We start from the raw sequence: 222,749 nt of genomic DNA on the forward strand, positions 1-222,749 counted from the left end.
GCCTGAAGCACTGTTATTATGCTTCCTGTTATTTAAAGCAGGTTGTTCTGTAAATGCAAAATGTTCAAATAGTTTGTTCCTACTGTGAAAAAAAAGTCTATTTATATTAACTATAAACCTCCATAGAGTTACACAGCAGTATACTAACTGATGTTGGCAACTAGGCCAAATCCTGCTTCAAATATCTTAATGTTTACATAATTGTTAAACCAATTCGTATGTGAATCAGCATCACAAACAGTTTAAAAACTGTCCTGTGAGCATATGTTTTATGCAGTATTAATCTTTGCGGGACACATTTTTGGAGAAATATTGCTATTTCTGCTTTTTCTCGCATTTATTTTATGATAATGACAAAGAATCCCTGCAGCATTTGTTTTCTAAGAAAAATGGCAGTTTTTATGGCAACAAATGTTTTATTTGCTCGGTTGAAGAAAACATTCAGTATGTGCCTTCACTCGGTGAATTCGGCAAATTTGTTTTATCTTGTTTGGATGATGGCAAACAAAGATGTTTGTACAAATGGTGATAACTCAAGTGGAATTAATGCTTTTATAGCATTAAGAGAAATATACTTCTTTGTAACACAAATCTATAGCTTTCAAGTTTAATAAAGACCATTAAATAACTTCAAAAATCCAAATGAAATCTAGTGTAATCCACTCTGTATTCCTGATGTAATCAAAAGATTCACTATATTAAAATGATCATACCAAATCAAATAATAATAATATATAATAATAATAATAATAATAATAATTGTTTCAAAACAATTAATCAGTACTGTACGCATGTGGCTTTGCCCTCCTGCCTTCCTCCATCAGCCAACTTGTACGTTACTCTATTTTTACAATTCCCAACACTTGTTACATTAATTTATATTCTCACAGGCCTTCTTCCTCTCTGACGGTCACATCCTCTCAGTCTATTTTCCCTGTGCTCCTCCCCTCTTTGTGTTCCTTCTCCAGACTTCAGTGCTGTTCCCAAACCTTCTTGTTCCCCTCATGTGCACAGTCTTCTTCGTATTCCTTAGGGAGGTGACCAAGATTTAACCATCTTCTTCTTTGTTTTTCTCATTTGCACTTGCTCCCTTTCATTTAGGAAAGTTTGTCTGTCTGTTTAAATCTTTCTTTCTGTTGTCTGTCCCCCACTCTGGTCGGTTTGTATTGTGAAGAACGAAAATCAAGGAGAACATGTCTGTATCTCTCAGTCTGTCGTTTTTTAGACCGTATTCTCTTTTACCTGTTTGGATTGTGCATCACTAAATGGAGCTTTCAACATTCAGAGCATTTTTTGAGTTTGTTTCTCTTAAGGCTATCTGGCAGGTTGAAGGCTATATGAGAGGATCTGTTCAATGTTAGCCAGCTTAATTTATTTATTCTTTGTTATTGCTCATAGTGAGTAAATGTGCCACTGTTGATTTCTTTTCAGTTGGTCCTTTTCAGGCTACATGGTCTTAGTCTGTTTAACCTGCTCCTCCGGCTCTGGTTCAGCTTTAAAGAGATTTGTTCACTTAGTGGAACTGTTTTTTTCTGCCATCCACCTGCAGGTTTGGCTGACTAACCTCCAATACTAAGATTTATTGAATGCCATTTCATTCAAAACCCCACCCAAAATGCATACCACCTATCAAGTTACCAGACCAACTATCCAGTCATCCTGCCATCTGGTCAACAGCGCAGCAACCCAATTGGGCATCGTATGCTACCCAGCTGGATGGCACCGCTTGGGTAGAAATTCCATTGCCTCTCTTAAACCCTAAGTAGAGCTAGACAGGCCAAAACAAATTTTGGAAATAAGCTGAAATGTAAGGCGGGGTAATTTGTATTATTAATATTAATGTGTGACTTCCAGTCTGTTGGTCAGTTGTACCGTTATGGCTAATCCCAGAACCTGAGGTTGATCCATTCATACTGAATAATAACAAAAGAAGATCAGGAGATATAATCAGGGAAGTTAGGTTTCATCTGCAGCAAGAATGGAGTACAGGTGGATCAAAGGATCAAAGGATCCAGAGAGCAGGAAAGTGGCATTTGGAGTACCCATTCCTGAATTGAAAATTTTAAATGGACATAGAATTTTAGATCAGATGTCAGTGGTCACAGCAGAAATGTCAGAAATATTATGGTCACTTTGGTGTGTAGAGGAGAATAAACCAGAGAATTGAGTCATATGCAGTGATTCAGTAGCAGCTTTAGCTACAATAAGAGAAAGCTAATCAAAGTCTAGATGTGATATATTGACAGAGATTTATCAAACATCATACAGAATTCACAAGGCAGGGTGTGAGGTGGGTTTTATTTGAGTCCAGCACACATGGGTGTGGAGGGAAACAAGGAAGCAGATTACTTGGCAAAGAACACTGCTCGTGAGGATAGAGTAGAAATTGCCCTACAATATGGACTGTCAGAATTCATTTAAATCATGAACAAGTCGGTCAAAGAAATGCGGTAGGATACATGCGAAAAAGAAAAGAAGGGGAAGTATTCCTTTACATTGCAGAAAACAGTGGAAACAGTAAAAAGCAATTTTGCCCGCAAAAGAAAAGATTCAGTTGTCATAAACAGGTTGAGACTTGGGTTATTGTGGGCTTAGGAGTGGGCTCTGGATGGTAAATGTGAGCGTGGAGACTCAGAGACAGTAAGATACATCCTTATCCAATGCAAGAATTACTCACTTCAAAGGAGGAAGCTGTTTTCGAAGACCTGGCAGCAGCTAAACATTTTGTACACTGGGCACTTTGTTCAACCTGGATAACTGGAGTAAAACAATGAAGCTGATGGAATATTTGTATAGTATTGGACTATATAGCAAAATATTAAAACTTCCGGGTCCGTCAAGGGCCCAAAAATAATTTCTCCCACACACATTCATGGGAAAAGGAGCAGCTGTAAAACGGTGCATGAATTTTTTTGAGCATTACAACCCCAGCGATATGATTTGTTTCACTATCAGAATTTGATACATTTGGTCTGATAAAATTTTGAATGTCTAGAGCAACACTGTATCCAGTTCTCTTAATACGTCCATGTAGCCATAGCTGTGCGTTTGTTCTATGCAAAGTAATATTATTTGTGAACCACAGCTCAGTAGTGTACATTTCTAATTGGGTCGCTGCACTACCCGACTAGGTGCCGCATGTCATCAACTGGGTGGCACGCGATGTCCACTAGGTTGCGGCGCAGGATGACTAAAAAGGTGAAGTCTGGTGGCAGTGTAGGGGGTGTGGAGTTTGGGTGGTGAGTGTCTGGTAACTTGGATAGGTGTTGTTCAGTTTGTGTTGTGGGTGTCTGGTAACCTGGATAAGTAGTGTGCAGTTTGAGTTGGGTTTTGAATGAAGTAGCTCTACATAGGACTCCTCCATACTGACTCACTCTAGCAGCAGTGATCGAACACAAAAAAAAAGCCCTTGATCCTTTGACCCCATCTCGGGAGCCGTAGTGAGGAATTTGCCAGTTGAGCCATAAAAGACCACTATATGTAGAGAGAAGAGTTGAGTGGGCCATTTTGGGTGCTGAGGTCTCAGACTGTTCGATCCGGAAGTACTCAGATGACTCCTGAGATTTCTCTTAGCTCTAGGCTCAGATACAGGCTCGGTGAATGCAGCCCCATCTATCAGCGCCTGAGAATGTGATTCTATTCTGGGTTTAACAGATAATGATGATGATGATGTGAAGGACTGCGAGATAAGAAAAGTCATTATTAGCTATTATCTATTTAGTATAACACCATTATTATCTATTTTGACTCCATTTCTACCCCGAGACTGCAAAAACCTGGCTAATTTGTAAAAATGTTGGACCAGCAGAAGCATTGACTAATTAGAATAACACAATGAATACCGCATTTACACTGACATGACTGATATTGTTCCTCTGTCTTCAAACATTGTAGATTTAATAATAGAAATGATGATAAAATAGAAAGTTTCATAGATGATAAATGTTATCAGCAACCACAGCCAAACATTCAAACATCCACATAATAAAATGCTTCTGTTAATGCATTCAGAATTTAACTCTGAACCTCGAGAATGTCTTTTAACTGAGATGCTGACAATAAAATGAAAGCAGAAGATGTGATATGGAGTTTTAACCTTTTTGTTTAGCACTAAAAAGAGAGTAATATCAGTAATATCAGTCTAATCAGTATTATTAATTTTCTTTAAAAAATAAGCTTTTATTCACCTAAATTAGATTACTGCTGATCTTAATCTGTTTTATAATTATGAAGCACAGTCTACCTTTCCTCACTGAGTCTTAATCATTGAAACCTTTGTGGTCATTGCAATTTTTGTTAAGTGTTCAGTCATCCAACTTGTGTTTTCTTTCTTCTAGCATGTGAGTCACTACAAAGATGCATATTCCTCACTTGGAACTGACATTGCTGAAGGGATAAATAAGGCTTAAGTCCAGTCACTGCAATGGAAACTAATACTTTAAAGCCTCCCTAAGCCTAACCAAAGTCTATAACTTTATCAGCATGACTGACTGAGAACCATGAAGTGTCGTAGGAGACCGATCAGAACGGACTCCTTTTGGTTGTTCTGAATGTTCCTTGTTAGGCTGCAGGATTGTCAAGTTTTAAATTATCTATCTTGGGAACAGAAGCAGAATCCACAACACAATTTGCAGTGGCCCATGGGATTAAAAATGTAAGGCTACTTCATGAAAAGATAAATAAATTAACTGCAGAGAAGAGACAGGAGTTATGGCACAGATCTTTGGGGGCGCACTTTTGCAAATTCCTTTTGTCTTTTTATTCCATTAAAAGTGTGAGCTACTCTGATTTGTGTAATGGTAAGAAAGTTGTGATATGTAACACAGCAAATTAGCAAAGCTTTGTAAATGGCACCGCACTCCTGTGCATGCTCAGTGACATCTGCCATATAAGGAACTACTCTCTGGAGACTGAAAATGTGAATGCTATTATTAGTCTTTGGAGCCATTTCTAAACAAATGATTGTGCCCAAAACTCTTAGTGGCAAAGAAACATGTCGTCCAAAGCAACTGTGAGGCTCATTCACATGGTTTTCATAGTTTTTGGATAACAATGGAGATCTACTGCACAGATGAGATGAATATGATATATCAGGCTTTGGATGCACACACAACGCTAGAGATCTATTCATTGTTGGTTTGGCTCTGCACAAGATTGTTTGACAATGAGAAAAATATAGTAAATCACCAGCTATGTCCTTTAAGGGTTAGTTATTACTCTTCATCCTAAAGGGAAACATGAACATCTGTACCAGATTTCATGGCAAGTCATTCAATAATTTTACCAAAAACCTCATGGTGGTGCAAGAGGAAAAGTGAAGGGATTCCCAAAGTCATTGGACTTCATCTTCTGGGGACCATGGATGTCCTAACACATTTTTTAAAGAAGAGAACCAACAGACTGACTGATGGACCGACATTGCCATCTCTAAAGCCATGCTGCTACAGTGGCTAAAAATTGAGCACGGACTAGGCTGCTTCACTGTTAACTATTCAAGCAGAACTTTGGGAAGAAAAATAAAGTCTTGCCACTGTGCTGTCACAGCTTTTGGCTTAGAAATAGGCAGGCATGGGTCTTTAGGTTTAAGAGCAAAGATGAGTCAATGCCAAAGATGAAGCAGAGCTGGCATGGAGTTAAAATGTACTCAGGGCCAAAGTGGAGTCATAGCCATATCAGAGCAGAGCCAGTGTTGGTGCCAATCTGGCCGAAGAGTCACGGAGGAGATGGAGCTGAGATTGAGCCAATGCCAGAAACATTTTTGAGCAAAGCTTGAGCTGATGCCTATTCTGGAGATGAGTAGGAGTTGATGTCAGAGAGGGAGTCTCGGTTTTACTGAGGAAGCAGGAGCTGATGACGAAGAAGACGATGAGTGGAGTCTGAGTTGCGTCAGAGTGGAACCAACCAGATAATTGCTGGAGAAGAGCCAGCATAAAGCTGCTGGAGTCTGTACTGAAGTCAGAGAGGGAACTGGAGTGGGGGAGGAGAACTGAGATGAAGAGGTGTCAGAGACTGGGGATTCTTGAAGGTTTTCTTTCATTTTCCATTTTATTCCTTTTCTGATCTTAACAATGTGTTGAATTTAAAAGCAGAGAACACTGTGAAGCTGACGAAGAAAAATTGTGCTGTCAATGAATATGTTGAGCTTGGCAGGTGAAGAGGACTGACTTGATGTGATGAAAGAGAATCTGTCACTTTGGCTGGAGACAGAACATTTTGCTCTGGACACTTGACAGGCTATCTGGTGGTTGCCAAAGAAAAGAACATTTTCTTTCTTTTGCTGTAAATATTGTCATCTACAGTTCTTACACTGACCTTAAACAGTGGAGCTCAAAATCAAATCACTCATTAATCTAATTTACTCAAAGGTCGTAATGTTATCAAGATAATTTATACCGTCTCCTCTGAATCAAGCAATTCATTAGAGCAAATTTTGTAGATGGCCTGTAGAGGCATCTTGAATAGAGATTGTGTCCTTTTGTCTCCCTACATCAAATTATAAACTTCTCCCCCAATGTTAAATTAAATAATTTTTTCCTTCTCTCTAATTCATTCGAAGAGCATTCATTGCTATGTTCTCTCTTTGTGAATATATTAATTTTATCCACTAAAGAAGTTACCAGAATATTAATTTCTGCAACATATTTCTTGTATTCTTTCTTACGTCCACAAGAAGGTCCATATTTTGCATCCCCTTGTGTCCCATTTCTTTCATTACAGTAGGTAAATTTGTATAATTTAGCTATAATTTTTCTCCTTTTTTCCTTGTGTTAAAGCTCTCCTTTGATAGTCAGTTGACACTTTTTAATTCTAACTTTATTTCATTTCATAGTGAGGAATTCCTTTTCATCCTGAGATCCTGCTTTTAGTCTACTATACTGATAAATTGACCTGCTCTTCCATATACCTCAGCCTTGTGAGGAGCCTCCTTGAAATTGCATTGTTGTGTTTAATCTGCAGGGTTGAAACAGTACTCAAGGGCTCTGTATGCTCTGGACGTACAGTATAATGTTGTGAGACATAAATGATGGTTAGTTGTATGACTATCACAACAGATACAAGACTTTACTTCAATTGTGTCAGCCATTTGTTTAGCTCCCAGCTCTTGGACATAAATTGCAACATAAATTGACTATTGAATATTTCCTTGTTTATTTAGTCTACTTTATTGTACTGAGTATCTTTTGGTTATGGACTGTAAGCTTGGAAAAAAAGTAGACATTCAAGGTTGTGCCCTTGGGCTTTGAGAAACAGTGACTTGAGACCACCATTTTCTGACATTTCATGGACCAAACAACTAGTTGATAAATTAAGAAAATAATCAACAGATTCATTGATAATTAAAATAAGGATTAGTTGCAGCCGTAATCATGTCATCAGTGCATTTCATTGTATACTTTGTCCCGACTACGTTTGTGAGTAGAAAGTATATGGAAAAAGCTGATATGACTATACAATGGTGCATCTAGTCAGTGTACTACTGACTACGAGATATAGCACAAAGCGCACCATGAACACAATGACATGATTTTGAAAAAAGCACTAAAGGGAATGAAAGGAAATTGTAGCGCATAGAGTTATGTTCTTTTTAAATTAGTAATCAGCTACTATAATGATGAAAGATTGATGTATTTCCCCTGTCACTGATCTAGATACTGACTGTCATCCCTGTAGTTTGAAATGTGGATCATGTGTTCTCAACTCAGCTGATTGTAACATAATCTTACATCACCTACTTTTGAATGCCCTGAGAATATTAACACTTTAGGCAGCTTTCCAAGAAAAACCAATCACATTTTTGATATTTTAGGAAGTACGTTTATCCACTTTCATGCCAAGAACTAGATGAAAAGATAATGTGTAATTAGTGGGAATTAGAGGTATTAGACAGTAGATTTTTTTTAAACTTAGGACAGAGCTTCTTTCCCCTGTTTCGTCTTTATGCTAAGCTAACTGCTCCTGGTTGTCGTTTCATATTTAGTGTACAAATGCAACAGTGCTTATGTTATGCTTATGTCTCAGTTCTTATCTAACTGTTGCATATTTCCAAAGTTGAGGAACTATTTCTTTATTCATTTAACATATTGGTCTATGTAAACTAATCTTATACCTGCATTTGTATAGATGTTTTTCCAGTTAACTTAACTTCTGTCTTAATGCTTTGAAACCAGAAATTACAACTGAATGTTGATTAGTCCGAGGCAGTCTTCCTCTCTGGTTTTATGATGAGCAAATGCATCATTAAGCCTAACACCACCAATGTCATTTTTCACTCTAAATTATTTAGGCACATATTGACATTTGCATTATCTGTAAATGAAAATGTATACATTTTACACCACAGACAATCACCACTTATCACCATTTACAGACTCTACCTCCGTTTCCTCCAGCACCATCTCCTCTTTTGTTTCATTTCTCTTGTGACAGCGCGTGTAATAAGTACTGAAGCTGAGCCACAAATGGAAAGGAACCAGTTTGTAGCTTGTGATGATGAGGTGGCCATGACTGTGTGATGGGTCACATCAGAAATTTAACCAGGCCACCACAGAAAGTAATTGTTTTCCAGGGATGGCAAGGGTTACACGTGAAAGCCAAATGAAGAAATTGGGAATGAGAATGGATACAAGGGAGGGAGGGTATGAGTAGGTAGGCAACATAAAGAGCCATTCTCTCCTCCTCCTCCTCTTCTGTCATTTGTATCACTCTGTCCCTCCTCCCTCTCTCCTCCCGTTCCTTGTCCTTATCAGATAAGCGAAGACGCCTTCATTCTAAAGGTGCTACTAGACATCTCCAGTAACTATGTGTGTGTTCGTATGTGTGCGTGCGTGTGTGTGTTAGTGTGTGTTTTCATGACAGTTATGGGAGCTTGTCATCGTGCTCCTCTAGATCAATGGAGCACAGTTGCCTAGCAACCTGCTGATCAGGAGGAAGGAGGCGGGAGAGAAAGAGAGAGAGAGAGAGGCATAAGATTGGAAGAAGAGAGAGAGATGGAGAGTCTGGAGGGGAAAGGAAAGAGGGAAGAGAAGTGGGTGAGATCAACAGTAAAGAATGCTGTGGTTGGATGACAGGAAATAAGACCTAAGACAGTAGAGCTTAGCATGTCAAATCTGTCTTTGTGTGTATTGTAAGAGGAGGGTGAGAAGGTGTGAGGGAGTAGGAGGAATGTGGGGTGTGAATGTATAAATCGTGCATATGTGTGTAATTGTGTGCGAGGCTGTGCAACAGTAGTTTGGGACTGATGAGTTGATGTTGATACTATCGCGCTGAAATAGAACATCAAAGCGCTACCATGGTGACGCCAGCAGCACACTCTCTCTCATTTAGCTGCTGATTTAATTATCTTTATCTTAAAGGGGAACAAAGTGGTTAAACGCACTGCATTGGGAGGGAGCAGCGGTAGAGATAAACAGCAGGGAATGTGCGGGAGGAGGAGGAGGAGTTGGGGGGAAAATGGAGAGGGAACTTGGAGGGAGATGAATTTGGACAGGAGGAAATGAGGAGAGGGGAGATGGGCATAAAGAAGGAGAGGAAGGATGAGGCAAATGAAACAAGAGTGCAAGAGGGATGGATGGAAAGAGAGTCTGATGATCAGGTGTTGGTTGGCCTCTTGAGAGATGCACACATATGCTCCAGATCGTCTCTGATATTTACACAGTCTCCCTCTCCCTGCCAGTGATGGAAGGAGGAGGAAATGAAGGGGTGTGAAGGGAGGATGGGGTGTCATCATTATAAAGGAAAAAGAGAGAGGGAGGGAAGAGACCGAGGAATAGCTGTACATCCCAGAGGTATACTCTGTGACTGAGTTAGAATAACATGTGGAGGCAGAGTGGCTGTTAAACTTTATGGAGGATTGAAAATGGACAATTAGCATCTCAACGATCTTACTGTCACCTGGAACATCCCCCACCACCACCTCAACCACCCGTTGTCATAGTAACCCTCCTCTCCCTGCTCACACTTCCTAATTTATGCTGCCCTGCTCCACTCTGGCCTGAGCTCATAGTACACATACCTGCACCCGCACACAAATGGGGAACTTCCTGTGTGTAATCATATAAATAATCAATATCGTGTTTACTTCAGGTCTGAGGAGAATTTTTAATGCCACAGCTTACAGGGATATTTTAGACAGTAGTGTAGTTCTAACTGTGTGGCAACAGTTTTGAGGGATGCCCTGTCCGGTTTCAACATATCAATACGCTTATACTCAAAGAAAGGACCATAAATAAATGTTTTTCCTGACCTCAACCCCAACCAACACCTTTAAGATGAGCTGGAACTTGCACTGGCACTGCAAGCCAGTGCCTGTCCTCACTAATGCTCCTGTGGCTGAATGGGAGCGAATCCTTACAGCCAGGTTCCAAAATCTTGTGGGAAACCTTCACAGAGTGCAGGCGGTTACAGCTGCATATTAATGCCAAAAACAGGCTTTTTTTCCCCGCAGCAGACGTTTTGAGTTGTCATAGCAGGAAAAGCATGGGGGACACTAATGACATTAGCAAAACAAAGCGTCCCAGTAAGCTGTGACAGTGTGACAGTGTGCCAGCATGCTCAATACCAGAACACTGAATTCGTCATTTACACCTGCTGTGACATGTCATCATGTCTATCATACATGTTGCGTGCATCTCCATACTTTTGGCCATATGGTGTTTGAAAGCCCATTGGGGTTTACTAATGATTTGTGTGTGTGTGTGTGTGTGTGTGAGTGTGTGTGTGTGTGTGTGTGTGTGTGTGTGTGTGTGTGTGTGTGTGTGTGTGTGTGTGTGTGTGTGTGTGTGTGTGTGTGTGTGTGTGTGTGTGTGTGTGTGTGTGTGTGTGTGTGTGTGAACTCTACTGTATGCGTGGTCAAGTATGCAGGTGTATCCAATTTATTTAATCCGATCTTTGCTCTCTGAGGTACACGTAGCTTCAGGCAGTATGGCGATGGAGTGTTCCTCTTGCGTACTGTGCAGCTATTATGACATTTTGGAGACCAAAGGGTAAAAGTTCAAAGGTGAAAGGTGTGCTTTGTGCTGGGGACTGCTCTGAGCCCCTTATTGGTTGTGGAGAGAAAGATGTTGTACAAATTGCTCAACATAATGGACATTCACTATCCACCCCCTACACAACCTTCAAGTCAGACAACAGAATGCCTTCAGCTTTTCTGCAATAAGAACCCTTACAGGAGGTCATTCCTCACTTACCGCCCATCTACAATCACTCCCCACTGTGTCTAGAAGAGAGACTCCTCCAAGGCAATGCAAACCGGACATTTTACATTTAATTTGCAATGCACACTCGACATTTTACATGTAATATGCAATGCACAATGGACAATCTACATTTCATTTGCACATTAATAGCAATATCTTGCCTTAAAGTTTTAAATTTATTATTATTTACTTATTTTATTTAGTATCAGAGCACAGCTATACTCAGACATAGGTTGCACTGCTATGTATCTATCTATCTATCTATCTATCTATCTATTAGGTGATGATGTGTTCCTTGTTACTGGCTCTCCTGTTCATTATCCGCTCTGAAAGTCTGTTCCACTGTACAGAACTGCTGACCCCTTGACCCCAAACTGTAGGGCATGGAGAGCCGCAGGCTGCGAGTGGCTACATTGCCATGACAACCCGCACCAGCACACAGGTCAAGATTTATGGTCGTTCTGATGAGCACAGACGAAGATTTGCACATGCTCACACACTCACATGAAGGTAAATCAGTGGTGTGAGGACTGTAATGACCTATGGATCTTGACTTTTTTTCCCCATTTGGCAACACATGTAAGCAAGCTCACCCTGACACACACACCTCCCCTCCTCTCATTCAGTCTCCTTACACACACACACACACACACACACGCACACACACACACACACACACACACACACACAATCAGTCGGGCTTTGTTTGGTCCTTGTCGGTCACTCTCCATCTGCTGGTCAGATGATCAATACTAATGCCTGTTGAGAGTTCTAATGACACACAGATCCATACGCAGATGGACTACACGTTTGCTCGTGTGTTTTACTCGCACACGTGTGTTAGTGTGTGTGTGTGCGCCTGTGCACGTGTGTGTGGGGGTGTCCATGTGTGCATGTTTGTGCACATAATGTTGTTTGTGTTTAGAAATTGCAATCCTTTGATGAGGACAGGTCAGTGCTATTGTTATAAATGAGAGTAAGATTGCAGGGAGGTGACCTCTCCTACCTCACACACAGAGACACACACAAACACACACACGTATACACACATGCACACGTGGCTGTTTGCACTATTGGCAAGTGGAATTAGTAAATGTATGAGCTACACAGAAACTCATTACAACACGATTAGAGACAAACCTCCCATTTAATCTCATTTAGAAAAGGGTGGTTGCCTGTCAAACACACTCACGCACACACACTAACTCACTTATGCGCATGCACAGAGATACACACATTTGTACCTACAGAAAGACCACCCACTCTGTAGGAATGACAGCAGGGGTGTCTTCTGACTCATAATATGATACCCGTCTAATCATATGCTCGCACCATACTTGTAAATACTGTGTTTAAAATGAAAAAGAAAGTCTTCCAAGTATGGTATAATGCTACTGATTATATCATATCACCTTTGAAAACCTGACATTTCTCTACATGAGGCACTTCAGCTCCTCCCTTCTTCACCCCCCCTCTGTGCTATTTGTCACCATTCACAGCACAAACTAGGTAAACCTCACTGTCTCAGGCTCAGCTCCAAACACTGTAGCACAAACTGACATAAATGCAAGCACAAAAATATGGGCACACAAACACAAACACACACACACACACACACACACACACACATACACACACACACACACACACACACACTTACCCACTGGATGCTGACAGATGAGTTTTTATTTTTGGCTGTATATTCTCTCTGCTGGCAGTTCAGACACATATTACCCCCTGCACAAGCGCTCTTGCACACACGCACACATATATAAAGAAAATAGCTATACACACCCAGACACACATATACAGTGACCTTCTCTCTGCTGAGTAGGCAAAGAGTCAGGGGTCACTGCCTGCTGTCAGGCTGTCAGAGAGAGGAAGGGAGAGAGGAAGTGAGAAGAGGCAGAGGAAGAGCAAACATGGTTGGAGGAATGTACAGAATGGCGCTCCTCTGCTTCATCATTCAATAAAGACTAATGCAATCAGAGGCGGCCCATATCTGTCACGGTTAATGTTGGCTGATAGAGTCGCAGCAATTTAAAATGCTCATGGTATAATGCATTTTCCTGTGCCTCTTACAGACTGATGATGCATCACATCACGCCTTGATGGCTCTTGTAGAAACAGATAACCTGCTCTGCAGCATGCTGAATCGGGCCTCCATTATGCCTGACCATTTTGCTCGTTTTTATCTTAATCGGCTACAAAGAAGGTTCATTCTGAAATCCATTTGAAAAACAGCAGTTACCTGAAGTTCACCGCTCAATCTTTCAGAATTATTGCAGATAATTATGTCCACGGTTACTCCAACAAAGGCCACAAAGGATATCAATCTGCGAGTTTTGCTGTAATTTAGCAATTACTTCTCCCAGAGTGGATTTTCTCCCCAAATGGGTATATACTGTATTTTAGAATATCTTTAAAAGAATTATATACCATCAAGCCATTTTTGGCATAAAATGTTTTCATCAAGAGTGGTTTTGTTCATGATTGTAGTGCAGCAATTTAACACTTTCTTCTTTCAAGGTACTGACATTCATCTCTTGGAAATTCTTTGAGATAATATTTGTGCACTGGGAGATTCTTCACGTATTTGAAGAAAAGAACACATTTATTGATCAATAACACAGTAATTACTAGTTAAGATCCAGATTTTTGCAATATTTCTTAGTTTAGAATATCTCACTGAGCAAAATGTGAATGAATCAATCAATACTTACATACAATACCACATCAACATTAATTTTGTTAGAACAGATAATAATGTGAATTTTACCTTCTGTTTGTGCACGTGTGTCCTCTACACTGAAAAACATGTGTTTCTACCAGAAATTTCTGTGGTGCTTTTCATTGCACGGGGAACAGATGGAAGAATGTTATTATTTGATAATGCCATTTGGTCCAAAAGGTCAGCTTGGCCTGGGGATGGGGGGAGAGAGAGGATGGGGAGGAGGGAAGAGAGGAGTACAGTTTAGAGGGGTATGAGGAGTGGTGGTGGTGGTGGTCAGTCCAATGGGAAACCAGGTGCTGATGCTGAGATAGTTTCCATAGTAACTCCACCTCCTCCTCCCTGTCTCTGTCTCCCTTCTTCTGTTTCTAACACTCTCCTCACACATACGAATACACACAAAGCCGTGTGCAGAACTGCATGCACAGACCTCCCCTCTTAAACCCAGCGCTGCTCTCGGTGGTCAACCCAGTTTGCTTTAATATCTGTTGAATCTGTTTCATGTTCCAGCTGTGTGATCATACAGATATACTGTAACTCAACTATTAATGTTGCCTCTTTACTAGTTGCCTGCATTGCTGGAGTAAATATGTACATAAGCAGATATCTCATAGCACCCAACAGCTGATACAGACTGGAGAATCCCCTGCAAACAGACACAGATAACTGTTCCTTTTATCTTTCCTGCAGAGTGCATCTTCAATCGACATCTCAGATCAGGTCAGGGTCATTATTTTTTAAGGAGGCCTTAGTCTTTGGTTGCAAATTTTCCAGGTCTACTACTCGACGTCACAGCACTCAATGAAGGTAAGCAGTAAAGCAGAGTAAAAGGAGTAAAGCAGCTGTGCTGGAGTCAGAGAGAGAGAGAGAGAGAGGGAGGGAGAGAGGGAGGGAGAGAGAGAGAGAGAGAGAGAGAGAGAGAGAGAGAGAGAGAGAGAGAGAGAGAGAGAGAGAGAGAGAGAGAGAGAGAAAAGCAGCGGCAGCTGGCCCAGGGAGAGCACCTCTGAGCTGGGCTCAGCACAGCTGGAGTACCTCCCTGGGACAGGCTGGAAAACAGCCCTGTGTGTGTGTGTGGCTGCATGTGTGTTTGCTGCTGATCTTGCATGGGTTTGTGTGTACAGTATATTTGAAAAATGTGCACATGTAGCAATATAGCATGAATGCAAATAAACTACATGACCAAAAGTATGTGGACACTTGAACGTAACACAGATATCTGATTCTGACTTACTGAAGCAAAATGCAGCTCACAGGAATCAAATGAAGGAGATATGCGTGAATACCTGACCTCACATATAATATAAAACACACATATCACAAACCTCAATCTGACTGTATACACTGTATGGCTACCTGGCAGCAGGAATTTCCCCCCATTCAGCCACAAGAACATTAGTGATGTTCAGTGCTGATGTTGGCTGATGAGACCTGGGCACGCAGTATGAGTTACAGTTCATCTCTCAGATATTAGATGAGGGTGAAATCTGTTTGTCCACACCAAACTGACGAATCATTTATTTATGGGCCTGGACAGTGTGCTTGGAGAGATTTTCATGTGAAGGATATGTTCTCAGTTTTTTCAAATCAAACAATCAGGTGCCCAAATGAACATTAAAATGTTTTACTCTCTGAACTCAATCCTCTGGTGTATACTCGACATTAGAAGGTCCCCATTTAATGCACCTGCAATGTAAGTGATGACTGATGAGGGACAAAATCCTTTTGTTTTGAGAAAAAATTTATTGAAAAGATTCTGAAGACAATATAAGGCTTCAGCCCTTTGAGTTAGTCAGATAAAATTGACATTATAACCAACTGAGGGAAATTGGCACTGGAAAGACAGCAACTTTGAAACACATTGACTTGATTTGACTAATTTGAACAACTGAAGCTTCATATTAGCTTCAGATAAGCACAAAGTGAGGACTGTTGATTTTGTCCCTCACCACTTACATTGAAAGCACATCATGAAGGGATCTCTTAATTGGTCCTTGTAAACAGCAGGAATGATTACAGCAAGGGAAAAAACGTGTCAGTGTTCATTTGGGCACCTGACTCTAGTTTTAGGACAGACTTGGAAAATTGTAAACCAACCCTTTTAATTTGTTGCCACAAAGTTGGAAACACACTTCTGTCTAAAGAAAAAAATCAGTCACATTGAGATGTTCTTTTAATTGGAATTAGGAGGCCTAGTTAGCTCAAAACTATGAGGACATGGGTGTCCATATACTTGTGGCCAAAAGTGTACAATTCTGTTCACAGGTATTAAGTGTGTGTTCTGTATAAGTGAGCGTAACCGTGTGGCATATGTGTGTGCGGAGGAGAAACAGAGTGAGAAAGAGAGAGATATGTAAATTGAGGCGGCCTGTCGCTGTTTTCCTTTTCATTCTGTCCACCCTCCTTACCCCCTACAGTTCACTGAATCGCTGTCTTCCTGCGCTCGCTCCTGTGGCGCCAGAGAGGTAAAGGCCATCGTCTGTCACTCACGGATTTAATCATTCGGATCTACCGCGGTTCTCTCCGTATTTTCTGCCTCCGGTAATTGCGTTTCTGTTTCGTGCTGGCTGTTGAGCGCGCGCTGTCCAAGGTGCTGCAGCAGCGCGCGGCCCCGCCCATCCTCTCCCTCCATCGCTCTCCAACACACTCACACACGCGCACGCACACACACTTGCTCTCGGTCTCTCTCACCACGTGACTTTCCCTCTGCCAGGTCTCGCGGAGAACCCATCCTCTCCCTCCATCGCTCTCCAACACACATGCACGCACGCACGCACACACACACACACTTGCTCTCGGTCTCTCTCACCACGTGATTTTCCCTCTGCCGAGTCTCGCGGAGAGCATCAGACTGCACCTTTCCCTATTCAAGAGAGTGGAGAGAGAGAGAGAGAGAGAGAGAGAGAGAGAGAAGAGAGAGAGAGAGACATTGAGTCAGACAAAGACAGTGAGCGCGAGAGAGGGACGGAGAGCTATATAGAGAGAGAGGGAGAGAGGGAGAGAGAGAGAGCGCGAGGGGGAGACCAATACCACCTTGTAGCCTGGAGGCGAGCCCGTGATAATTTTGTCCCTGTCCGGTAGACCTACCACCAGGTGCGCCGCTGCTCTCTCCTCTCTCGCGGCTTTGAGACTCCTCAAATGGGATGAGGAGCGCGCGGCACTGTTGCCACGGACCCACAAGATGCAGGCAAGGTAGGTCGGTCGGTTTTTCTAGCCTATATGTACATATTTATATATGCTGTGAGCTATGTGTCTCCATCGAGGAAAAAACGCTGTTGGCTTTGTCTTTTTTTATATTATTTATCGGGGCGAGGCTGCCACATCACCGGTTCAGGTAGTGATGTCAATAATAATTTAAGGGGGAAAAAAGTAATTACCATATTACCGGTGTAAGTGCTAGGGCGCAGGTGATGACTGAACCCCGGTGCGAGCAAGAGAAAAATAAAATAAATAAAGAGGAGGTAGGCTATGGCCGCAAATCGAGAATCGATATTTCAACCGCATTCTTTCACCCCGTCTATCAATAACTGTGATGTCCGAAACTATGAGTGTAGCCCGCTGTGTGTTCAATTGCACCCAATGTGTGTGTTTGTGTGTGTGTGTGTGTGTGTGTGTGTGTGTGTGTGTGTGTGTGAGAGTGAGTGAGTGTGAATGTGCTCACTTGTTAAAAATGAGCTCGGGAAGCCGTTAATTCGATAAAGCGAGGCGGTTTGAGTCATCCGCCGCAGCGCCCGGTGCTGCTCCCGCTCTTTGTGATGTAGCTCACAGCATCCTTGTCGGTGCCGCGAGGTGGCCACCGTTTACCGTTATTGACCCCCCCCACAAATAAAAAATGACACAAAAAGACAAACGCCATTGGTGGCAAAGGGTTTCGTTTAGCATGCACTTAAGTTTCAGAAGTGATTTAAAAAATATGCTTTATGGCGTTAAGGTAGTTAGTTAAGGTATGCCACCTTATAAAAAAATCTCCTGCGGCATGATGGGAGCTCTATGGAGGAGCTGCTTTTTGTGTATGTCTATGTGTATGTGTGTGTGCGTGCCTATAGGCTGTAAGCTTGAGTAGTTGTGTGAGCTGTGTAAAGTAAAATCTAGGGTTTTATTGTGTGTGTTCAGTATTTGAATAGAGACTTAATTTTAGGCCTTTTAAATGTGTAATGTGACAATGTAACGTGTGTGTGTGTGTGTGTGTGTGTGCATGTGTGTGCATGTACACAAAATGCACGGGAGAGAGTAATTTGAAAATAATACCAGGCTCTGCTTGTGTATGCTGTGTGTGTGTGTGTGTGTGTGTGTGTGTGTGTGTGCCAAGAGTTTGTGCGTGCATGTGTACGTGTGTGTGACCCTGGTTGATTGTGCCGTCTCTGTTCTCTCTGTAGGTCGCTGAAGAGAGTGATGACGCGGCAGTGAGAGACACACATACCTCATTTGCGCGCACACATATACACACACATATTTGCCCACACACACTTTAAGTCTTGCCCTACTAAGACAAGGAGGAGGGGGAGAAAATTCTGCTATGACGGTGTCATTTCTCTCCATTACCAGTGTGTGAGCCACACACATACACACACACAAACACAGACTCACACTCCGTGGGGAGTTGCCTGCATGGGGGAGAAGGCCCTATCTAGGCCACAAAGATGGAGTTCACATCCTATTCGTCACGTATCTAACATTCACACAGATGTACACACAAACACACACACCTGGAATCTCATATGACAGAAGTGAAGAATGAAAGACTGAATGGAAAAGACGTTACAACATCTCAGAGACGACACAAACACCAGGCCAAGGCAAAAGAAGATGCCCCAAGTGTGCTGAAAGGATGGAGGAAGCTTCTGTTTGACCCCCTTCCCCACTGGAGCTGTATATTAAAGGAGCCTTCCCTTGTTAAGAGGACGATCAAGAAAACAGGGTGCACCTGAAAGTGTTCTTCGAAGTGCCCTACAGTTGTCACAATGAGCTGTAGGCTAGCGGGAACAAGCCTGCTCTAGCCTCTATCTCCTGTGTGTGAGTGTGAGCGCGAGTGTGTGTATGAGTGTGATGGCAGTGTGTGTTTGGGTGGCGGCCCCCCTGCTCTTCCTAGGGATGTGCCTGTGCAGCGTGGGGGGCCAGGCCCAAGGGGAGGTCCTGGAGTTTGGAGGCGTTTCCAGTCAGTGGGGGCGTTTTCCGGTGTGGAACGCCTGCTGCGAGAGTGTGCTGAGCTTCAGCCTGCGGACTCACAGCCAGGAGGGCCTGCTGCTCTACCTGGATGACGAGGGCTTCTGCGACTTCCTGGAGCTGCTGCTCCTCCACGGCCACCTCCGCCTGCGCTTCTCTATCTTCTGTGCTGAGCCGGCCGAGTTGCAGTCAGGCGTGGCGGTTAGTGACGGGCACTGGCACGCAGTGCGTGTCAAGCGGGACTGGAGGAACACCACGTTGGAGGTGGACGGGCGACAAGAGGGATGGGCACAGGTGAAGAGCAAGAGAAGAGACATGACAATATTCAGCCACACCTTTATGGGCGGGGTGACGCAAGAGCTCCACTCCTCGCCCCTGCGACTCACCTCCCCTTCGGTGCGGGAACAACCCGCCTTCCGTGGCTGGATCACGGCGGTGAGCATCAATGGCTCACTGGTGACACTGGACAGCTCAGAGGGTGTCACAGTTACACCTGGATGTGGGCCGGACCACCAGTGCCAAAATGGAGGGGTGTGCAGCGTGGTCAACGACCAAGCCGTCTGCGACTGCTCTGACACGGGTTTCCAAGGCAACGACTGCAGCGAAGGTAAGGCCCAGAACCATGCTGACCCATCATATACATCCCATTCCTTACATGCACACAATTTAATAAACATATGCGCGTGCGCACACACACACACACACACACACACATACACACACACACACACACACACACACACACACACACACACACACACACACACACACACACAAAGTTACTTTTCTGGATATATATTTCCTCATTTATACCTCTGATTTCAAACACCAGGTCCCTCAGTGTAGACATGTATTTTTCATTCACACCTTCACTGCTGTGTTCAGTAGGTGTGTATGGACCAGCAGCCTTCACAAACAGTGCAAGACATGCATACTGATTATGTTTGATATTGATTTCTTATGGCTGCCAATGACTCACAGTTTAGTATGTACCTCCACAAGTCAGAGCTAAGCCCCCTCCCAAGTGCAGCTAGTGTAGTGTAGATGGAGCTGAGAGCTTGAGCTTGAGCTTGAACAGCTGTTCTCAGCTGCATTCAGACCGTGAAGCTGGAGAGTCTTGAGATTTGAGACAAATTCCTGAAAGACAGAAAAGCCTTACCTGGCTGACTGCGTGAAAGCCTTGATGGGCTCAACTGATGTGTTTGGCAAAACACAATAACCATATAGATCCATTATGGATTTGGTTGCTGGCTCATGTTGAGAGACTTTAATTGGAACTAGGCTAAGAGGCTGGAAATCAGTGGTTGTTACATGCCTGACACCTGGCTGCCTGTGTTAATGGATTTGCATTGATTGGAGATGGCCTTCACAGGTAACATACATAGGGAGCTGAAGTGAAGTGTGTACAATATTTTGCCTGCCATTAATTTGAATAGCTCGCAGCATGTTAAAATGCTCAGTTTGTGTATGTGTGTGTGTAAAGTGTTTTGTGTCTTATGAATTATGAAAGAGGCAGTAGTGTCCTGTCAGTAGTACTTTATAAATATGAACTGTAACAATAAACAGCCTTACATAAAATATATAACTTTTATGTGCTTTATAAGAATAGGCAAAAGAAATGATTTAATACCTCAACCCTACAGAAAACCCTCCCTTTAATGTTGTCAAATAAGCCTTTGGTCAATGTAAGTGCCAATATACAGGGCACAGTAATGATGGCCATTACAAAAACGAAACAGCTGCTTAATGAACTCATCTACCTTGTTATGGCCAATACTGCAAATGCTTTCATTTCCCCCTGGTTAGTTGTGTGTGTCGTCAGATCTGCTTCAGTTCATTCACAGAGCAAATCTGCATTCTTAATCAATAGCACTTTTAACTACTGTATTTTTTGTTTTTTTTGTTTTTTGTTATTCCTTTTCGACGTCAAAGATGTCTTTCAGCATTGCCTCTGTGATTGATTTTATTTAATGACATAAATGCATCTGACAAAAACGGCAGAATGGCCTTGCTGTGTGGCCACCATTTGTCACTGGCCTGACCCTTACATTCGACCCAGTACCGCTGTCAGCATCACACATCCCTTTAGCCATCCACCATATAGCATTTAGTGGACAGTGAGATGGCCTACGTTACCATGGAGACAGAACTAATTGGGAGACCTCATGCCAGGAGTGTTTCTCCGTCCTCGCTCTTGCTGCTCTCCAATCTTTTGCTCCAGCCTCCCCCTCCTGTGCTCCTGCTGCACAGCTGTATCTAGTCTGTTAGTGTCTTCAGGCGTCGTGGCTGTCACACTAATCTTCTATATTTACATGTTTGTGGTGGTGAGTGTGCACGTATGTTCATATGTATGATGGGCATACTTGAGGCAAGAACGGCTGTCTTGACCGCTGGTCTTAATTTTCCAAGCAGGTTGGGCGGGTGGCTGCTGCAATATGCTCACTAGCAGGTCTGCAACTAACAATTTTTTTCATTATCGATTAATCTGCTGACTATTTTCTCAATTAGTTTATTCATCTTTTAGAGTATGAGCTGTCAGAAAATAGTGAAAAGTGTGCATTATATTTCCTGTATCTCGAACAGATGTATTCAAATGTCATGTCTTACTGTCATCTATGACACATAAAAGCAGCAAATCTTCAAATTAGAGAAACTGAAACCAGAGAATTTGTCTGTTTTCAGTTATCAAAATAGTTGATGGTTAATTTTCTTTTGATGGATTAATCGACTGCAGCTGTACTCACTAATGCTGGTATAATTATTCGATTGACAGAAAAATCATCAATGACAAAAAATACTTAATCGTAGCTATTTGTAAAGCAAAAATGCCAAAGATTCTCCTTTTTCAAGCTTCTGTTTTCTAGCATTGCAGAATAAATATTTTTTTGGTTTTGGACAAAATAGCAATTTGAAGACATCACCTTGTTGAGAAATAGTTACAGGCATCTCTCAAGAGCTGCAACAATTAGTTGATTGATCGACTTATCAGAAATAAGTCAATAAACAGAAAAAAAAATCTGCAGCTATTTTGATTATTAATTAATCGTTTAGATAATTTTTAAAGCAAAAATAGCAAGGATTTGATCGGCCCAGGTTGTTAAGTATGAGATTGCTGTTTTTCTTGGTCTTACTTTATAATAAATTAAATATGTTTGGGTTTTTTTACCTTTCATTGCACAAAATGAAATATTTAATAACACCACCCTGTGCTCTAAGATAATATGATGAACATTTCTTCACTTTTTTCTGATCTTTTTTTTTATAGACCCAACAAATTGATGATGAAAATAATTGTTACTTGCAACCCTGCATTTTTCACTCTTTTCTGTCATTTGATAGTCTAAAGGTTCAATTTATTAATCAAAATAAATGACAGCTCAGTCTATAATGAAAATAATTGCTAGTTGCAGCTGTAGGGCTCACTGCAGTGTGGGGGTTGTCTATACATTCAGGAAGTGAGAGGTGAAGCTATGATCAACGCTCTGCAGAAGCTCACTGCCACTGCGCTGAGAATTACATGTGATCCAAAGCCAGTCTAATCCAGTCTGCTGTGTTACTGCTGGTTAGGGCACAGTGGGAGACAGTCAGCACTTACACACGTACATACCTGCATTAACACATGTTACACAAACATATAAACCCACGGAGAGAAACACGATCACACAGTGTGTAAGCTCCACCGCCACCGCCACCGCCATCATTAGTCACATCACCAGTAAGGTTCCTAACAGCAGTGTAGCTACAGACATTTTACATAAATGCTCCCAACTGAAACTATACTTGCTTTGGACTGGTACAAGAGGCTACTTACACCTTTCACAAGGCTGTTTTATCTTCCTAGATATTGACTCACATTTCAATTGTGAGTGATGCCCTGTGTTACCGTGGAGAACAAGTGCTACATTCATTTTTTTTCTCTCTTTCTCTTGGCAGTAGTGGCTAGTGTTAGTAATAGTTGTGTCATAAAATGGTCCCAGTTAGGAGGTCTATTTGGATGGATGTACGTGTTGTGAGCAGTATTTTGTTGAAGTGGTACATCAGATCTGCCAGCAGCTCACTCCTCCGGGCCTCCGGTGCTAAGCTCCGCACCGTGGGGGGGGAGTCGAACCTTCTGCTCTGCTGCATTACGTTTATGGAACAGCCTTTCTAACCATCTGAGGGCAGCACAGACCCCAGGCTCTTTTAAAAACAAGGCCTAAAAACCTTTTTATTCAGAGGGGTTTTTTCACCCTCTCATAACTATTTTATTTATGCTGTGTATTCTGTTATTAATACTGCATCTATTTGAGTTTCACTATGAATGAAAAGTGCAGTACAAATTAAATGTATTATAATTATGTATTTGGTTGTGGTAAATTATGTGAAATCATATCACATTAGCAAAAAAACATAAGGCTCTTGTTCCCTTCATGAATCTTAGCTTGAGATTGTTGTTTCTGATGAATCGTTTCTTCTTTTAGATTCCCATTTCAGAGTTTGGGTGGAAATTGCTGCAGTGTTTAGAGTATGATGGTTGGATGATGGCGGAAATTGACTTTGGCTTAATGACTGGCTCATTTGGTGACTCCCTGGTAGTAATATTACAGAAATTCATGGACATTAGCTCACAAAACATTTAAGGGACAGAGCTACAGTATATAAAACAGCAGCAAATGGGGCGAGGTAACAGGAAACTTTTAAGGCTTTTAAACTAAAACACAGCAAAAAGCACAGAGTACAACAACATGTCAAGAGTACTTCCAGTACCTCGGTTTCTTTTAGACCTCCCTGAGTCATAAAACTCGTCTGAAAATAGTTCAGAGAGGTCTGAGAGGAAAATCGAGCAGATGATGTATTCTCTTGTGGATGGTTTTAAACTTCTTGGAGTGCTGTATTGTGGTTGAAAATGTTTTTTTTATTTTTAAACTGGCCCCATATACCGTTGTTCATTTCAGTCTGACAAAATGCTGGCTCACTCGGATATCTCCAATCACAGGATAGACAGGCTGAGCTAATATCCCTACATCAGTATCACTGCCAGTGAGTAACTCAAAACAACTTAATAATATGTCAAAAAATTATTTTCAGGTGCACCACAGATAGGAAAATCCAAAGGTTTTATCTGAGAATAAAAAGGTGGGAAGCAAAGAGAGTTGGGAAAGAAAGCTCAGGTCAGAAATCCCCTTTGACTAAAATAAAAATATAATATGAATGGCATCCATAGTTTTGTATAATGTTGATTGTATGTGGTGGAATTGGGGCCGTCTCTTTGAAAAAGGGAATCGTTATTTGCAAGTATATGAGTCCAGGCTTTGTGGTTGTTTTGTACGAGCAGAAGCAGGGTTGGGATAAAGGTTTATCTCTTATATGCCATCTACCAAATTATAATGTTATTTTGAATCCAGCAACATTATTGAAGCTGCATAATAAAGCTTTGAGATAAAATTATAACCCTCTGAAAATTAGAAACAAAATCTGTTGTGCATCCTTAACACAGAATGAATATGCTCAGCTATTGGAGAAAAAAAATGGATCCTCACGACCGTATTTGAAGCCAGAAATAAGCAATGTGGCTGTGGCAGTGCTAGTTTCCTCACACGGTTTCAATTACATGTTATCTTCAAGGAATCCCTAATGATCCACTTTTATTCACATTCATATTTTCACATGTTTGTGACAAGCTTAGAAACATATTATTAAATGCTGTATTCATTTTGTTCTCCCCAAGAAGACAGTGTATTATATATTTCATTTATGGGGGTTGTTCCAAAGTTCAACAATATGTCAGTTTAGGAGAAAACGCACTATTAGAGATATTCAGAATATAGCTGTAGTGAGTAAAGAGAGACTGTGCAGTGTTATGCATAGATGCAATTATTGTCTCTGTGCCCTCCAGTGAAGGCAGAGTGAACCTTGCTTGTTAGGCCTGGCCTGGCTTGCATTGTCCTTGAGGGCAAATCGCTGTTAGCATGCTAATGGCTCCACCTGTTTCTGCCATGCTACTAGCACAAGGGCATAGACAAGGGAACACACAGATGAGCACAAAGCAAACACACACACACACACACATACACACACACACTTACACAGACAATCAAATGCACACGAACACACACACTGTCCCAGTATTGAACCATGCATGCCCCTCGTCTTCCTGCACTGCTAATCCATCCCTACATGTTTTTTCCGCTATTTCACATAATTTTTACTGCCATAGTCAATGTAAGTATGTGTGTGTGTGTGTTGGAACAACAGAGAGAGATTGAGGGTGTAATTGTGAGACTGAATGTGTGTGTGCGTGTGTGTATGTGTGTGTGTATGTGTTTGTGTTTGTGTATTGCATGCTATCTGTCGGTTGCTCAGGGGAGAGGAAGCGGCTGCAAGGTAAGTTTTGGGGTAAATGGCTCCTGAATCCAAATATACAGGTAGGAATGTATATTTTCGCCCACACCCCTCTCCACCCTCTATATCTACAAGTGTGGGTGGGTATGTGTGTGTGCGCTTATATGTTTTTTCGTACACATGTGAAGTCTTAGCGAGAGATTGTGCGATTTCTTTATGCTGCTGTGTGCATATATATTTATATACAATAACAATAATAACAAACCTCAGTTTTGGCTACCAGTGCAGCATGGTATCCATTGTGACGTTTGCGTGGACTTTGCATGTATGTTACCACGGTAACCCTGGACGGGTGTGCATGTACAGTAAGTAGCCATGGTAACCCAAGGGCTGAGCATGCATGTTAATGAATGTCTGTCTTTCTCTTTCCTCGCCCGGCCCTGACACCTTCCCAGAGCACAGCTACCATCCAGGTAGGTTGCACTTCTCTATAACTATCTATCACTCTATCCATCTATCTTTCTGTCTGTCTATTTTTCTATCTATCTATCTATCTATCTATTTTTCTCTTTCTCTCTCTCAATTCTATCTTTGTCTGTATTTGTCTTATTCTCTCTTCACTCAAAACAATATCTTTCTTTGCTTCTCTATCCGAGTCCCTCTCTTCTTTTTCCCTTCATATTTTCATTACAACCTCTATTGTGGAAATACAGTACAAGGTATCCAGCGTATACATATATATATATATATATATATATATATATATATATATATATATATATATATATATATATATATATATATATATATATATATATGTGTTGATCTGTGTGGGTATGTAGGGGTTGGTTGCTGACATCTGGTAAGTACTACATCCAGTGTGTAATCATTTGAAGTGGCTCTTGCCTCAAGGTTACATCGACATAGACATACACAAATACTGTACTTTATACAACCTAGTTCATGGCTGTGTGCATACCTGTTTGTTCGTAGGATCGCTGCCTAGGATGAGTAAGTGTCTTCAAAGCGAGTCGTTTTTAGCTATTTGGAATAATTTAGAAGACTGATTCATACAGAAACACACAAAGAGAACTTAAAGTTTCACTAGCATGTCATTGGCAACACTCCTGTTATCACAAAAACACATATATGCAAACCTACACTTCACACCCCATGATCCTTTGCTGTGCTGACTGTGCTCTTGTCTTCCTTTAAGGTCTGGCACACCTGATGATTGGCGACCAAGGTATGGCCTCCTCTTACCTCACTTCCTGTTGTCCTCTGCTATACCATCATCCCCTACCTCCTCACCCTCACACTCATACCTCCCTGTATCCCCTCCCCACTTCATCACCACCTGGCGCAAGAGGAAGTTGTCTCTCTAGGCACTGAACTAAGGTCAGTTATTTTCTGCAATTGAGATTTTTTCATTTTATAAACGGTCCCATTTGGTCTAATCGAAAATTTCAGTTGTAATTTAAAGTGGATGACTTGGGCATTTACAGTGGTGCAGTTAAATATGAAATATGGCTTCAAAGAGCATCTCTGCTTTGAATTTTGAAGAGAGTGATGAGCCTGAGAGCAATTTCTGCTGGGATACATATATATATATATATGTTAATATATATATATTAACATATATATATAATAATGGGTGCTGATGTGGGAGGGATTAACAGGAAGGTGTAGGTGAATACACTTGATGGCACTTGGCTGGGTTAGATTTGGCAGGGCACCAGGTCACGGAAATGGAGCTAAGGGCCGACTGACCGACTGACTCCATGGATGGTTTGATTTGGTCTTTACTCTTCCACCTCATTGCATTTTTATTCATCTGTAAGAGTTTGATTGAGAGGATGAGAGCTTTGACTGTGTGTGTGCACAATGTTTATGTATGTGTGCATGTGTGCCTTTGCCTTTATCAGGGTTTGAATCAATGACTGGCAGTCTTCACACACACACACAAAAAAAACACTTATCCACATTCATCCCTGGCTTTTCATCGGCTTCCAGCATGCCTCGCTCTGCCGTCACCGGTCCACGCATTTTGCTCCTGCTCATTCATTGGCGAGCGCATGTGACAGATGTTCCTGTTACACCTCAACCCCTAAGTTTTCCAGTGGGTTTTTTTTTGTTTTTTTTGTTTTTTAACACAACCCAAAACAAGTGCCATTGGTCTGCTTTTTGAAAATTGTTCACTGATGAACAAAATTCTCTCTTGCCTTCCTTCTCCTTTTTTCCCCTTTCTTTCTTTGTTTCCTGGCCTCTTCCTCACTGTTTGGGACACCACCCTCTGTGAATGTAGCAAAACTCAGAGGTACCCCCACCCTGATTTTGTCATGTGTATGGCTAATTGGCTGTTCTGGATGGTTTTGAAGTTGAATGTATTGACTGGCTCTTGTATGTATGGTAATGCAGACCTTTAGAGCTATACGGCTTCAAGTTGCCAATAAATTGGAATGTTTCATTTATGAAAAGGTAAGCTGGTGAAGCATGCGTGCGCGTGCAAACGTGCTAATACTTACACATGTGTGCATGAGTGTGAATGACTGAATACAAGCTCTGGCCTACAGTGACTTTGAAAACCTGAAGGTAAGTTCTGCTCGATCAGTTGGCTCTGCATGACGCTGATGAATACACTGATTGGCCCACATGAAGACAGGCCTGACTGTGACAGGCCGGGCTGCGTCCATTGTGTTTTTTGATTGGATGAGAGAGGACATGATGACGGCTGTCTCCCATTGTGACAGGGCCGGCATGTATCCAGTGAAATGTGCTATTTAATGAAATGTTCATCCAAGCTGGTGGATAGAAATAACTTGAACACAGCGCACATGATGTCTCTAACAGTCTATCACACTGAGACATCAATTCATATATATTTTTATCTGAGTATTTTTACTATGTTTTCATTTCTAAGTAAGCTCACAGTGCAGGGGTTTTCTGCCTTAAAATGTCTGCCATGAATCATCCAGGTGGCAGTGAAAATTTAATTGCTTCATCTGGCTTATGCTCAGCATTTTAAATCACCTGCTTAAGGACTGACATGTATTAACATATGTTTCCAGCATTATTACACAATGTATTCGGTGTATTTGTGTATAGTGGATGCCCTTACTATTACGGATGTTTGGACTGTGATAGGCTGAAGGTAGAACTGTTGCTGAATATTTTTTTTCTTCCTCGTCTTTTTAAAACCTTTGAAGTCTCTTTCAGAAACTGTACACATGAAAAAATTGTGTGTGTGTGTGCGCGTCTGCATGTGTTTTTGCTCTGCATACTGAGATGTAAAGGCTGTCAAATGGTGCAGACGAAGCCTAGCTTAGGTTAGCTCAGCGTAAAGAGGCTTTTTGAGGAGCCCGCAAAGCTGAAATGAGTTTCTTTGAGGGGGCGGATTGGGTGTGGGGAGGGGTGTCTTAGAAAGATATATAGTATGTGTGTCTGCTTGTGTGTGTGCGTGTGTATGTGTGTGTGTGTGTGTGCGTGCTGTAGAAATTGAGAAAAAGAGACTGCGCCTGTGAGAGAAGAGCTAAAGGAATGAATGATAGGGGGAGCAGAGAGGGAAAGAGAGGAAGCGAGAGAGAGATAAAGTGAGTCGTCTTCGCTTCTGTGATGTAGAGCAACTGCCTGTATCTGCAAAGGGACAGCGCTGCTCCTGTCTGCCCTCCCAGCCCAGTCATTCTCCAAGGGACATCAGCCCTGATGGGGAGCCCCAGACCTTTCCCCTCCTCCATAAAACACAGCTATCATTCTCCCGGGAAACGATACCCACAGATCACTAATCACTTTGAGTGGGTGAAAATGCACGAATTGTGGAGGGAAGAAAGAAAAGAGGGAGCCAAATTGGATTTTCATAAGTATCGAGCAGCCAAAGGAAGAGGGGGGAAAAGGATTTTTTTTTTTGAAAAGTATTGAGCAGCAATAATCTGGATGGAAAATGTGCTTAAAGCCAAGTAGCAGATTTTGCCCTTTCTCTTCTCTCTGTCTGGCCAAGAATAGACCGTGAAGGGTTCTGGGTGAATGAGCAATTGGAGGTTTTGAATAGGATCGAGGAGTGGCTCTTGGACGTAATTGGCAGCGATACTTGTTTACGTTATTTATTTATTAATTTACTGTAGCTTTGACACGGTTTGCCTGGTTAATAATGGTTGTTGGTCCGCATGTCCAAGTGTTCTTGATATCAATCCGACAATCTGTGCTCAGCATAGACAAGTGGTCAGCCTGTCTTGAAGTGACCTTTAAACATGCACGTATGTGAACGGACGGACAAACAGACACACACACTCACGCACAATAACCTTTAGAGAGTGCCTGCTGAGTAGGTGAGTGAGTGTGTGTTCAGTGTAAATATGCATGAGTAAGGCTGCCTGCACATATTCTTCACGGTCAGTGGATGAAGGCAGGAGAAGGAACGAGGTGTGTGTGTGTTTGCATGTTTGTGTGAGTTCTTGTGTGAGTGCGTGTTCAGGGGAGGTGGATTGTGAGTCATCACTTGTGACTCATAAAGCGTCGGCAATCAAAGCGGCTCATTTTAACACATTGTCTTATTGCAAAAACACACAGATGGGCGAACACTCCATTCAGGCACGGGCTACACACACACACATGTTTAGTGTCACACTCTTTGGATTCCTCTTTATATTGTCGCTTTCGTTTTTGTCCCTCCTCCTCTCTCGTCCTCTCCGGGACAAACACATGTGCGTGCTTTTCTCAGAAAAAAAAACACACACATACACACACACAGCAGACTGAGCTGCGTGCTGACTATACCATATGTGGGATTCGAAAGTGGTAGCAGACGCCAAGACAAGAGGAACCAGTCAGTACCAGCAAAGTACAGCATGTCTCCTACCTCTTACTCATCATGGTCCTGTAGTCCTAATAATAAATCGCACAAAGACTGATAACTTTTTAATAAAATATAGACCCATATGAGTCTAAATGAAAAAACAGATTTTCATTATTTTATAAAATGCCTTTTATAACTTTAATTTATCTATATTTATGTCAATTTATCTCAATCATGAGGGTTTTTAGGATGATTAGTCAATAGTCAGAAAATTAATTAGCAGCCATTTCAATAATTGATTTTTTTTTTTAAATAAAAAATATCAAACCTATTTTCTAAAATGTGAGGATTTGCTCCTTTTCTCTCTTTTCTGTTTAATAGATTTAATATATTTGGATTTTGGACTATTGGTCCATTGTTGGGAATCTGTAATGTCAGTTTTGGTTTGCGGTTTTTCATTATTTTGACAAATTTAAAATACAAAATGATTTGTTCATTAATAAAAATATTACCAAACGGCAATGAAAACGATGATCAATACAAATTGGAACCAAGTCCAAGCATGTAGATTTGTTTAGATTAGAGCATGTCTGGCTATAATGATAACAGTTATGAAGGACCACAGTAAATCCTCAGAAGTGTGGCTTCACTTTATTAAAGAAAACATAAAGGCAAAGTGCAATGCATGTGGGAATCTAATTAACTGTAAGTCAGGTTGCACATCAAATTTGATCAAACATTAAAGGCAGCACAGCATCGATCTGAAAGAATGTTCAGTGTTTGATGTCTTGTGGTCTTATAGCCTGAGTGTGTCATCAGCCAGCGTTAGCATTATGCTAGCACTTCCAGTAGAGTCAGTTATACTCACAGTTCTCTTTGGCAATCAAGGGAAAGATGTCCAAAGACAAAACTACAGAGTGTCAAATACCACAGCATCCAACAACATAAGTCAAAGTAAAAGAATACAGATATTTTTGTTATCCAAACATTTGACCCCTCTTTTTTTCACCATATCAGAATTGAAACTGGGAATTCATGAGAACTGAAATTGATAAGCAGAATTGGAAACGATAAAATTCAAACGATACCCAAACCTAATTTTAATTAATAATTAGTCCAAGCCCTGCGAGACAAGTAGGAATGAAAGATGTTGCCTTATGTTTGTGTCTGTACGTGTACTGAATCAAATGGAAAATCACATTACCTATTCCATATGCAGACACCTTTTTTTTTTTAAATCACCACAGTGTGATTTAATAATAATAGTCTTTGTCAGTACACTCCAAATTTCTGTAGTTTCTGTCAGTAAAACCTGCATCATCTAAGCATTGAAGTAAATATTATGATTCTACTGTTAAACTGTATATATTAGTAGAAAAATATTTGTCCGACACATACAATATATTAGCTACTGCAGTGGTAATGCTCACACAATTTAGCTAGACGGGCAAGTGAGCAACACCCAATTCGGGGTGAAAGAGAGCTGCTTGGTGTTAAGAGGCAAGTGTCTGGTGATTGGCTGTCTGCCGGACTGAATTTGGCTCCTGATGGCAGCATCTTGAGCCGTGAAATAGAAACTCTTAAAACTAAGTTGAGCTCCCTCTGGCCATCAGTAGCGATAAGCAACTGCAACCAAGTTTTTACTGCAAAATGTATAATTTTCCTTGATATACCCTCATCACTAATGGAGCTAATTCGGCTTCTACTCTCTGCTACTAACACGCATTACTGTACTGTACTACAGCACTCATTAATCCTTAACACCCATGCAGTTCTTGTAATGAAAGTCACAGCACCACATAGAGAGCTCTACCCCCACGTTATCAGGGAGATGTTCAGTTACCGAATTCACCATGGGAAAAGTCTAGCAATCCACTTGTAAATGTACACATTTACTGCTAATTGTATGCAATTACCATCCCGTTAGCAAACGTATACATTAACATTTTTACACACTCACAGCAATGCTAATAGGGAACACACAAAGCCGCTGCACCCTGTAATCGCCTAAAAATAAAGACATCAAACGGACTCCCCATTTACAGAGGATGAAGGGGAAAGATAGAGTGGAGGCTGGCTGCGAGTGCATGAGGAAAGGCGATATAAGGTAAAGGAGTGTAGAAAAGTGATGGTGAGGAAAGATATGAGCGTATTCACAGAAAGTGGGAAAAGAAGGGTGGAAAGAGAAGGTCGGAGACGCAGAGGGAGACAGGAACAGAGATAAGACTGCAGCGTTTCTCAGCAGGGGCGCTGCATGTCTCCTTGGGCTCCTTGACTTGACACAGTCTCACATCAGCCAGGATGGTATTCATCAGTGATGCAGATACTTCATCCACACACACACATATTTTTTTAGAAAGAAAGAGAAAGAAACAGGCTAGTCTGTGCTCTAATTGTGTCTATTGTTTTTTTTTCTTTACCTGTTCTAGCAGTTTCCATTGTGTCTGGGTGGGTGCTGAGGGTAGTGGCCCAATTGGCAATTCGCTCCAGTGCCCCATCCGGCTTTTTGAAGTTTTCTTTGCTGCGTGCCAAAAAAAAAGAACAAACACGTGAACAAATGAATATGCACACACACACACACACACACACCTCGAAACGCTTTCTTTTGGTACTTGTCTGGCATAACTACAGCAACTGAAATAGCCACAGCATTCATTAAAAACCCATTACATTACCTTTATGAAAAAATCCCTTTATGCTCTTGTTATTTGTTAACAACCTGCTGTAAAAAGGGTTTCATTAGGCATGCTTGTGTGACGGTGCAGTGTGTGTGTGTGTGTGTGTGTGTGTGTGTGTGTGTGTGTGTGTGTGTGTGTGTGTGTGTGTGTGTGTGTGTGTGCATGGGTGGATATGTGTGAAATTACATGCATCCAAACCTTGAGCAGTGTTATTTGTTGTTGTCGGTTTATTTAACCTGGCTGCCTGAAGCCTGTATGCACACATGCACATTACACACTTACAGTACATGTGTTGGTGTGCTCGCCTGTGCGGGTGTATGTGTGTCTAAAAGGGATGAAACTGACTCTGATCTTATCCAGCTTAAGACAAATACACTGTTCTGCCTGCAGACATTGTCATGGAAACAAGCCGGTTTCCCTGGGTACCAGAGAGAAGGCCAAATTCGAGTTACAGACAGAGGGAGAGCGAGAGAAAGATGAGCATAGATAAAAAAGAAACAAAAAGGGACACGAAATAAAAGATTGAACATAATGGCGTGAAGTCTTCTGTTCACTGCTTTTGCTTAAAATTAAATTCTAAGGAAGTAACCATTTAAAATATGATGTAGTGTTGTATCAATGGGGAAAAAAGACTAACAGCAACTAAAACATATTTTCAATATTGATTCATGCGCCAGTCATTTTTTTAATTAGTCGATGAGTCAGTCAGTATAAAAAATGTGTTCATTTGCCACTATTAACTGTCTTCATATGACTTTGTTAGTTGGACGTAAGATCACATCACTTATTGAGATACTGATGAATCCAGGAAATAGTGAATGAGTAATTTATGAAAATAATTGTTAGTGGCAGCCCTGTAGTTTATTCATCGTTCACAGAGTCAAGTGTGACATCCTCAAAACTAGATGCTGTTCAACTTATTCTTCAATTTACTTTATGCGTCACAAATGAGTCTTAACTTATCAAAAAACTGGTTGCTGATTAATTTACACGTTGCGACTAATTGAATCATCATTTAACAACGAGGGTGAAAGATTTTTCGTCAGAACTGGCGTCACATTTGTTTTACTGCACGTCTCATTTTGGGCATGAACGCCTTCAATTTAACAACAACAACACAGAAAACGGAATAAGAGATCAACGTTGCGACAACCAATCTGTCACTTGTGTCCTGACAGTAATATCCTCCTCTACAGTATTGCTCCCTTGGCTGTGATGTGATAGCCCAATCGCTTTCAAAGCCAGATGCTGTATATCACCGAATAGAGATGGAGACAGCAGTCATAGCCCTTAGTGAACTTGGCTGTATGGATTTTCGCACTTTTAAGTTAATATGGAGACTATGCATATGTTTGCATACATTTGCATACATTTCCTACCCTGGTCATCTATCTGTATACTGTACAAGTGCATAGTTAATCCACCTGTCTGTTATTACGTAAGGAGGGATGCCTTCATGCAGGATGTTTGAGTTTATGCCGTGTGTGTGTGTGTGTGTAGACAGTCTGAGGGGAGCTGATAGCAGAACTGCATGGTGGGCTAAAAACGAGGTGCAGGGGAATTGCAGTGTGCTATCTCCAGAATGACAGGGCTGCCATGATTGAGGCTTGCTACACTAGGATTTAGATACACCAGCATTTTTCTCTCTTTCGTTCTCTCCAGCTATCCATCCATTCCTCCCTCTCTGCCACTCCCTTTCCTTGTCTCCTCTTTCTTTTTTTTCTCTTCCATTTTGTGTTAGTCATTTCAATGAGTCTCTCCATCTCTCCTTCTTTTTTTCCCCCTTCATCTTTCAAATTCCCCCCGTGCATCTTTTTCCTTTTCTCTACCCCGCTTCATTCCACCCTGCTCCCTCTATCAGGTGCTGTATAATGTAGGCTCCCCTGATGTGCTCCCAGCCTCCATCCGCCATTTTGATTCAGTACAGCTGTCCATGATAATGTACTGTTCACTCAATCACTCTTTCTCTCTCTCACCCTCGTTCTCCATCTCGCTTCCTGTCTCTCTCTCTCTCTCTCTCTCTCTCTCTCTCTCTCCCTCTCTCTCGCTCCCTGAAACACACACATGCACGAACACATTCATATTTGCTGCAGCCCCTGTAACACGGGGTTGCCATGGAAATGACAAATTAGTGTGTGAAATGTTGAGGAGGAGACCCATGAGAAGAGACAAAGCCATATGAGACGCGCACGCTCACACTCGCCATATGCACACAAACACACCGAGAAATCCAAGTGATGTGTGTTTGATCGTTGGAGGGGCGGTACAGTTGCAGCTGGTCCCAGCAGCAGCAGCCATCAGATCAGTTATTCACTCTCTCTCTCTTTCTCTTTCTCTTCCTTTCTGCCTCCCTGTAGACTGCTTTATTCATTAGAGTAGTAAGGTCTAACGCCAATCACCCTTTTTGTCTCAATTCTAACTCTCCCTGTAGCCTGCATAGTTCATTTTTTTCTTATTTTTGTGACTATTTGCTAGCATATTTATTTCCTACCTTGTTTCATAACTCCCTGTTTTCCCTTCTTCCTGCCCCCTTTCCTCCTTTCTTTTCTTTTCCTCTCTTTTAATTTAATCAGGTTGTCTCGATGTGACAAAAATGTATTTTTCAAGGGAAAACTAAGGGGGAAAAAAACATGTTAAGTGAGATAGGGCCGCAACTAACTGGTATTTTCATTCACCAATTAACTATTTATAACAGGTCAAATGTGAAAAAAAGAATTTCTCAGATGCTAAACAGATGTTTTCAAATTGCTTGTTTTATCCGACCACTAGTCTAAAGATATTCAATTAAGCTGCAAGAGAAAGGCAGCAAATCCTCATATTTCAGACCCACAGCTGTTTGGCATCATACATTTCTTGATCAATGATTCAAATGATAAATAAATTCCTTTGTTGTGTTGTAATTGTTGTATGTTCATTTTCAGTTAATTGACTAATCTGTTAGAGTAATCAACTAATTGTTCCAGCTGTGGAGTCTTATGTGCAACTACTAAACCTGCATACAGGAAAGAAATTAAGAGATTTACAAAAAAAGAAAAAGAAAAAAAGAAGGTCAGATAACCAAAAGTCAAGTGACAATAAAAAAAATGAAACATTTAGAAATATGAGTAAAAATCTGATTGTAAAGCTTTAAAACTTCCAAAGCAAATAGAATATTTTAGAAATTATTTCAAAGAATTTCCTTTCCTTTACGAGCTTTATTTAATCGAGTGATCTAGGAGAGATCAAAAAATAAAAAAATTCCTTTAAGTCAAACCCTAGATGCAGTACAGCTTGTCAAGTGAATCAATTAATCAACTAATTGACTGAAATATGCACTGGACTGTAGTGTTGAAACAAAAAACCGACAATTGTGCATCAGCAAGAATCAATTACACAAGTCAAAAAAATGATAAAGAAATTAAAGTAACTAGCTTGAAAGAATTTCTGTCCTTTCCTCGATTTACTTACTATATTTAGTCATCAGGATAAAAAAATAAATTCATTCTCAGTCAGACATCACATCCAGCACACAAACAGCCCACGAGAAACCATTACAGCAGTGAAACAAATAAAAACATAGTGTTAAAAAAACCATAACATAGTAGTGCTCAGCAAAAAAGAAATATTTTTCCTTTCTGTTCCCTCCCTCTTTCACTGCACTCCTCCACTCTCCTGTTCCCGCGCTTTGATCGACAGTGCTCTCCACAGGATGAAGTGTGACATGTGGTGTGTATGTCAGTGTCTGTCTCACTGTTTACTCTGAGCTAATACTGACTCACTCCATTAATCTGAGCTACAACAGATCCACTCCAACCTGCCCACTTGAGAGTGTGAGCGCACGCGTGCATGTGTGTGTGTTTCTGTGCGCACGTTTGTGTGCTTTAGGTATGTCTCTCCACTCTTGAGTACATGCATACATGACACACAGCTATGTCCTACATTCTGTTTGCCATTTTCCTGCCTGATTTGGATGTGTGTGTGTGTGTGCGCCTGTTGTGCGTGTGATGTAATAGAACAAGGAGCAAGTGTTTGTGGGCCAGAGCTTCCAGATCGATGCAGAGATGCTTTATGTGCTCCTGTCTGCTCTAATGACATGTCTGTAAATTAGCAACAGAATGGTGGAGCACCACACTGAAACCTAATGGCACCTCTGTAAATTACTGCTAGAATGCTGCCGGACGGCTGCGTGTGTTCTCATTGTGAGCAACTTGGTCGCCCCCCCCCCCCCCCCCCCCCCGCTCTGCCACCTCATCTACATTTGTCTGCGTGTCTGCTTGCGTGTGTCAGTGCGTGTATGCGATTGTGTTAGCGTTTTTGTGGCTGCTCTTTCTGCGTCTATGTGTGCATCAGTGTGTGTGTTTTTGTGTGTCTCTCTCTCCTCCTCCTCTTCGCTCTCGCTCCTCTCAGTAAAGACTAGCCCGAGGCCCTGAGTTGGTAATAGCTTTTCTGACAGCAATACACCAATATTTACAGAGACCAGCACCCACCCACACCCCCGCACATTTCATGCACACATAAAAAGCATATACTTGTCCACTCACACATACACATTCACGTGCTTGAGCGCAAAGTTGCACACATTTTTCTTTTTCTTTTCGAGGCACATGCACACACACACACTCTCTTAATTAACATGCTGGGAGGGAAGGAGTCAGTCACTAGAGGGAACTCACACACATGCTGGCAAACAACGTGTTGTTTCTCACTCATATTGGCATTCATACTCAAGTTTTTTTCATGCAACTGAAGCAAAGAAAGACAATTTGCCACGATTGCTCTCTGAATTGTGATATATTCTCACTTTTTCCTTCTCATTATTCTCTCTGTGTTATATTCATTCAAGTGCGGCCGATTCCATTTCAGCACTCTTCTCTCTGCCTCTCACTACCTTAATAACCTATTACACTTCAGTCTATTCATTACATGGCAACTCCCCCCCTCCCTTCTCTCCAGCGGTTCCTTACCGAGTGTCTGTCTTGCTCCAGCCTGACCTAGTGTGTGTTAAATTCCCCTCTGTTCTCCTCATTATTGGGAACTACAAGATGGTGGTTATGCCAGAGGCTCCATAGAGCCGAGAAAAAGAGGCCAACAAGAAGTGCGGAGAGGAGTGGTGGCGTGAAGCTAGAAGGGAGGTGTGAGAGAGATATAAGGATGGTGGTGAGGAGAATACTGGAGCGGATGCGGAGGAAGGGTGACGCTTTGGGGGGATGGGTGTGAAGTAGACAGATAATGTCGCCCCTGCTTGTGTATGCCGGCACAATAGTACGATCATTTTTTGAACGCAGATGTGTGTGTAGGTGTGCATATTTGTTCCTCAGCTCGCTTATGTGGCTGTGCACTTGTGTGTGAGAAGGTGTGAGAGAGTAGATAAGAGAGTGTGAGCTTAAGGATGATGGATTGCAAAACCTTGGTCTAGTGTCCTTGGGGGTCACTAAGGGTGTGCAAGGTAAGTTGCTATTGGCTGTCTGCCTGTCTGAATTCTAACTGGCCAATCCTGCCTGCTGCGGCTGCCGTGATGCTTACAGGCTATTGTTCTCCATCTTCATCGTCGGTTGTTGCCATCTTTCTCATAACCTTTCTGACCTCTCCTGATACTGTACATACATGCATCGACACACACTTTCTGGCATTTGACGAACATTATGAAATGAGCCATGTTGTCAAACAAGACCACATCACCTCAGACTGCCAGCACAGCTGTTCTCTCAAAAGAGAGGATGGCAGGTTTCATAACAAGTTTGGAATGCCACAGACTCACGACTGTCTCTCTCGCATCCACACTGTTTAATCTCCAACCCACATGAGTGATCAAAGCTTGTTTACACACCATTCCATGGTACGATTAGAGGTATGGAAGGAAGTGTTTCTTCCAAGTGCTGGAATCAGTGAGGCTTTGCCTGACAATAACAACATTTTCAGCATCTTAAACAATATGTTTTGTACTGCACATCCGAGTCAAATTTAACCAGGCCCAGCTAAGCTTTGTTTTACTCGGCTGGCTCTGATGAACACCCACCATTTTATCATCTTTGAGCATATTGTGAAGAGCAGTGTGGGAAGAAGCAACATAGCTATTGTACTAATCATTATGACAATGTACAATAGTGTGATGGCTCAACACTCTTCTTTTTTTTTTTTTTTCCTCCTCTTTCACCTTTTTTTCTCTCAGCTCGCGAGGAGTATGTTGCCACCTTCAAGGGCTCTGAGTATTTCTGCTATGACCTGTCGCCCAACCCCATCCAGTCTAGCAGCGATGAAATCACACTTTCCTTCAAGACGCTGCAGCGCAACGGCCTGATGCTGCACACCGGCAAGTCAGCCGACTACGTCAACCTGGCACTGAAGAACGGTGCTGTGTCGCTTGTCATCAACCTCGGCTCCGGGGCCTTCGAGGCCTTGGTAGAGCCCGTCAACGGCAAGTTCAACGACAACGCCTGGCACGATGTCAAAGTCACCCGCAACCTGAGACAGGTAACCAGACAGCAGGGGATGGAAGAGTGAGCGACCGAGCAAAGAGGAGGAGAGGAGAGGAGAGATGTAAAATTAGATACAGCGATGTTAACACGGCTTGAAGGAGAAAAATGGCTATAGGAAGAGAGATAAAAATGGCAAGTAGTAGATGAAAGGATGGATGGATTGTATGTGATGAAATGATAAGCAATCAACAGAAAATTCATTGGCAACAGGTTTGAACATTTTTATGAATTTTTCAAGGAATTTATCAAGCAAACATTTGCTTGTTTCAGTGTTTTAAACGCAAATATTTGCTTCTCTTCTTTGGTTTATATAATTATACATAGAATATCTTTAGCACAACATGCAATTTGAAGACTTTACCTTGGACTCCGGGAAATTGATTTGAATATTCGACTGTTTTCTGACAGTCTCTGTTTTCAGACTCTCTTAATTAACATGCTGGGAGGGAAGGAGTCAGTCACTAGAGGGAACTCACACACATGCAATCTTTAGCACAACATGCAATTTGAAGACTTTACCTTGGACTCCGGGAAATTGATTTGAATATTCGACTGTTTTCTGACAGTTTATAGACTAACTGATTAATTGGTTAATTTGAAGAATAATCAGGAAATGAAAAGTAGACCTTAGTTACAGCCCTAATTTCAAATGCCTGTTAAGTCATTTCAGTGTGTATCTGACTTTGGTGAACCACAGTGACTGCTGCAGATGTTTCAGGGGCTGTGGGCAGCAGAAAAGACTATAATCCGCAGCAAGAAACTAATCAATGTAGAAGCTACGGTCAGTGGTCTGTTGTCCAACTGCAATGATGCTGTGGTAGGAAGAAAATACCTGAGGTTTTGGTCTTAGTTTACAGTGGGTTAACCACCAGACCAGCACTGCTTTCAGCTCTAGGTGAGTGCTTTTTCAATTGTGTGTGTGTGTGTGTACGAGTGAGTGTGTGGGTGAGTGATTGAATGAGAGAAAGAGTGAATTAGAGAACACTGAGGGTCACGAGCACTCGGGTGCTTGTAATCCACCTTTGCCCTGCCTCTACCGTTTGCCTGTGTGTACTACTAACTTGACTACTAACTTTACTAACCTGCTAGTGAAACTAACCACCATCCATGGAATGATTCATTCTACTAACCTAACCTGTGCCCTTCTCCTAGCGAAACCACTCCAACCAACCTACTAACCTCACCAGAGGCCTTCTAGCTTTCCTTTTTTTGTTCCCGAAGTTGTTCTGTTCACAGTTTTTTGCTTTCCTTTCTCCCCCTCTCCTACAAAGCACTCAGGCATTGGACACGCTATGGTAAACAAACTCCATTGTTCGGTAGATATCATTCTAATTGTTTCTTAGTTTGGGTTTGCCCCGTGTCTATTTCCTTTTGAACCATAGACATCAAAACTAAACCAATAAAAGGATAAATGCGGTTGGTAATATTTACGCTTAAAAAACCCCGCCCCCACCCCCGTCTTTGCCAACCACTTTTTTCTTTAAATCCTCCCTTTCTCTCCCGTTTTTTCACCCCATCACTCTGTGACTGACATGTAGGGGTGTTCTGATTGGCTCATCCCTCACCTGCACGCAAGTGGCGAGCCCCACCTCCCCCCACCCCTTCCTGCATGGTGTGACCCAGAAACCCATCCCCTCTCTGACTGGTCCGTAAAAATGGATAGAGAGGCTCCTCCTTCCCCTCTTTTTTTTTTCTTCTTTTGATTTTTCGTCTTCCACTCTGCCACTGCATGGTCTTCATGGTGCCTCTGATTCAAGTCTCATCTGTTGTTCTTTTAATCTCCTGTGTCCTCTTTGTTGGTGGTTGCATGCAGAGAGAGGAACAGGCTGCATGTTTATATATTTATCTATGTGTGTGCGTGTGTATGTATGTGTGTGTGCGTGGAATGAGCCGCAACCCATCTAACACCTGTGCGTGTGTGTACATCAATATGTGTGTGTTCGTCAGTGTGTCATCTCATTCAGACTTGTTAATCTAACAAACCCCCTTGACCACAAACTAACACCATCATTGCAACTCACCCTAACAAGACACTAACATAACATCATCACAACTTCTAACAGCATTGCAATCATTAACCCTAACCTCAGTAACCCAACACAGCTTGGCCTGACACATGAAACACTGCTATGGCTGCCAGCAGTGCAATAACTAACAACTACTAACAAGTAAATAGTACTAACACCTTGTGTGTGGCACGAAGAAGCCTGCAGAGACTTTACTAACACCTGCCTGGCTGGGCAAGTTTGCCTGGCGATGATAAGCACCATTAGTGAAAGGGAACTTCAGGGTGATAACGTACCAATAACTGTTATGTGTGACAGGGTTGGCAGTCAGCTGTATGTCCTGATACAGGCTATTATAAGGCAGAATGGGCTGACTAAATTATAAGGAAAACAACTCCAGTGTCATTTTAGGGGGATCACTGAGGAAAGTTGTTAGGAAGTAAATCAAATTGTATTGTCCACTTTAGGGTTAGGATTAGGGAGACACACAAGGAAATTGTTTAAAGGCTGAATCAGCGTACTTGTAGCAGGCGAAGCTAACCTTTTACTGTAGTGTAACCTTGCACGAACTAGGTATGTTTCCTAAAGCAAGAACAGAACTATCCTATGCCGTGACAGAATAACCAACTGGCTTTCAAGAAGTGGCCTTGGTGTGGACACGATCCACGGCCCATCAATTGCAGTATTGAAACTTTGGATAGCAGTAAACGGTTATTTATTTCACTCAAGCTCTATTTGTCTTCTTTTACAATAATCGTACTATTGACAGATAGGCTGAGGTAGGCAGATCACACAGTATGACTCCCGTTAGAGTGTACAAGTGGTAGCTGTGGCTACAGACTGTTTTACTAACTGTAGGCAGAATGTTAAATCTGGAAGTTGGCATTTATAAGTGTATAGCAACTTATTCCCAATGCCAGTAATTCCAGCAAAGGCAAGAGGCAGCACTACGCAATTACACCACACAATTAGAACTGATCCAACCACACGAATCATAGTCCCAACAACACAACTGGCCAATTCCCAAAACCAATTAGGCCTTCTCCCCACCAGAATGCATACACATTGGTTGCCAGAATAACGGGGGCTAATTTGGCTGGTCAGCGCCTAGCTAGCGCTTAGCGCTGCCTTTGGTGTGAGTATATAGCGTGTCCTTTCCCTGTGCTTTGTTGTGTAGGTGACCATATCTGTGGACGGCATCCTGACCACCACGGGCTACACCCAGGAGGACTACACCATGTTGGGCTCTGACGACTTCTTCTACGTGGGTGGGAGCCCCAGCACCGCTGACCTCCCTGGTTCTCCAGTCAGCAATAACTTCATGGGCTGTCTTAAAGAGGTGGGATGAAAGCATGATTCATATGCGTGAACCTGCACATAGAAAACACAATTAAAGACCCATACTAGGGCTGGGCGAAATGGTTGAAATTAATAACATTAATAACAATATTTCTCCTATACAACATACAGTCCCAGACTGTACCATTCAAGTGAATAGATATAATAACTATAATAAAGGTGTATAAAATCACATGAATTGTCACACAAAACTGTGAACACATATGAAACAACAGCTTCAATAGCATATGTTGCTCAGAAACAATAAACACAATGATCATTTTATTTCACTGCGATTCCAATGAAAGTCGATACATGATTCAAGTATTGCTGCACAGATTTTGACACTCGGGTTTTGAAAAAAACACCAGTCTGTCTCTCTCTTACTCTGTTCTTTATTTCTCCTTTACTTTTTTCCTTTCTGTCACGCATCACGCAAATATTTTACACACATTATTTTATAAAGCACACACACACACACACACACACACACTCACACACACACACACACACACACACACACACACACACACACACACACACACACACACACACACACACACACAGAAATGCTTCCATTTGGCAGACTCACAGAAACAGTCCCAGACACACACACCCTCCCTAGCATCAGAGAGAATCAGTGATGAGTGTCGTTGAGGGAGTAGATACAGCACTAAGCACTAACATGCTAATTAGCTACGCCACAGAGACGCTCCATCCATCCGCTGTGCTTGAAATGGGCCACAACACTGCAACAACAAAAACTCACATGGCACGCTGATAAAAACACACTCTTACACATGCATGTACACATAAACACAATCCCAGCATGTGCTATATACACAGATGTGTGCATGCGCATACATGAGCAAGAATGCATAAATATACCCATGAAAACACACACAGATACAAATAGCCAAGCACAAATAAACATATTGCATGTATGCCTATACAGCACATTGACACAAAAAACTCTCAAATACTTCCTCACACCCATAATATACATACCCTGTCTGAGTCTCGCTTTCATTCCCACAGACTCACACAGAGGCATAAACAAATAACCAAACAAGCCGACAGATGATGTGCCAAACAGAGAGCTATCTGTATCAGTGGTGAATGCACTCTGTGTTGCTTCATTAAGACTGATGGTGTTTAAATGAGGCTGCCTCTGTCAAAGTGAACCCTCCACTGGCACATTTACATATTTAATACGATGATATGATAATCCATGTGAGCAAATTAAGATGTATGCAGTGAATCACGCGCATGAAAGATCATGGCTGTAACAATTTTGTGCATTTGATGCGGCGCAGGAACACTCCTTCATACACACACACACCCACACACCAACACCATTTTGCACACTTGCAGCACTTGAATATGCAAGAATCACCCTCGTTGCCCTACACACCGAGATAAAAGCACATGATACACAAAAATCTAAAAACAGAGGTGAAAAGCCAGTGCAGAAGAGAAATTCTGCGATGTTGCCAAGTTGCTCACAGGTCATAGAGAGAGGTCTGGATTAATAAAGCTGAGCCTGTGTGTGCTCGTCTCTCTCAACATCAAAATGCTCAGCACAAGCACACTCTTTACACTCGCTGCTCAGTCAGAGAGCGTACTGTGTCAGGAAAAGGAGAGAAAAAGAAAAGCGAAAAAGAGGGAGAGAGTAAACGCGATCATGCAAGTGGCAGGGACAAATGGGAGTTATCAAGAGATGAGGCTGGAGTGGCTTACTGGTCTTAAGGTAGTCGCTTTCATATGAAAATATGCGAACATTTGAATAAAAAAACATGTTTCCTGGGTCGGAAGATTAATGGATGCCTCATCCCTTGTTCATCTCTTCAACATTCTCTTTGTGATTTCTGAAAGGGTTAATCAAAGCATCTTTTCCCTTTTTGCATTCTTTTTTGATTATTGTAATGAGATACTGAGTTAAATAAAGAAAACTTGCAGTTGTCCAATTATGTACCACAGCATGAGTATTTAAAAGGAATCTAAGGAAAGGGCGCATCCGTCAAAAGTGAAGGAAAAGCTTTGTGTTTAATTCAAAGGTGACTTCATGATTCATCCTTTCCCCTTCAATTTCTTCCCCTGAAGGTGGTGTACAAGAACAATGATGTACGGTTGGAGCTGTCTAGACTGGCTAAACAGGGAGACCCAAAGATGAAGGTATGCATTTTAACAGCGTGTTCAACTTGAGCCAGACAACACATTATCCTCTTATACACGCAACACAGTCATCTTTTTGTATCACAACCTCCTGTCAGCCGTACCGTAGGGATTTGAAGAAAATCACCACTCAGTAAATGGGATTATATTTTTGAGAGGTAGCCACAAGCTTTTGTCTTTTACTCAGTTCACAGCCAGGAGGATCTGGCTATATTTCAATCCAAGACTACAAAGGGACCATTTTAGTCTTGATATCCACTGGACATTAGACTAAGCACCACATTTTTCAAATGCTAGATCTTCTAAACATTTCTTTTTCTTCTACCTGCCCCAGGTAAGTGGGGTGGTGTCCTTTAAGTGCGAGAGCGTAGCAACGCTGGACCCCGTGACCTTTGACACCCCAGAATCTTTCGTGGCACTGAGCAAGTGGTCAGCAAAGAAGGCAGGATCCATCTCATTCGACTTCAGGACCACAGAGCCCAACGGGTTGATGCTCTTCAGTCACGGCAAACCCAGACAGCTGCAACGAAAGGACCCCCGCACACCTCCTACTATCAAGGTCAAAAATATACAATGTAGTTTGTTTTGTTTTGGGGGTTTTTTAAAGGAAAAACTTAAAACTAAGAGGAACAAGAGTCAGAGTCTACAGCCTTGCAAGCAGCTCTGTAAGGCTGCTATATGCTAATGGGCCTGCTAATATGCTCACAATGACTATGTTAATATGGTGGTGTTTAGTAGGTATTACGTTTACCATGTTCACCATCTCACTTTAGCTTTGATAATATTGATGATAATATTTGCTAATTAGCACTAAACACAAAGTGACTAAAATGTTGGGGCTAATGATAAAGTAGCTCAGTTTTTTTTATATATATATTTTATTTTATTTTTTAATTATAACTTATAATAGCTATTAAATGAAAACTCTTTTGTGATTTGTTGTTTTATCAAATCAGATTTTGCTTTGTCCACTTACAACCAAAGATGGCTGCCAGACTTTGTGCTTTTAAAGATGGAATCAGTGATTCTGTAGAAAGGTTCTTAAGCACACATTTTTGTCAAATTCAGCAAATATCTCCTCACAGTCTATTCTGTGTGTGTGATGAAAAAAAATCCAGTGTTAATACACAACACTGCTCTGTAAATAGTAAAAAACAAGACTATTCCAGCAAATCAGCATCTGGTTCATGTTTGTGCACAGGACATGAGGAAGTCACCATAGCAGCTGTCTGTGTGAGGACATGACAGTCTCCCATCTCCAGCATCCACATGAACTAGAAAGAGAGATAGGCCAATTCACATAGAAGCGCCTTTGACGTCTTTCATTTATGCATCTCATGGAGCAGATACGCACGCAAGTGACATGTATCTAGGATTATGCTCCAAGTCTATTTCTGTCGTGTTCAGTGAAGCGTAATCTGGGTAGACAGCTGTTTAAATCACACAAATATCCTGCTGTATATACTTTTTGAACTTATTAACTGTATCCACATTGATTGATCAATGTCTGTCTGTGAGCTTATCTGTTTCACTACAGGCAGATTCACTCGCTATGGTGGGCAGGGGAAATAAAATCAATTAATCAGTAAATAGAAACACTGTCAATTTCTTCCCATGGAGTCGGCAAGCAAACTCTTTTGGTTCTGTAAATTTCTGCTATCCATCAGCCGTTGTCCTCTGAGCTCTGTAGACAGAGATGCTGAACGCTGGTTGAGTGAGAAGTGGGGAGGCCGCAGAGAGGCAGAAAGTGTGGATGGACTGTGGTGCTCACATGAAATGAACATTTTTCCACTCTTGACAATGTGTAAGAGGAACACATTGATCTGGATCCTTCCATATTTCTCTTTTGGTTGTTGCCTTGGCAAGGGATTGGCACATTTGTTTGGGTGTTTAGTTTAAATATCAATGATCTTTCTCCAGAATCACTGATTCTACCTTTAATTATCATTTTAATCAGCTAGTACCTCTTCATTTATTACCACTGGATTTGCAATTGTTGCTGAGAATTTGGGATTGACCACCAGAATCATGACTCTAAGCTGTGTAGAAATCTTTATTTTCCACAAATACAAATGGCCATTATATTGTAATCTGGTAAAATTACAATTTTATACTATTTTTTCTCCACTAAAACTGAATGACTTTACACAAGAAACCTGATAAAAAATTGATTCACTGAAGCCCAATCACCTTTTTGTAACTTGCAGCTATAATTAGTATTTTAATTGCCAGCCATCAACATCCCTGCTTTATACAGAATACTGATGCTGTGTCTGTTTGACTTACAGGTGGATTTCTTTGCTATCGAGATGCTGGATGGACATCTGTACTTATTGCTGGACATGGGATCAGGAACCACCAAAACCAAGGCCATCGACAGGAAGGTCAATGATGGAGAATGGTATCATGTGGACTTCCAGAGGGACGGGCGCTCAGGTACGCTCACTGCTCTCTCAACTCTTTTGCTAACCCTAACCAGAGATGTGAATGAGATGGAGCATATTAAGTTGGCTAAATTCTACTTAAACATCTTATAGTATGTACCGGTCAAGCAAAGCCAATTGGCTGCCATCTGCCTGCTGTCTGTATTGAATTCAAACTGTGGTTTTTAAATCTGGGTTAGGGTTAGGGTTAGTGTAAGTGTTCTGCAAAGACCATTTTTAACACAATGAAAATACAGTAGTAGCATTTTTTATTTATTTTAATGGGCTGGTGTAATCACCTCAACAATTATGCCTATAATCAAAGCAAGAAGATGTGTGTGAAGCATTCATCTTTTTACAATTTGTTGCTTCTTTTCACTTCTCTTCCCTGGATGACAGCCAGGATAGGGAGCCTCCCGTGTCTCTGGTAGTCCACTGAAAGCTCATTGGTTTTGCTGATGTTGAGCTTTAGATTATTATTGTTGCACCATGTGACGAAGCTCTCTATCAGTCCTCTGTACTCCTCTGTAAAAAATAGTCTCTTAAGTGAAGACAGCAGGTTTCTCATTGGAAATTATTCACTGGAATCATGCATGTCAATATAGTGATAACTTGGACATGGATGTAAACTTGACTGGGTTGCAGAGGCATACAGTGGCAAGGCTGTAGACTATTCCTCATTCTCATCTGGTAGTTTCAATAATGCTTTTCAAAATTATGACCACATTTATCATAAATCCCATGCTTCCTATGATAAATACTGTTTGTAAAATATAATTACAGATAAATAGAGATATGTGATGTGCTGGTTTGGTGCTGGTGCTGCTGGTGCTGTTGAGAGGCTGCCAGTCTTCTCAGTGGGGGTCTTGTTTTTTCAATATAAGTGTACTGATGTCTAAAAATGAATGTATTAATGATTTATTGACCATAAAATGTTGGACATTGCACTTTTAAAGCTGTATGCCTGAACTGATGACTAAGGACTGTGTAGTTTTGGATTTGCATAACTTCTGATTACAGCAGTGATGGGTGGTGGTGGTGATGATGATGAGGAGGAGTACAAAGAGAGGGGGAAAGATGACGACGATTTCAATGATTATAAAGATGATGATGATGATGGCAGTCACAATGGTGGTGGTGATGACGGCAGTGATAATGACAGTGATGATTGTGATGAGGATGTTCACACTGAAGGTCATAATGATTGCTGATGTTATTTTGATGTCTCATGGTGTATTCAGGAACCATCTCAGTGAACAGTGTGCGAACTGCGTACACGGCTCCAGGAGACAGTGAGATCCTGGACCTGGATGACACGCTTTATCTCGGAGGACTACCTGAGGACCGTGCTGGACTCATCTTTCCTACAGAGGTGTGTTTTGATGTTGTTTGTCTGTCCAAATCTACAGTGCGACATACAAAGCTGGATTAGTTGATTAATCAGTCAATCTGCCACTGTTTTGGTAATCAGATGATTACTTCAGTAATTTTCCAAGTAAAAATGACAAACATGTAATGGTCCCAGCCTCTCAAATTGCCGAATTTGCAGCTTTTGCTTATCTTACATGATGGTAAATTGAGTGTCTTTGGGTTTTGGCTGATTGTTCAGGGGGGGAAAACATTTGTTGATGTCACATTGAGGTCTACAAAATTCTGATTTGTATTTTTCACTGTTTAGTTTATTTGTACAGAGGTTACAATAAAATATAACACAGTAAAAAAAAAAGTTATATTAATTGTGCAGGTGAGGAAAGAAGCCCAGAGGGCATATACAAAGTCTTCCCCTTTATTTCAACAAGTCATTAAAAAAATACTGAGTCATAAAAACAATACAACATCAAATAAAATAAAAAAAACATGTATAGCAGAAAAGGGGGAAAAAAGAAAAAAAAATCATGACAGATATTTGAACACTTAAAATTTACAAGAGATGTAATTCATTACAGATTAAACTAGAGCGTTTCCCACCATGTTATGCTCTGTTGTCATTTAGATGTCCAATTTGTCTTTATTGCTTTTCTTACATTTGTTTATATCTTTTGTTTCTGTTTCAGTGGGATTTTACAAGCCAATCAGTCATTTTTATTATAATTTGTAACAGGAGCAAAGAGAAACGTTGAAGAGTGATATTTTGATATTTTTGTTAAGTTTTGTTATTAAAAATAGCTACATTGTAATATAAAATTGACAGGATTAGGATTATATATATATATGTAAATATTAATTTAAGACATAAAATATACATGTAAAACACAACATACACAGTATAGCTAAGGAGTACATTTTTGCTGTTGCATATTTTCATTCAAGGCTGCAGTCTAGACTGAAATTTGGACTGAAACACACTATTCAGTGGTTTTAATTTTAATTTTCAGAACCTCCAGCAAATTTTTACTTAATATAATGAGCAATAGAATTGGAACGCTTGACTTGTACAATGTGTGTATGGAATAAATAAATAAAAACCAACAGCAGTGTGAAATTATGACAAAAATATCTTACAAAAAGCTGGCAGTTGTCGTTGTTAATTGTGCCAAACACAATTTAATTTTGAATTTAATGTACCACCAAGGAGCTGCATAATGATGTTACATCGCTGGTTTAATAGTTACTGTGCACACAATGAAACTACTCAACACTCGTGACCTTTTCCTCAGGTGTGGACAGCTCTGTTGAACTACGGTTACGTGGGCTGCATCAGAGACCTGTTTGTGGACGGGCAGAGTAAAGACATCCGGCGGCTTGCGGAGGCTCAGAGGGCGGTGGGCGTCAAGCCTTCGTGCTCCAGAGAGCCACCCAAACAATGCCTCTCCAACCCCTGCCAGCACAATGGCAACTGCAGGGAGGGATGGAATCGCTACGTCTGCGACTGCTCTGGGACGGGTTACCTGGGGCGCTCTTGTGAAAGAGGTGAGAATCACAGTGTGAGAAATGGAAGTGAAAAACAATGGCATGAACTACTGGCAGCTTGAACAGTAATTTGCATAAATGCTAAAGTTACGTTTTTTGTGATAGAAATGAGTAAGCTGGCTAATTACAGTTACTTAACAGCAACATTTGGTGAGAAATTCACAATGTGTCATGATGCAAAATACAGTCATAATAGCAGCTTTATTACTTGCTTTTTGGTTTGAGCATATAGTGTAATGCTGAAGGGATGAGAGAGAGAAGACAAATGGTGTGGGGTTGGAAAGTCTGAAGTTTTAAAGTCAGAAATAACTCCATCAACCGCAGAAAATACATTATGATCATCAGTTATATTGAGCAATAAAAATTTTATTCATTATACCTTTAAGTTATGCTCGTTTTGCTTTAAAAGGCTTATCGTAATACAGATTACATCAACTGGATTGCACTTACTCTGATTTGTGCTAAAAAGGTACCCTCATAAAGATTTATTGCAGATAAAGATGTGGCTAAACCATTATTCACATAAAAAGGCTTGCAAATTGATTTTCAGTAGGCTTCCTTGCCACTATGTCCATGGTCCATGGAGAATAGGAAGGTGAGAGTGAAAAGAGGATGGCAGGTAGAAAGTAGGTAGGGATAGTTGGAGATAGAAATTGAGGGCAAGCTTTCCAAGAAAAATAATAATAGAGCAGGTTTTCTTTCTTCGGCTACATCTTGTTTCTATTCAGAAACACAAATTTTCTATCTAAAATCGAGAGTAAGATGGAGGCAGGGAATGGACAGGAGCAACAGAGGTGAAAGAAAGGAGGTGGGAGGAAGCAGAGCTGCAGACAGGAGTATTGGACTGCTATAGATGTAGAGACTGGGAATCGATGGGAGAGGAAATGTGTAGAAAGCGGGGAGCGGTAGCTGTGACAGAGGAGGGTGGAACCACCGGGCTGGAACCGCCATATGACAGCAGGTGAGGAGATGAGGAGGAATGGGAGACAGGAGTAGAAAATCTGACAGAGAGAGAGAGTTATGAGAAAAGGTATGGAAGTTAGAGCGAGAGAGAGAAATGGAAAGTAGGAAAGATTGGCAGAGGGACTGATACAGGCCTGTTGAAAGAAGCAAGATGGAGTCAGACAAGGAGAAAAGAAGAAATGTTGTTTGTGCCACAGCTGCTGACGCGTCTCAATTGATGATTGTACTATCATCTAACAGGAGATATATGCACACACACGCACACACACACACACACACACACACACACAGAAGTTCTGAAAGGTGTTGATAGGAAAATGTTTTATTTCGGAGGACAAACATCCGCAGTGTATGTTTATCATAGCAACGCACCGTCTCTCTTTTTCTCTTAACTCGTCTCCCTCTCTATATCTTTCTTCATCCCTCTCTGTGTGCATTGAGGGGTCACTAACTGGTGGTTCAGTGGATTAAAGGAAGCACAGATGGACAAGCAGATGGAGAGAGTGATTGGCCATGTTTACGCCTTCTACCTGCGGTTTCTCCCTCCCTTTTTTTTTCTCCTCCCTCATTCTCTCACTCTCCTTTGTTCCTCCCTCTCTCTTCTTTAATGAACAAAGTGGTCGCCACACTCAAGCTCCGAGATGGATTTCTGTTTAGTAAACAGCAGTCACAGAAATGTTTCTACAGTCACATTTGAACGTCTCTTAACACATTTCCAGTTATTTCCTCCTGCTCACTTGCTGTTCATACTGGTGGATTATAGTTTTTCATACTGCCCTGATTTTTCGGCCAGGAAATTGAAAAAAAGAAGATGAATGTTATGAATGACAAAAAAGTAAATGACTCTTAATGTTTAAATACAAAACAAATACTACTGTCAACCGATTTTTTGTTCATACTTCTTTCAAACACACATTGAAATGTCTTCCATTTCTTAATACTTATGAAAAAGCCTAACTGTCTTAGTCCACATACTTTTGCCCTTAACACATCCTTTTTTTAAACTTTTTTTAAGTTCATATCCCTTTTTTTTCAGGAATGACAAGAATAAACATACTCATGGGTAGCCAAAATAAATGAAAAATTATGAGATAATTACTCAAAATTATGAGAATCTAAATTGAAATTATGAGATACTTACTGCTTACTACTACCACCAATACAATATTATGAGGTAGTGAATCAAAATTATGAAATAGGACAAAATTATAAGTGCATAAGTCAAAACTATGACATAATAAGTCAAAATATAGATTTACTAAGTCAAATTATTACCTTTTTAAAAGACAGCTAATACTTACAGTACAGACAGGGTATGAAATGTGTCCAAACACCAGCGCCTTTTGTTTTTTGTGTATTGGTGAGTGTTGATGCATCAAGATTGCACAGTCAACATGCGTCAATCCTTTAGAAAAGCATACATTTTTATCATGTTTACTCAGGATTGGTAAATCCCAGCTATCACACCTTAAAGGATAAGTCTGTTGATTTTTAGTTTTCTTGTCAAGAAGAAAACCTAATCCTATTAACAAGAATCATCTGTGAAGCCAAAGCCTTATTTACTTTTTAGCTTGTTCTTTCCTCCATTTTTGTCCAAAAACTTTTAAAACACACATCAAGTAGCCACATTGCTGCACTGGGTGACATATTCCTTTATTACCATGAACATGGGCAATACCAAATACTCCATCCTACTGCTATAAAATGGGTACCAAAACACTTCTATTTGAGTTATAGGTTAGCAAAAAACAACAATGGCCAGCTCTTCTAGGAAATTACTGAGGTCTTTTTAAAGATGAAGCTATCTATTTGTGACCCATTTTTAAAGATTGATGTCTTCAATAGGAACCAATTTACTGGGGGCCGAGTGCCACAGACAGTAGTTGTTTTCGGTCTTTTAATGGGATCATCGGCAATAACAAAGATATATAAAATATAAACAGCTTTATCTGTTATCTTCTTTTTCTGTTTGTACTGTCTGGTGTTTGCTACAGGCATCAAGTGATGCAACGGTATGCGACACGGCCAGTGTGTTTTGCACTTAAGTCCCTTTTTTTTTTCTCAACAGAAATGGGCTTCCATACTTTCCTTCTCTCTAACCTTCCTTCCTCTATTTGCCTGGTAGTGAGTCAGGTGCTGTGGTGTAGAAAATTTAGTCAGCTGTCTCCCTTATCAGGAACGTGTGTGTGTGTGTGTGTGCGCGCACGCTTGGGCGGGTGTATGTGTGGCTGTTAGTTATGTTATCTGTGATATAACAGGCCAACCACCTTCTTTTTTTCCTCAAGTTAATGAGGGTTCATTTGCATTTTAGCCAAGAGCTTTTCTCCCTTTTCCCCCTCCTTTCTCTCTGTCTTGCTCTGTCCCTATTTTCTCTCCTCTTGCTCTCACTTTACTAAACCCTCCTCTGTTCACACTTAAATTCACTCACTTATTCTGACATGCACGCACACATACACACACTATCTCTCTCTCTCTCTTTCCCTCCTTCTCAGCTCATCAGTATTCATGAGGCCTCCTTCTCTTCCTGTTCTCTTGTTTTTTGCCTTGGCTCCAACAGTCTCCCACGGAAACAGGGAGAGCGAAAGGGAGAGAAAGCAAAGTAGGAGTGGAATGGAGTGATACAAGAAGAAAGAAAGGAGGAGGAGAGGGAGAGATAAAGACAACGACATGGAGAGTGTGTTTAGCTGTGTATGTAATTGGCCAATAAAAAACAGGGTCCTCAGAGGTAAACAGTTTAGCGGTCGGGGACTGGCCCCAGCAGGTAGTGGGGAGAGAAGATTATGAATATGTAAATGAGTATGCAAAAGACATTAAAGCGGGATCACCTGAGCTTGTTACATTATGACTCCAGGGTCTGGGATGTCAGCAACGGTGGCTAACACACTCACTGCCATGCATTCTGATTTAACCGGATAATAGGGCCAGCAAGGCAACTGCGGCTATTTTTACATCCTCTTTTGTAAGTGAGTGATGATGAATTAAGGGTGCGGAGTGATGGGGTAATTTTGTAGGAGCAGGTTCTGAGTTTCAACATGACGTGGCGGGGAACAAGGGAGTGTAGCCATGTCGCAACATACTTTGTCATGTTTAAATCTGATTCACTCAATGTCAAACTGCCTTTGTCTCCTCCCACCTCATGTATTTTCCCCTTGTCAATCATCTTTTTTATCTCTTTTTCTTTGTGTTTTTTTGTGTTTCTACCCACTTCCCTCTCCTCTCTCATCGTCTCCTTGTCTGTCTCTCTCTCCCTCTATCCCTCTCTCTCTCTCTGTGTGTGTGCATCTTGTACAGATGCAACTATCCTGTCGTACGACGGCAGTAAGTTTATGAAGGTGCAGTTGCCTGTGGCGATGCACACCGAGGCGGAGGACGTCTCGCTACGGTTTCGCTCCCAGCGGGCCTATGGCGTTCTCATGGCAACCACATCCCGTAACTCCGCAGACACCCTTCGTCTGGAGCTGGATGGGGGCCGTGTCCGACTCACTGTCAACCTAGGTACACACATGAACACACACACAAATGCTCACATGTAGATTCTCAAACATTATTCTAATTACCTATCAGGGGAATGCATCTAATACTGGCCTCTTGGCATTGGAATGTCATTAAATGTTGATTAATAATATATTATCCTAGGAAAATAAACTTATATAGATGCAGTAATGAGAATAGATAGCTCAGCTAATTCTGCTGCACTGTTACTTGATATATTCACATGGGTTTAACAGGCTTTGAAAGAAACTTGATAGCATTTGGATTCACTTCATGGTGTATATATATAGCTTAATGTCAAATAAACACATAAATGAAGGTTAGTGGGATTGTTTTCATGTTGAACAGAGGGTCAAGCGTCAAGCTGCATTCTCTGCTCACTCCCAGCGGACCTGTGCATCCCTAACATCTTCAACAATCAAACACAAAGACACACAAATCATACACTGCACACATCACTACTGGAAAAACACATGTATCTAATTTTTTTTGTACATTTTTCTCTCACAGTTTCAACTGCTAAACACATTTTCAGCCTTTCAGCGCTTTCACAGTCACATAATTTCACATAAATTAAAAACACAATCACATGATAACACACACAGACTCACAAAGGGGTGCATGTGTTGGTCTCTGGTTGTCTGCAGCCACGTCTTTTCTGTGGTTGACGCCACACGACACACCAAGGCATCATGGGTAAAAAAATGATAATAATAATAATAATAATAATATCGATGGGGTTGAATCTTCCAGCCATTTGCGGAGATTTGTGCTCTGGATGGGCGACATAAATTGTGGGATGTGTTCGATGTCATCAGACTAAGTGACACACATAACCCATCTCAGTCTCCCGATGCTTTTGATTGGTGACTGAATCTGTCGCCCAGGCCAGAGCAGCCAATGAGCACACAGCTCATGCTGGGATACACCACTCTCCTTCGCTGTTACAAATAACAATTCACCAATTTTGATCCAGGTTTATTCTTGATTGGCTAAAAACCAAAGTGCCACATTTTGATTTTAGTCACACACTGTTGTAAGAACATGCACAGTGGAGCTTGAGGTCCTGCGACAAAGGAGAGTGTATTTTCTCAGCAGTGTGTGTGTTTGCGTGCAGGGTGTGTCGATGTGTGCGTCCCCAGGGCGTGGAGAGTATGTGTATGTGTGCAGCATTAACCCTCTGCTCTGCTCTCCCTCCAGACTGTATCAGGATAAACTGTACATCCAGTAAGTGATCCTCCATCTCACCTAACCCCTCCCCCTTCCTCTTCCTCCTCAGTGTGATTGTGTGTGTGTGTGTGTGTGTGTGTGTGTGTGTGTGTGTGTGTGTGTGTGTGTGTGTATGTGTGTGTGTGCGTGTATGTGTATTTTTGTTCACGTCTGACCATTTTTCACTCTCTCTGTCATGTCAGTCCATCTAATCTTAATCTCTTAGTCAACATATCTTTGTGCCATGTGTCTGGGTGCACATATGCGTGTTTGTGTCTGCATGTTCAGCTACACCACAGGAGTGGTGCGATTTTTTGCTGAGGGCCAGGGTTTTCCAGGTCGGCCATTTTAGCAAAGAGGGATAGACGGAAGAGAGGACGGTGGGGGTTGGAGGAGGAAGGAAGAAAAAAAAAAAGATAGAAAAGAAGGACAAAGGTATGAGGTGTTCAGGTAAAATTAGGTGTGCTGAAAAGTGGGAACTAAAGAGACAGAATGGTAGCTGGTGGATAAATGCAACTTAGAGCTGTAGGCTAATTACTTTTCCTTCATGCCAGAGACAAAAGACGTGTTATCACTCTGTTTCTCTCTGTCGCACCTTCATCCCAGCGTCTGTCTGGTGGCTTTCTTTGTTTGCATGTTGTTTCTCTCTAAATTGTACATGAGGGATTCTTGGGTAGTGTTTCATTCAGTGTGTTTAGTGTGTGCTTGTGTGTATAAGAGAGTGCATTCTGTGCATTCTGTATTCTTCTCGTGGCCATCTGTGAGCGTGTGTGTTTTCTGGATGTGTTTTCCTGTGTGGGAATGAGTGTGTTTGTGTGTGTGTTTCTGTTCATGCTGCTGTGAGTGGATCTGAATCCCTGATGAAGTTTAATTCCCTCACGTGGAGTTTCTCTCTGTCACGACCACAGAGAAAGCAAGAGAAGGAGACAAATGCTCTGTGATGGCAAAGAGGTGGTGAAATGGACGACTGCAGTTGCCATAGAAACCCTACTAGCCACACAGCACTGTTGCTATCCCGCATGTCTGTTGGCCAATTTTAGATCGGTTGTCTCAATGAACATTTCAGTAGGCAGCCACTTTTCTGGCACACCGTGTGCATACAATAAATTATACATCTGATATTCAAGGGGGAAGAAAAAATGTATTTAACAGCAAGGCGCCACTGAAATAGTCCACTCAGCAGTCAAATAAAAGCCTCGGCATGGGAGAGATTTGAGGCTTATCCGGCAGAAAAGCCGTTTGTTATTTGGAGCTAATGAAATACGAAAGGCTTTTTATCATTTTGTTTTCATTATCCTGCTCTTATAATCTCCACTAGCTTCTGTCATTTGATTTGAATTTTATTTCTGTTGCAACAAACAATCCCTCGTGTCTGTTTGAATTGTCTCGCCAACTTGTCTTTTGCTTTAACAGTACAGATTGTCGACTGTCTGCTGACCACAGTGATCGCTAGTAGCTCAAAATAACTCTTAACTCGCCATGATGTGGAGTGTGCTGACCCAAAATAGGTGCTCGGTTTGTGTGTGCATGTGTCTGTGCGCCATTTCCAGCTCCCAGGTTGACACAGATCACTGCCTCACTCTCACATCAGTCTGCTCGTTCTTTGAGTATTCGGTTACATATGCACAAACTCACACACATGCTCACACATACATACACATATTCTCTCCTTCACTCAGTGCTAGGCAGTGATCCATGGTAACAGGATGAGATGCTCATGCCCAGAGCACAGCTGAGTCTCCTCAGGGGAACCCTGTGTCCTCTCTGAATGTACAACACACACTCTTCTAGCTGTGCAAACACACACACATGCATTTCACACCACCATATCCATTTTGATTTCCTCCTCATATGTTTAATTATATCAGTCTGCCTGTTTGCCTCACTGTGTCTACCTGTGTGTGTGTGTGTGTGTGTGTGTGTGTGTGTGTGTGTGTGTGTGTGTGTGTGTGTGTGTCTCTGCCTGCGTGCCTCCATGAGTGATGTAGGCATGCTTGACATTTTCTGCAGCGGAATCCGTTCGGGTCAGTTTACTTCTCACCTCCCCCGTCATTACCTCCTATAGGTCACTGTAAGCAGACTCACTCACAATCCTCAAGCCAACAGGGCTCGGAGGAGGAGGGGGAGAGCTTGTGTATGTGTATTGGGAGGTGGTGGGTGTTTTGTTCAAGGTTGGTGGGGTGCTTGTTGTGAGTAGGAGGGGACAGTGAGGTTTTTTGGAACAGCCAGTCTGTCAAATGTGTGCAGTCAACTATGTGAAGATATGAGCTGGTAGATGGGCAGAGAGAGAGACATCATGAGAGGACAGCTCAGCTTCTCTCATTCTGCTGCACATCAGCACCTTGGAGAGCTCTCTATTGTACCTCTGTGTGTACCTCTAGTGCCACCATGAGGCCCACTGAAGTATTGCACTCTTTTTGCAAAATAAAAAGGGGATCCTGCATGCAGGCGGTGAGACTAATATATGTTATATGTGCGGGGGTGTGAGAGTTGTGGAGCAGTTTGGGAGTCAGGGGGGTGTAAATGTGCTGTCTGTGCATGTGAGAGTATTAGGTGGTCATCATGGCGGTGTGATCTGTACACAGATGGATTGTCTCACCGTGGGTTTGTTGTGACTCACAGTCTCCATCTTAGGCGTCCATGGCATCCATTTATGTTAATCTTTCTGTCTGTGTCACATCGTCTGTCTTGCTGGCATATCTGTAAAGAGATCTGTCTGCCTGTCTATCTGAAGAGAGAGAGAGTGTTGACACGGAGGTGTTTGTCCCCCCAGGATATGTATGGTCCCTCCTTCCTTCCGCTTTTTCCCAGCCATTTCCTCGCTTTTGTCCTTAAATTTTAATTCAACCTGCCTGGCTTTCTGCTTCTTCTTCTTCTTCTTCTGCACTTCTTTTTTTTCTGTCTCTGTCTCTCTGCATCTCTGTCTCCCTTTCCTCTCTCTGTCTGTTTCTCTCCACATCTCTGTGCATATGTTAATGGTGCTCTGGGCTATGTGTAGGTAAAGGCCCAGAGACCATCTTTGCGGGGTCGGGCCTCAATGATAATGAGTGGCACACAGTGAGAGTAGTCCGGCGTGGCAAGAGCCTCAAGCTCACCGTGGACGACATGCAGCCAGTTGAAGGTAACCACATCAACCTAACTTAAACCTCATGTAGCTTTTCACTACAGTTTTTCACACTACACCCAGGTTTTGAGTCTTACGTGTAGATAAATTCTGTTGAATTCTGTTTAAAAATGTTTTATTTGGTAAATTACTTGTTGATTCTTTTTGTCGATATATTGCTCTATGACCAACATTTATTTTTTTTATTTTTAGAGAACATCTGTACCCGTTTAAGTGAAAATAATGTTTGTCTTGTCTGTTGCTAATAGATATATTAATGTATTGAAATAAGCATTAGTATTAGCATTTTTTTTTGTATTGAACACTTCCACTTGAAACCCAACTTTCTGTAGCCCTCATCTTTGAAGTTTACCCCCACCACCAGGTCAAATGGCGGGCGATCACACCCAGCTAGAGTTCCACAATGTGGAGACTGGTATTGTGACGGAGAAGCGCTACATACCCGCCGTGCCCTCCAATTTCATCGGCCACCTTCAGGGCCTGGCGCTGAACGGCATGCCTTACATCGACCTGTGTAAGAACGGCGACATCGACTACTGCGAGCTCAACGCTGTTATCGGCTATAAGACCATTGTGGCTGACCCCGTCACCTTCCGCTCGCGCTCCAGTTTTGTCACACTGCCCACACTACAGGCCTACTACTCCATGCATCTCTTCATGCAGTTCAAGACAACCTCCCCCGACGGCCTTATTCTCTACAACAGGGGAGACGGCAATGACTTCATAGTGGTAGAGCTGGTTAAAGGGTGAGCTTTACAATGCACAGTGCGTAGTGTTTAGACAATAAGTATAAATGCATATAATGTAAAATGATGCAAAAATGCATTAAAAAACAAATAAAAGGTAAATTAATGAATAGCCGTCCTGCAGAAATATGGCCAATGTTGCCATTTTTACTACAACTTACAGTTAACATTGTCCTTAATGAACAAAAAACGTTAAAGTTCTTGACTGTCGAGCTGAAATATCAAATACGTAAAATGCACAGGTCAAGCAGCTTTTTCTCTCCATTCTTGTAATTATATTTTGCAAGACTGATTAAAATTTGGGAGACAGATTCTAATACCCTGAAGTGTATGACCCTATGTTGTTCTTCATCATGAATATGATTAATTTTCCTTTTCTCTGCTGACTTGTTTAATCCTCTCATCTGTTCTTTTCTTGTTCCCTCTCTAGTTACCTTCACTACATCTCTGACCTGGGCAATGGAGCGCACCTGATCAAGGGCAACTCTAACAGTCCTCTAAATGACAACCACTGGCACAATGTGCACATTTCCAGAGATACGAACAATCTTCACACGGTCAAGATTGACACCAAAGTCACCACGCAGACCACCACGGGCGCCAAGAATCTCGACCTAAAGGGTATGCACATACACAAGTTACAAGCAGTAGCTCATTAAGGGGGAAGGGATGCGCATATTTGTACTTACAGTAAGAAGCTGATGTTGACAGAATATGAACATGTACTCATGAGTATTAAAACAATTTCTCAGTTAATGAATCAGTCTGTCAGATAATTGATGTACAATAACTGTCATAATCAGTTTATTGTTTAGTCAGAAATGTCATTGCCATTTCAAAAATGCCATTTTATATCACTGTAAACTGAATACCAAAAGAAAGAATAACGGATTGATCAATCAATAAAGAAAATCAATAGTCTCAGCCCTTTACTGATACAGTCTGACAGAGCATTAGTGATTAGTTCATGAAGCTGCCATTCATTGTGTTGCTCCTCGACAGGTGACCTGTATATCGGGGGCGTCTCCAAAGAAATGTACCGGGACCTACCTAAGCTGGTCCATTCCCGCGAAGGATTTCAAGGTTGCCTAGCAACAGTTGATCTAAATGGCCGGCTCCCTGACCTTTTGGCTGATGCCTTGGCAACTATGGGACAAGTAGAGAGAGGCTGTGAAGGTGAGGTGAAAACACACGGAAAACACACCTGCAGATGTGAACCAGTCCCGTGTCCCTATTGCTTTTTTCTTTCAGTTTCCATTTAAGTCATGCTCTCTGTTATTAAGGATAACCCACTAACCCAGCTTTTGGTCTCTTAGATGTAAATTTTACTCTTTTCTTCTTCTCATCTCTTCCTCTATCTTTCTGCGCATTGTGTTTTCTCTCTCTGTTCCACTCTTTCAGCAGTTCACAGGCATCTGTGTGCATTGACTAACCATCTAACTTAATTTGCTTGTTTGCTTTTTTGTTTGGCTGACAAAAGTTACATTGATGAAAGCTGACTTGCAAGGTATATCGCTTTGTGTGAGCATGTGAGACACGTGTGTGAGAGTGGGGAAAAAAGGGTGTGTGTGTGTGTGTGTGTTTGTGCGCGCACGGACGTGTGCGTGTGCGTATGTATGCTTGTGTTGAAAGTACCCAGTGGTGTCCAGTGTTGTGTGGATCCCAGTGATCCAGAGTCAAAGGTCAAAGGTGACCTGTCCTCTCCTAGCCTCACCATAGTGACTTCATCACAGTAGTGACATCACCACCGCTTGACTTGAGTTGACCACAGCTCCACCACCCGAGTAGCCAAGCAGCATGCTCTCTAACCCCTCCTACTGACTCCCAACCTAAACTTCAATACTCCGTTTGTGAATTATTTCACACCCTTTCCTCCATGCCTCGTGGTAGACGAGGAAAAAAGGAGGACTGACTGCCAAAATACACCAGGCATGGACATGGCATGACACGTCTGTCGCAGAAGAGCATGTCCATTATAATCAACTGAAGCTGCTGCACAGACCCTGATAGCCATGAGTGGGCGTTGTGCACCTCTACTTTTGTGTGGCTGGTCTGTTTTTGTTTCTGTTTTATTCTCTATGCATTGCTATGCCCTCTAACAGGTAAAAACTACACAGAACTGTGTAAAAATTATTAAAATAAATACCTTATTGTACCAGAGGGAATGCAACGCAGCAGTGAAACCTTGTGGGGGTTTTCTTATGTTGTGCATTACAATAAATCAATCAAATCAATGTGTATCCATGAAACTATAGTTAAACAATATAGTTAATTAATTCAGTACCAGTGACTCTGCATAACCAATTGTGTTATCATGCAACACTCAATATGCATGCATTGACCAAGACGAGTCTGCGTAGCCAGTAGAAAACCTCACTCCGCCCCACCTACGTGATGTGTCGTGTCCTTGCCTGATGTATTTCCGCTTTAAGATGAGAGCTTTGATATTCTCCTCCTGTGTGGTTTTAGCACAAGGCAGGGAGCGAATGGTGACAGACCGCTGAAGAGAGAGTATTGAGATGAAGGCCTTTTAAACATAATTCTGCCCACTTATGTTTAACTCCTCCTCCTGTCTTTGCCTCACTCATCTAGCCTCACCACCTGCATGCTTTCTACATTTGGCTCTTTTCACCTAGTAGCACAGATTCCAGTTTAGTTTCAGTTCATTATACAGAGACTGTAACATCTTCTGTAAGTTTTAATCTAAAGAATGGGAGCCTATCCACAATATCCTAGTCTCACATGATGATTTTCTACTAATACTACTAATCATAATACCATTGCAGCACCACTGACTACCCACCCAATTCAAACTGCAAAATCTTTCAAGGAAATGCGGTGTAGATATAACCATACTGTACTGACATACTGGGCTCCAGACAAAATCAAGAAGGTGTGTCTGTTTATCTTCTCCTAACTTTTGCACACTCCCACCCCGCCACGTCTCTCCCATGCAGGTCCCAGCACTACCTGTCAGGAAGACTCCTGCTCAAATCAGGGAGTTTGTTTGCAGCAGTGGGAGGGTTTCACCTGCGACTGCAGTATGACTTCATACGCTGGGCCACTATGCAATGATGGTGAGTCTGCGGGTTTCATTTTCTCACTCTCAGGCCTGGGTGGATGCAGGATGGGTTAGATTTTTATTTTACTTCCTGATTTTATTTTCAGATATCTAGATGAAAAAACAACATAAATCAATTTTGACTGTATATGATATCTGTGAAAACTTCATAATATCTGTTTCAATATGTAGATTATAAAGCATCAAATTTAAACCTGCATTTGTAGATAAAAGCGTGCACATCATGTTTTTATTTGATTTAACTTAGGTTAAAAAAACATTTTGATGAATCTGTCAAACCTTCATTCTCACAGTGACTCTCTTTGAATTGCAAAACCACACTAAATGTAACCTTAACCACAACTTCTAATGTGTAGAACTGCAGCTTTATAAACAGTGTACTTGAATGACTGGTTTCAAACACACACAATAAATCAAAGCATTTTGTGTGCATTTTATCAGAGCCACCACATGAGGGCACTGTCAACTGCTGATTCTGAAGTGGCACAGAAACATTACCTGCACATTGTTGTTAGTTATTCTGCTCTTGCCTCCCTCGTCTAACATTTCCCCACTTTAAATGCTAAATTATACTCAGCCAGTCTTATAAACAAGCCACCTAATGACTATGTAGTCATCCTACAGCAAGGTAAATAATTGTTACTTGTGTGAGTCATTATTTAGTTATTACAGTCGGCTTCCTGCTGTAAGGTGAGAAGCAGTTTGGAAAATACTGATTTTTTTTTTCAACAAGACAAATGTAGAAAGGCAGTCAACGGTGACATTTTAGAGTTGTTGTTAGTATTTTCCAATACAGCCCTGTCGTATTAAGCAAAAAAATAGGCAGAGGTGCCACCTGCAGTAGGAAAAACCTCTGATGATAGCACTTTTTATGGCATAAAGACGTGCTTGCAATTAAGTTTTTATCTGTGTGGACCAGCTGGGACAACTTATATCTTCGGCCGTGATGGAGGCGTGGTGGTTTACACATGGCCCCCTAATGAACGTCCGAGCACCAGGGCAGACAGGCTTGCCCTTGGATTCAGCACTCAACAAAAACACGCTACTCTGCTCCGGGTGGACAGCGCATCTGGCCTGGGAGACTACCTACAGCTGCAGATAGTAAGTACACACCCTTGCTTTCAAACAGAAGGCCAAGACAATAAATTGTGATTATTTTCATACTTGTTTACAATTTAAATTGCTCTTCCTCAAGGTGTTGATTTCTGTAACGCATACACTGACTGAACATACTTCATTTAACCCTTATTTAACCTGGAAGTCTTGTTAGATACCTTTGGGTCTGTCCCAGTCGCCACACTTGTGATTTAGTGTATCTCACATCTGAAAAATGCACAAACACCCAGACAACTGACAAATGACACTCATTTGACACCCATCTTATTTCCTCACTTTGGAGCGAGCAGTATCCCACATTTCATCACTGTCTGCTGGCAGCACCAATCCATCTGCTTGCAGTAATTAAAACATGAAGAAGATGAAGTTTCTGACATGTTGAAATCAGCTAAATATTATCAGACATGTCCAAACCGAAAATGCACAGATGGCTGTCACTCAAATATCTAATCAAAAATTATTGATGAGACTGATATGAATAATAATAATATGATACTTCATATCAAATATCCTATTCTTTTATATAGAACACATTGGACAAATATGTACTTTAGCTAAAAAAAAGTATCACACCATTCAAAAAATCATGTTGTCTCTTCTATGTTAAGTAAACCTACATATTTCCATTAGTCGATTTAATGCCTTTATTAACTGTATTACTCCTCTCAGCTCCTGAATGTGTTTTTCATTGTATCCAATCATAACTGCAATGCTGAATGGTTGACTATTTATCCATTCATTATATGGTCATGAATGTAAGGTATTTATCATTGGAGGCAGTTTGTTGAAATACGTCACGCAAGTAGGCACTTTACTACTCGCATCGGCAAGTGTGGGTATTTAGACAGAACCATTAACTTCTTCACAGGAGAGACACGGCAAAAATGTCAGAATGAAGTACTTATCACAAAAACACACACTATCACAGTCAGTTGGGGACACACACGTTCAAGTAAATAGTGCAATGAAAAAGGACCTGAAGGGAGCGATAATCTTGGCTCTTTAAAAACAATTACATTCCTCATGAAGCATTTTCATATCTCCCCTCCTCCTCTTCAGGACAAAGGCAACATTAGAGTAGTGTTTAATGTTGGCACTGATGACATCAACATCGAGGAGAGCACCAAGTTTGTCAACGATGGGAAGTACCACATAATTCGGTTCACCCGCAGCGGAGGCAATGCTACCCTCCAACTGGACGACCTGCCTGTCATAGAGCGCTATCCCTCAGGTAGGCCCTGCCCCGCCCACATAAGCCCACCGACCAACCACGGCATTGCCCAGCAGGGGCAGAGCTGACTACACCTTAGTTCAAATCAGCCCCCCTCCTGATTGATGAACCACATCAGTGTTCCTATCAATGTTTATATTTAAATACTGAAGTTGAGTAATATAATTGCAGCTTTGTTTTATGTTATTGTGTTTGAAATGAAATATGTGTGATCTGATATGAAACATGACTTTTTAAACCATAAAATGAGATAGTTATTACAATAGCTTGTATACTAGTCAGCTATGTTATGTTAGACCTGACTGTTAAATAGTGTTAAAGGTAATTTATGAAAATATTTAATTCAGGTGTCAGTTGTTTTTCTCATCATAAAAGAAAATAATAACAGTTGGTGCATTTTTGGTCAAACAATAATTTAAAAATATGTCATATGTTGAGTTAAATGTTTAACTAGAGAGAAAAAATAAGAAAAAGAAAAAAGTGTATTTTGTTGAACATAGATTTTGTTTTTATATTTGTTGGTTTTTACATTTAAAGTGGTAATCATAGGTAGTCGTCTTTAACACAACGAGTCCAGGCTGAAGGTAGCTGATAGCTAAAATGCTAAATGCTAGTTGTTGTGAGGTGTGTGTGCGGGTTCTTCCTGTATGTAACTCTAAACTCAGTGAGTCATATAGACAGTATGTGGCAGCTGTAACATTATTTCCCTGTGCTCTTGCAGATGTTAACCCCTGAAATGTCTCTTTAAATTAAACCCAATGAACAGAGAGTAAGAGTCCGCTCACTGGAAACATAGTGAATTCAGCTTCTCTTCTCTTAGCACATCAAGCTTATCTTAACGCAGTGACATGCTAACAATGAGCAGACCATTACTTTCTTTTCATTGCTGTTCTTTTTGTATCCAGCTCCTGTACCACGTTTGGATGTGCGTAATTACTACTGTGTTTTCATCTCTAAATTAAAGGCAACATTGATAACGAGCGCCTGGCCATCGCCAGACAGCGAATCCCCTATCGGCTCGGTCGAGTAGTTGACGATTGGCTACTCGACAAAGGTAAAAACCCTGATTAAAATTCCTTAAAACTTTGAGCTTAAAAAATACAATTTGAAGACAGTTGAATATACTATATTGTGCACCATCAACTAACATCTAAAAATCTAAATCCATAACTAAGTATTTAAAAGTTGGGCAGCTGTAGTGTGTAATACTGTGTAAACTGTAGTGCCTGTGAACGTATCTTGTTAGTGTGTATCTGATAATATCAGGTTAAAGGGACGATGGAGAGATTTAAATGTGAATAAATGAGAAAATACAAAAAGAAGTACTGATAAAAGATGCTTTATTAAGACTGGTAAATAATTTTGTTTATTATCAAATTGTAAACAATAAAGCATTTACTAAAGATTATTTACTCATGTTGAAAAACAATTTTGTAATCAAATTAAAGTACATGCAAAGTATTGTGACATGTAAGAATTATGTAAATTTGAAATTACTAATAGAGCAATGCTTTTTTTGAAAAAATGTAAAAGGTCTCCTCCTAAACTTCAGCAAAGTTCCTTAAATTAGCCTCTAGTCCCTTTAACAGTGAACAGTGCTAGAGCTTATAACCTGTGCATGCTTCATAGGGCTGTTACAACAGTTCTCTAGATCTCTGTCTCTCTGTCTGCCTGTCTGTTGCTCCTTCAAATACAATGTCGTGCTGCACAGCCATCACCATAGCAACCATCTGTCAGGCTTGTCTTCTCAGGGCCCTCTGACTCCTCTCATCTGCTGCCTCTTCCTCCTCCTTCTGTTCCTTGCCTCTTCATCCACCTAGACTTCTCCGTCTCTCCGCACACTCTCTCCTCTCCTCTTCTCTACGTCTCCTCCTGTTTTCCTGTCCCCTCTTCTCCGCACTCTTATCTCTCTCAGTTTCAGCCCCTCTCTCTCTCTCCACGGTTCTCCACGGCTTCGATTTGCTCTGCCATGCTTAATCTATCCCATCCTCTCACCATGGCTTGGGGGTGAATTGTGTAACACTCAAACACTCTTGTGTGTGTATGTATGCACGTATGTGACCACTGGTATGTATGTGTGTGTGACTGTATTTGCGTGTGTCTGTCCGCCTTCTTTCCTGGTGTGTCTCTGTGTGTTTGGATTGTGTGTGTGCGTGCGTGCGTGTTGTTGTGTGTGCGTGCCGATATCCGTGTAGGTCGCCAGCTGACCATCTTCAACAGCCAGACAACGGTGCGTGTCGGTGGAGCCGAGCGAGGCGCTGGCATGTTCCAAGGTCAGCTCTCCGGCCTCTACTACAACGGCCTCCGCATCCTCAACATGGCCGCCGAGGGGCACCCGCACATCAGGGTGGAGGGCAGCGCGCGACTGGTGGGCGACATGCCGTCCTCCTCCATCACCCCGCAGTCCAGTGCTGCCGCTGGTGGCAACCGCTCAGACTCCGCCCCCTCCCTTAGTGACATCACAACCACCACAGCCTCTAACAGGAAACAGGGCGCCACACAGCAGGTCAGCACACACATTTAATGCCTTCAAAATCAATTGCTGATTTTATGGTTTGATATGTAAAACCCATTAAACTCATTTCGTGTGTGGTGTTAAAAATATTTGCTGTTCATGTGTAATTCCTTAGATATCTTATACACGTATGTCCAATCAACCCACTGCCATCCTACTTTGGTGTAACAATGGTTAATTAAAAAGTGTTAATTTTCTTTGATAACTTTCTTTTCCAACTCGGTAAGAGGATTAGCATGGACTAGAGCAAAGCAAGATGTGTCAAGAGTGGGATAGTTTAAAACTGCACTTAAGGCAAAGGAAGTTTGTTAATACAGAATATTTCATGCACAAAGTGTTTTACATAATGTATTAAAACTGAAAGAACCACAGTATGAATCTGAGTCTGAATTATAGAAGAAATGATAAAAAGATAAAAATAAAGAAATACATAGAAAGTAGCCCAGGATCTAAGCACAAGATGGAAAATAATGAATGCTCAAGATTCATTCAAAGGCAGAGAAAAACATTAAAAGTTTTAAGTAAAGGCATAAAGATAGTACACAGTGGAGAGCTGACAGGAGATGAAAAGATAATTTGAGATGACGTGTATCAAAAGTCCCCAGCCGGACCCAAACTGGGGACTCTGCAATTACACGGTCAGTGTCTTAGACATCCATGGCCTCGAGGACGCTCCAACATCAAAGTTTTTAACTTTGATTTAAAGGTTGTCAAAAACAAATCTGTTAAATGTATCTGAAAAGTTCGCTAATGTGAGCTGCATCCTACAGTAAAGAGATGGAGAATTTCTTATCTGACACAACCAAAGAATTAGTGTATCATGAAAAAAAGCGCTGCTGTAAGAATCAGTTTTAGCCTTTTCTTTCTTTCAGAAAGTGCTACATGTTTTCAAGCCTTCTGATGAGTGGTTAATTGTATTTTATCATCTATATTAAACTTCTTTTTTTTTTTTTATTCAAAACACAGCCGAAAACATTTCATCAATGCAAGGTTCACATACACGTTTTTTTCACACATTCACATGAAAGGATTTAGGTGGCTAATTCTCAATTAAGTGGTCGCTTTCCACTAAATTACAGGAGAAGAAATGTTTGTGTTAATGGAAGCTCTAATAGCTTCTTTCCGTAATATGTGTCTGGTAAACTGAATCAAATGGGACTCTACAATCGAAACACGTGCCAACATAACATGACTGTTATTGAGATATTTATAGTGGATGCAGCTGCAGAGTCGATGTTAATGTCAGAGGATACATTATCAGCAGATACACCACAGACTCTTTTACTCTACTGTTCAGATGACACTGTGTGTATTGCAGCTCTTCTTCTGTGTTCATAAAACTGTGGCTGCTTGCCTGCCGCACTGAAAAAGATTTTTTTTCCAGTGATACAAGTTGCCATGGAGATAGTGAGCCCCACTACCTGCTGCTTGATCTCTCTCACTCTCTCCCATCCAGACTCCCATAGAGAATAGCTCCTCTGTGTATGAACCGCCAGCTGTTTCAGACATAAATAATAGAACGCAGAGAGCTGTGAGCTAAGCCTCAGGCATCAATAATGGATATGAGAGCTGGGTGGATAGCGCTGCGGAGTGACGGGGTTGTCACAGGGACTTGTTTTCACACTTCATCTCTCAATCGCTCCCTGTTCATGTGTATATGTGTGTAGTTATAAATCGATGTATTGCTGCTCCTATGATATGCTGATGTCAGTGTTCAAATTGGGATGCAGAGTTGTGCACTGGAGTCAATATCACAGCATGAGAACTAGGTCAGACCTGCTATATGCTGAACATGCTGCAGTGTGTGTGTGTGAGAGAGAGAGTGTTTTCTAGTCTGTGTCACTCCTGCTGGCCATAAAACTCTGTGTTTGTGTGTGTATTTGTCTTGTTTAAGGAGAATCTACAGCCTCACCATTGAGGCTGCCTAGTGTTGCCTGGCAACCAACCTGGCCTTAACCAGAGCACACACATACAATGTAGACACAAACACAGAATGCACGCTCACACACACACACACAAACACACAGGTGGATTGAGAACAATAGACTTGAGTTGCAGCACATTGCATCAGAGGAGGGGCAGCCAGCGATATCTTTTACAGGGGGGCCGAGCAATTTTATCGATTTTTTTCGAAGTTTTGGGTGTGTGTTGAAGTAGATCTGTTGAAGTCTCCCTCCACCGCCACCCCATGGGTTTACTCCTACCGTCAGTACTTTGTGCAAGAGAGAAAGTGTTACGTGCCTCCTCCTGAAGTCCACAGTTTATTGAAATTTTTTTTCTTGCATGTTGAAAAGTGGAGGGGATTAATAATGCATGACAGCTGAGCACCAGCGAGGAGAAGAGAGGGAGAGATTGTGTGAGCCTGTGTGTGTGTGAGTGTTTATGCTAGAGGCTGCTCTGAGTCACAGAGCTTGACTTTGGTTTTGATGTTCGCTGTCTTGTTTGCGGGTGTGTGTGTGTGTGTGTGTATGTGTGTGTGTGTGTGTGTCATGGTGTTTGTGTGTACCTGTGTTTGAACAGAAGACTGATAAAAGAAACCTTAGGCCGAGAGCAGTGTCCGATTGGCTATCAGAATCATTTCCACCAGCCCTGTGAACATCTATCTCTCATTTGCTTCCCTCCCTGGCTCTTTTTTTTTTATCTTCTTCGCTCTCACATCTCCCTCTTGCCTTTCTTGCACTCGCCATCCATCTTCTGGAGATACTTCCTGCCTCCTCCCCTGCTCACTTTTCTTTTTTTTCCTTTCCTCTCACTCACTCTCTTTTGCTATCTCTCTCCTTCCATATCTTTCCATATTTATCCGGCACTCCCCCCCACCTCCTCTCCTCCTCCCTCTCTCTCTCTCTCCCTCCCTCCCTCTCTCTCTCTATCTCTCTCTCTCTCTGTGGTTGAGCTCCAGTGATAGGCTGTTAATGCAGGCGGTGTATGAGTCTATCTCACCATCTGCAGTAGTGGAGCTAGCTTCTATCTGCTCTCGTCAGGATCTCTCCATCAGCCTGCCAACTTCAGCCTGATTCGGTGTGCGCTTGTGTGCCTGTGCATATATGTATGTAAATAGAAATAGACCAATGGAGCATGTTTGGTTGTTATAGAGCTGTGTGTGTGTGTGTGATTTACAGTTGTGAAAGTAGCAGCTGAATCTTCTGCAAGAGTGTGTGAGGACAGAGAGCAGACACAATGTGTGAACTAGGCAGTCAGGGAGGCATGGACGGTCGTTGGCACTGTTCGGCTGCTCAGGTAGAGATTTTGCTCTTTCAGCATGCAGACATCCTTCTCTTCACGCTCTCTCACTTCCTATCTCTTTCCTTCTGTGCCTCCTCTGTTTTGTTTTTTTCCTCACCCTGTCATTTTGCATCCGCGTACAGCAATACGTCAGCATGCTCTGTCGATAGTGTATGAAAAGACTTGCAAAGATGTGGACAAAGAGGGAAGGAGGGTGGGATGGAGGGGTGGAGGTTTTATTGGATGTACGCGTCTTTAAGTAAAACTTCTGAAGGCTGGGGTTAAAGTTGTGCTTAGCATGTGTCTAGTTTTCCTCATGCTCTCTGTCTCCCATGGGATCAATAGTGCGATTGACACCTTCCAGGTTGAATGGGGTGGTCAGCTGACAGAGTGATGTCACAGATCAGAGGAGGGGCCTTGTACTTGTCTGCTTTTATTTATTTTATTGTATTTTTTGTTTTAGCTGAAATAAAGATTCAGAGCAGGTTTCTGTGGAGGGTACATAGGTGTCTTTGGATCAATAATCAAGCATGGTGGCCCGACATTGATCAGTGACAGATGTCACGGATGATGTGTTTCCTACTGGCTGATTGGTTCTTGTGCTATTTGGATCCTGGCAAAGGTACAGAGGTTTATTGACTGGCTGGATTCCAGAGGCTAAGCTCACCCTAGCAGCATTTGACAGCCCAGTGGGCAGAACTGATTGGAAAGGCAGTGGAGGAAAGGGACAGAGTCAAGCCTCAATAACCTAATGTATGTTTCAGGCCAAACTAAACCACAGTAGACTTGTCAGGACCAAGACCACACCACACGAGGCCCACGCAGGCTTTTTTTTCACATGAATAAAGTAACTGGTTGCTTCTTGAATCTTATGTAATCTATGTTCTCACAAAGACAAGGCAAAAGAAATAGAGAAACCAAGAATAGAGGCACAGCTTAATGAATTAGCCTTCATCATACTAATTGTAGGTTTCCACTCAGGCATTATTGACCACTTAGTACTTTGATTTGGTTTAGATTCTGCTTCCACAGCTCTACCGCTTTCTCCCCTCTCCTTTATTCTGTGGGTTACTAACATTTACTGCAATGCATCACAATCCAATTTTAATTTAGCGCTGGCACTGAGCACCCAGTGTGGTTAAAACACACACACGCTCAGAAACTGACACACACACATTCATATCTCATGCCGAAGCGTAAGGGCGGGCAATGTTTAACAGTACTTCATGAATATGCGAAGCACATTAGCACGGTGTTAAGTAAAGACCGCAGCACTTTGAAGTCCTCCTCCTCCTTTCCCCTCTTCCTTTTCTTTCTCTCTCTTTCTCTCCAATCGCCTCCTCCCAAAATTCTTTTTATCCATCCATCTATCTTTCACTCCCTCCCTTCTTACCCCCTTTCCTCACACTCTGGCTGGAATGGCAAATCAATGCACAGGTTCCCACTGAGGGTGTGCACTCCTGATTTTTTTGGTCTTCTTTTTTTTTATTCCCCATCATTTTTAACAGCCTGAACTTAGAGTTGCCATGGCAACAGGAGGAGTAGGGATGGAGAGGAAAAAGGGCGCCTTTTCAATAGAGAGGGAGTGAAGCAGGGAGAAAGAGTGGTTAGTTGGTTGATGTAGGTTTAGAGGTTGAATGTAAGTGGGTTATTGACATGATGCTTATGGAGAGGTGTTAAATAAAGGAGATTTAAATGAGCAACCGAGTGCTCGGGTGTAATATTTAATGAAATCTCTTCAGCCTCACACTGCGCATTCTCTACCGCACATGAACATTAGCCGATATCAGATGGAGAGCGTAGAACAGAGGGAGACAGGGAGGTGTGGAAGATAGAAAAACAAGTGGGGGAGAGGGGGAGGGTCAAGAGAGTAGGAGATTATAACTGGCTATCCCCTTGTGGTTTTAAACAGGATCCAATGTTTCTCTCCTCCCTCCTCCTTTTTTCTTCTCTCCTTGCCACTCTGGTTTTGGCCGTCTGCCATCACTGGGGGCTGTAATAGGCACAAGTGTTTGTGGCAAACTGGAAAACGGGTGGGCGACTGGCTGGCTCTGTCTGCTCGCACATGTAGAAAATAAGCAGGAATCACAGCATGGGCCAGGTGTCGATTATTGAGCCCTGAATTTTTTTTTTTCTTGTAGATGTTATGAATACACTCGGTCTATTTAAAAATGTCCAAGAGTCCAAACATCTTAAACCAATAATCAAGATACTTCTATTTTGCATTTGTTTTGAATACTATAATTTTTCTTTACAAATGATAATATAAGCTTAACAATTTGAGTGAATAGCTGAATCTTAAAAAAAAAAAAATGCACATGAATTTCAGAATATCTTAGTGTTTTGGTATGCCCTCCTTTTGCTTTATTGACAGCATGCACTCGAGCTGACATGGACTCTGTGAGTTTGGTCTTCAAGTAGCTTCTTGCAAAGCGTTGAGGTTTGTTTGGAGTCATTATCCTGCTGCAGTAACCAGAGGGTGTAGCAGGTCTCTAAAGATTGAAGTGGAGTACTTCTCATTGGTCACGGTGTCGTCAGTTCAGTGCAGGTGTCCAACTCCAAAGTAGGCAAAACACATCCAGACTTGAATATTACCACAACCATGTTTCAGTTTGATCCACTGCGGTATCGCTCTCTCTCCTGCTTGTCTCCTTACGTGCACCCTTCTGTCACTGCCATAAATCTCAAACTTGGATTTATCAGTGAAAAGGACTTTCTCCATTGATCCACTGTGAAATTTCAGCATTTCTTAGCCCACCCCAAGCATTTGGCCTTGTTTCCCCTTCTGAGAAGTGGTTTAGAAACTGCTACTCATCCTCCGAGACCACTACAGACAGACTCCTTTGGACAGTACTTCTGCTGTCTTGCGTTCTTTATTTAGCTAATTCTGTATCTGTGATGAAGTTGCTTTTCTATCTCTCAGGGAACTAAGCTTGATGTATTGATCTTCTGACAGTGTGGACACTTTAGGTCAGCCTGATCGTGCTTTGGACACAGCTGATCCAGTTTCAGAAAAGTGTTTGAGAGTCCTCTACACTGCCCCCTTAGAAACCTCTAATCTAGCCATGATTTGACACCAAGAAAGCCCCTCTTTGCTTGGAGTAACAATTTGACTTCTGACACTTTCACTTAATTGTGATGCCCTGTTTCCCACTATCACAATGCTACTAAGTAAGCTATGCTCTGTTGGAAACCCAGACATATTTGTAGCAGGTGAACACTGGTTGTAAGTTGAATTACTTGAAAGAGCCTCTGATCTGCAAACAAATTTGCTTAAATGTGATTGCTGACCTAGAAATAGTGCAGAACCTTAAATGAAGCAACACGTTAGTTCATGCAGGACACGGAAGTCATACGCCCCAGCTGTAATCAGCTGACATCCACTGATTGTATCAGCATACACCAATAACAGCCATTTTTTCCACAAGGCAGTCCATTTGAATATGACTCCCACCTACACTGATCTTGCTTCACCGTTGCTAACACTGCTGCTGGCAAAGCTTGAATCAAGGTATGATAGCAAAAACTTCTACTGTGTTATTTCATTGCTTACCACTCTGCGCTCCTCACATCGTTTCTTGAGCTGGATAATTGGATTATTGATCTGTTATGGATGAAGATGTCTTTGAAACCAAAAGATGAGAAGGATCAGAAGTAGGGGCAGAAGACAGCAGTACTGTTTGTCTAGCTCTCGCCAACAAGTAAAAACTGTCCTTTGATTTCAAACTGGCAGTGGTTAAGATCCTCCACTCTCGCTGCAGTGTTTCTGCTCCTTTGGTGGACAGCCATGAAGAGCCTTTTGAATTTTCGTCCCAAAACTCCAGGACCAGGACCATTCTGCTCTTGCTGTTGCCACTTTTCAAAAACTGCATGTCGAAGAAGAACTGCCCTCACAGCGCTGTATATGCGCATACACCTGCCTCCATTCCTGCTAGCGTTTGCACCCCGGCTAAACAGGTGAGACTCCGTCCACACACCAAGCCTCAGACGAGACTTCGTTCTCGGCGCTCTGCTCAGCATCCAGTCCTTCCTACGCGAGGTGGATGTCCGCCTCCAACTTCAGAAATCCCGCTCCAGCTGTCTTCTCCAAACTTCAAATTCAGCGTCACTGCTGGCTCCAGCTGTGTCCACTGTCATTACCTGATGTGAGTCCCTACCCTCTTCTCCACCTGCTGCTGCAGTTTCTCCTCAGCTGAGGAAGCAAATTCTTGCAGGTAATGATATTAATATAGTTAAATTCTGCTGCAGAGCAAAAAAAAAAAAAAAAAAAAACTGGTTCGCTTTCAAGAAGCTATACAAGCGGGTTAGACACAGTGTCTATTACTAAATGCGACTTACTGTCTTTATTAGGCCTCCTTAAGAATAATTCCCCAGGGCAGACTGTGGATAAACTCATGATCATGTTGCTTTCAATCAGGGATGTTCAATTAAAAATCCACTGAGGTCCAGTTTGTGAAGATTTCCTCAAGTGAAGGTCCAGAACATCTTAGTGTTGGTTATTTTCAGTAGCTTGAAGTAGCGTTGTTGTTACATCAGCATTTTTCTAGTGGGTAGATTGTAGACTGTCAAATAAATACAGTAGAATTCTAGAATAATGCAACAACATTTATTAGTATCTACACTCAACTTGTGGGATTCAAATTAATAATAAAATAAAGTGCATTACAAAAATCATTTGATTGCACTTCTTACATAGCTTAGTCTTAGAGGGAGGGGGGGAAAAATGGAAAAGAATCCCTTTTTACTTTTAAACTTAACTTAAACCATAGACTTAATTTCACATCTAATAACTTTATAACAAAACGTCTCTCCATGAGTATCTCACTGATAATGCAGACTCTCCTTGTGTCCGAATGCACGGATTTGATTGGCTGATTAGCATGACATGAGAAGATTGGCTATGCACAGTGGTCTGTGAGTTTCCAAGGGCCGCTCCACTTTTACCGTAATAGCTGTAGAAACTACACCCGTTAAAATATAAACACAAATTTAACATCCAATATTTCAAGCATTTTCCTCACTGCATTTTATGCTTCCTCAGGTGTGGCAAATATACAACTAGCTCAGACTGTTGTACACCATTCACCTTTTAAACATTTAAAAAATCAGACAAAAGTAAAGGCTCATCGATTAAACTCAAACTAACACTGCTTTTGTCCTCCATCTTCTGTAACCTGGTACCCGAAGTGGCGTCCTCAGGCGAGGCAAGTTAACCAAGGCTAACCAACAAAGGAAGGCTATGTCAAGGTCTTGATTTACTGCACGCCTCCATCTCCTCTGCAAACATGAGGCCCCCCTCTGAACTAAACACCTCCTACTCCTTCCACATTGGTGCATCCACTCTAAAAGCCAGGGGTCGCTGGTCTTCAGGCGCCGAGGAACATTACATTGCCTGAGAGTACTGATTGCAGCTCAAAATTCTATGAGAGCAAATACTGAAGAACTCTGTCATCATTTTGTGATCAGAAATGCTGCATTTAAAGTGGTTGGCTGGGGTTCATTGATAATATGTAGTATGACCTCTCCTGGGTTGCATGCTTGCATCCCTCTCTGAAGCAGTTCATGCAGCTAAAGTCTGCAGCATGCTTGCTGCTACAAATTGATAGCCCACATAGTTCACATAACAGTAGAATAGTTTCTTCAAGATGCATGCTTGCATCTTAAATCTTTAATGAATTTCTGAGGTCAAGCAGCATGGTTGCTGCTTCACATTGATAGTTTGCATAACAGTAGAATGGCCTCTTCAGGACGCATGCTGCGTCCTAATTCATTTATGAATTTCTGAGGTCTGCAGCATGCTTGCTGCTACACATAGATTTATCCGAAGTCTGGCTGATGCTTAGCATGGGCGTTAACTAGGCTTGGCGTTGGGTTCCATGTTTGTTTTGGGGGTTTTGCATTGCGCTCCCTGTTTTTAGCTCAGCATGCTGCTGGCTAATCCAGGGAGCATCTTAGGGTGGAGCCTTCAACGCCAAGTAAAACTGTATTACCATTTGTTGCAATAAATGGTTTAATCTATGACAAGAGTGTTCCTGACTGAAATGAAGCAACGTGTTAGTTCATGCAGGATACAGAAGTCATACGCCCCAGCTGTAATCAGCTGACAGCCACTGATTGAATCAGTCACACACCAATCACAGCCACCAATTCTCACCACAAGGCGGTCTATTTAAATATGACTCCCACCTACACTGATCTTGCTTCACCGTTGCTAACACTGCTGCTGGCAAAGCTTGCCTCCAGTCTCCACCTTTCTGGTTCAGGGTCCCATCATGGCTCTAGGGTCAATCTGCAATTCATATCTTGCTTTCGGCCCACTCTGCAGGGGGTTTTGCATTGCACTCCCTGTTTTTAGCTCAGCATGCTGCTGGCTAATCCAGGGAGCATCTTAGAGTGGAGCCTTCAACGCCAAGTATTGTATTACCATTTGTTGCAATAAATGGTTTGATCTTTGACAAGAGTGTTCCTGACTGAAATATTTTGTCTTCATTTTACATGTCATAACTTCTTGCATTTTTAAATGTTTCTAAACTTTCTGATAATTTACAGATTTTTCACTGTGGTCTTTTGTGGACTTTTGGACCCCGTTATGTATGTGTAATTTTTCTGAATCCTCTTTCTGTAGTCGGCAGACGATTTGCTGGTGGCGTCAGCGGAATGTCCAAGTGACGATGAAGACATTGACCCCTGTGACCCCAGTTCAGGTGAGATCCCTGCCACAAATACACACATCACACTCCCTTTGTTAAGCTTTTTATTTCCATTTGTCCTCCATTCAGGTTCAGGTTTTTTTTTTTCTACCACTTTGTCGCTCGCTTCAATGAATTTTTCATTTCCACTTATGTTGCTGCCTCGAGGCATTACCTAACACTCTCCATCCACTCCCCAATCTTTGTTTCTATCCTGTACTTTGCTCTCGCCTTCACTCTCCACCTTACCCTTTTCCCCTTATTGTTCCTTTATGTTATAAATCACCTTGTTTTCTATCTGTCTCTTCCCCTTTTTTTTATCCTTTCCTTTTTGTCCCTTGTTCACTTCATCTCTAAACAGCCCAAAGATTTCACAGGCAAATTCTTCTACCTGCAGTCATATTTTATGGTGGCATATATCACTACACTGCAGCCCTGGCTCCTTGTGTACATCATATTGTTTCAAATGTATGTAATAAAAATTGATATACGTGCACCTGTGCTCTGGCCCACCTCTCAACGCTGTGTAATATAATCTGTTTACACATTATGTGATAATATGGAAACAGCTTTCGCCCCAAGCTGCAGCCTTCCCTTGCCAGCATGTAGCATTATGCAAAACTCATGTCAAATAATTAATCATGAAAATGCATTGTATCTTCTCGTTCCAGCTCTCCACCCACCTTCTTGACATGTAATCCAAATTAATAATGTATGCAGTAAACTGTAATTCAACATCACTTTCTTCCCTGTTCTCCTCACAGCCCGTCCCCCCCTGACGGAGGTGAAGGTGTTCCCAGGTCCGTCCGAGGTGGTGCGGGAGAGCAGCAGCACCACTGGCATGGTGGTGGGCATCGTGGCAGCCGCTGCCCTCTGCATCCTCATCCTCCTCTACGCCATGTACAAGTACCGCAACCGCGACGAGGGCTCCTACCACGTGGACGAGAGCCGTAACTACATCAGCAACTCGGCCACACAGCCCAATGGCAGCGCCAAGGACAAGCCACTGGGCATCGCCAAGATCTCCAAGAACAAGAAGAACAAAGATAAGGAGTACTACGTCTGAGGCGGAAGATGTCCGACACACAGACATATACGCATAAACCTTTATATATAACGGTATATGTACATAAATAGATATATTCTCAAAAAAAAAAAAAATACACACATGCACACTGACATAGACATGCTGATGTTAATGTTTACTCTCCAATAATCACACCTGCACACATACTGGCAAACACACATACATATACAATTTCAAGCACACAGACATTTAAGCACAAACATACACACACATACAGACTGGCCTGAGGGCAAGGACCCTTACTGTACAGTATTTACCAATGAGCAGAGCCTCAGAGAGAGGCTTGTTTTATGAACATAAACACCATTCCAAATGATTTAGAAAGCACCAGTTCAACTCCCAGTGAAGAACCATTTTGGGGGCAGCCAGGTAAAAAGATCAATCACACACCCCTGCCACAGTTGGACCTCTCTTCTTGGACTCAGAGAGGTCAAGGAAGACTTTAAATGAAGCACACGGCAGACTGAGTGTGTTGAGCGAGAGGGCAGAGCACCAAAACAAAGATGACATAAAAAGCACCAAGATAAGCACTAAGTGTCTCTTCCAAGCTTCTTGGCCTTCCACCCTGTTAGCAGACGGGACTCGATGAAGCACTGAGAAAAAAAAAAGAAAAAAAAACAAGCACACTGATGGTCCAAGTTTAACACCAAGCAACAGGACAGGAAATCAGGGTGTAGCCATATAGACAGTGAATTATGGTTGAATAAGCAGAGGCAGGGCTGGTGCCGTTAATATAACGGATGGGCTTTGGTTGTTACACTGCAGAACTGATGTTTTACAGCACCCTGTAAATCGTGACGGTGGAATCAGTGCAAAACTGAGAGATATTTCCTGGACAGGATACTTGAGACTTCAGATGCTACCTACAAACACACCAGTCTTGCATGACTGCGGTGTCAAACACACACGTTACAGTACACACACACACACACACACACACACACGCACTGACAAATGAAAACACAAATCTACACATGCAGACATAAATGTACCTGCAATGCTAAAGACCCACCATATCTTCACAACTGAAGACTATACAAGAAGACAATGGTGAAAATGACAAAGACAATTATGATAATTGTTATGGCAATGATAATGATGAATATGAAGAACATTTGGGCAGTATAGACTCTTTGGGGAAGGGAGGGAGGGGGGTCTTATTGCACGTGAATTATCTTACTCCGTGTGATTTATACCGCGTTAAAACTCCAGAGGTTACACCTTGACGCACCACCATCATAAACTTACCACCTTGGCTTGAAGTATTCCTAAATGCGCACTTCAAATGATTTTTTCCAGTCTGTGGAATTCAACAATGATTTAATTGACTCTCAGTTCAAACCTTCATTGATAAAGTGTGACCATCTCGAGTGTGCTGCATGCCTGAGTCTCTGAGCTGTGCTGTGGAATGGTGGCGCGTGGTGCCTCTAAGTCCAGAGGTGGTAGGTTTGTTTGTAGGGGGGGGGTTGGGGGGGTTTGAGGAGGGGGGTTACAGTGTAACTCCAGTGCAACGCCTGGATGTGTGTCCACCACAGGCCACGCCCTATTTTCTAGCCTGATGTCTTATAGGCCACGCCCACTATACCTGCTCTAACCAACCACCTTTCTTTCTTTTTCTTTTTCTTTTTTTTTTCTTTTTTAGCAAAAACCAGCTGAGGAAAAGAATCAAAAACAGAACAAAGTAAATGTTACCATGTGTTGCTAATAGATAGAAAAGTCCAGTTCATGATCTCATTGGCTATTTGACAACTTGAGTTGCTTTGATTTCTTTGGCTCTCCCTTTTCTCTCTCTATCTCTCTTTGCGTCCTTTGTCTTCATGCTATTGGTTGACTGATTTATCGATCCTCATGACAGGACAGATGGGTTTCCGATGGGCTACAGTATAATTATCTGTTTATGGACTTCTGCAGTGTCTGAGCCCTCAACGGCTCAAGAATTGTAGCCTCATGATATATCAATACGAACCGTGCCATGACATGAACCAGCCCCTCCAGTTCTTCCAAACAATATAACCAACCAGTCAGATGCATGCAAAACAGACCAGGGCAAGAAAGGACGTGTGTGTGAGATTTCAAAGTATAATATTGTCAAAATTAACATTTTCCCTTATTCTTGCCTTCCTTAACTGGCCTTTCAGACCTCCTTTTCCTCCCCTCTCTTGCTTTCCCCTTGTTCAGTATGTTTCCCTATCTGTCCGTCCCCCCCCTATCGCTTTCTTTCCCCTCTGTCTCTGTTGTGTTGCCATCTGAAACAAAGGAGGTGTCTCAACCAATGGGATTCTACATCTAGGTGTTCATTAACCATGTTTATTTTCTATATGTACAATTTTTCTACAGTATTTACTTTTATTTTTATTGTTACAGTTCTTGATGAACATAAAGTGGAAATTTATTATGAAAAATAGTTTTGAAGATTAATGAGTAAATAAAATATTACCCAAGTGAGCCTGGAGTGCATTTGTGTGTTGGTTTTTGCAAACTCGTCGTGATCTGCATTGTGTTGAAAAAGCAGAACTTATTTTTTTACTGATGATCTACAAAAAAAAGTGTTGCACATTCCCTCTTTTCCCTTTAACCTCTTGTTTCATCAAAGTATGAAGCAAGACTTTTCCAAGTCCCACTCCGTCTAACTGGGACAGTAGACACACAAATACATAAATACACCAAGCGCAGCTTTGAAGTATGACTCAGTGCAGTGAAACGGTTTTAGTCTCAGCAGAGTTGTTGTTTGCTGGATGAAAGATCCCTGAGACTGCAGAGTTGAGCGTGTGTCCTCAGGTGAGAGGAGCTACAAGGACCTGCTATTTAAATAAACACCTCCCCAAGTCTCGCTATCATGTTCTCTCTCTCTCTGTTTCTTTTACATTGCCTTTGTCTTTGCTGAACAGTTTGTGCTCAACAGAAGGCTTGTGTTAGACTGTAACCATCTGCCACTGTGCTGTCCTTGACCACAGCCAGCTAGCACAAAGATAAAGAGACAGCCCTGCTATATTTATCGGGTAAATAAGAACTCCAGCACTCAAAAGTAGCCAATCAGTTACCGTTACATACAACATTTACAGACCAGCAGTCTCATGAGGTGTCATATTCATTACACACCGTAAAGCTAAATTGTTTGGATGGGTGACAACTGGAGAGGGAACTTAACTATACTTAGATCCTCACCACTAGTGAGGCCAAAATGTGATGTTTGGCCTGGGGGTGTCGCTAGAGGAAAGGCCATGTTACATAAATAAAAAGGGATTATCCTTGATAGTGCCCATTTTATGACATCTCATAGATTGTTATCCCTGAGCCAGGACCAATTGGCAGTCTTCCAGGACTCGGACTGAATCATTCATAAAATACTTTACAGGAAGAATGTTGAAAATACAAACCCACCAGATGGTAGTCAGATCACTTTCAAAGCCATTCCGATTACAGTTGATCCAAACAAAGTTAGTCTCCCTACATGATATTTAGTTCATCAAAAGTTAGTTATCTCAAAAATAAATGTACATCAACATTTGCATTACTTTAGCATTCATCTCACAGTCCTAGTGTACTATGATGTGATGATGATCAAGATTAACTCTGCTCTTGCTATTGAGTAGATGCCAGCGTGTGGCTGCCATGACCAATAAATGTGCTCATTCCTTCAACATGACAACTTTCTTGTTTTAAGGAGAGAAAAGGCTTCTTGCTGTAATGAAAAACTTTATTTCCTTCTTTTTTTTATATCATTTCTCATTATATTGAGAAACTGAGCAAATCATTTTTGCAATAGCAATATGCTAAACAGGCTGAGAAAGTATGCAGCTGGTGCTGGTGGCTGAACTATATTAGAATGCTATATTTAGCATATTAATATTCAAACTATTAAGAATATGTTAACTTAGTATGTCACTTTTACTTTTAACATTTTAGCTCCCTCACATTATTAGCATGTGAATATGCTAGATGAAAATCAGAGGACCACCAAAACCATAGCATTCATCTTCTGGTTTGTACTAAATTTTATGTCAAATAATTGTCACGATGTGTAACTTTGAACCATGTTGGACCATCAGACTGGAGAACCACACTGTTAGCAATAAAGGTGAAAAGGAAGAAGAATCTAGGTTGATAGGCTTGTACAATCATCAATAAACCTTTTTTTAACTGCAGCCATTTTGACTTGTCAGAAAAGCTGTGGTGGATCCAATGACATTAATGATTAATGATCCACTGAAGTGACCCACTAAGCTACCCAAATGAATCAAAAAGCTCAATAAGGGCCATCATTCTTAAAGCTTCCTAGTACAAAGAGTTGCAACTCTCCAGTAAGGTAAACATTTTCTGTCCCTTCCTTGCTTCAAGAATTTTTCTAAGTCACTACTAAACTAGGACTCTGCCAAAACTTTTTAGGCTAAGTGAATACAGCCATAGGACCCTGGAGCTTAAACATCTAACTGAAGTGCATTATTAATGGTATCACCTGTTGTTTGACTGGTTTAAAATCTTCCTGTTAAAAAAAAAGCACATTGACTTTTTAATTTTATTCATTTATTGGATTATTGTGCAAAGAGGGAGTCGAGCTGTTTGACATTTTCATCAACATCTCCCCTGCACAGGTGCAGAATACTCAGCAACATTTTTAATCCACAATTTCATATCATGAATCAGAGACACACTTGCACACACACACATACACACACACTCCTATTCCTCAGGCCTTCAATTCTAGTCCTTTGTGCATCTGCATTTCTCAGAGTCTGCCTAACTTTCTCTCTCGCTCTCTCTGATTCTTTCTTGCCTTGTGCATAACTGTGGGAGAGTGAATTTGTGTGTGTGTGTTTGTGTGTGGTCATGTCAGGAGCTCAAGGCTGCGTTTTTCCTCCTGCTTTGCTATAAATCACAGAGTGCTATTCCTCCACATGAAGTTCCCACAGTGCAACACACACACACACACACACACACACACACACACACACAATCAACTATGTTTCAATACGAGAGACAACAATATGTGAGCAAAGCAGAAACTGAGGTTGCATAAAGGAGAAAAAAAAAAGATTGTTTGTTACGTAAGTGTGTGTGTGTGTGTGTGCGCACATGAATGCAAAGTGTCCTTGCAAGCTGGCTGTCCTACTGAAGTGTGCTTGGCTCAGCCTGTGGAGAAGAAAGGAATGTTATGTCCATCGCTATCAAACTGTGCTCATCATTCCACACAAATATGAGGCAGGAGACAAAACAGATTGACGCTTGCTCTCCCCATAATGATTTTTATTGTTAGTTTGTTGACATAAGTGGGAAGGTCATAGACACAATCAGTCCCAAATTAAGACACCTATTTCCCACGAAAACTGGAAATGATATAGATTAACTTGCCAACAAAATAAGCATGCAACTAAAAAATACAATAAACTATAGGAAAAGGGATTAATTAACATCAGGAACAGTACATTCTATTAGAAGTTGAAACCTTTGTGATGCCCATGAACATTTATGGTAATGCTTCAGATGATGGTCCACTCCATAATAATTCCCTATTTACAGGTTAATATTTTGCACTAACAATGTACTAGTACAGTATGTACCCATCCAATACATGTAGGTATATTAAGGGAACAAGATGTGAAGTTAGGGAATAAAGGGGTAACAATCTGTGACCTTAAAAATACTTTACCTATTCTAATATTGCAAGGTGACTTGAGTACTAACTGTATATTAGGAATAATTATGCTGTATGTTTAGGGCCGTAATCTAAAGCATCATAACCTGATTTTGTTCATCTATAGTAATTACAAACACCCTTGTCTAAAGTTAATTTTCCAGATCATTAGCTGCTCACTGTTATTATTATAGACTTATGAACTAACTGCGGCCCTTGCCTCTTTTGTTGAGCTGTGGTATTTAACCGGCAAATACTCTGAGGCTTATCGGAAATGCGGCTCATTATGTGCCACTTAAAACAGAAATACTGAATAAACTATTTTTTGTTGTTGTTTTTTTTTTTTAAATTACTGTCCTTTTCTAAATATGAAGTGAAACAAGTGACATACTGTTGAGAAGGGCTGTTACGAGGCTGCGGTTTTATTTATTTGCATTATTAACAATGTCAGTGGGATTTTAAATTAGATTTTCCTACTTTTGGAACAGGGCCTGGAAATTTGGGTTTGATTTCAGCCCATCAGTGAAGCAATCAGAGGGCTTTGTGGCTAGCTAGCATAACTTAAAATGCTGGGAGCTAAACTACTGAGCACCAGCCTTTTCAGCTAGCTACCTAGCTAAAGTAAACGTCCATCATAAAAAACACACTTGGAAAAGTAATGTTAATCATCCATATGGATTTCAGACTACTATAACATCATTGTGACAGTAGCTGAAGCATGTTAGTCTACGTAACTTGGAAGTTCACAGACGCCAGATTTCTGTTACTTCATCTTTGAGTTCACGTCCTCTTTTTTAACAAAGGAATTAGCCGAGTCTTGGACATTTGATTTGATTAATTAATGTTGTTTCCTCTTAATATAATAACTAAGAACTACTAAGTATTGGCTTGCCCATCTGGTCCGATACCTCAAAAGAAGTGTCAGAACACAGTGCATCACAGCTTTCTGGTCAGAGTACCCATGCTGGTCCCTGTCCACCGCGAAAGCACATGCAATGGGAATGTGAGCCTCAGAAGTGAACCATGGAGCAATGGAAGAAGGTGGCTTAGGTTGAAGTGTCACATTTTATTTTACGTCATGTGGATGGGCGGGTGTATGTGCATCGTTTACCTGGCAAACAGACGGCACCAGGATGCACTTTGGGAAGAAGGTAAGCCGGCTGTGGCAGTGTGATGTTCTGAGTGATGTTCTGCTGGGAAACCTTGAGTCCTGGCATTCATGTGGATGTTATTTTGACATGTAACCTGTACCTAAGCATTGTTTCAGCCTTAGTAGAGACACCCTTTTATGGCAACGGTATTCTTGGATGGCAGTGGCCTCTTTCAGCAGAATAATGTACCCCGCCACATTGTTCAGGAATGGTTTAAGGAACATGAGAAAGAGTTCAAGGTGTTGCCTTGGCCTCTAAATTCCCAAGATCTCAATTCGATTGAGCATCTGTGGGATGTGCTGGAAAAACAAGTCCGGTCCAAGGAGACCCCACCTCGCAACTTACAGGGCTTCAAGCATCTGCTGCTAATGTCTTGTATCAGATATCAAAGGCCACCTCCAGAGGTCTTTTGGAGTCGGGGGTTGACGGGTCATTAGGCCAAAGGCTCATCACTGAACTATAATTACTTTTTCCTCACTTTTTTCTTTATTTTGTTGTTTAACTTTTCTGCCTTTTCCTTATAAGAATTCACTTTTTGGTGACAAATGTGAGTCTTCAAGTCTAGTGGAATTACTGACTGTATAATTTTTGAATCTGTTTTGAATAAGAAATGAATATGTTCAAAGAAGGCAGGGACTTGTGCAGATTTAATTAGCACTGCATCCTGTTACACTGTGCTATTTTCTGTGATTGCTTGTTTGTGTGATTTCCTCTGAGAAACTTAAAGAGTCAAAGTGTCATGATTAAAAACTGGGGACTGTGTAATTGTGTAATTTGTAAAATCAGGAAAAGTCTTTATCAAAACATCCGGATTCATGCTCTGCTGTGGTGATTTTTTACACACGCACACGCACACACACACACAACCCAGAAGAAACCTCCTACATCCTTATAAACCCATAAAGCTTCTCACACATCCCCCAACATTCACAACTGCATGGCAGACAGCACCAAAACGCATTACACTTCTTGTCTGTTCGACCTGGCAATGAACTCTCACTGAAGAGACAGACAAACAGGCAAAAACAACCATATCAAATGTGGAGGTCAAGCTCTGGTGGTGGGCCGGCATAGATGTAGACTCCACGTGGGAGACAGAGAGAAAGGAGCTGAGAAAAACTCAAAGATTTGATCAAACACAACAACCTGGACTGAGAGACAGACTGAAATGATGCTGATGATGATTCTGATCATGCTGATGATTGTGTTGATTAAGACGACAGCAGCCTCAGCACCTGGCTCTGAGATGGATATTAAACCTGGAGTGGAGATCACTTTGGCCAAACGAACCCTGCACTGCTACCAGCTCAGATGTGGAGTTACAGATATTCCCAACAACATCTCCACAAACACCCAGTGCCTGTGAGTAAACACACACACACACACACACACACACACGATTGCATGCACACAAATATATGCAGCAATGATGGGAGACAAATGTGAAGTTGCTGCAGCTATTGTAGAAGTTTATATTCTGCTGCTGCACAACGTCTCAGAGAAATGGCTTGAAAATCTCTGAAATGTAACACCAAATTATTCTGTAGTAATACAAGTAATACAAGAGACTTGTATAGAATCAGAATCCTCATCTATTTATGTTTATGCATAGGAGATATTTGAATCAGTTTTATTGGCTCTCGATGTATTTGCACAAAATAACAGCACAGAAATATGCAGAAATATACACAACTAATGACTATATGAACTGTAAATCGGACACAAATAGTGAAAAGAAGTGAAGAATTCAAGGAGTGCTGAGATAACTTCACTGGTTAAAAAGAGATGTTACTTTATATACATGTAGTAGGTTTATATTGTATTCTCAGTATATTCACAGCAGGAGAGCATCAGCATGAATAAGGTTTCTTTCTTTTTTTCAAGCTGCTTTCTTCTTCTTTTTTCGTGATAAGTAATGCTGACAATAGTCTGTGTATTTTTGGTTTTACTTTATATTTTCATATTAATGTTTGTAGTTTGTGATTGCTTTTTTGTTTGCATTTATTTCACATTTAAGGAGTACTCCAGAAATTCTGTATTGTACTTCAGTAAAGTTATGAGACTTACAAGAATTTTTTTTAAATGAGGGACAAATTGGAGGTAGAAGAGGCCAAAGTATCCTGTCTTGTTGTCTCTAGTTTGGCTCAAGCTCCAAAAATACTGGATCTTACTTTACCAATAATTTGCCTCAATAACACCATTTTGACCCTCCCTGTCTAGTAAACTCCTACATCTTTCAAACTTCACACCCCCAGTTTGTTACAGAGGCTTTAATTTGAAATGTGTTTAGATAACAAGATAGCAAGATAATAATGATGACATCTTTGTAGTTATTTTTCAGACTTTGAAAGCTCCCTTTAGACTTACAGAGGGCATTATATAGCTGTTTTCACAGGGTGGTTGGTTCTTGTCATGAGGAGTAAACTGACTTTAATATGTGTAATTGGACTGTCCCTTTAAATTCGATTCTGCTCACAACAAGGGACACAGGTCATTATTACACAGAATACATGCATACTGCAGTATTTGCTATTAACCATCTTACCCCAATGGGGATTAAGGAGGTATGCAAATCAAAATCCCATCTCATGACCATGCATAATCATTTAGACTTTCCTCTTTAATCTGTGCTCACCTCCTCTTGGCTCAATTTTGCACCAAATTTGTCAATGCTGGTTTTATTAAACATTAATTTATTCTGTGAGGCACATCTGCTTGTCTACAGAGATTCACAGTACAGATGCCTTCTACTGACTACCAGCGAGCAAGCGTAACTTAAGAGTTCAAACCTAATAGTTTCAATGGTTCTATCCACCTAATATTATAATACACCCATGATTCAAACTCAAACTTTGAGCAGATGAGAATGTTGATTGACTGTAAAATTAGCTAGCAGCAGTTACAGGATGAATGCTATGTAGTATAACAGAAGCACAAGTACACAAAAGGCAAAGCAAGGCAAGGCAGCTTTATTTATATAGCACATGTCATACACAGGGCAACTCAGTGTGCTTTACATGAAAACAAACATTAAGGACTGAAAGCATAAAAACATACAATTAAAAAAAGAACCCAATTATAATGAAAATAATAAACAGCGATCATTAGCTAACATTAGCCACAGCAAGTAATGCGGTAACAGCAAAACCCTTTAAGGTACTGAATTGAGCAAAGTTGTGTTTTATTACTTATGCAAGAGTAAGATTGTGTTTTTCTTCTTTCAAATATTTCATGATGTCACTTTAACCTCTGCGGGTATTGATCGAAGGTAGTGGAGAACAGTGTTGGTAGTCACACTTTTTACTTTCCTTTGAATTCCTCATAAACCATAAACTGAATAAATTCCCTTTTAATTTGTAACAAAAGCCTAAAGTGTCAGGTAGGAATAGAGTGGTCTTACTCTCCTTCAGCTGATTCTGTTCAAAAGATATGGGCCGTCAAATATGTCTTGTGCACTTGTGACAACCAACCCCACGATGGGGATGGTTGTCACACACTATAGGGTTTATAGTCTTAAAAATATATTTAAAATGTTTAGTTTAATTGAAATACAACAACCTAATACATCCCCTGCACCATGAGAACATAAACAGGAAAAATCATTCCGTTAAGTGCCTTTTTTGTCCTTATATGACAATATTGTTCATTGTCTCCTCTCTGACTGCTCTGAGCATCACATCTGGAGGACCCTTGTTTGTCTTCCTGACAAAGTTCCTGGTCATTTTGTTATCTTAAAAGAAAGAAAGAACTAGATATATGACACCATATATGTTTAAACTAACATGTGACAAGCAACCCCGAAGAGAATGTGACAAACATCCCCAACTGGGATTTTTTGCTACCAGCAAAGCTACCACACATCTGTTTTGGCGTAGCTAAGAAAAAAACCTACTTAAGTATCGTTCTCTCTTCATAATTTTTAATGGTAATAATTGTTTTATTATAAACTCATTGTGTAAAAGCACAGGGGAAACACTGAAGAGTTGGATATTTACATTTTCACATGAAAAACAAAACGTCCTCTAACCTCAATGTCAAGCAGTTTACTCCAGAAATTACCTCTGAACATCTCAACTTTTTAACAGCGCCCTTTAGGGCCCGAGATCTGATGAATGTGACAACAAACCCGTGTGACAACCAACCCCATTCTCCCCTACTCTAAATGGTTTTGACAAAGTGACAAACAAGGGAAGGAATCTCAAGGCCAGAAAGGGGAGGGGCGGGAGGGGGTGTGGGTCAGCATAAAGATTAGGACTGCATGAAGCTTTTGCACAAACATACACACGTAGATACACACAAGAACGGAGTGCACATCTATCTATCTACCTACCTATCTATCTATCTATCTATAAATGAGAGGGACGTCTGTCTGTCTGTCTGTTATTCGCATATCTCTCGAACCGTTCATCCGATTGATTTCAAACGTGACAGGTGTCTTGCTACGGGCACAAGTTAGTGCAGTGCCAAGTTTGACGTTGTTTGGATACGAAATGTAAAATATATAGATAAATGTATTGGTAAAAGAATCACATATTTGCTGGGGAGGGGGTTGCTCTAATCGGCAAGCGGCAATCGATAAGCGGCAACACAGAGCTATCAGGACTCTTTGCTTTCACACGCGCTGCATTGATGGTCTCGCACACACACACATACACGCACAGTCACTCTCTAGCGCTCGCTCTTGCTTGCACGCTCCAGATTCCGGGATATTGTATCTCATTTGCGGGCGTCAGGGAGCTGCTATCAATATGCGGGAGAGTTGGGATGTTGTAGTAAAAACACACGCACAAACAGATTTTGCACGGGCACTGCACCAGCCACGAAAGCATTGAAGGACATACAGCCGAGTTTTATGGCAGAAGTAGCAACATTTCCCAAGAGACGTACTGTGGACTCGCAGACGGCGATGTGTGTGTTCTCATCTGTTCTGTTCTGCCCGAAGGTCAAGGCTAAGGATCAGTGAGGATATTTACAAGTACACAGCAATGGATGGCCATTTCAGACGTCTACAACAACCAGATGTAAAATAAGCTTGGCATTTTGTATAAATATTCTGTTATGCTAAATATTGTTGCTCCTTGCACTAAAAGGCAATCCTAAACAGTGAGTGAGTAACTGGTCATGACCTTGTTGACTTCCTTTATTATAAGAAATATGAAAATGATCCCACCCACGTACACCATGACACACACAACAAAAAAGGCTCCTGATGATTATTCATTAAGGTTTGCTCTTATAATTATATTCCTGTGATTTGTGAGTTATAGCTGCAAGCTGATATGAGCGCCTGTTTTTGCATCAACAGGGAAGTTAAGAAGACGCAGATCAGTGTGATTCCCCAGGGCGCCCTCGCCAACCTGCAGCTCCTCAGGATACTGTGAGTGTCTGTGTGTGTCTGTCGCTCATTTTTAATCTTTGATGTGAAACATAATGAACTGAGGAGGTCACAACATTCAAGATATGAATAATCAAAACAGATAAGGAAAAGAAGCACATTTGTTGCAGTACAGTTTTATTTTCAAGTTTTATTTACAGCCCAAAAAGGTTAAGTATTAAAATTAGATTCAAACTAGATTTATAGTGTTTCTACTTTTTTACTCTTTAAATTGTGAAACTTAAGGAAAACAAGAAAGCACAAAATATAGAATTACATTAGTGTGATTAATATTTGGATAATAGCAAACACACAGATTAATTTACTTAGCACAGGTGAGATTTTTGTTAAATTATTCTTTGTGTGATAATACAAAATATTTCAGGTATTTTGCATTTGTTAAACAGATTGAACTGCAAATGTCCTTCAAACACAAGAACTACATTCCTCTTGGAGATTTTAAAGCTTTATTATTTGTTGGGTTTTCTTTTAATCATTCTTGTAACTGATTTAGTAATTTCTTATTTATGATGTAGGCTAGTTGTGTTGTTTCTGTCTCCCGATTGTGTTCTTGTCCTATAAATGTTTCTTGTACATCTTTATTCTTGTAATCTTAATATGATATGATATGATAATTATTAAATAAATATATTTATATTTGAATTCATATGACAGCCTATATCTATATGTTATACAGAAATTAAACCTTTCCATACTTGGGTTGAAAGTATTAATACAGTCAAGCTTTATCAATCAGGAAATTAACATCTCCAATCAGACTCTAAATAGACAGACGTAGGCAATCAGTACTATTGTGATCTGTATGTTTCCTGTATACTTGCATGAAAAAGCACTGTCGTATTTTAGGTAATTAAAAACGTTCTAATTCCTTTTTGTCGAACATTTGACTGATATATTTATTGAAAGCTTGGCAGTATTATTAATGTTTACATTGGACCTAACTATGCAGGTCTACGTTTTTAGCCTTATTGCACCTCATCATTGTGTTACTAGTATGGTGATCTGCCCAAAAGTGTAACAATGAGTGTGAGATCCCAAATGTCTTCTGCCTTGTTTAATCATTAATGAAGCTGCAGAAACAATCATCTATCACACCAGCTGTCCACTTTCCTCTTCTCCACCAAAAACCTGCATCCTCCTGCTCAACCTTTCCTCTCTACACTTCCTCACAACCGTAGCACCATTTCAGACAACGACATCCTTAAGAATATATCTGCTTTTGCCTTCACCCGCCTCCCTCTGCTGACTCATATGTGAGTATACAACTTTCTGAAAGCCTTTGCACGTGACATATTTTATCCAGCGTGCTTATAGTGTTTAGTCTTTGTTATGGAACAAGAAGAGCTGTAATCTCTGATAAAACTGATCACCCAAACAGATGTAGGAAGGGCAGTGGATTCAAAATATGTCAAAGAATAATTGTGATTGAAGATGTAACAGCTGATTTTTGTGTGTGTGTGTGTGTGTGTGTGTGTGTGTGTGTGTGTGTGTGTGTGTGTGTGTGTGTGTGTGTGTGTGTGTGTGTGTGTGTGTGTGTGTGTGTGTGTGTGTGTGTGTGTGTGTGTGTGTGTGTGTGTGCATTTCATAGTGTTCCATTTATATATTTGTGTTACTTTTAGCATCATCAAAGACAACAGTGCGTTGGAGAGCATTGGAGCTTTTGCCTTCGCTGGCCTCCCTTGGCTCAATGATATGTGAGTATACAACTTTGTGAAAGCCTTTGCATGTGACGTAATTTATCCAACGTGCCTGCAGTGTTTAGTCTTTGTTGTGGAACAAGAAGAGCTGTTAACTCTGAGAAAACTGATCACCCAAACAGTTGTAGGCAGGGCGGTGGAGTCAAAATAAATCAAAGAATAAGTGTGATTGAAGACAGCTAGATTTTTTTTTGTGCATTTCATATTCCTTACATTTATATATTTGTGTTTCTTTTAGCCTCATCTCACAGAACGGTGCATTAGAGAATATTGGAGCTTTTGCTTTCTCTGATCTTCCTGAACTCACTGTAATGTAAGTATAACTGGCAGAATAATGATAGTGGTGAAACCGTATAATTTTTAGACCATTCATTTATATTAGTGGGTCTGTGACAATGTGTTTCTTTCAGACATATAACAAATTCAAAACACCTGAGACACATCCATCCAGATGCATTCAAGAACATTGTGAAGCTACAGTATCTGTGAGTACTCACTGAGAGTGACAAAAACAGGAGTATGTACTTCTCAAGTTTGTGTTGTTCAAACTTAATGTGAGTTCAAAATGGGTCATGGGTGACAGGCCTACTTCTGACGGGCCCTCACATGACTGGAGGCATCATTTTTTAATTAGTTTGGATCTACTGGAAGAGATATCAAGTCATCAAGTCACATTTCATCCCATAGATGAAGTGTGACAAGTTTTCCACAAAATGAGATATATGAAACTCATTTGGTGCAAAACTGTGATCCTAAATTGGATTGTTTATATTTTTCTGGACAAAATTACAGATTATGAAGGACAGTACCCCTCATGGACATTATCACAACTATTACTATTACATGTGTCCCAATTTATGAGAACTAGGACACATAAACAGTTTATTGTGAAAAAATGTAAATGATTAAATTTAAATAGGGCACATATAGTATTTTAATCACATCAAATATTTCTGATTTTTATACCAGTAAATGTCCACAATGCTGAATAAATGTGTGAAATTAACACACTTTACATTCTTTGGTGTCTGTCAGTGTTGAAAAAACCTCTGCCACAGATCTGAAAAACCTTTTTTAACCACTAAAAAATAATTTTTGTTCTGTAACACAATTAATTAGCCAAAGACCTTGCTTTTCAAATAATATATATTCAGTTTTTGAAAGTTTATGCTTTCAAATTGAAAAGCTGTTGTGTGTGGGGGTTTTTTAAGATTAGTTTTTTGGCTTTTTGCCTTTATTTTAGCTAGAAGGTGGCAGAGAGGCCAACAGGAAACAGGGAGAGAGAGACGGGAATGGCCTTTAGCATAGGTCCCTGGCCAGAATCGAACCAGGGACACTGCCATAATGTGGCTTGTGCTGTAACCACTGGGCTACCAAGGGACTCCAGATGGAAATATTGTACAGATACTTTTCATCTTACTTTGCAAACAAATCCCCAAAAAAAACATTATTTGGAACAAGGTTGGATTTATCTCTCAGCCACATGAACCTCTGACTTAAACTGTGATTTTTAATCTTGGATAATACAATGAATCATTTTTCCCGCTGTGACTGCAGTGCAAACTAAGCGTCTGCTGTTTGGAGGTCAGATTGTGAATGTTGTAACATTTGGCTCTTAATCCGCACATCACAGGACCATCCTCAACACCGGGCTGAGAACTTTTCCAGACTTCACTAAGATCCACTCTACGGCCCACGACTTTCTGCTGTAGGTTGACACGCTCTCCACATAATATATAAATTAACTACAGAAGCACGCTCGCACTCCCACGCACCATAATTCCCACATGCAATTGAACATATAGGCTATTGTACGCACGCACAATTAAATATGCCCAGAAGAAATCACACCGTTAGACATAAAACAGTGCAGATGAATCCTACGCACTGAGTAGTCCATACAAAAGAGTATATCAGGAAAGCAAACCATCTGTCCTTTAAAAAATCCATCTTTTAACTGTCTCCCATCTTACATCTACAAATAAGCTTCTTAAAAGGAAGTGGATTTATGCATTCCTCATATTTTGCTCACTAACTACACATATATCTGCTGTTTTTCTGCTGGTGAATCACTATTTGTTGATTTTTCACGTGTTTTTCGTTGCGTGTGCTGCTTAGTGACCTGGACGAGAACAGCCACGTAGAGACAGTCCCCGCCAATGCCTTCCGAGGCCTCTGCACTCAAACCATCAAGGAGATGTAAGAGATTCATCATTTCTTTTTTCTTTTTCTTTTTTTTTAGGAACACATGCACCACCCTCACAGAGCTGCGAGTGGGCATTAGATGCACGATGATGAATGTTCCCTGAAATGCCCTGTGCCTTCTTTCCTGAGCTCTATCTTCTGCAGCACTCCTACCTCTTTGTTTCCTTCGTCATCCCCCTTTTACGCTGCAGCTCAGGATTCCTGCTGAAAGTCATGTTTTGAATCAGGCAAAGAGTGTTTTAATGTTGTACTATATATTTGTCATAAATTTTGTTGTTGTGTTAATAATGGAAAATTGAAACAAAGGTGGAAAACTAAAGGATACATTTGCTTAAGTAGAATTTTGACTTTCCAATTTCCATTTTATGCTTCTTTATACTTCCACTGCACTACATTCACTACAGTCTGAAAGCTGGATTTACTATTTATTGCTATAGAATAAATTACCTAACCAAATAGGTAAAATTAGCTCAACTTGCAATACATCAGGAGATGGGCCTCCAAACCGTTTCAGGGGAGACTTAGTGAATGCAAGTGAAAAATGATTACACAAGTAATAAAACAAGATCACACTGAATAGCCTAAATGTGTGTGATTTGGTGAAAGAGATTAGTTTAGAGATAGTAGTTTCAGGGAGTTTTTACCAATGTCCCACTGTCAGAACAAACAAATGCCTTCAAACACACCTTTTTTATGTAGATGGTACAATTGTTGAGTGTCTATGGATCAAGTAAGATGATAATGATCCCAAAGGCATCCAGAAAAACTAACTTGGAGGGGGATTTGTCCGATGGGAGGCCCACAGTCTCCGATTTTGAAAAAACCCTGTTGTAATATATTATAATGCACCATAACTTAACACTGACAGGCACAGTTCCTGTTTCATAAAAAGTACTTGTGAAATAATCGTGTTTGACTCAAAATTCTGCAGCTTTTGTCACTTCAAACACTAAAATTAGCTTCGATAGTTCAGATAAGTTAACTGTTGGGGAATGTTTGGTGTTGGAGCCACGTGACTGTAATTTGGCTTTGCATTCTCATGACAGACGGCTCAACCGAAATGGCATCAAGGAGGTGGAAAGTGACACCTTCAACGGCACAAAGATGCGCAGCTTGTGAGTCACAGGCAGACACACAATTACAAACAGAAGATTTACAAAATGACTAAATAAATAAATAAAAATAGCCAGCTCACGTATTTAATTTCTCTTTTACTCTCTTAGGTTTCTAAGAGGCAACCAGGAGCTTACTCACATCAATCCCAATGCCTTTGTGGGTTCCAGTGGGTTGGTGGTACTGTAAGCATGACATTCAACAGTAACTCATGCCTCCATGATTCACCCTCCTCATCATCACTTATTAAACTCAGGGTGTAGGAGAAAACAAGAAACAACTTGGCATATGTGGAGAGATTTTAAGAGAACCAACCCTTGTTAACATGCCAGATTTAAGGTAAAAATAGAACGAGAGCAGGTGCAGTCAAATCATTTTAACTGGAGAGGTTTTTAAAAAAATCTGTTTATTCCCTAAATAAAAAGCCACCACTGAAGTAGCAAATGGGATTTTTTGGGCTGTCATTGCTGTGATGGGTTTTTTTTCACTCCACATCCAGGCAATCACTTGGCAATCACATACTGGCTCTGTATGTGAATTTTCTGTTCAAGAAAGCTTAATTTTATTGTTTAATTCTGAGCAGAACCTGAAATTTAGCTGGCATATTTTCATCCATCACTTCTTTTAAATCCATGTTTTTCTGAAGAGAAATAAATAGCAGGTTTTTTATAAATTGATCATCAGTCAAATGCAAATTAAATAACAGTTGTTGAAAATGTCATGTACTCTGAAATGAAAATGACAGCCTCTGATACTCCTCTGTTAAATACCCACTTGTTTGTGTGTTTGTGTCTGCAGGGACATCTCCCACACAGCCCTCAGCTCCCTGCCGGACTCCATCCTCGGCAGGCTCGAGATGCTGATCGCGGAGTCCGCCCTCCATCTTAAAGAGCTCCCTTCTCTGCAGCTCTTCACTAAACTCCAACTTGCCAAACTCACCTACCCGTCACACTGCTGCGCCTTCCAAAACATACACAGGAACAGGTAGTCTGCACAGTCAAGAGGTTTCTGAACAGCTAATTCACTTTCTTGCCAAAGTGAGATGAGACTTTAGATAACGTACCAGTCGATATCTGTTTGAGTAAACATGAAACTGTGAACAGTCTGGCTTTGTTTAGAGCAGTGGTCTCCAACCCTGCTCCTGGAGAGCTACTGCCCTGCATGTTTTAGGTATCTCCTCACTCTAACTCGTTATCAAGCAGCTGAGGCTCGTCAAAGGGCTTGATAACGAGTTGATTATTAGAATCAGGTGTGTTAGAGTGAGGAGATACCTAAAACATGCAGGGCAGTAGCTCTCCAGGAGCAGGGTTGGAGACCACTGGTTTAGAGGCTTAAAGAAACATGAAGCACCACCTCTAAAGCTCACTAATCAACATATTATATTTTGTATATTGAATCTGTAAAAAAAAAAAAAAAGTGTACCAGTCACTATTTTACAAGGGGTTGCATTGCTGGACTATTTCTTGGCTGTAGGGACCAGTAACTTTCTGGAAAAATCTGATGGTTGCCTGGCAACAGTTAAGGAGTAGTCCAACTGCTTATTGAACCACAACATTTCATTTTAAAACTTACATTTTGATACTTATTAAACAATATAACAGTTAATTAGTGAGTTTCCGAGGTGCTGGCAAACAGATTTGTTTGTTTTGGGGTTGTTGTTTTTTTTGTTTTTTTTGGGGGGGGGGCTTACTGTTTCCCCCATGTCTCAGGTCTTTTTGCTAAGCTAAACTAACTGTCTGCTGGTCCATCTTCATATTTGCCACATAGACATGAGAATAGTGTCAGTCTACAGTCTATATTTTTCCAAAATGTGAAACAATTTCTTTTATTTCTGTTAAACAATATTTTACTCTATTTTTCTGCTAATGTATATAATACTTTATGACTCTATTAATGGTCAGTTAATAGAGTCATTAACTAACGGTGCTTAACTTGGGGTTTTATTGTCATCATTTGATAATACATAATAATACTTAATTTAAAAAAAGAAATGTTTGTGTACTTTGTGTGTGTTAGGTCGAGGGGGCACCCCCTGTGCTTTAAACCACAAGCCCATGAGGAACGTCACTTCTACAGGGATCACTGCTCCAACTCCACCTCCATCACCTGCAGTCCAACCCCAGATGACTTTAACCCCTGTGAGGACATCATGTCCCCCGTCCCCCTGCGGGTGCTCATCTGGGTCATCTCTATCCTCGCGCTGCTGGGGAACACAGCGGTACTCCTTGTCTTGTTAGGTACTGAATGGGAACATCATCTCTATCCATGAAACACATACAGTATGTGGTCTTTTTGTTTTGCCTGTGTATCTCAGATGTTGTGATGTTGCTTTCAACGATGGAAGTAGCTAAATATTTTTAGTCATGTACTCTATTCAAGTTTACATTTAGTGTAGCTATTATTTACAATATGTTGTAGTTCCCCTCCAATCAAAAATGTGTTGTCCTTATTTAGTTCACTTGATGTTTCACTGTATGTGCAGAGGGCTATATGTGCACATTAAAAGGCTGTTTACACATGTATTTGCTAAAAGGGAAAGCTGTGCTCACCTAAAATCTAAGTTCACGGCGTGTATGTATGAGCTTGATTTACGACATCACAACTCATTTGGAGAATTTGGACATTTCTAAAATGTGGCAACTAGAAACCTTGTTGACTTTTTAGGGAAGTTGGAGACATCTTGTGTTCAATCGTTAAACTTTTGAAATGAACAATATTTGTATATTCATAGGTTTTTTTTTCAATGACGAAAAAATAAGACTAAACATTTGAAGGAGGTAATTCATGTTTTTTTCAGTAGCAAAATATAAATATTAAATATCAGAAAACTAATTATTATTCCAAGTAGATTATTTCTATTTGTTGTAAGATATGTTTGAATGGGGATCTATTTTACAGACTCCTAATTAGATTAAAACACCGTCCTCCCTCCATACTTTCCTACCTTCTTTCCTCCTTTGCTCTACCGTTGTCTTCCTCCCGTTCCTTTCCTCCTTTTGTCATCCCTTCCTTCCATCTTTACCTTTGTTCTTATTACCTGTCTTCCTTTTCTGTTGTGTAAACAGGGAAATAAGACTGGAGACTTTCATAGGACAGAGAAATGAAGCTCTAATTGTATTCATAAAGACAGATGGGTACACATATTTCTGCTAATGCTCATTAACTTTACATTAACTTTAACTTCTTTCCACTCTTGTGTTGCCAGGCAGCCGCTCCAAGCTGACTGTTCCTCGTTTCCTCATGTGCCACTTGGCATTTGCTGACCTCTGCATGGGCATCTACCTGGTAGTCATAGCAACCGTAGACATGCTCACTCGTGGCTGGTACTACAACCACGCCATAGCTTGGCAGACGGGCCTGGGCTGCAGTGCTGCAGGCTTTTTCACGGTGTGTATGCATGGAGTTCATTGCATACATAACATATGATGGTCCTTAAATCAATAGTAATATTCATGAGTGTTCATTTTTTACTATTAATACATGTGTTTGTGTGTCAATTGCAGGTGTTTGCCAGTGAACTGTCAGTGTTCACATTAACAGCAATCACCCTGGAGCGCTGGCACACCATCAAACATGCACTTCGGCTGGACCGTAAACTCCGTCTGAGACACGCCTGTATCGTCATGACCGCCGGCTGGATCTTCTCCACCTTGGCCGCTTTGCTTCCCACAGTCGGTGTGAGCAGCTACAGCAAGGTGGGTGCTTCATATAAGCCGCACATCCGCACATCTTCATTTATTTACTCTTTCCAGTTTGCTTCCTAGTAATTTAATGTGTGTTATTTTTAAAGTTGCTCAGGTTTATGTCATTGGGGATGCAAAATGGTGCATGATCTAATATTCTCCAAAATGATTTAGAAATTGCTTCATATGCTCCAAAATATACAAACAAATTATGCAGAACAACAAATGTAATGTAATGTAACCACCAAGACTCCCACACTGTTGCTGCTTTTGTTATTATATTCACACTAATTGACATACATACATTTACTGACCTTTACATGGTGGCTTATTTTCTGTGTTTACCTTTATATGAAGCTATTTATAGTTCAGTTTTTGTTGCCTAGGCTACAAACCTTCTGAGGAGCTTTCATGAGGTAGAAAAAAAGCACACTGAAGGCCTCTTCACACTGTGTGATTTTTAAACATGTGTTTGTTTGCGTGTCTGTATTTGTTTGTGGGGCATAGGTGAGTATCTGCCTGCCCATGGACGTGGAGTCTGGGGTGTCTCAGGTCTATGTTGTGTCTCTACTCCTCCTCAATATCCTGGCCTTCTTCTGTGTGTGCGGCTGTTATCTCAGCATCTACCTGACCGTCCGTAACCCCTCGTCAGCACCGGCCCACACCGACACCCTCGTGGCCCAGCGCATGGCCGTGCTCATCTTCACTGACTTCGTCTGCATGGCTCCAATCTCCTTTTTTGCCATCTCAGCCGCCCTCAAGCTCCCTCTCATCACCGTCTCTGATGCAAAACTCCTGCTGGTTCTCTTCTACCCAATCAACTCATGCTCAAACCCCTTCCTGTACGCCTTCTTCACCCGCACCTTCAGGCGGGATTTCTTTCTCCTGGCAGCACGCTTTGGTCTGTTTAAAACCCGGGCACATATTTACCGGACAGAGAGTTCCTCCTGTCAGCAGCCGGCGTGGACCTCTTCAAAGAACAGCCATGTGATGCTGTACTCTTTGGCAAATACATCAAGTCTAGATGGGAAACAAGAGTGCTGACTATTATTCAAGATTTCATACATACAGACTTGGTCTATTCAAATTTTGCAGGTTTTTAAAAGAAACCCCCCAATAAATAAATCTCAGAGGGAAATAAAGTAAGGCTGTAGATCCTACAGAAATATTGGCAGAACTTTAATACATGAATACCTCTTCAAGTTTAAAAAATTCAACATTGTTTAAAGGGTGCACTTATTTTTTATGTGTGCATGTCGAGGACATGAACCATGAGACTGCTAATTCCTCAGAACGACATCACAACTGATCACACTTATGATTTGTTTGATATTGATTCATGTTGCCAACATGTTCAACCAGCATATCAACCACTGACTCTTCAGGCTTGTCTTCTGACCTGCCTAGTGCCCAGTATCCTTCTGTTTCACTCTAGCAGTCCAAATAAAGACATCTTCAGAACAACTGCAGATACTTTGACCAAATCTAGCTCAAATTGCTGTGTCCCAGATAATTACTTCTGTTTGTTTTAATTTGAGTGGAGTGCCAGATGGGTGGAGTTTACTGCAACATAACAATTTAGATTACAAGTAGGAGAAGAAGACGTGAACTGGTTTCACTTTCATGTGTGGTTTTACACAACAAATGCCATCTGGTGTCCCATGACAATAAAACTTTGAAACAGTTTTACTAAAGGATTGACATTTGGGATATCAGCATATGCACATCTAGAAATCCACAGTCATTTTGAATGATATTCATTAAGAAGCACACCGCAGAGACTTCTACTGATTAATAATCTCCTCATACACTGTCTGCTGTAGCTCGCCATGCCTCCAAATCCCCCCTACCCTTCTGTTTCTCTGTTTAAAAAGAAAGAAGGATGTGTAATTATCTGCGTAATGTAATTATGTTATATTTTTTGTAAATGAAAGGATCAGTAACCTTTTTATACCTGTGTGTTCTGCGCAAAATAAATCTTTGGGATGTTTTTTTTCATATCATTTATAAAGATGTTTATTAAATCCTCTTTGCTTGAGCCGATTTTGTATGATGAGTGTGAATTCACACACACACACACACACACACACACACACAAACACATACACACACACACACACACATATTTGGTCCTATGTCCCTTTTGGGGACATTACATAGACTTGCATTAATTTCCTGGAGACTTGCTCCAACAATAACCACTACTTGCTAACCTAAGATTAACCTTGACCACTGACCCAAAAATCAGCTTTTTACCACTTAGGGACAAGGTTTTGTCCCCAGCTGGACAAGCCACCCCAATTAACTGGTCTTCAGTCTGAAATTTGTCCCTGAAAATAGTCTATGACAGGCCCCCACCCCCAACCACACACACGCTCACTAAACACACACACACACACACACACACACCCTCAATTTAGTTATCTTTATCTTGAAATGCTATCCTTCAGAATATCAAGAGCATTCAAGGACAAAGTGACCCTACAAACCTCTGATCTGAATGCCAGGGAGGGTGTGTGTGTGTGTGTGTGCGTGTATGTGTGCGTGTGTGTGTGGGAGGGGGCAGACCACACAGCTGCTCATTCCCCTTATTACAGAAGGATTGATATGGCGGCTAGATAAGGCTTGCGTGCGCACACACACCTACACACACACACACACACACACACACACACACTCTCCTTCTCTCTCTCTCTCTCTCTCTCTCTCTCTCTCTCTCTCTCTCTCTCTCTCTCTCTCTCTCTCTCTCTCTCTCTCTCAGAAGCAACTCTGGGTTTCAAGGCTGCAGCTGCAAGAAGGAATCCGTCTCATTGATATGGATACACTGCCTCCTTCATGCCAACCATGAACGTGTTGGTGCATTTATACACTTTAGCCACCAGGTGATGCTACTGATGCTGGATTTATTGTCAGCCATTGCAACCAAACCTATTCTGATGGTGGCACAAAGCAAGTATATGCAGCTTTGAATTTTAACACAGCAAGAACAATACCATATAGTATTTTCTGCCATTTCGGTGCACATTTTTCAGCATGTCTTCACAGCTGGTTGCATTCTTTCTCAACTGCTTTCACAACACAATCAATGTGACACGAATTTTGAACAAGATCACATCTAAAAATGCTGAAAAAAGCAATAACAGACACGCTGTCTTGAAAGATACAGACTCATTTTTTATAGTGAAATCCTGGATGAGGATGAATTTGTTAAAATGGGTAAAGAAAATTGCAAAGGTCACACACTGCAAAGTAGAGCTTCTTGCTAGACAGAAAATAGTTGAATACCAATGAATCAGCCTCCAGAAAAGGATGCTGTTATACAAGCTGTATGTCAACAATGCTCTCCTGACATCTCAACCTTTATATTCATACCGCTGTAATTTTTTCAATCATATTTTTGCGAGCACTAAACAAAAGATTCATGGGATTACATCATTGTATTGAATTCATTCAAACATTGCAATTAATAGGCATACTAACAAAAAAAAATATGGATCCCTGCTTTTGTTCAGTTCGGTGTTGGAGGGTGGAGTTAGAGCTCATACATACAAATCTTCCCCAGACAGAACACACAAAAAAAAAATCTTCAGATAGAAACCTGTAAAAATGTAAAAAGAAAGTCTCAGTAGCAGTCTGTGTCCTCAAGTATTCAGAGATACTAATCTAATAGCAGTCAAACAATGCCCTCCAGTGGTCAGATTATATAAAATAATACTAATTGACTAAAAGGCTAAATGTGTTCTATTAAAGTGATACTCCGCCCAAAATCTGTATGCTGTGACTCAACCTATGAGGGCTTGAAAGGTGCATGTTAAAAGATAAAAGAATGGAGGCTGCAGTCAGCTTGCATTCATGTGAATTAAAATGGACTCTAATGGCACATAGAATGAGTTTGCCACCAGAATAGTGTAGCCTTTTTTATATATATGTTTGAAGGCATATTAGAGTCAATTAATAAAATGATACATAAAAAATCATTGCAAAATTTACTTATAAAACCTTACCTTTTGCTAATAAATTCACAAATGTGTCTGCCTATACTCATATTAACATCCAAATCGCTTTTTCCCCCTTTTTAACTTGTCATGTATATTGTTTTTTAACAATGTTGTGCTGTAACATTGTTGGACTGGTGAATGTGTGCTGTTTTTAGTCTATGCATATTAATTATAATCCTTTTTTTAATCATTATTTTAGGTTGCCACTTTAATAACTGGCCAGGCAACAACTGATGAAAATGTGCCTTTATTGGTTAACTCTGGTTCATTTACAGTTTTTCCCCTGTTAGTTAATGAGCATAATCAAATAAACAGATCAAACTAAATAAAAATAAAGTTAGGGTACTTTTAGATTTATGGGTGTCTATAAATCATGTATGTTACTGCCAGAACAGCTTGCCATATTTTAGTGAACATATAAACATCCCCAGGGGCCCCCAGGCACTGAAGCTCATGCTTTCCATAAAATCAAGTAAAACACAGAAAGAGACGTACTACGTTTCCAACAGTGACTATAATTATCAAAATTAAGAGAACGGGTCAAGCCTCGAGTCATATTAGGGGACACCGGGGATGTAACATTTTTTTACTTTTTCCTTCTTAACTCACAGATTTCTAGAGATACACCAGTCATCTTTTGATGTAAGAGACATATATATGTGCACTAATTAATAATGCAGTTAATATATTTTCATTAATAAGGACAAGACTGTACTATTAAAATTAAATGCAGGAAGTGAGAGTTTTACGATTTTTTTCGGTGGGGGCAATTGTTACAGTGCCTGGGGGCAACTGTAACACTGAAGAAGTAAGTCATATTTACCCACTGTATGCCCCCCAGTTAACTCTATATTGAGCCTGACAAAAAACGAAAACAAAAACAAAAGCAACAACAACAAAAAACACATTTTTCTGAGAAGGATGTCTAATTATCTTTGTAATGTAGTTATGTTTATTGTTTGTAAATTAAATGAACAGTTACCTCTTTATACCTGTGTGTTCTGCGCAAAATAAATCTTTGGGATGTTGTTTTTCATATCATTTATAAAGATATTTATTAAATCCTCTGTGTGTCTTTGTATGGTGAGTGTGAATACACACACACACACACACACACACACACACACACACACACACACACACACACACACAAAACAAAAAACACATTTTTTCCCCCCATCATCGAGGGCTCCTTTCTTGCTAAAGGGCCCCTGAGCACTTGGTATGGTAGATATGTCCATGTTTCTATAAGGGTTTAACATTGAGTCTATTCCTTGTCATAATTGTGGCACATTGTTACACATTTGCACTGACAGGTAGATGCCTTTATCCACATTTCTAGCTCCAGTGCTGTGAGCCGGACCTGCAGTGTGTGTGTACTGTGTACACCACTGGCATGTCCATGCATTTATCAGATCGCCGCTTGACCGATTCCGAACCCCAACAGAAAGCTTTGTCAAGTCGTCTGAAACGAGGCTCCTGATTGGCCGCTGCGGGAGGAGAATATAAAACGAAGAACGTGATTGGTCGAACGGACACTCTGCTTTTTTTCCTCTCGCGATTGTTTCCCGTGTGGGTTAATGGCTCCTCCTGCTACAGACTGAGACGGAGCTGGCACCGAGCGGCGATACGGGGGGAGCTGTAACACCACGGAGGAGGAGAAAAAAAAAGAAAAAAAGGCGATTACACCCCAAATACCAGCGGGTTCTTGATCGCAATTGTTTAGGTGTATCTGGGGAGGGAGAAAAAAAGGCAAGTTTTTGGGGGGTGGTAGTTTTGGGGGTCGAGGGGCTAAAATTAGGAGCGGGCGGTCGAGGATAGCAGTCTATTTTTCCAACAACCAACTCCCCAGATGAACTCCGTCAGAGCCACCAACAGGAGACCCCGGCGAGTGTCGAGGCCGCGCCCGGTGCAGCCCGAACGCAACAACGGGGATAGAGGTAAGAGGCTAGGCCGCGGGTCAAGCTAACCATTTAAAAAACAACAACCAGGGCCATAGCTGCATTTTTACAGTAACACTCCGGGGTTTACCTCCCTTCCCTCTACTTGGCCTGTTTTATCACACACAGAGGCGGTGGGTTCAAGCAGGAAAACCCGAGGCTTCTCGCTCTGTGGCTAAGGCCAGGCCGCGCTTTGTTTGGCTTGAGTGATTGGAGGCTATAGCTAACGCCGCTAGCTAGCTCAGGTTAGGAGGAGGTTGTGTGTGTGTAGGGGGGGGGGGTTGTCTTCGCTTTCGCCCTCGCCCTAACGTAATGCGTATGTAGCTAGTTACAAAATTTTAATAGCCGATATATTTGGGTAACCTCAGCTGGATCGACTTCACACGCTCCTCCACACCGAGGATGTTCGTGTGTGCTCGGCTGCCGCTGCATTCCCAGCTGTCACTACCGACTCCGAGGGTGTAAAATCTGCGTCTGTCTTTCAAGACTGCCATTTTTTTGGGGTGTAACGTTAACAAAAACATTAGCAGCAGCAGACAAAAATGGGGGCAATGCTAACTTAGCTGTCCCCCTGGCTTCAAAGAGAAAGAAAGGAAAGAAAAGAAAGGGCCACACAGATCAGCTGTGATAGATGATATGGTGTGATTTTTCGTTTCCTTTTTTAATAAAAAGGTGAATTCACTGTGTCCATTTTGTGTGCAGTTAAAAAAAAAAGCTAACCTAGCCTGCCTGCAAGATTGAACCATATCCCCTCTCTTCCTTGTTCTCGGTGCCTTGCTAGCCCGAGCTCGATTTGTTTACACCGCGGATTTGCCAGCTACGCAGTTCGGTTTTTTTAGCCATTAGCCTCACGTCTGATCCACACTTCATCTGCGGGCCCTTAATTTTGACAGCAGCACAAAGATACGAGTCCTGATCCCTGCACATATAGGACCGGGGCGACATATGCACACATATGCCCCGATATCAGCTGGGAATGACTAGACATGAAAGACTAAGTAATGTGGCTGCAAGGGTGCATCTGCCATTATCAATCACTAACCTTTGTCTGCCATAGCAACTATTACCCTGTGTGTTAGCGCAGTGTGCATACAGCATGTGAGGTGAATGCACATCATTGTGTCAGTAATGGTAAGGGAAATAAGAGGGTCTGTGGTTTTTTGTTTTGTTTACTGAGATTACAAGAGAAAATTGAGATGTATAATTGTGCACCCAATGACATACACTGTAGGGTTTTGTATGTGTGTGTGCCATGTCCTCACTCAATACTGCAGCTTTATGCTTTGAAGTGCCTCTTTTTTTAGAAAGTGATATATGTATATAGGAAATCTGTTTTGCTCTTCTGTCCAGATGAGGAGGCTCCTGCAGCAGCCGCAGCAGAGATGGCTATTGAGGAGTCCGGTCCAGGAGCTCAGAACAGTCCCTACCAGCTTCGACGCAAGACCCTGCTTCCCAAGAGAACCGCTGCTGCCTCTGCCGCCGCCTCTGCCTGCCCCAGCAAGGGCCCAATGGAGGTTAGATTAAAACATTAAACATGTTCCCCTAATTCCCAGCTGCAGTGTGATGGGTCTGCAGACTTGATTGTGTGTGTATGTGTGTGTTTGAATGACAGAGAGAGTTGCTGATTGATTGTGTCCTCCTCCAAAAGGAACAATGATTTTGTGACGGAGCAGTACATTTCCAAGTTGATTACTTAGCGCTTTAATTTTGGCATGGAAGTTAACATCCTACTTGCCTTCTTCCACAGGGAGCTTCCACTTCATCAACAGAAGCCTTTGGCCATCGAGCCAAGCGGGCACGAGTGTCCGGTAAGAGCCACGACCTGCCAGGTGTGTGTTAAATCTTTGCAACTGGGGCAGAGAGTGTGTTTGGTTTTTTTTAGTTGAGTCTTTATTGATTTTTTTCCCCCTGTGTGTGTGTGTGCTGGTAAATCTTATACATTTTTTTGGCAATCCATAAAACTGCACAACTCCATAGTTTAATGTGCTTGGAGTGAGGAGACTTTTCAGTGCTTACATTGTGAGTGTGTGTCTGTGTGTCTTTTAGCAGCCCCAGCAGAGCAATATCTGCAGCAGAAGCTTCCAGATGAGGTTGTTTTGAAGATCTTCTCCTACTTACTGGAACAGGACCTCTGTCAGGCAGCTTGTGTCTGCAAGAGATTCAGCCAGCTAGCCAACGACCCTATCCTATGGTCAGTGCTCCCGAAGAGATGGAAATTTCAAGTTTCCTGCTTTGAATATCACCAATCATTAAAATGCAGATTACTGAAGTTTGTGGTACACTGTATTTCATTATCTAGGAAGCGTCTATACATGGAAGTGTTTGAGTACACGCGTCCCATGATGCACCCTGAGCCGGGCAGGTTCTACCAAGTCAGCCCAGAGGAGCATGAACACCCAAACCCCTGGAAGGAGAGCTTTCAACAGCTGGTGAGTCTGTCCTTTTAGTTTCTCTGTGTGTTTGTCTTTTCGTGAGGAAGAACGTGCTTCCGTGTCTTTGTAGATGTGGTAAGGTTTATTCTCTCCTTTATATTATCTCTATCTATCCATCTCTATATATATATAAAATAAACAATCTGCAGTTTAGCGAGGCAAAAGTGGCTTTGCAGTAAAATCCATGACCATCTCTCTGCTGTAAGGCAGCAATGTCTGACGGAGGGAACGAGAGTGCATGTAAAGATAAAACACTTTGCACACACACACATTAGAAACTAAATCAATGTGTATTTATATTTGAAATATTACAATATGTACAGGGACAAATGGAAGATTTAACATGACTGTGTAAAACAGACATGCACTTAGCAAAATGTGCTTTATTAATCAGCAGTAAATGAAACACAGCAAGGTATAAACTAATTGATCAAACGTGGCAGATTCTGTCATATGTACATGTGTCAAATGTGTAAAGAGTCCATTAAATGCCTTTTTGAAAAATGCTTTGGAAACACTGTCAAGCCCTCATGCAGCTCTTTAACATGTTTCTTCTGGGAGAGAAATTTTTGTCACACTTTCATGACCAAGAGCTGTCAAAACTCTTCTGGTTCTTTTTTATTTATTTTTTATTTACCGCATACAGAGTATTTCTCAGAAGTTCATTCTTGCAGCAAATGCTTTCAGTTCATCTACGCACACATGATTTTTAATATTTGTATCACACAGTTGGTTTTTAAGGCCATGGCAACAGATGTATGTGTAAAATGTCTTACTGTGGAGTTAATCTCATTATCTAATTATGTCAGTTCAGAGCTTTTCTCCGACTAAACCTGGTCTACCCTCCTCAGGCTACTGGAAAGTAAACACGTTTGCTTTTTATTGATCATAATGTCGTAGTGAGATTAAAACATTGGTTGCAGTGTGACAAATCACAATTTAAGTCTTTTTATTATTCGTCATCTTTTGCTGTGGTCTTATTTCTTATAATTTTGGTGTCTAGAAATGAAGCAGTGGTGCGTTGCTGTTGCATCGACTGTAAATCTCTCTATAATCTTGGTGAAAGTTGAGCCTCGGCGTATGTTGTGTGCTGCGGTGGTTGGTTTGCTTATATTTATGTACACTAATATGAGGTGTTGCAAGATGGTTAACAGGACAGGAAGCCAGGCAGGACAGGACTTGTTGACATTTTTCAAGTGAATTAGTTCAGATGATTTTCGCTTTATCTGGCATCTTAAATATAGATGCAGGGGAAAATAATTATCTGGTTGCTTTAAAGGGTCAGGAAACAAAAAGATCAGGAACCTCTGATGTACACAAACTGTCAACCTGCAGCAATTTGTTGGGTAGCACATTCGCTTTTTGTCTCTGTTCTCGATTCAAAAGCTTAAGCAACTAAAAAAAAATAAAAATGCTGCAGTCTTTTTTTGCTTCACTAGCTGCTGGAAAGTTTGATACCTAGGTTGTATGGCGACTTTATCAGTGCATGACAGCAGTGTATATATGTATGTTGACTCCTGGTGTTTTCTGTGTTGCAGTACAAAGGTGCCCACGTAAAACCAGGCTTCGCCGAGCATTTCTACAGTAACCCCGGCAGATACAAAGGCAGGGAGAATATGCTGGTAAGTCAAAACCTTAGCCGCTAAAGAGAAATCTTCTAGACTTCATTTCTTTTGCTAGAGTTGTACTTAAATGTATACTTGACACAGCTAATTGTAAACATCGGCTTGCCCTCTTATGAATTGTATGTGTTTTTTTCAGTATTATGACACCATTGAAGATGCGTTGGGTGGAGTGCAAGAAGCCCACTTTGACGGTCTAATCTTTGTCCACTCTGGCATCTATACAGACGAGTGGATTTATATAGAGTCCCCCATCACCATGATTGGTGCAGGTAAGTGTGCCGCTTTCACCAGAAAGTATGCCTGTTCCACATGTAATCATTATCTCTCAACATGGTGATACACTCTCAGCAGTGTTAATGTATTAGAGCGTTAACGAGTGTTCTCCGCTTCCTCCTCAGCTCCGGGTAAAGTAGCTGATAAGGTGGTGATCGAGAATACTAGAGACTCAACATTTGTCTTCATGGAGGGCTCAGAGGACGCCTATGTGGGATACATGACCATCAAGGTAAGAGCAGCGTTTGGCCCTGAAGAATTGGCTGTATATCAAAGGGCTCCACTGTTGAGCTGTGTAATCGCAGTGGGAAAGTCCAAGTTAACATCCAGTTTTATTCATAGCTGTAGATAAACTTATTATTTCTAAATGGAGACTCTCGTTTCTCCGTGTTGCTTAAAGAGAGTAAGAATCACAAATGATTAAAATAAAACCTGTTTTTTAATGATTCTCACAAGCACTTAATAATGACTGCTAATTATGGTCTGTTCAGTTTTTAACTGTGACAAACCTGTAAGAGGGATACTTTTGTTTTTATCAACTATGTGAAGATACTAGCGTAATTGCTTTGTGATTCTTCTTTCTGCAGCATGTGTTCAGTTTCAGATAGGGTTCGGCAATACATTGATATTATAGATATGATGTGAGATATTGCTAGAAATGTTCTTAGATTTTGGATATCATAATATGATATAAATGTTGTCTTTTCCTGGTTTTAAAGGCTGCATTACAGTAAAGTGATGCCTTTACTTATTTAGTCATTATAACCACATAATAATAATGATAATGTATAATATGTGTATATTTTGTGAAAAGCACCAATAATCATACCTACAATACTGTCGCAATATTGATATCAAGGTATTTGGTCACAATTATTGTGATGCTTGAATTTGTCCACATTGCCCAGCTCTGGTTTCAGATCGTTTAATTGATTATCTGTTAACTGTTAACAGTTTTTTTAACATATAAACTAAGATGTTATAATATGAACTGTGTCTTCTGTAGAAAATAAAGATTGTGGTCTGTGTTTGGCTGATGTGTGAAATGTGACTTTCAGTCCTATCTATAAGTCATAAAACACCTGCCTCGGTTGTCTTGACAATCGTGTTTGTTGTGTTAAAGCAATAATTTGTAAGTCATGAGAATATAAATACAATATAAATGTGTATATATCCATTCCTCACAGTTGGCATCATTGATTATTTTATGTGTCGTGTAATGTAGATTTCACCATCTCTTAATAGCGTCTCGTTATCAGCTACAAGTATTATTAGTGTCAGTAATGCCTCCAGTAGGAACAGTCGGTCTGGATGTTGGTGGGTGGACAGCAGCCTGACATGTTGTCAGTAATCGCAGCCTCCGTCTGACCTCTGCTGCACTTCTCTCCCTAGTTTAATCCTGATGATAAGTCAGCACAGCACCATAACGCCCACCACTGTCTGGAGATCACAGTCAACTGCAGCCCCAACATCGACCACTGCATCATCCGCTCCACGTGCACAGGTATAACACACACATACACACAAACGCACATACTCATCACTGGTTAAAAACGGAGAATGGGGGGGGGGGGGTGTCACAGTAACATGAACACCTTCACAATCTCAAAAAAGAAAGTTAAATTTCCCCTTGTTTACAAATGCAACACTAAAGTAACACCTGCTGCAGGGCTCTTGTATTGTTTTACATGTTTGTTTTACACCCTGTATAACAATTTAGCACACAATGTCCCTCACCTAGGTGTATCACTAAAATGAACAGTATGTTCCAGCATGTTAAACTAAATTTGTCATTTAGGTCTTGGACTGAAAACCAAGAAACCCTCAAGCAGTTTTTTGGCAACCACTTTTATTATAACTTTTTTTTTTTTTTGATATATTGGATGAACATTTTCAGGTTGACTCAGTGAAGTCTGGAAAATCAGTGCCAGTATTGCTCAGTATAAGAACATCTCTTGTGTATTGATGCTTAATTTTATCAACCTAGTGTTTTGTCTTGTCTCATTGGGGACCATGTAGCACTAAATGTCACATCACATTTAACATCAGTTGTACACGATGGGAGTAATACTTAGAGAAAAAATCAAAACCCTCTTCGTTGATTGTCAGGGAGTGTAATGTTGCACTTGTATAAGTTGGCTGCCACACGTGCTACTTTTCATGTATGTGTTGCTCAGTAATGCTAGTGTTATAGCTGGTAAATGCACGTTATTCGTCAGTGTGAATAATTTGTATTGGATTTATTTCCAAATTATAGTTTTATGGATTCCTTATAACTCCAGTCTAGTTTCTGATTAATTTTCTGTAAATCAACTAATCATTTCAGCTTTACTCTAGTCCAAATTATATTGAACATTGCTTGTATATGCAGTGTGGAAGGGGTGATTCAATTTGGCAAAACTATTGTAAACATATGACTGGAGTTGTGTCAAAATGATTAATCGGGCTTTAAGCAGAAAATCAATTAATGGGCAGGTTTGGTAATCATGGGATGCCCCCTAGCTGAGGGGTTAAAGCTCCAAACATGAGCCACAACATTGAGGACCTTTGTCACATCTCTCTCCTTTGTTTCCTGTCATGTTTCCACTGTTGCTAATAACAGTATTTGTTAATCATTCAACACTATCATTGTAAATTGAATGCATTTTTGTCAAATGATAAATTTAATTTAGAGCTACAACAACCAGTTGATTGGCAGAAAATTAGTCAGCAGCTTTTTTTTTGCTGGTTGCAGCTCTTCAAATATAAGGATCTGTGTTATGTGTGAAAGTCATTCAAATATATTTGGATTTTGGACTGTTCCAGACATCTGAAGACGTCTGGCATTTTTCATCATTTTCTGACATTTGATCAATTAATCGAGGAAATAATCTGCCGTTAATGAAAATAATTGTTAGCTTCAGTCCTTAATGAATTGATAACGTAAGCGATCGTTATGTGTGACCCTTCTGGTTTTGTTATGTGTTCAGTGGGTTCAGCTGTTTGTGTGAGCGGTCAGGGAGCGTGCCCAACCATCAAACACTGCAACATCAGCGACTGTGAGAACGTAGGACTGTACATTACAGACCACGCACAGGTAAAAAATACATAGAACCACACACACACATATATAGATATAGACACATACATATATATAGATATATGTTAAGTCGGTCTGTGCCTCTGACCCAGAATCATCTCGTCTGTTTCAGGGCATTTACGAAGACAATGAAATCAGCAACAATGCGCTAGCGGGAATTTGGGTGAAAAACCACGGCAACCCCATCATTAGACGTAACCACATCCACCACGGGCGAGATGTTGGAGTATTCACTTTTGATCACGGCATGGTAAATAAACTTAATATTTTACTTGAAGAAATACTGGTTCCACCCACCCACTCACAACCCCAGATAATGATCCAGCTGATCGTTCTTTCCCTCTTTGTGTTTCAGGGTTACTTTGAAAATTGTAACATCCATAGAAACCGTATAGCAGGTTTTGAGGTGAAGGCTTACGCCAACCCCACAGTGGTGCGTTGCGAGATCCACCACGGCCAGACGGGAGGCATCTACGTGCACGAGAAGGGGCGGGGGCAGTTTATAGAGAACAAAATCTATGCCAATAACTTCGCCGGTGTGTGGATCACATCCAACAGTGACCCAACGATACGGTGAGAACGCACGCTCTATACGGACACGGGCTGAGATGTTGCAAATTCAGTAGAGATATCCGATTATATTAAGATCAACAGGACTGGATCATGAAAAAAATCTCCTTATTTCATGTTTCTTTTTCTTTTCTATCCAGGGGAAACGCTATATTCAACGGTAACCAAGGAGGGGTGTACATATTCGGGGATGGGCGGGGTTTGATAGAGAGTAACGATATCTACGGTAATGCCTTGGCGGGAATCCAGATCAGAACCAACAGTTGCCCCATTGTACGACACAACAAGATCCACGATGGACAGCACGGGGGCATCTATGTGGTAAATAACACTGTTCACTCCATAAGCAGATCATAGCCACCTTCTCCAGAGAGATTATTGATTGGATTTTTTATTGCTTGCTCCTTTTTGATGGTTGATTCTACTTTGTGTTTCAGCACGAGAAAGGCCAGGGGGTGATCGAGGAGAACGAGGTTTACAGCAACACACTGGCTGGGGTCTGGGTGACCACAGGCAGCACTCCCGTCCTCCGCAAGAACCGCATTCACAGCGGCAAACAGGTAAAACCGAACATATAGTTAAAACGTTGCCCCTGTGAAACCGGTTATTAAACATGGAAAATACATCCTCAAAAAGACTAACTGATTAAATGTCATGCCTTTTTTTAGTTCGTTCTCTATATTTAGAGATGCAAAACTTTCCTCTGGTACTGTGAATGTAACAGAACCAGGTGGAATAAAGAGACATTTAGTTAAACACATCAAAAGTTTTAATGGCTTGAAGTGTCACCACTTCAAGCTTTGACTTTTTTTTAGTTCTTGGATGCTTAATAAATAAATACATCTGGCTGTAGTTTAATATCATTGCAGTCAAGATAACCCAGGAAAGTTTACAGTTGAATTTTACCAAGACGTAATGTGTACTGAAACGACAGAAGAGATATTATGCCATGTAAATGCACTTTTACTTGAGTGTTTTGTGGGTGTGAACTGGAATATTCTGTTAATTGGATTATTCTTGGCAGTAGTGAGGCCAGACTGCAGCATATCAAAAGTAAATATAAACATCCAAAATTAGCTCGAGCATGATTAGCACCTTTTATTAGCCATTTATGTAAAGGTAAACGTATGTTACACATTTTCCAAATAGCTAATTTGGTACCTTTTATGTACAAAATACTAAAAAAAACTACACTCTGCTGCAGTGTTTATTTAGCTCAGCCTTCTCAATGTGTTACAGCACATATCCAAATGGAAGTGGGCTGCTTTTTTTTCTTGTATATTGAATCTATATACCTGAAATTAATTATTTAGCCTTTTTTATCTCTCTTTGAACATTTTCTTGCATCCATTCAATTTGTCATCTGCCTTTTTTTTAGGTTGGTGTATATTTCTATGACAACGGGCATGGCGTGTTGGAAGACAATGACATCTACAATCACATGTACTCTGGTGTACAAATAAGGTAACGTGTTTCAGCAGTTTCTGTCTCACAAGCTTTGATGTAATGGTTATTTAACCATTGATCGGTGTCATGTCATTTATCTGTTTGTATTCTCACCTCTCACCTACTAAGAGTAAATAAGAGGAAAAAAACTGGATTATATGACTGATTATTAGAAAATCAGTTGTGAATAATGTTGTTTCATCTCAACAGGACGGGGAGTAACCCAAAGATCCGGCGCAACAAGATATGGGGAGGCCAGAATGGAGGGATTCTAGTCTACAACTCAGGTCTGCATTTCACCTTCCCCACTGTTAATCTGTTACATACTGTGTGGCTACTGCTCGTACGCCTAACCCCGCAGTTTAATGTTAACAGGTCTGGGTTTCATCGAGGACAATGAAATCTTTGACAACGCCATGGCCGGAGTGTGGATCAAAACCGACAGCAACCCCACACTGAGACGAAACAAGATCCACGACGGCAGAGACGGAGGCATCTGCATTTTCAACGGAGGCAGAGGTACTCGCATATTCTTTAACATCTTTGACCCAAAAAAAAGGATAATTAAGATGATGTATCTGCTGATCCTAGATAATACAGGTAGATAGATAGTACACACTTCCAAGTACATTAAAGTTATTACAATAAATACAGTGTGCAATGTATGCTTGACAGTTGAATAGCTCTGCAATGCATTAAGAAAAAAAAAAAAGGTCTGCCTGTAAGCTGTTCCTTAAAGTAAACTGAACTCAAAATGTCTGTGGTAAAGCCAGCTGCAGTCACATCTGCAAAAATGACCTCGTAGGTGGTCGGGAACCTTGTTATAAAGCTTGTCAAAGCCAGAGTCTGAAATGTAGTGTTTAGAGCAGGTTGCACTGTGGCTCTAAAAGCCCCAGAAAACGGTGAAAACCTGCGACGGGCTCTCTGTCATCTTTTTGGCATTGTTGTCATCTCAAGGAAATTTCTCCTTCCTTTTTAAAAAGTATCCTCCAGTGTTTGTTGCTTCGGCAGCTTTTACCTACTTACTTACTGGAGGAATTCATTGTGCTTCATTGTGTGTTCATTTTTGAGGTATTGAATGCAGCTCTTTTACTACCACCTTACAAAATGCTCTCATTGCAGACATTACAAGTGGATGTTGAACTGCTTCTGTTTCCCAGTTTGAAACATTTCCACACTACAGACATTTTAGCCACAGAGTACACATTGTGCTGTCACTTTTTATGACACCCGTGTGACAGCTGACGTAAAACAAAGAATCGGGCGCAGGTTCTTGCTCAGTATAACCGATACCAGTGAGTTAAAAAATGCCCTGATCGACCCCAATACTGATCTTTGAGATTGGATCAAGACTCCTTTTTATAAATTAGAGCATAGCTACATATTAACAGCTACCTTATTGTCTTCTCAGGTCTGCTGGAGGAGAACGACATCTTCAGGAACGCTCAGGCCGGCGTGCTGATCAGCACTAACAGCCACCCAATACTCCGCAAGAACCGCATTTTCGACGGCTTTGCTGCAGGTGTGCTTTGTTCACAGTAAACTCAACGTGAGAAATGTGTCAGATTGTGTCTCCTTTTGGTGCTGATGTTTCTTTTCTTTTCTTTTCTTTTTTCTTTAAAAAACAAAAAAAAATCTCCAGGTATTGAAATCACTAACCACGCCACAGCGACTTTGGAGGGCAACCAGATCTTCAACAATCGCTTTGGAGGACTGTTTCTCGCCTCGGGGGTCAATGTTACCATGAAAGGTAACTTGCTGCTTTATGGACTTTAAAGTTTAGTCTGGTTAAAAGCTGTGATATCACCCTGTTAATGCTTTGCTGTCCCCCCTCCTGTTTCAGATAATAAGATTCTGAATAACCAGGATGCCATTGAGAAGGCTGTGAGCAGAGGACAGTGTCTCTATAAGATCTCCAGCTACACCAGTTACCCCATGCATGACTTCTACAGGTAAACATAAAGCTCAGAAAAGGTTAAATCCCTGCTAGATTACCATTGATCAAAAACATTCATGTGAAGTGTCTCATGTTTTAACCATTTATCTTCTATCGCTGCAGGTGTCACACCTGTAATACAACCGATAGGAACGCCATCTGTGTTAACTGCATTAAAAAATGCCACCAAGGGCACGACGTAGAGTTTATACGGCACGATCGGTAAGACTTTCTTCCTGAAACTGCTTCTCCATCATCAGGGATAATAATTTGGGGGATTTACCCTTAAAAATAACAGATTTTAAGTATGAGCTGAAACACTTTGTTAATTATTGATTATTAAGTTGACAGAAAGTTAATTGGCATCTATTCCTAAGTAATATGCCAAACATTACTGGGTTCCAGCTTCTCAAATTGAGGATTTGCTGCTTTGCTTCGTCTTATGTAATAGTCAATTAAAACTCTGTTTGTATTCTCATCAGTTGCAGCCTTAATTGAATTGAAACACTTTTTACATGAATGCCAATTGCACCACAAATTTAAAGGCAGTCCGGTTTATAATCCCTGATATCCGTGCCCTCCAGGTTTTTCTGTGACTGTGGAGCGGGAACGTTGTCCAACCCGTGCACGCTGGCCGGAGAGCCCACACACGACACAGACACTCTGTATGACTCAGCGCCGCCCATCGAGTCCAACACGCTGCAACATAACTGAAGGCATCCAGTCGAGTTACACTCTCACACATAACCATACAAAACACATTACATTGCACATAGCCATACAAACACAAACACACACCCACACACAGGCACAGTGACATACACACATCCATTTGGAGCCATAAGGACCCAGAGAGACTCTGTGATTGCGGCGCTCTCAGACGGGATCGAGGTGAAAGAGGCTGCAGAGGAAGCAGCTTCCTGCCCGCTGCAGTCAGACGCGCTGCAGCGGCAGCAGACTCCACTAGAGGGAGCAGTGGAGCAAAGAGTAGACTGACAGAACGGCCACAAGAGATTCCTCACTCGAGTATTTCTTATTGCAGTCTGTAGACAAAGAGAAGGGAAGAGAAGGGCTCTGAAGAGGGGCTGTCAATGGCGGCAGCACGTGAAGACCCCCCCCCCCCCCCCCTCCCCACACACACACACCTCCCACCACCCCGGTGTTAATTCTCAGCTCCCGGCCCACTTCCTCGTCTTCTTCTTCTTCTTCTTCTTCTTCACAAGAACTGCTGTCAAAGAGACTTCCTGCTTCCTCACAGCTGCCATCCCCATTGGCTGCCCAGGCAGTTGTAACTAGGCAACATATGGGCGGATGTTGCTCTGTTGTGTGTGGATAAAGAGCAAGATTGTGTGTGTGATGGAGCACTTGGGCTTTTTTTTTTTTTTTTTTTTTTTTTTTTAACTATGTTCTGATCAGTGGATTTATTTCAATGCTTTCTCATGTAGTTTTGTATTTTCAAGCAAAAAGCTGACTGTATTTGAATGTCTTTTATTTTAATATATATTATTATAATTATTATTATTTTTCTTTGGTTTAGCGTCCCTCCTCCCACCCCTGACACCCAGGCAAACTGCAGAAACTCGAAACGTCCCAGTGGTGAAGTTCTTTCTGTGAAAGAGAATCTCGTTTAAACACTAAAAACCCTCTCCAGTATATTAGCTTAAATGGCAGGTGGAGGGGCTCCACAGTTGTATAAAGGTGTGTGTGCCTGTGTAAATGTGTGTTGTGTACAGTGCAAGTTGTGCGAGAGTGGGTATGTGTGTGTGTATATGTTTATAAGTTGATGCAGTCAGTGTTTTATGGAGAGGGTTTTAATAGGAGGCGTCAGAGCTCCTTATGAACTGGAACTGAAGAGTCGGTCTGCAGTCTCCCCCCGTGTCCCCCATCCCCTACCCACCCACTCCTCCCGTCCTCCCCCCGTGTATCGTGGTGACTGTGGCTCCTCATGCAGCCTGAATCGTATGCATGTACCATAACATCTAGACTTAATATATTGTGAAGTATTCAATAACCATTATGTAGATGCTAGTTGGAATTCAAAAAGGGGTATACTTTCTTAGAAAGACAAAAAAAGAAAACAGGAAACTGGCCATTTCTAAGAAAAATAAAACTTTATTAGATCAGAGGTGTCTTGTGTTAAATTCACTTGCTGTGAGGAAAAATTAATTTTGCAAAACCAACCACAGATGCATCGTCTTATTAAAGAGAATGCTGCTGAAGTAGGCGAGGAGTCGATGTTTGGAAGTGAAAAACTGCCCCAAACATTTGACATCTTGCAGCTGATGGATTAAGAAACCTGCTAACAATGATTAAATTGTACAGATGTGACAGAGAGCAACTTATTTCACAGAGAAACTACTGCTGAGGAAAAGCTTTGCAATATTTATCTCCAACAGCAGGTGTTTTTTGTTTTGTTTTTTTTCAATGTTTTGAGGTGATGTCTTTTTACAACATCCTATTTTATAATGTAACCTTTGTCAAACCTGTGGATATCACAAGTTGTTTTGGAGAAGTGGGTTTTCACTAAAATTCAGAGGAAACTTGACTGTGATCTCAACAGAATATCAAACGGGTCGTCAGTGTTAGAAAGCTGCTTCAGGATCAACAGTATCAGATATCTTCTCACTTTCAGTAGCTCAAGGTTGCATTCCACCAGGTCTGACATATTTAGTAGATCCGAAACTAAGAATTATTGTTATTACCAATTCACTGAGTAGATAAAATGTCCATCTGAAGATCCCAGAGTGACGTCATCAAGTGATATTCAGTTTAAAGTCAAAGTTGAAAGAAAGAGCTCATTCATGTGTAAGTGCAACCAAAGCTACATCATATACACATTTTTTACTACAAATACCAAGTTATTGAAGCTTGATCAAATCATGTTTACAGCTGTAGTTGCAAACCTCTTAATTTGTATTTTGAGTTAAATCCAGTAGCTACAAAGTGTGTTGTGTAGATTATTGTAGTTCTCACAGAATATCAGGTATCTACATTTTGAAAACTTCCTCCTGTGTACTGTATGCAAATTAAAATTTTAGGTACATTATTAGAGTGGGTAGAGGTAGATATTGTACTTAATATTTCACAGCATTTACTGTATCTGGTGGCTGTAAAATTACACAGTTGTGCAGAAATGAGCTTTTCAGTGTGTTCAAATCCACATAACATAAAACGTCAAATTTGGGGGAAATGTGTATCTAGATTATCTGCATTTAGTTATTAGTGCAGCTGTAAAAAGAAAAATCAGGCTTGGATTTTAAATTTTCACTTAAGGTGAAAAACTGAAAATGTGTGACACCATTATACTGTTGTGGAGAAATGATTTTTCCCTCTGAAGAAACAGGTAACATTCAGTTGAAGTGGTTAAACTTTTAGTGAAAAAGAAAAACTAGGACTTTCCTAGTCTCTTTTTCATTATTAACCACTTAAAGGATCCAGCACCCAGTGTTTATGTTATTGTGAGTTAAACTTGTTTCTTATTTTATATAACTATTAGTTGGCAACACTAGACTTTGTGCACTGTCAAAGGAAAATAATCACTTCAGGAAAATGAATTGTTTACATGCAGCTATGTGTTTGAACACTGTCTAATGTTCTCTGATCATGATAAATAGTTTCTTACACAGCTCATGATGCTCAACATGTCGTCATGTGCGTATGAAACTATAATAACATTTTTTTTTTTTAAGAAGAAAAATTCACAAGACATGCAGGAATATTTCTTTATTGAAAAACTATACAATAGAAGAGCTTTAGTGTGGTGACTACATTATATGAGCTTAGTCATCAGGACATAGGTGTGAATGTAACAAAAAAAGAAAGAAAATTCAGGCCGTTTTTACGCAGCGTTTGAGGATCTCTGAGATGAACGTGTTCTTCTTGGCCATCAGCTCCTCCTTCATCCTCCTGAGCTCAACCTTCACCTCCTCTTCAGTCATAGTGGTGGCAGGAAGTGATTTCACCTTCTCCAGGAAGTCTTGGATCAGGTCTTCCCCAACCTGATGGAGAAGAAAAAACATCAATTTTAAGACAAGATTACAACTTCATCATTTTGAATACAAGACTGAGGAAGTATTTAGTAGGATTTAAGTAGAAAATTAAACTTATTTTTCTTCATCGCCCACTTTTGCTTTTCCTTTGTGTTGGGTTAGTGAAATTAAACTCATCCCATCTTTCGCTGCATTAATAGAGCATTCCTTCTTACACACATTAAAGGACAAGTTCACTATTTTGCTGCTGTCTGATCCAACCATCAGATGCCCAAATGAACATTGAAACTGGTTTTGCTCGCTGTGATCATTCCTCCTGTTCATACTGACCATTAGAAGATCCCTCTTTAATATGTTTCCAATGTAAATGATTGTCAGCCTTAATTAGTGAAATCAAGTGGATATCTTCAACATCTGCAGCATTTTAGTAACAAATTCCATCATTGTGTTTCCCTGTAGACCAGCACAGGAAGCAGAGTAAAAAAAAATAATAATTTGGCACATGATTTGACTAATTTGGATGTCTGAAGCTTCAAACTAGCTTCAGGTAAACCCTTTTGCACAAAATGAGGACTGGATATGGTCCATAGCAAATCCTCTTTCAATATTTGGACACCTGACTGTTGTTTTAAGACAGACTTGAAATATTAAACTTATTTTTGTTCATTTCCCAGTCCTGCTTTCTTTAATTTCCCCTGCGTGGGATCAATGTTTATCTTTGCTCTCCTCCTTAAAAAAAAAACTTTGCCATTAATCACAGAGTTTGTGGTTTGATCGTCAATCGTGGCCCTGAGCGAGACCCGCTGAGTCAGTGCACCTGTCGACTCTGCAGACAGGATATGATGTCATGTATATGAGCTGTGATAGTTGAGGCCTACTTGTTTATCTGTTCGTCGTCTCTTGGCCTCGGGCTCTTCCTCCTGCTCCGACCTCTCCCCTGCGGGCTCCTGGAACTCCTCCAACTCCTCGGCCTTCTCCTTGGCCATGGCAACCACCGATGGCGGGAAGCAAGCCAGCTCGGCAACGTGGATTCCAAAACTCTGATCACATACACCTGAACACACAGTGAGCGCTGCGTCAGCTTGGAGCCTTTTAGGCACTTTGACAAAAAATAATCAAAGTCCAATTATTAGCTTATTCTGGCTGCTGATGAAGTGACAAAAACATTAATAGATCACAAATTTAACAGTGATTAAACGTCTAAAGTAGTTAAAAATAATCAAAGATTAAGCAAAGAAAATTTGACAGACTGAATGGTTAAAAAAAAGACAATCAATCACGCACAATTACTCACAACCCTGCTTCCTCTCCTCCACACTGTAAACTCACTGGGCTTCAAGCAAGTGACACTGAGTGATTTAAAAATGTCCTCTTAGTTATAAACCAAATTGATGGCTGATCTACACCTCTCATATAGTTGTGTGCCCTTTAGTAAAGACTTCTAGAGTTTAAAAGCCTCATTCTGGATGACACTGACATTTATAAATGTTGCAGAAATGTAAAATAGTAGAAATTGTACTCTCTAGGTCTTCATGCAGATCTCTGTTCAGGTTAACATCCTTCATTACAACATTTGACAGCAGAGTTGTTCTGCTTTATATCAGTTTATAAAGGGATAGGAAATGCAGGAAACAGACCTGGTTTGACTCTGTACAGCATGGTGAGTGTGTTGTGGGAGGTCAGGGCCGTGACGTGCAGGTTTTGGACTGTGGGCTGCTGTGCGGCGAGTGCCGTCAGCTCATGGAAGTGAGTGGCAAACAGGCAGAAGCTGCCAATCTTGGAGGCGATGTGTTCGCTGATGGCCCAAGCCAGACCGAAGCCATCGTAGGTGGACGTGCCTCTGCCCAGCTCGTCGATTATGATGAGCGAGTTCTCCGTGGCCGAGCTGGAGACACGAAACACCGAAGTTCAGACAAGGTTTGTGTGTCACTTGTGTTTTTAGTGTACAAGCCTGTGTCTGTTTTTACCGCAGAATGGCAGCCGTCTCCAGCATCTCGGACATGAAGGTGGACACTCCTTTCACCTGGCTGTCTCCTGCTCCCACCCTGGCCAGGACGCTGTCAATCACGCTAAGCTCCGCCTTCTCACAGGGCACAAAGCAGCCGATTTGAGCCATCAGAGCGATCACGCCCACCTGACGGATAAACGTCGACTTGCCGCCCATATTTGGTCCTGCAGACAAGAAGAAAGGTTAGCTAAATAGTTTTTTATATGTGATGAGGTACAATATCTATCTACACCTATACATGAGAGTTTACAGTCAATGTTTAAAGGTGGACTTTCCCTCCAATTTAGCTCTTTTAAGATAATCCTGATTTACTACAAATTTGGTCTTTTTTTTGGGGTAGTTTTGGTGTATCCCCTTTCACAAATTTGAGCAATTAATTTATAGCTCTTTGCAACTTATTCGTTCCACAAAAAGGAAATAACTTAGGCATGTGATGATAATTTGGGGATTCAAACTGATGACAGTTGAAAACACGACAGCAGCGTTTAAAATGCATTTTCATCCACGAGGTAGCAGCAACAAAGAGTCATCCTGTTGTTCTTGGTATTAACTGGAGAGTGATGCCGATGTCTGAATGGATGTAATGAATGAATGAAAAGAAGACTGGAAACTCCTGACATGATGAACTCCTCTTGTCCTTGTATTGATACAAGTGTTGCCCGTTACTTTTTATCAAGAATGAAGCTGCTGAAGCAGCTCCTGTGTGTGTTTGACCAATTAGCGACATTCAGCCCAATATTTGAGCCTTCTGTACAGCAGCAGGGCCTTTTACGGCATTTCTTAGACCAGTGAGAAAGTTATTGAAGTGCAGACACCTTGTTGGCTGAGAGGAATTATGGTCCAAACTACAAAACTAAGACTATTCTTAAAGCTGTAATAAATTATTTTTGTTGCCCCCTTGGGAACAGAAGAACTCAAAATGTGTCCAAGCAGTTGCTGAGATACAAATTTAAACAGAGTGGCATTAGCACTCATTTCAGATCTTCTAAAATCTAATCAGTATATTCACTCTCCTTTCAGGTATAAAGTGCATGTTTTTTATGCTGTGTATTTCACATGCAGTACAAAATCCCTCTTTTTACCTGTAATAATATAAAAACTCTTCTCTCCTTGTATGAAGGTGATATCGTTGGGTATGAAGGCGGTGTCTGCGTCTGTCTCCATGCAGGGATGTCTGGCCTGCAGCAGCTCCATACGCCTGCAGCCGTCGGCCAGCAGAAGAGGCCGAACGTAGGGCACGGGAGCAGAGACGGACGCCAAGGCGAAGCTCACCACGGCATCCAGCTGCGCTATGATATCACTCAGCGTCTGGAGTGGGTCCACATAGCCTGGTGGTTTGAAGTGTTAAATTAATTACCACAGAGACAGGAGATTGCTCCAAGATGATGAATAATAATGATAAAAGAATTCCATCTGACCACAATCTCACCAGTTCAACTGTTATTTCAAAATTTAAAACACTGTACAGTGTACTGGTCTGTGTAGAAAATGCGAATGAAATCAATTACTAAAGGTCACTCGATACAAATTCCATATGATCGTCACTCGTGTAATTCAGGCCTCATCATTTGTTTCATCTGTCACAATCAATGTCATGCTACTTAGACAGTAAGCAGCATGTGATGAAAGTCGTCACCTGAGGAAATGTTGATGATCTCTTTGACAATAGCGTTCTGGGCATCCTCGTATTCCTCCCTGTTCTTGGTGTAATCCTCGTTCAGGGAACTGAGCTTACTGCAGACATGTGAAAGAGCAGAATGTCAGCTCACAGGAAGAGCGGGATTATCTGCAGCTGACATTCGATGTGTGACACAGTAGGACCAACCTGTTGGTGAAGCGCACTCCGTTCTTCTGAACGTCCAGAGTGGTGAACTTCTTGTTGTTTCTCAGGGATTTCTCCTCCTTGCAGGTGACTCTCAGGTAAAAGCCCAGCATGGCGTTGGACTCCAGCTTCACAGTCTTACCAGCATCCAGACCTGAAAAAACACACAGTTACTACAGTGAGCTCAAAATAATCCAAATATTTTAAAAAACAAACATGAATTGACTGAAAAACAAATGAAGTGCAAATGTTCACATTGGGATATACCATTAAACACATCAACCATGTAAAATTCCATCTTTAGTTAGTCTTATAAAAAGCATTTATTATGTGGTGATTTTCCCAAACAGGACAGGACAATAAGCAGCAACATATTCACTGACTTGCAAAGGAACCATGTTGAGATATTAGGGTCAAATGATGCAAATTATGACTAATCACATCTAAAATGATAAACTAAGAAAATGTTAATATACTTTTAATACGTGAAGAGTTTTTGCCATCCACACAACTGGCCAAAAAATGAAACAATTATGTAAAAAAAAAAAAAAGAAGATGAATCCTTTAAAACCAAATCTACACTAAATTTAAATCTAAATAAAAAGACATATAGGGGACAAAATAATGTACACCACAGAAAAAAACACGGAGGTGGCCAAATAGGTCAAATTACTTCAGACTAAAGTAAAGCTTTCTGGTTTGTAGACATCCTACCATTAGATGCGATAATTTAAACCCGGACAATGAGAGGTCCTGTGTGTCTGTAAGGGGCAATGAAAATTAATTTTCTAGTAAACAAAAGAGACAATCAATTGAAACTCTAATGTTGTTTAATGTTTTATTTGGGAATTTAAGGTCTAAATTGACTCCATGTGAAGGATTCATTACAAACAACACAGACACTTAACCTGACTTTTAATCTCAGTCTTTCAGTCAGAGGGATCTGCTAAATTTCCTGCAATCAAAATGTGTGATTCTGAGCACATGATGGCTCCACGGTGTAATCGGCCTTTGGATGCTTTTACATTGTTGTCACACCACAGTTTTGAAAAAGCTCATCAGCAGATGACTTCTAATCAGACTTATTACATTACTAGATTATTGTGGTCTTGGCTTGTTGTATTATACAGTATGTGTGTGTGTGTGTGTGTGTGTGTGTGTGTGTGTGTGTGTGTGTGTGTGTGTGTGTGTGTGTGTGTGTGTGTGTGTGTGTGTGTGTGTGTGTGTGTGTGTGTGTTGTGATCACCTAGCTCTCTCGCTGCGCTGCTCAGCACAGACTGCATGCTCTTCTCCAGGACGTCCATCTTTTCTCTCAGCTCACTCAACGCCGGATCAAACGACGCCTTCACCAGGAACTCATGGTGGTCAATCTACATGTACACACACACACACAGAGTATACAAGAAAAGATACTATGAAACAACATGCAAAACAGATAATATGCAGACAAAATACACAAAACAATCTTCTTACAAGGTGCACATGTACAGTAACACAAAACAAAAGACCTGGTTCATGTCCAGCGTCGTCTCGATCATCTCCTGATACTTAGTGAAGTCATTTTGCATGTCTCTGAGAGGCGAGAGGAACACTGCCTCCAACAGTACCTGGTAGCTGCCTGCACACACACATAAAACAAAAGAAACAACTCAGAAATCACGGCATCAAAAAATCTATGTAGAGATAGTAGAAATAAATGACGTGAGCCTGAGTGATCAGTGCTGCAGTTTGGATTTATAAGTGTGTATTTTAATTGATATTATCCAGTACAACATATTTATACTTTATTTAACATTATTCATTTTGTGCTTAAGCTTTATTATTACTTAGGTGAAAGAAAGTTGTCACATGTTTAATGGTAATGTTGCCCTCTACTGGACAGAACATAAAACACACATACTGATAGTGGCATGTATGAGCCTTTGTATACAGTGTATAAATACATAGTAAATATTAATAATAGGCTAAATTTCAGCATTAAAAAAAACATGGCATGATGTTCTCCTACTATACATTTAAAGCCCCACTAAAAAGAGTATCTGATGCATCTCTCCACGCCTACAGTTTCTCCACACTAGCATGGACACTTCCAACATGACAAAAAGAGTATCAGGTCGTACCCGAGTATCTCTCCAGGGCTGTGACGAGGCCAGGGATTTGGCTCACAGCCTGGTAGACGCGGTAACAGTCCTGCAGGGTAGCAGAGTGTCGGTGAAACTTCTTGGCCAGACGGTGAAGATCAGGAAATCGCCGCAGCAAGTCCTCCTGGCAGGTCTGCCTCAGCTCAGAGTCACACACGAAACTCTCCACCAGGTCCAGTCTACACACACACACACACACACACACACACACACACACACACACACACACACACACACACACACACACACACACACACACACACACACACACACACACACACACACACACACACACACACACACACACACACACACACACACACACACACACACACACACACACACACACACACACACACACACACACACACACACACACACACACACACACACACACACACACGTCAAAAGTCAAAAAAATCCTGAAATGTGTAAAAAAAATGTCACTGTATCTGATAGTTGTTAAAGTATCTCAATCTGTACTAAGACTAAAAATAAGGCTCAAAGACAGATCCTCGACTCTGAGGTCAATGTAAAACAAACTTTACTCAAATCTCTAACAAGATTTAACATGGATGTCAAATGGGTCTTGAGTAGACACATCATCCATAAAACTTCACACTTATTTCAATTTTCTCCCCATCCTTGTATTACCTCTCCTCTATTTTGGTTTTGTCCATGAGTGGTTGTTTGATCCACTGGTTGACGAGCCGCTGACCCTGAGGTGTGCGGCACTTGTTCAACAGACCGGCCAATGAATGAGCCCCGCTGGTGTCATCTGGTGAACCCTGATGGATACCATCACATGACAAAAATTACACCCATGCACACATCAAGACTACCCGCATGGATTTGGGCGAACTGACTCCTGTACTATTGTTAAAAATTGAGAAATATGAGCTCCACTGACCTGGAAGAGGTTGAGAGCCCTGACAGCAGCGTTGTCCAGTCTCATGTACTGACCCAGGTCCAGACTGGTCAGACTGAAGGAGTTGAAGTTGGACTCGTCAGAGAGAAGTTCGAGGAATCGCACGACTGCAGCCAAGCACGACATAGCCACCTGTAAATTAAATCACACATGCATTTTAAACATTTCCAATATTTACTTTAAATACATTACATTTTGATCCTATTTAAAAATATATGCAGAGAGGGGAAATGCATAATATGGCAAACCTTCAATCAGGGCACATTTCATTTTCAACATGTATATTTTTCAGACAAACAATAAACAAATATGAATGGTGTGAAAGATCAGGTAACTTTGCCTATTGTTGCATTAAAAAAGGTTATGATAATCAGTCAACAAACAACCCAGAGAAGAAGCTATTTGATCTATGAATATAATGCCAGATGAATGTAGTGGAGTGGGAGACTTTTCCAACTTCACAAACATATAATAATGACATAACTTAAACAAAATAGTCTTTCATAAGTATTATCTTCTTAAAAATGATGATTATTTTTGCACTGATTGATGACTATTTTACCTGTTTGTCCAGTTCAGGCAGTGTGTTGCTGGCCACAGTCTCTCCTTTTTTGGCTCTTAGCAGCCTGTTGAGATCCTGCACTATGTCCTTGCTGTTGAACTCTGCTCTCTTCCTGTCAGAGACCAGCATCCCGCTTCGCTCTACCACCTTACACAGACACATAGCGATGGCATTTTATTCACACCCTATCCACAGTGTTACAGACTTTGTTTATGCTGTTATATTAAGATACTGGCAAGTTTCATCAAAATTAGTTAAACATGTTTAATTTAAAGATCCCCTCAAGAGATGTTGTGATATTCTACTTGGAATTAAAATGGTTGATATAATTTTGTCACAAAAGAAGCTCAATGACCTGGGTGAAAATTTCTTAAAATAACTTTTACTCCTCTTCTTCATTGAAAAATCCAGAATCATATACATACTGTGGCTGCAACTAATTATTATTTTCATTATCGACTAAGCTGACAATTATTTTCTCAATCACATGATCCATCAGAGTATCTTGGAGCACAAGGTGATGTCTTCAAGTGTCTGGTTCTTTCTGACAAATGGTCCAAAACGTCAAAACATTAAATTTACAATAATTAAAGTACCAAAAAAATGAGCAAATTCTCAATGTTGAGAACCTGGAGCCATCAAATGTTTTGTGTTTGTGCTTGAAAAAAAGACTTAAACAATTATCGAAACAGATGTTGATTAATAATTGTTCTATCACTCTAATATATACAAATATATAATATGCTACTTAGAGGCTAAATTAACAAAATACCACCCAAAGAATTGCTTCAAATATACAGTGAGTTATATTGAGGATAACTGACTTTAACATACCTCACGTAGTTTACTGCTATCAGTGTTGCCGTCACCCTGGGCTAAGAGACACTCTTTGGGGCTGATTTGGACAAGCAGGGACTCCAGGTTGGAGAAGATCTCGTTGTCCGGAAACTCACACACTCCCATTTTCCTCTGAGCTGCGTCCACATAGCCGACCCCGACCACACGCTGCCCATCAGCTCCTGTAGCAAAACGCACGCCTACGACTCCTGCGCAGCCCTCCGCTCCGCTTCCACCACCACCGAACAGAATTTCCTCAAACTGGGTCAAGTTTCCTGGAGAGGCCTGAATTTAAGGAGACAGACGAGGGGAATGACAGAAACACAATCATTTTTAGATTATTAGCTTTCAGAGGAACCATTTATTCATTCATTTATCACTCAACCCCACATATATTCACCCATGTAGAACAAAACATCAGCTCTACAGGGTCCAGAGAACACACAATAAACAAAGACAATAAGATAAGGTGTTTCTTTATTGATCCCCTTAGGAGAAAATCAAATTGACACAGAAGTACAGTGGAAAAATAAAATAAATAAATAGAATAAAAATACTATATACAGTAAATAATCTGTGTAAATAAATCTGCCTCTCGGAGTAGGAACATAAATTAAAATATTGTAGATTAAGATTGTAGACTTAAAAAAAGCCTACGGTGACGTCCTCAAATGTAGTTTTTTTGGTCCCTACCAACAATTAATAACCAAAAGATTCTATCAAATCAGTTTACTATTGTTGAAAACTAAATAAACCAGAAATATTAATAAACAATGAATCAATTGTCAAAAATAATTGCCAATTAATTTTCTGTCAATCGACTTATAGATTGATAGATTCATTTTTGCAGCTGTATTTGCTGTACTGTGATCCTTCAACCACATCTGCCAGCCTTTGTTAATATTACTAAAAATAGGGCAGTAATATCAATATAGACACATGATATGCAATGAAGGGCATCTACAAAGAACACACATTTCACAGCTGCTATAGTGAAAGTGTCAATGATTGCAACACAGTGGCTCCTCTGTATTTACAAGGCTACATGAAACATCAAGAAACACAAAGCCACACAGTCTGATTGATGTCATTTTCATCACAATACCTTGTACTCAATCTTCCAGTCGTGCTCCTTGCTGCTCTTGCTGTGGTTTTTGTACACTTCTACTCTGTACTGCTTCACCAGCAGCAAGTCTCTCACAAAGGCCTCAAAGTTGAGCTTACTGAGGACCACACTCTCCAGCTTGCGACTCCCTGTTGACCAACATAGGCAAATGAACATCAGAAAGTACACATGATCCGTCAAATCCTCTGCTAGCGTTCGATGCTAGCACAGGTACCGGTCTTTATGCTAGCTTAACTTGTGGAGTCAAAGCAGTAGAAAAAAGACATTCAACTGAATCAGAGTGCTAAGCATTAACATGCCACAAGCAAAATACATTTAGCAGACTAGCCAGGTAAGTGGTTAGCTCGGCTATGGAGACTAGCATACCTGAGCCCAAATTTTTGATGACGCCATTAGTCTTGAAAACCTCCTTGGCCGCGAATATGGCGTCTTTCCCGTGAACAGTGTAGTAGTCGTTACGGTCAAATATTCTGAAAGTGGACTCCGGTTTCTCCGGCATGGAGAAGAAAAAGTTTAGAAAGCTATGCTCGGCTGCACTGTCCATTGACAGGTTTTGTTTCGGCTGCACCGCCATGCTGCATGAATCTCCCGCCAGGGCTCCCTGCCAAACAGGAAACTACGTCCTGCGTCCTGTCGTGTTCCCATGGCAACGGGCCCGCGCTGTATCCAAGCCCATTTCCGCCAATTTTGTGATGAAAAAAAGTAAATATAATGAGAAACTTTCTCAAAATAATGACCTATCTTATGACTTATTAGTATCTCATCATTTTTTAGATAGTATCTCATTATTTCAAGATACTAAGTCATTATTTTGAGTTACTAAGTCATTCTTTTGAGAAATGTTCTCATTATTTTGAGATACTAAGTCATTATTTTTAGTTACTAGTCTTTATATTGAGAAAGTTTTCATTATTTTTTGATACTAAGTCATTATTCTGAGAAAGTTTCTCAATATTTTGAGATACTAAGTCATTATTTTGAGATACTAAGTCATTATTTGGAGATAGCCTACTAAGTCATTATTTTGAAAAAAGTTTCTCATTATTTTGAGTTACTAAGTCATTTTTTTGGGAAAGTTTTTCATTATTTTGAGTTACTAAGTCATTATTTGAAAAAGTTTCTCATTATTTTGTGAAGTCATTATTTTGAGAGTTTCTCATTATAATCACATATTTTTTTTCATTTCATCACATTTACAGAAATGGGCTTTGATACTATGTAATCTTTACAAGTGATTTCTTTAACTTGTAGTTCCCCTCGTGTGTTTGTGATTGTTTACTGAAGTATACACAAAGTGCTATAAACTAACTGTTTCAATAAAGCTGTTCATTAATAAAAAATAATTTGTTCAATCTAGTTCAATGAAAATATCCTCTTTTATGTCATAACGGAGTAGCAAAGCATTTGAAAACCTCTTATATTTGGTGAACTGAAACACACGGAGTCCAAACTACAGATTGTCAAGGAATATGGGCCCTACATTATAATATATTTAACATTACAGCTGTAACCCTTAAAACTGAGGGAATCCCAGTTGACTGCATAGAGTTAAGGATCAAGAGAAATGATTTAGGATGAGAGTTTCCCTTTACACCAATTTGTGAACTGTAAATCACCATAGTGGTCACACATCACATTCATGAAGACAGAAACTCTGAGCCATAATGGAGGTTAAGGAAGTTAGGGGTGTCATGAGCTTAGCAGCATAATTGTCCTAGTTTGCTGACAATTTTGTTATGACTGTTTGCGTGACGTATGGCAATGAAAAGTGTCAACTGTACCATTAAGCTGTGTATCGACCTTTTAAACTGAGTGTACTGACTCTACAACTTCAGTCCAGAGGATTATTCATTTTGACTCATTATTTATATATTGTACTTTCTGATGACACTGAAACTTGGTGTGATCTATTTGCAATTATTCAGTATACTTAACTTGAGTGTATTTCAAGACTGCTGGTGTTCCTCTCATCTTACCCTCCACATCACTTGATGATCAATGAGTTCTCTCTAGTGCATTATTGTATATCTACAGTATATTTTCACTCATTGTTTAGTGCTTATCAGAGAATGTATTGATATATGGTTTACACAGTCGTAAGATTGGATTTACATGGAAGTCCATTTTAAAAGAAGGGCAAAAATCATATGATCACTGTAAAGTCATGAGTCTTTGTAAGAAAGTAGCCTGTAAGAGTAAACTAACCAATGAGAACTAATGCGTGATTGAGGCTGTGTGTCAAGTGATGAGAGATGCAGAAAATTGGGTTGCATGCCCCTCCCGGATTAGGGGGGGGGGGGGGGGGGGGTGCTGCTCTATGATGACCCTGCTGACGAAACTAAATGTTTTGACGTAGGCAGCAACTTGGCGAATGGGAAACTGATGCACGCCGTCTAAAGCCTTTATAAGCGCGAGGAGCAACGGCAGCAGGAGTAGCAGACCCTCAGGACATCTCCCGTCTCTTCTCCACTGAGCAGCATCCCCACGTCCTCCGACATGAACGGCCACTGCAACGGAAAGGTCCACGACGGCGTGGAGGAGTTTCACAACAAAAACGGTTTCAGCGACCTCATCATAGAGACCAAGAAGTCTGCCGGGCACCGCAAGCATGAGACGTCCCGCAAAGAAGCAGAGGACAAGACCCACCTACCTGCGCTGGAGGCCGCCTACACCCGCATCCTTCGGGAGCTTGGCGAGGACACGGACCGGCAGGGGCTGCTGCGCACCCCGCTGCGCGCTGCTAAGGCCATGCAGTTCCTTACCAAGGGCTACCATGAGACCATCGATGGTGAGTTAACAGGTTGCTCTGAAAGGATACTCTCTGCAGTCATTAATGGGATATGATCGCTGTTATTAGATAAAGTCATTAGGTCATTTGTTAATTTTTTTTTTTAACAAGGAGGATAGCCCAATGGGAGGGTTAGGGTCATATAGGCTTAGTTTAATTCTTGACATTTTTAATTGCAATTATACACCCTAGTTTTGATGGTATAATCTTTACATTGGATTATGTAGATGGCCACTACTACCATTATTATTATTAAGAAATGTTTTTATTATTAATGCTGTTGTTACTGTACTTCTCTGTGTGTCTCTCTCTGACCTCTTTTTCTCTAAATTCAGCTGGTCAAATCTGACAAATCTGTCTGCTACTTCAGCACCACGGACAGCACCATGTATTGATCAATACACAGCACAGTTAGGCTACTGATATTTCGGAGTCATGGTTGGGGCCACTGATTCGAACTTGTCAAATTTACAATATTAAGAAAGTTGTAATTGTCTATGCAACCAGAAAGTGTGACTCGACATTTATAGCTGCAACAATTAGTCCATTCATCCATTATTCATTGAAATAAAGTTCATCTGCAACTATTTTGATAATATTTTAATGGTTTAAAAGTCTTTAGTAGTAGTAGTAGTAGATGAACCAATGTCTTTATCTTTTTACAATTCCTTTTTATTTCTGATTCATGCCTAAATCTTCTGAATCACTTAATTGTATGATATGGCTTTACATGTGTATATTTGTGCTCCTACCCCCAGACATCCTGAATAATGCCATATTTGATGAAGACCATGAAGAAATGGTGATTGTGAAGGACATAGACATGTTTTCACTGTGTGAACATCACTTGGTGCCCTTTTTTGGAAAGGTAAGTCCATTAATCTAATAGGACTTTAAAGCTGTAGGTCAATACTTTTACATATAGATGAACCTCCAGTTACATTCAAGCTCTTGCCAAATAAGTTTGCACAATGCTGATTAAGCCTATCACCACCAGATAAATATTTCTGTATTTTACAGTAGATTGAGTTTTTATGTCTAGTGTCTGTGGTGAATTTCCCATGCTGGCTGGATTAATGCATACTGTGCATGCTCCATGGGCAAAGCATGCACACCAGAGACTAAACAATTAAATTGAGAGGTTCTTCTAGACTTTTCAAATGTTATTGGACCAAATGGATCAAATTCTGATAGTGAAATTAGTCATTATGATGCTAAAAATAATTTATCCACCGTTTTACAGCCGCAATAGTAGCTATGAAGTAGGCTACAGAGGAGGCTATGATGTAAGCATGTGTTGACAGTGTTTTTGTAATCACTCTCACTGCCAAAGTGGAGAGACAAAAGTTGTGCACTGCAGCTTTAAGACAATACAAGCAGATGGTTACTGGGTTGAAAGCACAGAATAAATCAATCTGAAATATAAATGACTGATCTTTTCTTCTGTGTTTCTGCTTGTGAGCTGAACATGTATAGTCTCAGCACTGTATTGCTAACATTTACCAGCCTTTGCTCTCATTATGTGACCTCTGCTCTCACTGGCTGTCATCTCTTTCCAGGTTCACATCGGGTATATTCCCAACAAAAAAGTGGTGGGACTAAGCAAGCTGGCAAGGTAACAAAGCACACACACACACACTATACCCTCATGCTGTCACTGTGGCTGTATGTTTCTAGTGTTAGTGCCGGCTGGCTGCGTTCTTCTGTTATCTCAGTGCATTGACCTGGAGGCTTAGAGTCTAAGCCCACTGGCCATCATGTAGTCCCCTCATCTAGCACACTCACAGACACAAGTCTAAACTCTATCCGCTCTCGAGCCATGAGAAAATCCCTTCGGACCTGTGGGAATCGACAGTTATCATCACAGCCTCTCTGTCAGCCAGTCTGTCTCCTTAGCTCCCTTTACTACATTTATCGCACCATCTCTAAATACACAAACACAGAATAACAGAAAAGTCGCTGACTTTTTAGACAAACTCACTGTTGTTGAATCTGGTATGAGATTCTGAGAATTCTGTAGGGTGAATCATTCACAGATGAAGGGTCTGTATATTTGGATCAGGGTCAGGGACTGATGGCCCTCTGTGTTTATTGAATGATTAATCATTATTACATTTGATCTTTAATCAGCTTGTGTTCTGCTTTCTGTAGGATTGTGGAGATCTTCAGTCGAAGGCTTCAAGGTACAAAATCATTTGTGCAATACTGAACAGCTTTACACATAATCATAGCACTTTTCATTAGTTTGATGCAAGAACTTGAATAAAATATGCTATTATCTGTTCTCATACGTCAAATCATATTGTTTGTTTCTTCCAGTTCAAGAACGTCTGACCAAGCAGATTGCCACGGGAATATCAGAGGCTCTGCAGCCAAAAGGTGTAGCTGTGGTTATTGAAGCAGCGTAAGTACACAATCACACATCATCTTAACACTTAAAAGGGAAATATGAAAATGCAGTGTTTCCTAAAAGGATAAGTTCACAATTTTCGTCCCAAAATGAACATTGCTCACTGTAATCTTTCCTCCTACTGGCCATTTCAAAACCTCCAAATGTACTTACAGTGTAAGAGTAAGTGATGGGGGACAACACCCACAATCCTTGTTTTGTGTAAAAATGTATTTAAAAGTCTGAAGTTAATATGAGACTTCAGCAGTCTGAATTAGTCAAATCAAGTAGATATATCCTCCGCAGTTGGCCTAAGATTTCCTCTTTTTGTTTCCCTTGTTAGACAGACTTGGAAAATGCGAACATAACATTTAAGCACATGTCCTTCAGGTCAAACAAAGCACGAACCAAATGTGTGTGTGTTTGCAGGCACATGTGTATGGTCATGCGCGGCGTCCAGAAGATGAACAGCCGCACAGTGACGAGCACCATGCTGGGAGTTTACCTAGAAGACCCAAAAACCCGGGAGGAGTTTCTGACCCTTTCACGGAACTAACAAGTGTTACAAACCATTCACTCCCGAGCCTCTGTATACAGTAGTGCACAGAAAGCTCTAGACTAACAGTAGATCCGCATCTGACTTTAGTTTACTAAAAAAACATAATAGGAAAGCTGATGTGTGATGTATGATCCGAGCCAACTCTGGAGCTCACCTCAAAACACTGAAGCCTGAAATATTTCAGTCCTGCTGCTGAAATCCATCATTTGAAATCACTGTGAACGCAACAGGAAACATAAAAAGGTGCCTTTGATAGATATTTTACAGTCTTACATGGCAATATTGTTGTTATTAAGTCTGAAACGAGTGCAATGTTGTAATGTGACAGTACCTTCCTCTACTATGTTCCTGGGAATGTCCTCGGTGCTTGGTGCAAAGTGGGACTCTTACGCCTTTCCTTGCTTTTATTGTTGTATTTCGTATTGAATTTAACAAATTGCCATTTATAAATACCTTTATAAAGTCTTTGTAATATATATATATTATATGACATTTCTAAGATACAAATAAAATGATTATTAATCTGTAGTCCAAAGAGTATAACAGATGGAAGTACTGACTAGATTTTTGGTTTTATCAATGATGACTGTAGCATGTGTTTTGAAGATTCTTTGCCTAAATAAAATGCAGCAAGCATTATGAAAGCTGTCAAATTGTCCTTTGTGTATGTCGATAAGAGGTTAACAGCCCAGGCTATTAGTATATTGAACAGTAACAGATAAATTGTCATATCCATAATACTTACCAAGGCTAAGCAGATTTTAAACATGAATAAAATGACAAAAATAAGTATGATCAAAACATTCTGTGTATATTAAATATGAATCTGCTTGATTTTTGCTGTTCATGTACACAGTCCCAAAATGCACTACATGAAGCAAATATAAGGAGCTACTCACAGCTCCAAACAATAGATTGTGGATTGTGATGAGACAGCACCATAAAAGCTTAAAAAAATAAATAAATTTGTCAACTGATTTTATTGGCTGATATTGATCTATCACCGACATACTGGTATTAGTGTATATTTTGTTCAATGTGCACGATACATATTTTTTAAGTTATAAAGGGAGCATTTTATGTATATTTGTGCCTTTTTCCTATTTCAAGTGTTTTTTTAGCTGTTTTTTTAAATTTATAGTTATTTATAAATGCCTGCCTCCACTACAAATCTTTGTCACAAGTGTTTGAAAATCACATTTGAGGGATCATTGCAAAACCATTGTGTATTTATGTATATATTCTAAGATAAGATTATATAAAATATTGATATCTGAATGTTTTTTTTTAACTAGCTACCACAAATCCAGTATCAGTCAAGCCTACTTTAAATGTCTTATTTTTTTGGACCAACATCCCAAAACCCAAAGAACACGGTTTACTATCATGTATGACAACAAAAAGCATTAAACTAGAGCTGCAGCCATTAGTCGATCAAATGATAAGTCATTAGTCAGACACATTTTCAGTACATTGAGGATTCTGTGTTATAATAATAGGTATAAACTGGTAATATTGAATTGATGGCCCTGAATGCACCACAACACAGAATAACTAGACCCCAAGGGCAGTGATATAACAAAAAAACCAGAGGATTGAGAATTTCATAAACCTGCTATTTCACTTATAACCAAAGCAGATTGTTGTATTTTTTTTATTTTAGATGATTTTCCTAAAACAGGTCACCCTGCTACACTGGCTTCATCTGACTCATTCCCTACATCCAAACATTCCCTTTATTAACTGCATCAGCTGGAGATGGATGCTGTTTCTGCACTGTGGTACGGCTGCATAAATCAATAACGAGACATAAAAGCAAGTGCGCACATGAGGCTGAAGGCCTGAGGGAGAGCAAGGCCTTTAAATATCACGGGAGGAGCCTTTCGTCACACAGACTGTGAACTATAACCTTCATCTCTGACAGCACTGGGGGTCAACACCTGACAGTGCCACATGCAGGTCCCAAATATAATTATATCAGAGTAAACCAATTATTTCAGGCATACAGAACAATTGTGGGTATGTTGTGCGTAAGAGGCTAAAATGATATCCGTTCCTCATGTTCTCATATTGAATGCTTTAATTCACTCAAAAAAAAGCAACACTTGATATATTACACACAAAAAACATTTTTTTTTTTTTTTTTTTTTAAAAAGCAAAAAATCAAAGTAATGAATTTAAAATTAACACAAAATCTAGAAGCTTCAGGTTAAGAAACGAGTAATTATTGGTGGAGTATTTGGAGTTAACAGTGCTTGCCTGTGTATGGCCACGGTAATAATTCCAGTGGCGTTGAATATTATTTTACAATAAGAGGATGAAGCCATCTCCAGATCTCTTCTTTCACTGAGGTGTGAGGACTAACGGTAAAGAGTTATAGCTGTCTATCACAGGACACTGTGGGAAAATGTGACAAGATGACAAATATACACCTCAATCCCATCCTTACATCAGTTCTTCTGTCATTCAACTGTTCTCTCTGATCTGCAAACTGTCACACAGACGTCTGCTTGTAGTTCTTGGTGTCCAGAACTTTCTTTCCACACATTGCACAGATTCCTGAAAAAAAAGAAGAAGCAATGAGCCGATTGGGTAACACTTTACTTGAAGGTATCGTCATAAGAGTGACATGACATTGTCATAACTGTTAAATGACACAGTCATGAACATGTCATAAACATTATGTCAATATCATATACGTTTATGACTGTTGTCATTAAGTGTCATTCGGTTTTTGTAATGACAAGTTCACATTGTTTGGGTTTTCTTGATTATGACAAGTTGACATTAATAAAAGTAACATGACCAGAAGTTTCTTTGTCATGATAACTTGATATTAAATTTGTTTGGGGTGTCCTTATGACAACTTGACATTAATCATAGTGACATTACCAGAAAATGTCTTATTAATTATATATGTCTTATATTAATTACATGTGCAAGGTTACAGACCAATTCTAGCACTTGGTCATAGATGTTTGACAGGGTTAACACAAATGAAAATGCTACCACTTTACTTGAGGTCAAAGAATTTCTTAATTACACTGGCATAATCGTGTCATGACAGTCAGTTTTGGGCATCCTGTCCGTATCCTGTCAAATATCTATGAACTTTCTTTCAACAAATTGCACAGATTCCTGGAAAAAGAAAAGAAAAAGCAATGAGAAGATTGTCAGTAGAGAGAAAACAAGATAAATGTCAATATAAGGAACAGATGCTGCACTTCTTCTGTTATGTAGCAGGTAAAGTAACGTATCAGTGTGTTTGCATGCCCTTTTTAAATGCATACAACATTGTGGATTATTTATTTTTTGCTGTTCCAGAAAAGTGTTTTTTATTCGTGTACGAACAGCAGGAAGATGAGCAGAAAGTTTTGTAAAAATGAACAAGCCTGCACTAATTGATGTCAATATTAAATAATGTTTCACAGTAATGCAATTAATTGCAAATTGATGTGAAAACTATGAACTTATAATGATAAAGTAACTTTGAAAAAAATGCATTGCAAACTTTATATTCACAGTGATATATTGCAGTTTAAACACCTTTCACTTTGCCTGAAACTTTCCAGCTCAATATTTCATGTTCTGTACTTTATTTACTTCTCTTTACTCTTATATAAAAGGAGCTTACTGAATGTCTGTTCATCCTACACAGAGAATGTAGCATTTTGTATGGACTGTAAAGTCCTCTGAGACAAATGTGTAATTTTGAGCTATAGTTATTAAACTTGACTTACAGAATAGAAAGTTTAACAGCATGCTGACTGATTTTTATACAGTTTGGAAATAATTGAAACCTATGGATGTCTGGAAAAATGTATTAAAATTTAAAAAACACATCAGCATGGTTTACATAATGGTCAATTGTGGTGTAACATATACATTATTTACAAAAAAACATGCTAAGTATATACAGTCAGGTCCTTTAACCTTGTCTCTGTAGTGTATGAACTGGAGCTGGTGCTTAATCTTTTAACTGATATTACTGTGTCTTTAATGTGGTTTCTGTTTTAACTCCCCTATCATGAAGTCCACATGTGGACAATTAGACACTCGACTCCTCCAGCTGTTTTCGGCGGCACATTGAAGCTGTAAACACCATATTCTTCTTAATCCCAAACACTGGATTTGTGGAATGTGCTGTTTGTTGGACTCCCTATAAGTCATTTTTGCTGACCTATATGTGGCAATTACACACTGCACTTAGACCTGCACCTCAGTATCTATACCTATTATTGTGTGCCAACTTCAGCTTTATCTGGCCTAGTTTCTGCAGCTGACACAATCTGACCTGTTATCTGCATTTCATCATCCACTTTAAATATTAGACACTGGTGTATACAAACAAGTATGTGAAGTAACTGTACTTTCTTACTTCTGACTGTATATCTTCTGTTTATTTATGCATGACTATTACTCAATGTTGTTCACTGGTATATATAGCTGCAACGATTAGTTGATTAACTGATTAGTCGGCTGACAGAAAATTAATCATGAACTATTTTGATAATCGATTAATTGATTTCAGAGGGAGCCAGCTTCTTAAAAGTGAATATTTTCTTCTCTGTTCGTAAACTGAATATCTTTAGGTTGCATCTTGGGCTTTGGAAAACAGTACATTTTCACCATTTTCTAACAACTAATCTTATCGATTAATCAGGAAAATAAGCAACAGATTAATTGATTATGAAAATAATAATTAGTTGCAACCCTACCGATATTTAAGAGTTAGTTCATCCAAAATACAAAAAACATATTTTCTCAGTGGTATCAAGCCCCTTACAGTGACACTGTAGTTTTAATGACATCCCTTTACAGAAACAATGTCTTTGTTTAATTTAAAAAAAAAAACAATTTTCTACTAAAGAAACAGTGCCTGCTGACGGCGAGTTGTGTGGATTATCCAGAGTAACTGGGACACTGAAATCTTAGAGACAGATACCTCAAAACGTGGCCTAATTAAACCACAATTATGGTTTATGTGAATATTATTTGGTTTCTTTTTAGTCTTCTGTGATAGTAAACTGACTATCTTTAGGTTGTAGACTGTTAGATAGGACAAAACAAGACATTTTAGGTTGCATCTTGGGCTTTAGGAAATGGTCATTGACATTTTTCACATTTTGTGACATTTCATAGACCAAACAAATAACTGATTAATTGAGAAAATAATCCACAAATTAATTAATAATCACTAGTTGAAACCCTAGGTGACAGACATTTTCAGATGGTATTCTTGGTGGAGAAGTTGTGTAAAGTCATCCCTAAAGAAAGACAATGGGTTTACCACGCATCATTTCTTTCATCTGTGTTTATAAAAGATGATTTTTCTAACAAATTTACCCTGAGACTTAGGGCCACAGCATTCTGCAGAAAGACCAAAAGAAACTCAGAAAAGAAAAAAACATTGAGAACTGAACCCTTGTGCAACATAAGCTCATCAGGATTTCGGCTCATTAAAAGGATTAAGAATCTTGTCCAAGGAGACTGAGTCCATACCCTTCTTGTAGGCGCAACCCTGGCAGTAATGTGACCCCGACTGATGAACTGAGCTCTTGCAGATCCTGCAGGTAGCAAAGCCTGTCTTGCTGTAAGGGTCAAACCTGTGAAGAAGATGCGTTAGAGATCCATGACTAAAGATGCACCACTATGTTTTACAGCAGCACAGCTCAAGGGAATAAATTCATATGCTGAATACTAATGTGCAACCAACAGGGGGAGTGGATAAAAGCTACTTTTTCCTGACCTCATGTAGCGAAAGCAGAGACGAAAAAGGTAATAAAAGGTCACAAACATGGTATTAAGTCCCATGAAATAACACTTACATTAGGGCAGGGCAATACAACCAAAATCTCATGTTATCTCGATAACGTCTCATCCTATATCTTGTTTGAAAATATATCGAAATATCTTAAAAACTCGACATACCACCCAGCCCTAACTTAGATTTAGAGTCGGCCTTTGTCGAGCTACTCACCTGGCTTTCTTTGAAGTCAGCATCTTGTTCTCATTTAGCTTGCGTCCACCGCTCTCTGAGATAAAGATGCAGAAAGAACAGCATAAAAAACATCATCATAACATTAATATTACATTACAATAAGTCCATAAAAACACTTGAAGAAACTAATAGTTTGAAAGACTTTACTTTACTTTTGTGTTATTTGGCGCTATATAAATGAAGATTGATTGATTCTTTAAGCAGGTTTAACACAGACTCAAATAAATACATTTGTATTCAACTCAGGGGCGATTCTAGGATCAGACCTTTAGGGGGGCTCAGCGCCTAATGAGAATTTGACATACAATGCCCTGCAAGTGTTCAAACCCCCTGCTAAACTACTAATTCCAGTGGATAACGTAAATTACAACAAGAAATATTAATACATAGTAGAGTGGTGTGCTATAGTGTATAATAATAATAATAATGGTCCAGAATAAACAATCAAAGATTTCTACAGAGAGGACCCTAAGATAGTTAATGAACTCTGAAGGAAAGACAATATTAAGACAGAACTATCCAAAGCTAACCTTAACCCATTAAACCATTTGAACCTGTAGCATAAGTGTTTATCCCATCGCTAACGAAAACAAATATATCATTTATTTATTGTTAGGGGTGCTGATATCAAATTGAGCATCCCTAAAAAAGGGTCTAAAATTGCCACTGATTTTCTCTTCTTGCACAACAGACATTTTCAGCGCTGTAATAAACCATACACTGTGTTTGTTAATTTAAAAACTCCTGTTTATGCTCAATTGCCACTCAGCTGACCTGTTGTATTTCGTGCTCCATCCTTCCAGGTGTCAGGTGTGATGACTTTTCCGAGCTTCTTCTCACCTGTTACAAAATGTAACACACAAATAGTCAAACAATATTAGTTTACTGATGTTTAATGTTGTGTATTTGCTTTATAGGAAACCACACTTAAGAGTAACACTCAGTACGTAGGAGCACAGAAACTCAACATAATGCTAACGTAGCAGTCTTCGCTAAAATTATAATAAAAAAGGGTCATGATTTGAGGATAGAGAGCATCTAAATAGTATCATACTTACACTTCTCACAAACCATCTTTCCCTCTTTCAGCCCGTCTTAAACTGGGCTTTTAGACGGCAGGTCAAAACAAATTTAACAAGCTAAATGTTAGCCTGCTAGGTCAATGTTTGTAAACTTCCGGTTGTTTCCTTCCTCTTGCTCCGCACCAGTTTTGATTCGGCAAAACCATGACAATCTCACATTTGATTGGCTCATACTTCTGTCCGTCAGAGAAGATCCCGGTAAAACGTCCAATGGCCTTCTGGGATTGTTTAACGCGATGGCTTTTGTTTTTGTCATGGAAAGGTCACATTTTTGGTGAATGCACATATTTATTTATCTATTTTTAATACTTGGTGGCATTAACTCTAGGTTCTGGGAATTGTTTTGCTAGTTAGTATACATTTGTGTGGCTTATATCAGAAATATGGTGTTACCCTCACCCAGTGAGATGTTTATAGGCATCCTTTTATTTAAGAATTGAACTGGCATAAGAACTGGTTATAAATATTGTGTTGGTAATACATTAAGAGAGGTGTATTTCAGGGTTTGTTTGTTATTTTCGTGTATCAAACACTAGTTACTCTCTGCTCTTTTATAGTAGGAAAATATAGAAAACTATTCTGGGTGCACAATGCACAAATGTATTTTTTTATTAAGTGTTCTCCTGCTCTCAGAAATGTACTCCCGACTGGAACTTGCACACTAAACACATCCACCACACTGTACTGTGACAAAAATCATCTCAACTCAAAGCTCCACTAACACTTTCCCCCCCAAAAAATAATCTGATGTATGATGGATCACATTCACCAGAGTCTTGTGCAGTTTCATATGTATTTTATTGTTGAGGTTTATGTATTTTAAAAGCCAATTTAGGGAATTGCAAACTGGCTTAGAGTATAAATGTTGTGGTATTTCTTTATAAATGACTGCAGGTTTAACAGACATTCTTCTGTGCAGAGTTGGTTCAACATATTACAGGAAAAATGACCCTCCAGTAATAATAAGAATAAGAAAAAGAAAAAGAAAAATAATACATTTTATTTGTAAGGCATTTAACATTTGAAGCAAATCTCAAAGTGCTACAAGGTAAAAGCATCAATATAAAAGACATAAACAAAAAAATAAGAGCATAAAAGCAGCAAACAGCAAGATTAATTAAAAGCCAAAGGTTTTATTCCATTTCTCCATCCTTTATTTAATATTAATTTGTATAGAGACAAGTATAAATGATTATATAAGTAAACTAGTGATCTCTTGTTCCGTTTTATTTCAGCTCAGCTTGCGTGTGCAATAATACTTTTATTATGAAGGCCAAACGGAAGCTGTTTACTCTCCATGTTTACGGAAGAATGGTCGCCGCTAAAGATCTCGCGAGAGTGACAATTTTAAACCAAACCATAATCTTTCCCTACGCCGAAGTGTTTTTTTGTGCCTAAACCCAGTCATAATCTTAACAACTGCGTTGTCACATAATAAAACATCATTATTTTTGTACAATGCGTACATTGAAGAAACAACTCGTGCAAATATCGCGAGAGTTCCGCAAATCCAGGCAAACAACCTACACACGGCTGTCATTCATGGACAGCTCCGCTCCGTGCAGCCGGTCTTAATTTAACATTTTAAAGCCTTTATTTGTTTGTAATACTCTTGTGTAGTAGACGGATAAAGTCACCATCATGTGGGACCATGAAATCAGAGCCATGGCGTCCACTCACGCCATCATCGCCGCCTCGGTGTTCATGGCCACCGTCCTACCTGCCGTGGTCATGCCGGGCTTCTCGGTGTACGGAGCTCACCTGCTGTGGATTTACTCGGTGTCCGCTGCAGTGACCGCTGTCAGTGTCGCCGTCTTCTGGCTGCTCGGCATCACACCGCCCACCAAGAAGCACACTGTGGGATACAAGGTGAGCTAAAGAAATGTGTGAAGGTGTCTTGAGGGCGACAAGCTGCCAGACAGTTAAACATAAATAAATGTATCCAAGTACTGTACTTAAGTAGCCTGCACTTCTGAGGTAGTCATACTTTACTTGAGTATTTCCATTTGTGTGGTTTCAAATCGTATTGGCTTTTGACGTCTTACAAAAAGCAATGTGTAGTCAGGGTCACATTTCTTTCTGTCTTTGAGGTGTTAACAGCTCCACCAAATAGTGATTTTCCCCTCTAAACTTCTCACATGGCTTCATTTCAATACATGTTCAAAAATCGAAGATTAGAAAATAGTCCAAAAACTGAAAAGAGATCTGTGTATCAGAACTTTGTTTTTTCTTCTTTCCTCTCCCATTAATCATCTCACCACCCCTCAGATTTATCTGGTGATCCCTTGGAGGGGTCTGACTCCTATGTTGGGAACCACTGGACTAAACTATCTAACTGTATATAAAGTAATGTAGCTCCACCTCCAGCAGCTACAACAGTAACATGCTGCTCTAACATTGATGCTTCACTATTAATAATCTAATGATGTCATATATAATAATATATCGGTCTGAGGGACCAAACCACTACTTTAACTGCAATACTTTAATTACTTTTGCTACTAATACTGTTATGTGTTCTGATTTAAAAAATAAAATATTATTTTATGGCCCAGACACACCGGCAGAGACCTGCTCTCTACTAGTTTTTATTGTATAGAAATACAAGAAATAGAAATTAAAGGTGAATTGTAAATAGCTTTTCTCAACAAAAATAACTTTTCCTAGTTTAAGAAATGTCATCATATCTGGCTATCAAAGGCTTCATTTGTTAGTCTTCACTTGTTGTTTTTTAACATCATTATTCGCTTTCTCTCTGCAGCTGTCCAAGCTGGTTCGTTCCTGTCTCTATTTCTTCCTGTCGTGCCTGTTCTTCCACACTGTGCTGGTTCTCTACGGAGCTCCGCTGATCGAGTGAGTAAGCTGGTGCTGCTCTTGTGCTGTAATGAAAGTGGCTACATTAATTTGCACACCCTGATATACATTTCTATCTTTATTAGGTTTTACACAATTTAACTGGTCAGTTATTATTATCACAGCCATTTTTATAATTCTTTGCTGCATCGACAAAGATTCTGCTACAAAATGAGATAAGACTTTATTGATACCCAGAGGGGACCAGCACCACACACACACACACACACACACACACACACACACACACACACACACACACACACACACACACACACACACACACACACACACACACACACACACACACACACACATACATACATGTACACCAGATGGAGAATTCAAGATTAATTCATAATGATCACTTTTCACCATAGGATTATATAGCAAAACGTAGTTTGTGGTCCCTGTATGCTACTCACAAAGACAAATTATATATACAATACTGTGCTTTTTGCCGCAGTGTTATTTGGTGCTTTGAGCCTCTGTTTTCTGTGTTTTCCAGATTTGCCTTAGAAACTTTCTCCTTAGCTGTGCTGCTGACCTCTCTAACCACATTGAGATGTCTCTGTGTGCTCGGCCCCAACGTCCAGGCTTGGATACGAGTGTTCAGTCGCCACGGGTAAGCCTGCAATCTGTCGCTCTTTCTTTTCTATAGTGGAGAAACTTTAAAGACTGGGGGAGCAGAGAAGAACCCCTCTCAAACAGTTAATGAATGTCTTAATGTACATGGACAGACAAGAGTATCATGGTTGTAGGCTTATCTTAGAATAATCTTTGTTTAATATTACAGATGTAAGTAGGGGCTGGTGATTTGCTGTTTTATTCAATCTTAAAAAAGTCTCTTTAAGTGTCTATAAATTGAATATAACTGTCCTCTTTTTGCTTCATCTTTGTTTCCAGAGCCATGTCTGTGTGGGACACCTGTCTACAGATTACAGTGGCCTGCACATTGGTAGGAGCCTGGCTCGGAGCCTTCCCTATACCTCTGGACTGGGACAGGCCTTGGCAGGTCAGCAAACACTGCAAATTCCCCACCGAGGGTTTTTTTATCCTCATAATGTGACAGCAGTACAAGCACAAATGTATTTATGAATACAGACAGCTCTATTTTGTGGTCATTCATGCCACTTGATTCCAATCCAGGGGGTCAGAGCCCCACAGAGGAGTCACAAGATAAATGTGAGGGGTTGGGAGATGATGAAGAGAAAAGTAGAGAAACTTTGTTGCTCCAAGTTCTTGGTTCGACCTTTTTTTCCTTGTGAATTACTGGAAATTTTGACCTCTTGGGGTCTTAATAAATAATTTTAAAAAATGTGCACATAGACAGAGCTTTGTTTTCAGGTTAAAATGTTTAAAAGTGTGTCTCTAATATTAACTATATTAACCTTTTGCACAAGCTTGAAATAGTAATGGGAGTATTTGTATTTCTTTTTACTTACTGCACAGTTTCCACGAAAAGTATTAAACCCAATCTATAAAGAGTGAACTTGCCCAGGCTTTACATTTCAACTCTTTTACAATTGTATCCATTAATTTATTTAATTATTTAGATTTTTTTGACAAAAAGAGAGAAAAGATTAGAATTATAACTGTGATGGGAGCGCTTCATAAAATGACTGGAGGAGATGAAAATTAGAAGTAGTCTGTGGTAATTGGGGCATAACTCTAGATAATGCTGTATTTTTTCTTTTAGAAGTTCCTCTTTAAATTAACTGAACTTTAAAATGAGACAGACATGTTCTCGTGGGTGAAATAAAAGATGTCTGATAGTTTAGTTCCTCTCGTTCGATCAGAGTAACGCTGAAGTGTTTAATCACGCTTCGATCACCAGACTTACTAGTCTCACTTCTTCTAGGTTTGGCCTGTTTCCTGCAGCCTGGGCGGTATGATTGGCTTCCTGACGGGGCTCGTTGCTGCTCCGGCGTGGATCCACTATCATCGTAAACAGCTTACCTACAAGTGCAAGTGATGGACAGATGTATATATATATATGTGTGCGTTTGAATGTGACCAAGAGGGTGTTTCTTGTATTCCTTTGACTTTTTCACATTATTTATTAGGAACATTCGCTCCGTTCTCTGCCTGTAGGAAAGAAGATTTTTTTATTAATGAAGGCTGAATATGTTCCTGAAGATTTCTGACATCAATAAAAGGATTACTTCTGTAACACTGTGCACTTTTTTGGGGTCGATTATAGCAGAGATTTCCTTAGTATCAGTGATTTGTTTTTGAATGAATGAATCAAAAAAAGGCTCAAGCCTGTAGGTGGAGCTGTTGGATCACTACAAGTATATGTGTGTGTGTGTGTGTGTGTGTGTGTATGTGTGTGTACAGGATGGCGAGAGAGTTTAAATGAAAAGAAGAAATTTTGCCTCACACTCATTTGCAAAGTAATCAGTATTATGGTTGGGTGGTCATTTATTGAACTACTCAGCGAGGAAAGTTAGAAAGTTCAAGACAAAGTGTAAACTAACTACAAAGTGTTCTTATATTCTGGCACGCACACACACACACACACACACACACACACACACACACACACACACACACACACACACACACACACACCGACACTGCTCTGCTGCACCTGAAGCTGACTGCTGATGAATACTGTTCCTTTTTAAACAATCATTAATCTTGCTCCAAATCTATTTCAACACGCTCCTCTCTCTCCAGCTCCCATTCTCATTCCACCTTTTCATGTCCTCGGGCAACCATGTTGATTTACTCTCATTTTAGGGACATTAATTTTCCTCCTTTCATGCCGCCCACATCTCTTGTTCTCCATCCCAGCCAGTAACCACAGTGAAAGTTACATTTTCTGAATTGCAGTGTCAAATCGCAAATAAATGAAGGGTTGTTGTTTACGGGCAGAATAGAGACTTGTAGTACAGCGCTTTGTATTATTATGTTCAAGAAAAAAGATCTATGGGGTAAAAACATGGTATTGAGTCATCTCTGCAGTGTGAAATGTGTTGTCTGGTGTTATTGGCATTGTTGGACAGTTTGAGTGTGACTGGGCCAAGTTACTGGGAGGTACAGTGGAGAGTAGAGCTTCATCCAGCAGTGACTGACAGAGGAATCAGAAGTGCTGCAGTGTGAACTGATCTGAGACCAGCTCCACTGTCACACACACACTCAGTCAAGTCCACCATCATCCCTGTGTGTTCCTCTGGATCTGACAGAGTATCATCAGTGTATCTGGACTGCTTTGCTTCTGCTCTGTCCTTCAACACAGTCTCTGCAAACACACTGAGACTCCTCCACTCAACCACCTCCTCCATCCTCCTCCTGGACCTGAGTCTGGAATTTGGACCATCTGGATCATCTTCAGCAAGGGGCCTGTTTAGAAAGACCTCCTGCCTTTCTACTTTCAAACATGTGACCATCTGTATCCGTTGAAACCGGACCGACACTGCAGATTATTGCAGAATCACTTTGCACTACATCTGTTAGTTTACAGGATTTATAATATGGCGTCTGAATTTACTTTAAAATTACTTAGTTTGTAGGAAATCAGCCACTGTGACTGATATATAAATGTAATTAATTAGATCAATACTAAAGCATCATTGTGTAAGCAGCATGTTACTGTTGTAGCTGCTGGAGGTGGAGCTAGTTTCAACTACTTCGTATACAGTTAGCTAGTTTAGATGTCTAGCTGTCCAGATGAGGAAGGAAGTGATTTTCCTTTTTTGGTATGAGGGAGTCTTGTGTCATTAAAATGAGTCTATGTGACATAATGTGTACAGTATTGGTCATATTCATCATTATTTACAGACAGCATAACTAATTGGTGCTGTCGTAGTGTTCAGACCACATCTTGGATTCTGTAGTCAAAATGTTTTATCCAGCTGGAGCCGCTTAAAATTTACTAAAACACAAATATAGGCATTTAAATTGTGTTGTGTAGTTGTGATCAACAGTGCCCCCTGCTGGAATCACATGCAAGTATAAGAAAAAGCTGATCTCACATTTATTACTTTGATCATTTAATCATGTCTAACAACAGACACAAAATATTCTGTTACATTTTCCATTAATTTGTGTGAAGTCATCTTGATGTTACGCATCATTTATCAGAGGACAAATAGTTTGGCTTCTTGCACAACAGACATTTTCAGCACTGTAATAAACCATACACTGTGCTTGTTTATTTACTGGAAACTAATGTCTGACGATGAATTAAATATGGGTGAAAGCAGGATCAGTAGTATTTAAAAGCCTAAGATCTTCTTTGTTCTGTACAGTCGGGTATATGTAGTGTCCACGTCTGAAGAGCTGCTCAACATTATTTTCAGCCCCTGAAGCATTTTGTGGTACAACAGTGATGTCAGTAATAGTTTAGGTCTGCTGTGCTCAGCTGCTCCCTCCTCTCCTCTTCTCTACTGCCTCATCTATCTCCCTCCCCATCTTCTTCAGGATCTCTATCCTTTTGGCGTCATTGGTTGCTCACTGCTGAGCCCTGATCTCTGCCAAATCTTCAATGAACCTGTGTCTGCATGGAGGAAGGAGCATTACTCTGACCAATGAGGGAGAATTCAATGACTGTGTGGACACACTGTGGATTTTGGCACTCATCATTTACTTTGAAAGCACATTTGAAGGAGATCTTTTAATAGTCAGTATGAACAGGAGGAATGATTACAGCGAGGAAAATCTCTTTCACTGTTCCTATGGACACCTTACTGTTGATTTAAGACAGACTTGGTAAAACTGTGAACCTGTCGTTGCCCTGGAGGAAAAAGAGAAAAGAGGGAAAAATCACATTTTCAGAGAATTATAAAGCCTTTTACAGAACATACACTTTCAACACCAATCAGCACACCTTTTTCATGCTTCAATTTCTCCATCTCTCTGATGAAACTCAATTTGACCTCACGCTGTTATCTCCTTTACCCTTTGATCTCCATGCCTTTTCTATTTTCCACCTTGGCTCAGTTACATTATTACCTGTGGAGAGAACAGAGGAAGTGGCAAGTTGGGCCCTTGGAGAACAAAGGGTGTGATCGAGTTGATTTCGCTCTGACCCAAGCTAAAACTCACTCTGCCATCACCTCTGGGCCTTTTTGTAGTGTGAATGTATATTTTTAGAGGAGTTAAGATGATTCATACATGTCACATCTGGTGGTTTTCAAATGAGATGTTCTTATGGTCATAATTGATGTACTCTGTGTACAGAAATCTGGATGGAGTTGCTTTGTTCATGTCTTCAATTCCACTTGTGTTCGTTTCATCTGCGAGACAAGCCCAAGACCATTTGCTCTCTCGCAGCACGCACACGCACACAAAAGCTGCTGCTCCACAAATTGCTCTCCTCATTCAATCTCAGAGAACTTTATTTATTCATTATTTGTTCTCAGGCTGTGCTATTGAGGCAGAGCATTGTGAGGAGAAGTAATTTGTCACTCCCCACACCTCCTCTCTCCCCTGTCTCTCCCGCAAGGCGGTTGTAGCCAGAGCTATTGTGTTTCTGCATTGTTCCTCTATGCAGGGAGAAACAGACATAAGGTACTCTGAGTTAACATTCATTCTCGGCTCTCTGTGGTTTCACCCAAAATTAAACCTGCCCTTTAAAACAATAGTATTGACTCAAATGACTGAAAGGGTGCTGAAAACACTGATAATTAACATCCAACTCTGCAGCTCTAAACGACTTTAAAGGTTGCGCTTACTCATTTTGGTTTTACAGCCTGCAAATTTGATGTAAGGTTCAGTCTCACAACTCTTAATAACTCTGTTTCCATCTGCAGCAAGCAACCATTAGCAAAGTGGTTCGCAAACCCCCAGAGGTCCCTAAGCCAAAAGGTGAATAATACATTTTGACTATAATCCCACCCATAGGTAACACAATATAGGAATGTATAACTACTTTGTCCGTGGATTTCATATACTTTCTGTTATATATCATATATCAGATGGGGTTTATGGTCTAATTTGTGTCAGTTTAGGGATTCTTGATGTGAAAAAAGTTGCTGCACTGGCTTACTGTACGCTATCCAGCACCACACTGCAGACTCACACATTAAGCATCTATCTGCTGAAGAAATTGAAGAAACAAGCTAAAGAGGCAGGTATTTTTCTCAGGAGTGGGTGGAAATATACCCAAGTGAAAAGCAGTGTGAATACTGGAGTTAGATTTGTCTAATGCAATACAATGCCAAATGAATGCTAATGCTGCTCTGTGTCAAGTTGATGTGAAAGTAGTTTGCAAACAGGTCAACTAGAACAATTTTATAAGCCAGGTCTATGTATGGGGTTGGCTGTCAGTTCTCTGCCCCTCTAGAGACCGAGACATGATTAATGCAGCTTTACAATTAAAGGGAAAAAAACACATTTTGGATATTTGTATCTTAGTCTACAACTAGGGACAGTGGTAAGCCTAAAGTAAAATATTGATTTACCATTTTTATTTTTTGTGACTTACAATAGCATAGCAGTTAGAAATAGACAGTTTATCTCAAAACACATACCTTCCTTAATTTCTCATTCAGAGCACAGAAACAAGAGGATAAACCGAAACACAGTGGAGACAAAATGAAAAACAAAGTATACTGAGAGAGACAGAAAAGGATAGCTCCCAAATACCAGTGTCTTCAATGAGCCTCCACCTCATCCTTTTGCATCTACATTTATTTTATGTAACTATATTCTTCACTCACTTCTGTCATAATCAAACATCCTTTATTACATTTTTTCATATGCAAGAACTTTTCCTACACTAACACTGTCACCTAATCTTGATGAGGAGGATCTTCAGGTATCTCCTAGTCCCAATTGTTCTTGCTGTCCTTCAATCATTAATGAAAAACAGACAGTTGCTCACAAAATATATAAAATATAGAGTTGTGGACAGAATGTACTCTGCAGGCCTGTGGCGTTCACAATATAACTGTGGATCTTGTCCACAGGGTGTGTGTAACCTCATCTCTGCCTGCGCACAATTTAATATTTCTCTTCTAAATGTTTAGTGTCAAACAATCCTGCCCATCATGTTTAAATAAAGACGGTGTAGGATTTGAAATTGTCTAACTTCAAATTTTGATTTAAATTACTTTTTTTCTGGTGACTCACACCCTCAATATAAGTCTTCCTCTCACACAAACACACATATGCCCCCTTGTGGCCAAACAAATGCATCTTTAAAGCTGCAACTATCATAGTGTCATTTTTTCAGCGAAAAAGCTCTGAAAACCCACTGTGTAGTACACAGTAGTACACAGTGTGTACTACCTGCTCAACACCAAGTGGCAAATAGACACAGTTAGCGACAGTTAGCGGTGAACATCTTTGGAGCACATAGCACCTGAAAAGCCAGATATTCTTCTAAGAAATTGGTAGAGGCCAAATATAGAGCTAAAAGAGAGTGACATACATTAATCAGGGAGACAGAAACACAAGTCCAAATGAATGATAATGTTGCCCTATAAGTGCTGGGAGTGATTGATGCTGGGTGAGTCCATCTCTCTCATGCTGTTCCTAGTATCATTAACATTCCTGTCACACTCTCACCAGCTCTACCAACTCCTGAGGAAAATATTTGGCACTTAAGCTGCTAAATCCTAACCCTAACTCTAACCCAAAAGATGACAGAAGTAGCCTAATTGGAATACCTAACCATGAATAATGGCAGGCCGGCAGTCACTGAACAACAACTCCAGATTGTGTATTTTTGAAGCAAAGGGCCCTCGGACCAATGAACATTTGTTTCGGGATGAAAGGCCGTCAGACTAATGGGCTTACGTTCCATTAGGACATTTTTCAAACTATTGGGGTTTCGGAATAATGGGTAGTCCATCCACCATTTTCACCAATTTGCAGTTTATTGTGTCTACTTGCTGTTTAGTGCTGGGCAGGTAGTTTACTTTGGAGTTTTAGCGCTTTTTCTCTGAAGAAACAACACTATGAGAGCAGTTGCAACCAGACAGCTTTACAAAAAAAAATATATATAGTATATATATTGAGAGTCGTGTGATGATTCTCTGTAGTTTCATGACTACGAATGGCACCTCTGACAGTTACAGTACACATTGTCATTTGATAAATTAATATAAATAATGTCAATTGGGGCTGCTTTAAAGCCACTAAAGGTAAAACTTCAGATTTCCTGACTCTGGCGCCCCCAGTGGTTAAATAAAAAATGACCTTCAGCACACATCCAACCTGAGACAATGAACAAACAGACTGAGAGCAACACACTGACTGCACCAATTTTCACCAGGACTGTCTCAATTTCCTACAGTCAATATGATAGTCACACATATATACACAACACTACTTGCTTGAGATGATCCTATGATCAACAGGGGATTAGTGCAGGAAGGTAGTGTGACGGGATAGAAGTGCCTCATAGTGCGAGAAGTGAATAGCTTCCTCATTTAATCATCTGGTGCTGCTGGGGAGAATGTGAGTAGCTGTAAAGAGGGATTACATTTTCAATTTTCTTCTGATAAATCACACCCATCCTCCATACAACAGCCTCATTTTCACACTGTCAACCTCCCCCTCCTCACACCTCACTTGCTTCCTGTGTATTGTCTCTCCTTTTTGCCCCAGTTTCCTGTGTTCACGCTCCCCCTGGTGTGCGCTTCATTAACAGTTGGAGTGCTGTGTTACCGAGTGGTAAACATGTTATTGCAGGGCTCTCATGTCTCTCCTGTTGGGTCTTAGAGTGACAACAAAGAGACCCATTGTTACTGACGGATACTCAAGTGGGCTGTCCTGACGCAAGAGAGATGGGGGGGGGGGGGGGGGGGTGATTAAGAGGATGCTGAAGGCTGCCTTGATGAAAAGCAGGTATGAGGTTTATTATCAAAACTAGACATTAGGTGCATCTCTTGACAATTAGATGTGTGCAGATAATGATTATGTTTTTCTACAGAAGGCCTCAGCGGTAGGATAGTAAGTCAACAGCTGACAGAAGCAGCTGAAAAGAGAGACCAGGATCTAAGGAGGGGATTCTTCTGAGAAACACAATGACAGGCTTTCAAATTCGAAAAAGGTCACATCAAATCAAGTCAATTTTATTTGCACAGCCCAATATCACACATCACAAATTTGCCTCAGGGGGCTTTACAGTTTGTACAACAAGACAACACCCCATGTGCGTAGACCCTTAATAGGAATAGGGGTAAAGAGCCTAAAAAATGTCTTTAACAGCAAGAAAAATGGAAGAGGGATAACTCCCCCATGATGGACAGATGTGCAATAAATGTGTGTACAGAATTGAGCACTAAATAGGGTAGCAACTTTATAATGGATTTATAATATATATGAAGAACGTGATGATGAGGACGCCAAGCTGCATTCAGGTGCCACCAAAATAGAATAGGACCTGAACAACATGACCTCCATCAACCATGGAGACCGGACAGGAGGACAGACTACACAGTGCACACAGTGGAGACAACACATCACACCATTCACACACACAGGAGAAGAGACAATAAATTATTCACACAGGAGAGGGAGAAGGATAAAGACATCATTCAGTGAGTGAGAGATGTGAGATGAGGCTGAACTCCTGCAGGAGGGGGGAACCAGATCCAGTACCTCATGAAATGGAAATCTTTTGGTGAATATACTGTAACTACGGCCTGTGGCACAAGGGTCACAGGTAAACTTTCCATTAGTTTAAAGAGAGTTGGGAACAAACAGTTTGACTGGTCTATGTAATAGTAACTTAGTATTAGCTAAATAGTTACACAAAAATGTAGGCTGTGTTATCAAGTCTAAAAGTTAGCCAGCCTAGTCCCTGAGCCATGTTTCCATGGTGACAATCAATGACATCTGCTCATAATGGATTAAAGAGGAAAACATGGCTTCATTTGTGGTTTGCAAATGCTGCTTAGCTCATTACCTAAATATTTCCCCCAGAGGCACAGCAAATATTTAAAGTCACCCTCCGCACAAAATTGGATCCTTCTTCTTGCTCCTTCAGTTGGATGCTTGAGCTTCGCTGTGCAGAGTGATGTACGTGCAAAGACCCACACCGAAAGGCCGTTTTCACATTCATCGGCTGAAAGAGGGAAACTTTCACTGTGGTTAACTTAAATGTTAGTTTAAGGAGTGGGCCTACAAGCATTGATTTATGACATCACAACTAAAGCTTTGCAGTTTATAAATTATTAGTCAAATCTAGATGGACCATGTTTTATTTAGTTTAAAGAGTCTTTATTTATCCAGATCACATCACAAATTAATCCAGAACCAACAATCACACATTTTGGCCACGTAATAAACTCGACATCTACTGTATAATCAAATGTTGTATCATAAATATTAGAATAGAGTTTCAGCAAAAATGCAGCACCCCTGGAGCAGTTTCCTGCTGCAGAGATGGTTATAGATGTAACACCAGCCGCCCTCTAATTGCTGGAGCACACCTGCATGCCACCACTTTATTGTATATCGAGCCATCATCCTGCCTCCCTTTTAAGATGGGATTTGCTGTTCAAATTATCCATTGCGTCTATATTTATTAACAGTATTAATTATTTTCCAAGAAGGTCATATTATTCATTTTTAAACCAGTGCCATCATCAATTATCCATCACAAGGTTTTCCTCGGGGTGTGAAGCGTAGATGCCATGAGAAAGGGGTTGAGTCATACTGACAAATGAAGGTGCCACATTTTAATGAATGAAACTCTTTCATGGCTACACATTTATTTCAGATGGTTGCTGCCTTATTTATTTTTCCCAAACGTATAAACTTTTAAGGGTTTTTTCCAGACCCGAGGAGAGAGGAAGACAATGTCAGGGGCGTACCTCTTTTAGCTATGTTGGTTTTTTTTCAGCATGTTGGATTTGAAGATGAATTTCTGCTTCTGTGCAATAAAGCTGTTTTAATTTTACTGAAGTTCTGATTCTCAGCTTTAATTTGAGGATGTTGCACCACACCAGATGAATAGTGACGAAAACTGACTGTTGTCAATTTTAGGGGACAGAAAGCTGAATCTCTGACATACCTTGTTGTCGAGCTGTCTTCACTTCCGTCTTATTTCAGGAGCTTTTTGCCTTCAGTCTGGTCTTCAGCTGAGAAACATACTATCTGATAGATTGGGGTCAGATGTCTGACCTAGACGGCCGGAACAATTAAACAAACTCAATAACTGCCCTGTCTGTGTTTTGGATCAATTGTCTTGCTGCACTGGCCTCAATTTGGGAGACTGTGTACAAAAGGTCGAACATATTTAACCTGAGTCTATATTTGAGGATGTATGTGCTTTCTGATGATTGCAGGTTTTCAAGCACTCTGAGGACTGCACCAAATCAGTTAAATGAACGGAGACCATCTCCTGTGAGTGTTCAGCTGCCGTGCATCATGTGACCCTGACTGATCGCTGTGCAATCAACACACACACAGTAAACCAACTGCACATTAAAAACATGCTACAACCAAAAAGGCAGAGACTGAGATTATCAGTATTTCAGCAGCTTGACGGGGCGACTGCCAACATGTCTGTCTGAATCGACCTCCCTCCTACCCTCTCTCAGAACTCGGCGTGGCGCATTTGACATCACACCAGGGCCCACACATATAAATACTGTATGAGACAGTACTTAGGCCAAGTGAGCAGCAGCTATGTTCCAGACGGGGTGTCTCCATCATGCTTGCTCTCTATTTTTCTCTCTCTCCCTCTCTTGCACACACACGTGGTTATTTCTGCTCTACCACAAGCCTGTTGAGAGCTGGAAGCATAAATCTGTACATCCCCCGCTTCTAATTTGGCACATGTAAGAGCTGAGAGACAATTTGGCTTTATACCTAATAGACAGCTTCATATATGATGTCTAGATGTCTTCATGACACCACAGCTACAGTCAGTGCTAAATCCGTGGGATATAAAGCAGGGCATAAAGCTGAAATCTTGACAAATGAGGGTGAAAAAGACTAAAACTCTAAAGCTTTACCTTTTTTTTCCACTTAAAATTTATTTAATTTACACTTTTTTAACAAAGAGGACATTAATGTTGTTACTGTTTGTGTAACATTCTGTTCCGATGGCGATAAATTGTCAAGAGTCCCAAGAGGTGTTGTGGCGAGGGCAGACGGAGACTGTGAATGCTGGGAGATCCAGCGGTGCCATGTCAGAGGTGTTATGAAAGGATTGGTTGTTCCCGGGTTTGAGTTGGTCACTTGTTTTTGGGTTGGGCCGCGATGTAAAGAGCCACCAAACAGTATAGAGCGCCTCCTATTGTGAGAGCCATGGTGGTGCGGTACAGTAGCTTGTCAGGAACTCCGCGCTTCAGATGGATGGGGACACCGTCTGATGTCTGAGAGAAGATGAGAAAGGAGGAGGAGGGTTAGAACAAGAACAATAAGAAAAATCTAATAATGAAGTACAATAAATACGTTTTTTCCTTGTAACACAACAAAAAAAACTGTTTCTAACTAAGTCAGTACATGTTTAAAATAACCTTTTATGGACATTAATTGCAAAATGTAATAAACATTTTCAGACTGGAAAATTCCCCCTGCAAATGTGTTTGGAAAAACTAAAATGATAATATAATAAAAATGTAACTCCTCGTAATGTGGAATTTGCTTTGGAGGTCTGGAGTTTCTATAAATATTTGTACACATTGAACACTTTTACTTTAATAAAAAAAAAGAAAAAGTTTTGCAATTAGAAAGTGCAGCTGTCACTATGGTAATTTGTATTTATTTGAGTGATGGCTCTGCTCAACTTCACAGTCTGTTATTATTTCCCCACAGTGCATCTCTGGTGATTAATTCTGAGCGGGGAAGCAGAAAGCCATTAACAGCAGAGTCAAATAAATATCTGTCATCTCCTAATGCTGGACATTCACATCTTTGACTGAAAAAGTTGACTAGCCCGACCCAGGAGACAGACACTTAAAGCAGATCACTCTGAGGACTTCTTTGAATTGGCAGAAGACAAATCACTTTTAAAACTAAGTGTCACGATTAAGGCTCCGCTTATTGCCGCCTGTGTATTTTATTACCTGGAATATTCTCTGGAGGTCGGGCACCTTGTTTGCTCCCAAGTACTCCACGGTGGTCCCGGCCTCTGTCACCACCTTGGTGGGTGTGGCAAAGACCATGGCTGGTGACTCCACGGGCACAGTCGGCTTCAGCCCCTGTAGACAAACAACCGTTTGGTCAAAAATGCACAAGTTTGCAGGTAATAACAACCGAAAGAATAACCTTTTTCATTTGATCAATTATTATTAGGGCCCGAGCACTGACAAGTCAGTGAGGGACCTATTGCTATTGCCAAGATTCTTCTTCTTATTTTTCACGTTCTTATGCCGCCAAATGAATCGCATTTTTGGCAGCCTGAACATACATGAAAACTCATGAAATTCTGCACATACGTCGCAGCTGGTGAAAATTTATTTAATTTAACGTGATTGGACGCAAGCGTGGTAAGGGGACTCGCTAGCGCCCCCTAACGTCGGGTCATGTGACCACAAATCTTCTCGGATCGCCATGAAATTTAAATATGTTACAGCTCTCATCGGATCAATGGGAAATTAATTTTGTGTAAATTTTTTTACCAAACAGGAAGTCGCCCACGCGGCGTGGCGTGCACCGATTTTCATTTTTCGAACACCGCTTTGAGGACTTTATGATGTTCACAGAATCATGAAACCTGCCACGTAGGTTTCAAAACATGAGCTCTTTCATCTGATACCACATTTGCCCAACATTTTTCCCCAACAGCTCAGTAGCGCCCCCTAATGCGTTTTCCCACTTAGGATGTACTGACAAACTCTAAAACTCACCAAATTGGACACACTCGTCAAGACTCACGAATATTATTTTTTGGTATGACCGCAACCTTTTAAGTGCCAAAATGACTCTACAGCGCCCCCTAGAACATTAAAAGTTGAAGCCCCGCCTTCTACATGCACGTACATGAACGAAATTTAGGATTCATATATATCATGACCAGACGCACAAAAAAGCCTCTTGGACCCATACCCTAAGTCCAACCGGAAGTCGGCCATCTTGGATCACAGGTGCATTTTTGTCGCCATTTTCCCCATTTCCAGGCCTCGTACTTTAACAAACTCCTCCTGCAGTTTTGACTCCACAGACTTCAGATTGGAACTGTATCATCCTCAGACCTTGATGATGTAAACTTGACGACAGATTTTTCCTACGTTATACCAGGTAGGCGTGGCAGTCGTTTGTTTGTATAAACAAACAACTCCTCCATACATTGTCAGATGTTAATACAAGCACTGCGTAAAATGTCACACCTGTTGAAGCCGTTTCAATTTCAACATCATTGGGGGTGGGTGTGGCAAGGGGTCTCCATAGCGCCCCCTAACAGCAGGTCATGTGACCACAAACTTTGTCTGATCTTCGTGAAATTTAAATGGTAAATGGTAAATGGTAAGCACTCATGGGTAAACCCCCCAAATTATTTTTTTCAAAATTTTCGCTCTAACAGGAAGTGAGTTATTGTGCATTTCCTGCGTCAATTTTCCATTTTTCCCTCTGCGTTTAGAGGACTTTCCCGTCTTCACAGAATCACCAAATTGCCCACATAGGTTCACACTCAGGCGCACTTTAATTTGAGACCATAACTGCCCCTGGGCGTGGCACAACAGCTCAATAGCGCCCCCTAATGCCTTTATCCATTTTGTACATTTTCACAAACTCCTACACTCACCAAATTGTACACATACGTCAACAGTCACACATATTGACTACTGACAAAGTTTGGGATTTTTAAGTGAGAAGATGACTCCACAGCGCCCCCTGGAAAATTTAAAAGTTTAAGCCCCGCCTTCCACATTGACATAGAAAAATGAAATCGACAAGGCCTATGTATTATGTCCAGACGCACAAAAAAGCCTCTTGGACCCATACCCTAAGTCCAACAGGAAGTCGGCCATCCAGGCTAAAATGTTCAATCTGGATAATTTTTATTATTATTATAGTTGTACGCCTTTTTGACAGCCTAAACATGCCCCAAAACTCACCAAAACTTGCAATCATGTCCGATCCGGAGAAAACGTTGATATTTTAAGGAGCGCGGATATGGCCGACGCAAAAATTGATTAATAGCGCCCCCTAGAAAATTTAAAAAATCAAGCCCCTCCACTCAGATTGACGTAGACAAACCAAATTCGGGAAACACATGTATCGTGTAAAGACGCACAAAAAAGCCTCTTGGACCCATAGCCTAAGTCCAACAGGAAGTCGGCCATCCAGGCAAAATGCTCAATCTTGATGCTTTTTTGACCCTTCACCCACATTCCTTTGTGCTGAGAAGTCACCCAGACTCATTTGTGGTCTTAGTTTGCCATCTAGTGGAGACATTAACCCCATCACACAATGTTCACTTAAAGGCACAGGAGCAAAGACAACTACATGCCAGTTTTGACAGCCCTGCGACTGCCGCACGCACCGACGTGCATGTACGGCGTTACAGTTGGGGGGAAACCGGGGGGGTGCGAGGACCCTTCGAAACTGCTTGCAGTTTTAATTATAATTATATTGATTATAGCTGCTTTATGTACAATAAAAGTTATCTTGGCTTTTGTGAAAATCCTATTGATGGACCTTACATATCATGTCTAAGGCAGTTAAGTCTAGGTTACAGAAGAGGAAGAAGAAGGAGCTGTCCTTCTGAAATGGATGCAGCCGAGAGGAAAGTGAAAGTGGAAATCATAAGGGCTAAATAAAGGTGTAAAACTAAAGTAGAGAGCAAACTGGGTCAGAGAAACCATGCCTAAGCTTAGTGTGGTGTGAAAACAATTGCAGGCATACAGCAGACCATTACAATGGATGGCTTCAGGGTCAGATAGTGAATGAAGTTGAGAGACTTGGATGTAAACTTTAAGACAATCAGTTATAAGTATAAAAGTCCTTTCTTCCCTTCAAAAGATAATTGAGAGCCCTGTTCCTGACAAATTACTTCATTACCTATTAAGTATCTTTATGATATTTTTAACATGTCTCTGAACCTACAATGTGTATCTAAGCTGTGGAAATGGGCTCTGATCACTCCTGTTTGTAAAAGGCAGCAGCCCCAAAGCCTTTAATGACTTCACGCCGGACGACCTCACTTCTCTCGTCATAAAAAACCTTTGAAAAGCTTTTTGAAGTCAAAGCTTGCAAGAAAAAAAAAACTGAGCACGCACTTGACTCTATGCAATTTGCCTAGAGGGCACACAGAGGAGTTGAGGATGCTACAATCACCCTACTTAGCATTTTGTTTAAACACCTAGAGGGGAACCAAAACCCATGCTAGATTGCTATTCATTGATTTTTCTTCAGCCTTTAATACTATCCAACCCACCCTGCATGTTAGCCATGAGGCTGACGGAGCATTTTAAGTTGACTCATAACCTGGTGGGTTGGATAATGGATTTTTTTTGGGAAAACAGAACAAGAAGGTTGAAACTTATCTTTTTTATTGTATTTGATCAGATTCATTATTCTCTTTTACTGGCTCAGTCCGGGGCTGTGTTGTCTCATGTTTACTTCTCTATTCTGCACACAAACGTTGGCCAAGGTAATAATAAGAACAGGACCATATGGAAATCTGCAGATGATTCAATCATTGTCAGTCTGCTACACGACGGCGAGTCTAGCACGACCCAGTCATTGATGAGTTTGTCATCTGGTGTGACGAATCTTTCTTGGAAATAAACACATCCAAGACAAATAAAAAAAGATTTGATTGTAGATTTCTGAATTTATGCTTCAATCTGTGAGACTACAATCATTAAAAGACCAGACTGTGGACTGTGTGAAGTGTCTTGGGGACAATTATAGAGTTGATATTGACCTTTGAGAAGAATTGTGAGACGTGTGTAAAAAAAAAAGGGACACCAGCGTTTGTTTTGTGTTAGAAAACAGTCCAATTTTCTCACTGATGAAATCATGATGGCCCTCTTTTATCAGGCTTTTCTCGAATCAATAATATTTTTCTATTTTTCTAATCTTTTTATTGTATTTCATTGTTTTCTACTTTTGTCTTGTTAAAGTTGGCCCTGTTACTGCTCTCTGTGTTGCTCTGCCTTTGCTTTGTCTGTTAAAACACTTAGAAACTCTATTTTGTAAAAAGGTGCTATATAAATAAAGTTATTATTACTTTCCCCTTGTGTTACAGTTTGGTACCCCTCATCTCTTTAAAAAAAAAAAAAAAAAAAAAAAAAAAAAGAAGTCTCTAAACCAAATGTCAAGTGGGCTCGTAAAGCTTATTAGTGACTCAACTCCTACAGCTGCAGCGTAAGGCGAGCTCTTCTTTTTCAGGACGCAGCAAATTCCTGCTTATTCACTCCGTCTGTATGGGTTCGTGGCCCCCCCAAAGTGGAGAACAAAACAACACACATTTTGCTTTTATACCTGCTGCAGTCGCTACTACTAAATGAAGCTAGCGCGAGATTCTGCACTTCGCCCATGCATGGCACTTTAAGCTTGTTCAGTGAGTGAGTGGGTGGGTGGGTGGGTGGGTGGGGGAGTGAGCGAGTGGAGAAGCACTTTGTTCTGACCTTCTTAGGTGTTGTTGCACTGATACTATTTTTGATACTATGATGATACTTGTTTTAATGTAATTGATTTGATGTTTATATAAAGGTGAATCTCCCATCTGCACGACAAATTGACTCTTTGGTATTAATAAAAGAAACCTTGAACCTCGATTAATCTCGACTTGCAAGTTATTCCCTCATTTGAGAGACCGTTCAAATAATTATGATTATTATAGAAACCTTATTATAGACCTTAACATCCTTACATACTATTCAGGGTTAAATTTAAATTCTAATTTTATTTATTTACTTATTTTTTTAACCCTTGGCAGCTGTAAAAACACCCTATACACATTTCTTTAAAATAGACTTTTCCTTATGTGACCAACATTATACAAAAATGGAAATAAAATGTCTTTGTTTGGGTTTTTTGTGCAGTTGATAATATACATATTTTTATAGTTAAAAAAAAAAAGTAAACCCTCCAAAATCAGCATTAAAACATGTTGTATTTAACATATTCTATAAAATGTTCTCCTGGGTAATAAAATATTGATTGTGAATGTCTTTTTTATCATAAGATTAATCAAACAGAAGGATTAATCAAACATTTATTAATGAGCGATGGGGAATTATGAATGTGAATTGGTGTAGACTAATTATGAGTCAGAATATGAACAGTATGTGAGGGTTAAGTAGCAGTTCAACACTACAAACTTCAGTGTATTAACAACTAGGCCTACTTTTGTCTAAAGCTGTTTAATGTTAAATCTATGAAGCAATATAGTATTTTATAGGGTTCCTACTCTACTACAGCCATACCTTTTTCTTTTAACTACACCAATTAAAACCTGTAGACACCTGCAGACTGAGGTAAGGATTCGTCTTTCTTTTAAGCTTTTTGCTGTATTTCTTTTCATTTTATTTCTTTCCTTTAGAACACAGAAATGTCAAATCAGTGCGATTTGGACCAATGACTTCGCTAATAAACTACACACTTTTGGGGAAATCATTCAATTCCTTGATGCTGTACTTTTCAGACAGTAAACAATGTTAAGTAGGTAAGTAAAGATCAGAGGTGCACTCTTGTTTTAAGTGAAGTATACATTTGCCTCGTTAATATCCTCTCACTTGGAGGAAGCTTCTCACCCACCTTGGTTGGAAAGATAATTGGGAGACCCATTAGCTTGTTAGTGAGTGTGTGGAGGCAGATCGAGTGGGAGCAGGGAAATGAAATCTGACACATGAAAAATCGCAGAGGCACTGACAGCAGATTATTTTTACTTGACATTTAAAAAAGGGGACATATTATGCTTTTTCTGGTTTTCTGTTATTTATATACTGGTATGATGTCAGTTTCTTGACCTGTGAATCCTGTGTCCCCTTTACTAACAATGTTTGCATTATACCAGAAATACAGAGAAGATTCCTAGTATGTATTTTTTGTGTTTGGTTGGATTTCTTCTGGTTTCATAGTCGCAAAGACATGCAGGTTAAGAAAACTTGAAATTCAAGAGAAGAGGCAAAAAGAAGGATAGATTTGAGCATTTGAGATATGACGCTAAAGCAGCATGCTCACAATCGGCTGCAGAAGATTTATGTCTGATGATGAGACTCAGCAGCTGGTTGGAGAAGATGGGTAGTTTGTGAGGAAAATTGCAGAGAGAAAGTTTAGGGTTGTGGGGTTCATTTTAGAGGCTGATGACGATGGTTTTTAGAAGGGATGATTGAAGAGAAAACGAGGTGTGAAGAAAACTCAAAATGTGGCACGATGATACAAAGAGATGGAGCGGAGAAAGAAGATGTGAAGAAGTCAGGAGAAAAGCAGAGAAGAGAAACCATGAAAGCCAAACTTCAACTCGAAGACGGCACAAATGATCCACTACTTAAGTTTCTACAACTACAAAAGAAGAATGTAAATGTTAGATAAAACGCAAAAGAACTTAAAGGCAGCCTAACCACACCTTCATGAAATAACAAAGAGGCTGCTGCAGTATAAAAGGACAGGAGCGATAATAAAGGTCACATCTGGCAGATGCTCCGAGAGGCCACTGGTTATAAAGTCACACGAAGGCTAAATCAACAGATAGGAAATAACCTTTCAGGATAAAGGTTAAATAAAGGTTCTGTATATGATAAGGCAGCGATGTAAAAGGGGAATTAAACACGTAATAATAAAGTGAGAGAGGCAGGCTACACCCAATCAAAACAGTGCAATAAACGACATTGAGCCTCACTGCATGTCAGCAAACAACTACTTGCTGTGTGAAGATAAAGTGGAGTAATGGCGACCGGAGCAGAGGCAGAAGCTACACTACCTCTGTGTTGTGTCTGTGTTGTTATACGAGCTTCTCTGTTCTTTGTTTTGGTGGCTGCACGTGCACGCTAGTCCCTCCATGTTCCTCTCCAAGATGGCTGCTGTCTCACAAATTCAAATTACAGATAACTAAAGCTAACTAAAGATAAATTACACTTAAATATGTTTCTGTAAATCTGAGGTGAGAAATTGGCAATACAGTAACATAATCTTAATCCATGTTTGATCAGCACTGACAATTTAAATGAGTATATGACATTTATATTGGTCTGAGATGTTGGTGTTGTAGTGTGACATCTAGTGGTTAAATATGTACCGCAACTTTAACTAAATATGTGCCAGTGATGTCATAATACGTAACCTTGCCACCCCACGGACATCGGGAAAATGTGACTGGGATTTACGCCGGAAATTCTCCTGTACGTATGTCTTGCAATATCTACAAATGTGTTTATATATTACATATACTTAGCTGTCCCTGTCAATCAGTCCCTTCAAGAAGGTTTTTTTGTGATTATTGCAGCCAAAAATGCTTGATTTAGCAGCAGTTATTCTCAGAATGTGCCATTCACAGTGTCTTATGGGCTTCTTTTGCAATAAAATTGCAAGAATTAGGAATTTAAATTAATCATTTAAAAAGCATACTGCATATCACACAAACATCTATATTTCACTGCCATTTTGAACATTTATTTTCTTAACATGAGAACCATGAGCTCAAAGTTATATACGAAAGAAAATACTGTACTTAAGTTCTATTTATAAGCCTTTAATTAATGAAGATTGACCTCAAAATTAGCACCAAATAAAATCAGTCAATAAGCATAGGCAAAATATAGACTTTAATAGCTAGATCAGGTATCGGATAATGGGGCCAATCTATTTACTTTAATTCTATGTTTGCGATGCGTGCTACGTCATGCGTCAGCAGCACACGTAGCATGCCGGCAGACTCACAACAAACACATAGAGCAGACATGGGCGGCCCGCGAGTCAATTTCCACATATCAATAAATTGTTAAAATGTTGTTGGAAGCAAGCGGACCATTACTGCATCTAAATTACTGAGTTTATGTTGCTGTAAGCACAATAAAAGCTACCAGAGGCTACTTACTTGAAATATCTGAAAAGGAAGAAAGAAGCATTTATCATTTTAATAATAAATAATAATTGAGTACATTTATATCTATGTGTTAATTGTTACATTTTTTTTTTACAAAGTAAGGAAATAATGTTTAAGTCAAAACTCCTGCCTTTAGTCTTTTGCACATGGCGAAGTTAACTGTTTATTACTTCAACAATGGTATCGGATCGGTATTTGGTATCGGCCAATACGCAAAGCCCAGGTATCGGTAAAATGAGCATTGAATAAAATCAGTCAATAAGCATAACAAAATATAGTTTAATTTCCAAAGTGCCCATTTTTATATTTAAGGTAGATTTATTTCAACGTTGCTGTTTGAACAATGCATCAGCGTGTATTCTTCTGACTAACTGGATGCAAACCTTATTTAGGAAAAATTTGGCAGTTGTTCTGAATTGGTCTAGACTATGATGTCAATTTTTGTTAGCTAATGAGATTTGTCCATCTTCCCCCTGAATGCACTGTAATAATCTAAATCATGGTCTTAATATTAGTCTTCACTTGGTGAAGAACAATATAAATGAGTCTTCACTTGGTTGTAGAAAGAAGAGAATAAACTACCAACACACAACATAAATACGACATTGTCAGTGACGTTACTTTGGGGATCTGTTTTTTAGGTTAAAAACTAATTTACAGGTAAAAAGCCAAGATGACTTTAAAGAAGACAATAATATAAATTGTACTTTTGTACAACTTGAAATTGTGCCCCATCTTTTTTTTTGGCATTGCCAGCATTCAAAAAATGTATGGAAAGATGTCTCCAAATTAATTACTGATCATTTGTACAATGATTTTGTGTTATTTCATGAACATGTTATATTTGGATTTTTTTTAACTATGACAAAAAATGAGAGGAAAAGACATATGTCATAAATCTATTGATTATCATAGCCAGATTCTATATACACAACAAGAAGGCCATTTTTATTTATTTGTCTCTTCATATGCAGTTCCCCATGACTATTGTTTGTCTTTTTTTATTGTGAAAATGTTTGAAATGTGCAATGATCTGTTAAATGAAGATCAATAACGGGGGAAAAGCCAAGATGACAAGACAAGATAAATATTTTGATAGTTTTATATAATTTTGTGGAAGAAGAAAAGTGTAATTGTGTCAATAATGAAAGATAGGGGAAAATATTTTTTGTGGTTTGGTCTGAAACTTTTTAAGCACTATATTACTGTATTAAAACTGAAGATGACTTTAGAGGACATTTCTGGAGAGTAAAATCACTGAGTTGAGGTTGAAATAGAGTTCAGATGAGGACAGCTGATACCGTTTTCATATAGGAGGTCAAACAGTACATTGATTCAATTCGATGTCCCTTTCATCCAAAGGCTATTTTTTACTTTTCTTCTGCAAACCACAACATTTATATTTCGATAATGTGTACAAGATAATTTTGTGGAAGAAGAAAATTGTAATTGTGTCAATAATTTAAGACTTTTTATGGTGTGTCTGAAACTTAAGAGTTATATTACTATATAAAGACAGAAAATGACTTTAGAGGACATTTCTGGAGAGTAAAATCACTGAGTTGAGGTTGAAATGGAGTTCAGATGAGGACAGATGATACTGTTACTTAAGCAAATGAACAGATGACATAATAACTCCTGCTAATACAAGCTATTTTTCACCTTAGAAAACAATTAAAACACAAACCCCTACATTTAGCCGTCCTATAAGCTCATTTATGTGCTTTTAACCCCCTATTATTAGCGGCGGTAACGTGGCTCGTTATCCGGTGACATGAAGGTCATCCTCCCCGGTTACCGACTCGCTCTCTGACCGACACCGACACTCACCTGAGGGCTGTAAGCCGTCGAGGAGGAAGACCCCGTCAACTTCTGGGTGAAACCGCTGAACTTGTAGTACATTTTTATAAGCTGAAGGGCAGCGGCCGACGTGTTATCCACAACAAAATCACCCGGTGAAAGAGAGAGCTTCCTGCTGCGACCGTCGACGGAAAGTGACGACAGAGGTCAGGTGGCCGGAAGTGGGATGTGCCGCAGGAGGAGGCACATGATTAAATACACTAAAACTCAATACTGATTATAACTGTAGGATGGATTAGATTAGGGTAATGTGGGACACTTTTTTGCAATTTTGACTTGTTTTCCATATTTCCATATGAATCCAATACATTATATCAACACCTAATATCATTATGAAAGATCTTTCCTTTTAAAATCAGAAGAACATTTTTGATATTGAACTAAAAAGTTTCAGAATTTGTGGATTTTGTTTTTGATTTGGGAATCTGGTTTTATGTCTTATAATAGGCTACTTTTATTCATACAAAGCAGCCTTACCTGCCAAAATGTTTTGAAAAGTGCATACCCATATTTGGTAATTTAATTTAGTAGGCCTACAATTTTTAGGTTAAAAAACTAGCAGACTGTATGTTCACATGTGTAATTTTAAACAATATGACTTACCCAGTAGGCATTGTTAGCTTCAAAATAATTAAATAGAAAAATAAATAAATGCACTGGAGCTTAATTGTCCCGCATTAATCAATGTCCCACATTACCCTAATCCATCATTGATCGTTTAGAAACTGTAATTTTCGTGTTTTAGCACATAAAATAAAATAAAAAGATGACCAGATACCAGCGGTGGAAAGTTAATATGTACATTTACTCAGGTACAATTTTGAGGTACTTAAAATAGATAGATAGATAGATAGATAGATAGATAGATAGATAGATAGATAGATAGATAGATAGATAGATAGATAGATAGATAGATAGATAGATAGATAGATAGATAGATAGATAGATACTTTATTGATCCTTCACAGGAAATTGCAGCTGCTTCCACACTTAAGACGGGCACACGTAACATCACATAGAAACACATCTCTGACTATCCAATATTTAAAAAAAACTTAGGACAAAAAATTACCCAGAAGTTGTACTAATAAAATAAATATATGTATATACATGTAATAAATAATAATAAAATACTCTGTATTTCCATTTGATGGTACTTATATATACGTCCAATCCACTACATTTCAGAGAGAAATATTGTACTTTTACATTTATTTGACAGCCTTAGTTAATATTCTGATTAATATTTGACACAATGGATAATATACAGTGGCCCCCAACCTTTTTGGCTTTGACATCTTACAAAAAGTAGTGTGTAGTCAGGGCCATATTTCAGATGTCGATGAGTTGTTAACAGCTCCACCAAACAGTGATTTTGCTCTCTAAACTTCTCACATGGTTTTATTTTAATACATATTAAAATTATCAATATTTCAGAAAAAATCAAAGATTAGGGAAAAAGTCAAAAAAACTTAAGAAGGATTTTTCATGCAGGGCTTTTACTTGTAATGGAGTATTTTTACATTGCTATATTGGTACTTTAAGGATCTGAATACGTCTTCCACCACTGGGTGATGCAATGTAGTCACTGGTTTTATAACCAACACATGAAACTCTGCCAATCTAGCAAATAATCATAACATTGCTCAAAATGCTTTTCAAATTAATAGTAGCATAACACAGAATTAGAATTTCATTGATCCAACATATAATCAAATAGGCTATTGATTGAGAGAACTTATATAGATAGATAATGAAAAATGTTGATGACAATATCTTATTTGAATCTTTACTATAGCAGATCCTTTACTGCCTTATATTTGATTAAGATTTAACTCTATAATCTTTTTAAATTGAATAGTACAATGACGCATCAAAATATAATTGAATTGTGATGATTTATTTTTTTCCAGAAAAATATGCAGAGGACATTTTTAAATGCTATTAGTGTCTGCAGGTTTTCCCCATAGGCTGCATAAAGCCTCAAAAAGGTCTGTTAATCAAGTTATTGCATCTGCTAAACCTTTTTGCTGTTAGTGCACAGAAATTGGCGTATCAACGTTTTTATCATTTGGATTTTTATAATTCAGATTTTGGCAGTAGGGAAGTCAGAGGACACTGGACAGAGAACACAGAATGATTTTCCTCATAAAATACCACATTTTCATATGTTAAACCATTTATTCAGCACAGGGGTAATTTATTAGATCCACTAAACCCCAATCAAAAATCACTCATATGCTACTGTGTGGCAGACAAACTTGGCGTCTAATCCTGTTTACAATAACAAAAACACATGGAAACTGGGTGACAAACTAACAAATCAAAGGAAAAACAAAATAAATGACTGGAGAAACAGATGCTCCCATACAGGGCAAGAGGAGTTGTTGTTTTCATAATTTTTTCTTAGTTTTTTATTTTTTTCTGTTACTTCATTGGTTTACTGTAATATGTGATCTTGTGTTTTATTCATTGAAACCAAATTATATATATTGTAAAGAGTTAACCCAGTATGCACTCTATTATTATCACCAATCAATAACTGTGACGTGTAGGTTTAAAAAGAGCAAAGCAGATTGTAACAAGCTTTAGTTTGGGTAAATAACCCAACAGTAAAATAAAAAAATAACACTAAACTGACTCAAAATAATCCCTTGTTTTGAGTGGCTTTCTGAGGAACATTAACCCAGTGTTGTGTTGGATTTATATTGATCCAAACTTGGTAACATTTTAACTTTAGTGATTTTAAGTATGCACAAAAACCTTGTATGATACTGAATGAGCTGACTGAGGAGACTTGATTACTGATGCATGTGCACGCTCAAAACGTTTGAACCCTGAGAGAGCAGCGCAGCAGCAGCCGTTTGTGATTCTGAGTTGATGTAACCTCATGACACTACTGTGTGAACCAGACTGAGGCACAACGCTCACCATAGTGTGAATCTGATGAGAGCACTGAATGCCCCTGCCAATTGGCTCAGGTGTTCCTCACACTGAATTTTACGTTCCACTGCCGACAGGAGACCCAGAGGTGTACACAGAGTATCATCACATCATGACTTTGAAAGGATCAAGCTCTATCAGCCAAAAATAACTTATTCATCTATCACATCTCTAAGTCATATGATATTAATTGTTTTAGTTCACTAAGGCTGAAGATCCCTTTCAGACATGTTTTAAAGCATTAATACTCCAATTTAAATAATAATTTGTGTCCAATGTGTTTTTGTTCCATTAAAAAAAGTTAAATTACCAAATTACAAAAATTCTTAAATTTCTTCTCTCATTTAAAAAAAAAGTCCAAAATCTATGAATATGCAAATATTAAAAATTTCTGAAGTTTAACTACTGGACACAAAATGTCCTCTACTTCACTGTAAAGTCATCTTCAGTGTACTGTTTGTGCACTGGAGGCTTCAAGTTTCTTCATCACACTTGTGTAAGTTTCATAGTGGACCACGACTGATTTCCACTAACTAGATGTGTTGTCATAAATCATCCTCATTTTCTAAGTACACACATTTAACTCAGATTTTCGATAAGCACACTTTCCACTTCCAGTAGACAAATGTGAAAAACAGTCTTCTGCTGTCAAACTCTGCACATACATCATTCTGAACAGTGAAGCTCAAACTTCCAACTGACGCAAGAAAAACACATTTTTGAGTGGAGGGGGACTTTAAATGAATAAGTGAAGATCAATATTCCAACACTGTGAAAAGCAGATGATGGAGTCCGATATCCACAGTGTTTGAATTTGATTTGATTTAAATTTGTATGGTACAGTTTGATTTGTAAAAAGCGATTACACATTCACAGACATTTTGCACAGATTCATTTTATTATAAAAACTTGCACATTGGTCACATTAATTACAAGTCCATAGTCTACTGATGAAAACGTTTTGATTGATGATTTCAATCAGGCCTGGCCTACATTCACTTGGCTACAAGCTATGCATGAGTTCAAAATTATGTGTCATCACCAATAGGTAATAAATTCTGATTATCCTTAATTTTTGGAGGCAAAAGCATGTTGATACTACAAAGACGGGGATATAGAGGCATATACTGTTTATAATACATACTGCTAAATTCATGATGAAGTAACACATATAGACTTTAAATTTGAGAACAGACAAAATATCTTCATTCATTGTTTAATTTCCTTTGCAACAGAAGAGAAAGATCTTGACGTGTTTGTGTGTGTGTGTGTGTGTGTGTGTGTGTGTGTGTGTGTGTGCGTGTGTGTGTGTGTGTGTGTGTGTGTGTATTTGTGTGTGTGTGTGTGTGTGTGTGTGTGTGTGTGTGTGTGTGTGTGTGCATGGTGTGCAAAAAAGAGGATAGTTGATGGCAACAGGAGGAAGATGAGAAGAGATGCAGAGAAAGACTGTTGTGTGGGAGAGGTGTTGACTTGTTTGTTTGGATCATGTGTCTCTTGGCAAACCGTGGACAGTACAAACATGTCTCATTCACCGAATGTCAGAACCATCATCTGTGACATCTCGTACTGATCATTTATGTTTCCTCTCTTGGTTTTCTTTCTTTTTTTTGTGCCATTTTTAAACAAATCCTGTGATCTCATACTCCCAATAATCTAAAAAATGCTGCTTTCCAGGAAGGATGTGTGCGTGGACGTGGCCTATTTGTGTGCACACAAATGAACCACAGCTATGATTGACATGTTGGAGGATGAGGTTGCCTTGGAGACGCAGAAATACAAGATGCCTTGCAATCACTTACAAATGGAGACCACACACTACATCTATTCATTCTTTGTGCTCCAGCTTGTACACATCCTGCCATCTCCGTCATTTCGTCCCATAATCTTTTATCCTCCCGCTTCACACCCCATCTGCCCTGACGTATGTCCGTCGACCCTTTATTTGTCTGACACCTTGCTGACCTGTCTCCATATTTCATTATCCCTGGCTTAAACCACTCCTACACACTAGGCCCTCTGTGTACCCCTACTCCATCCCCACTTTGCACTCACTTGTTCACTCTTTCTCTATATTTAAGGTTTAACAGGACGTATCTAGGTCACACATCAATCTTCTGTAACTTGTACCATCAGGGTGAAAAAGCTTTGACAAAATGATAGCTACACAAAGACAAAGACAAAGACAAAGACAAAGACAAAGACAAAGACACACACACACACACACACACACACACACACACACACACACACACACACACACACACACACACACACACACACAGCATTTGGTGCAGCATACAAAAATTCAGCCGTCTCTGCCAGTGTTGTAGCCATGGGAATACAGTGTAAACAGCAGCCACTGTCAGAACTGGACTGACTGCTCCTATGTGTTTGTGTGTTTAATAAATAATTATGTGTGTATTCCTATTCTTCTGTCCAAATGGTGTTGTTAAGGAGACGGGCGCACAGCATGCTGGTTGAAGATGATGATTGGAGATCATGAACACATCAGGCAGGAACTAGACAGGCCAAATAAAATCTGATGCGGCTCAGGCAGGAAACAGAGCGGAGCAGAGTTGAGCATTATTTCACAAGGTGATCAGCAGCTCTTCTGGTTTGTGGAGATCGTTTCTGATGTAGCCGGGGCCATAGGTGTTTGTTATAAATGTTCACTGCAGTATCTCTGATGACAGGCTGCGAGCGTATCTGGCAGAGCGAACTTTGAGTTCATGGTAGACCTGTACAAAACTGTGGTAGATGAATGTGATGGGCAGTGCAAGTAGGACAATGCCACTCACTACACACATGCCTCCAAGCACCCGTCCCCCAACTGTCACAGGGTAAACATCCCCATACCCCACTGTCGTCATGGAGATGATGACCCACCAGGCTGCAGCTGGGATGCTGGCGTAATCCGGGTTCTGCGTGCCCAAGTCCAAGCCGTGTTCAAGCAGTTGGGCCAGAGCGCTGTATATCGCCATGGCGACGAAGACAAACACCATCAGCATGACCATCTCCCGGTAGCAGCGCCTGAGCGTCAGCCCCAGAGTCTGCAATCCCAGGAAGTGCCTGGCCAGCTTCATGAGCCAGAACACTCGCATCATCCTCAGCACCCTGAGTACCACTCCAGCAACCCCGAGCCCAGCGCTTGGCATCCCTGCCCCGGCCATCACCATGGTGACATAGTAGGGTGTGATGGCAATGACATCGATGATGTTCAGTGGCCTGCGGAGGAAATCCCACTTGTCCCTGGCCACCAGAAAACGCACCGTGCACTCTGCTGTAAACCAGCCAATGCACACGGCCTCCACTATCCTACAGAACAGAGAGGAGAAAAATGAGTGTAACAGACTGTAAACAGGAAATGACAGGGGGAGCAACAGAGAGATACAGATGATACCTGATGTTGTTTGACAATCAGTAAATGTGAGAGAGAAGGAAACAAAGCAGAGGTGAAGTAAATTATGGGAAACGAGGAAGACCTGACACAACACAGGGTTGACACAAGTAAACACAGGGAGGACATGTACAGTAGAGCACGGACGGAGGACAAGAAAACTGCTGGGAAGCTGCACAGAGGGAGGGATTGAAAACCTTTAAGAGGGAGACACAGTTACCCCATTGATTAGCACAGCAAAGCCAATCAGAATGAATTAGAGTGAGGTGGTGCTTGTATTTGACGTAGAACCAGTCAGGCTGAGCACAAACACCACAGAGCCTATAACGATAAATACATCAGCACAATTAGACCAAACCAAATTATAGAGCAACTGAGAAAATTGCATCATCAGCTGGCTCGAATCGTAATTGAAATTCTTTTGACCTCAAGTATAAACTACACACTTATCTGATTACCTAACCACTGTAACTGATCCAGAACTCAAAACTATCTCCAGCCTGAGAGACCAAAACCCAGCCTTATATAGAAAGAGGCTGCCTCAGGGTTCCTTTAGGGGACAGGCTATGACCAATAAAATGTCGAGACGGGTGCATTTATTATCCCGGGTCCCAATCTGAAACTAAAATAAAAAACGTGAAAAAAGATAGCAGGTGATTCCTGTGGCATCATTCCTTGTTGTTTGGTTTGCCTATTTTATAATCCCCTCAGTACACCCTCTAATTTCAAATCATTACCCACTGGAATATTGTAAATCATGATTTGATATGTTTGTCTTTCTTGTGTACCATACCATGCAGTGTCAACCAACCAAGCCAATAAAGATATTCAGATTAAGTGTGAAGAGAAGAGAGGGGGAGGAGGGAGGAGAGTCAGGAGGAAGACAGAACAGAGGGAGGGCTTCCTGTGTAATAATTAACACAACCCTTTTTGTGGATAATATGGATTGCTGATTGGCCTCCTTGTGAACTCATCTTTCATGTTCAGATCCTAGGGTTTAATTTGCTGTATGTAACTTGTCATTATGTCACCTCAGGGGCGTCAATTCACTAAACACAAGGACATTTTCTGCATCTACATTTCAATATCAAAATTTTAAAAGACTAACCCTGTCATTCAGTAACTGTTGATATATTACCTCCTCTATTGTACTAAAAACTATAACATCATATTTGGACTCAAAAAGCAAGGATGTGACAAAAGACTCCATGCGTCACCCCTCTGGATGCGCAGTGTTTGACTGCTGCTTTGAACGCATCCAATTGCTATATTCTCTGGTGTTAACGAAGGGAGAGATATTTGTCATCTCAGTAACTTACTTGAGTTCATTTCATGAGTTTACTACTAACTTTTACGCACAACACCAGCACAGTGTTATGGGACATCCGCACATCTTGCGCCTGAACTTATTTAATACAGCAGCATCCTGATGTGAGGGGTTTCCTCTGGCTCTGATTTCTCTAAACTTAAGCGACCCCCGCTCTCGCCTACCTGTGCTCCTCCACTGTATTTCTCTTCGCTGTATCCCAGTCCGGCAGGGTGCTGGCACAAAGCATGATCATAGACACGATCACAAAGATGATGGACACTGAAGCCAAAAGCTGCGCTGCAAGCGAAGAGTCTGGCTCCTCAAATGTTTTGCGTATCATCTCAAGCCATCTAGCGCGACCAGTGAGTGCAGTCCGTTGCACCGGCTCGCTCGGGTTCTGGGACTCATCCCCCGATACTCCGATGTCTTCCTCGGATAGGGTGTCCATTCCGACCTCGGACATCCTGTCGTCCAGGCGTTTCTGGCAACAGGAGTCCAAGTGCGCGCTCTCCAGCCCCCAGTAGAGCATCTCTGTGTAGAAGGACAGCTCACACACTCCAGGGACAAAGCGGAGTTTGCCCGAGCGCACATACAGCATAATAAACATAAAAGCCTGTGCGTGACGGTCGAAGAAAAACTCATTCCGGTCCCGGTCGTAGTCATCACATAGTTCAAGAACCTCTTTCTCGGTTGCGCATGCATGCAAACGGCTGACGCGCCGGAGAGGGAAATCCCTGATCACCTCACGGGTGAAGGCGTACCGGGTTCCCCCTACGTTGAGCACACAGATGCTCTTCCCGAACTTCATCTTGTCAACCTGTAACCCCTCACTAAAACTCCTCTTCACAGTCCATCCTTGTCTCCAGCAGTTTGGACAGTTGGGGGTCCTCAGTCTGCCCCCTGTCCCCGGGGCGTGGTTCGCTATGAGTGGATGTGGCCCTGCGCTGAGCTCCGTGGCTGCTGGAAAGTATTCCTCCTGTCCCTCACTCTCCTCTTCCTCTCCCTCTGTAGCCTGTGGAAGAGACTCTCCACCCCAGTCAGGGCGAGCCAATCCCAGTAGTGATGTCACATGCGCGCGCACGGACGCACGCACGAGAGGAGAAACACTCATGAGAGGGGTTTTACGCACATTTATCTCCAATGTGGATGGACTGCCGCCATGGATATGGAATAGTAGAAACAATAGGCTATCTGACCCCCCCCCCCCAACAAAATCATCAACAACCATGAATAAAATCACTGTAATAAACTTTTGTGCACAAGGTTGTTCAGTTGCACCAATATATAGCCAGGACTTATGTTTATAATAAGTTTATTAAGCGTTAATTAACTTATACCTTACCTCTGTGTCTTTAAAATTTCCCCTTGCATTTTATTTAATACTTTGTCTCTTATTTGTACGATCTCCTTCCAAACATAAAGGTATGATTGTTGCATTTAGAATAAAACACCTTATTTGTTACAAATATTAAGAATGATGACTTCAAAGGTAGAGCAGCACTGCTCCCAGTGGACCTCACATACCACCAGACCTGGACAATTTCAAAAACTGCCCTTTTCAATTGCTGCTGCAATAATGTAAATTTCCACTCTACACTGTGGGACTAATACAGGAATATCTTATCTTATCTTAAAAGAGTGTGCACCAAAAGTAATTTATAACCAGGACTTTTTTTTGTGACCAATTTTTTTAATTTCATATTCCAAGTGGAGGCTACACATGCAACACAACGCAACCAGACAGTACGCTTACAACAAGCATAAGTAATATAGTAAATAAAGTGAACATGTAGGATTGAATACATGCATTGATATTGTCTGCAGCCACAGACCACCAAAAACATTAAACAGTCCACACCACTCCCCTCCCAAAAGAAAGACTTACTATTGAGTTAATTATGATTATTCTATATTCATTATGGTTATGTTGAGTTTATTAAGAATGAATCAACTTTGTTTCTATAACATTAACCCTTATCTTGTATGTTTGCATTTTATGTAATACTTTAAGCCTGATGTTTGTACGATCTCCTTCAAAACATCACGATATGAGTATTGCATTTATAATAAAACATCCTTATTTATCATAAATATTATAAATGATGACTCTCTTCTCCACTGTGGAAAGGAATATCTTATCTTAAAAGTGTGTGCACCAAAAGTAATTTATAGCCACGACTTTTTCTCATTTTCTTATTATTAGACTTGTCATTATTATTTTCACTACAGTTATGATAAGTTTATTAAGAATTAATTAACTTTGTTTCTATAATATTAACAATTATCTTATTATATAGTTTTACTATTATTGTTCTTATTGTTTTTGTACTTATTATTTATTGTTCTTTATTCTTTTCTTATTGCTGCTCTTATATTCTATTTTGCTGTCCACTGCTGCTGTAACAATGCAAATTTCCCCATTGTGGGACTAATAAAGGAATAGGCTATCTTATATTATCTCATATGTATGGTTGCATTTTTATTCAATACTTTATATTTTGTTTTGTAGCCTACAATCTCCTTCAAAACAACACGATATTAGTGTTGCATTTATAATAAAACACATTTTTTATCATAAATATTATGATATATATATCTGACTTTCTTCTCCACTGTGGAACTAATAATAAAGGAATACCTTATCTTAAAGGTTGGTGCACCAAAAGTAATTTATAGCCACGACTTATTTTTATTATTGTATTATCATTAGACTTGTCATTATTATAAACACTACAGTTATGATAATAGTTAATTAACTCTGTTTCTATAATATTAACCCTTATCTTATATGTATGGTTGCAGTTTTGTACAGTCTCCTCCCAAACATCACGATATTAGTGTTGCATTTAGAATAAAACATCCTTATTTATTATATAAATATTATAAAAGTAAAGGTAAAGGTGTGTGCGCGTGCGTGTAAAGGTGTGCGTGTGTGTGTGTGCCGTGTTTGCGCGTGCGCGGGCCCCCCTCCCGACGTCAGCAGTCGGTGGTTTTTCGGGTTGATCCGACTTCTTTTGGCTGATGTGAGTTCACTGTATTGTAAAGGGTAGAAAGAGGAGAGAGAGAGCGAGAGAGAGAGGGGGGGGGTTGAATTACCAAAAAAAATCCTCCAGATTGGGAACACATCCGGAGTCTCGACGATCATAAATTATCGGCACCTTTTTTAAGAAACCCGTGTTTTATAGTTTTTTTTTTATTAATTTATTGTATTTCTCTTAGTTTATGGTTTATGTTAACACTCCGGGAGGGCAGAAATGGCGGCCAACATGTACCGGGTCGGAGGTATGTATGTCAATGTGGATCTTTTTCTTTCCTTATCAAACAGAAACCCCTTTTTTCCACTTTGCGTCCCGCTTGTTGGACGCTTTTTGTGGCTTTATTTCATTTCTCTTGCATTTATCCAGTTACCCATGCTGTCTTATACTAGCAGAGATGCGTTAAGTCAAAGCAGGAAGGTGAGGATTTCTAAATATTTGTGACTCAAAATGGGTCAGGCCTCTCCGCAGCAGCAGCTAGCCGCCAGCTTTGCTAACGTGGCTAACATTAGCTCACAATGTAAACATTTTTTTCTCCACTTGTCGCCACCTTTTAGTTGCTCTCTGGTTTTCGGGTGATTACACAAGGGGGGGATACGGCGAGCTGATAACCCCGCGGCACCTCACGACCACACATGTTTTTAAAAGGCTGTTAAAATGTTATCACGGTCAGTCTGAGGCTGCCTTTGTATTTGCCTCTTCTGGCATGCAGCCATTAGTACGAGTCCTTATTTAGCTAACGCTAGCACCACACATTACCATTAATGCAGACCATTTTACACTATTTGGACAATGCATCTAACTAGGAGGATGATATTACATGCCGGGTGTTGCTGCACAGTCCACCTACACACACCACAGCCGCAATTAATGATTAAAAATTGGCTTGTTAGCTTGTTAGCACTCTGCAGGAATTCAACATCAAATTATTGTCTCGGTTCATGGCGTCGTTGCGTCGCGCTAGATGAACCTGAACACCTCTGTTAACACGCAGCCAGGGCTTCAGTCAGATGAAGCCTGACTCTGAATTGAGCCCAAAAATTGCACAGGAGCCTGATATGTCACGTAAATAATAAGCATCTCTGTCCAGATTATGTTATTGGCAACACTTTTGTCACCGGTTTGATGTCCATATGGTCACCTCTGGTGCACCTATGCTGCCTTCAGGTGCCTCTTGGTAACTCACAACTTCTGGATCTTTTTCAAGTGCATTCAAGTTTTCCTGTCTGAAATAATAACAAAGTTGTCATGAAATTACCCATTTAAAGAAAAAATATTGCTTGCTCCACTACTGCTATAATAGCAAATTAAGCCGGGCTTCAGATCTCTATCAGGACTGTAAATTAGCCCAAATTGCACAGAAACAATGAGCATCTCTGTCCAGATTATATTACTGGCAACACTTTTGTCACCCGTTTGATGTCCATATGGTCACCTCTGTTGAACTGCTGCTGCCTTCAGGTGCTCTTGGTAATTCCCACCTTCTGGATGTTAAAATTCACAGGTGCATTCAAGCTTCCTTGTGTGAAATAATAACAAATTTGTCATGAAATTACTCCTTTTTTAAATATTGTTTGCCCCACTATTGCTACAATAGCAAATTAAAGGACAGGAAAAAAGTATTTCCTAAAACAACACTCAGGTGCTCAAATTAACATTGAAATAAGTTTTTTTTGCTGTGATCATTCCTCCTGTTCACTGACCATTAAAACACCTCTTTATAATGCACTTACAATGCAAGTGATGGGGGCCAAAACCACAAGCTTTGGATTCTGTGCAAAAATTGTATTCAAAAGTTAATCTAAGACAAATATGAAGTTTCAGCTGTCCAAAACAGTTCAATCAAGTAGACATCTTTCATCATTACAGTCTTTTTAGTGCCAAAGTCCTGCTTTTTGTGACTATATTTCACACGCAGCTCCACAGGGAAACAATTTTCAAGGAAACACAGAGAGGGAATTTCACGCTAAAAAGACTGTAAATGTGGCAGATATCCACTTGATATGACTAACTCAGACTTGCTGAAGCCTCACATAAGCTTCACATCAACTTTTAAATGCATTTTAGCACAAAATGACTGTGTGGACACATTTAATAGCCAGTATGAGCAGGATGAATGATTACAGAGAGGAAATCCCCTTTAAGTGTTCATATGGACACCTGACTTGAAAATGGTGAACGTGTCTTTTAACTTTCAACTCGTAGTACTTCAAATTCACACATGCATTCAAGTTGTCCTGTCTTAAACACTGTGAATACTACTACTACTGGAAATACTACTACTGCTAATACTAATACAAATAGTACTACTGCTGCAAATGCTTTATATGCACTGAATCTCCACTATGACAAGTCTGACAATGTCAGACTGACATATATTATACACTCACTGAGCACTTCATTAGGAACACCTCTGCAATCTAATTCAATCCAATAAAACAGCTCAGCAATAAATTCGACTTTTACGAAGCTTACACAGTTTCAGTTTTTGTTCACATTGTAAGAAAAGTGATAATTATTCTTTATGTTTATTATTGAGGTTGTAGTGGGTGGTGCTTGTTCACTGGAGTGCATTATATATTATTTTCCCCTCTTGTACGTATGCATGTGTTTTAAATAAGGTGAACAAAATATTAGGAACACTTTTCAATATAATGTATACGCTCCGTAAAATTAGACTTTATGACAGAGCTGTTGTATTGGATTGAATTAGATTGCACAAGCTTTCCTAATAAAGTGCTTTTTGCGGATTTATCACCTTGTTTGATTTGTCTCAAGTTAGAAATGACAAAATTCAGGCAGCATTTGCTCAGTCAGAGTTGAATCAGACTGAAATTCTCTCCCCTCTTGTTTGGTAAAGTCACGATACGTTGAATTTTGTTAACGGGCAGTGTAAAAATCTATGATGGCGTTGCTGTATCCCTGTCCAAAATGCAAACAAAATTGTAACAGTCGCCTAACTGTCTCACCAGCTGTGAAAACCCTACAGTACACATATAATTGCCTTTGACCTGTTTAACTTAGAAATCTAATATTCTCTGTGGTGCCTGCTTGTCACAATTATCCAGTTAGTTACCCACCTCAGTGGTCTTCACATTTGTTTAAACTCTTTTTCTCGTCAGGAATTGCTTCACATTTAGACAGATTGTGTCTTGTGTTTGGCCTCACTGTACCACACTGTAGTGTACCATGAGTTGTTCAACTGTGTACTTAAAGGGGAAATCTACCAAAGTTGCGCATCAAAGCCTGGATGTACTACAGCATGTGTGGGGAAATAACCAGTTGTATGAGTTCACTTATGTGGCTTTGCAAAAGAAAGTTTGAAAATGGCAGAAACAGTCTGTGGGTGTGGAGTTAGAAAGACGTGAGGTCACTGGACCACTGTAGTAGTACGCTTCCCACCTCTGCCTGAGGCTACATTAGCCGTTAGACTAGTGTAACACACCCAACTCCAACCAAACTGTCAGTGGCTGAGTTGTATTTTGGGTAATGTGTGCAATTTTTAAAAAAGACAATAACTTCTGCTGGTTCTGCTCCATCAGTTTTGACACTTAAAAAAAAAACTGTCCAGCATGTAACTCTGACAGTATTATGAGTGCAATATTAAGTATATGGAGTACTCGTAATAAATGAGGTGTAAGGCTAAAATATGTTACTCAACCTGAGATGTAAATAGGAGTGTGGATGATAATTTAAATACACTGTATTATTATCACTTTTTTCACAGCTTGACAGTAATCACTTTGTGTTTTCTTTTTCAGATTATGTATTTTTTGAGAACTCCTCCAGTAACCCTTACCTGATCCGCCGGATAGAAGAACTCAACAAGGTATTGAGGTGTTTGTGTGTGTGTGTTTGTGTGTGTATTTATGCCTTTTGATGCCTGAGGGTGAATAACTAGGATTCCTCTCTGTTTACGTCCTCTACCAACACTTTCCTTTCACAGTGGTGTGGTGTGTGTGTGTATGTGTGGTCATTTTGTCTGTAATATGATAGAAAGAGACAGGTGTTCCCCCCCGGTCTCCTCACTGCCGTTGGTATCACAGCTCTATAACTTGTATTAGAGTGTTTGTGCAGGCAGGAAACATTAGTGAAATGAGCGCTTCAGAGACAAGATGTAAAATATTTATCACTGGACTGATTAGCAGCTGATAGATTGTTTTTCTGCCAGTATTAGATCAGTTTCCTGTTTTAAATTGTTTCGTAGGAGCATGCCATCGATCTCAATTAGGAGCAGACCAAAGCTAACATGGTCTTTTGTTTTAAAATGTCAGAAAAGCTTTTCCTATGTTGTTAGATACCTCGATAAATGCTGGTCATTATCAGATGATGTGGGTGGGAAAATGTCAGATCAGGTCAGTATCAACCTGAAAAAACACAGAAGCACTACATTATATAAAAAAAAGACAGGAGACTTTTCAGTGCCTTCAGTTATAAAGGGGGGGGGGGTGGACAGGAACTGCCTGCACTATGATGCCGCGTAACACCCCGCAACAAGTACTGAAGCTTTTCTTTGTTTAGTTGAGGGTGAAAAAGAGCGGCTGTTCAGACTTGATGAACATTTTATGTGGCTGTCACTTACAACGGCGCTGTTGCTTTTGTATTGCATCATACTTCGAGGTGTTCTCGTTATTTTGTCCACATCCTTCAAGGTGTGCACTGCCGTTTTAAATACATCCGCTCATACTTAGCTGCAACCTCCCATCACACATATAAAGCAGCAGAAGTTGGAAGCAGTTTTTTTGAAATCGTGTACCCCTTAAATCCATTCACTCACCGGTCAGTCACAGCATTTAATACCAGCTGAGTCTTTAAGCCTGTCAGCCTAATTATACAGCAAGGCAATCAATCAATCATCTGATCAAAAGCGCTATCGTCACCCTGGTCAGCTTGTCATAGCAGCATAACTTGATGAGAACACAAAGGAGTCAGGTCTTTTGGGAAATTAGAGGTTTGTGCAGGTGGTGGTAGTGGGAGGGGGGGGGGGGGAGGGGGGGGTTTGTTGCCACCTCTTTTATTAAAACTGGATCTCTCTCCTCTCTCTCTCTGTTTCAGACGGCCAGTGGGAATGTGGAGGCCAAGGTGGTTTGTTTCTACAGAAGGAGAGACATCTCCCACAGCCTCATCCAGCTCGCAGACAAACATGCAAGTGAGTGGTCACCCAATCTGACATTCAACGCTCTGTTTAGGGGTCACATGTCGATGAAAGTCACACGTTCCTCTCAAGCAATTAAGTGTTTTGGATCAACCTGCATTAAAATGGCTCTAGCTCCTGAGCCACAGTGGCTATATGTGTTAATAAGGTTCTTCCAGAGAGGAAACATCCAAAAGAAACAGAAACATGAAAGAACGTCTTCAAAGTCAGTAACAAATTGAAAGATTTTTGCTGCCAAAAATAAAATAAAAAATAGTTTTCAGTCTAAATAACTGCCTGTGTCTTTGTCTGTGAGGCTCAAGGGCAGTGTAGGACTGGAAACAAAATAGCTATGAATACCTGCTTCAGATTTGAAGAAGACGGCAGACAATATGACAACTGTTGAGTGCTTTTACATGAAAGGGTTCAAGCAGATTTCTAAAAGGTACACATGGAGGCTGCGTGGTTTTGTAAGCAAGACGTCTTTGTGATTACAACAAAACCGTAATAAAGGGAGGGAGAGAGACGGCCACACGTCAGACGCTTGTGTCCTAGTTGTAGTCAGATGACAGAAAATTACCTGGCAACAGTTTTGATAATTGATTAATCATTCGTTTTTAAGCAACAATGCCAAACTCATGCTTCTGTCTTTATGAATATGATTGTTTGCTGCTTTTCTCTGTTTTAAGTCATTTTAAAGTTATCTGTTGATATGACTGTTGGTTGGACAAAACAAGTTGATGAATAGATAATGAAACTAACTATTAGCTGCAACTGTACTCTGTTTACAACAGCATGAAAAAAAAAGGAGCAAATCGTCCTATATGAGCAGCCAGAATCAGTGAATTATTGTCCTTATTTTCTTCAACTGACAAAAGGACAGTTTTTTTTTTTTGTTAAATATTGTTTTACAATTATTAAATAATCAATTATCAGTAGACTTGAAACTATGTGGCAATAAGATGATTTTTGTTTGTTTATTTGTTTTTCATGTTAGCCATGGCTCCAGAGTGCAACCATTTGGTCACAGCTATTTTTGGACATGGTGTAACTGAAACATAAATAGGTGCTTCAGTGTGACTTGAAAATATGCCAATATTCATATTTATGTGTCACATTAATTTCAATCACTTGTTACAGGAAGGGAGAGGATTAATTTGTCAACGTGACTTCATGAGGAGAGAGAGGAAGCTGAATTATTAATCGAACTGAAAATTGCAATATGACCTTTTGCAGTATTCAAATCGCAGGAGGTGCAATTTTGAAGACAAAATGTCAAATGACAATGTTGAATCAAGTATTGTGCTGCCTACACATCATATTCTACAATCTTAAGAAAACATCTTTGTTTGGTTCAAATTCCTGCAAAAAAAAAAAAAAATCACATCATAATCATTTTAAATATTTTTTCCAGATTAAAATGAAAATTAGAATAATTATGTGATTCTCTCTAATACTGCAAATCACATCACAACTGCAATACCAGTCAAAAATGATTGCGATTAGATATTTCTTCTAGTTGATTGAGCTTTGAAGGAAAGGAAGGCGTTGTTATCACATCACCACCTGTTCTGTGTGGGAAGTCCTCTACCTGTTTCCTGTTACGTTTCACTCGGCCCCTTTCGGTCTCAAGAAATTGCATTTTTGCTTATTTTCTGACGTAAAAACTCCCCTCTGCCAAGGAAACTCCACATTCCTGGTGAGGAGGATTAAGATAAGGAGACAATGGCAGGAGAGCCAGTAAAGAAGGTTATGACAGAGCATCAGGAATGTTTTATGTAAGCCCTTTTCAGACAGGGAATATGCAACATTGGGCGCTTCATCTGTCTGTTAATTTGACAGCGTTTAGACATGGACGTTCCTTGTGGCTTCATTCAGATATGACAGGACATTTACAGAACTATAGACACAATGCTCGCTCCATATTCTGCACAGAAAGGGAGAAAGACAGACTTGACTGATGTGACAGCAAAGAAAGAAGACGTTTTTTTTTGTTCTGTCACAGGCTGCATCACTAATGGATTATTAGTTCTAATTTGCTGTTTAAGCCTTCATTAATGACCATCATGAGTGCTCATCATGCTCCTGAATGTAAATCCACTTAAAAAAATGTGTCATCATTCTCATCATTTAGGCTGCTGGATGTCAGACTTTTGTTTTGTTCAAAGTTCAACATGGACAAGCTTTGAATGACATGATGACAAGTTGTGACTCATTTAGTAGTTTTCAGTAGCTCCCGCGCTGTATGTAAAGCACTTTGCTGGGTGTTAATTTATTCATCAGTTGAATGAAAAGTGAAGATATGGATTATGATTCTGCATGTTTAAAAAATGTATTTATAGACCTTTTTTGCCTGGTTGGACAGTGAGGGGAAGATTTTCATATCCTGATCTCTTAACAACTTAAACTTAAAATCTGCTCTTTTCAATGTGTTTCCTGGTTTATTAAGCTGTTTTTTCTTTCTTTTTGCATCATGATTGAGATTTAAATCTATTACATATTGTATTTAATCTCTGTGTGCACGTTTCACCTCATGCTGCTGTGGTTTTCACGTTAATCTGACGGCATTTAATTCAGATTTGGGCTGTGTTGAAAGTGTTACGACTTCATGAGATTGCCATCGTGACTTTTACATAAAAGTGACTCGAGTGGTCCTTCAGACATGATACTAGGGCTGCAACTAATACTTATTTTTTATTATTGATGATTTTTTCCCCATTGCTTAGTTAGATTGACTTTTTTCAAGATTTCCGGCCCATTTAAAGACCAGTTTCCCAAAGCCCAAGATTCAATTTTAAAATGTCTCGTTTTGTCCTGACCGACAGGCCACAACCAAAAAGAGATTCGGTTTATTATCACAGAGGACTTAAAAAAACAGAAAAGAGCTACTTTTAAGAAGCTGGAACCAGAGAGTGTTTGGAAAAGATTCAGTATCATGAATACATTTTCAGAATAGTTTGCAATTAATTTTCTGTTGTTTAATTGAATGATGGTTGCGGCTCCATGTGAGACCAACATGTTAAGTTTCCAGAACATTTACACAATGAGGTGCATGTCTGGAAGGGGCTTAAGGTGTGCTGAATGAATACTCCCTCAGACAAGCTTGTTGGACGGTGGACATGACCATTAACCCCACCTTCCCCCTCCACACTTTTCCAACAGGGGATAAAGGAGGGCTGTGCGTAGTCATTTCTGTAATTCTCAGAAACGGACTAGCTGACATTCAAGCTCCCACTTCATGCATTGATAAGTCAGCTGTGCAGAGCTGAAAAAAGAGTCAGGGCTTCAATTTCTCTCTCTAGCTCTCCTTTTTCATTCATGACAAAACTATTTCTGTCATGAATGAAAAACACGATGCTGGCTTTCTTTAGAAGAGGAAGAGAGAGGGTCTGAAAGTTTGCGCTGTGTCCTCTGTTCCTCTCCACACTCCACTCTCTGTGACATTTGGCTTTTTACTTCAACTTTTCAGTGAAGCTGCTCGGAGCAACTATAAACACATTTGATTTCTGATGTTGTTGCACTATACGTCCTAAGAAACAATTCTGAGTGGCCATAAATCGCACTGCCCCCATTCAAATGAATGAGAGGGCTGCAGTTTTCCACACATGGCCTTGTTTGGCCAGTGGATCACCCTAAATCTTACCCATCGGTCCTTTAACGAGTCATTTCTGTCAAAACTCAAAAATAGATGTTTTCCCACTAAACCCTCACTGATATCTAGACAGTTTTTAAAGTATTTATCGCTGTTCGGCTGCCTCCCCCATGGAATAATGACTCCACATGGTTTAATGGAGTTGAATATTATTTAGTTTGTGGCATTTAAAGCATCCTACCCAACAGAGGCTGTTCACTACGGCTGCCTGCACTTTCACCATTTCTACATCGCTGTATCCGATAATATAAACGCACAATCACAAAATCCTAAAAATTGTCCGTATCTCACTGTGTAGACCAAGAAGTTAGCAACCAGTCACTAACCTCAGTGACAAATGCAGCGACACTTACTGTAATTGCCTCGTAATGAAACCATTCCACTGGTTTGCAGGTGGAAAGCTTTTAAAATGAATCAACAGCAGAAAAAAAAATTCACTTTGCGTTCGCTGTGTCTTTACACAGCAATCAGAGCCCTGGTGCATCAGAGAGCAGATGAGAAACCGGTGGTTCATTCTGCTTTCTGTTAGATTAAAGTAGTTTTTCATTCACGACGCGGCTACATCTGTCATGAATGTAAAATCACTGTGCCTGACTTTCAGGAGAGACTGTCTAAAAATCTGCAACCGTTATCAGAGTAGTTAAACGATATCTCGCTCCCCCATTCCCCTCCACTTAGTTACAGTTGGCGTTTCACTTTTGCCTCTCAGTGAAGCTGTTAAGAACAACTATAAACACAACTAAACACATTAGATTTCTGACATAGTTGAACTACATGTTGTAAGAACCAGTTCTGAGTGTCCGTAAATCGCACTGCCCCCATTCAAATGAGTAAGCGAGCTGCCATTTTTCACGCATTGCCGTATTTGGCCTGAATGCCGCACATGTCTGCGTGACTGAGACACAGACAGGACTGACAGGACAGACAGGAATGACTTGTGAGTCTTAATTCAGTTCCTTCTGTTTATAGAGAACCAGTTTTACTGATTTGGCCTCACTCTGTAAACATAAAGTAGCTTAATCTCAAGCACAAAAATCTAAAACATAAAGAAGGCAGGGACATGTGCTTTTATTGCCGTGCTGTGCTGGGTCTCTTGTCAACAGACGAGAGGGGAACAGAAATTAAATTTAACAATGCCCACCGCACAGTAAAACAAAAAGAATTCACACAATTTATTGGTCAGATTACCTCAGGGGCAAAACAAAGGACGGCCAGCGACTCTGATTTACAGAAATAAAACTGAATGTTCAGTTTACAGGGCTCATAGCAGGACTTAATACCAAAACTACAGATTTACAGGCGGAGATAGAAAAATATTGATGTGTTTTCTCGGAAAGTTTATTGGTTTTCCTACAAATTTCAGCGGGGAGCAACAGTTTCCTTTGTAGAGTGATTCTGCAGCTCTGTCAGCAACATGTGCATCTGTTTTTATCTATCTGTGTTGATAAAGATTTGTAGCCCAAGACCAAACCACAGCTGAGGCATAAACAGAGTTTAAGGACCAGTTTGTAGGATTTAGTGGTTAAATTGGCATCCAGCGGGTGGCTGCAAAACTCCAGCCAGTGTTTGATATGTCCGTTCTGGGCTACTGTAGTAGCTCAGAATGTTGCGCTCCGTGGTAGAGGACCCGCTCCCTATGTAGATATAAAGGGCTCATTCTAAGGTAATGAAAACACAATTAATCTTATTTTCTGGTAATTATACACTAATTAAGACACACTTATGGATATTATATTGCATTTCTGCTAATAGATCCCCCTAAATCTCTGTAAATAATACACATTTTACCACTAAACCCACAGCTTTTAAAGTATTTGTCACTGTTTTGCTGCCTCCCCTTGGAATAATGATTCCATAAGGAATAATGGAGTTAAATATATAATTTTGTTTGTGGCATGCAAAAATTATATTTAAAAAACACAAGTCTGTTCACTCTGGCATCCTTCTTTTTACAATTTCTACATCGCTGTATCTTGAAAACATAAATTTACTCATACACTAACAAAATCCTGAAAAATGTCTTTATTGTGCGTGTACACCATGAAGTTAGCAACCAGTCGCTAACCTCAGCGACAAACTAGAGTTACACTTCCTGTAATTGCCTCATAATGAAAGCGATTCAGTGGTTTGGAGGTGGAAAGCTTTTAAAGTGAGTCAGCAGCAGAAAATGTTCACTTTGCAGCCACTGTGTCTTTACACAGCAATCAGAGGCCTGATTTATCAGAGCGCTGATGGGGAAACAGTGGTGCTGCTTTCTGTTGGTTAAATTGGGAACAGGAACATACAGAAGAGAGGTTGTTTAAATGGGGGGTTATTCGAGAACTGAAAGCTAAACTAAGACTTGCAGAAACGTTGAATCAACCAGAGGCGCAGGTCGGTTGAGTGGACTGTCAGCGGATCAGTGTGCGGCAATTGAAGTGCTCGTCAATTTTTGTTGCAACTTCAGCTCTTTTCAACTAAAACAAATCAATTGAATCAATCAAGCATGCTCACTTCAGTGCAGCGATTGATCAGGTGTGCAGAGAGTAGAAAGTGGTTACAATTTCAACTACTCTATTTCCCCCCCCCCCTTCCTTACACAACTATTTCTGTCACTCTTTATGTGCACAAATGGCTCATGAATTCCTTTGAAGCTCGTCTTGAGTGTGACCGACAGCTATTATTGTCTGTGCGGCCTGGTTTGTTTCCACTGTATACTGTTTATAGAAGGTTTAGTGATATATTCAGAGAAAAAATGCTAAATCTCTCTCTTTTTTTCCAGCAGATTTTCTGGTTTTACTTTTAGTCTTCTATGGTAGCACACTGAATATCTCTGGGTTATAGATTGTTGGGTGAGACAAAATAAAAAAATCATTTTGGGATTTATTTGGGAAACGATGATTGACATTGTTCACCATTTTCTTCCATTTTTAACCCAAAAACAACTGACGGAGAAAATAATCAGCATTAATCGATAATGAGTATAATAATTAATTGCAGCCACAGTCAAAGTCTGTTGTGCTACAGTGCAGCTAAAATGTGATCTACTTGGTCAGTAGAAGTAGAGAGTCTGCGGATGTGAAGCTGTTGGAGTGAAAATACAAGCTACTGAAAACACAGATAAATAAAGATGGTCTCCTATAGGCATCCATCTTTTATTACACGTTTAAGTGTATGCCTGGCCTGCACATTATGGTGTGCAACAGTGATTTAATGTGTTTGTCTGCTGCCTGATGTTATGTGCTGACTCATCTGCAGCATACCAACTAATCCAGTATTTATAGACTGACACTCTGTTCTTAAAATTAAATTTCTAGTAAATAGTCCTGAACATAATAGCATCCTTAACGGATGGCGGCAGTAGTTTGTGATTGCGGAGCCCGGAGAGCCATTTTATCAGCCTATTTTTAATATTTGAAGACAGGCACAGTGATGAAATATAATTGCCTTGTATGAAAAGTGAGAGATGAATGGATGAATTTTACTGAAACCATTTATGACTTATGATAACTTGTTGCTCGGCGAGTTATCTGTCACGAGTAAATACTCGACTCAGAGCTGCTTCCATCTTACTTAGTTTCCTCAGCTGCTTTCTGCTCCTTGAAATATTTTTATTGTGGAGCATATGTGCAGAAAGGGTGCATAATTTTGTGGGGTGGATATAATGTTTCTCTTTTAGATGTATGTCAACAAAAGACTAACAATACAAAGGAGGGAAAAAAACCCCCAAAGCAAAACAAAACCCAAAAACTCCACTATGGAGCTCACAAATCAAGTCTCCATCGCTTTTTTTAGAATACATTTTGTGTGTATTTTTTCTTCGCTGTGCCCCTGTAACACTGCTTGATTCTCAACCAGCATTATATCATTACAATGTGGGCAGTGTATGCAAATGAGGAAAGTTTAACTCCGCTCCTTGTTGCCTGCAGCCAGAGCTCCCTGCTCGTTTACTGGCAGATATGTCAAACTATTTTTCCTCGTTTTCTGTAGTGTTGTCTTCGAGGACGTTGAAAGGTTGATCCCCCAAAACATTCCCCTTTACTATGATGTACTGGCGATAGGGAAAAGCAAACTAAGACTTTAAAATATGAGCATGTTTGGAAGAAAACTAGTTTCATGATATGAAGCTGAAATATCGCAATGTGGGATCAGATACAACAGACTGTGGAGGAAGAAGCGTCTACCTCAGCAGCTGCAGCTTCACAGTGCCGAGTTTCTCCGTGATTCTTAACACTGATACAAACTAACAGCTAGTTTTACAATAATATGTCGGAGCAAAATGTGGCACCATTATTGCATCTTCCGATTATGAATATAGTGCTGTAGAATCGGACAAAACAGAGTATGGAGGAGGAAGAAATCACCAGAGCAACATTGACCAACATGACCGCTGCCTGTTGGTGGTCAGAAAAAATTGAGACAGAAAACTTGGGTAAAACCTGATTGTTTACTGCCACACAGTAAGTTCACTTATTCGGCTGTATCCAGCTTTGAGCACAGTCCTCGTTTTTTAAAAAAAAAGGGTAAAATAAACAGTGTTTGGTTACAATTTTTAACCCCTTCATCCACGATTTGTCTCCCCAAACAAAGTCAGTCAGAGACGGCAGACTCGGAGGTGTTCTGACCATCTATCAGCAGCTCTGCCTTGTGTGCAGCCGTGTAGCTCTCATTTAGTTTGCAACGATCATAATAACTGACTCCAGCTCGCCGTCTGTGTTATGATCATTGCACACCGGTACATCATGTCCAGATTCAATGAGTTGTTGTGTAAATGAAAATAAGCCTCCGTAAAGAGATGTAACGCGGCTCAGTTTTCACTAAATAGCCACTCTGATGGCTGTAAACACACTGTAAGTAGAGTCAAAGTCAGGGCACCAGTTTTAAAAATAAAACTATTACACATTTTTACTACATAGGTAACTTAGTTATATGAAAACATTGTATCACAGCATTGAATTTTCCCTTTAAACACAGTGTTGTGGCTCTTTTAATATGTTTTTTAATGTAATTTTCTGTGTGTGACTTTTGCAGAGGAGTTGGAAGAAGAGAAGGAGAGCCCGATAGAGACAGATTTAACAGAAAAACAGAAACACCAGCTTCGCCACAGAGAGCTCTTCCTCTCCCGGCAGTATGAGAGTCTACCTGCCACACACATCAGGTACAATACAAAGGCTTACACACACACACACACACAGCTCATCATCTCCAGGCAGTGCCCATGGATAGTCATTCATCTAGCCATGAACACACAAATCCAGCACGGTTCACTTCCTGTAACGGTGTTTTACATGGTGCTTTTTTTCTCTCTTTCTCTCTCTTCAGGGGGAAGTGCAGCGTCGCATTATTGAATGAGACTGAAGCAGTTCTTTCATACCTTGACAAAGAGGTATGATGACTGTTTTTTGGTTTACTGTATGTTTTCTCATGGCAGATTAAGTCACATTCATGTTTTTTTTTTGGGAAATGTCAGAAACAGAGGTAAAATGTTAATTTAGCATTTATCAGTCGTCTTCACCTCCCACCAATTCTTAACATTATTATTTTTATTTGTGCATGTTGCTGTCTGGTTGACAGCACAGTAAGGATTACACTTTTATAATACACAAGCAGGGATTACAGCAATAGGTTGCATTTAAGGTTCAAATTTATAGAGGATTCAAATCAATTTTCATTTGAATTGTTTTGATATTGATTCATAACATCTGAGATCTATCTTTTAATTCATGCCTTTTCCTGTGGATTTTAAATCTGAAATGAATCCAGACATCGGCCTTTAGTTTTGGCGGTGCCTTCAGTGGAGCAAGTCCCTCCATCCTGGTCACAAGATCAACGAGATCTCATTAGACATGGTGGTATCTGCTTCACTGAAGGCACCACCAAGCCTGTCACCAAAGTACATATTTTCCTGAGTACTAGTGATGTTTACATTACAGTAGATTAACGTTCAAGGATTTCACTCCTGCAGCTTTAAAGTAAATATTTTTCCTAACAAATTAATCTTATTTATAATAAATCTATTTGTCTCTTAAACATCACCCAGCACTACACAGTTTCTTACCTGGTCGTCATTATTCATAAAACTTGGTTGACTTGCACAGATAAACAAATATAGCTCAAAATCAGTTATTTATTATGAGCTCTTTGTGACTTCAGAGAAGATAAATAAACACATAAGGTGCAGAAAAGTGCAGCCTGGCCTGCTGTCAGTCAGAAGTAAATTTTCCCTACGTTGGTCCATGATGTGATGATTTTGGCTGCCAGTCGCCAGAACTAAAAGGCAACAGTGTATAATTTATTTCCTCTGTGAAATGAACTACAGGTGTAAAAGCACCCAAATAAATGGAGGCTTTTTCTTAGTTTTTGAAACTGGTATTTTGTTTCTTCAGGATACCTTCTTCTACTCGCTGGTGTACGACCCAACACAGAAGACCCTGCTGGCCGACAAAGGAGAGATCAGAGTGGGACCGCGCTTTCAGGCAGACGTACCTGAGATGCTACAAGAGGGTCAGCACTGCACACAAATTGATTCACACCAATCGTTTCTATCAGTATTCATAGCTCCGATGTGCATAGATTACATTTGGTCATAGCAGGAAAGGTATGGAGTGGTGAGAATATGCAGGTTAAGCTCTAATAATATGGAGTATAGTGGCCTTTTTTCCTTGTTAGAGATCAGGAAATCAGTTGTTAGTTGTTAAAGCACATGATTGACACCCCTGGTTTTAGGGAGTGCCGGTGCTATAACATGAACAATGAATGACATTGTCTCATGATTTGAGTTTAAGCCTCTTTCACACATACAGCTCGAAAGATTCTGTTAGTCTTCTATATCAGGGTCGAGTGTTATTGTTAACTGGAGACAAAAGTCTAACAATTTAAGTGGAGTTTTTTTTTTTTTTTTTTGCTAGTGTAAACAAAAGCTGTGTAAGAGAAGTTTTTTTATTTCTTCTTAGCTGAAAGTCTTAAAATCAGCAGTGTGAGAAATGTGTTCACATGTTATATTAAAAAAATCGGCATATTTCTACTAACCATCAAAGTTTATACTGCAGTACACCAACATTTTACAAACAAAAGCTAACTGTGCACAGACTGGAAACTACAAGGAAAAAAGTTTATGCACATCTCCTACCAAATAAGGGTGGATTATAAATTATAGAAGATATATTTCTTCACCTTGTGTTCAAGCGTTGTGTGTGTGTGTGTGTGTTTCCTGCAGGTGAAGCAGACGACAGGGACCAGTCCAAGCTAGAAGAGAAGCTGTGGGATCCAGAGTGTCCACTCACCAACAAACAGATAGACCAATTCCTAGTGGTGGCACGGTAAACTAACCCTTCTGTGACCCCTGTATTGACGACCTCCAGGCATTTAATTAACCAAAAAGTGTCACATGGTTGCACGTTATGGACCCGAGTCATCTGATCTGCGGTTGCATTTTCCAACAAGATGGAACACTTTATAGTATTAAAACATTATGACCCCTCACTGCTTTGAAGTTACCAGCTCATTCATTATTTTGCTATACCTTGTTGTATGATGACGTAAAATAGGGTTTAAAAGTAATAAATGCACTTAATTGTTGTTTAAGCGATAGCTCATAAATAGGGCTCATTTTTATTTTTAATTCTTATAGTTACCTAAAGGTGTTTGCATTGCAGACGGATGCATTTCCATTAGATATTTCTTTTTATTTATATTAAATTGTCCAATACAAGCACAGAGGAAGAAATGCACAGATGTGCCAGTGAGGCTGAAATAAAAGGAAAACATCTTATTTATTTGTGGTTTGGACAATTTTTATTGTTCTAAAATATTTGTGAATTTATAAATGTGTTTTGGATATAAAGACTTTTCACATAGAACATTCGTAAAACAAAAAATGGTCTTTAAATTCAGGATTAGCTCATTTGCATTTATTCAAAATGTTCTGCTCTTTTTTTGCTCCCGTATTTGGAGCTGTGCGTCTACTTCTTTGGACATAAACAATGAGCTTGACTGACTACAATGAATGAATCTGGTGCCTGAATCTCTCTGATAATTTGTCCCTATATTCAGTATTTTTGGTGTGTACTTTTTCAGGGCGGTCGGGACCTTTGCTCGGGCGCTGGACTGCAGCAGCTCAGTTAGACAGCCAAGTTTACACATGAGTGCAGCTGCAGCCTCACGAGATATCACACTGGTGAGTTGAACTCCGACAAAACACACACTCCCACCTGCTGCACATGACCGTAACTTCAGGCGACGGTTTCTCACCCATTTCTGTGCACGTTGGTCACAGTTCCATGCGATGGACACACTGCATCGCCATAATTACGACCTGTCCAGTGCACTGAGCGTGCTGGTCCCAGCGGGTGGCCCAGTGCTCTGCAGGGATGAGATGGAGGAGTGGAGCGCCTCGGAAGCTGCCATGTTCGAAGAGGCGTTAGAGAAATACGGAAAAGACTTCAACGACATCCGACAAGACTTTGTAAGTGTGCTCAACAACTTGTGCAAAGTCTGCTTTGTTAAAGAATTTTTAATTTCTTCATTTTCAGTAGAGTACAAGGCATATTTTAGTGTTTATAGTTTGCGTTATTGTCAACCATTATTCTGCCCTGAAAATGAACAAGATCCAAAGCAAGTTATAGGTTAGCTTTTCCCCCTGGACTCCTAAGACTGCTAGATTAAAAAGGTTGTTTGTTTGTCTTCATGAGAAGGTGAGACAAGAAGAGCAGGAAACTACACTTCTCAGCATCCAGTTTGTCCTTGGTTAAGAATTTGTAATATCTGTTTCTGTTTAAGTCTTTCTGGCATAAAATGCTCAACTTTAGGAGGCTTGAAAAGTGTCAGTTTTAATGTGTGTAGATTTCATTCTTAATGGAGAACAGCAGGAGTTCATTTCTGTTACGATGCACTCCGGGGGTGACAAGGTTTCATGTTGGGAAGAAGGCATGAAAACATTCTCAAATGACTCCTCCAGCATGATACACTTCACTGCTGTTTTACTGCTATTTATCGATGCATGGAAAACTAATCACCAACTATTTTGATTATGATTAATCATTTTGAGTAATTTCTTAAAGAAAAAAGCTAAAACTCTGTGGTTCCAGTTTGATGAAATGTGAATAGTTTCTGGTTTCTTTGCTGCTCTACGGTAATTTAACAGACTATCTTTGGGTTGGCTGGAACAAAACAAAACATGTAAGCTTGCACTTTGTTCTTTTGGAAACAGCGTTTCCAACATTTTCTGACACAACCTTTAGTTGTAGCCCTAATTTGCAAGCTCATTTATGTCGGCCATAAAATCTCTCTCTCATTGAGCTGCTTGGAATAAACTTCAGAAAATTTAATCACCCAAAAAAGCCACTAATAGAATGTATTTAGATGTATTGTAGTGCAAAATATTACTTCTAAAAACTTGATTAACATACAAATTGACTGTGGAGAAGTTTGATTATGCTGCTGGAGTGATTCTGGGAAGTTTTTATGGACACTTTGACACTTCTGTCCCCAAATGGTGACATTTTGTCACAATGGGAATCCTTTGTAATTGCCATGAATTCAAGGCCTGTTCTGTGAAGGATGAAATGACCAATTTTAATCGTCACCTGTCAGGCCTAAAGACGGCGACTTTTTGATTTCTATTGAACTTTCCTTCCCACCTTGTACCTATGCTCTCTAATAAAGGCAGGATACTGGTGTATGCAGTTGCACCAGGTGCTCATGAATAATTATTAAATGTGTGAGTCTGTGTGTGTGTCTGTGCGAGAGTGGGTTTTCCGTCTGGGGCTCAGAATCAAGCAAAGCCAGTAGAGCTTTCAGCCTCTGTGGTCACGATGCCCCGCGCTCATAAATATACATGAAAGCTTTCGCACCCAGATGGCAAGAACATGAGATATTAATATCATTAATTTGCTCTCTGTCTGTCTCTCTCTCTCCTCTCACCCTCCACACTTGTTCTTTCTTTTCCTTTTGTGAAGCTGCCATGGAAGTCTCTGACCAGTATCATAGAGTACTACTACATGTGGAAGACCACAGACAGATATGTGCAACAGGTGAGACTGATCCAGTATTTTCAAAACAATGCAATCTTAAAAATCACTTTCTCGTGTGATAGGAATAGTCAGATATTCCTCAAAGAACAATCCTTTAGTTTGTACCTTTTTAAGTCTCAGCTTTAAAGGTGCCCTGTTGGGGTTTCATGCAAACAAACAAAAGTTCTGTTTGCATGTTGTATTTCTTATTAAAACACTTTGTGTGCCTCCTTGAAGCCAACCTCATAAAACATGTACAAATAAGTCTAAGTTTTTTTTTTTTTTTTGACTTTTTAAAAACCTGTGAGAAGAGACTAAACATGGACCCCCTCCCCATCTCAATCAAATTGCTTTATTGTGATACAAGTGAGCGAAAACTCCACAGGGTACTTTTTAAGTTGACTAGAATAAAACGCAACAGGTAGAAAATGTTTTTTGTGGCTAATGCTTTTGTGTTTGCAATCTCGAGAAGGCCAATTTAAGTGTTTTTAGGTTTTTTGCTACTTTAATTCAAATTGCTAACTTTTTTTTTTACATTTGGCTTTTTTTGAAACTTTTGGCTCTGTGAACTTGTGAAGGACATTTTTCATTGTTGTTGACATTGCATCGGCTGAACATGTAATCAAGAAAAGTCATACGTTAATCTGTAATAAGAAATATTAGTTGGTTACACCCCTGATGCAACTGTTTGCTCAGAGGATTAAAATACAAACATGTGAGAGACCTCTGCTGCATGTCATTCCTATAATTCCTGTTTGATATGGTTCAGTGCATGAAGACAACTTGTGACAGGTTGCATCAGCATAATTTTAATCCAGTGGAATAAAAGGCTTTCAATACTTTCCCTCAATTGCCCTCAAGCAATAAGAACTGTTTGAAAAACACATATTTTATGTATATCTGTTCTGCTTGTCTTTTCTTGTATTTTATTAACTGCTGCAAAGCTAATTCCACTTGAAAGGATGATGAAGTCAGCTGAATTATGATTGGAGAAATAAAGTGCAAATATTTAACATGAATTTCACCCCATATCCTGTTTCCTAGTAAGGGTTTTCTTTCCAAAACGTTTCCCATGTGATGAAATATGAATCGAGCTCTGTGGAAAACCCCTCAGATGTCAAGAAGAAAGGAAACAACCCCTTTAAAATGCATTGACACATTTAATGATTATCTTTCTAATCCCACTGGCCTATTTTTAGGCTGCCTATCATGTCGACTGAGAGGTGTCAAACCGTCTGAGAGCGTTTTTGTCAAACACAGCTGTATAGCTGTTGATTTCATATTAATGAATTTTATCTGCTGTGTTGTTTTTTTTCTCCGAACAGAAGAGGCTGAAGGCAGCAGAGGCAGAGAGCAAACTGAAGCAGGTTTATATCCCCACATAGTAAGTCCCTCGTTTTCACATTTCAATATTCAGATATAAATGTCAGTAACGTTAATGTACCTCTGGCTGCAGGATGGTAATATTTATGCATAATTAATAGGTTTTGATTTAAAGCACTGCAGAAGGTGGCTGCAGCATTGGTCTGTTTCTTCAATATCCTTATTCTATTTCTCTCTCTCTCTCTCTTGCAGTAATAAGCCCAACCCCAACCAGATCTCAATGACCAATGGCAAAATGGCGACAGTGAATGGAGCAGGCCCCGGGGCTTACCATGCAGCGGGCGGCGGCAGAGCCTGCGAGAGCTGCTATAGTGAGTTTTTGTTTGTCATGTGCATTTGTCAAAGCATGGCAAGTGTGAAAGTAAATCAGGAGAGCAGTGAGAACGTGGGAAATGTAGTAAATGAAAGCAAAAGTAATTCAGTGTTGGTTAGCTAAAGGTTTCTTTTCCACTCGTGTGGTGTTCTGACTCTGAAGCTCTTTGATTTTCACCATCAGTGGTTATTTATCTTGACAGATGTTACTAAACCAGAGATCAATATGTCACTTAGTTTGATCATCTGCTAGGGTTACGATCGGGATTTCATAAGAAACAGAATTCATTGATAGATTAAAAATCTTTCAAATCCAAATGATTCCCAACCCTGTTATATATTCATGTTTCCTTTTATATAGGAGACATCTCGTGCAGACAGTTTCTTCAGATGTATAAATCACTAAAGGCACTAATGTCAAAAGTTGATAGCAGGTTTTTATGGACATTGATAAAATCATTTAGGGAGAGAGAGTAGCAACAGTGGAAGTGAGACTAATGCGCTCAAACATCTTTAGATCAGTTTTCCCCTGTTGTGCTTCTAACCCTCATTAATGCATTTCGTACATTAACAGCCATGCAGTCGGCCCAGTGGTACTCATGGGGGCCTCCGAACATGCAATGCCGTCTGTGCGTTTCCTGCTGGATGTACTGGAAGAAGTACGGCGGCCTGAAGATGCCGAGCAGAGCAGAGGCCCCAGAGGAAAGGACCTCCCCCACTCCAGCAACCAATGTAAGCTCTGTCAGAAGGCCTGAAACATGAAATCAGGGTGTCTGCAGTAAAAGAGTTTTAAATCTTGTATTGATTTTAATATATTTAGTCTATTTATGCAGTTAAAAGAATAATTGTGTTTTCCCCTGCAAAGTTATAAAGATGCTTAAGCATTAAGCAAAATCTGAATCAGCACACTCTGCAGGTCGATAAAGTCTGCATGTATTTAAATTATGTTTCGAGCTTTCACCATCAATTATTCAGTGAGCTCAACACATCAAATACTGTATCTCACACATTAACAAACAACACACAGTCCACTTTTCCGCTGTGGATTCTATTTTTTGAGTGGTAAAACTGACCAGTCGATAACTTTTTCCCCTAAATATCCACAGCTGGTAGTTAAATACAAAAATTGGTCCTTTTATATCACAGGCATGTTTGCTGGTTATGCTGATACACAGGAAATTGTAATGTAAAATTGAACATATTATAGAAAAGAAGATTGGCATGTAATATTCATCACAGCGAATTATTTCTAGAGATCCAATTTTTGCTTCACAGTTTACACTTTACATAGACCTAACCCTCCCCCACCCCTCTTTTCAGGGAAAGATGGACCGTTTTCACATGACAACACCGGAGCCCTGCAATTGGATGATATAAATAGAGTGCAGCCTTTATTGAAGTAATTAATTACACCTGTACTTTTACTCCACAGGTGGTCTATTGTAGGGAGCGTCTGTACCATTAGCGTCTTCTCCGCAGTGTGTTCTCTACTACCAGTTCATCCAGTTCAACCTAATACAGCCATGAATTCTACCTGCATGAAGGTCGTAATGTTCAGTTTTTGTTGAAAATGTTTCAGGGAGATGTTGATTCAATTTTACAGTCATTTGGAGTCTGTAATTACCTTCATTTACATAAATGGTGTGGAAAAAAGAATTTAAATAATTTCTCAGTATAAAGCAGCACCACAAACTGCTGTCTCAAAAATTACCATAAAGTTGAGTCAGTACATCTATAAAAACTGTTTGAACAGAAACTGAACTGTATAACCTTCATGAAGGTTGGGGTTTTATGATTTTTGTATGGGGTGATGATGGTATTTGGTTTATATAAGCAGCTGTAAACCTCTGTACTTAAATAAGAATTATATTATATTTATATAAGTATATATGTTTTTTAAATGGAATTAAAGGGGGACATATGCTTTTTGTGATTTCTGTTTTTATACGGTTAAAATATCAGGTATCTGTGTTTAAACATGGTCAATATCCAAAACTTGGGGTGAACATACAGTATGTAAAATGCTCCCTGCAAGTTGAAATCCAGGGCTTTAGCTTGCTCCATTTCGTCCCTGTGATGATGGCAGGCTGTTCGTGCATGTCCACAAACGGCCATCTGTGCTGCAGTCTTTGTTGCTAAGGTCTTTGGCTGTGGTGTTTGCGTTGTCCATTCGCTTAATTCAGATAGGATTCAGGCTCGAAACATGCACAGATGTATTTGAAAAGTTTCCAATTCTTGTAAAGAACGAGAAAACCAAAAAAAATATCCTACTATTGTTTGTTTACGTAACCTCCAGAGCCACCGAAAGTCAGCCAAGATGCAGCTTCTAGAAACTCATCAGTAGGGGCGGGGCTTAAAGAGACAGGAGCTAAAACAGCCTTTTTCAGACAGAGGCTGAACAGAGGGGCTGCATAAAGGGCCAGAATAAGATAAATAAGGAGTTTTGAACTTTAAATCCTGCAAATATGTTCCAGTTGAGCCCCAGAATATAAATATAGACCTGGAAATGTGCATCATATGTGTCCTTTAACATTTAAAAACAACAGCTTCTGCCGCCTTTGATCTTAACTGCACTGTCAACTGTTACACGGAGGCTAGTTGAACAGAAAATAGCGCACAAGTGAAGTAAGACTTGATCAGTTTTTAAAAAAAGAATCAAAACGTTTTTTTGTCATCAACGATACAATTATATTCAGTGGCCTTTTTTTCTTTGCCTGTCCTTTCGTCCCAGGAGCCTCGCTCACGGAGTCACGGTCCTCGCCAGTCCAACCACATGGTTCCGATGCGAAACAGCGGCAGCCCTAAGTCCTCCATGAAGACCAAGCAGGCTTTCCTGCTGCAGGCCACCCGCCTCACCAAGCTGGCCCGGCACATGTGCCGTGACATCATCAGGCTGCGCCGTGCTGCGCGCCGACCCTTTGTCCCCATTAACTGTGGGGCCATAAAGGCAGAGTGTAAGAGCTCTTTCAATTCCTCCTAACTTCTGCCACATGGACACACCTGCAGACAAGACACAACATACGCAGACACACAAACACACAATCATCCACACATACATACACACACTCGCCACCCCTCCTCACCCTGATTGCCCCCCATCAATCCCCCATCTCTGCCCGTCTCTCCCCTCTCCCCCCCGCCCATCTGTCTCTCTTTCTGTTTTTATTATTATTGTTATTATTATTTTGGTTTTTTGTATTCTCCCACCCCCTGTTTCCAATAAAGACTGCCTGTCCTCATAACTATGAGTTTTGATCATCTTTTCATTCGTGCTTTCATTTAAAAAAGATTATTTTATCTGTTACGGTTCTTAGTTACTGTGAACTGAAAGCCATTGTTGAAATTATATACAAAGATTTATTGGTTAAACAGGGCTTGTTGTACATGAGCACGCCTGCACACGCTTTGGAAATACAGACACAATTACTGATATTGCTCCTGTAATTAACAAATAAGTTGTAATAGGATCCAAAAAGAGCTCGTATTCTAATCTGAGCTGTATATTTGCTGCAATTAGATGTAGAGAAAATGTATTTTACTAAGAGAAGCTCTATTTTGCACGGCGCTCGTGGCGAAGGCGAGCCCACTTTGTGATGTCTTGGCTGAACGAGTTGTCTCAGACATGAATGTTTCATTCAGGGTGATTGTTTATTGTAAATATTAAATCTCGGCTTCTATGTGTTCGCCCTCGCCATTTAAAAAAAAAAAACAGTTTTGCTTAGTTTTGCGTACATGCTGTACATCAAGTGTTTTTTGTGTGCGTGTATTAGGCAATTCATTGTCCAATTGTGTTTGGATTTATAATGAGCTTTAGACAGATTTGGACTGATGAAACTTGAAAGAAGGGAGGTTAAAGCTGAAGTAAAAACTAGATTAATTAGCTGCTCTTTGACTGCTTTGCTGCTGGCTGCACTCCCTCCCCTGTAGATCAGGCTCACCCATAAGGAGACCTCTACAGGGCCATGATCATAGCACACCATCCACTCAGCTATTTCCTGTCTTCAAATCATGCAATATTCATATAAATCCATCCTGTTGCCTCTTCTGTCTTGCAAATCCTGCGGCCAGGATTTGCCACTCAGTCATTCACCCCTCCACTTCCTCCTCCTCCTACTCCACTTTACCTCCTCCTCCTCCTCCTCCGTTTTCTAACGACAAGTTGCAATATTTCCATCTCATCTTCTACCTCTTGATGCGCTTTTCTTTCATCACTGTGTGAATGTGAGAGTAGACCTCCAAATAAAGTCACACCTGAAAGCATCTCTTCCGAGTCCTTGTGCTTCATGTGTCCGTGTTATCTGTCCATCAACTCCACCACACACTCTCTGGTCGGCTGCCGAGCCCAGAGGAACCGCAAAGGCACGCCTCCCCTCCAGCATGGACTCCACCTTCAGTGCCTGCTGTCATATCGCCCTCATGTTGTGATGTATGTGCATTTCCAATATGTTTTTCTCTTCTTTTTTTTTGGGGACGTGTGCATGTAAGCATGTACTTACATCTATCTGTATGTGCATGTGTGAGAGATTGTTCCTCTGTGGTCATGCCATCCCTGGAAGTAAGTTACCATTTTAACATCTTGAATTGATTTGCTCACCTGCATCCTGTTTTAAAACCATGCATTTACTTAAAACACAAAAAGAAATCATTGTCATTGATCCAATCATGAACACCATAAAATACCTTTTGATCAACAGCATATTTCACACAGAATTACATCAGTCTACTCACATGAAACTGGTTTTTAATTGCATGATTTTACAGAAATGTTAAAGACAGTATTTAATATTTTTGTTCACTCAGTTAAGAAAGGAGGTGGAAGTTGGAGAGCTACTGCAGTTCTCAGTTCAAATACATATTTATGTGTGCGTTTGTTTGGTTTAGACATGTTAAGGGTGTCGGAAGGGCAGGGGACTCGCCTACCCAAAACCAGAGCCGCCCAAAGGAGCACTCTGACCAGTGTTCTGCAGTTTCTAGGTAAATCAACACACACAGTTAAATCATTTGATCCTAATCAGTTTCATTTGACTCCAATGTCCTGAATCTGAAAAATCAAAGAGTAAAAAAAGAAAAATATGAGGTGGCCTGTAGGAGCCAGTTGATGCAGCCCCTGTGTGGTGTCTCTTCCAGAGTCCCGTCCGGCATCCCACGCCCCTCGCTCCCACCGCACCCCGGGCCTGCAGACGCCTCCCCCTCGACGCCTCCTCTCCTCTCTTCCACACGGACCCCACGGCATGCTGGGAAAACGCAGCTACCATCACCACAGCAGGGCTGCTGAGCCGGACAGACGCTCAGGTACAAACACACCAACACACGTTTCTTAAAAGCAGAGCTTTAAACTAATTTAACACAACAAATTATGAGTTGTTTCTCAATGAGACTGTTATTGCTTAATTTAATCCTGCCCAGAAGCACAAAGTCCCACTTGTATTACATCTGTTAAACCCCCCTCTCCCCCCAAAATATTGGAAAATGCATCCCCTCTTGCTTTTATCTAAGTTACTAATGATGTGAATGAACCTTGGGGACCAAACAGTGTTTATATCCAATGTTCTTGTCTTCCTTTTGCTTGATAAAAAAAATCAAATTAGATACACCAGGAGTTGATAACCTTTTCTGCCATTTCTTATCTAAACTAGCTCGTTGGAGAGAATGACAACTAATTCTAATGAAAACGAATCAGCAGATGGGGGTCATTTGGATAATTTGGATGATTCAACTTCAGTCTGACACTTTGTTTTTTATTGGTAACTTCACTATTTTTACTGAAATTGAAACACAGTCATTTGTTGCACCACTTGTTACTAGGAAAAGTAATAAACTAATCAATACTATTTACAATTGACAGATCCCCTCACGCATACTTTGCATCTCTCTCTCATTGCTCTGGCTTTGTTTTGCAGAGAACCCAGGTACAACAGGTGGACCTCTCCTGGTAAGTATCTTATTTGTTTCATTAAAACAATTCCTACACACTCACATCACTGCTGATTGAAATGAAGTAATATTTAATCATCTTTTTTTGCAGCATAACGGCCGAAGCAGCAGCAGCGGAAGCACCCGGGGAGGAGTGATGATCCGCAAGAGACGCCCCAACTGGATCGATGCCCCTGATGACAGCTTCTTCCTCGTCACCCGGGAGACCAGGTAAGCAAAGGTGACCCTTTTCCGACCTCCGATGGCCTTACTGTGTGTGTGTGTGTGAGTGAGCGTGTGTGTGAGAAAATAAATCAAGATTTAAGATCAAGAGCTGATGAGAAGTATTGAGCTGTGACAAAAAAGGACACATAGTTATTTTTGTCCTGTTGTGACTTCAGACAGCAGTGTAGTACAAACAAGCACAGACGGATACCACATATTTCCCAAGTGATTAAACTCACATAAATACTGACTGCACAGAAACACTGTAAAGGCCCAGATTTAAACAAACTGAATCAAGATATGTTTGTGAAAGAGCTAAATAGGAAGCAAAACTGCAGTCTAGAAGAAACTGATGAAAATATGACATCAGGGCAGTAATTACCATGTTCTCTGTATTTTTTGGTGGGAATTTGTTGGATTTTTTAAAATAACCATGAATTCTCCACTTAAAACTTGATTTTCAATATTTAGAGATTTAGTATATTTAAATTTGACTATGTTTAGACTAATCAAAAGGACTCTGGTGGATTCAGTATTTCTTCACCAGAGTTTAATTTTTGTCTGTGTGAAGTTGGCTTTGAAACAGCGTTTAGACCTTCATGCTTGGAAATGACATAACAAAGGATTATTGAACTGTGTAATTTGTTTCCAAAAGGTCTTTTTCACTTCAACATCTTGACTTGTCACAGTAGTAAAAGCACAGGTGTAAGTAATTACAGTAATGATGGCTCCTTTCTATACAAGTGTCAAGACAGCATGACAGCGAGTCTGAATACCAGCACCCTGAATCTGAAGCTGCTTAAGTGAATTTAGCCATCTTTATTTATATTATTTGTGCTTTTCCTGCTGTCACATGTCAGCATGTCATCCATAAAAAACATCAATTGGGAAAAGACACAGCTCTGAGACTGTTAGGCGTTCTGGGTTTATAAGCCTTTGCTAATTTACAGAGGGAAAAAAATCCAAATAAACATTTTTAGAATTTTAGAGAGGATGTGCTGGGGGACCTGACCTCCATTCATGACCTGAGTATTTAAAAACGGGCTCTCTGAATGTAGACTCATTGAGCTGTTTTGTTTAAGGCTTAAATTCTGCCATTAAAATATGAGTTAATTATTAATATTAATACTCAATTGTCCAAAATAATGGTTTTCTGTATAGTTTACATGTTATTTTTAGCCATGCCGGCCATGTGGTTTTATAGTGACCGCAAAATCCATGTTGACAAATATTGTCCATGACAAAATACCTTTGTTCATACTCGAAATACCTACAAACGTAGTGACATTCCCTTCAGTCTCACCTCTTCTTTGTGTTTAAGTGCTAAAAACTAAGATGTTGAACAATCATTTTTACACAGAAGGAGGACTGTGGAGTTTGTCCCCCATCACTTCCATAGAAAGTCCATCATTAAGGGATCTTCTAATGTTCAGTATGAATAAGAGAAATTATTACAGCAAGAAAAATCCAATGTTCATTTGTGCACCTGAATTTTGTTTTAGGACAATCAGTGTGTGATTTGCTTTTTCAACCTCATTTTCTGATATATTGTGGAGTTCATTCAGAAATGTATATGTAATATGTAAAATGTATATGTAAAATGTATATGTGCTCATCCATAAAGAGCTCTTTACAATATATGATGTGATGCCTCAGCAGTAGCCTAATATTCTGCTTATAGCTGATAGGAATATGTTGGTGCTGCTTCTTTGCCTTTTAAACAAATGACTTGCAGGTAAAACACATCAATTTTCCAAAAGAAAATGTTTAAAAGAAATGCTGATCTCAATATCACAAGAAACCAAACAGCATATTACTCACATTCATGATGTGTTTCTCTTTATACTACACTGTATACACTCTGTATTAGACATGATTGAATATACAGTTAAATACACACACAGAAAATGTGTTGCTTTTTCTTTTTCTCCACACACACGTACAGGCGCACACACTCTCACACACACACACACACACACACACACACACACACACACACACACACACACGTGCATGTGGATAATGAGTCAAAGCTTGCATGTCCGTATGTGAGAGAGAAAGATGTTCTTCCATTAAGCCCGTGTCTAAATGAGCCATGGCGCCCGGCCCTCACAGCCGCCTTCGGACCGCCGGGGCTAAAATTAGAGCAGCTAACTGGTGCAGATGGACCAGCGAGGAGCCAGGCACCACTGGGACCCTGAGTGGAAATATCATTATCACATTAACAGATCACTCACTCACCACCAAGATCAACATGACTGTCTGTGTGTGTGTGTGTGTGTGTGTGTGTGTGTGTGTGTGTGTGTGTGTGTGTGTGTGTGTGTGTGTGTGTGTGTGTGTGTGTGTGTGTGTGTGTGTGTGTGTGTGTGTGTGTGTGTGTGTGTGTGTGTGAGAGAGAGATAGCATCGTTATGAATACTGTACCCTTTGTTACATTATGCCATCATTTGCTCTCCATTGTACACAATTAATGCTTTTCTGAAATAGAAGATGTTAATAGATCTGCTCTGAAAGGCTGCTGCTAATGAGAGATGATCAGAAGTTTCATTTTCTTCCCCTTCTCCGTCTCTTTATCCCTCTCTTTTTCTCTCTCAGCGTGATGAAGAATGCAGTGTGTCAAAGAGCAGAGAGACGTGGGAGTGGGAGATCTCTCCCACTTATTCAAGGAGGCAAGAGAGACAAAAAGACAGAAACTGAAAAAGACAGCAAAGTAACACTTTTCTTAATACAGGTTAAAAAGTGCTTCACAGACAATTCAAACTGGGAAAAAAATAAGAAAGTAATAACCTATGAGTAATTTTGACCTGATGACGGAGCTTGATAAAATGCCAGAGGATCAACAGTTGATCACAATACTGCTGCTGTGCAGTGACACATTATATTATGAGATATTTAACTGGATAACTTTAAGCTTTGAGCTGCTGGTGAAGCAAGATGGAAAGTCAGAGCCTCACCAAAGTCAGTGGGATTCATCTTTTAGGCACCATGAATGTCTGTGCGAAATGTCAGGGCAATCCATCCAAAAGTCGTTGAGATATTTCAGAGGAATGACTGACATTGCTGTCCTAAGACCCACACGGCTAGCATGGCTTAAAAATAGATCTCAGAACTATATTGTATTGCAAAAAATACTGAAAAACCAAGTTCTACCTAATCCTTATCTAATGTAAGATGCAGAGAAGCTGAATTTGGACAGAGAAAGAACAGGACAAAGCATCAGAAGTTGGAAAAACGTGAGGAGAGATAAAAAAAGGACAGCTTGATATGTTTGAGCGTGGATTTACATGTTTGTTTTCCTCCTCCCCATGGACAGCTGAACAGACAAACAGCAGAGCTTTAGATAATGTGCCACCAGAGTTAAATCTGTTCGGTTCCTCTCTTCTTTTATATTTGCTCGTGGATCGCCGTGGGGCAGTGGTAGCCTATCAGTTAGAGAAACAAGCTTGTGACAGTTAGGTTGTCGGTTTAATCCTCCCCACTGAAAAAGCAGCACTTCCCCCTCCCTCATTACCATCACTGAGATGACTTTGAGCAAAGCCCTGAACCCCAATTGTTCCAGTCGAGCTGCTCTGTGGCCGGTAGATCAGACTGTGGTTGTACTGGGAAGCCTCCGGGTGTGAATGTTTGTAACTGTGAATGTGATCAGGAGGGGAAGTTTCCTCTCTGAACTTCCCTGAATGAATAAAGGATGAAAAACTCTTAAGTGAAAATATCAAGCTGAGTTATAATCAGTCTCATTGTACACTGTATTCAAAAAGATGCGTAGATAGATGCACAAGTGTTGCATGCACATTCAGATAAGGGGGACAAACTGTGCAAAGTCTTCTTGAATGCTCTATCACTTATGTTATCATCAGCAGGGATCTGGAGGGAACTGATGTGTTTTCGAGTTCAGAATACAAGAAAAAACAACCTTAGTGCTGCTGAAAGTGCTGTGAAAGAGGAAGAAAATCACAGCACAGAAAGTGTGCTTTGCTGTGCATCAAACCTGAAAGTATTTGTCTTGACACCCTAAAGGGAACCATGAATAATCACCATATATACTGTGGTTATGTATGTCTCATTTGTCTCCGAATGAATCCCATTAGTACTGAGTCCAACACGTTAGTGTGCCCAATGGTCTTGGGTTTTGGTGTTGCTGGTTGCTGCGGGCCTTTATAAGAGCCTTCCTGTTGCAGCACAAAGCCCACTGCAGTCTGGAAATTACCACCAAGCTCCTTCATAAACCACAAAAATCCTGCAGAGATGTCCCCCTCTCTTTTTCTCTCTCTCACCTCATAACGGAGATGTGTGTTAGTAATTTGAGTCCCGGCGCTCAATAAATGTTGCACTCTGCTTTAGTGAATCCTCCCGAAATGAGAAAAAGCGGTTGTTTCCAATCACTTTTGCAGCGGCATGGAACCTCAATTCGTTGCCCTCGAGCTTTATTTTTCTCCTTACAGTAAATCATCTGAATCACTGTAAAGTTCACAGTCTTCTCTCTTTGTTAGTTTGTTTATCTTATAGACAGAGCACATTGATAAAAACAGAATTAGATGTCAATTTATGACATTTTACAACCAAGTAATTAGTCCAGTAAAATCTTTGCTGTCAAATGACTGGTAAACCATTAATGTACATGAAACATGAACGTTTATAAAACACAACTCAAAGCCAGTTATCACCAGTGTTTCTGTGTGTTGGCACCTCATTCAGCTGCAGGCTGTTTCTGCCACATTGAAGTATGTAAGTGATGAGCTCATAGGTGGCTACAGTTATGCAATGTAACAAAAATGCTAAAAAAAAAAAAAAAAAAAAAGAGTTTTTGGCTACTGAGCAATTTTGAGCATTATTATTCAACTTTAAAAATATCTGCCATAGCAAATTTTCCAAATCACAGCCAAGCTGTTACAATCCACCTTACAACTGTTAAAAACAGCTACTGGCAATGGTCTTGTATTCGTTATTTTTTTCTAAAGATCAGAGGAAGAGGAAGATATTTCTGCTACACCACTTAATTCAATAGACCATCATTCAGTGCCTTCACAGCATATGTTGTGCTTTGAGTTGCAGTTGTAAATCATTTATATCTCGACTTGAAAGAACACCCTCTGTTCCTCAAGCTTCTGTAACTCAGTGGGTTTTTTTTCTCATGTAGAGTTGTTTTTATCTATTCTTGTGAAAAGCCGAGACGTGTTTCTGTCTGTATAAGATAAATAAATGTCTGCGTAGTACAATGTATGTATGCATCTCGTTGTTTTAACCGAGACAAAATGACAATTACTGCCAAGAGCTACAGTTTCAACGAGGCTGTGATTGCAGGCCAGTGGTTATGAAATATGAATTTATAAATCTTGTTTAAAGCAGCACCAATCAATATTTTCATATTAACAATGGAACACATTATTATGTGAAAACTGAAAATGTGATTTATCACCTGGCTCTGCAGTTCCCTGTAGCTCTTTGATCGATTTCAATTGTTTTGGAAATCGAATGGGACAATCATATTGATACAATTGGTTGGCAGATAATTGCAGAAGAAAAAAAAGATAAAGACATTAAAAAGAATGCAAGAGAACAAATGGAGAAAAGAAATGGGATGTTTTGGTTTAGCGTAACCGCTCTCATTAATCTTGTCCAGCCTCTACGGGCAGCTGTTCTCAGCACAAAACAACTGAAGGACAAAGTTAGTGACCTCAACACAATGCAGCATATAGCAGCTAAAGAGCCCGATATTTCCCATAGGAGATGGTGGAGACCGAAAATAGACCTAACTAACCATCTCCAGGTGGCCAGAAACACAAGTGAATGCTTATGTTGCTCTGAGTCTGCTGTACAGGTTGCTAGCACACACTGCCACACACTGCCACAGCAACTTCAACATGACAATGTTGTGTTAACAGCTTTTTCTGCTGCCCCCAAGTGGTCAAAAACAATTTAATGCTGCTTTAAAATGACAGTGTGTTCACATGTTACCACCCAGCACAGCAGTAGATAAGCATTTATCTAAGAATAAGGTCTGAAGATCTCAGAAACATGTTTGAGCTGTAAAAACCCATTAAGTTAAAGGAAATTTAAGAACAGACGCTGTCTAAGAGGAGGATTGGGATTCTGGGAAATGTAGGAAATGACAAAATACCAAAAAGTACATTCAGAAAACATTAGATCACAAAACCTCTTTTGGATACACTACCAGCTGAATTATTTATTTCAAGTGACACAAAACAATCTCACCACAAAGTCTATTTAGTAGCCTTTCTTGAGCTTTTCAATAAATCACACAATCTTCTTCATATGGTCATAGAATTGAATTTTGCATTGCTTTCCCATGTTGGCTTAAAAGTTGAGATTGAAAGTTGATATTGACCTTTTAAACAGATTAACTACCAAGTGGGCACATTGGTGAGACTGTTTTGTGTACTACTTTTAATATCACTAATCACTAATATTTAAATTTTTAGGTTTTCATGGGTAAATCTTATTCACTCATAGTCGTGTCTTATCTTCAAACTTCCAGGAGGGCCAGACGGCTGCTGTCCCGGTCCCAGCTGAGGCACGCTTGCCGGCAGCCCTGCGAGCAGATCACCCTGCGCAGGGTCTCCCAGGGCCCACCGCAGGGGCTCGTCCTGGCCCCACCTCACCCTCACCCCAGCCTGAGGATGCGAGGCCCCATCGTCATCCACGACTGATCCAACACGGACCCTCCGACCTACACACACTAACAAATTCTCCCCCTATTGTCCTCTCATGAAATCGAACCCTCCTTTGCTTTTAATCCTTAAAATACCCTCGTAATCCTTGACAACTTTTACCCAGAAGGATGTGATGAGCCGTGATGCAATAGAAACACCTGACCTGACTGCAAGTGCTGCCTGTCTTTAATCCCGTGGGAATGTATATGTATATGTACATACATGGGTGCATGTGAGTGTGTAAAGATGTGGAGTGTATGTGTGTGTGTGTGTGCGTGTGATCATGCCAACAACAAGAGAGAATGAGGGGATGTTGTTCTTACTTTCTATGGATGGCCATAATGACGGAAATTTGTGTGACCTTTGTGTTGATTGTGAATCGTGAAGTTTTATCAGTTTGTATAAAGTTATTTTGGGAAGGGGGAGGGGCATGGGGCTGGACTGGGATAGAAGGGGGGGGGGGGTAAGTTTGCATTTGTGGGGTCTAACCTTCATTTAAAGGATATGGCTGACGATTTTCTATATTTTTCTTTTTGTCAACAAGTAAATTGTGCAGAGTGAAACCAACAATGAACTCATCCTTATGAGTATTGTGTGTGTTTTCAAAGTCTGATATATCATACAGAGTTAGTTTTCTGTATTCTCATTTCAAAACTTTCTTTAAACGATATCCTTATATCCTTAAAGACATAGTATGTAACTTTTCCACATTAAAATGTCTAAAAATGACCAGACCTAGGTTATATATTTTGCTGAGTTACTTACATTATCCTAAATGTACACAACTGTAGTTAACTCCTACCCCAAAATGTGTCTGCATACAGTCTTATACCTTTGACTCTTTAAGAAAGAACCAGATATTTTCTAATGCATGTTGTTAATCTTTTGTACCACTTATTTAATTGGAAGAGTTTCATGCATAATTGTGCTCACACTGTGTATAAATACCTCAAACTGTGAGTAAAGTAACATCTGTAAGGTAACATCTGTGGGGGAGAAATGAATGGCATTTTTACTTCTGGAACCAGGGGTGCCTGCAATAGCTCTTCTGACTCAGAGAATCTATTCCTCTGTGTTGCACACCTCTGTTGTCCAAAAACCAATATAAACATGTCAATGAGCCACACATTTAAATGCTGTTATTAATCTTTGGAGCTGTTACTAAACATACTACTGTGACCATATTTTTTGTGGCAAAGGTACTTGTCACCAAATGCAACAGTGTGGCTCACTCATGTTTTTAATAGTTTTTGGACAACATTGGAGATCTATGGCACAGAGGAATAAGATATATTATGCTTTGAATACACTAAGTAATATCACTTAATTGTTGGTTTGGCTCTGAAATTTGTCAATGATTAGAAAAATATTTAAAAAATTGTCAGCCATATCCTTCAACATTGGAGAAGAGGCAAAATGTCCATTGCTGACATTTAAAAAAAAGAAAAGAAAATGCACTATATGAATATGAACCGGCAGCCTTTTAAGAAATGGCTGCTTCAATTTGTGTTTCACCTGCAGTTTTCCATCCTTAAGTCTAAATCAGTGAGGTGGAGCCGGTGTTGACATTGAAGATATTATTTAACAAACCTTCTGTATCGCTACCTAACAAGCTGTCACTTATTCATGAAGAATCTGCAGGTCTCCAAATATAACAAGGCAAAGAGATAGCAGCATAGAGCTAAGCCTCCCTTAAGAACAAGTGTATAATACATTGTATATCTCATTACGGCACTGTAAATTCTACTCATCCTATTTCTATGGCCGACTGTACCTACCTAGCCCTAACATGGGTACTAAATCACTTCCTTTGCAGCAGAAAAAGGGCATGGATCTGTAATATTTTCCTCAAGGCTGTGATACACCGGCAACATTTTGAGGCAAGGAAAAAGAAGAAAAAATTACGAGCATCTTTTGCCAGCAGCTGTTTGCTATTTGCTAACGACATAAATTTTCTTCACTGCATTTGTTCTTCAAAGCCAACAATCAAGTTTATCCTGTTTTTCCAAACCTCTCCCCCTGCTGCATGACAGTATTGCCAGAGGGTGTTGCCTCAAAAAGCTGCCGGTTAATCCATTCAGGCCTTCAGGTGTGTTTATTCTGAGTTTCAAATCTGGCATCGCCGCCGCATGTCTTTGAGGTGAGAGCCTCAGCTGATGACCACTGGGTCACATGATTTCTTCTCTTTCATTCAGAATGTTTATGTTAGTGTTTCCTGTATGTCATGTGTTGACTTATGAATATGCTGAGAATAATAAAAAAACCCATCAACAACAACACAATGCTGAATTTTTGGTGTCCAGTCTCAGTGAGTCATTTTTGTGGTGTTATATTCTGACAGACTGCCCTGTCTCCCATCCACCTACACCATCCCTCTGCCTCTCTGTCTTGCTTTGTGTTGCTCTTGAGGGGGTGTGTGATAGATGAGGCCTGATACACGCTGTGGCCTGTGCGAGGATGTTGTGAAAAAAATACCCTCAAAAAATGGCGATTTGACACAGTGATGAGAAATGAGGAGTCCTCTCAGAATATAAACCATGTTCTTGGAAGCTTATAGCCTGCCTCAAGGTACTTTACTCTCTCTGTATGTGTGTGTTTGTGTTTAAAGGCTTTTCATTTGCAGCTTCTCTCTCTTGTCACTGCATGCAGCTTTAAAAACGTGACCACAGTCAACTGCTGTTTTTAAAAAATATTTTTTTATTGGTTTGTTTGTTTCCGCCATCTCTTCTACACAGTTCATGTGGTTTTCACTGAAGGGGGAAATCAGAAACAGAAGGGGGAGAGTGTGAATGACAATATTTAGATTGAACCTGACATGTTGTAATTGGATTTGTCTTTCAGCTATAGGCACGTGGGACTGCAGGGGATTAGAAAAGCCTCAGCAGATTAATTTTAACACGTCATCTGTTCTCTAGTAATGTATTTTAACAGCTGTACATTTGACTTAAATTTGGAGGCTTTTTTAGGGCAGTATGCACGCTAGTGTGGCCAAAAGTGTGTGTTATTGTGGACACTTACATGCGACTAACAGCCTCAATTCTTTTATGAAGGCTTCCCACAAGATGTTGGAAGCTGCTGCTGGGATTTGCTGCCATTCAGAACGCTACTGTCTAAAATATTACTTTGTCTCCTGAAAAACAACCTCAGATCAAAAGTGCACAAAATGTAAGTGGTCAGAGGTGTGCCCACATACTTTTAGTCATAATAATGTGTATCCATTAGCTTTCACAGTAGGGATAGTAAGAGCAACACTTGAATGCTGCTGCCTTCATGTACTGCCAGAAATATTAAAACTATCATATGAGCAAAAACAAACATGCTTTTAATGAGTTTATGATAATGACAGAGCATGGTGGACAAACAAGTCCTCCAAATTAAACGCAAAGGTAACTATATGTTGTGTTTGGGCGACTGGCTTTACAACCTTTTGCGTAGGTGTTTTAGGAGGACATGCTCTGGACATTTAGTAAACTGTATAAATTGAGATTTTACAGATTGCTGCTGTGGCATAAACTCAAACTTGTCATACATTTTAATTTATATAGTTGTATTATGCATGTAAACACACGTGTCTGGTCACAATCACAATCTGGGCCTGCAAAAGGGAAAAAAGGTTTTAGTTCACCATTTTATACTTTTTAGTTGTTTTCTCAAACTAAATTATTGTTTCTGATATGATTACTGGTGAGAAACCTTCAATCCACTTTCCAAAAATTTGTGTATAACTTAAAAGATTATTATCATTATGCTTTCACGCAGTCTGTGACTTACATTTTTATATTTGTCTTGATTTTATATTTCCTATATCAACTGATTTTGCTGTTTACTCTGTTCTTTGCAAAACCTTTCAAAGCTGTTTTTTCTTTTCTTTTTTTGTGAGGTATCTTCATAAACTCAACATGATCCTAAAAAGAGACACAAAGACACACTTTTATGTTGCACAAGTCGTATTTCTCCTGTGTCTCCTGTTGATCTTGTAATTCGGAGCTTTATGAGAGGTACGTGAACGCAGCGTGTAAATCGGCTGTATATAAACTGCTGCAGGCTGAACTCTGTGTGACCACCGGCACGTTCCCATCCGGTTCACATTACCTCCAACGCTGCACCGATTTAAAAACCAGGCAGGAATAAAAACAGAAGACACAACCTTAACACAGATTTATTTTTTAAAGACAGGCATTCCCACGTCTGCTCTTAAATCGTTTTCCCAGTGGCTTCCTGCCGAAGCTCCAGTGGCGCAATCGGTTAGCGCGCGGTACTTATATGACAGTATTCAGCAGAGCAATGCCGAGGTTGTGAGTTCGAGCCTCACCTGGAGCAGTGTTTTTAGACCAACCCTCACCCGGTGTCAGCAGGTAAACCCTCAGAGCTCAATGAGATGACACCTGCAGCGTCACACAGTAATCCCCCCCCCCCCCCCTTACAGTAGTGTTATGTTCAGGTATATGCAGGCCTATTGACAACAGTGATAAACATATCATCAGGTGTGTTTAATCCAACGTGTTTCAACACTGCTGCTGTTGTACTGATACCGATAAATACTAATTGATCACTGATTAGTGATCAGTAAGCACTGTGACGTGCATTAACAGTACAAAACCGAACTAGTATGTTGGTGATAATAATAATAATTTTATTTGGTATAGCATATTTTATCAGAAGTAAAATTCACAGTGCTTCGCAAAAATACAAAAGGACGATAAAAACATGGAAACAGTAAAGAAAACCCAACAAAAACACTCCAAAGGCTATAAAACCATATTATAAATGAGGCAGAAGCAAGAAAAGCAATAAAAACTAAATTAAAACATAAAAGACCATAACAATATAAAATATAAACACACAGGCAAACAGAGGACATACGAGAGAAACAAGCACTAAAAACAATTTAAGGTAAAAGAGAGGCCAGTTTAAACAGGTGATTCTTCAGCTGCTTTATAAAAACCTATACAGAGGCTGTAGATCATAACCCTAAAGGAAGAGATTTCAAAAGTGTTGGAGCCACTACTTCAAAGGCCCGATCACCTTTTGTTTTCAGGTCGGAACAAGGGACAACCAGTAGCACCTGATCAGCAGAGCTCAATGACCTACTGGGTCTATATGGATGGAGAAGGTCATATAAGTACCAATAATGATGTAGGCTAAATACATGTAACTTATAATTATAGGAGTATAAGACATCTTTGCTTAACAGCATGCACAACACAATCTTTTGGATTAATGAAATGATCATGAAATACAGCCAAAATATCTTGGATTTTTCATATAGTACAAATGTGGGGGGAAAAAAAGAAAAGTTCACAGCAAAACAAGACCTTTTTATACAACATAAAGTCTATATAATCAGGTTATTTTGAAAACGTTAGTTTACCTGCCTCCGTCCTCTCAGGTATGTTGTTCAACAGCGTCCCCTCAAGGTCAACATCTGGAACTGTTGCTCAGGTGTAAGACCAGCTTTTCACCACTAGAGAGCAGCTGCACCACACAGACCATATTGGACTCTCAACATGTTTCTCAAACTGTTGAGCTACTTTTTCACACTTAGAAAATAAATGGACATTTGAAGGCTGAAGGACAGTCTTTAATTATGTAAATCCCAGGAACATTGCACACATGTATATAATCTCAGGAACTTCTGCATTGCACATTTTTGTATTGCAGATTTAATTACACAGAGATTGTTTATTGTATATAGTATTTTATTTTTATTTATTTATTTTTTATTTTATCAGTAAAGCTACATCTTATCTTATCTTGTCTTATCTTAACATCGCATTTAACATGTAACACATAACACACATATTTGCTTTCTCAAAAATCTATAGGCTATATTAATATACATGTTCCATTTTTCCTGCTTAGCAAAATCCAGCTGTAAAGAAAAGCTTTGCTTTGACACACACACAACCTCAGAGATGTCTGCACCTCCAATTTGTTCACTGTGTCTTAAAATCTGTGATACTACAGACACTAACCATCATTTTAATCTTTTCAGACATCATTTTATTTCACTGTTTACAACCATTACATGCTGTAAATATATATATGTATGTGTCTGTGCGGATGCGTGTGTGCTTTGTGTGTGTTTGTGTGTAGGTCTGTCACTCTAAGCCATGTAAAGCTGGGAATGAACAAGCAGAAGATTGCAGTAATGATGTGACCCAGATGTCCCGGGTGCAGATCTCCAGGCTGAAAATGAGAGTGCAGATCAGGGCCTTGTACCTCCCGCCACCACCCTCCCTCCTCCCTCCTCCCTCCTCTCTCCTCCCTCCTCTATCCGGCCCGGGACACAATCACAGGGTATTTAGCAGCGGGGAATATGTGTGTATGTATGCATGTGTGTGTGTTTAAGAGAGTGCTGTCGTGTGTGCGCTTGTGTCGTCGGCGTCTGTGTTGGTGTGTGTGTTTGTGTAAGCTCATCCGATCCATGTAAACACAAGGGATCAGATTTTGGAGTGTGTGCCACTTGTTCTTGGTGCTCCGGATTAGACGTAACAGTTTTTTTAATTTACTCTCCTCAGCTGCCTACATAAGACGCTAAAGCCCAACATTGCCCCACCAGAGACATCCTCCTCCACCTCCTCCTCCTCCACCCCCACTACTCCCCCATTCCCTGAGGTGACCAGGTGGCTGAACAATCACACACCACCCTGACAGTAGGCTCAGCGGGCCACTTTACTCAATGAGAAGCTCGGCAGTTGGAGTGGCGCGAGCGTCTGTGTGTGCATGTGTATGTGTGTGCATCTGTGTGTGTGTGTGTGTGTGTCAGGGATTGAGGGGAAAGGGGACAAAAGACTGAGAGTTTAATATTTGGGATAAGCTGTGATTGAACATCCTGAGATCAGAGCAGAATGATCAAATTCTGCCAGTGATAATCCCTCATCTTGGAAAATTAAATACCACTCTGCTGTCTCTCTTGTGTTCTGTCACACTCTTTATCTGTCTGTAACATGCCCACACACACACACACACACACACACGCTCACACACACGCTCACACACGTACCATATTTTAAACTGGGTCTTAATCTGACCTGTGTCTCATAACTCTGGTTGCTTCCTTAAGGGAGTTCTGATATCTGATGAGTTTTGTCATTAATAAGACTCAAGTCTAATCCTGAGGGAGAAACACAAAATGACAACGGATAAGCCCTGCTTTCCCCATCGTGACATCACACACACACACACACACACACTCACACACACACACACACACACACACACACACACACACACACACACACACACACACACACACACACACACACACACACACACACACACACACACACTCTGATTCACTGATACACTATCTAACTAAACATCTTTATACATGCACTTATACACTTGTTTATGCTTTAATCTCTCCACCCGAGTTTTATTCACTCCAGCCTACTTTTTTTAGCTTTGCATGTCTTTGTTCATTGAATAAATGAAATATCCCCTCTCTTTATATTCGGGTCATGTCAGTAGATGGTGCAGGCTTACAAAGAGCATGCAGATGATGATGTTGTTCACATTGCCAGCTTTTTTATGTGAGAAATCTTCTTTCTTTTTTTTTTTTTAAACAGATTTTTAAATAAGCCCTTACACACTACGTTTCCATTCCAAGAAGTTGGGCACTGGGCTCTTAAAAAGGATGTGATGTCACATTTCTGATGTGGCTAATTAATAAATATAAAACTTTCCCAATTGCTGTGTAAAAGAGGGTGTGATTGTTGAATTCTTGGGTTTGGAACTTACAAAAAATTGTTGGGTAAAGCCTCCTGTGATTCTGGCATCAGATAATCCAACAGAAAGACAATATTGTTTGCTTCTTTGCAGGCATCTGCTTCTCCACACTTCTACTTTAAGAGTGAATAGTTTTTCCGTAATAGTGCTGCTGTCTTTCTCTTTTTGTCTACACATTGAGGATGCGGTTGTGTTGTTAATGAATACATTTTATAGGAATTGTCAGTGGTCAAAATCAGTGTGAGCACCCATGCTGTGACCGGGCGTCTGATCTGTACAGTGTGAGTGTCTTGCAGAAAGGCTGATTAAACAACTCACACTCTGCCCGGCTTTAGAGGATCTGACAAGCACTTCGTTTTAATCATGCTGGCGCCTCAAGAATCAGTTGCATAGATTAACTGGCGATAAGAAACACATTCTTCTGTAACACTGTTCTAAATGAGACTCTCTCACCATGAGACCAGGAAGCACTCATGTAAAATATGATGTCATGTGGGGAACTACCAGACCTACTGCAAATCATTGACCTATTTAGAGTTATAACATCTTGTATTTCCATGAAAAACTCTGTTGATGTTTCCTATTTTTGCTCCCAAACCAGGCAGTCTGCTGTATTGTGTCAGGCCAAAGAAGGGAATATACAGTAAACGAATGAATGTGGCTTCAAATTGAAGGCTGCAGGGCCAGTCGTGGCCAGGTAAACCTGCCAGGTGGCTCCAGGGCAACAATGAGCTGTCGGCCTCATATTAACCCCCCGACTCTCAGAACAATTTTTTCAGTTTTCTATGACAAACTACCTGTTGACACTTCTGCTGCCCCTATGGAAGTTTCCCACTTTGCCTGGTTTGTAAAACATACCTGGGTACAGTGTTACTTTGGCTTTTTTGCAGACTGCAATTTTACCCTAAACATACAACAATAGAGCAGCTGGTCAGAGATTAAGAAAAGTGTGGGAGTAATTTCTGTGCCACCCCCTGTGGTGTTCCCATGATCAGTGGAGTGACTTTTACTGTAAGCAGAGGAAATTCACCCTCACTGTGTGTCTCGCATGATTACACAGGGGTCAATGTTCAAGTGTTGCAGTTTGTTCCAGGAAAGGTGCAGCTGCATGTTTAAAATGTGCCTGTGTCCAGACCTTTGAATCTGCCCACTCCACTGAGTCGAATTGACCGATTCTATCTGATATCAGGAAAGTTTAAAACCAGATAAAAAGTCAAAAACACAATAGGAGACATCTTTGAGCAGAACAATTAACGCTATGGGTGTCATAACATTTTATTTAGCTGTGAAAGTGTCAGTTCTTTCACTCAGAGATGGTGATGGAGGAAGAAATGTCAACACTATTGATCTGGCATTGTCTGGCAAGTTTTTAGAGATTTTTTTTTTTTTTTTTTTTTTTTAAATGTGTAGTTTTAGAGCAGTTTGAATGCCCCTCAGTTTGTTATGAGTACTGACTAATAAAACATAGGGTACCATGAATTAGATTAAAGAGACGATACAGTCATTCACACATAGGCCTACATAATTAGCTGGTACATCTAAATTAGGCAGAGATTAACACCTAACCTGAGATTAAAGTTTGAGCAAAGCTATCCCATATACAGTCCAACTGAAATCCTACGGATGGCTTTAAATAGTTTGAGAGTGGATGGGGTTACTTATCATTCATTGATGTTTAATTTCTCAACACGCTGGTCATCATTATTCTAAAATCCTGATTTATAACTAAGGGGGACCGGGCATTCTCAGTCAGAGCTGAGAAAATTATGAATAGCTTGCCAGAGGACGTGAAGCTCGCAGATTCAGTACACAGTTTGGAATCTCTTCTGAAAAACAATGTTTTTAAAAAGTCATATAAGTCATTCTTCTTCTTCTGTTTATTATTATTATTATTATTATTATTATTATTATTATTATTATTAATAGCACTAGTAGTAGTAGTATTAGTAGTAGTAGTAGTAGTAGAAGTAGTAGTAGTAGTATCACATTGTATATTTGATTGATTGATTTGAGGATAAATTCAGTTTTGACATGTGTAATTACTGTCTACATGAATTTTGGAATACAGATATAACAGATATAATAGTAGTAGTTCTTGAAATAGAATAATTTCTTGTCAATTATGTGAAATTAAAACAATTCTTGCTTTTATTGGAGACTCCCTGGAACCCCTTCAAGCGTCCCTGTTGTGCATGAGTTAGGAGGCGCTTGTTATCTACTCTGGATCGCTCGGGCTGGTGTATAGTGCAATTTCCAAACATAATAAGATATTAAACCATTTCAAATTAAAATGTGCCACGCTTTTGTTTTGTGTTATTTATCTTTGTTGCCATGTAGGAGTAGCTCAACCAGTATCCTGCCCGACGCTGAC

The 222,749-nt window shown here is 40.2% G+C and overlaps 10 protein-coding genes and 1 non-coding gene across 16 annotated transcripts; 7 read left to right on the plus strand and 4 right to left on the minus strand.

Annotated features, from left to right (window-relative positions):
- The first annotated feature begins 18,960 nt into the window (after window positions 1–18,960).
- On the plus strand, window positions 18,961–78,636 carry nrxn1a (neurexin 1a). 3 transcript variants are annotated; one of them, XM_062442684.1, is made up of 25 exons: window positions 18,961–19,693; window positions 25,863–25,880; window positions 26,624–26,653; window positions 27,713–27,724; window positions 39,023–39,324; window positions 40,601–40,624; window positions 42,513–42,674; window positions 44,777–44,848; window positions 45,183–45,407; window positions 47,137–47,284; window positions 48,513–48,643; window positions 49,929–50,181; window positions 54,436–54,639; window positions 55,837–55,863; window positions 58,844–58,966; window positions 59,334–59,715; window positions 60,146–60,336; window positions 60,718–60,891; window positions 62,673–62,792; window positions 63,717–63,898; window positions 64,973–65,144; window positions 66,109–66,198; window positions 67,340–67,654; window positions 77,514–77,585; window positions 78,335–78,636. In XM_062442684.1, the coding sequence occupies exons 1-25, from the start codon at window positions 18,961–18,963 to the stop codon at window positions 78,634–78,636; spliced, it is 4,464 nt and encodes a 1,487-aa protein (XP_062298668.1). The 3 variants fall into 3 exon arrangements, with proteins under 3 accessions (XP_062298668.1, XP_062298667.1, XP_062298666.1); XM_062442683.1 differs by lacking the exon at window positions 27,713–27,724 and adding an exon at window positions 61,196–61,222 and having other exon boundaries at window positions 67,340–67,650; window positions 77,507–77,585; XM_062442682.1 differs by lacking the exons at window positions 25,863–25,880; window positions 27,713–27,724 and adding an exon at window positions 55,779–55,788 and having other exon boundaries at window positions 18,970–19,693; window positions 40,601–40,645; window positions 54,436–54,665; window positions 67,340–67,650; window positions 77,507–77,585.
- Window positions 78,637–86,608: 7,972 nt separating this feature from the next.
- Window positions 86,609–100,577, plus strand: fshr (follicle stimulating hormone receptor). Its single transcript, XM_062443235.1, has 15 exons — window positions 86,609–86,802; window positions 90,746–90,817; window positions 92,014–92,088; window positions 92,455–92,529; window positions 92,771–92,845; window positions 92,943–93,017; window positions 94,166–94,240; window positions 94,651–94,731; window positions 95,784–95,852; window positions 95,961–96,035; window positions 96,649–96,834; window positions 97,867–98,087; window positions 99,056–99,237; window positions 99,354–99,545; window positions 100,041–100,577. The coding sequence occupies exons 1-15, from the start codon at window positions 86,609–86,611 to the stop codon at window positions 100,575–100,577; spliced, it is 2,184 nt and encodes a 727-aa protein (XP_062299219.1).
- A 4,550-nt stretch (window positions 100,578–105,127) lies between these two features.
- fbxo11b (F-box protein 11b) lies at window positions 105,128–118,216 on the plus strand. Of its 2 annotated transcripts, none has more exons than XM_062442145.1 (22): window positions 105,128–105,471; window positions 106,822–106,985; window positions 107,219–107,300; window positions 107,518–107,662; window positions 107,771–107,900; window positions 109,442–109,525; window positions 109,665–109,797; window positions 109,927–110,033; window positions 111,194–111,305; window positions 112,771–112,877; window positions 112,993–113,130; window positions 113,236–113,453; window positions 113,591–113,771; window positions 113,888–114,010; window positions 114,829–114,914; window positions 115,107–115,183; window positions 115,272–115,415; window positions 116,308–116,418; window positions 116,539–116,646; window positions 116,740–116,848; window positions 116,956–117,054; window positions 117,417–118,216. In XM_062442145.1, exons 1-22 carry the CDS (start codon window positions 105,384–105,386, stop codon window positions 117,544–117,546), a joined length of 2,676 nt encoding a protein of 891 aa, XP_062298129.1. In that variant the 5' UTR covers window positions 105,128–105,383; the 3' UTR covers window positions 117,547–118,216. The 2 variants fall into 2 exon arrangements, with proteins under 2 accessions (XP_062298129.1, XP_062298131.1); XM_062442147.1 differs by having other exon boundaries at window positions 107,219–107,279.
- A 1,458-nt stretch (window positions 118,217–119,674) lies between these two features.
- On the minus strand, window positions 119,675–130,886 carry msh2 (mutS homolog 2 (E. coli)). The gene is made up of 16 exons (XM_062442143.1): window positions 130,612–130,886; window positions 130,225–130,373; window positions 129,117–129,404; window positions 128,283–128,429; window positions 127,703–127,852; window positions 127,447–127,580; window positions 126,772–126,971; window positions 126,160–126,269; window positions 125,898–126,021; window positions 124,655–124,805; window positions 124,466–124,563; window positions 123,912–124,157; window positions 122,789–122,993; window positions 122,459–122,706; window positions 121,700–121,875; window positions 119,675–120,830 (listed from the first exon to the last, which is right to left on the minus strand). Exons 1-16 carry the CDS (start codon window positions 130,817–130,819, stop codon window positions 120,660–120,662), a joined length of 2,805 nt encoding a protein of 934 aa, XP_062298127.1. The 5' UTR covers window positions 130,820–130,886; the 3' UTR covers window positions 119,675–120,659.
- A 1,714-nt stretch (window positions 130,887–132,600) lies between these two features.
- Window positions 132,601–136,680, plus strand: gch2 (GTP cyclohydrolase 2). Its single transcript, XM_062442975.1, has 6 exons — window positions 132,601–133,033; window positions 133,792–133,901; window positions 134,593–134,648; window positions 135,185–135,216; window positions 135,353–135,437; window positions 135,852–136,680. The coding sequence occupies exons 1-6, from the start codon at window positions 132,742–132,744 to the stop codon at window positions 135,976–135,978; spliced, it is 702 nt and encodes a 233-aa protein (XP_062298959.1). The 5' UTR covers window positions 132,601–132,741; the 3' UTR covers window positions 135,979–136,680.
- Window positions 136,681–137,808: 1,128 nt separating this feature from the next.
- cript (cysteine-rich PDZ-binding protein) lies at window positions 137,809–143,166 on the minus strand. Its single transcript, XM_062442548.1, has 5 exons — window positions 143,041–143,166; window positions 142,757–142,822; window positions 141,962–142,016; window positions 141,484–141,587; window positions 137,809–138,540 (listed from the first exon to the last, which is right to left on the minus strand). The coding sequence occupies exons 1-5, from the start codon at window positions 143,054–143,056 to the stop codon at window positions 138,476–138,478; spliced, it is 306 nt and encodes a 101-aa protein (XP_062298532.1). The 5' UTR covers window positions 143,057–143,166; the 3' UTR covers window positions 137,809–138,475.
- Window positions 143,167–144,586: 1,420 nt separating this feature from the next.
- pigf (phosphatidylinositol glycan anchor biosynthesis, class F) lies at window positions 144,587–148,107 on the plus strand. The gene is made up of 5 exons (XM_062442148.1): window positions 144,587–144,933; window positions 145,826–145,917; window positions 146,426–146,542; window positions 146,824–146,932; window positions 147,779–148,107. Exons 1-5 carry the CDS (start codon window positions 144,706–144,708, stop codon window positions 147,890–147,892), a joined length of 660 nt encoding a protein of 219 aa, XP_062298132.1. The 5' UTR covers window positions 144,587–144,705; the 3' UTR covers window positions 147,893–148,107.
- A 9,726-nt stretch (window positions 148,108–157,833) lies between these two features.
- On the minus strand, window positions 157,834–168,813 carry LOC134003043 (cytochrome c oxidase subunit 7A-related protein, mitochondrial). Its single transcript, XM_062442149.1, has 3 exons — window positions 168,656–168,813; window positions 158,895–159,029; window positions 157,834–158,201 (listed from the first exon to the last, which is right to left on the minus strand). Exons 1-3 carry the CDS (start codon window positions 168,725–168,727, stop codon window positions 158,061–158,063), a joined length of 348 nt encoding a protein of 115 aa, XP_062298133.1. The 5' UTR covers window positions 168,728–168,813; the 3' UTR covers window positions 157,834–158,060.
- A 5,484-nt stretch (window positions 168,814–174,297) lies between these two features.
- kcng3 (potassium voltage-gated channel, subfamily G, member 3) lies at window positions 174,298–177,142 on the minus strand. The gene is made up of 2 exons (XM_062443045.1): window positions 176,517–177,142; window positions 174,298–174,943 (listed from the first exon to the last, which is right to left on the minus strand). Exons 1-2 carry the CDS (start codon window positions 177,140–177,142, stop codon window positions 174,298–174,300), a joined length of 1,272 nt encoding a protein of 423 aa, XP_062299029.1.
- A 2,258-nt stretch (window positions 177,143–179,400) lies between these two features.
- mta3 (metastasis associated 1 family, member 3) lies at window positions 179,401–212,713 on the plus strand. Of its 3 annotated transcripts, XM_062442134.1 has the most exons (19): window positions 179,401–179,616; window positions 183,131–183,198; window positions 184,425–184,518; window positions 193,166–193,292; window positions 193,457–193,520; window positions 194,521–194,638; window positions 195,351–195,453; window positions 196,211–196,310; window positions 196,410–196,598; window positions 198,091–198,165; window positions 199,470–199,528; window positions 199,720–199,838; window positions 200,414–200,571; window positions 202,571–202,793; window positions 204,721–204,813; window positions 204,967–205,131; window positions 205,740–205,771; window positions 205,865–205,983; window positions 212,473–212,713. In XM_062442134.1, the coding sequence occupies exons 1-19, from the start codon at window positions 179,589–179,591 to the stop codon at window positions 212,642–212,644; spliced, it is 2,106 nt and encodes a 701-aa protein (XP_062298118.1). In that variant the 5' UTR covers window positions 179,401–179,588; the 3' UTR covers window positions 212,645–212,713. The 3 variants fall into 3 exon arrangements, with proteins under 3 accessions (XP_062298118.1, XP_062298116.1, XP_062298117.1); XM_062442132.1 differs by lacking the exons at window positions 204,721–204,813; window positions 204,967–205,131; window positions 205,740–205,771; window positions 205,865–205,983; window positions 212,473–212,713 and having other exon boundaries at window positions 202,574–203,081; XM_062442133.1 differs by lacking the exons at window positions 204,721–204,813; window positions 204,967–205,131; window positions 205,740–205,771; window positions 205,865–205,983; window positions 212,473–212,713 and having other exon boundaries at window positions 201,272–202,713.
- A 4,160-nt stretch (window positions 212,714–216,873) lies between these two features.
- Window positions 216,874–216,967, plus strand: trnai-uau (transfer RNA isoleucine (anticodon UAU)). The gene is made up of 2 exons: window positions 216,874–216,911; window positions 216,932–216,967. It is a non-coding gene; the product is annotated as a tRNA-Ile (tRNA).
- The last annotated feature ends 5,782 nt before the right edge of the window (window positions 216,968–222,749 follow it).

The sequence above is a fragment of the Scomber scombrus genome, chromosome 21 (genome assembly GCF_963691925.1).
Source record: "Scomber scombrus chromosome 21, fScoSco1.1, whole genome shotgun sequence".
Classification (NCBI taxonomy): domain Eukaryota; kingdom Metazoa; phylum Chordata; class Actinopteri; order Scombriformes; family Scombridae; genus Scomber; species Scomber scombrus.

Bases quoted from the DNA above. Each gene is read 5' to 3' on its own strand.
- msh2 (XM_062442143.1), bottom strand. From the start codon at position 130,819: ATGGCGGTGCAGCCGAAACAAAACCTGTCAATGGACAGTGCAGCCGAG. The intron at 129,405-130,224 runs GTATTGTGATGA...CCTTAAATTCAG, and splicing joins ACTGGAAGATTGAGTACAAG to GCCTCTCCAGGAAACTTGAC. The intron at 127,853-128,282 runs GTAAAATAGTCA...TTTAATTTACAG, and splicing joins TGCCTGAACTGGACAAACAG to GTGGCTATGTCGTGCTTGGC.
- fbxo11b (XM_062442145.1), top strand. From the start codon at position 105,384: ATGAACTCCGTCAGAGCCACCAACAGGAGACCCCGGCGAGTGTCGAGG. The intron at 111,306-112,770 runs GTATAACACACA...TTATGTGTTCAG, and splicing joins CATCCGCTCCACGTGCACAG to TGGGTTCAGCTGTTTGTGTG. The intron at 114,915-115,106 runs GTAACGTGTTTC...TCATCTCAACAG, and splicing joins TACTCTGGTGTACAAATAAG to GACGGGGAGTAACCCAAAGA.
- mta3 (XM_062442134.1), top strand. From the start codon at position 179,589: ATGGCGGCCAACATGTACCGGGTCGGAG. The intron at 194,639-195,350 runs GTCAGCACTGCA...TGTTTCCTGCAG, and splicing joins ACCTGAGATGCTACAAGAGG to GTGAAGCAGACGACAGGGAC. The intron at 198,166-199,469 runs GTGAGACTGATC...TTCTCCGAACAG, and splicing joins CAGACAGATATGTGCAACAG to AAGAGGCTGAAGGCAGCAGA.
- cript (XM_062442548.1), bottom strand. The intron at 142,017-142,756 runs GTCAGCTGAGTG...TCTTTATCTCAG, and splicing joins TGGAGCACGAAATACAACAG to AGAGCGGTGGACGCAAGCTA. The intron at 141,588-141,961 runs GTGAGTAGCTCG...TCTTCTTCACAG, and splicing joins CTGACTTCAAAGAAAGCCAG to GTTTGACCCTTACAGCAAGA.
- kcng3 (XM_062443045.1), bottom strand. From the start codon at position 177,142: ATGAAGTTCGGGAAGAGCATCTGTGTGCTCAACGTAGGGGGAACCCGG. The intron at 174,944-176,516 runs GTAGGCGAGAGC...TCTGTTCTGTAG, and splicing joins AATACAGTGGAGGAGCACAG to GATAGTGGAGGCCGTGTGCA.
- LOC134003043 (XM_062442149.1), bottom strand. From the start codon at position 168,727: ATGTACTACAAGTTCAGCGGTTTCACCCAGAAGTTGACGGGGTCTTCC. The intron at 159,030-168,655 runs GTGAGTGTCGGT...GTTTGTCTACAG, and splicing joins CGACGGCTTACAGCCCTCAG to GGGCTGAAGCCGACTGTGCC. The intron at 158,202-158,894 runs GTAATAAAATAC...ATCTTCTCTCAG, and splicing joins ACCTCCAGAGAATATTCCAG to ACATCAGACGGTGTCCCCAT.
- fshr (XM_062443235.1), top strand. From the start codon at position 86,609: ATGATGCTGATGATGATTCTGATCATGCTGATGATTGTGTTGATTAAG. The intron at 92,089-92,454 runs GTGAGTATACAA...TGTTACTTTTAG, and splicing joins CTCCCTCTGCTGACTCATAT to CATCATCAAAGACAACAGTG. The intron at 94,732-95,783 runs GTAAGAGATTCA...TTCTCATGACAG, and splicing joins ACTCAAACCATCAAGGAGAT to ACGGCTCAACCGAAATGGCA.
- gch2 (XM_062442975.1), top strand. From the start codon at position 132,742: ATGAACGGCCACTGCAACGGAAAGGTCCACGACGGCGTGGAGGAGTTT. The intron at 133,902-134,592 runs GTAAGTCCATTA...ATCTCTTTCCAG, and splicing joins TGGTGCCCTTTTTTGGAAAG to GTTCACATCGGGTATATTCC. The intron at 135,438-135,851 runs GTAAGTACACAA...GTGTGTTTGCAG, and splicing joins GCTGTGGTTATTGAAGCAGC to GCACATGTGTATGGTCATGC.
- pigf (XM_062442148.1), top strand. From the start codon at position 144,706: ATGTGGGACCATGAAATCAGAGCCATGGCGTCCACTCACGCCATCATC. The intron at 146,543-146,823 runs GTAAGCCTGCAA...CTTTGTTTCCAG, and splicing joins CGAGTGTTCAGTCGCCACGG to AGCCATGTCTGTGTGGGACA. The intron at 146,933-147,778 runs GTCAGCAAACAC...CACTTCTTCTAG, and splicing joins ACTGGGACAGGCCTTGGCAG to GTTTGGCCTGTTTCCTGCAG.
- nrxn1a (XM_062442682.1), top strand. From the start codon at position 18,970: ATGGCAGTGTGTGTTTGGGTGGCGGCCCCCCTGCTCTTCCTAGGGATG. The intron at 59,716-60,145 runs GTGAGCTTTACA...TTCCCTCTCTAG, and splicing joins GTGGTAGAGCTGGTTAAAGG to TTACCTTCACTACATCTCTG. The intron at 67,651-77,506 runs GTCAGCACACAC...CTCTTTCTGTAG, and splicing joins AACAGGGCGCCACACAGCAG to TCGGCAGACGATTTGCTGGT.